At 43.1% G+C, this 288,358-nt stretch overlaps 1 protein-coding gene across 1 annotated transcript; it reads right to left on the bottom strand.

Moving 5' to 3' along the window:
• Positions 1–77,315: 77,315 nt before the first annotated feature.
• PARP8 (poly(ADP-ribose) polymerase family member 8) lies at positions 77,316–261,315 on the bottom strand. Its single transcript, XM_054986734.1, has 26 exons — positions 261,011–261,315; positions 260,094–260,148; positions 165,677–165,714; positions 161,479–161,568; positions 157,872–157,942; positions 147,303–147,380; positions 139,061–139,155; positions 134,176–134,236; positions 131,201–131,291; positions 130,620–130,686; positions 128,383–128,508; positions 124,516–125,080; positions 121,826–121,879; positions 121,627–121,722; positions 108,455–108,547; positions 103,967–104,092; positions 102,797–102,862; positions 100,546–100,613; positions 99,505–99,553; positions 92,382–92,494; positions 92,084–92,156; positions 89,564–89,633; positions 85,322–85,398; positions 84,374–84,443; positions 83,711–83,795; positions 77,316–77,784 (listed from the first exon to the last, which is right to left on the bottom strand). The coding sequence occupies exons 1-26, from the start codon at positions 261,099–261,101 to the stop codon at positions 77,682–77,684; spliced, it is 2,571 nt and encodes an 856-aa protein (XP_054842709.1). The 5' UTR covers positions 261,102–261,315; the 3' UTR covers positions 77,316–77,681.
• Between the last annotated feature and the right edge of the window lie 27,043 nt (positions 261,316–288,358).

The following is a 288,358-nucleotide window of genomic DNA, read 5'->3' as shown; positions in this document are numbered from 1 at the left end:
AGTTAATTGCTTTTCATCAGTTCCTACCCCCAAGACTAGGGTTGTCTAATATATGTGTACTGTAATTATTCAGTATAATTTTTAATCAGCTAAAAGCTTTGCTGCCGCTAACATGTTAAACAGTTACATCCAGATGTGCTATTTTAGTTTTAGGAGGTTGCACCTTTTTTTTTGTTACTATGGAGATTATCTACCAACTGGTTTACTTACCATCTCTATGCTGTCAAAGCACAGTGTTTAATTTATAAAGCTGATCCAAACCTGGGAGGAAGAAATAGTCGCCAATATTTCTCACAACTTTCTTTGATTTATTTCCCAGTGTCAGCCAAGGCATAACATTTATTATAATTCACCTTACCCCTGTGACATTCCATTTTTCTTATTGAAGAAGATGTTCCTGAACAAGAACATCAACATCCCCTTAGAGTTCGGGATATCACATAATAAATGAGGCGGTCTGGTTTTCCTCAGGGTTCCAATAGGAAGGAGTGTTTATGTTGAAGGATCAAGCCCCCATGGAATATTTACAAAATTTGTTGCGAGGTGTCGGACTATAAATCTCAGATTTGAGGCCCACATCAAATAGAAATGAAGACCTATAAAACATAATGTAAAACAAGATGTCAGCAGACAAAAATGTAAATATTTTAAAGAATTATTTAAATCCTTAAGTGTCTGCCACATAAATAATGTAAAAATTTATGTTATCAAATGGACTTTGAGGCTGACATTCTAAATATTATAAATGAATTAAATATTTTCATTACAGCAAGTTAGCAGGAGAAAGCCGAGGTTTGGGATCAGGGTAGGATGGTAGGACTGTTTCTCTGATCCCGTTTTTTTCTCCCAATAATTTAATACAACACTTTTAAGAGTTCAGTGCAGTTTTCCAATTTTACTCTCATCCATCCTCAAAGCTGTCATGCAAGCCAGGTCCTTAACGGTTCCATTTACAAATGGGGAACTGAGGCCAAGACACAGAGATTCTCCCAAGGCCACACAAAGAGTTTTCATGGCTGAGGTGAGAAGCTGGTGGTAGGTGGGGGGAAGTTGAGGTACCCAAGTGGAATCAAGGAGGAGGAGGTAAACAATTATTAAATTTCCCTTAATCTAAGTCCCCCCCCTCCATAATATTATCAGCTCTTAGTAGTTTGAGCAGGCCAATTGTCCCTCCTTTTTTGGTTTTCCTCTCACCCATTTTAACTGATGTTCAATGCCCTCACCATTTTGTGCTTCCTGAAACCAATAAGCAGGATTGGTCCTCATAAGTTTGTTTGATGGAAGATCTTGTTTTAATTTTTTTTACAAGGTCTTTTTTTTTTTTTGCCTATCTTGGGAGTCTGCCAAATATACCTGATCCAATAATGAGCACTCAAGTATGAATTTTGCTGTTAAAGGAAACAAGCTGTGGGTCAGTGAGAAATTGTAAAGGTGGGGAGATACCTCTAGCTATCTCTTCTAGATATAGCGCTAGACAGTTGAGCTCCAAAGGTCAAAGGAAGAGCGTCCAGCTCAGCTGGCCCTGAGCCTCAACAGCCAGCACAGGGAGGAGAGTATTTTGGCTCTTGTTCTATAGTATTACTTGTTAGGTGTTCCAGACACACCAATGTCTTCAATGTTCTGTATTTCCCAGATGGCTGTGAGGAGATGCCTTCCTTTTTGTTTTTTTTTATTTACAAATGAATGTTTTCTTACATACCTGTCCCCAGACGTGCGCGCACACACATACACAATGCATTCTTCTGTGTGGTACAGCTTGGTATTTTTACCAAGTAAACTTTCTCCACATTTTTTCCAAGTCACTTAGGCCAGTTGGAGAGAAGACTCCCTAGCTGCAGAGCAACATCAGCTGAACCAGAATAGCTGAACTGTCTGTGGGAAAGGGATGAGGTTTAGCCCCTCTCAGCACAGGCCTGTGTGCAGGCAAAGATAAACTAGGCCAGCACCTGTATTTGGAGCCTGGGTGGGGTTTCCCAAACTCTGGCAGCCTCAGTAGGAGGGGAGAAAGAGTTTAAATTGTTACATAGATCAGGCACCAAGGAATGTCATATACTTGTCTCTTGTACCTTCATTCTGGGATGGCAATGGTAAAAATATGGTAATGCAATCTGAACAAGAACACATAATAAATGAAACACCTTCCATTTTAGTATGTTAAACTATTATGTGTTGATGTTCACTCATTGTGTTGACTTAGAATGAACCTTCCCGGGATGCAGAATTCCTGGCTCTGAACCTGAGTCTGTATGTTCCGAACTGTCCTTTTCGAAATGATGAATATCCTCATTGGGTATTCAGATAATTTTCTTATGTACTTCCCTTCTGTTTGTGGTGCATAAACTGGAAGACTAATAAGATCAAGTGACTTTGTGCAGCAAGGGGGAAAGAGGCAGCTGGTATTTGGCAACAATGTTCCTTATGAGAAAGACAAGATCTACATGCTGTAAGCTGGAAAACATGAAACTGATGTACAATGGTTTGGGGAGACGTGCCTGCTAACGTGTGTTTTGCAGGGGCATGCATGTGTAAATGCGGATTCTCCCTCCCTTTTGCTGCACGAGGCACCCTTGAGGGAGACTGTCATTTCTCTCTTGAGCTTGTCCTTCTCTTCCCCTTCCTCTGTATTTAAAGGTAACGCTAAGATGCCGGCCTCCTTTTTATTTAAAAAAAAATGAAATGAATTACTTCTGTGAATTTTAATCAGGACATCCTTTTTTGTAATTCATGAGCTTGATGCTAATCAGTCTTTGAGTCATAGTTTGGATAAATGATTCATGGTGGTGCAGCTTACTGGAAGGAAGACCAAGCAATAAAACAGGGAATATTCTAGAGCAGTTACAAGATGTGCGTTTCTGCTGGGCATTGCCATGGCCCAGTAGAATGATGTTCTTCATGTGCAATCATTTGTGCTCAAGACATAGAGCTGTATTCCTACTGGGTTCCTGTCATATCTTGAAGGTGGATCCCGGAAAAAGTGCCTCCAGGTGCATTAAAAAAGACTAGTGTGACACACAGCCTGAACTTGTGGTTCTGAGCTGAAATCAACCATAGATATGTGGTGCTACATGGGCTCGAACAAGGGTATTGGTCTACGGCTGCATCACAGCGGCAGAAGCATTCGTTTCCTAGCATCGGCAATGTGAGTGGTAACCTCATTGAATTTCATAGCAGAAACATGATCAAGATTGCACTGGGACTTCTTGATCTGCATCACAAGGTGAGACTAGCAGTAGGCATATTACCCCCTTACCTCCACATCTGCATTGGAATGGGGCTTCGTAAGCAACTCCCCACCCCCAATACTCAAATCAGAAAATAGCTCATATTTGCCTGTTTCCAAAAGTTGGAAATAGTGTTCTACTCCTGCTAACATCACCTGGAGCATCACAAGATTCCTGGATATCCCCTGTGAGACCCCCAAAGCCCAGAATGTTTGGACATATCATCTCCAGGACACCTGGTGCGAGAGTTGCCAAGTCTGGGGTACAAAATTCTTGGAAATTTGGAGGCACATATTGGGGAGTTTGGAGTTTGGGGAGGTAAAGAGCTCAGCAGGGAGAGGATGCCACGGAGCCCACCCTAGGAAGCTGCCATTTTCTCCAAGGGAAATGATCTCTGCAGTCTGCAGATCAACTGTAATTTCAGGAGAACTCCAGATCCCACCTGAAGGCTGGCAACTCTACCTGGAACGCCTGTGAAGGATATCAGGAACCTGGGAAACTGTTTCCCAAATTTTTTGGTGCCTGGGAAACTTTCACATGACTGCATCCAGTTGGATGGGGGGAGAAAGGGAAGGAGGTGGACTGCTTCCTGCCTGCTGCCCCCGCAGTAGCCATCTGGTAAGCAGATAAATGGGTCTGAGAGAAACAGAAAATTGTCTCCTATTTAGATTGTATTCTGAGCTGGAGAAGGACTCCGGGGAGGGGCACTGCTCTCACCTTGAATTCAAGGTGAACATATCTGTGGCTAGAGCAATCTGTGGCTCCGCGCTGAGCGGCACGGAGGGCAATCTCAACTCCCCTCTGTCTGGAGATCAGGGGGCGGGGCCACCAGCCATGTGACCATTTTCAAGAGGTTCCGGAACTCTGTTCCACAGCGTTCCCGCTGAAAAAAAGCCCTGCTTGTAACTATGTATACTTTGCCGCATCACTAAATGAAATATATTTAATGGTCATCCTTTTGCCAGCTGCAGCTCTGAGAAGGCAGAGGGGAGTTGAAAATTCTCACTACGATATCTAGGATTCTGTGGTGGGAAGCCAGGGCAGTAAGATCAATAGACCTATCCAATTCTAAAGAAGAAAAAGGAGGAGGAAGAGAGAGAGAGAGAGAGACTATAGGTCTATCTACAAATATGTATCAGTTTCATATCAGTCTCCTTGCTAGGACTCCCCTCCCAAAGGATCATGGGAAGTGTAGTTTCCATGAGGTCTTATCATTGACAGAAATGGAAGGGGTATTCTCCAAAACTAGCTATCTCTGCACTGCCTCCGGTTATTTTATTCTTCATTTCTATTCTACTCTTCTCCCTAATTGAGAGCCAAAACACATCGTTCTCCCCTTCTCCTCTCTATCCTCACAGCAGCAGCCCTATGGGGCAAGCTATGCTGAGATATGGTGATGGGACTAAGGTCACCTGGCGAGCTTCCATGGCAGAGCAAGGATTCAAACACAGGTGTCCTAGATCCTTGCCTGACACTAACCACTATTTTATTTTATTTACAAAATTTATATCTTGCCTTCCAGCACTCATCAGAGATGCTAGGGTACCTACATCAAGTTGATGTGAGATTGAACTAGTCCCTCATTCACCAATAGGAGGAGAGGACAGAAAAACAAAATCAGCTCTGATCTAAGGGTATTTCCAGTGCCAACATGTGCCTGAAACATGTGTCTGGAAAGAGTGATAGCATAAAGAGGCTGGCAATAGGATACAAATTGCAATGGATCGTTGTTAGATTTGGCATTAAATCAATATGGAAATTGTTGTGAGAATTTTTCAGTTGGAGAAAAATATAAAGCGTTTCAAGGTGTACAATTCCATCAATGTCCCTGTCATGTTATGATGCATAAAATTTAGTTTAATAGGATTCATTTATCTGAATTATGGTTTCATTTTTATACACCAGAAATATAGGTTAACTATCTGAAAAAAACCCTCTCAGACAGCAACATTTGTTACATCATTTTTCTTCTATCAAGATATTCCCAGAATAGTCTGAAGCCAAAAGAGATATTACAAGAAACACGCACTTGCCATCAAAAGCAGCAGTCGTATGTTTCCATGTGCTGCTCCATAATATCTAGTACTCTGTATTCATCTCTTGACAGCATTGTTCCTGATCCGGGGGCAGGAGTATACAATGACTATGCAACATTTTTGGGTGCTGTGGAAACATCCTCTTCTGGAGTTTAATTCACACTCCTCGATCCACTGTTTCCCCTGTGGGGCTGTCATTGCTGTCTAACTTGGTAGCCTTTATGGGCCAGGTTTGGCCCAAGGCCACAAGTTGCTGGCCTATCATCTGTAAAGAGACCTTGATGTGCAGAGAATTACAAAGGGCTGTTTGTAACGGCCTGCAAGAACTATGGTTTTTCTGTGTTAACATATACCCTCCAACTGCAGTTTGCTCTCTCTCTCTCTCTCTCTCTCTCTCTCTCTCCCTCTCTCTGCTCCATGCAGTAAGCACACAAGTATGACTGGAAGACCCGTGTCACATCACTAACTTCACAGAGTTCAGATAGTCAAGATCCATAGCCAGTATCCCTGTACACATTCCTGAGCATTTAGAAAAGTGTGCCTGCACTTCACATGTGTTCTATACCTTAACTAATTTCTATCCTTCTACCTGCAAAAAGGAACCCATTCTGGGGTGAGTTTAAAATGGCTGTGTGTTTTTCAGGGTGCTACTGCTGAAATCCCAAGTTTCATTGCTTAGATAGACTGCTCCTGTGCAGAAGGGGCTATCCCAAGAACATAACATAAAAAGACAGAAAATCTGCTATCTGGTTGCTTTCAGTGTCACAAATCTCCCCCACCAGTACACCATAATGATGTCAGAGTTAGCAACTTGGAAAGCTCAACTTCAGTAAGAGGGGCAAGGTTTGAGTCCAGCAGTCCCCTAAAGACCTGCATGAGTTTCCAGTATGTTGATGTCTTAGAGGTGGACCTTGCTCATCAACTGCAGACCAGCATGGCTACCCATACAAAACTATCCTCAGCTTCAGTGGATACTTCTTCTTCAATAAGAGGAGAGTTTTATGGCCCTGAACATTCTTCTCCTGCTCATATTTTAACTGGAGTCATCCAGTTAAAATATCCATCCATCCACCAGCTTCCAACATCCAACCAACATCCATCCACCAACTTCCCTGGGCATAATAGGTATTTATAAGAGATAGTGATAAGAACAGATTGCAATAAGTTTCTCTCCCTTCTTCCAAAATGCTAGACCTCGAGGGCATGCAATAAAGTTGATGGGCAGTAGATTCAGGAAAGACAAAAGAAAGTACTTCTTAAAATATGGAATTCGCTGCCGGAGGGTGTAGGGATAGCCACAATTGTGAATGGCTTTCAAAGGGAATTAGACAAATCTATGGAGGAGAGGTCCATAAGGGGCTACTAGCCATTGTGATGAAAGGGAACCTCCACATTCAGAGGCACTGCAACTCCGAATACCAGGCTTTGGCTTTTATGCCCTGTTGTTGGCCCTCCATATCAACTGGTTGGCCACTGTGTTGTGAGACAGAATGCTGGACTAGATAGACTGCTCGTCTGATCCAGCAGGGCTCTTTTTATGTTCTTATGACTACTGTGATGGCAGCAAGGAATGAATGAATGAACTCCACTTGCTCTTATGCTCCCCTTTCCTTCTGCACCCTGAAATGCTTTCAAAGTCATATTCAAACTGCTAAGAGTGAGTTTGGTGATGTGATTAAGAGCAGTGGGACTCTAATTTGGAGAACCAGGTTTGATTCGCCACCCCTCCACCTGAAGCCAGCTGGGTGACCTTGGGTCAGTCACAGCTCTCTCAGCGCTCTTTCAGCCCCACCCACCTCACAGGGAGATTGTTGTTGTGGGGATAATAATAATATACTTTGTAAACCATTCTGAGTGGATGTTAAGTTGTCCTGAAGGGTAGTAAATAAATCAAATATTATTATTATTATTATTGTAGCGAAACGGGGCCTCTCCCTTCTTTTCTGTCTTCACTGGTAGACCCCGCTCTGCCTACCCCTCCCTTGCCTAGCCCAGCACCTGGAAGAGCCATCTCACTTTCCTGTCTCCGGGTAGTTGCTGCCACCACTGTCCCTGTATGGGGTCCTGGTTAGGCGGGACAGCCTCCTAACCTCCCTCCTCTGCTAGTGGGCCCAAGTGGTTGGGGAACTACATGGAACAGAAGAGCTTCCTTCCTTCATAAATTCCAAAAATCATTTATTTAACTTCTAACTATACACAGGCAAATGTACAGTGAATGGAAGGAATAATACAACATAAACAGAAACCCCTACTCTATCTCCCTCTGCTTCTCTATACTCATGCCCTAATTAGATGTTGTGTAGGGCAGGCATGATACTGTGTTAACTGGGGTTACATTAGATCTCCCTCTCCCCTCAGAGCCATCTCTCCCTCAGCGCCAGCCACCAACTGTCCACTTCCAACTCCCCTCCACCAACTGACTCGCTCTCCCTCCAATCACATTCCATTCCAGAACTGGCCCCTCCCCTCTGCAGCCCATAGAAAGTTAACTCCACCAACAGAATGGTGCTTCTCCACAGTTATTAAGAGCACTGGGACATACTTTTTCTTGGGGTATCTGATGGCTATATTAAGGACTCTAGACACAGAGAGACAACTGCATTTCAGAGGCTCCTGTCACTTAGGATAGTCTCATAACAGCCTTTCTTTCTGGTCTGGATAGGGACCTTCCTCCTTCATGCCACCACAAGTAACTGTAGCTGTTACAGCAGCCATGGCAGCCCCAAGGTAAGAGAGTTTGCAGGTTTATGGAAAGGAGATTAAGGGCTCTGGAAGTGTTGGCAGCTCACAGGGATCAGTAATTGCAAGAGAATTTATAACCCTGGAGGAGAGTACTTTCATAATTTCTGGCACAATTCTAAACTGAGCCTGGGAAGGGGGATAAGCACATTACTAGTATTTAGTTGTTACGTGTATTTTACTGCATGTTCAGAGCCAAGGGGAAAAAAAATACTTGTCTGCTGCTCTCACTAAGCCTCCAGGCCTTACATTTTAAGCATTTTCAATACGTGACATGATGTTTGAAGCCTGCTTTGCCATAGTGCAAATACTCTGAAACCCATGTTGCTTTCCCCTGAATGTTGCTTCTTTCTAAAAATCATCCTTTGTGATCATTACCTGACTGGAACCAGGGTGTGGATGAACTTGAAAGATTTTTGGGAAGATGGAGATTCTATACACTGGCATGCAGAGGCCATGTAATGTCTAGCAGCAAGCAATTGTTATTGTTACAGTGAGAAAGAGCCATCTATCAGCGGCAGAATACAAGTTTTGCATTCATGAAATCCTGGATTCAACTCCATAGCAATCTCAGTTACAGGGCCAGAGAAAAAGAATTGTGAAAGATATCTTCTTGGTGTTTTGGGGAGCTGCTTGCAAACAAGATAAATGCATCACATTTGGCAGAACAGCAAAATAGATTTATTAATAGCCATTAGGATAGCAACACTGAGCCAGTCGTTTTTTATTAGTTACAAAATCGTTGTATGAAGCCACCTTAGAACAAGTCAGAAGATCAGCCTGTCTTTCTCATCATTGTCTTTTAAAATTGACAGATTGGCTCTTCCTGCTATCCAAGTTCCTTTAACTGGAGATGTCAGTAATCGACCTGGGAAATGTCTGCAGACACCCGGCGTTCTCTAGCACTGAGCCACGGCTGCTCATGAGGTAGCCAAAGAGAATCTCCATGTACAAAAGGAGTATATCTCTGAACACCAGACACTTGGGACAGCAACAAAGGAGAGCTCCTGAGCTTCCGGGGTTTGATTAGCAACAACCTTTTGTGTCAGATGAGCCTTGGTCAAGTGAAGGTAGCAGGCATTAGAGTAGGAGGTTACGAAGCAGCCTATACCAGCCAAGGTCAGGATAGACAATGTGCATCATTAACTGGTGGAACTTCTTGCTGGCCATTAAAACAGGGGACTTTAGAAGAGAACGAGATCCATCCATGGGAGACAGGGTCCTCAATTGCTATCATAAGCCATTCCAAGGCTTTGATGCAACTAGCTATGCCACGGGTAAGAAAGAGAGGACGGGGTCCCCTCGGAAGACAAAAAAGGTCATGGTAGACATCTGAGTGGACAAAAGTCATGAGAGGCAGGAGCTGTAGTGAGGAGGAGAGTTGGACTAGATTGACTGAAAAAGCAAGGTGAATCCAACCCTGTATGTCTTAATGAACGAGTTTGGTGCAGTGGTTAAGAGCGGCAGGACTCTAATCTGGAGAACCAGGTTTGATTCGCCACACCTCCACTTGAAGCCAGCTGGGTGACCTTGGGTCAGTCACAGCTTCTCAGCCTCACCCACCTCACAGGGTGATTGTCGTGAAGATAATAACAACACACTTTGTAAACCACTCTGAGTGGGCGTTAAGTTGTCCTGAAGGGCAGTATATAAATCGAATGTTGTTGTTGTTGTTGTTGTTAATGGGAGGGGGGTTACCAGTGCTGCAGAGAGCCATTGCAGGGTCCCAAAGGTTTCCTCTTGACCCACCTAGACCTGACCAAAACATTACCTACAAACAATTATAGATCAGGCCCTGCCAAGGTGTATTTTGCGGGACCTAAAAGAAAAATCACCTCAAAATTTGTACAAAGTGCTATCTCATACCACATAGACCAGCTTATACATAGAAGAATCAAGTCAATTAATGTTCAGCTGATCTATTATTTTTGCAGATCTGTCACTGAGGGGGCTTACTTTAAAATCAAACCTTTTTGAAATCAAGCATTCATTCCTGTGGATAATATTGATTTGGATCCAAAAGTTGATTTGCTACGGCATTTGAAGGATACTGTGGACGTGAAAGATCTTGAATTGGTTTTCAACCTGTGATCTGTTGCAAAGATTGCTGTTTCTGCTAACTGGGAAAAGGCCGATCTACACACACACAAGCCCTGTATACCAGCTACAGTGGGAATGCATATACACTCCATGGACAGTGTACACTTGATTTTTCTTCTTGAGTAATTTTCTTGTTACAGTCCACTTACATACAGAGAGCCAGTTTGGTGTAGTTGTTAAGAACGTGGGATTCTAATCCGGAGAACCGGGTCAGTCACAGCTTCTAGGAGCTCTCTCAGCCCCACCCACCTCACAGGGTGTTTGTTGTTGTGGATATAATAATGACATACTTTGTAAACCACTCTGAATGAGCATTAAGTTGTCCTAAAGGGTGGTATATAAATCAAATATTGTTATTTTATTATAGATGAAGGTCTGATATAAACTCCATATTGATCTAGGTATCTAGTCCCAATTTCTTGAATGTGTCAAGCGGTTGTTGGCTCTTTCTTACAGGTGTACTCATGTACACCTACAGGGGTTGGCTATAACATGTGACTAGGGCCTCCCTATTGAGTCTCTATAAAGAGAATGGCATGATAGATGAAACTGACTTTTTTTGGTAAGAACCAAAAAAACAGTGTTAAAATTGCACAGACCCTTCTATAGTGGTTAAGTGGTTGGACTGTGAATCAGCACTCTGTCGGTTCGATTCCCAGGACTGCCATGAGCTCAGCAGGTGGCCTTGGGTGTTCTACTCCTCTCAGCCCCAGCTCCCCAGTTGTATTGTGGGGATAATGATAACACCGACTTTGTTCGCTGCTCTGAGTGGGGCACTGACCTGTCTAGAAGAGCAGTATATAAGCGCAGTTGTCCTTGTTCTACAGAAACGGGGTTCCTGATTCCAGCCTTCTGGAATGGGAAAACAAATGAGTCATGGACTTGCGGGTGTGTGGATCATACGCCCGTGCAAAGAGTGAAATCAAGAAGCCAAGCTCTCCCCGACTTGCCCTTTCCCTCTTGGCCCGGCGTTGCCTTCCTCCTCCCCTGGCTGCCCTCTGCGCCCCTGCCCGCCGCCCTTCCCAGGCATCGGCATAACGGCTGCCGGATCGGGCACGGCCCGCCTGATCCCGCTTTGTTTCCCGGCTCTCTGCTCTCCCCCTCCAGCCGCCGGGCGCTAACAGCCCCTGATTATCCGAGCGAGGCTGGCAGCGGCGGCCGAGGCAGGGACTAATCGGCTCGGGAGACTCGCGGGTAATCCCGGCTCGATCTGCTGCCGGCCCCCCCTTCCCCCCTCCAATATCACTAATGTCATCTCGATTGGCTGCATTAGGCAGATGTTCCAGCGCTGCCTCTCGCTTCATCTGATCCCGCTGCAAGACTTTCACTGCTATGAAAGCCACTCGCCTCCCCCCCCCCCAAAGCTGCTTAAAAAGAACTTTCCCGCGTGGGCTCCAGCGGAGTCCTTCGACGGCCTTTTCCAGGGCACCGCTGGGGGTGGGGGGGAATCAGACAATGGGGTTGCTTCCTCTGGCCCTCTTCTCCCCATCTGTCGCAGGGAACAGAAGCCCCGTCGAAGGGGGTGGGGGCGGCAAGGGAAACGGGGCCATTCGGGTCCAGGGGTCCCAATTACTTGCATGGGGGGAAATATCCTGGCCCTTGAACAGAAGGTGTGCTTATGATTTACTTCCGCCCCACGAAAAGCTTCCACTGTCCATCTCCACGTCACTCTTTAAGGGACTATTTTAGGTGGGTGGCCGAATTGGTCTGCAGTAGAACAGCAGGATTCGAGCCCAGTGGCACCTTAGAGGATGGCCAGATTTCCAAAGTGTAAGCTTTCGAGAGTCACAGCTCCCGTCTTCAGACACGTTTCTGCAGGAGGGAGACACTCGGAAGTTTACACTCTGAGAATCTTGTTGGTGCCACTGGGCTCGAATCCTGCTGTTAAGGGACTGGACATTTTTCTCCAGGCTTGTTGGCAACCCTCTTCACCACCCTCTGGCATCGGGCGTGGCAACATTCCTAGTCATGTGGATTTCTCCCTTATGGGATAGTTCGCCAATAAGCTTTTCTTTATACAATCTTATGGAATAAGACCGTTTTCGTTGACCGGAGGGGAAAGGGAGATTCTCTAAGAGGAACAAAAGTCTGCAATCCCATGGAACAGATCTGAGCAGGATTCAGAGTAGATCTGCTTAGGATCGCTGTGATCTACTCAGAAGTCCCTACCCAGGCCTATTCATACTCCCAGGAAAGTGTTTAGGGTTGCGGTGTAAGGCTGCGCTGGCCTCCCGAGAACGCTTTCCTGGGAGGAGGCCCCTCTGAATAAAATGGACTCGCTTCTGGTTAGGCCTGCTTTGGGGGGGGGGCGTTTCCCACCCTGCAACCCGCGGAGTCTATCCCAGGCGCTTAGGTTGCCCATTGGACCCTGGCTTCGCCCGCCCCAATCCGGTTCCACTCCGGCTTTGGACACAGTCGCCTCTTTCCCGAAGTCAGGCAGGGGCCATTGGTGGGAATTGCCCTTCTGCAGACTGGCAGAGCCCCCCGCCCATTTCCTTCCGCTGGATCGACCCCCGAGTCTCAGAAGGGAGGTGGGGGCAGGCCACGTTTCTCCACCGCCCCCTCGTCGTCGTTCCCCGGACTGGCCGAAATGGAAGCCAGCTGGCGCTCTGTCTCCTGATATTTTCAGATGTTTCTGACACTATTGTCCTCTACAGTTCACGGAATGTGCCAACTAAAAACAGATGTAGCGAAAGGGGGAGAGAAAGAGAGGGACTAATTGAGGTGAATTCCCCCCCCCTCGAAAAAGCGGGAGGGGGGTTTAAATAAAAAGGAAAGCTATAATTGTCTTGCATTCAGGTTTCCTAATAATTGACCAAAAAGAATTCCTTCCCCCCTCCCCCAGTCATGCCCTTTGGATCACTCTGTGTTTCTTTGCGGCCGGATAAGATGCACAGGCGCGGAGGGAAACCAGCTCTAAATCAACGCAGTTGTCCGAGCAATTTTTTTTTTTAAGCTTCCATTTATTTCAGCCTTTAAACCCAAAAGATCCGATTCGTCTGGGGTTTTTTTTGTAGTTGGAGTGGAGAGGTTGGGTTGCGGATCTGCTGCCTGGGAGTCGGGAATGACCGAGCAGATTTGTCGGAGGACGAATGCCGCGCTGCCCTCTCGAATGCCTTTGTTGGAAAAAAACGTTTGTAGAGCGCATTCGGAACGCTTCGCTCGGGCACTTTGCTTCCAGAGGGAGAGAATCGATTCGCTAGTCCTCACTATGTATCCGTGAATCTGATTCGGAAAGTGGGATTGGTTTGAAAGTCTCCTCCCCGGTAACGCGTGGAGTTATATTGGACGCGAGCACTTGAGGGGCTTTCCCCCAGAGTGGCCCACCACCCCACTTCTTTGTATTCCGGCAGCAGGTGCATTGGAAGGTCACTAACTGCAGCATAGATTCCCTACACACACAAACACACAGGCGCACACACACACCCCTCCCCCTCCAAGCGTTGCTCCCGAACTCTCAACATAGGAGCTTTGACTGGGGACAGCGCAGACTCTGGGAACCGAGTTCTTAAGGTGCTACTGGACCCGAATCTTGCTCTTCTACTACAGACCCACAGGGCTACCCACCTGAAACGTCTTCTACTCCCCCTCCCCATTCTTTTTTTTTTAAGGCTGCTAGTGCTGCGGGGAGAAATGGGGTTGGCCGGTGGGGAGCGGACCCACGGAAGGAGGCCAAACCCGACGGGAGGAGACCAGATCGGATTTGCATTCTGCATTGCGCCCTCGTAATTTGCGCCGGGGAAGAAAGAAAATAAAAGGTATTAAAAACGCTCCTCCTCTCCAGGAAACGCGCCCGAAGAGGCGCCAGATGCCCCCCGCGTCCCTCTCCGGCGCTGCCTGCCTTTTCTCGCCCCCAAATCTCCCAATCAATTTCTGTTTTGAAATTTTTTCATTTGGAAAGGGAAGGGGGTTGACTCCATCTGGTTGATAGAAACGAATAATCCCGCTGGATAGCCTTCCTAATCCACTTCGCTCTCCCCTCCCCAGCAGAACTGAAAGGGGGGGGAGAGGGAGGGAATAATAATCTGTGAAGATGGAAAGGACTCCCTCGCGCGCACACACCCCTTTACACACCCCTTAATTCGGATCGCTCCGAATTAAACAGATGCTCGGCTTCCCCTCCCCCGCCACTCTCACTTCTCAGGATTTCATTCAGGTCAACAACAACGGGCTGGTAAATATCCCGCCCCCCAGGCGATTTATTTATTTATTTGTTTGTTTGGCGGGGCGTTTGTGGATGGAGCGAAGGCGCCTCGGAACCAGTTGGACTCAGAAGCGCGCCGCCGGCCTTCCCGGACCGAGGGGGCCTGGCGTGTGCGCTGACATGCGACAGAGCCTCTCCCCTTTCCTTCCAGCGTCGCAATCCGCTCACACACACACTCGCCATTTAGCATCAAGCAAAACAGCTGCCTCTTTATTTTATTTTTAAGGGAGGAGGGGTCTTACTCCCAAGTAAAGTCTCACTCGGGGAGGTAAACATGAGGAGGAGCGCGGGGTGGGGCTCGATCCATTCCCATCCCTCCAGATTTCCACTTTGGATCTCTATTTTTAACAGTTCGAAGGGGGCATCGCCGTCTTTCCCTTCCTGCAGTCCCTTTAGGCAAAGCTTGCTGGAAACCCCTTGGCTTTCAGCTGAGCAAAATCCGCGTCCGCTTCGGGCTTCTTTTGATACCCTCTCCGCTTAAGATCAAAGAGAATCTTGCCAGCTTTCGACCAGGGTTTTTTTTAGAGTAGCTGGGATTTGAAAGGTTTCCATGTGGACAAATCTGGGGGGGGGGGGTGTAAAATACTGGGCTACTCGATGGCAATAATATTTTTTTTTAAAGTCAAGGACATACCAAACAGTGGTGAAGTGGCTCATTGGGGGCAGCGAGGAGGAACGAAAGAAATTTGGCGAGGAAGACTTTGGCCGGGTTCTTGATTACTCGTGTCCTTTGCGGAGTTTCGCATCCAAGGGTGCGAAGTCACTGCGCATCAATCTCCGCATTGACCTGACACCGGACAGAACCAGCGCGGCTCTCTTCCCTTCGCCGCTGCTCAGCCCGCCATTGTGTGTATCTTTAAAAAAAATGTGACGATTTTATATAGAAAAAGCCCACAGAAGAAACAATTTTGGAGTAAAAAAAATCAATTCTTGGCGAGCTAAAATTCCAAGTATCAATTGGGTCAATTTAAGCGGGCTCTGCTGTCCTCGAGTCCTGCAAAGAAAAGTGTTTTTGGACTAGGAAAGATGTATACAAAGTGAAATGCATCATAAAAAATAAACTGGATGGGTGATGTAGAACATTGCAGCGTCCGTCTGCTGTCTGATCCGCCCCAGAAGATGGGCTCGCAAACAAACACACTCTCCCATATACACGCACAGGGATACACGTGTAGACATGGACGTGGGAATTACCAGTTTTAAGACAACGGCAAAACCACAGCAAATTCCCAACGCTTTCGCCAGTGCCGACGCTGCCCCATCCTCCGGGTGCTTTAATCAGGAGTCCTACTCATTTTCAGCGGCTCTTATTCCCGTGTTGCGCGGATTTTGAAGTGGCAAAGGAAATCGATTTTGCTTCACCCCCATCTGCGCCAGTACATTACTTATGGAGAGACATGGCTGTGCCCCCCCCCGCCCCCTCGCCCAAAACAAGGGCACAGAAAGCCCATCGAACATCCAGTCCGGCCCGGGGGTGCCCGGCGAGGGATGCTCTTGCCGAGACGGTCCCGAACCCGGAGCTCTTCTCTCCCCTCCCCCAGTTCCTCCCTCCTAGTCCATAATTTCCAACCGACTTAACTGCTGGTTCATCAGCTTCCCCCCTTTTTCCGCACGCGTTGTAAATAATGGTTTCGAGATTAGCTAATTAAGGCGCATTAATCACTGATAGAAAAGGGATCAATCAAAGCCGCGCTGAAATCGCAAGCGCCCCCCGCTCGGGAGAGAAGCGCGGCCGGCCTGGCTCGGCGGACAGGTGCGCTCTCAAGCGCCGCGGCGCCGGCGACCCCCCAGCAATTTTATTTTTTTAACTAACGTTTTGTTTGTAAGTACCCCGGTGCTTCTCTTAGTCCTGAGTTCTGTTCAGCAGACCCAAGGAGAACGGTTTGTAGGGAGATGGGTGGGAAGAAAGGAGGAATCAAAGACTTTAAAAAGACATTTGGAAAGAAAGAAAGAAAGAAAGAAAGAAAGAAAGAAAGAAAGAAAGAAAGAAAGAAAGAAAGAAAGAAAGAAAGAAAGAAAGAAAGAAAGAAAGAAAGAAAGAAAGAAAGAAAGAAAGAAAGAAAGAAAGAAAGAAAGGCATTCAAATGTATTATTTTATATATTGCATTCACCCATCCCCCCCGCCTTCAATCACGCGTTTCTTCAATCTGTTGTCATGAAGTTACATTTTTTTGGCTATCCCCTGCAAGCCCCCTCTGCCCCCACTCGCCCCCTTTGAATCTTACAGTTCAGGTCCCAACGATGCAAATGACGGGCGCTCAGGGGGGCTTGAGGACGCGGCCAGGAGAGCCCCGGACGTGCCCCCAAGGACCCAGCCAGCCCACCCGGCTCGGATGGAGCTCCTGCTCAGTTCTGCAGTGGGTCCCCAGGAAACTCTGCGACGGGAAGGGGGTCGAGCCGTTCCCCCCTTCCCCACCGGCACATTTGCCAAGCAGTCCCTGTCGCCCGCAGGACCCGCAATTGCCCAAGCGACCTTTTCCCTCGGTGCCCCGGAACGTCGCTTCATTCGGCAGCCTCTGGGGCAAACCTGCGCCGGGCCTCTAGCCCCGCAAGCCGGGCTGCTTCAGCCGCCCCCAAGTACCCTCATCCCGGCCGGATCCAACTCCACTGAGCACAATACAGACGTTCTTCTCCCTTTGGCTGGGCAGCGCTGCCAGGCGCAGGTGGCTCCGTCTCTGGACGACAAAACCCTCTGAATAACACAGCCTCCCCCCACCCCACCATTTGCTTTCCCCTTCGCTCCCCCCCTTTTTGGTCAAGAACCTTATAATTAATTTTAAGTTACTCAATGTACCGTATCATTAAAAACAGTCTGGAAAACAGCGTCAGAGAGCCGGGAGGGGGTTGGATACAGTGAGGGGGGGGGGCGAGATCCGCACACAGAAGAATGACGGCGGGGGACACGTCGATTTGCATAAAGCTTTGTCTTTCGCGCCTGTAGAGCTGCCAAGGGTTATAACGCTAATTGCGCAAGATTAATGTACCATTGTTGCCCGCTGGTTACTAAGGGTGTATCCCCCCCCCACCCCCCAAATGGCTGCGAGGGAGAAAACGGCGTGCAGGCAAATCTCCAACCGGCGGGAGCAAGTTGCAAAATCCAAGGAAGGGGGAGGGAATCCTCTCCCCACCCCACCCCCATTATAGCCTCATCGCTCTTATTGAAAGGGCGGCTTTATGGGACAGGTGTTAAAAAGCGCTTCCACCAGTAAAAGAAACGACGCTTAAAATATAGGCGCGCGGGGGTGGGAATCTTTTGCCGCACGAAGCGCAGCCGGCTGGAGGCGTGCGAGGACCTGTGCAACAGCGCCGCTTAGTGGTCGTAGTCGGGATTCAGAAAGGCAAGCCGTAGTTCGTGGAAAGAGCGGTGCAATGCTGCCGCTTAGCGGCCGAGAGGCAAACGGCCTGCTCTTAGACAAAGGCAGAAATGCATTATGGTCGGGGGTTTGGCATGGGTGGGGGGGTGCAGATAAAGTTATGGCACCATCCGTCTCTAGATCAGTAACTCCAGCTTATCTCTTTCCTCCCTTCCTGCCATCTTTCTACCCCTACAAGCATTTAGGCTTTAAGTCCTTTGAGGTCTTTCCCTTACTTGACTCTGGACAGCAGAAAGAGAAAATCAGAGCAACAAGGAACCATGCTCTACAATAGCAAGAATGTTTTCTCTGATGTGTCAGGGTTTTAAATTATTGTTATTGTTATTGTTATTCAAATTATCCAAAACACAATAAGCAGAGGTCACCTGTTATTATTGATTGGCCTTGCTAAGCTGATAAAAGTTTCCACCGGAGACCTAAGTATCAACTAGATATTGGCGTAATATGTACATCTTTTGCAGTTCTGTAGGTGTTATGTCAGAAAGCTGTAGTTCTTCCATATGAATTGCAAAGTTTTTCAAGATGTATTGTCGAAGGCTTTCACGGCCGGAGAACGATGGTTGTTGTGGGTTTTCCGGGCTGTATTGCCGTGGTCTTGGCATTGTAGTTCCTGACGTTTCGCCAGCAGCTGTGGCTGGCATCTTCAGAGGTGTAGCACCAAAAGACAGAGATCTCTCAGTGTCACAGTGTGGAAAAGATGTAGGTCATTTGTATCTACTCAGGAGGGGTGGGGTTGAGCTGAGTCATCCTGTAAGAGTTTCCCAGGGTGTGGAATGCTAATGGCGGGGGGGGGGGCTTCACTGTATCCTGAGGAGGTTCTTTTGCTGACAATAGCCCTGCAGAGAAGATTAGCACATCAAGTACCAATCCATATGCAAAAGAACCTCCTCAGGATACAGTGAAGCCTCCCGCCATTAGCATTCCACACCCTGGGAAACTCTTACAGGATGACTCAGCTCAACCCCACCCCTCCTGAGTAGATACAAATGACCTACATCTTTTCCACACTGTGACACTGAGAGATCTCTGTCTTTTGGTGCTACACCTCTGAAGATGCCAGCCACAGCTGCTGGCGAAACGTCAGGAACTACAATGCCAAGACCACGGCAATACAGCCCGGAAAACCCACAACAACCATTTTTCAAGATGGTTCCAAGTGCCCCCATGACAATGAGGACTACTGTTGCATTCTTCTTTCACAAGCCCCACCACCACTACAAGGTAGCACCCTTGGTGGGGATGATGATGATGATGATGATTTTGAAGGAACATTTGGATATGGCATACCCCTCAAGCAGTCTGTCATGGTGTCGTTCACTCCCCATCTAACTCCCTCTAAAACTCAGCTTTTATTGCCCTGGTCTGGAAGGGAGTTAGATGGGGAGAATATGCCAAGAAACCTTAGACAGATGCAACTATATTTGAATAAATGTCTCCCCAGTACCCTGACCCCGCTTTCTTCTCGTTTCCCCTCCCTGTGATATTTTGTCTCATTGACACATTTAGTTTGTAAGCACTTTAGAGCAAATATTTGCCATTTTTAACTCTGTAAAACAAAACATAACATTGATTTGTTCTTTATTGTTCCTGACCAGGGAGGAAAACCAGTTCTGGAGAAAATATGTCCAATGCAATTCTCTTAGCGCCATTTGTTCAGCATTGCATTTTTTTTCAATATCTCTTGACCCTTTTAAAATAGTATTCCCCAATGTGATTGGTCTTAGAACAGAGGGACTAGACAAATCAGGCAGAATTTTTTTCTTTAAAATGTTTGTCTGTGGCTGCAGAAAATCCCAGATTTAATTCAGCGAAAGGATGACAAATCTTACAGGTGTTAAGGAAAGATTTTCCTCCGCTTATGACTCTGCAGAGCCACTGCCAATCACAGTAGTCAGTACTGAGCTCTATAGACCAATCAGGTCTCTGCTTGGAGAGTCAGTGCTTATCAGAACACTCGTACTGAGTTAGATGGACCAATGTGCTGCACGGATGTGCTGTAGCCCCACTTCATCAATTCAGTCACATGGGCTGCAGATCTGCCTACCTGTACTCACTGAAGCGGACTGTCAGCTTTGACTCTGCCAGTCCTCTGTTCTTGGTGGAGAGTCTGGATTTAATCTCTCTTTTAGGAAAGTCATGCTGAGAACAATTTAAAAGGCCATCTGCATAAAAAACTGTTTTAAAGCTTCAAGCAGCCAAGATCCAGCTATGAAAAGTTCTTGTTAGAGTGATGGTCTAGGATATGGGAGACCCAGGTCGGAATCCCAACCTTGCTATGGAAGCTTGCCGGGTGACCTTGGGCCAGTCACACATTCTCAGCCTAACCTACCTCACAGGATTGTTGTGAGAATAAAATGGAGGAGAGGAGAATGATGTAAGCCACTTTGGATGCTCACTGGGGAAAAAGGCAGGGTATAAACGAAACAAATACATAAATGTTCAGTTTTGAACAGCAGGGGTGAGAAATCTGAAACGATCTCTACAACGAACACTGTACCCCTATATATACCACTGAAGCACTCTAGGAATTCCAGCTGGAGTGTGCGCATGAAAAGGACCTCATGGATTGTGCAAAAAGTCACATTGAAGCATATGAGAGACAGGCACTTATTTTTTTTAAAAAAAAAATATTTATCTGGGGTTGCAATATAAATACAATTTGAAGTGAACTTGTAACAAAGCCTGACAGCAAATAGTAAATAACCGTAGACAAATATAGGTAATTAAGCATCATAACCAGACAGTCAGAACATAATTAAGTGTAAATGGATTGTAGGCAGAGATAAATAAATAAGAAAGAGAGCACAATATATTACATATAACTCAGAGCTTCATAATATACTTGATTTGAGATGACTTTACATATGAGATCATTTTTTTCTAAATATTCCGACACTGAGATCCAGAGCTCCATGAAATATAACGGATTTATAACTGGGATGTTCTACCAGCATAATTTGGTCAGAGATCTTCTCCGTAGTAAAATAATCCCAGATTTTTAGGAATCAAGTTGAGACCTGCAGGACCGACATGTACTTATTTGATACATTTTCATCCCACCCTTCATTTAAGGAGCTCACAGCAGCGTCCATCATTCTACCCCCCCCCCCCATTTTATCCTTGCAACAACCCTGGGAGGTAGGCTAGGCTAAGAGACAATGACTGACTCCATGGCAATGTGGGCATTTGAACCCAGGTCTCTGATATCCTAATCTGATGCCACTATACTACGTTGGCCCTCTACACTACTGGCTTTTTGTGCTTACCGGAAAATGTGTTTGCAAAAAGAAGAAGAAGAAGACATCTCTTTATTTCTAGAGGGACTGTTACTGAAGACTCACTTAGCCTTTGGAAATTGGTTTTATATTTTACTGACTATTATAAGGAGGGGGGAATAGTAACTTTAACATGCACTCCCTCACTCATCTTTTACTGCAATGGTTTTTAGTTTATTGGAGACGTTTCCTACCCTGCATATCATCACTGGCGTAACGATAACCCTGAGTAGCTATTTAGCTAAAGTGTTTTACAAAATATTAACTTGTGCAGGATTTCACAGGCCTACATTTTAAGCAGCCTAAGTAATAGCCAAGCCAGAGCGAAAAGACTTGGGGAGGCCGGGAGACTGAAAACCCAGTTCATCAATTCTCAGCACTTCTCATCCTGAAATATAAAGCGTGCGGTGATGGCTCGTTTCCCCCCCCCCCCTTTACTTCTGGCATGTACTTCAAAGGAGCAAATCTCTTTGGGAAAGGCCAGGCCAGGGGCCTTTGGGTCATATGCACAGGGCTTTGCGTCCCGTTGTTACGTACTTTCAGCCAGGAAGTCATCAGCTGGGCCAGTAAAGATCAGGAATTGTCTGATATCAAAATGCCACTTAGGTCCCCCAGTACGAAAACCTTCTTACAATGAAGCCTGCTGGTTTTTTACTGGATTTTTAAAAATCCCACCCTACTTCCAAGGAATGTAGAGGGGAGTATATATGACCCCCCCCCCTCTCTTCACCCCTTCAAGATAGTTCAGGCAGAGGAAAAAACCCCCACAACTTCTCAGGGAAGCAATGCTTCCTCCCAAATTTTAAGCAGGTGCCAGAAACCATCCCTATTCTATAGGTAATTAACAGCACCATCCAAAGCAGACACACACCTTTCTGTCTATTCAAATGACTCCTCTGCTTAGGATTGCCCTGTACGTTTCTCACTGTGCACAATGGCACCACGAGACGTGGATTGGTGCCTGTGATGAGGTTTCCCCACCTGTCCCAAGACCCTATCCCAGAGCCTATCCCAGACCCTATCCCAGACCCTAACAGAGACAAAGTTTAAGGGTCAGGGGAGGGAAACCCACCTTGAGACTGAGGAGATAAAGTAGGTTAGAAAGCTGCTGTAGCTCAGTGGTTAAGTGGTTTGGCTGTGAGTCAGCACTCTGCTGGTTCAAATCCCACTACTGCCATGAGCTCAATAGGTGGGTAAGCCACTCTTCTCAGCCCCAGCTCCCCAGCTGTATTGTGGGGATAATAATAACACTATCTTGTTCACTGCTCTGGGTGAGGCACTAATCTATCTAGAAGAGCAGTATATAAGTACAGTTATCGCTATCACTATCGCTATCGCTATCATTAATATATCAACCAGGTTCTCCCAGCGTTACATCTCCAGGGATAATTCTAGTATTCTTTCCTCTGGCCCAACTGATTTTTGGTGTAGAGGCTGGCTGGGAGACAAAATTTCAAACAGTGGCGCAGGCGCAAGGTGAAGTGTGTATGTGGTGGGGGTGGGGGAGGCGGGGTTCAAGGGTAGTTCACCTGCATTGTTAAACAGACCTCCCAGGCTTTAGGTGTAAGGCAGATTCACACATATTGGGTCCCCGTCCCCAAGGCTGCAATGCTTTTTAGTATAATAAGAACATCCAAGGCGTCTCTGATCCTGTTCTGCCTTGCATAAAGATTATCTGATCTTCCATCTAAATTGATCTCTCTCATGCTGTGAGAGAGACCGCTCCTAAGTGTGTGTGTGTTTTCTCTTTACTATTGCGGTGGGGAGAAGTCTTAAGAGTCGATATTCTGTCTGCTCTGCAGCTACCTGTCAACAGGGGCTGGAAAGCCTGCGCCTCTGTCTCCTCCCAGTCTTTGAAGCATTTCCTGCTTGTCAGCAATGCAAGCAAAACCTATGGCTCTGTGCCCTACAGGACACATAGTCAGTTGGTAGTTAGTTGCCAGCTCCCCAGGCTACAAAGGCACACTGCCTGTCCTGAAGAAACAGTAGCCTTTGTCTCTGACCCCTCAGTCTCTGAAGCTCTGTCCCCTGCAAACGCGTGCAAGAAAAGCCTTTGCCTCTTATCTGCATTTTTTTTCTTCTTGCAAGGAAATAGGTATATTGAGAATCATTTGAAAATGTAATTTACAACCCCTCATTTAAAATTGTACAATCCAGGAAGGACTTCTCTTTTGGGCCTTAATTGTTACTCGACAGACAGAAAAAATTGCACACACAGTTTTCCATTGCACCTCCATGCTTGGAAAAGCTTTACCTGTTGAATTTCACATGTTGCACCAACTGAGAAAAAGAGACAATTGGTCTTTCTTAGACTGTATCATTTCAGTTTGCAGAGGATGTCCTACTAGAACGAAATGCACAAGTGCCATCTTTGAATGATGTCACCTTACTTTGTTATCTGCAGCGCAACATTTTAAAATTCAGGTGACTTTTTTAAAAGTTGTTTTTTCAAGTTTTTGTGGCGAAGAGTACTTTTGAAAAGGCAGGCTTTGATTCCTGGGATTTGATCGTGCTCAAAGGGAAAGATGCCTTCCTCTGATTGCCCCTTGTGAAGTTAGGTTGTTATCCTTTAGAAATCACTGGCGGGCAGTCTGATTAATGGCCTGGCCCGTCACAGTTGCCAGCACTGAGTCAGTGTTGTGGGGCCAGGCAGGAAAAGGGCAATGCATTATTCACTGTTTCTGGGAAAGCCACAAACCAACTCTATGCAGAGTTATTCCAGCCGAAGCCCATTGAAATCAGTGAGCTTAGACTGGAGTAACGCTGTATAGGACTGTATTGATAGTCTGTAGGGGATGAATCAAGGCACATCTGGGGATTACTGCCTGTGTTCCTGGTTTAGTGCGTAGTGCATAGATTGAAGAACAGAAGCAGACACCAACTGGGTGGGTCAGGTGGCTGCTGCAAGCAGCAGGCTTTTGGCCCTGTGAAAGACCTGGACTTTGTGGTGGCAAAATAAGACGTGACAAAGATCACACTGCTCCGTCAAATGCAAATCGCAGGCTTCTGAAGCCTCAGCTTGCCTTGAGGCTGCCCACGAATGAGTGGACGATCCTAACCTCCAATCATTTTTATTTCTTTATTGATATTATTTATAGTCTGCCTTTCTCACTGAAACTCACAGCGGATTACATCAGGTAAGCCAATTTTGTCAACAACTGGGACATCCAATAAACAATGTAATGGGGATGGGATTGGAGAAATTTGAAAACAAGCTGAAATCTGACAAAGAGCTGAATCTATGCTGAAACAAAGCAGAAGCAATTCATCGTGACAGGTAAAATGACGCAGAAACTACTCAGTAGGAGCATACTTTCAGACAGTATGCAGTATTATAGTCTACAGTCTCTATCTCTTTCCCCAAAGAATCTCTCTGAACCATTCCCTTACAGTGCAGCTCCACTCAGGGCTTTTTTGTGATCATACTCACTGGTAATGAGTACTGGCATGTTTTGCGAAGGGGGGACCTTCCCAAGTCCGGAGGGAAATTGATGGAAGTTGGTGCCAGCTTCTATATGAGCAAGGGCACCTATTTTTTTTAAAAAAACAAAGTATTGGTGCCACTAATCAAAACTGAGCTTTCTGCTTTACTGTTAGCATTTCAAAGGGGCAAAGACATATTTTGAAATGATGTGTGATTTTGACATCTCGGATAGAGACTTTAATGCACAAGGAGTGTAGTTATGGGGAGGGGGGGGTTCCTTCCCTTTAGTAGTGCAATAGTGTCAAATCAACTAGGTCTGGGTGCCTTTACTAGCTTGCTCTCGATCTTAACAGCCAAAATATGAAAAGAATCCTGCTAGATATGGCCATTGGGCCATCAAGTGCAAATCCTTCTTGCCCACCGTGGCCAGCCAGAGACATCCAGAATGCTTGGGAATAGGGCACAGTGGCCCTTATTCTTGCCCTTCACAACTGACATTCAGCAACAGATAGGGAGGCAAACCCCTGCTAGCATTCTTGGGACCTCATTCTAAATCAGCTGAAATTTCTGGACCATCTGCAAAGGTAGATCCACAGACAGCATGTTACAGTAGTCCAGTCTGGATTTTATTAGGGTATATGTAACAGTAGAAAAATATACTTTCTGCAGGACCAGCTGCAATGGGGATACCATCCTAAAATGCTGAAAGACATTTCAGGCAAACTTGGGGACCTGATTGTCCAGAGACACAAATCCAGAAGCTCTTTCAAGCTGCAAAATGGTTATTTGAGGGAAAGTGACTTTATCTAGAACAGACTGCACACCTATCCTTATATCAGCCTTAGGGATGCTGTCAATTTTGCCATGATCATGTTCGCCAGTGACTTACCAAGCTTGAAAGTGTCAGTCTGATGTGAGCCAATCATGCAGCCAGTTCGGTTCATGCTGAACAGCCCCAAATCCCACTAAGCCAGTTTGCATCGGGTCTTTGCAGACGTGTGCACGTGCAAAGATGCTGATGATTCAAACTGATTGGCAGCCATTAGAGTCGCTAGGGGCTAAGCAGACAGACACCAAAGGGTAGGATTTTATTAAAACAAAGCATTTATTTATGGCTGATTTATAGCATCCAGGATGGGTTTAATTGTCTGTTTAAATAATAGCTTGCTGAGTAGAGCAGTTATGCAGTAAGGACTAGAGGAGAAGGACAACAGAACTCCTTCAGGATGTGCACTGATCAAGATTACACCCCAGACTTCCTGTTTGGGATCCATGGAGGTCTAACGCAGCTCCACTTGCGGAGCTGACCGGACTGCCGTTTTAACCGGCCGGCGGGGTGAAAATAGCCCGCGGCCGACTGCTCTCAGGCGGGGAGCAGGCAAAGAACGCTCAAGACCCTAGGGTGAGCTAGATCTCGGACGAGGGGGGGCTCTACACAGCGAGTCTCCCCCCGATCCTTGAGGTCCCACCTTGCGACGGGTCGGCTATAATCTCTGCGGCAGTTTTGGGGCCAATTCGGCTGGCATAAGACCTACATACCCAAGCATCGATTGGGGGAAGAAGCTGAGAGGAGAACTTAAAATCGAAACAGCGATTACAACCCGAGAAAAGTGAAGAGAAGGTAAAGATCATTATCTTCTGAGACGGGACAGATTGATAAAAACAGAGAGGAAAAAAAGTAGATTTTTAAACTGCAACAGACTAGTGAAAAGGAGGGGAAGACTCGGCAGGAATCGAATTTAAAAAGAGACTAAGTTTAAAGAAGTTATTAAAGAAATGGGACTATTGTTTTGAATACCTGTGGCTTTGGAGCTGTGAGAAAAAGACACCATCGCGAGATCTGCTGTGGGAAGACGGGAGACAGGAAGTGCGTAATAACAATAGAGTGGCTGGAGAGAAGCGGCCCTTGCTGGAGGGCAGGAAGTAGGGAATCGCCATTTTTGAAAGGGGAAGGGTCGCGGCTTCAGCGGAAGAGGAAGTAGGCCATCTTGGATTACAAAATCATAGAGAAACCATAGAGAAAAGACGCCCGACATTTTGGACTCTTTAAAACTTAATTTCTATAAGAAGACCGGGACATTTAAAATAGAAAAACGTTAAATTTTACGCCACGGAGTTAAGGAAGAGAGCGGATTCGTGGGAGCGAGCTAAAGCAAGCCCCACGATGTCAAAAAAAGAGTGGCAATCGGCAATAGAAAACCTGGATAAAAACCTGGACAAAAAACTTTTAGATATGATTAAAGAACTTAAGGACACGAAATTGGAGCTGATAAAAGAGGTTAAAGAGGTTACACAGACAGTAAAATCGGAGCTGTCAGAAGTGAAAAAAGGTATGGAAACAATACGAAGTGAATTACAAGGAACGCAGCAGAGAGTTAAAACAGTAGAAGACGCGATGGAGAATTTAGCAGACACGCAACAAACAGAGATGAGATTGGTGAAGGGGAGAATGTCAGTTGCAGAAACTAAACATATGGAGAAGCAGCTACGTTTTCGTGGCTTGCCAGAAGTGGAAGGAAAGTCAGCGCAAGAACAGATGACTGAGGTGTTGGCTGAGTACCTGGGGAAGGAGGAGGAGGAAGTTGTGGCTATCCTAGATGTGGCATACCGTGTGAATTCGAGAATAGCAACCCAGAGGAAACTACCAAGAGATGTGATTGTGCAGTTTACAACACGAAATATGAAAGAGAGGATTGTGACAAAACAGTTTCAAGATCCATTGGAGATTGATGGCAAGACGATTATTATAATGAAGGAACTGCCCAGATCAGTGTTACTGGACCGGAAAAAATATAAAGTGCTAATTCAGATTTTGAAGGACATGAAAATCAGGTACAGATGGGAGTTACCGGAAGGAGTGTCCTTTGAGTTTGGAGGGGCCAAAAAACGCATCAGATCTGAGCGAGAGATGGAGCGATTTATTAAGGACAATGAAAAAGACTTACCAACAAGATCATGAGTATGGAGTGTAAAGTATTATCTTGGAATGTAAATGGACTAAACTCACCGAATAAGAGGAAAAATACTTTTCACTGGCTACTAAAACAAAAATGTGACATTGTTTGTTTGCAAGAGACCCATATCAGAAAGCAGGATGTAAAATATTTAAAATCTGGAAAATTGGGCAAAGAATATGTAGCGGCCTCCAACAAGAAAAAAAGAGGAGTGGTGTTGTACATAAAAGAGGAGCTACAGCCAAAATTTGTTATGAGAGATGTGGAAGCTAGATTTGTAGCAGTGGAATGTATTTGGAATTTAAAGAGAGTGTTGGTAGTCGGACTTTATGCACCTAACGGTGCAAAAGAAAGCTTCTTTGAGGATTTAAGGAAGCATTTAGACGATCTTGCATACGACCAGATAATTCTTGCTGGAGACTTCAATGGAGTGACAGACTTGGAACTAGACAAAAAGACTACAACGGCACAAAAGAAAAGAGGACTATTACCAAAGCTTTTTTTTGAGTTGATTCAACAAGAGACTCTTGAAGATGTATGGAGGAGAGAATATCCTAAAAGCAGACAGTTTACTTTTTATTCTGCAAGGCATTCTACATTATCAAGAATTGATATGATCTGGGCCTCAAAAGACTTAGCATTATGGACTAAGGAGGTAGAAATAATGCCTATGGTAGGCTCAGATCACAACCCAATTATGTGGAAATTTGGAAAAAAGAGAAAAAGGAAAGCATGGAGAATAAATGAGGACTTGTTACAGGAAAGAGAGAATATGGAAATACTGAGAAGAGAGACAAAGTTTTTTATACAATACAACGTGAATAAAGAAGTACCAACCAATAAAGTTTGGGATGCTTACAAGGCGGTTGTAAGGGGCATACTAATGGACTTAAATGGTAGAGCAAGAAAGAAGAAAGAGGAGAAAAGACAAGAGATTGAGGAGAAAATAAAAGCCAAAGAAACACAGCTAAAAAAGAGACCAGGGAAAAAGAAGGTATACCAGGAAATTAAAATACTTCAAGAACAGCTAACAGCAATGAGCAATAAAGAATTGGAGTGGAATCTCAAAAGACTGAATCAAAAAGCGTTTGAGGGTGCTAATAAACCTGGGAAGTACCTGGCATGGCAATTGAAGAAGAAAAGGGAAAAGAAGATAATAAATAAAATTTGCGAAGATAACAAAACGTATTTGGAGCAGGCTACCATTAGTAGAGCCTTTTATAAATTTTACGCTAAGCTGTATAATAAAAAAGAAGTAAACAAAGAATCAATAGCGTCATATTTGGAGAAAACCAAACTTCCAGAAATCTCGGAAGCTTGGAGAAATAAGTTGAATAGTGAAGTAACTGACGAGGAAATAAGTAAGGCAATACAATCTGCAAATCTAGGAAAGGCGCCAGGGCCAGATGGACTTACGGCTAAATTCTATAAGACAATGGCTAATGAACTGGCACCATTCCTAAAAGAGGTGATGAATGGGGTTTTAAGGGATCAAAGGATTCCAGAAACTTGGAGTGAAGCGAATATATCATTGATCCCAAAAGAGGGCCAAGACCTGACTAATGTGAAAAATTATAGACCTATATCGCTACTCAACAATGACTACAAAATTTTTGCGAAGATATTGGCGGAGAGATTGAAGGGGTGGCTCTCGGAAGTCATAGAGGAGGAACAAGCAGGCTTTTTGCCAGACAGACAAATAAGAGACAACTTAAGGGCAGTGATCAATGCTATTGAATATTATGACAAGCGTTGTGACAAAGAGGTTGGTTTCTTCTTTGTTGACGCTGAAAAAGCGTTTGACAATTTAAACTGGGACTTTATGTTTGCCACTATGGAAAAGCTACAATTGGGAGAAAGATTCATCAGAGCAATTAAGGAAATTTATAGAGACCAGACTGCAGCAATTGTGGTGAATGATGAATTGACCAAGAAATTGACGATAAGTAAAGGAACAAGACAAGGTTGCCCGTTATCTCCATTGTTGTTCATTTTAGTATTGGAGATTCTGATGATACAAATACGACAAGACGAGGAAATTCGAGGAATAAAAATAAAGGACTATTCATACAAGGTCAGAGCATTTGCGGATGACATAATGTTAATTGTAGAGGACCCATTGGAGAACATGCCAAGAGTGATAGATAAGATCAAGGAGTTTGGAGACTTGGCAGGTTTCTTCATTAACAAAAAGAAGTCAAAGATATTATGCAAAAATATGACTAAGCAGAAACAACAATTGTTAATGGAAACAACGGATTGTGAAGTAACAAGTAAAGTGAAATATTTGGGAGTCGAATTAACTGCAAAGAACATAGATCTATTCAAAAACAATTATGAAAAACTATGGACTCAGATAGAGAGAGACTTGATTAAATGGAATAGATTGAATTTGTCATGGTTGGGTAGGATTGCAGCAGTTAAGATGAATGTGTTACCAAGAGTAATGTTTTTGCTACAGACAATACCAATCATCAGAGACTCCAAACAATTTGAAAAATGGCAGAGGAAAATATCAGATTTTGTTTGGGCAGGCAAGAAGCCTCGAGTGAAAGTGAAAGTTTTACAAGATGCAAAGGAAAGAGGCGGAATGCAACTGCCCAATCTGAGACTTTATCATGATGCAATCTGCCTAGTTTGGTTGAAAGAATGGATGACATTAAAGAACAAGAAACTATTAGCCCTAGAGGGATATAAAAAAATATTTGGATGGCACGCATATTTATGGCATGACAAAGTAAAGGTCAACTCGATGTTCCTGCATCACTTTGTTCGGAGAAGTCTATACATAATCTGGAAGAAGTACAGAAGAAGGAACCCCTTTGTGGGTGGTTCCATATGAGGTGATAGACCCGAGAGCTGTTGATAATGAACAACAATGTTTAACGTATAAAGAAATAACTAAAACTGAAGCATCCAAACTTAGAATAAAGACACAAGAGGAACTATCACCTAACTACGATTGGTTCCAGTATAGACAGATCAGAGACTTATATAATTCGGACTCTGTAAAGGGAGGTATACGAATAGAGAATTCGGAACTAGAGCAGACCCTTCTTAAAGAAGATAAGAAAAGAATATCCAAGGTATACCAAGTACTGTTGAAGTGGTATACCGAGGATGAGATAGTTAAAACACAAATGGTGAAATGGGCTATAAACTTTAATAAAGAAATAACAATGGAGGCATGGGAATACTTGTGGAAAACTACAATGAAGACAACGACATGTATTAATATCAAAGAGAACATTCATAAAATGATCTATCGTTGGTACATGACACCAAAGAAGATTGCGCTAGGGAATTTGAATACTTCTAATAAATGCTGGAAATGTAAGAAGCATGAGGGCTCCCTCTATCATATGTGGTGGTCGTGTGAGGTAGCCAGGCAGTACTGGGGGGAAATAATAAGAGAAATGAGTGAAATTTTACAATTTCAAATTAATAAGAACCCAGAACTCCTGCTACTGAACTTGGGAATGGAGGGAATTCCAGCCCAACACAGGACGTTGATATTTTATATGACAGCAGCAGCTAGACTTTTGTATGCGCAAAAATGGAAAGTACAAGAAGTGCCAACTATTGAAGATTGGACTTACAAATTGCTGTATATGGCTGAAATGGACAAGATGACAAGAAAATTGAGAGATCTGGACTCAGGGCAGTTCAACACAGACTGGGAGAAGCTGAAACAATACCTGGAGAAGAAATGGGAGGTGGGAGGAAAACTGTGGCAGTTTGAGAACTACTGAAGTATTGAAGTAGAGGGGGGAGACTTTACCGGGGGGAGAAGAGATAAATGTGAATTAATAAGCAGTCAGATTAATAGATTGACATATATATAGATATATATAGGTTAACAAACAGAACATAGAGAAAATAATTAATTATAAGGACTAAATATAAGGAGCGATTAACTAACAATATTTTCTTTTTTTTTCTGACAAGTTTTGTACCAAACTGAATGTCTGAAGATATAGATGGGTCAAATTGATTGACTACGTGAGGAGAGATATATAGAATTATTATAAAAAGATAGAATGAGTAATATATATAGAGAATAAGTCAAATTGTTTGATATAAACGAATGTATGATCTATATGGTTTATGATATATAGAAATACCTGAAATTGAAAAATTGGGATAAATTGTTTATCTAAGATGGAAACAAAGGCTTACAGTTTGGGCATATAATGTTAAAAATAGTTAAGGATGTACTGCTTAGAATAATGGAGAATATATATTTGTTTTAGATAGAGGAAGCTAATAAAAGTAAGGGAAAGGGGACAAAGGGTTGGAAAGCTGTTGGAAGTCAACAAAAAGGGGGGGAAAGGGAGGGGGTTAGAGATGAAAAAATTGGGGAAAATTGAATGTAAATGTGGAAATAATGGATTCTAACCCAATAAAAAATTTTCAAAAAAAAAAAAAAAAAAAAAGATTACACCCCACCCACTACCCTTCTGTTTACTCTGGATTAAGTTTCATTCTGTTCACCCTCCTCCAGCGCTTCAGCTTCTCCAAACACCAGTTTAGCACATTTGCTGCTTCTCTGGAATTAGATGGACTGGACAGTGAAGGCTGTGGGTCATCTGCATTTTGAGGGTGTTGCTGCAAATTTCTCCCAGTGGTGTTGTGTAGGTGTTAAACATCACAGGGAAACAGAACCCTGCATAACCCCTCAGGCAAATGACCAAGTGACAGAAGTCCTTCAGCCCCAGCTTCTGAGACCTACTCTCCAGGAATGATCTGAGCCGTCAAAAACCAGGACCTCCAAAAGATAGTTAGGGGGAAATAGAAATAAGTCTGCAATTGTTCTGTTTCTTTCTCATTTTGTTCTTCTATTTATTTCTTCCTTCTGTATTTAAATCAATAGAAATGTAATCTAAAAGTCTCACTAAACATCATTCTTTGTGTAAGGTTCAACCCCAAAATTAAATAAAATTTAAATTAAAAAAAAAAAAACATGACCTCCAAAATGCAAACCCATCAGCTACCCCCCCCCCAAAATCTCATACACTTCTTGTATTCTGTGTAAGTCACTAACAGTTTGTTTGTTTGTTTGTTTGTTTGTTTGTTTGTTTGTTTGTTTGTTTGTTTGTTTGATTGATTGATTGATTGATTGATTGATTGATTGATTGATTGATTGATTGATTGATTAGTCTGCCTTCCTCATTGAAACTCAAGGTGGATTACACAGTATGAGATTAGTACAATCAGCGTCAAGGACATTTCCAGAAACAATGCCATAGGGTAAACAGACACAAGTTTAAAAGACATAGTATTAGCAAGAATCCAATACAGAGTAGAAAAAATACTGAAACAGAACATAATCAATTCTAGGACTGACATTAGACAACAAGGAGCACAGGTGGTACACAGGAGTACATATTTAAAGCAACAGATAATATGTAAGGCAATATAGTGATGAAGTCTACGGTGCAATCCTAAGCAGAGTTGCTCCACTCTAAGACCATTGATTTCTTTTTAAAAAAAAATTATTGGTGATCATAATTTCAAACAATATTTCAATTAAACCCTATCTGATTAATTCTAACCTAATCCCCCCTTTCCCCCCCTCCTTCTTGACTTCCAACAGCTTTCCAACCCTCTACCCCCTTTATTACTTAACATATCCTATATTAGACAATCAAGCATCCCTACATAGCAATCCTTACTCTAAGCCCTAATTACTCTATAATCTATACATACTATATTAGTTTTACTGATATTTCTTCCGAAAATTAATAACATACTTATCAAATTAATTTTACTAATACTTCTTCCCATAATTAACAGCATATTTCTCATATCTTATACTTAACCATAATTCAAACTTAATGATAGTTAAGTTAATATTCTAACTTAATAACATTTATTACTCTAAGTAATTTCCTCTTCCCTTACTATATGTATGCTATATTACTTTTTTTAGTATATCAATCCCACTTCTAAGTATCAGTTATAAATTCTACCCCTCCTATAGTTAACTATAATCCTAGCTTAGATTAATATAAACACACATTTCTTCTATTGGTAAAGTCACTTCTCTCTTCTGTTTGTAGTATCATAGTTTAAAAGTTCTCAAACTGCCACAGTTCTCCTTTCACATCCCATTTTTTCTCCTCTAAGACCATTGATTTCAATGAGCTTAGGTTGGCGTAAATCTTCTTAGGATTGCACTGTAAGACTGGCAAGATGTCTTGGGCCTGCTTATCTCTCTTTATACTTTTATCCTGCCATTCCCTTAAGAAGTTACGGGTGTTTTACTCTGTGTGGTAGTTCAGGCTGATAGAGAGAGAGAGAGACTAAGGCGGCAATCTTAAGAACACTTTCCTGGGAGTAAGACCCTTTGAATAAAATAGAACTTACTTCTGAGTAGACCTCCTTATGATTGCTTTCTTGCTAGCTCGAGGTCACCCAGGGAGCTTTGTGGCTGGGTCACACAGGCCTCTAACCCCTGTATTGTAGGATTATTGTGGAGACAGAAGCACCAAAACAGCAGATCCCCTCCTTAAGAATATAGCTATACAACAGAGTTAAAGCAGCTTTGAAACTGGTTTAACTGGTTTAACACAAACCTTGGGAAGTATTCTTCCACGGGTGCTGGACAGTCTTCGCCTGAGATTCCTAGCCCTTCAGAGAACCACAGTTCCCAAGTTTTCTTGGCTGGAGAGTTGGTGGTACCTCCAACACATATGAAGCTAGTTAAAATTTGTAGTCTAGACTTCACTTTTGTTCAAATTGTACAGAGGTGTTAATAGAAACCAGCAGTCCTAGTTACAGAATACCGTGCTTCTGTAAGCTTCTAGAGAGTGAGTGACCTTCCCAAAGACATTAGACTTTTCGCCAAGCCCTTGGAAACCTTTTGTACATCATTATTTGGCCCAGTGGCTGCATTTTCATCTTTTTTCTATACCGTGCTGTCTGTATTCCATGGCAAAGAAGTGATGGCAGATTAGGTGGCCTGGAGCAACTAAGGATTGCCTGCCAGACATGCATTTCATCTGCCCGTGGTTTTAGTTGATCAGGAATGGATGTGTTTCAGTCCCTGCTAAACCTCGTCAAGGCTGCTGGTTTGGGATTCAAGGTGTCAAGTTGGGCTATGGTGGGATTGTTTTAATATGTAGTCTGCTCAACCAGGCCCCAGCACAGGCATTGCTCATTAACTTTTTTCACACAATTGTCTGCTAACCAGTTAGTTCCCAAGCAGTTAAACCATTAGAAGAATGGACAGTAGGAAGTTGCTACAACGTAGAGAGATGGTAACTAGAGATGGGCATGAACCGAAATATGAACCCAAATTAAGCACAAACCAGGCCGGTCCATGGTTCGCGAACCGTGGTTCGTCAGATCCCATTTCTGATGAACCACCACAAACTTTAGGCTGGTTTGTTGGGTTCATTTTTTGGTTCGTGACTGCAGACAGCCTGGTGCCAATCAATCAGTTTCCTAGGCAAAAGGGGATGGACTTCCTGCAGACCTTCTGCTGACCTGGAAGTGACCTTCTGCTGGCCTGGAAGTGACCTTCTGCTGACCCCAGAAGTGATGATTTTCTGACTCGGATGTGACGTTTTCACAAACCAAACGAACCGGTTCATGAACCAGGGGCAGGTTCGTGAAAGTTCATGGTTCGTGGTTCGTGAAATTTGACGAACCATGAACTGCATGGTTCGTTTTTTTCTGGTTTGTGCCCATCTCTAATGGTAACTACTGGCAGCCCTCTGGTCAAAGCCAGTGCCACAGAAACTATTTGTAGGGTTTCTCTTCCATTTATACGGTGCTGGAATCTGAACTGGCTGAGACTGAGAGGGAAACAAATCTCGGGACTGTAGTGGATAGCCCGATGAAAATTTTCACAATGTGTGACAACAATGAAAAAGGCAAATTAACAGTAAAATGGCCAATATTGTAATTTATGATAAGGCCTCCTTTGGAGTTCTTTGTGCAGTTCTGGTTGCCATATCTCAAAAAAGAGATTTCAGAGCTGGGAAAAGTACAGAAGAGGATGAACAAGTTGATTAAGGGCTTGCAGCACCTTTCCTGTGAAAAAGGGCTAGAGAGAATTTGGGACTGTTAGTTTAGAAAATAGACCACTTGGGGGGGGGCATGGGAGAAGTCTGTAAATTTAGACATGGGGTCCGAAGAGTGAATAGAGAGAACTTTTTCTCCCTCTCCCATAACAGTAGCACTTGAGGGCACTCAATGGAATTGAATAGCAATAGATTCGGGGGACAGACAAAGGGAAAGATTACTTTATTTAATTAGTAAGTAATTTGTGGTGTTTACTGCCAGTAGATGGCTGTGAGCATGGAGGAGAGATCTCTATGCCCTCTTTGTTGGCTCTCCAGGGTAATTGGTTGGCAGCTGTGTGAAACAGATTGCTGTACTAGATGGGCCACTGGTCTGACCCAGCAGGGCTCTTCTTACATCCCTGTGCTTTGAATCTGTGTCCATCAAGCAGTTACCAGCCTAATGCGCCACGGACCCACTTCTCAATTTCTTACATCAGCACAGGCACAACAGATGAATTGACTAAGGAGCTGAAAACCAGGAGGCACCATAGTCCACCTGTAGGGTCCTTTCCTGTTCCTTGCTCTCCCCTCTGTAAGAAAGCCCTGCACACCAAACAAGACAGTGCCAAGCCGCCAATCAGAGTAGGGCTGTTTCAAGTAGAATGGTTTTTCTCATGAAAGTTAATTCTGTGTCTGAAAAAAGCAACATCATGTGTGTCTATATTAAAGAACGCATGCTTACTTTTATGTGCGAAGCCATGCACACCCATGACTTCCCACTACACATAAACACACACATTGCATTCAAGATTACCTAAGTCTTAGATAACAGTAGTGATGCCTTAGACCCTGGAAGGCTGCAAGTAGAGAATGTTGATCTTGATAGACCAGTGGTCTGGCTCAGGATAAGGCAGCTTCATATATCTGCCACTTAACCTGATTGGCTGCAGTAATCCATATGATAGTGTTTATGGGTACCTGAAATCAGGAGAGCCGCCAAGGCTCCTTCCATAGGAACTTGCCCATCAGCTATTATCCTTATCAGAAGCACTGTTTCTCTGTGCCCCTGTCTTTGCAGATGTGATGGAAGGTCTCTAAGGACAGGGCCTAATCTGCTGTGGCCCCTCTGCTATGGATCCCTGCACCTGATGCCTAGGTTGTTGATTTGCAGTGCTAAACTGAGATATATCTGTGATACCACACTCAAACCCCCTCACCATGTTAAGATGTGTATCCAAGAGGGAGGTCTTTTTTTGGAAGTTTTAGAGGTCTTTCATTCATAGGGTCACCATAAGTCATAGGTGACTCGACGGCACATAACACACACACACACACATGTAATACAAAGGTATGCACATATGGCTCTCTCCATGAGGTTGGGAGCCTTGTTTTTCAGGATTCCTGATCATGAAGATAGCAACAACAACAACAACATTTGATTTATATACTGCCCTTCAGGACAATTTAATGCCCACTCAGGGTGGTTTACAAAGTATGTTTTTATTATCCCCACAACAATAATCACCCTGTGAGGTGGGTGGGGCTGGGAGAGCTCCTAGAAGCTGTGACTGACCCAAGGTCACCCAGCTGGCTTCAAGTGGAGGAGTGGGGAATCAAACCTGGCTCCCCAGATTAGAGTCCTGCGCTCTTAACCACTACACTAATCTGGCTCACAAGGAAGTCTGGTGTGTGTATACTTGTACATGCTACACGTACGTGCATTCCTATGAATGATGGGTGAAGTTTTCCAACATAACACCACCTTTTCCATGTACATTCATGTGCCCAGAAACTTCACCACTTTCAGGAGATGATTTTTGACTGTCAGAAGAATGAATACAAAACAAGGTACATAGTACTCTGTAGACCATAAACATTATAGAGAACAATCCACGTATGAAGCAAGGAGTAGGATTGTATCACTATGCCCATTAGAGACTTCCACAGATTTATCAGGCTTTCTGCATGTAATTGACATGTGAATGCAGGCCTGGCGCATCCATGGAGGTGGAGCCGGCAGCTGTCTCGAGTGCTGAACTCTAAAGGAGGTGCTGTGCCAGCCTCCGATGACCCTTCCCTCGACCTGGAAGCGGGCTGCATCCCTGCTCACCTCTCTGCCCCTTCGCCATTGCCACCTGCCTTGGCTCAGCTCTCAGCAAGCAGGGTGCCCAGGCAGCGCAGCAGCGAGCGGGGAAGTGGGCCGCCTCCCTGCCCCTTTGCTGCTGCTGCCTGCCTCAGGTGAGGGGGACGTTCCTGCGCGATGACATCACAAGTGATGTCATAGCACAGGGCCAGACCATGCACACACATTGTGCACGCGTACGGGCGGGGGACGCAAGTAGGTATCTCACCTCAGGCACCAGAAACCCTGGCACCAGCCCTGTGTGAATGAGTTCTGCATTGATAGGCTGTGTACTAAAGATCAGAGGAGGTCAGAGAGAAGGGCCAGTAAGAACAATCTTGACATGCACACCTTGCGTGCATTCATTCAACAGGACTGGTTATCTAAATAGGACAATTGTATTCCCCCTTCCCCAGTATCCATGTAGAAAAGTGAAGATTCACACAGATCCTATGATCCAAGGAATAAGCCTGCAATGGCATGCAAGGCAAACAGTTCCATAGTTTTCAATGGCCATATTGGGTTGCATTCTTACATTTTCTAAGAAACTTTGTTGCTTGCTGCTCAAGACAGAAGAGAACCAAGCAAAACAAAGGCATACTGGTCAGAGGTAAGCAAATGGAAACCATGTGTGATTTCCAATCTGATGTCCAGATTTAGAATCTTTCTGTATACTTGAATAAAAAGTTGGACTTTTTGATGATTATCCAAAACTTACTTTTAAACATTTGGAGAGCTGCCTAGGAAGAATCAACACCTGTGAAATATGGTTCCCTTTAGGGAGCGTGTTGAATGTATTAATAATTGCATGAAACCTGTTTGCCTGACTGCATAGTTGTTGGACACGTGCGTGTGTGTTATAAGTAAAGCAGTAAAGGAATCATTTCTGCTATATCATATGCAGAGTTTCGCTATTGACTCCTTTCTGCAACCAAACAATTAGAAAAAAGAATCTAGGTTGGTATATCTGATGACGTCGACTCTTGCCTGTGAAAATTCATGTGAAACTAAATTCCATAGTCTTTAGCGTACCACACTTATCTTGGGTTGAAGTATATTAGACTCATGATGTTCTCAGGTTCCATTACTAAGAGGGCATTTATCTAGCCCTGAAGAAGTGGGAGAAGAATTTTAAAAGGTGAGAACAGCCTCTGTACAAACTAGAAAGCGGTATTGGGTGGCCTTTCCAGCAATCAAGGAGTGGACTTCCTTACTGGCAGCTGTGAAGTGTCTATAGTATCCCAACCTTGGGTAAGCCTCCTGATTCCTGTAATTGTTATGGCAGGAAAAGTACCTCCAAGATGGTGCTTGATATGTAAAAAACAGCCTTTCTAGAACTCCTCTTTCAATAAGCCGCCACAGATGGACCGCTTTAAACCCTAATACTTACACCTAGCGCTGCTGTCTCCCGATTTCCCCTTTGGCATTTCTGTTGTCAGAACAGATCTAAAGTGTGTGATGAAAATCCTTTCAGTGGTGATTGTACAGCATGGGATTAGGCCAAGGATTTGCATCACACAAACACTCTATCCCAGCCTAAACATCTAAGGTGATGCCATATTGGCTGCATGCTCCTAGTCCCAATGGAGGAAGCTAACGTGGAGTGATGTCATGACAAGGCCTTTCCGTTAGAGGTGGCACATGACTCTGACAGCTCCTTTGAGAACCTCTTATGCTGCTTGTAAGAGAGGGACTCAGTGGGAAGATGGGCTACGTAAGTTTCACATTTCATAAATTTCACTAAATGGGAATTATAAAAAGACAATCTGGAAACCTAGTTGGAAATATGGGCAGAACCTCATCCCTTCCCAGCTGATCATCTTCCCCAACCTAATGCACTTTCCCTCCTTCCCTCCCCATCGCATCACCCAATTTCACTCCATTTCCAGTCCCACCCCTGCAGTTTACCTGCCACTTTCTCTCAGTTCCACCTTCCTTCCCCCTTGCAATGTTTCTGTTTTTCCTGCTTTCTTGACTCCCTCTAGCCCCAATTTCACCCTTTTTGCTCCATTTTCTTTCCTTCCTTTCTTCTTGTCTGCTTTCCTACTCCTCCTTTCCTCAATTGACCTTCATTGCGGAAGTGAAGCTGCAGGGGCCAGCTGGGATTACTAGAATTTCCTGAACCATCCAAAATGGCTGCTGAGATCCCATGTAAGATCTCAGCATTTTAAAACTGTTTTATCATCCTTATTGTTTTACAATTTAAGATTTTTCTGCAAACCTAGGGGGTCCCCCAAGTTTGTAGAAATACCTCCTTGTGCTTTACTCAGTCTTAATCTGTGGATTTACCAATCCACATTTTGGGCCATGTTCAGAAAGAGATATAAGAAGAGAGGGGACGCAACCAAATATTATGGATTGTGTTCGGGTGGGATGAGGTGGGGCAGGGCAGCTGCAGAGAGGGGTAATCCTATTCCTCCTGACTTTGATTTTCCTTTCCAAAGATCCTTCCTTGTCCCCCCCCCCCCCAGCAATAGATCCTTCTCTGTTTCTCCCAGCCTTCTCAAGGAACCTTCCTTGTTTCCTCTCGCTTTTCAAGGATTTTTGTCTCCCCCTCAACCTTCCCCTTGCCTCCCTGGCAAATCCTCTTACCACCTCCCTCCCCCCCCCTCGCTCCCTTCCAGGCAAATGCCCTAACTCCCACCCTCCTTGGCTCCCTGCAAAATACCCTTATTCTGTCCCTCCCACCTAGGATTGTGGACTGTCTGGGGGAAACACAGTTAAAATACCAGATGTTTGGTATTTTTGTGTGCTGGGGAGGAGCGGCTGGCCGCTGGTGTGTATGAACTGGTGGCAGCACCTGCAGATCTGCACTGCCTCTGCCTCTTCTCTCTCCCCCCTGCCCTGCCTGGCTGCCCTGTCTCCTGCAAAAGCTGCCCAGGTGTGGGGAGGGGCTGGGGGCATTGCAATGACATCACTTCTAGTAGTGAAGTCATCAAGCCAGGAGCACACACATGAGGTGGTTTGCCAGTGCCTGCCTCTGCAACCCTGGTCTTCATTGGAGGTCTCCCATCCAATTACTAACCAAGGCCAACCCTGCTTAGCTTCTGAGATCTGCCGAGATCAGGCTCATCTGGGCTATCCAAGTCAAGGCCAGCAGATCCTTACCCTCCCTTTACTGGCAAATACCCTTACTCTCCCCCCTCCTCCCCAGGCCAAGACCCACACCCCATCCATCCCTGTCCCAACACTCTTACTCCTCTGCCGTCATGCACCCTTCACCTTCCCCCCTTTCCCTTTCCCTTCTTACTCAGGGCAGCTGGGCACAGAGCTGGATCTTCCTGGGCCTGAGGGGTCTCACCACACTGCAGTGTTGGCTAGGCATGGTGAGGCTTCACACCTCCCAAGGCTGGCTGGGTGCTGTGCTTCCTGGGGTGGCTCACTGCAGCCTTGCCTGGGCCTGGAGTGGCTCACTGCACCCAGGCCTGAGGAGGCTCACTGGTGCTGTGTCTTGGTCTGAGGTGGCTAGCTGCCTCTTTGCCAGGGCCAGGGAGAGGCGAGAGCCAGTGGGCAGGATGGTTCTCCCTTCTCCAGCTACAGCACACCATTGCACATACAGGTAAGTGGTTTAGGGTGGGGGGGGGGGGAGATTTAAACCCCTCTTCTTCTTCTTCTTGTTCCAGAATTTTCTGCAACCCTGGGGGGTTTCCCAAAGTTGCAGAATCTGGTTTCTAGCCTAGTGGCCCCAACCCACAGATTTAAGTATCTTGAGGGGGGCCACTTGGCTATCAGTATAATAACAGCAACAACAATAATAGCATTCAAGTTATATACCAGGACAGTTTAACTCCCATTCGGAGTGGTTTACAAAGCGTGTTGTTATTATCCTCATGACAATCATCCTGTGAGATGGGTGGAGCTGAGAGAGCTCTGAGAAGCTGTGACTGACCCAAGCTCACCCAGCTGGCTTCAAGCGGAGGAGTGGGGAATCAAACCCAGTTCTCCTGTTTACAGTCCTGACACTCATAAGCACAACATCAAACTGGTGTAGTTGATGATGTGAATTTCTCCCCCCTCCCCATGTCCCATGGTAACCTTTAGCCTCGACTCTGACCTGTCCATCAGCTAAGGGAGGCACAAACTGTGGTTCTCTCCATCACCACAAACAACCCAAAAAGTGAAGAATAAGAGGCCAGCAACGTGCCAACAACTGTCAAGGAATCCTCCTTTCCTTGCCCTCAGTTTTACCCAGTATCTGTCCCCATTCTGGATAAAGACCGATGATGGTTATTTTGGAGAATTTGTGGCACTATGTTAAGGTGTTTCCACTGTCACATGAGATTTTAAAAAGTTCCCCATTTTATACAATTTCAGTGAAGATGATCTTGAGGTTGTTTGAGAAAATCATGGCCATATTTTATAGCATTCAGACTAATTTGGGGAGATCCTGAAGCTGTAGTCATCCTTTAGGAGATCCCATTTTCCTCTCCAAATGCCAGGAAGATAGAAGAAAACATTGCAATTTTACAAGTAACGATGGCAAAGATCCAGTTCCAGCAGTAACATCTTTGTTGCCCATCGTATTGTGATGATACTTCCAAGGACTGTGATCCTCACCAGAGGGGCTGCCATTGCCAAATTCTCGAGGCACAGAAGAAAATGTCTCTAAGCCCAGAGAATAGCATATGCTTGTCTGGTGACCTTTAATTTGAACAGGCATTTGCATGGGAAACATTGGTTCAATGTATAGGATTGTAGCCTTAAATTCTTCTGGAACTTAAAATTGGAACTTAAACATGTTTAATGTTGAAAGAAAGAAAGAAAGAAAGAAAGAAAGAAAGAAAGAAAGAAAGAAAGAAAGAAAGAAAGAAAGAAAGAAAGAAAGAAAGAAAGAAAGAAAGAAAGAAAGAAAGAAAGAAAGTATTGAGAGAGAGAATCACAGCGAGAGAAATACACAGGCAGGCATAGGATAATATTGGACCGATGGCCAGTGATGTCTGTATAGAAAGGGAAGCGAAAGCCTAACCTTTTGTGTTCCTTTCACTGGGTGCTATCATTCTCATGATCCCCCTAATCACGGGTGCTTATCATCAAGACTTTTTGTTTCTAATTTTCCTTTTTCCTCCAAAGAGCACCTTCCCCTTCAAGTCAAGATCATTCAACAATCTCCGTCGGCTGAAGAAAGTGTCATGTTGTGTTGGATTCGAAGAATAGGAGGGTGCGCATCAATCAGCGGTTTGTGCAGGGTACTAATCCCCGCCACAGTCCGCTGATTTGGCACTCTGGATTTTGACCACTGCCATGGTCAATCACGGAGCTGTTCTATTCAACTTCATCATCTACCTATTCTTGTAGAGTTTTTTAAAAAAAAACACCAGGTATCTTGGCCACCTAGATAAATAAAAGAGAAAATCAAACGAGAACAAAAAAAAATCAAAACTTGTAAGTCCAGAGAGATATAGGCCAGGGATTCGTTCATTAGTTCATTTATTAGCCAATATAACATCATTTTTTCCTCTATCCCTCTCTATTTGTCCATAAGCTTATTAGAAATTGCAACTTATTTTTAAGTAGGTTAAAGCAATTTAAGTTTTTCTTGGTTAATCTGTGTGGGAGAGTTTTAATTAGTTGCCTTACAATGGAAGGGATCTATCTACAGTCTACAAAGCAACTGTAGAATGGAAAAAATAAATATTGAATCCAGAATGGATAAGTAAATATTAAACATTGAAAATGTAGGATGGATCCAGCAAACTGAGCAGAAGGTGTTTGTGAATATGGATCTTTCATACCTTTCTCTTCCCTAACAAGTCTCTTTGATGCCCTGTAAAGTTGATGCAAGAGAGCAGAAAAGCATTATGGATAAAACGTCAGAGGACATGGTTGGCTGGCTGCTGGGAGGAAGAGATCTTGAGTTAACCTATTCCCCACTCCCTCTTCTGCCAGCAGCACTTCTGCTGGTCTAAGAGGCTCTGGGGTGGAAGAGCAAGCAGAGATTGATTTTTATCTTCCCATCGCAGCACTCTTACCCCATAGTATTTTGTCCATGAGGCTCACCTAACTTTCAGCATTAGCTTTTTGGAGTCAAAATGGACTGTTGGGGAAGGTAAACAATGTTTATTTCATTTATAGTCTGGCACGGCCAAGAGTCATGTCGCTGTCACTTTGTAGACGACTCATGATGGACGAGCCATCGGGGATTAGTCACCCCCATTAACTCGAAAGAGAGAGCCTCGGCTCTAGCTGGATATAGTCTGCCTTTCTTGCAAAAGCTCAAGGCATATTACAAAAATTAAAACCCAACAACACAATAAAAACCATAAATAAAATAAAACATACAATAAAAGCTATCTAGAAAATCCCTCACAGTATTATGACTTATTTTTAAAATCTTATAAAATATATTCCTTATAAAAATGCAGGTCTGAACCATTCCGCTTTGCACATTCTATGGAACAACCGTAGTTTGGGCCCAATCCTAACCTCATAACTCAGCATCTCTCTACACAAGACATCTTACAGGGGGATGCTCAAGTGTAGGGAGGCACAATGTTAGCTGGGAAGCATAGTTTAAAAAGACAGAGCCAGTGGAGATCGCTCCTCAGAGGGTTTTTTAATTTCATCTTTGCTTCCCTGAAGTGCTGTCAATTTCATCTTACCTTTGGGAAGGCAAAGATAAAATTAACAAATCCTCTGAGGAACGATCTCCAGCGGCTCTTTCTTTTTAAACTATGCTTCCCAGCTAACATTGTGTCTCCCTACACTTGAGCACCCCCCTGTAAGATGTCTTGTGTAGAGAGACTTTGGTCAAGCATGGAAAACTGTTGCTCTTATCCGTTGGCATGGTGGCATCTTCAGAAGGCATTGCTCAGATGAGCAAAGCTGTTGAAGCAGAGCACAAAGGGAGAGGTGTTCCTGCAGAAGGAGAAATAAGTTCATGTCTGCTCACAGTTCATAGAATCTAACCCGTGAAATCTATGAAGGTGTTCATGCCAACTCATGATGAGTTATATGAATGCACAAGTGAACATATATGAACGCGCAAGTGAACACAAAACTACGGTAGTACCAACAGAGCAGCAGACAGGAATCTGAACCAATTAACAGTAACAAAAACTGTATTTCTGGAAATAAGAAACTGGATAGAAAGAGAAGAGATAAACTAGCTGCCTTGCTATATGAGAGAAAGTTCTTGTGCAAAGTTCTAGAAGAAAAACTGCAGGCAGACAAGGAAAAGCCCCTTTAGAAAGAAGGTATTTTCCCTATCGTCCTGTCTAGCTAGAGCTTGTTACCCCCTGCAGGATCTTTTTCTCTTCTTCTTTGTACACAAGGCACTGCTATACTTCAGCACTTTTGAGACACCACCATTGTCTGCACTAGATGAATGTGGTGCACTCTCACCATTTTCCATTTTATTCGTCTTTGCCGTTTCCTTCTTTTTATACAGCATTACACATTCGTTTATACTCCACCTTCCTCCCCAGTGGGTACCCAAAGCAGCTTATGTTGCTCCCTTTTCCTCTACTGTATCCTCCCAATGACCCTGTGTGGTAGGTTAGGCTGAGAGTGTGTGGCCTGCCCAAGGTCACCCAGTGAGTTTCCATGGCAGAGGGGGGATTGGAACCTGGATCTCCCAGATCCTAGTCGGACACTGTAAACACAGCACCACCTATAAAATCCCACCCCACTGGGACAAAAACAGCTAAGAGACGACAATTTTCAGGAGGGAAAGGACATGAGAGGGAGGATTACAAAGCTCTTATTCCGCACGCCTTCACTGGCCTCTCCCTTGAAATTACAGCCCCCGTGATTGCAATCTGCATCACAAAACAAATAAACAAACGAGACTGTATCCTATAGGTCCATTCCATTAGTGTAAGCCCTTTCTTCCAGCGCCAGGAGCCTTCCCCTGAAGCAAGAAACTCTTCTGTTAACAGAAGAGCCTCTTGTGTCCGAGAAGATTCCCTGCACCAGGGGAAGTGCTGCCATTAGCAGAACGGCTCCAACCCAAACTAATCACCAAAGCCTGTGGCTTCACCTTTCGTTTCACCTCGTGATAAAGGTTGCAGTTGTTATTTTTGTGCCTTTTTAGAAGTGTTTCTAGTTCATAAAACAATAGCATCAATCTAAAGGGAAATGATCTTCCAAAAGGTAAATGATTGTGCATATGGAAAGAAAGAGGAGGAGGGAAATCTATCCGAGTTGCATCGGATGCTCTTACATACACACACAAACAGAAAGAGAAAGGGAGCAAGGGAGGGAGGGAGATTTTGTTTGATATTTTTGATAGGCCTACATACAAGGTAACCTTTTCCAGCATGGGAAAGAAAATTACGCCAATAGCCAACTGTTGGCTTAAATACGGATCGTTTGCACATAAGGGGCTTTCATCATTGGTGGACTATATAATCCTGGCGTTTGTGTAACTTGAGCAGCCACCAAGATCAGGCAGTAAAGATTTCTGCGATACGTCGACAAGCACCAGTACAAAAATTATATGGGCTGCACTGACCTCTTGTGGACAGTGCGTGGAATACCATCCATATGGATTGCACCTCAGAGATTTAAGCAGTCCTGTTATTCCTGCCAAGTGAGCCCAGAACAAAAGTGATGATGCCTTTTCTGTCTGTCTATCATATATCCAAAAGATAATAAGGGAGAGAAGTCTTAACAGCTGACTCTGCACTGATCCATTCAGGTTCTCAGTACATAGATTGCACCTAGGGTGTTAGCATACCCTGAGGTGGGGCAGGTACTGGGGTCCAGCTCCCCTATCCAAGCACACCTCCCCTGTCCTCCTCCTGTGCACCCTTCCCTTGCCTGCTTGCTTGTGAGCACTCTGTCCCCCATGCTCTTGGCTGACCATGCTGCCCTGTGCTGCCATGCAAGAGTGTGCAGGTGGTCACAGCAGCAGTGCACCTTTTGTAACTTCTCTTTTCATGGGTTCTATGGGGCTTAGGAAGCAACTTACACAAAATTTTAAGAAATAACTTTTTTTTTCTTTAAACTTTTTAACAATTAATAAAATACAACTTTTTTTAAAAAAAAACAATCAACTCTTAAGTGCAACCATTAAAAAAAACCTCCAAATCAGCAATGTCCTTGAAAAGGCAAACAGTTCAGCATTCAAGAAGTGATGAGTCCTCTCTCATCCATCTGCAGCAACTGTACTCCAGGCTTCTGTCTTCTTGTTGGGAATTATAGCCCTGCAAAAGAAAACACAATACACAAACACCACTTTAAATCGTATCTTACATACAACATTTGATTACCTTGTTCAAGGTGATAAGAGATTATAATTTATTAAGCTCCCCAGCAAACAGCCTCCTCCTCAGCAGACCTGCCTCTAGCTTCTGACTCCACCCCACTAGGCTAAACCAATCAACCTCACAGGGGTTACACTAGCAGCCATGGAGGTACCATTCCCAGCTGCATGCACTGCCCAGCATCATCAAGGAAAGGCTGTGAGCAGTGGAGGTGGCTGTGAGCATGAGCGGAGAGAGGGCTTATGAGCAGATAGGAAAAGGAGGACTAGGCTGATTGGGGCATGTTTGGAAAGGGAGGCACAAGCAGGGGACTTGGTGGTGGGCAGAGGAGAGGAGGGGGCCACTGGGAACTCTCTGCCTGAGGCCACCTGAAACCTGGAACCAATCCTGTGTGGTGCTGCGATAAAGGCAGTCCTGTACCCAGGCACACATCTCATGATACATAGGAATTCTCCAATGGTGGAGTATGTAAGTGGAGTTATTATTATAAGTATGTGCATACCTATGTGTGTATAGTCCTCCCATACATCTCATTGCCGTAAGCAAGGGGTTGACAGGACATGCAGTTGAAATGTGTGAATAATATATACCCTAGATCACACATGTTTTATATGTGAGAGAACATGTGAAAGACCACAAGACTCATTCCCTGGTCGCACCTCTTGTAGCACCTTAGTGTTGAGAGTCAATGGGTTACTACAAGCTTTTCTACTGGTGCAAAGGGGAGGGGGGTGACGGTTCCCCTTTGACCCCTGAAAGGCTATGCTGGGGATTGTGGGACATGCATGGTCAAACAACTATGTGGAATAGGGGATGTCCCAAGGAGAAAAGACTGCAACAACTCCCTTTTTTGCCAGGGGAAAAATTGGTAGGATCTTGTGAAAAAATTGGAAGGATTCAACCCCATGTGAACCAACACTCTGCTAGGAAATAAATTCACACACACTACATGCAATAAAATGGGAAAAACTTATTTGTTTTTGAGATTGGCAGATAAACAAACACAATTATCTTAATGGATTGAGAGATGTTTGCTTCCAAGACTATAAATTTACTACTCTGAATAATAATGTTTCAAACTCACAGGAGAAATTCCTTTATGAGTTCCAGTCACAATGGCCTGAGAAACTGATTGGATTGAAAAGAATTTTCAGAGAAGATGCTAGATTTATTGGAACTGGAGTATTCAACCTGAATTACAATTTTTGAGAGAATTTCATCAGCAGCCCTAATTCTGAAGAATTAGATTCAAAAGCTGTGTTTTCATAATCATATATACTGGGGGGCTGGACAAGGTCACAACTTGCCTATTGCTCAATTCAAGTCACAACAACAGGACAGGTATATTGGCAACCAACTATAGGACCACTGATAAATTAATTCCTGATGTATTCTATAGAGGGAAGGGGACAATGGAGAAGCAAATGTAGACCGTTTCCACGTGTCCCGGCATAGCGCTAAACTTATGGAATGAGAACGTCTTCCCGGTGCGATTCTGACATCATCACGCCATGAGAACGGAGTTGTTGTGCCAGGGAGATGCTCTCATTCCATGAGTCTAGTGCTATGCCGGGACGTGTGGAAATGGCCATGACGAAGGATACCTGGGTGCAATGTGCTTACAAATAATTACTTTGTGGTACTTTGTGGGGTCTGAAGGGAGATTTTAACAAATGAGAGAGATGGCATTATGTACATGCTCAGGGAGAGAGGTTCCAGCCATAGGAGAGCAAAAAAGGAAAGTGGGCAGAGTCTTTAAGAGAACACATGGGAGAAGAGGAGGACCAAAGGATAGAATATTAGAAAAAAAATTGAGTGGATATGGCTAAGAAGCATTTTAAAGATGCAGAGAAGGAGTTTGTGTTAGTTAACATATTTGACTATGTTCACAAGGACATATTTAAAAGGAAAGTGCATTTGGAAATTAATCAAAATCCTAACTGAATAATATATTTTTTAAAATATATGTATTATAGATAACCTGAGGTTAAAAAAAACCCCAGATAGTGACAGTAATCTCCAGAAATCTTTACAAAAGGCTATTATTCTAGCAACTTGTTGCCTGCCTTTTGCAGGTGGTAAAGGCAGTGGGTGGGGCTGCAAGTGTAGATGAGATTCAGGAGATAATCTGACGAGGCATCTTCCAACCAAATGAGTTAGCAGATATCCCCGCTGAAGAGGATTAAAAGGGGGAAAGTGTCCTGTTTGTTATTCTGTTCTCTGTTTTACTCTGGCGATACCCATTTCTACCTGCTAGCCGTGGAGAAACATTTTGTATGTACTCTCTGACACCAGGAACTACACACTAAAAAGTTGTAGAGGCAACACCTCCCCCCCCTCCCCACACACTAGGCTGCAAACCTGTAAGGGAGGTAGAAAATTTTTGCTTCTTTCCCTAGAAATGCAGGTATATGGACAGGAAACTAGAATCTAGATGACCCTCCCAGCAATAGGTATTGCATCAACAGATAAGACCAAAATGTTTTTCTTGCAATTTATGGAATACAGACCAGCAGGCTAGGGGGTAAAGAAGCAAATTCTTCTCTCATTATGAAAAGACCCCGTAGGATACAACATAAGAGATATGTGATTATGAAAGATCTTAGATCTCTCCCTGTGGAAAATATTTTTTCAAAATCTCTTAGTGACTTTAATATCATGTAAAAGCTGCAACTCTTTTCCCCACAAAGACAATCACCCATGTAAAAAAGGAGGGGATCTATTTTTAAACATAGTGAGGGGGTGAGTGAAAGGGACCTAAATGAATTTATCCTCCTAGATTATACTTTTCTTCCAGGCTAGCTCTGATAGTTAAGGTGAGCTGGGAGAAAAACACTGGACGCAATGAAGCCCCTTCTTCCAGGTATTCTGGGGGAGGGGTTGTCCACTCACTCCATTTCGATAGCCCAGAAAAGGAGAATAAACTCATTCTCAGGACACAGAGAAGAAACTCTCTCTTTTATTTCCTCTTCCATGCAGAGCAGCTTCTTGGATAGGCACAAGCCATAAAGGTCTAAACTTTTTTCTTAGGACTCCATCTTGTCCACATAGCAAGGGACAAAGGTAATTCTGAACTTTCAACTATCGTAAGTTCAAGTATACTAGCCTGTCTTATTTAAACATCATTTAGAATAAGCACAAAGTACAGGAATACACCTTTTCACCTTTTCTTTGTTCTCTTGCTCAGCCTGAATGCTTGAACAGACCAGGCATATTCTTTTTATTCATTTATAAAACTTTTAAAATATTTTGAATGCCCTAGGCCTATTCAGTCTTGCTATCTGAGGTGTGGTAAGAGGGGGAGGGCATTATAACTCAAAATTGCAAAGTTGTCATAAATTGCCCCTGCACTAGCATGTAGGAGTGTAGCTGGCAAACACAGCAACTAGAATTCCCAGGACCCGATACCATCCCATTGGGAGATGGAGGACCCGTGACTTATCTCGTGTTGGGTTTTTTTGCACGTGTGTGTTCCTGGACAGGTGTGATTATGTCACTTCGGGGACGTGATGTCATTACACAGGCCACGGATATGCTCCCACACTTTGCATGGGGCTAATTGGCCCCAACAAAGTGCAGGAGCATGTCTGCGACCAGCGCAATGACATAACTTCAGAAAGTTACATTCTTGCACCCCACTGGGAGCACATCTGATGGACACTTTTCTGGGTTGCTTGCTGGTGACTGGCAATCGCTGGGGGGGGGGGGTTGCCACCTCTTGCCAAGCAATGGGGCAAACCCCTGGGAGATTGCGCGCCACCAGCAGGCAACTGATAAGCCTAACAACTACTAGATGGAATGTCTAAACGGCAGTGTAGGTTCAGAGTGCCAGATGTGTGACTCCATTAAGCAGGAGATACTCTCAGAGTGGTCAGTGGCAGTAGGAGATACCCAGCTTGTTTTTGGCATCCCTGTGGGGCAGAGGAAAGCGGCAGCATCACTGGGCAGAGACTGGGGAAGGACAGGGGAGGTTCCAAATGAAGGAAGGGGGGAGTTGTGAATCTATTCCTTCACTGTTAGAAATGTGTTTCTTATTTAAATCAAAGGACACAAAAACCTTTGATGGAGTGTAACAATAAAAATAAAAATAACAAAAAACCCTAACCCAAACTGAAAACAATCAATAAAACACTGAGGTTTATTCCTTATATTGGAATCTGAAGCCTAAAGTGATGGAGGAGAGGGAGAAAGAGAGCAAGAGAACGAGAGAGAGAGAGAGAGAGAGAGAGAGAGAGAGAGAGAGATTTGCTAGGGAGTTCAGGGAGTAATCTGTGAGTATTCAAACAAGGATAAAAACATGTGCATGCCATTTGAACCCCCCCCCCCCATCAACCTAAATGTGAGCCGCTGTGGATTCTGTAAAGCTGCTGTTTTGGCTGTTTGCCTGGGATTGCAGAGACAGAGGAATTATTATGAAAGATCTGGAAGAGCACCATTCATTGGGATGCTTCTCTTCTGGTGGATCACTAGTTGGCAGGCCCAGATTAAGGGCAACACTTCAGTCATGGTCAGATGATATCCTGACACTTGCCAATCGGGCATCCTGTCTTTAGATTTTTGAGCCTACAAAAGCTGCTTTAAGTCAGTCCAAACCAATGCTGATGCATCAGTTAATAAAGAATATGAACATTTATTGTTATTGTTGTTTTTCTTTAAAATCCTAACCATAGCAAGGGAAGGGGCTGTTGTATAGTCTTACATTTGTCATAGTATAAAACATGAAAAATTCAAGAAAATCTTGATAGGATTTGGCACTTCATAAACAAAATATGACTGTGCCATATATTTTAGTGTGCCGCTGTCTTGCCTTCTAAGAGACATTCTAGAAACTCACCACAGAAAATCCATCCATATTTCAAACTGCATTTGGCTGCTTAGAATGTATAGGTCATCTGTCCACAGCTTATATATTTAACTTGAATGAGAATTTTCCAATTTCCAGAGCTTAGTTTCACTCTCTATCTTATCTTTTCTTATTTGTAGCACTCTTATTTATTTATTATTAGACTTATAGTCCGCTCTCCCCTCAATGCAGGCTTTGTCATACTAGATTTTTTTTTAAAAGCAAACTACTTCTTGTATGTATGGGGGATTCACAGAGAGTCTGAACCATATGAGAATTTGAGTAAAAGCCACTGGGCCATTCTTAATTTACCTTTATTCAGGCTTAAAAAAAATAAAGGTTGATGTGGTATAAAATCCCCACTCTGTCATGAAACTCACTGGGGGATTTAGCCTAGTCACTGTCTCTGGGCTTAACTTCCCTCATAGGTTTTTTAAATGAAAAGGGGCCGTAGGTGCCCCTGTGAAGAAATGTGGGTTAATAATCTAATACAAAAAGTGACTATATAAAACGAGTGGCCTTAAATGAGTTTTCAAATGATGCATCTGAGCCCAGATAATGTCCAAATAAGCAACACAAGATAGATTGCCTATAGATGCACATCATTTGTAGAAAACTGCTTCAGTGTGCAAATGTCAACAATCACCATAATGTTTTGCAAGTAATTAAGTTCAGGTATTTTATTTCTGCTTGCTAATGTGTGGGTTTTTTAAAAAATGTGAGTTATGCAGGCCTCTGAGGAAAAAAGAAAGGGGGCAGATGAGTGGGGTTTAATCTGATTGGTCGGCATCTGTACCCTAGGGAGTGGGGTGAACTGCAGTTTTTAGTCAGTGCTGAGAGAAAGTTTTTCAGGCACTCTTTGTATATCTTAGAGAGACAGGGGTGCCAGACCCGCGGTGGGGGCGGGGGATCCCCTGCCCTCGGTCCCCACCCCCCACCCCCACTTACCTGGCCAGCAGGGGGGGCACACCCTCCGTGTGCGCTCCCCTGCGGAGCGGCGTGCTCCCGTGGATTGGGCCTGTTTTGGTGCAGATCAGGCCCATTTTGAGCCACTGCAGAGCGCAGGAGCGCTTCTGCACGCCGCAGCATCCCAAAACGGGCCTGATCCCTACCAAAACGGCCATGGATTGGGCCAGTTTTGGCACGGATCGGGCCCATTTTGGGATGCTGCAGTGCGCAGGAGCGCTCCTGCACTCCAGAGCAGCTCAAAATGGGCCAAATCTGGGCTAAAACAGGGCCGTTTTGAGGTGCTGCAGCTCCTGCACTCTGCAGCGCCTCAAAACGGGCCTGATTCTCAAGCAACCTTTTGGGGAGGCAGCAATATATAAATCACACAAACAAAACAGGGAAGGTGTTCTCAAAGTATAAGCCTGGGTAAAGTAGAGAACACCTGACTCTCTGTGAGTGTGAAAATATAAGGAATGTTGATTGAGACCAGCACCCTCCTGAGGTTTAAGAAGCTGGATAAAACATCCAAAGCTTTAATAAATGTTTAAAAACAAACAGCAAATCATTGTGAGGTGGTATCAACCTAAGCAAAACATTACAATCACCAAGTGTGCAGAATTGTTCAATAGTTACAGGGGAGAGCAGAAGAAAGTACAGAAAGGGCTGGGTAGGTGGAATAGGGAGAAGAGGAGGTGAAGAGGGTGAGGGAAGAACAGTGATGAGTTGGGCTAGGGAGTATGAGTCCAGTTTCCTTCACAAGGTTCATGAATTGGCCTGTGGGATTATACATGTATCACTTGCTTGCATGATATATGGCTAGAGAGATGCACATGGAAACCTGCATGGACACAAATAGAGTCTCTGTCTGGATTGGATCCAGAGGAGTTAGCCATATTAGTCTGTAGTTTCAAAATAGTAAAGAGACCAATAGTACCTTTAAGACTAACCAACTCATTTGTAGCATAAGCTTTCGATAACCACAGCTCTCTTCATCAGATGCACCCTCTTCCCCCTCCCCTCACCACCTATATATCTCTGGCCAGTTTCTTCATACCCTCCATGCATCTGACAAAGAGAGCTGTGGTTCTCGAAAGCTTATGCTACAAATGAGTTGGTTGGTCTTAAAGGTGCTACGGACTCTTTACTGTCTGGATTGGAGCATTAGATTCAGAAAATTAGCCATCTGATAAGATTAATTTCCCAGGGAATTTCCATTCACATAAATGAAGCAACAGTAGGCTCAAAATGGCTAACAATCAGCAGTACGTGACTCTACGGTCATGTTCAAAGAAATGCATTTTCTTTATCTGTAAACTAGTAATTCAATAGGACATGAGGCAAAAGGACGCACACAAGAAAAGATTAACTTGGAAGATATCATAAAATCTCTCACTTTACTGCTTCTTCAGAAGAAGACTCTGTTTATGTATAAGTAAGAAGAACAAACTTGACATAGCTTCTAGTAAGCTTACTGGGATTTAATTTTTTTCCAGTTTTGTTACATGTTCTAAATTAAGGGAGGAAATCGAAAGAAATAAAACAGGCGTCATGTAAACCCTTTATTTAGGACCCAATCCCTTGTGAAGTTCTACATGACACCCACTGGAATGAACAGGAGCCATGCAAATTCTGCAGTTCTCAGGGGATCTGACAAAGGAAGCTTTGACTCCCAAAAGCTTGTACCTTGGAAATCTAGTTGGTCTTTAAAGTACATTTGGACCCGAATCTTGCTCTTCCCGCACGATTGTATCCTTGTCTGTCTTATCCTTTCACCCTCTAGATGGTGGTCTTTCCCAGTAACATTCACATTCCCCAGCTTCTTCTCCTTACACCCCGACTCCCCAACTTTCTGAAATTTTCCTTCATCCTTTATTGAAGTTCTCTGGCAACTGCAAGACTCATGCTGGAAGAACTATTATAAAAAAGAAGACATCTTCATAAAATTATTAATGCCCTCTGAAAAATGCCCAGAAATATTACATTAGCTGTGATTACAGAACCTTAAACAGAGGACAAACAGAGACAAATGCTTGTAACGAAGTCTTTATAACCCACTTAGTAGTTTCATGAACCTTGAGTGTTCCTAATAACAAAGTCCTTATAAAACATTCAAGTCTTCTGGTGACTGTTCACCCAAGATCAAAAGCTATTGACAGCGACACGGTTTAATAACACATTTTCTTCCTTTCATGGGTATTTGCTTGTCTTGGAAAATGTCAACACCTTTTTCTCAGCAACTGAAGGACATTCCATTGTGCCAAACATTGTGATGCAGTCTGTCAAAAAGCCACAAGGATGATAAAGAAGCAAGTCTTATTAGGACAGGTATAAGGTATCCTTGGCAGAAAAGATGATGGCGCATAATGCATATTATAAATTCTCAACCATCTATAAATGAATTCTGAATAGAGATGGGCATGAACAGAAAAAAAATGAACATGATGTTCGTTGTTTGTTGCCATCCATGAACAGGGAATCACGAACATTTACGAACACGACCTGTTCACGAACATGTTCATGGTTGGATGTTTGTGGGGGCCAGCAGGCTCTCCTCCAGCCATCATCCAAGTAGATCCCTACTGCACTACTCCCAGAAACCTGACCTGAGCAGGCACCAGGAATTCTACCAATAATAAATAATAGATTGGCCCCAGAGCTTGGCAGCAGCCCTGGAACTTGAAGGGGTAGATCCCTACTGCATCACTCCTAGAAATCCTACCTGAGCAGGTAGCAGGAAAGGTACCAATAGAAAATAATAGCTTGGCCCCAGATCCTGGCAGCAGCCCTGAAACTTGAAGGGGTAGATCCCTATCCCACCACACACAAAGAAAATTCAAGCTCCAATGCACTCTCCCTGTCTATCAAAATGCCAACAGCAGCTGTCTCTCCCTCTCCACAGTCTGCAAAGACTGAAAGCCAGAGCTGGGAGCCCTCCTCCTCCCCTCTGGTTTTTGCTCTCTTGTAACAAATTTGGTGCTCCACACTTGGAAGGAAGAGCTGCCTATCAAGCTAAATTGGGCTTAGATTGGGGTTTCCAGGGCAACAGCAGGAATTCAAACAGAGTTCAGACAATCCCTTCCTACATTGCCAAGGGAATTGATTGCAGGTGCCAGACTGTCTGGCTTGACGAACAGCAACGAAGGAGGCTTGCAACGACCACCTGTTCGTTTAGAATGGGGCCTCACGAACAGCTTGTTCTTGAACAGCAGATTGGGCTGTTTGTGACTTTTTTTTGTTCGGATTGCTGTCCGTGCCCACCTCTAATTCTGAACAACCCTCAGAAGGTTCTATATCCCAGCAAGTCCAATGAGGTTAGGAAGGCTCCCACTCTCCTGGCTTTCCATAAATTATTTAACACTGGATTATTCAAGAGTCCTTTTTTACACAAGTAGGAGGGCTGCATTGTATCAAAATGGTTCACAGAGATACCTTGGAATGGGGTAGGGACTGTGGACTATAGAACGGTTTACTGACTGCTGTTGTAACCTAATGCACTGTTTATGGGATGTTTTAGCTGTAGTTCATACTGACATATCCTATGTAATCCACCTTGAGACTCACTGAGAAAGGCAGATGATAAATAATGTGAATAAATATTTTTAATTTTTAAAAATAAAATTAAAAACAGCCATATAGTAGCAGCATTCATACATGTGTTTCCTAGATGGAATGGAAACCCCGCACATAGGATGGATAACTGTATTAAAATGCACTATGGGATATGAGTAGGATTACCATTTTTTCATCAGTGCTCCCCTACCTGCCGCTGGCACTCACTGGGGCAGCATAGGGGAAATGGTGGGGAAAACCACATCACGTGATGCTGCTACATCATTTCTGGATGAAAAACTTGGAATGTTGTCACTGTGCTGCATGACATTCTAGATCTTTAGGGTAAAAACCAAGTGCCATTCCCTTTGTCTCCACCTCCTAATTCTCCTGTTGGTTGCTATACCACATGGGATACACACATTTCCATCTACATTGTACCAGGATAAAAATAATTATGCCTCGCTTGGGCTGTGCACATGCATTGTTGATGCAATGACATTGTGCATCTCTGCAATGCTTCAGCAATCTTCAAAAACTCTATTTTTGCACTCTGCCAAAACCCCTGTGTTGTAAGATGGCTGTTGGAATGGTACTCCAAAACTGTATAACAGAAAAACACTGAGTTGCAACATAAGAGGTTAGGATCAGTTTTGGGGAGACTTGAAGGATCTTTCTCAGTTCCCATTATGGTACACTGCCCCCTGGTTCTCCTCCTCTGGGCCCTGAGTTCTGTTCAACAGACCCTAGGAGAACAGTTTGTAGGTAGATGGGTGGGAAGAAAGGAGGAAAGAAGGAAGGCGGGAATCAAAGACTTTTTTGGGGAGAAAGCAAGCAAGCAAGAAGAAAAAGAAAGAAAGAAAGAAAGAAAGAAAGAAAGAAAGAAAGAAAGAAAATGTCAGGTGCTCAGGATCACCTGTCATATTCAATATCCCCCTGCAGCTGAAGCTGATGTTGTTGGGGTGATTCTGTTATTTGAACACGGGGTGGAAAACTGGGAACAGGAAGTGTTTGTTCTTGTTGAAATCTCTCCCAAGCCTCGGAGCCTGCTTGACCTTGAGCAGTCCATGAATCACACAGCCTGTTTTCCTGTCTGCAGAGTTAGAGGACTGTTAGGAGAAAAGGGGGGGGAATTAGGAGTAGCCTTGGGGAACCTATATCTGTTTGTCCATAGCTGCCAGTCCTGGTAAGGATGGCGTAAGTGTATGATATTGGCATCTTATCAATAAAGAACTTTTACTCATGAAGTCTCTTGACAGTTGCCTGGCATCCTTACGGAAAGAAAATGACTAGAGGAATAATATTACATTGTATGGTGACTATTCTTGCCACATACAAGAGCATCTCTTTCTGCTATTTTAGTTTATTTGTCATTATATTACATTCACAGGAAATGCTGAAATTGCAAAGCATTTGCAAAAGACGAAAGCAGAAGGCATCGGAATCGCTAGAGACTGCTAGAAATTAGCATGAGAGGCCTCACAGCAGGCATTGCTCTCCGACTTTATTTCCCAATCTTTGGAAATTAGCTTGTATAGGCAAACAGCTGAAAATGTAATATTGTTTTAAAAGCAACAGGCAAATAAATTAGGTAATAAACAAGGGCTTTGGAAGGGGAAGAGTAAATGCATTCTTCGTGAACTGGAAAAAAAGAGCAGCTTATTAAAGAGGAAGTATACAAAACCAGATCTAGTCTCATGTGGTTTGGCAAAAGACTGTGTTATTTCACTGTAAAGTTTTTGTGACGTCTTAGTGTATAAAAAGGAGGAGGCTGAAAGACAGCATGGTGGATCCCAAGGGATATATTCCAATATATCACTTCCAATATATTCTGCTACCTTTACCATTTGCATGGGTTTTTCATCTGCAAAGCAGTAGGTCACTATTTTTTTTCTTTTCTGAATAAGGAACAAAGTCAGACAGATTGATACTTGGCCAACAACATTCTATTACAGATATTACAATATTATTATTATCTCTATTTTCCACAGTCCACCAGATGTTTGGGCTGGAATATCTGGTCCCTCACCTACTTGGATTTTATCCAAGAATCTAGTCAGTGAGATATTGCCTTGGTATATGGCATGTTCCAAGTAGTGGGGCTGTTCGCAATGGGCCACTTGTTATCCTGTCTAGTTAGGTATTTAGTTAGTCCTTTTGGAATCACACCTAGTGCTCCTGTCACAATTGGAATAAGCATTGTGTGTTTCTCCGGAGATGCTGAACTTCACATCTTGATATTTTATCTTTTCAGTTTCTTCAATTTGTCTCTCCCTTGGATTGCCACATCAATCAGTTTGACCTTCTTATGTTCAAGCACAGTAATATTCAGAGTATTAAGTTCTAGCTTCTAATCTGCTTGGATTTTGAAATCCCACAAGAGTTTAACTTTCTCATTTTCAACAACTGTCTTGAGCTTATGTTCCCACCAATATTTCATGGATGGTAGCTTGAAATTTTTGCATCACTGCCAATGCAGCATTGCAGTTTACTTTATTATGGCAGTTTTTATAGTCAGTTTGTGCGATCTAAGTGCACCCACTGATAAGGTGGTCAGCTGTTTCACTTCTAGTCATCATCATCTTTACCATCAGTATTCTTTGCATATTAGCAGGGCCAGTACGTCCATTGAGGCAGATCTGGCAACCGTCTCGAGTGCTGAGGCGCCGGAGGGGGCGCCGGGGGGGGCGTCATGTGGAGCTGGCGGAGGCAACGCTGGTGACTGAACAGGAGGGCTGGAAAGCCGCCTGCACGCCTCCCCAGCTGCCTGCTGCACCTGGGCCGCAGCTGCTGCAGCGTCCCAGCCCTCCCACTCAGTTGCCCCATGCTGCTGCCGCCACCTGCACACAACCGCAGGCCAGGCGCAGCAGGTGGCTGGGGCAGCATGGGGCACGCTGCACAATGATGTCACACGCAGTGACATCATCACGCAGTCTGGGTATGCATGTGGGGGAGGCAGCAACAGCCCTGAAGCTGCCCCCGGCCTCAGGTCCCAGAAACTCTGGCACCGGCCCTGCATATTAGTTGGTTACTTTGCCAGGCCTCCATATGGTTTTTCAATGTTCCCTATATTCATCTTTTGTTCCCATAATTATTCTTTCTCTGTAAACATCAGTCAGTATCTTCTCTTTCTTGCTCTTGATGTAATCATTCAGCACCCTTTTTTCTTTTTATGTTGTTTTTCTGTTTGTTTTCTTTGTAACAATCCTCATCCACCATTATTTTGCACCAAATAAAATTGATCTATGTCACTTCAAGAATGTAGGTCATGATTAGATTTTAGGATTTTCCTTGTTTTGCAAACTAATGCAACCAATTCAGTTTGTGTCCAATCTACAATTGAGAGTCCACCACCCTCTGGCATCATTTGGATCTTCCTGCCTGAATTTAATTTTTAATTTAATTTATTACATTTATATTCTGCCCTCCCCGCTTCAGCTTGGTGTAGTGTTTAAGAGCAGCAGGATTCTAATCTGGAGAACCGGGTTTGATTTCCCCATTCATCTGCTTGAAGCCGGCTGGGTGACCTTGGGTCAGTCACAGCTCTCTCAGAGCTCTCTCAGCCCCACCCACCTCACAGGATGATTGTCATGAGGATAATAACATACTTTGTAAACCACTGTGTATGGATGTTAAGTTATCCTGAAGGGCAGTATATAAATTGAATGTTGCTGTTGTCGTTGTCGTCATCATCATCATCATCATCTAGCCATTTGGCTTTCCCAGTCTGTCCCTTTAGGTGTAACATTCCAACAAGGTATGAGATGGAAAACCTTTTGTTCTTACCTTGGTCAAAGTCATTTTCATGACTAGTCTCTCTACACAAGACATCTTACACAGGGACGCTCAAATGACTTACGGTTTGTGTGGTCTCATATTCAAGTATGCTCTGTCTCCTTAGCAGTACGTGTGTATCCACAATGGGAGAACAAGTGTAAGATCCTTCACTTGATCCTACTCATGTAAGATATCTTGTGTAGAAATATTCTGAGAGCTGGAGTGCTCTGTGGTTGGGGGAGAGATGACTCATCATCTCCTGTAGCTTCCCTTTTGCTGGCTGTGAGCTTGCAGTGGGGCTCTATCTTATAAACCGAGTGCAGATGTTTAAATCATTGCGGTGAATTCTCGGGTGGAGGGACTTTCTCCACACGGGGTATTCTGTATTAAACACTTTAACAACAATGGGATACTATTTATTTGTTTGTTTAGAAATTCCTATCTGGATTTTCATCCTAAAGGCTCACTACATAAATTGGTACAAAAACATAATTCAATAATGGAATAATTAAAAACTACCTTGCAGCATGAAATATAATACATATCTACGTCAGCTGTATACACAAATAAAAACCTTTGCAGAAGCATTGAAAAAAACAATAAAGAACAACCCAACAGCAGACTTACGGTCTCATCTCTGTTCTTGTCAGGGATGATCTCCCACTGACAGGTAAACCAATAGCCACGCCATCTGTAGATACTTTTTTTTTTTTTTTGCTGCACAAGATATAAGAGGCAGGAAAAGCCTGACACGATTTTCAGGTGTTTTACTGACTTTGCCATGCAGCATGTGTGACAGGAAAGCATTCTTTTTATTTATAAGGGCCTCTCTGATACTTGAAAATAAAAGGCCTGAGAAAAGTCCTGTCCTGTAGTTACGTTTGCCAGATACACTACTAAAATGTATGGCTACTTTTTAGTTCCTTTTATTTTTAGTCCAAAGTCTTCCTTTCTAGGCAGTAAGTCACGGGGTTTGAAGGCCACACTAATACATTATGTGATGTTCTATGTAGCTTCACTCATTTTTTAAAAAACCATTTTTTTTGGCTTGGAATATATATCTCAGTGGTTTGTAACGCTTCAGCATTACAGCCCTGCATGCCTCTGTGGTCTGGAAAAAAATACCTCCTGCTGCTTCCTTCCTTCCTTCCTTCCTCTCTCTCTCTCTTTCTCTCCTTGTTCATTCCCTTTACCTGCTTCCCTTTATCTGCAGAAATCGTGCTAGAAAGACGCTATACTTCTAGGTGTTTAGTGAACATTTAGCGCAACACCGGGACTCGCTGAGGGATTTGCCCCAGCTCTGTAGCTGCCACTACAGGCAAGCAGGAGAGAAGTGACTTTCTTTCTCTTTTTTTTTCCTGCATCCCCTTCATTTCCCAGGCACCTCGAATAGTATTTTGATTGTGTCCAAGGTACCCGGAATATCATCAAAATGTAGTCCTCTGGGGTACCTGGCCAATTTTTATTAACATAAGAATTAATGAGCAACTTTTATTAACATGCTCCACTTTTTTTGTAGTGGTAGCAGTTAAATGAAACAATGGAAAAGTAATCAGGGAATACCGAGTGACAAGTGGAACCATACTTTGTAAACAGCTGGCTTGTATATTATGGTTTTAGGGCTTCCTTGGGAACTGAGAGCACGTGGTGACAAGTGGGATTTTGTCTTAATGTGCCCCATGTGTGATCTTCATTGTGACCTCAAGGCCAGTCCTTCAGTGTGGAAAATGGGCCTTTCTCTTTCTTTTGTCTGCTTAAATTCTCTGGAAATTGAATACTTTCCCTGTCTTAAATATTGTTGGTATGCCAACAGGCATTAAAGTGACACATTTCATTCAATATGCTCACCACTGGTCTCACTCCCCATACATTTAGTGAATGTGTAGGGCTGTCATATGCACTGAGCTACAGTGTTAAGAAATTGGCAATTTGTGGACTGCACGGCTTGAAGACTGCCATACAAGGTAAGTTGTTCTTTGTATTAATGTTGCTTAGTCATTCTGTTAGTTTTTATCTGTTGACCCAGAAATAACACAGAGGGCAAGCCCTACTTTCTTAATTATGAGAATTATTTAAAAATAAAATAATCACATTTTGTGGTTATTGAAGTCCGTTGACGTCAAAGGACTTAGAAGGATGCAACTCTGCTTAGGACGGCATTGTAAGGATGAACTTTTTTCTGTTATGTGCTAATTTTGGATGTTGCACAGAGGTTCTGTAAATAAAGGGAACACTTCATCATGTGCTCCCATACCTTCAAGTGTAAACTGGTACCCTCCAGGAAGAGCCTTACTGCATGTATATGTTATATATGCCTGCTTGCATAATGATTATGCATGCTTCCTCTAGTGGAGGGCAGCCCCGGCTACTAGTCACTTTAAATTTACGTTCAGTTGCCAGCTGTGAGCGGTTAAAAAAAGAGTAGGTTTGAGGCTTTTATCACACGCAGTCTTCCTTAGGAGCAGCAACCGACACATGTTTAAGTGTAGTTTGAATGAGAGTAAGCACAATATTGTTATTACGTTTATTCTGTCACATTGTATTTATGCATGTTTTTCAAACTGTATGTTTTTGTATAAAGGTTTCTGGATGTTGAAAATAACATTGGTGAGATAACCATCTTTGAAAAAGACCCTGAAATGGGACCCCCCAAATGAACCGGTCTGCCCGTTAGATGGTATAAATTCCAACCTGCATGTACTTGGACCTATACTTGAAGTTTGATCCTATGAACTTTTTGAGTGATCTTAAGGAATACTAATGGACTTTAAAAGTATCAACGGTTCATAGGCAGTATCATCATTGCTTTGCACTAGCACTTTATGTATAGGTCTGTATATGAAGACTGTGTGTATTGATATATATTGAATGGCAAATTGAACTATGCAATAACAATAAGAATATTTTTGCAATTGTTGTGTTTATTTCGTTAGGTTGTCACGATTATTGTTCTCTGTTGCTATCTCGTCTCGTGATTCTCTGCAATTGGTTGCTTGCATTTTTTAGCATTGCCCTTTATAGCTTTACAGTAATTTTGCCGCACTGTGAGTTTACAAAGTATATATTGAGTAACCAGTTGCCACCTTTTCCATCAACAGGACACAGGAAAAATAGGTCCAAAAAGACAAGAAGAATAAAAAAGAAACATTTTGTTGATTCCACCAGACCCTGGGTCTTCCAGATAGCGTCTCTAAATAGTTAAGTGCAGAGGTGTTCCTAATTGTGTCTCATATTTCCACAGCGCAATAGCATATAGTTGCTCCATTTGGAAGGGTACATTTTTGATGCATGCCATAAATATTGTCACCTGGTGTTCAGGTGCACTCTGCAGAAACAACATTAGGCTGGACTACGGGGATTGGTGTTACTCTTTGACTTTCCTTCTGCTTTTCTTGCCTTGCTCCTCTATATGGGAGAAAAGAAACATTTGCCAGAGTAGGAGAAAAAGAGAAAGTTTGATGCACACCATTCTTGGTGGGTCTGGACAAATAAACGTGCTACAATACTTAAGTAAATGTAAGCTGCTTTGAAAAATCAGCAGCAGAAAAATGAGGTTCAGAGGCTGTAGATTAAATAAGGTAAGGAGTGCAGGGAGTTACTAATTCTCTGGTATAATAATTCAATTTTTTCATGGTAGGATTTGTTCTCCAGAGCACTTGGAATAATTAGCATTGACTGGCCTCCTCATATGTGATGTGTCTTTAGGTGCACATTGATAGGATTTCCCAGTACTGACCCTTCCCCAAATTTGCAGCACTGTGTGTATCAAAGGGTGTGCAAGCAAAACAGTTGCTTCTGTGCCTATAACACCAGAGAAGAGAACCTCAATCAAAACCCCTCTCCCAGCCACTGAGCCAGCAATATGACTGTTGTAAACACTTGACAAAGATAGACCAATCCTCTGGTGGAGAGATTGGTGCTTAGCTGTGCAGGTTGGAAAATGTCCCTGTCAGTTACATCCCCTCTTAGTTGCTCTCTCTGCACTATCCCCCAATCTTTTAAAAACAATTTCATGGTTACTGAATACGTTTCTCATTTTGGGTTTTGATTAGTCAATATTCAAATGCAAATCCCCTAGCCCCCAGTTTAAATTTAGAAAATAGTGTGCCTTGGCTATTAACAAGTCTGGGAAGCAGTGTTCTATTGGATATTGAACATGCTTCACAGGTAATAAATCTTGGCTTGTATGAGAATAAGCTAAAGTCAAGAGTTACTGCACTTTTCCAGATGTGATCCCTCGAGGTTCACGCTGCTGCTGCTTCTTTTGACCCTGCTGGTTGTGTTCTTCCCATTGCTCCAGCATTCACAGGCTGCTGTGTTTCTCTTCAAGGGTCAAATCTAAGTGTTGATATAATACATAACACTACTTTCCAAATGGCCACTAGGGTTTTCTGTGCTTTTTGATTAATCACATTGCTGAATACTAGTGAAGCCTGCAGTGATTAGAAGTGCGGAAAGGCGTACTGCCCCATCTTGAGAAAACTGAACAGCAGCCTTCCAAATTTCAATGCAATTCTATTCCTTCCCTGAAACCTCTCTATTTTATAACGAACTTTTCACAAGAGCAATGTCTTGACTAACCTCATCTGTTGTCACATGGCACAGAGTTCTTGAGAGTGATGCTCTTGCTGCTAATTCATCCCACTCAATTGCTGTGAAGATAAAAATGGGAGAGGGAGCATGTGTCCTGCCTATGGTTGCCAACTTCTGTGGGGGGGGGGGCTGGAGATGTCCCAGAATTACAACAGGCTACAGAAATCATTTTCCCTGGGTAAAATGGCTGCTTTGAAGGGTGAACATTATACCCTGCTGCATTATACCCCACTGAGCCCCCCCCTTTCTAAATCCTGCACTCACCAAATCTCCAGGAATTTCCCTGACCAGAGTTAGCAACCCTAATTTTCTTGATAGAAGAGTGGGATATGGTGTGATTAAAAGAAATTAATTAATTACATGAATTTTTATCAATGCATTAGCTTGGATTTCACCTAAACATTCCACATTTTCACTAACCTTCCCCTCCCCGCATTACAGATCCCCCCCTTCAAGCTAATTCTGGAAAGCAGAATTTCAAAGGGCATTTGAGGCTGCAGTGGGAAAGTGGGGAAGTTGTGTTGCATGGAGAGAAATCCTTGCATCTGTGGAAATTTTAAGCAGGATTCAAGCCATTATACCTTCTTAAATTTGCATCTGAATGCTTCTGGGGGAAAACCAGTGTTCCGCCTCTGTTTCTATGCACTGTGTACCAGGCACCTACTTGAAAAAAACATTTCTTCCCAGGCGAACGTTAAGGGCTTGTATTAAAAAAAAATCATTGAAAAAATATTCTTGCATAAACCTATAAAAACATCAGTCATCTTACAGATGTACTCGCAGTAGTGGTTAGTGAGCCAAGGTTGAAGAACATGATTTTACACATGATTTTCTCCCTTCCCCCATTTTATCCTCACAACTGCTTCAGCCACCTTGTGAAGTAGGTTAGGCTGAGAGGAAGCAAAAGGCCAAAGATTACCCTGTGTGCTTAGCAGCCAAGTGCAGAATTTGAATTCAAGTCTCCCAGGTTTTAGTCTGTGTGCCCATTACGCCATATCGACTCAGAAAAAAAGGGTAAGGCGCACAATGGCTTCAATACCCCATAGAATCACTGAAGACAACCACTTTCCTACTCAATCCTGCAAGTAACCTGTAAAAAACACTCTCAATGCATGGGGTGGGGGGAGTGTTAAACCTGTACTCTGCAGATGCTGAGAGGTTAACCTAAACCTGTCTCTCAAGATATGTCAGTGGCTGCAAAACTCATTTTCCCAGATTGTACGGCAGCTAGGAATCTGCCCCAAAATGCATTGAGATGTTAATGATGGCTAAGGCGAGGCAAAAGATCTTTCCAAGAATGAGAGCAGAATACAACCTTCACGAAGGACCCTCAGCATCAACTAGAATCTCTTGGCAAATACTGCCAGGTAGAGTAGAGGGAGGCCTTTTACACATGGGCTCAAGGGCTATTTGCCCCTCTTTTGGCCCTCTACTGTATTGGCTGTTTTGCAGATGTCTGCACAGTATTTGGACCCTTAGCAGTCAGTTCGAGTGTCTGCATTTTCTCAGTGCTCTGTTGCTGAGAGCCAAGCTACAAGTGACACCTGACACAGGTTGAACACTTGTCAGCTTCCCTCAAGTTTTGATGGGAAATGTAGGCATCCTGGTCTTGCAGCTGTAATGTAGAGCCAAGCTGTAAAACCAGGACGCCTACATTTCCCATCAAAACTTGAGGGAAGCTGACAAGTGTCCAACCTGTGTAAGGCGTCACTTGTAGCTTGGCTCTCAGAGTTTTTTCTAATGCGATTCTATGCTGGCTTTAACTTCAGTGCATACAGTTCCATTCGCCTTTCCTTGACCCACTCACCATGCAGTGATTAGTGCCCTGCACCCACCCTGCCTTCCCCTTTCTTCACTTCTGTTCCTTGCTTTCAACTAGTTTTTTTTTAATTTTAAAAAAGTTTTTTTTAAAAAAATTCTTATATTGGGACTGTGAGTTCATTTAACCTCTACATGATTTCCATTTTTTAAAAAAATGTTTCCCAGTTGACCTTGCAACTCAGCAATTCACACATGCACAAAGGAAAATAATGCAGATAGGAGGAGAGAGTGGAGGGAAGACTTGTGAAATGGTGATGACAGCAGTGATGAAAGCAATTAAGGAGGTTCAATAGCCAATCAAAACTGTCCTTTCCAAAAAGCAAAAAGACCATGTGGACAAGTAACGGCTGATACTAATCCAACCCTGATGCAAAAGTGCATATGAAACAAGCAAGAATGAGCCAAATAAAAGAGCTTTTGTTTCCAGAGAAATTAGGAGTAAGGACTGAGAGTAGAAATGGTTGGAGCTGGATAGGAATAAAGGAAAGGAGGATCCCTTTGTTTGTGGGAATGAAGGGGACATTTCTGAAAATTTTGAGGGACCAGCATGGGAGGACACTGGATGTAGAATTGAAACTCTCCAATGTATATTGCAAAGCCATGAAGTAAACAGGAATTAATTGTGTGGAACATCACTATTATGTTTGGTTCTGTCAATTAGAGAAATTAGAGGTAGGGAAAGAGGATGTGTTTTATTCCATATTTTTATTTCATTCTTTGCTCAATTGTTATAAATAGGCATTTACGTGTTTTTTTTTCATTATCAGGATGTGCTAAATAAAATCTAAATTCTTTCAACTGTGGATTTTTGTGGTCTTTCTGCACACCAAGTATCTCTTTATTTGGTCCATGTGAACAGGAGAATTTAAGAGATGGTTAAAAAAAGAAACTTCGATGGGTAATTATTTCTATACAGCTTAACTCCTAGGATAGACACACACATTCATACATACCCAAAGCTTTATGTGAGATGATACTCGCACAGCCCTCAAGTCTGACTTTCTTCACTATGGTGATAGTGGGAAAAGTTGTTAAATAGAAGAATAAAACTGGGAAAAGAAATCTCACTGAAGTTCACTAACTTAACCAATCCAACAACATTCCTGTATAAAACAGAGAAGCTCATAGAAGCTGTTTTGCTAAATGACACACCTGCTCCTGAGGTCTAATAAAATCCTTTTTCTGCTCTGCTGAATCATACAGTAAACCAAAGAATCGCAATTCCAGGGGTCAGAAAGTTCATCTAGTGTAGTGATTTGTATGGGAATTTCCTTAAAGTAACAGAGGGATATTTTTATGTGAGGAAGCACAACCCTAAGACGACTGCAGGTGAGTCAGACAAAAGGGTCATCTAATCCAGCATCCTGTTTCACATAGTGGTCAACCAGGTGCTCTGGAGCAGGCCAACAAACGGGACATATTGGCCAAGGCCTTCCCCGATGTTACCTCCTACCATTCAGAAGTTTACTGCCTCTGATTGTGGATGTTACCTTCAGTCATCATGATTGGACCTATTCTGCAGAAATCTGTCTTCTTCATTTTTAAAGCCTGTGGCCATCATTAGATCCCCTGGCAAGAAAAGCCACAATTCAATTCAATTCCTTGAGTGAAAAAGCACTTCCTTTTTCTGCCCTTCCATATCAGTTTAGGTGTTTGGCATCCAGCAAGACTGTGGAATGCCCAATAGACTTTGAGTGATTCCGCACATGATGGATAATGCACTTCCAATCCTCTTTATAGATCATTTGGAATGGATTTTTTTGTGTGCGGAACAAAGAATCCTCCTCAAACGATTGATAAAGTGCATTGAAAGTGCATTATCCAATGTGTGCAGAATCAGCCTTTGTGAACAGAGGTAGTTCTAGCAAGAAGACGCAATTCACCCAATCAAGTAGGAAATTTTGGTCTCCATTGTAGGACACGCCCAATGGCAGGCATTCAATTTATTCATACAGCTTATCACAGAAAGACACTCTTTTGAGTGTCCAGCCTCAGGCACCAAAACCTTTAGCAGCAGCCCCAGACGGAATCAGTTGCAGAGTTTTCCAGACAGTACCTAAGTACACAGCACATGTTGAACAAATTCAGGATTTATTGAAAGTAAACATTTGCATTGGCTACAACATTATAACTGTTACAAAGCTGAATAAAAGAGCTTAGATAGCAATAGAAAGCAAGTGCAGTAAAAAGTGAATAGAGAAAATATTTGGCCTTCGTGAACTTTTGGCAGTATTTACAGTATGTACAAATTGTTAAATATTTGTAATTTGAAGGCACCATAGGCAAAAATTCGTAGGCTGCTGTAATATCTTGTGCACAAAAATTTTAAGATGTCGATCGGAAAACTGGCTGTTTAAATAAAGGAATGGCTGAAGTTTTTTTAAAATCTCACCCCCTAATTGTTACGTATTGAGTAAGTTAAAAGAAAAATCATTTTAAAGAGCTCAGAATAATGCAGAATGACGATAAAGACTTTGTTTTATTTAAACTGTTGGAAGTAAACATTTTTGTCAGCTATTTGTCAACAGAGAATTCACATTATTTTTGTTCCCTAACAACTACTTGAAATGTCCTCAATCTACAAAATACTAATACTTAACCTACCCCACTGAATTACAAAACTCCATTGCAAAAAAGAAGAAGGAGAAGAAGAAGAAGTTAATGTACATCTCTGGTGCCTATGCACAGACTTTAGATTGAGTAGGAAGTAAATGGCAAATATTCCATCCAATAATACAGCCTTAGGCTTTTAAAAAAAATCTGTTTGATCTTACCCATAGACCAGCAGCAAACATAACACACTACAAATAATACAGAGGAGTGAAAGACTGCATCTACCCTGCACATTTCTATCAATTTTATACAACTTACCATCTGGCTTCCTTGCAAAAAAAAATTCTGTAGATTGCAATGGGATGAGAATACTAGGAAATCTCTGCTTAAGATCCTCCCTATCTCTTTCTCCAGCAACCTGTATGTATATAGTATAGAAATACACAAATTCTTTCATATAGCGAACACATATAACAAAATGCACACCGATAATACTCTCAAAAGGGTGCAACTTCATTTTTTCTCTCTGAAAACTAGGGCTGCCAATTTCGTCAAAAAGAAAATGTCCTGGCCCTTTAATAGAGGTTTGCGGCTATGTTATATACCAGGTGATGCGATTTACCTCCATGCCATGAAAAGCATCAGCTGCCCATTTCCATGCATTCAGCCCCTGTTAAAAGGACAGGAAATTTTTCTCTGCATCTGTCAGCAATCCTACTGAAAACTGGTTTTTTTGTAGTATCGTGGGTGGGGGAGCCAGCTGTACTTTTAAGCACAACCTTCTTGCTGTATGACAAGATGCACGTGTCAAAATGCCCTTTTCTGTAAAAGCATCCTTTACACATGACCTTTGTAGCTCCACACACTGCAAAGAGGTTGGGTTACCAAAAGTTTCATCTAGGGTGGCTAGGCTGCCAGGTGTAGACCCCGAAAGGGTTCCTGTACCTTTAAGAGAAGAAGAGAGACTGTTGTGACTCTTGCAGTTCCTTTAATGTGGAAAGCTGAACAGATAAGACCATGTGGGTGATCAAGTGCCTAGGTAATGCCTTTCACTGCCTGCTAGTGATCCCAGCACTGATGCCGATTTTACCGATTTTTTTAAAAATCACACAAAATGACCTTCAGTGCATCTTTGTATTTGATAAGGTGGTTTCAATGCATGCTACAGTACATCTGGGCAAAACTGGGTAGAACATGGAAAGGAAAGCTTACCTAGACATTTGGTTGTCGATCTACATATGAAATTCAAGACTGGCCCCAAAGAGCTGCAAAAGGGCATGGGCAGGCAAAAAAAAAGAGAAGAGGCAGCAGAACAGGGATAGTTACCCCCCCCCCCCCAGAACTTATACATTACAATCTGTGCTCCTCTCCCTCATGTTTTCAACATACAGAACCTTGGCTGGGCAAAAATAGCTGTTGGATGAAGTCGTAGTGAGGAAATGGACGGTCGAAAAGGGTTAAGTAACCCTCTCTCACCTGCTATTTCTTCTTCTGCTAATGGTGCCATCCCACCCCTACACCTGTTTTTCAGCAGTCCAAGTTCTCAGACCCAGGTCTGCTGCGAAGCAGTTTGGAATTGTAGTCAGAAGACTTTTTGGACTGGTTCTAACTCTTCAATGAAGTCAGCGTGTAATGGTTCATATGAATAGGGCTTGTTTTCAAGCACAATTGCACCGAGTTCTTAATGCTGCTGAATTTAGTACCAGAAACATTTCTAGATCAAGAGGATAGGACACTCATGCACCCAGTTTGGAAAGGATGCCGTTAACCTTCCTAAGGAGGATTGTAAAGTTCAGTGCCCATTACTGAGACCTATGAAAAATGCTTCAACCTAGAAAGCCAATGGGGGTTAAGTTAGATGGCTCGGTTAGAACATTTAGCAGAGGCAACTGAATTCATAGCTAGAGCATGCCTTTCCTCTTTCTTTTCTTTTGAATATACTTTGTTTCTCCTAGTTTTATTAAGAGTTTTAGGACAGTTTCTTAGTATTCAGTATGGGTGGAGCAGAAAGCAAAACTAGGGCTTACGATGTCAACAAGGAACTGAATCAAGCTACCAAGAGAGAAGTCAGCTATGGGAGTGGAGTTTGCAATCTTTCAATTAGAAAAGCAGAGATTAGTTGTGGGAAGCTTTTCAAAACATGGAGAGAAATGTTACCACCAGCTCTTCGCTGTTTATCAAGCTGCTGTTAAAGACACAGCAGTACAGAAGAATAGAGGCAGAAACTAACAGGAGTTAGCCCTAATCTATGATCAAATACTAGGGAGTCTCATCTCACCCTTCCTCCCCTAGTTCTCCTAGGTAAAATGCGAATCGCTATTTACTTTTTTCCTGGGAGAAGTTTCATTGACTAAATTCAGTGGTGGTGGAAAACACCATCAAGTGACAGCTGATTTACAGCAACCCTGCAGGAGTTTTCAAAGCAAGAGGCTAACAGAGGTGATTTTCCATTGCCTGCTTCTGTATAGCAACCCTCATCCCTCTTGGTGCCCCATCCAATTACTCTCCAAGGCCAACCCTGCTTAGCTTCTGAGACTGAGCTTGCCTGGGCTATCCAGGTCAGGGCATATCCAGAGTAGGATCCTCAAATCCAATTTGCCTAACTAAACAGAACACCCTCTTATCAGTACAGTCTTGCCATCTCTTTCACACTGGTAAGTTGTAGTAACAGAGAGCCAAGCTACAAGTGACGCCTGACACAGGTTGGACACTTGTCAGCTTCCCTCAAGTTTTGATGGGAAATGTAGGCATCCTGGTCTTGCAGCTGTAATGGAGAGCCAAGCTGTAAAACCAGGACGTCTACATTTCCCATCAAAACTTGAGGGAAGCTGACAAGTGTCCAACCTGTGTAAGGCGTCACTTGTAGCTTGGCTCTAAGGGGGAAATTGGCAAGACCCAGTTAGCTCTCCATTCACCTTGAGGTAGAGCTTGTAATGAAGATATTTAACATATCATTGAGGGATATTTGGGGCGAGTCAAACATGTATTTGGGTCATGGAACAGTCCTCTCATGATATTGTACCATCTCAGAATGGACAGGAGAGAAACCTAACATCATTTTTTGACAATACACATCTCCATATATATATATATATTCTCCATATACAGGGAAACTGCCCTTGCATGTTCTTGAATGCTATTATCATGTGAAAGGACTCTACCACATCAATGCATGCATGCTGGAATTACGTCTCAGTAAGTAGCCTAACAAGGAATTCTTCAAGGAATTAACTGCAATTCTATACTGGAAAAGTCTTTCTGCTTGTTAAACAGATCTTACAGGCATAGCAGTCCTGTCTAGAGAGAAAAGTTGGCCACCCAATTGGTGTGCATACACACACCACACACATGCAATGCTAGCATCACTGAATCTCCTATAACTATGCTGACTGCTTACTCAATCTATGCTTGTCTGAAAGAGACAGTTAAAAATAAGAGCTGTTCCCTAAAATTCAAGGCAAGCTGAACAAGTAGTTCCAACTTTTTTCCAGGCAAGCCTCTTGTGCTTTTTTAAATGCAAGGGAAAGTTGCACATGTTGGATTTCTGCCTGACATGCAGTTTTAAAGCAACAGAACGTTTCCCTGAAGGCAGCAACTCTGCTTCACTAAGGATGCCTCAACCATGATTAACCCATCCTGCTGTTACCTAGAAATTCATAGGGTTCTTAGGAAATGTTATTGCTGGGAGAAAATTTTTGCAGTGTACAATTTCTTGAAATTTGGTATGTTTTAGAGAACGGGAAGCCAAGACATCCAAGCTCAGATATTCAATCCAGAATGTACACACATTAGTGAAATCTCTGACTTCTTCCGAGGGCATGAATAGGCTTGGAAAAGGGAAGTCAGATTTAGACCCTTATGGACAACTCACTTGTAGAAGTTTCATTTTAATGATGAAATACAATAGCATCCCAGGAAAATGAATTCGAGAGAGATAAACCAAGAAGTATGAACACAATGCTTAGTTGGACACTGTTGCTTGATCAACCTTGCAAACACAGGCCGCATGATGGGAGCTCTTTCCTTGACATATAGTCCCATGGGCTACATGATTCTGATGGATGGAAACAATAGGCAGAATCAGGCACAGGGTTTTCTCCTAACTGACCCAGGTAGGAAAGAGGGCAACCATTCACTGAAAAAGAACCACAGTTAACCCCAACAAATTTACAAGCACAGCATAGCCATAAGATCTCGCACACTACTGTTGACATAAGCATGAAGAGGTCCTACATTTATTTTGTTAAAAAAAAACAAGGTTATGGAAGGGGCAGTAATGAATGCAGGTATTCTGGAATGCATGAAAAACGAGCAAGTTAGTGAGCAGCATAATATTCTTGGGAAGGAAACTGAAGAGAGGAGAGATAATAGAGGAGATGTTTCATAGCAGCAGATGTGGACGATGAGAGGCAAGGGTGGCTTAGGATGAATGGCAAGAATCTCAAGACTTTCCGTCATGTTTGGCTTTTCCACCCAAAGATAGCTGATCGCTTCGCAATGGTTGTACTAACGACAACTACCTACTTGAGATGGATTTGCAAGGGGCATCTCAGATAGCCACTCAAGGCCGGATGACAATTTGAAGCCATTCGTGCCCACCTTGCAGCCACTGGAGAACTGAAAATGAAATCTATTAGTGGGGAAATGTCTGAAGCACATCTTTCATCAGTTGTCCAGCAGAAAGGAAGCCTATAGGAACTTTCCCACCATCTCTGTTAGAGGTGTGTGTTGTGCATCCAGTGGTGGCCTTCTGTTGCAGCGCTGCTGCTGGATGAGACCAGTGGTCCAGCATCCTGTCTCACACAGTTACTCCAGAGAGCCAACAACAAGGCATAGAGGCCGAGACCTTCCCCTGATGTTGCCTCCTGGCACTGGTATTCAGGGCTTTACTGCCTCTGAATGTGGAGGTTCTCTTTAGGCACGATGGCTACTAGCCACTGATAGACCTATCCTCCATCAATTTGTCCAATCTCTTTTAAAGCCATCTATTGCTGTGGCCATCACTATATCCTCTGGCAGCAAATTCCACATTTTAATCACTCATTGAGTAAAGAAGCCTTTCCCATAAAACGCGTAGATGGGGAAAGATCAAGTCTGCTAGTCTGTCTGTGGCAGTAGAAAAAAGCAAGAGTCCAGTAGCACCTATAAGACTGACAACATTTGTGCTTTCTTGTAGGTGCTACTGGACTCTTGCTCTTTTCTAGATGGAAAAAGGCAGTTAGTGGGGATTGAGATAGTAAGATTATAGAACTGCATCAAATATTCTGAAGATTGTCCCTGTCTGACATTTTCGACAGAAGTCCAGACTTACGTGTGATTCTGCGTGAGTTATAGTAAATGTCACAAAATGGATGAAAGTTGATACTTGCAGGACAATTCTTAGCAGAAGGCAGACAGGAAATGTCAAAAATGGTTGTCTCATCATTTGCTTTGGGACATTTACAACTTCTACTACAGACCAACACGACTACCCACCTGCAAGCAACAATAGTAGGTCTTAATCTGATAAAGAAGGGATGTGAAAATAAAGGCCGTTTCCACACTGCTTTAAAATAGCAGCAGGCTCCTGGAATGCTGGCGGCTTCTTTGCACAATATGAGCTGAAAAAACGCCCTGCATCTGTTTTAAAGAAAACATTGCGTGAAGAATTCGCCAGCGTTTTGTGAGCCTGCCGCTTTTTTATGGTAGTATGGAAGCAGCCAAAGTATGACTTTTTCCAAAGATACTTGTTTAGCATTTGGATATTTCAGAAAATGTGAAAATGTCCTTGTCATTTCCTGCCAAGAATCAGTTTTTTCAGAATTGCCATTGCATTAGCCATTTACAGAAACATACCGGATTTTCAACAGTCTTTGAAGCAATGTACATGTGCCATTCCGCTCAACACATTGCAACAATAATCATGAACTGCTCTTATGGATCCTCTATCATAAACCAATTCAATCAGGATTCAAACTAGTTGATGAGCGGATTCAGACAACCACAAGATGCTTGCCATTAGGTCACAATAGTCTGGTTATTTGTAGCTGACATCAAAAAGATGATCTTCTTATCAGTGGGACGAACATTCTGATTACTGCCCTATGTGTATACACAGCAAGCAAACTGCCTGAATCCACTGTAAACTCCTTCCCTTAATATGGCCAGGAGTGGCTTTGCCCATGCGTGATCAATGAGAACACCATCAACTAATGACTGTTATGTGTGAATGGTTCAACACAATTATAACATTAGCAATGGAACTGTCATATGATCTCTCATCCCCTCCAACACATCCCTTGTCAATGGAGCCAGTGCACATACTCAGTTTCTAGTGATCAAATGCAATTGAGTATAAAGAAAGCAACAGATATGTATGCGCATGAACTAAGCTTTCACGATGGCTGACTCTGCCTCTTCTTATTCTCTTTTCCATTATATCCATCCTTTTGATCAGTCTCTGCAACAAGGCATTTTCTTGTGAGAGGGTACTTCTGGGAGCTCTTACCCAGGCAACATGAACACTAAACAAAAGAGATAGCAACTAATGTGGAAGCTTGATGCTACCCCGGATATTTTTGTGCTACACAGTTTGGCTATGTTCATTCCGTTATCCCAGCTGGACTAGCAGCCATTGCCATGGAGATCAACCAATTCAGTGTGTCTGTCAATTGCAAAAACACCGTATGAGGAACTAATATGAAGAATTGTCATCAATATTAAATGTGCTTCAGGTCACACATAAAACAGTACATTTAAGAAAAAGAGCCCATTTCCGCAGATGTCTCAGTTAACTGAATGTGCTTTTCCCTCCATTTATTAATTTGAATGAGGTTTTTATCTGGCATCCAGGAAATCACATGATGTTTCAACATCTTAAATTAAGCCATGTTGGAGGCATAATTTGAGAGGTCTCCTGTTATCATATGGCTAACTCCATCAGGCATACACTGTCTCATGAGACAATGTAATCCTGCAAAATGCTCAGCACCCTGTAGGATTGGTCCGCAGGTGTGCCTTGCCTTCGATGAGACAATAGCATTATGAATTAACATCACCATTGCTATTGGTAATTTTTGGTGAATTCCAGATTTTGGTTTTTTGTACTAGGAAACCTTTTGTTTCAATGCCTGTTTTCCATCAGGCTGACGTTATATGGAATTGAACTCATTGCTGGCTTTAGTACTATCAACAAAGAAGGTCATGACAATAATCCTGCCAAATGCTCAGCACCTTGTAGGATTGGTCTGCAGGTGTGCCTTGCCTTCAAGTCACTGAATTAAACTTTTTCAGCTTCTAATTTGGCAAAAATTACAGGCACACTGTGGCATGGTCCAGAGGTACAAGTAATTCTTGGGCAGGGTGTAAGAGCAAGCCTCAGACCCATATGTTCTTCCACAATGGATGCTGATCCTTTAATGTGAACTGGGATTTATGAAATTGGTCCCCACTCACATTACCTGTTAGTCACAAAAAAGAGAGTGGGTTCTATGAAGGTGGTGCCAGTTCATGCTAAAAATCTATCCAAATTGGGAGGGGGAATGTCTTTGAGAAAAAGATCCATCCTACAAGAGATATAACCAATGTGCTACATGGGAACTCAACCGATAAGATCCGAGTCCCTCTGTTTATGGATGCATGGATGAACCTAAAAGGATAGATTCATAAGGTCATTTCCATCAAACATACACACAAATAATCATTTCAGATTAAGCCTCGTAATCCAATGAAACACATGTTGGCTCCTGTAAAACATTTGTGCATGTGCCATTCCTGAACCACAAGAATACCGCCATATAATTCAGGAAGAAAGCAAATAAAACAACTGAACATCCCAGGCAATGAATTCTAGAATCAAAATTCAGGGCCACACCAATGATAATTTGAAAATCTGATAGAAATAGCACAACACAGTTCATGTTATCAATCTGCCCCTTATGCACTGACCGAAAGATTTGTACTGCTCCAAAAATAGGTGATCACTGATTAGTAGTTTGTGTTTAGGAGACTGACTGAGAGGATGCATCAGGATAAAACCTTCAAGGACATTATCTTTCAAAACTGCACTGGAAAGAATGAGAGCCAAGCATGATCAAATACATGCTCTTCTGTCTATCAGTAATGAAGTAAATGGGTTGGATCCAGTGATTCCATTCTGCCAAGTGGTATCTGATAATTCCCTTCTGCTCATACTTTCTGCAACAGAAGAAGATAGTCACTGGCTCCAACTGGATAGAAGGGAGGAACTAGATCTAACCTTTTCTTTCTTTCTTTCTTTCTTTCTTTCTTTCTTTCTTTCTTTCTTTCTTTCTTTCTTTCTTTCTTTCTTTCTTTCTTTCTTTCTTTCGGCAAGTATATGAATAGAGCAAAACGTTTTTCTTCCTGTAATAGTCTCGGGTGCTGTACATTTTTTTGTATATAGTAAAATGAATATATTACATAGTATTTCCATTTTATTTATTAAGACCCAGGCAACTACTTTCTATGGTGTATTAAAACATGAATATTCTACTTATTGCAAAATATCCCGTACCATATATGTTTCCACTTTTTTTTAAAAAAAATGTCTGTTACTGTTTCAGTCATTGCAAATTTAAAATACAGGTATACAGTACTAAAATGATCCAATTTAAGTCTTCAATATAAAAATATCAGCACAAAACTCCTTTTCAAATTCTGTTTATTGTGAACAACCCAAATGTCTATTTAACTATCAGCTGCATTATATCAATACCTCTGTATCCCTCCAGTTGCTTGCTTGCTTTCCTTTCAGGTACTTTGACGGAATAAGAAATGCTAGGTAAGAAAAATGTATTCAAAGGGCTAATTTGTTCAGATGTTCAGAATAACAATAAATTAGCTTTTCCCCTCTCGCCCCTTCTTCAGTTCAAAATCCAGCTTTGAGACTGAGGAAGGCTTCCAAATCACATCAAGGAATTAAAGTGGTCCTTTTAACCAGTAGCTGTTTGATTACCAATGACCCGGAGGATCTCTTTATGAATGCTTGGCTCTTGAGTGTTTATACTGGTATCTCCTACTTGGCCATCTTCATAGCTAAAAAAAACATACAGAAGAGAAAAAATTAATATTTTGAAACCTCCTGCTTTATGAGAAACAGGCTGATCCTCCCATCTTGTATATGGTTTGTATTGGGAAGAAAAGAAGGAGTTGGCAACACTTCTAGTTTAGGTCTGTTCACTTAAATGGTCAGTAATGGCAGAAAGGCAAGTTACTATAGCACAGAGCTGTAGTAATGCTAAGACTTCATTCCCCGCTATCACTTTTTGCAGTATAGAAAGAAATGCAGAGGTAGTGTCTAAGGCCAGTCCTATGCCAGAGCATCACAGCCGGGGTGAGGGCAAAATTGTAAGTTATGCTATGCAACAGCATCAAACATTCAAGCACACTGTATTTGCAACAGCATGGCCCAATTTTGAAAAACGGGCTGAAAGTTTGTTCAACACAAACCTGCAAAGGGGAGGGCTGTCCTCTTGATTGACCCATCCACTTGATGTATTTTTATGGATACCACTATACACTGTTGTGTATAGTGTTGACACTGTTCTACATAAGGCTTACTCCTAGCAAAGCCTAATGAGGTTGACAGTGCAATCCTAAACAGAGTCACACTTTTCTAAGTCCATTAAGTCAATGGGCTTAGAAGGGAGTAGCTCTGCTTTGGACAGTATTGTAAGCGTGCAGTTTTCTCTGTCATATATTTATTTTTATTTTATTCAACTTCCCGTGAGCAGGCTCAAGGCGGCTATTCTTAGAGCTTCCTGATCCTGAGTTGTATATAGATAGTGACAGTATAGCTTCAGTAGTGAATGTGGCCATTCACTTTAACAATAACATCAACTGCACTCTTCTAGACATATTCATGCCTCACTCAGAGCGGTGAACACAGTCAGTGTTATTATTATCCCCACAATATAGCTGGGGAGCTGGGCTGAGAGGAGCCACTTACCCAAGGCCTCCAGCTGAGCTCCTGGCCGTAGTGGGATTCAAACCAGCAGAGGGCTGATTTGGAACTTAACTACTATGCTACGGTGGCTCAGTCTTGACTACCCTGTCACAGAGCTCTAACATATTCTTTAACCTTTCCACACCTGGGACCTACAGAACATGGAACCCATGGAGCTGTAAGCATATGATATCACATTCATGTGACATCAGAGTCACATGACAAGAAGAGGACCGCTACAGTTATGACCTCACTAGGGGTGTGCAAGCCAAAAATTTTCGGCTATAGCCGAAAGTAGAAAGCCGAAAGAAGATTCTCTATCGTTAAAGCCGAAAGCCGAAACAAGAATCTCTTTCGGCTTTCGGGATTCTTTCGGCATTCTTTCGGCTTTTTTCTATGGGAAAATGCCTCCGTCTTCCAGGACGCCTGGAGGAGGCATTTTCCCACCGAATAAGCCCAAAATTGGTGGGGACCTTCCTCTAACCCTTCTCTAACAACCACCCAAGTTTCAGACAGATTGAACTTTGGGGGGCCATGTTATGGCCCCCCAAAGCAGGTCCCCCCATCCTCCCATAAGAAAGCGAAGGAGCAGCATATTGTTAGCATGCTGCTGCTCATCTTTCTTCATTATTTCCTATGGGGAAAAAATGAAGAGGCAGGCTTCCTTTGCCAGGGGTGGCATTTTGCATGCAAAATGCCCCCTTACCCTCAGGGGCCCTTCTCCCACCCCTCCTCCCACCCCCCACCAAGGCTCAGCCTGCTCCCACTTGGGGGGGCCATTTCATGGCCTCCCCAAGTAGGTGCTCTAATCTCTACCACTGACAGCTGGGGGAGGCTTGTGTTGCCAGGGGTGGAATTTTGCATGCAAAATGCCCCCCAACCCTCTGGGGCCCTTCTCCCACCCCTCCTCCCACCCCCCACCAAGGCTCAGCTTGCTCCCACTTAGGGGGGGCATTTCATGGCCTCCCCAAGTAGGTGCTCTGCTCTCATCTCTACCACTGACAGCTGGGGGAGGCTTGTGTTGCCAGGGGTGGCATTTTGCATGCAAAATGCCCCCTTACCCTCAGGGGCCCTTCTCCCACCCCTCCTCCCACCCCCTACCAAGGCTCAGCCTGCTCCCACTTGGGGGGGGGGGCATTTCATGGCCTCCCCAAGTAGGTGCTCTAATCTCTACCACTGACAGCTGGGGGAGGCTTGTGTTGCCAGGGGTGGCATTTTGCATGCAAAATGCCCCCCAGCCCTCTGGGGCCCTTCTCCCACCCTTCCTCCCACCCCCCACCAAGGCTCAGACTGCTCCCACTTGGGGGGGCCATTTCATGGCCTCCCCAAGTAGGTCCTCTCAGCCCCTAAAGTCCACCCCTTACAGCCCCACACAAACCCAATTCCCCCCCAGCTGCCACACACAGACCCAAATCCCCACATTAGCCCCTCACAGACCCAAATCCACCCCCACCTGCCCCACACCCATAACCCCAGGAACAGGCTGGCAAAGGCCAGCCCTCTCCCTTTGTTCCCTATGCTGGGAACTTCTAAACTCTCTTTCCCTGGGCAATTCTGCACAGCCCAGGGGTGCCACAATGGTGGGCACACTTCTGAGTGCCAGCTGGTCCCTGTGAAAGAGCACCTGAACCACAGACACCCTCCCTCAAATTCCCCCACCACCTACAGAGATGGCTGGCCAGCCAGCCCCATTGTTCCCTATGATGGGAACCAACTGCACAACAAAGAATAAAACAAGAACAACACAAAATAAAGTTTTAAAAAAAATATTTTCTCCCTTCCAAAGTACAAGTAGGCAAAGCATTATGACACATTACACCAGCAGTCCCCCACACAGAAAAATTAAAACAAAACTCACTTAACATCAGAGAATCACAAAACACGATTCCTGTCAAAAACACTTTATTTCTTGAACAGCTTTAGGTTACACAGCAGGGGGGAACACCAAAGGGCATGGCAGCACTATCTTACACAAAAATAACACAACTCACTTAACATCAGAGAATCACAAAAGCACAATTCCTGTCAAAAACACTTTATTTCTTGAACAGCTTTAGGCTACACAGCAGGGGGGGGAACACCAAAGGGCATGGAAGCAGTATCTTACACAAAAATAACACAACTCACTTCACATTAAAGAATCACCCCAAAAAATTGCTGTCAAAAGCACTTTATTTCTGTAACTGCTTTAGGTTACACAGTAGGAAGGCACTACAGAGCAGGAAAGCAGTGTACTACACAAAAATAACACAACTCACTTCACATCAGAGAATCACACAAACACAATTGCTGTCAAAAACGGTGATGTGGGTTGTATTATTTTTTGTAGTACATTGCTATCATGCCCTGTTGTGCCCTCCTACTGTGTAACCTAAAGCTGTTCAAGAAATAAAGTGTTTTTGCCAGGAATTGTGTTTTTGTGATTCTCTGATGTTAAGTGAGTTGTGTTATTTTTGTGTAAGATACTGCTGCCATGCCCTTTGGTGTTCCCCCCTGCTGTGTAACCTAAAGCTGTTCAAGAAATAAAGTGTTTTTGACAGGAATTGTGTTTTTGTGATTCTCTGATGTTAAGTGAGTTGTGTTATTTTTGTGTAAGATAGTGCTGCCATGCCCTTTGGTGTTCCCCCCTGCTGTGTAACCTATAGCTGTTCAAGAAATAAAGTGTTTTTGACAGGAATTGTGCTTTGTGATTCTCTGATGTTAAATGAGTTGTGTTATTTTTCTGTGTGGGGGACTGCTGGTGTAATGTGTCATAATGCTTTGCCTACTTGTACTTTGGAAGGGAGAAAAAAAATTAAAACTTTATTTTGTGTTGTTCTTGTTTTATTCTTTGTTGTGCAGTTGGTTCCCATCATAGGGAACAATGGGGCTGGCTGGCCAGCCATCTCTGTAGGTGGTGGGGGAATTTGAGGGAGGGTGTCTGTGGTTCAGGTGCTCTTTCACAGGGACCAGCTGGCACTCAGAAGTGTGCCCACCATTGTGGCACCCCTGGGAAAGAGAGTTTAGAAGTTCCCAGCATAGGGAACAAAGGGAGAGGGCTGGCCTTTGCCAGCCTGTTCCTGGGGTTATGGGTGTGGGGCAGGTGGGGGTGGATTTGGGTCTGTGAGGGGCTAATGTGGGGATTTGGGTCTGTGTGTGGCAGCTGGGGGGGAATTGGGTTTGTGTGGGGCTGTAAGGGGTGGACTTTAGGGGCTGAGAGGACCTACTTGGGGAGGCCATGAAATGGCCCCCCCAAGTGGGAGCAGTCTGAGCCTGGGTGGGGGGTGGGGGGAAGGGTGGGAGAAGGGCCCCTGAGGGCTTGGGGGCATTTTGCATGCAAAATGCCACCCCTGGCAACACAAGCCTCCCCCAGCTGTCAGTGGTAGAGATTAGAGCACCTACTTGGGGAGGCCATGAAATGGCCCCCCCAAGTGGGAGCAGGCTGAGCCTTGGTGGGGGGTGGGAGGAGGGGTGGGAGAAGGGCCCCTGAGGGTGAGGGGGCATTTTGCATGCAAAATGCCACCCCTGGCAAAGGAAGCCTGCTTCTTCATTTTTTCCCCATAGGAAATAATGAAGAAGATGAGTAGCAGCATGCTAACAATATGCTGCTCCTTAGCTTTCTTATGGGAGGATGGGGGGACCTGCTTTGGGGGGCCATAACATGGCCCCCCAAAGTCCAATCTGTCTGAAACCTGGGTGGTTGTTAGAGAAGGGTTACAGGAAGGTCCCCACCAATTTTGGGCTTATTCAGTGGGAAAATGCCTCCCCCAGACGTCCGGGAAGACGGAGGCATTTTCCCATTGAAAAGCCGAAAGAAAGCCGAAAGAATCCCGAAACGTTTCGGCTTTTTTCTTTCGGCTACCCGAAACGTTTCGGCATTCCCCGAAACGTTTCGGCATTCCCCGAAAGAAGCCGAAACACTTTTGTTTCGGCATTCTTTCGGCATTCTGAATGCCGAAACGCACATCCCTAGACTTCACCATTGCCAAGGTCTTAATTAGGGGCATAAAACTACGAGAACTGGGGATAGAAAACACAAGCCAAGCATCAGGCAGTGTACTATGGTGAGGAACAAGGCAGGGGTCAGTGCTATGAAGGAATTCTCACTGCTACTGAGTGACCTCACCCCATGGGCTTCTGCTCTTATCAGCATGCTTGAAAACTTTGTTCTCACCCTTATTCACTATAGATGCACACTAGCAGCAAGTCCTTCCAAACATCAGCAAAATATATGGCTCTTTAAGGAGTCTGTCACCCTGAAGGTTGGGCTCCATGACTCACCTAGGGGTAGATAATTTTAAGATATATGATGTGATGGACAGGACTAATTCCAGCTCTGCATCTCCCAGGGAGGCAGCCAGTGAGAGCTGGTGGAATGCTGGGCAAGTGACAGTTGAAAGTCCATCGGAAAATCAGTTAAGGCAGTTACTGGGGGAGAAAGTTTTTGGAAACTTCTAAGGGATACAGCAGGGATATTCCCTGTTGAACAACAATTTCTCTATGAAATTTAATATCATTCACTCCAGCATTCTATGTTGTAAATAGAATTTATTCTTGTTTCTGTTTTAACCCTGGCTGGCTTGAAGTTGTTAGCTGAGGGGAATTAAGATAAACACACACAAACCTCAAAACACTCTGGTCATGACTAATGGGCCTTAATTAAATAAACGGTGGCAGCATACATAGGAAGTAAACACTAAGATCCCTTTCCCCAACAGTTCTGGGCAGTAGTCATGAGAAATAAGCCATATTTCAGAGAAGTTTGTCCCCTATTACTCATCTTCTAGTTGAAGAACCCCTGAGGAACCTTGGAATACAGTTTCAAAACTGCTGTCCTAAATGAAGGGGTTAGGACTGCTGTGAGAATTGAAAGTAAAAAAAATGAGATTAAAAGCACATGATTGGAACAAAATACCACTTTGTTTTCTGGAGCTGAAAAGTAGACTGTGTTTTGAAACATTTCATTTATACAAGTTAAGAAGGCTCTAAAGCAGTAAAATGTCCGAAGTTGTACAAATGAAAATCTTTTGTACTTACACAAAAAAGAATCTTGTACACACATGATCAGTGTTTGGAACTACCCATATCTCCCCATGTTTGTGCAGATCAGGTGAAGTTATCACTGTAAGGAACAGAGACATGTATGAGCAACAAGCTTTGCATATTTGATGTTCTTGTGTAGAGACAGTATGCAATTTTAAAGATCACAGCAATGTAGTCTTATCATCGAAGTTCAGATATTCTTTGAACTTCCACTATTTTTGTTTGTTCCAGTAGGGGGCAATATTTCAGAATATGCCAGTTTGAGAAAACATGACCACATACAGACTGAGACGAGAGTCTTCTTTCACGGTGCTAGACTAGCAGCTTGTCTTAATGTTTGGATTATTTGTTTCTTATAAAAGTTTTTGTACTTTTTAAACAACAGAAAAATATTTGCATAATTCCTTTATTTCTAGGCGTAAACCTTTATCCTTTGTCTCTAATTTTTGTTCTAATAGCACATATGTGATCTACAGATCTTATTTATTTTGTCTTCTGCCAAATAATTCTGGATGTTCTACAGCTTAGTGGTAATATAGAGAATTCTGTTAGAGAATTCTCTCACAGGACTACATATCCCAGTTCCCAGTGGAGAAGGGATACCCATACAACTAGTTAGTTCCCTCAGTTAGTTATGTTGAATATTGGTCTGCTTACCTTCACATAAGGCTATACATTTTAAGTTTCGGCTTTGCAAAAACTGAGACTGCTGTCCTTTTTTCTGCGACTATGAATGAAAAGAGATGTTGGAGGAAAATGTGATTCCAAATACTTCAAACTGACTACATGCAACTTTGTAACTTGAACAGAAAGTAAGATATAAACATTCTTGCCAGAAGCACTGATATCCTCTCTGATCTTTCAAATATACAAATTTCATCACTCACGTCCAATAGTCCAATAACAGAGCAGATTTAATTCAATGTTTTGAGAGCGGCATCATGCCATTACAAGAGTTTACTTGCAGACAGATGGGTGAAATTCCAACTTTCCATCACATCTGTGGCTCTGTTCCTTTGATGTATCATGCATTATTCTCCAGTACTGAAACTCAGCTCTCTTGAATTATTTGTATTACACTGTTATTTTGTATGCATTTTACTGTTTTTAATACACTGCTCTCTAATTTTGTAATCCACTTTGATTGCATCATTATTCTATTGTTCTTATCACATTGTTTTTAATTGTGAGATCCATTTTGAGTCTTAGCAAGAAAGGCAGACTATAAATGAAGTGAGTAAGTACAGAAATAAAATCAAGAGGTATTTTTGCAGTTCTCTTTGAATGGACGAATTAGCTATTATTATTAGTCCATCCACTGGGTTTTTATGAATCTGTCATGGCTGTAAATGCCACATGCAATTCTGGATAGAAATGGACTGCAGAACCAGCATACAGTAACAGGCAACAGAGGAATAGCTATTTATGTAATTGTATCACACACATACACATTTTGGATTTGCATCACCTGCAGATTGCCCTTCTGGATCTTGTATTCCACACACACCCCAACCTTTTGCATATTCACAAGCAAGCATGAGATAACAAACACATAAACCCCAAAGTAAATGTCTTTCCAAAATGCTTTGTGTATTTTTTTTTTACCTGTAACACACTGCTGTTTTTACTGCCTGAAGCAGGCTCATCCTTAGCTGACACCTTCTGCTGTTTCTTGTTCATCCCTAAAGACATTAGATTTACATCAGAAAGGATGGTGCATAAAATGTCAGATGTTACACTTCGTCTGTGTGGAGACAGCGAACGGACAGAGATGCCACTGCTTCTTCACAGCAGCCCACAATTCTGGCGATTTACCACATTTGACACAGCCAATTAAGATCCCAGAAAAAGAGTGTGTTCAAAAGCCAATCTCTGCTTTGCAAAAATCACTGGGCCCTACTCTGAGGATGTGCATGGCTATGACTGGGGCAGTGTATGCAGAGACATCTTTTCCCCCAGGTAGATCTGTAGCACATTCCAGATCAGGAATCTACCCATGGGGGAGGGACAATGAGAAGTATTGGAAGAAAGCATACCACTAAATTCCACCACAGCCATTACTGAGCCAGCGTGGTGTAGGTAGTTAAGAGTTTTGGAATGGCATCTGGGAGACCCATGCACAACTCCCCACTCCGCTTTGGAAGATCACTGGGTGACTTTGGGCCAGTCACACACACACTAACCTACCACACAGGGTTGTTGTGGGGATAAAACGTGAAGGAGAGGAGAACTTTGTAAGCCAGCTTGGGTCTCCATTGCAGAGAAAGGTGGAGTATAAATGAAGTCAAACAAAACATAAATGAACGAATGGACAAATTAATGCTGCAGCCTTGGATGCAGCTGCCTTCTAAGCATTTTCAGAACATATCCAGAATGGCCCATTTTGAAACTAGCTAGAAGCTTCTGTTCTGACAAAGGGCCACCATCTAACCACACCACCGGCACTTATAACAACGGCAACAGCAACAACAGTGTGCTTATATACTGCTCTTCTAGACCGATTAGTGCCCACTCAGAAAAGTGAACAAAATCAGTGTTATTGTTATCTCCACAAGGCAGCTAGAGAGCTTGGGCTGAGAGGAGCGGTTTGTCCAAGGCCACCTGCTGAGCTCATGGCACTCATGGGATTTGAACCAGCAGAGTGCTAACCCACAGCCCAACCATTTAACCACTATGCTATGGTAGCTCTCACTTGAATCACAGGAGGCTGTGGGAGGGGAGGGTATCCAGTCTCTTCTCTCTTCTGAGGTTATTGTTTAGGAAGTCTCAAGAGATTTAGCCCCCATTTCTATTCAAGGATCCCACATGGCTCTCCATTACCTGGATCTTGCTGTGATCTCCTACTGCATTAATATGGTTGGCCTACATCTTTGCATTGTGTTGCTTATTGTATGCAGATTTAAATCATCTTATGGCCCCAGGTAGGATCTCTCTTTAGCCAACTGCCTTGTGTCAGCACACGTTCTGTCCTCTCACACTTTAGCTTGGCCAGATACTCTCTCCTGTCAATCACTCTCTTGTTACCCCTCCAAGACTCAATTCAGCAAGTTGGAAGTGCTTTTTTATCTTCAAGCCAGGGCAATGTCAGGATCCAAAAAAGCTCTGGCCAGCCCAACAGCCAAAAGTACAGGACAGTGTCAGAAGCAGTTCAACTCAAGATGGCCTCCAGGAATCACACCAAACAGGACCCTGTAGACTTGGGTTGGAAGCCCTGTTGGGGGAGGGAGGGGGGAACTTCTTCCCCAGAAGAAATGCGTAGACATGGACGATCTCTTTGTTTTGTGATGATCCAGTACGAGGAATGAAATTCATGAGCAAATTCCTGAATATTCCCTTCTGGAATGAAAGGGATGGCAGGAGAGAATCCAGCAAAGAACAACAGGAGTCTCTGGGAATGTTCTTTTGTCACAATGTGGAGACAAAACAAACTGGTGCAGTGATGTCACTGGCCAAGGCAGTATGATTAGTGAAAGGAATAATCCGCTGTGCATCCCTGCTGTCTTGTGCAATACAGTTTAGGCCCCTTCACTGGAGGGGTGGTGGTGGTTTCTGTTGGGTGGGCTGAACATTAGTCTGTAATTTCCTTTCTGGACCACACCTCTCACATCTTAAGAACAAAGGGGGAAACTTCATTGTGGCAGATCAGTGCCTCTTTACATTTCCCCATATTGGAATGGATTCCATATAAATAAATTGTACTGAAAGAAACCTGTAGGAACAGAGCTGGGCTTATGAAGACCAGGGAGAGGAGCTAAACTTGGTGGAATTTATGGATTTCCATGAAGGCCCCCTATTTTTCCTCCCAAACACTGCTTATCACAGACACAGTCACATGGCATAGGGACATTCCTAGGCTGCTCTAGAAGGGGCGGCCACTCAGCAGTAGAGCATCTATTTTGCACACAAAAAAGCCTCTGGTTCAAGACCTAGCATCTCCCATTCAAAAGGATTCCTCTGCCCACAACCCTGAAGAGCTGCTGCTGGTCAGAGCAGACAATATTGACCTAGATAGACTAATGGTCTGACCCTGAATAAGGCAGCTTTGTGTGTATGAATGTGTTAATTTGCGTGCCCCATGACCACCAATATACCAGATCACACGAGATGAGGGTTTACTGCCACCACTAGTCTGACTATGCTGGTCTGTGCTAGGTCTGAAGCTTCTGCTGCAGCTTCTACAAACCACTTTGACATTTGGGTGCAGTGGAATGGAACCTTTTATAGAGCAGAACCAAGCCTCCATTCTTAATGGGAAGCAGCTCTTGGGGCGGGAGAGAGGGGGAATGCTGCCTGGCACAGGTTTGCTCACATCAGTCCTGTATTTTTTTTCTCCCCTGCACAGTCTGAAATTGTCTATGCTTCACTGGTTACAGACTCTGGCTTTGACACAGATCGCTGAAACGATTGATGTCTCCCCAACTCATTGTTACCTGGCTTGGAGTCGAAATCTGCATAGCTCACAATGCTTGAAGGTATTTACAGGTATTATGTGTCCAACAGTATTTTTCCACCAAGTTCTTCTGCAGCTCAGAATGCAAAATGAATTATGTAAAACGCATCCCTCCTAGAAACCTCCAGTGTTTATGTAAATGCATTTAACACTAAAGTGCTCTGGGAGGATTTATTTATAAATTTTTGCCTTCTCACCATTTGCAGAAAAGGTCAAGTAAATAAAGATAAAGATGGGTGATCCTAAGCACTGTTACACCCTTCTAAGTTCATTGAAGTGATTGGGCTTAGAAGGATGCAACTCATCTTAGAATTACAATTTCTAAAAAGCGTTTGACTTGCAGGGGATTGGCCAGCTTCCTGGAATTTGAGTACACAGGCTCCAGGATTGCATAGCTTCCTTTCCAAAGGGAGCTCTAGGGTATCCTTGGGCTGGTTGATCATTTCATGGTTCCTTCATATTTTTGGGTATTTGCTTAGTTGCCTTGAAGGTATGGTTTGTGTCTAGGACTTGGGCTAAAGTCGATAGAGAACTCTTGGAAGAACACATTTTCCTTCCTGAGCATTCTTAAATGATGCCTGTAACTGGGAAGCATTTTTCCAAATGAGATGTGAGAAGTTCATTAGACTTTTGGTGAGTAATGTTGGACAAAAGCAATTTGCTGGGTTCTGATTTCTGACTCTGTCAGTTTATACTCATATTCTACCCATTCCTGTTCATACTACAGATTCTGAGCTTACAGCAAGATTCTGAGATGGAATGCACACCTGGCCTGGATCAGATATCCCCTCCCTTCCAAAATCATTTGCAAGGAAGTACTCCAACAGCACAAATATCCCTTTTTTCCAACTCTTGTCCATAGGAAGAATGTGGAAGGAAAAACCCTTGCTAACAGATGACTCAGCATTGAAGCAGGTATATTAAAGCTAGAGATGGGCACGAACCAAAATACGAACCAAAGTTCGTGATGAACCAGGCCGGGGTGCGTGGTTTGTGAACCAGCGGTTCGTCAGAGCCCATTTCTGACGAACCACCATGAACTTTAGGCTTGTTCATTTGGTTTGCTTTTTGGTTTGTCACTGCAGACAGCCTGGCACCAATCAATCAGTTTCCTAGCAACAGGGGATAGACTTCCTGCAGATCTTCTGCTGACCTGGAAGTGACCTTCTGCTGGCCCGGAAGTGACGATTTTCTGACCTGGATGTGACATTTTCACGAACCAAACGAACTGGTTTGCAAACTGGGGCAGGTTTGTGAAAGTTTGTGGTTCGTGGTTCATGAAATGTGATGAACCATGAACCTCACAGTTCGTTTTTTTCTGGTTTGTGCCCATCTCTAATTAAAATACATTCTCTGTACTGTATCCCCCCAAATGTAGAATGACTTATCAATATCACCTGAGTAACCAAAAGATATGCTTGACAATGGACTAAGGTAGATCCCACTTCCAAACATTGCACCATGGAGCTGAAACGCAGAAATAAGAAAAAAACAAAAACTCTCAAAAGCTCTTCTTAATTTCCATTTGCTATATTTTCCAAAATATATGTTGTAGTATATACATTATCCTAGCCTAATGCACAACTTTGAATTTATCAAAACTTCAGCAAGGCAAGAAATGTCACAGGGAAAGTTTTCTGTTGCATGTTTTCCTGAACGCTGTGGGAACTGAATGAAATGGATCCATATGACACAGGATATTCTGCCAGACATTATCTGTGATCTAGTGCCCCTTTTCTTAAGCTAGTAGCTCTCTGAAGATGCAACTATGTGCATTGACATCAACCCATGTAGAGCAGGAGTGGACACAAGTGCGCTGGCCCTGCTTGTGTGCAATTGCTGATTCAGGCGAATAAGGTCTGCATATGTATGAGAATCTGCATAGGTGCCCTATCTATGACTGGAAACATGAGCATTCCTGATCACAGAAATGCAGTCCACACACGCCCTTGGATCCAACCGCATTTCTACACATGGAAGGATTTCCATCCACGGAGGATGACTTTTTCACTTCACCATCCCACTGCAGCAAAACATGCCCCTGAAATGATGGTCCTGGGCGGACAGAGGACCTGGGAGCTTAACAAGAGGGAAGGGAGAAATTCACACTTCATGGGAAGAAATTCTTCCATCGACAGAAATGCTCTGTTGGATCCAAGGCCAGTGACCATGTATAAGCAGGGGTGAGGGCAGCATGTTTGAACCCCCCCCCATATATGTCATTTTTTTCAACACATGTTATTCATAGGGGGCTACTGACAGAAGTGAAGAAAAATTCTCTTCTTGTTATTCTGTTGTTTCAGACTTCTGTTACTTTTGACACATTCTGACATCTTAGGAGCAGTGACAGGTGACACTCAGATACATTAATATTATCCTCAAGTGTTTTTTTTTTTTTGCTTGTTTTCTTTTACCCAAAGTAGCAACAAAGAGCTGCCATCTGGATGAGAAAATGTGTGGAACGCTTATCTCTTTCCCTTCAGGCTATATTTCTTATCTAAATTTGCCCCGTAGGGGAAGAGATACAAGTGCCTCTATAGGGACAAAGAAAAGATATAAATACCTCAAAAAATCCACTCTGTTAATATTTAGAATCTGTCTCTACTGGTTATTTGTTGCCTTTCAATGGTTAATGATCAAACTATTTTGCTATTGTATTTTTTAAATTTTCTTTTTAGACTCACTCTGAGTCACCTTGTGTCCTTAACTGGATAAAGGTGAGCAAGAAATGTCCCAAATAAACGAATACATTTCCATATAGGTAAAAAGCAGCTTGGAGAAAGCAGTTTTGAGAAGAAAAAAGTGCCTCCTTGAAAGATATCAGTGCCCTCTTGCCCAAAGCCCACGAATGGCAGAAAGAATTGAGCTGACCTCTGCCATTTTGAAAATGGAACTTAGCTTTGTCCTGTCTCCATATGGGTGACAGAGTAAGGGCCAAGCTACACATGACGAATGACACTTGAACGGCAAGTGGATTGAGTGGAGGGCAAGTGAACAGGGAGAAATACACTTGCCGTTCAAGTGTCATTCGTCATGTGTAGCTTGGCCCTAAGTGTCCACAAAGACATACCTCCAACACCCACTCCAGATTAAAATATATTTATTTCTTCTCCGGCTTAAAGGGGAAAGCCCCAGGAATGCTATGTGTCATGCTAGGAATGAGCATGCTGTTATGTGGACATTCCCTTTAATGTAGGGGCTTCCTGCTTTCCAAGCAGGGGGAAAAAATTCTATGCATGACAGAACCTGCAGTCACATGTAGAGCCATCATGGTGTAGTAGAGTATTGGACTAAGATCTCGGACACCCAGGTTCGAATCTCTTCTCTGCCACAGAAGCTTGCTGGGTGAACCAGGGCCAGCCACACACTCTTAGCCTAAACTGCCTCACAGTATTGTTGTGAGGACAAAATGGAAGAGGGAAAACAAAAATGTATGCTGATTTTGGTTCCTATTGGGGGAATGACACAGTTACAGTTACCTTCTTTTTGGTTGTTGGTTTTGTCGATCTATTTGTATTGTATATGCACATTGTTTGTACATGTAAGGGAGAAGCAAATTTGAAATGTGGATTTTTCATGCTTAAACAGCAACTATAAGAAATTCAAATTCATCTCTTTCTGCTTCTAGCTCAGAAAGGGAGGCAACCACACAGCAAAGCACAGGGGACTTCCTATGTACTGTACTGCATAACTGAGTGAGCTTATCTCATACTTTGGACTTGGTGAAAAGGATGGCTAACCTTGATTTGTGCTATTTCGAAGAGCAGGGGGCAAATATGAAGAAACGGGGTTAGAAACTGCAATGTCATTGCTCTGATTATACAACAATTGCTTGAAATTGTGGCGCCCCGCTGCTTACCTTATGTGACTCATGCCCACAACCTTCTAATGAGCCCCATCAGGTTTTATTGCATTACCTGCAGCCTTGTATTGGAAGCCACCACTAAGCCATTCCTCAGGATGGAGTGCCAGTTTTCAATGTGTGACCCACTTCAAAACAAAACAAAACAGAAGGCATATTGGTACGGTTATAAATCCAATCAGAATTAATTCAGCAATGATGTGCAGCTTACAGGAAATATCTTTCTTTTAGAATATGGATGTGGAACTTTTTTTGGGGTTTTTTTTTTTTGTATGTGGCTCATTTTGTGCTTGGCTGTGGAAACTGCCGTGCCAGCTTTTGCTGATCTTCATCTCCTATCTTTCAATACTCACTGAAATGCAAAGGTACTTCCATAGAGATTCTTAGCAGCTCTGAAATTAGATTCTTTGGCTGGTGGACTGCTGAGCAGAAGGAACTGATGGGGAGTGTGCATAAACTTCAATTGCTGAAAAAGAAGAGAAACAATGAGCTAAAACAAGAGGAATGAGAGTGAAATTCTTATTGGTCGAGCATTCAGGAGCTGGCACTTAGCAGCAATTTTAAGATTCATGTCCTAGAAACTTTCAATGTGTTATGTGCACGGCACATTTTCATATTTTTGCAAAGTAGCACATTTAGTGTCAGTGAATCAATGAAGTGGGGGGAATCTTGCTGGACGCTTATGCTGTGATAGTAGATAACACTGGTAAGTATCCTGCTGATCCATAAAGCCAAGACTGAAGTCTTCCTCTAGCCTAAGGTGCCTGTCTTCAACTTCAATAGCTTTTCCTACAATGGAAGGACCACTAAAATGGGAGGGAATTGCCTTAGGTAGGATAACTAAGGTAGGATACCTTCTCTCCATCTTTTTGTTCTCCTGGATGCTGTTGCTTCTTCTTGATGCCATGTCCCCTTCTCCTGAGACCTTAGTGAGCTTTGTCTCATTTGTGTATAGTGGAGTTTCATCTTTCTGGCTGTGGCCATCCACATGTTTATGAGAGTCTATTATTACATCACCACTCAGACTCAATCTTGTAAGATTTCAGAAGCTAAGCAGGGTTGATCTTGGTTACTACTTGGATGGGAGATCACCAAGGGAGTCTAGGGTTGCTATGCAGAGGCAGGAAATGGCGAACCACCTCTGAATATCTTTTGCTTTGAAAACTCTGCAGGGTCAACGCAAGTCAGTTGATACTCAATGGCAAAAAAGTCATCACATCACTGTATCAATCAAGGTATACTGCTGTGACCTCAATGAGAAAATTCCATGGATAACCACAGCCAATGGGATTAAATGACAGCAAGGGCAAATGTCACTGAGTACAGTAAATAAGATTCAAAGAATGGGAATCCATTGGCAACAAGAGCTGATATTGACAAATATTAGATGTTATATTCTGTAGAATTGCTCTTCCCTAGTACACACATGCGTGGTACTTAAAGGCCATTCTTTTTTATTCATTTTATTTTATTTTAACTTCATTTATAGCCCTCCTTTCTTTCCATTGGGGGCCCAAGGTGGCTTACATAATTCCCCTCTCCTCCATTTTATTTTCACAACAACTCTGTGAGAGAGTGACTGGCCCAAGGTCAAGGTCAACCAGCAAGCTTCCATGGCAGCGTGGGGATTTGAACCTGGGTCTTCCAGATCTTAGTCCAACACTCTAACCACTACACAATCCTGGTTCTGTATATATGTATAGGCCATTACCTGAAACAAAATTGCTTTCTACCTTGTCTGGGGATCATCCCAGACTCAGAACAATTGCCTCCTCCCACCCCACAGAGCAATGGCAGCGGACACAGCAGCCCAAGACACTCATGGTGGGGCTTGCTTATCCCTCAACAACCCCACCAGCAATGGAGAGCAAGCAAGGAGGTCACGAGGCACTTGGAGTGAGGGCTTGCTGATGCAGACAAGCCAGCAGCATTCCCAGGCAGCAGGGAACAGCACGCTGGCCAACAACATAATCAGCTGGTGTCTCACCCAGCCTTGCTCTGAAAAACTCCTGTCCTGCTTAGTAGCAGAGACTGAGCCTTGGCACTGCCCAGAGACAGCTAGGGCATGCTGGAGAACCCCTTGGCAAGGTGGGGAAGTGTAAGCAGGTGATGCCTGCAGAAACGGCTGGGAATGTAGCCCTTATCCCTGGATGGCCCAATATGGAGGCAGCATGAGCTTGGGGGGGCCCTGCAGGAGTGGAGTCAGACATTGGGCCAGACAAGACCCCTACCCCCTATTTAGGTGCAACCCCAGGGCATGGCTAAGGAGGTGGGGCTAGTACTAGCTGAGATAATGGGGAGGGGTATAAAGGAGGTCTTCAGTAACCAGACCAGAAAGGAGAAGGGAGTGCTAGTCCAGGATGCTGAGGGGCCTGAGCTCCTGGGAAGGAAGTACCATAGGGACCAGGATGACAGCTCCCCTCTCAGTATCCTTCCAGTCTGAGACCTGGAGAGCAACATGGGCAAGGGGTTTTGCCAATCCCCCGTAACAGTCTGAATAAGCATGTTCACGTGTTTGCAAGGATGTAGTAACAGAGATGAGATCCAACCCCCCAGAAGGAGGCTTTTCATATGCCTATTATTATTTATTATGATGCAGCAGAAGGGGTTTGAGTTAAATTGGGAAATTGCCCGGTAAATGAATTGACTGAAAGTCCAGTTAATTGAAACCAAATGGGGCTTATATAACAAAATGGGAAGCATATTCCAGGAACTGGAAATAATGTAGAGCCTCCTAGATGACTGAGACGAGAGGTTTGATAGTCCATCCCAATTAGAAGGGATTGGGTAAAACCTCTGTCAGTAATTGAGATGGGAAGTAAACCCCCGGAAAGTGCATTTCAGTGCCTTGCCATGGGATGGTTTTGTTTTTTGCTTTACTTTTCTACCTCTTACTGATCGGCTCTGTCTTAAATCTGTCATTTTGCTTTTAATCTTTGAAGAAGAGTAAAGAGTAATAGCTCCATGCAGGGCAAAAACAGGCTAACTCATTTGATTGTTATGTTGGGTGGTTATTAATTGTAAACCCTGGCCCAGATAGCTCAGGCTAGCCCAATCTTTTCAGATCACAGAAGCTAAGTAGGGTCGGCACTGGTTAGTACTTGGAGGGGAGCCCACGGCGGTTGTTATGCAGAGGTAGGCAATGGCAAATCATCTCTGTTAGTCTCTTGCCTTGAAAACTCCAATGAGATTGCCATAAATTGGCTGCCACTCAATGGCATTTTATGCACATATTAACTGTAAGCTCATATTGAACAAGATTAGCATGCAGTGAAGGATTACTGAGTTAAGAGTCAACAGAATTTGTTTTAAGAGCTTGAAAAGTTTTTTGTTTTTTTTTTAGATTGAGGGGATCAGCAACACAGAAATTACTGGGTTAACCTTGAGGTCAGAAGTCTTCCTTTATGCATGGCACAGAATCTATTATTTTAACAAACAAAATAAATAGTTAAGAAGTCTGATAGTTGTGTCAGGTTCTTTTCCAAGTGAGTTTCCTCTCTCAGTTCAAGGCTTAAAAGATCCCCTGAAATTTTCCAAGTGTTTGAGTCTTGGAAGACACAGATTGTTAACACATACTTGACATTTCTGAACTTGAATGAGAAGCTGAAGCTTCTAATCTAACTGTTTATGAGTATTTTCTCATTTACAAACATAGAATTTCACCACTGACTCCAACTTATATGGAACTTGTCTTTCATGGGCCACAAACATTGAGTTTGGGGTGAAACAACTAGCCAAGAAACCAAGATTCCCAGTTCAAACTTTGAATTTGGCATTTCCAAACGCTGCAAATTGATATCCATGAAAGACAAAGTTGCAAAATTTGTGCTTGTGAGGTAATATTTTCTGCTTCATCTCTCATTTTAAATCAGTCCACTAATTAAACACCACTTTAAAAACTATCTTGTGAATAGAAGTGAAGTACCTCCGAGACTCATACAACAAAGACCCTTGAAAAGAAAAAGACTAGCTGGAGTATTATAATTAGTTTATGGGGATGAATTGAGCAATTGATGTCAGCTGCAAGAGGATTACGATCAGCAGTGACATGACACTGTCAACAGGAAATGACATGATCTGCCCCTGTAGAAGATGCCCTCAGCTCTGTTATAAAGAAGAAGCATGCAGAGACATTCACAGCCACTATTCAGAGGCCAGAAGGTAAGCGAGCGGCTTTCTTGCATTCTTGTTCATCAGTCGAACAGTCAATGGGCTTAGAAGGGTATAACTGGGCATATCACTGCACTGAACGAGCAACAGAATTTCCCCAGGACCTGGCAAAACAGCTACGATCCTTGTGGCCGACCACAACAAGCCAACACAGACCTTGAAATCATTCCAGGGTTGGGCTATCTATAACTGATAAAAATCCCAGAAGGATTCACCTATCAGCATCTATTACTGCCATTCAATAGGCTGGACAGGTCTGAGCTTCTGGTAGTGGTACTTGTGAAAGTTAGGGCCAAACTACACAAGATATGTAGATTAGCTATGAAAAGTATCTGTGGGGCACCGGTATGGAATAGGGTTAAGTCATCCCTCCATGCCATTTCTCCCAATTCAAATACCTCTCTCTGCTTCCTTAAGGCCCAGCAGGAGAACGGTAGGCACCATATGGGTATCTCTCTTATTTTATATAATTTCAAGCATCTGTTGGGAAGGCATTTTCTACTGAGGGAGAGCCCACTTTTCATAATGCCATGGCTTTGATCCTTATGCCTCTCTGTAAATGTTTTTCCATGCTAAATCACATTTCTGGAACTCCATTTGCAGAAATTCAATTATGTATAATTTGGACCTTACTCTTAAAAGTGAACACACTCTGTTTACAACATGAGCCTTTAACATAATGAATTTTGATGCTCACATGATGAGGACAAAATAAATTTGATGCAGATTTCAACATACATGCTAGTTTATATTTATTGATTTGATTGATTTACAGCCCACCTTTCTCACTGTTCTGGGTTAACCTAATTATTTGGAATGTGATATGATTGATTAACACATATACAGTTTATGACTTTGTATATGTCTGCCTGAAGACCCCCAGGTGTCAACCAAAACATCTTGGTGCAATTTACTTGTTTCCACATTACTTTGCTGTTTCTGGGACTACAAAATGTTCCTTAGTCACACCATCAATCAAGAGAAATAAATGTTATGGTGCCCAGTAGAGGTAGGCACAGACCAAAAAATGGTCCAGAATTTGACACAGACAGTCCCAGTTTGACATTCGCTAACAGGCGGGTCATGGGATGCGTGTTTTTCACGGACACGACGACTGGTCCATTGGTCTGTGAATCCAGACATCCTAGCGCCAAGCAATCAATTCCCTAGGCAACATAGTGGAGTTGCCTGCAGAACTTCTGCTGCCTTTAGATAACCTCAATCTTAGCCTGAAAACCTTGATAGGCAGCTCTGACTGCCAACTAGAGAGCTCCCATTATTCTCTATGAGAGCAAGCAGTATATATAACACCCAGTGCTGAGCCGTGGTTTCACTTTCCAGCTGGCAATTACCGAGGGAGAAACTGCTTGTTGTGGGAGTTTTTTTGAATTGTGTGAGAGGGAGGCTTGGGGCTTGTGCTGCAGCAAGGCTCTGGGAGCAAGCTTATTGGGTTTAATTGGCTGAGGAATCACTCTCCTGTTTAATTCTTTTATTTCAATTCTTATTTACTTGTGGGGTGGTGGGTTAGTCTAGGGCTCTCCCCCAACCCAGTCTCAGAGCTGCAGTAAGGCACTGGGTACAAGCTTATTGGGCTCCTTGAGGGCTCATTCTTCTGTTTCATTTTTTTTCTTTCAATTCTTATTTGCTTGTGGGGTTTTGGGTTAGGACAATGCACAGCTTGCTCCCCCACTTGAAAGTCTTCTAAGGGCCTCTTGCTCCAAGAGACAGCTGCCACCCCCCACCACTGCAGCCTCCGTATCTCCTCACAGAGGTCCGGCTTTCTCCATTGGTGGAGCTTCTCATTATGGAATGCAATGTTGATGTGCAATGGAGACCTGCCAATGCCTGGCTGTCCACATCTGCCTCCTCCCAATTTTTGTCTGTCCCTCACAAAATCCTCACTTTCATCCTCCCTTCCATATCTGTCCCCTCAAGATGTCTGCCCCCCCCCAAGAGTCCTGTCTTTTAGTCTCCCCATGCTCAGGTCTGCCTCTTCATGATGATTTTTCTCCCTCCCAGAGTTGGTGCTTCCAGCCCATTGGGGAGATTTCTATTCCCCCAAGAAGGCTCTCCTTCCCCCCAGGATTAACCTCCCCTCATGGATCATTTCTGTCCTTTCCTGTACTGGGATATTCCTGTATCCCCGAAGAACATCCACTCTTTCCTCCCAAATTTAACCTCCTCTCATAGATTGTCTCTGTCCTCATGTCCTTTAAAAGAATATTCCTCCTGTCTCCCCAAAAACATCTCCTTGACTGTCTCCTCAAAGAGTACTTCTCTCCCTCTGCATTCTAGCCCCAGAGCAGGTTTTTTGCTCCCAGGAACCATCATTCCATTCTAGGGGCCATCATTCTGTTCTCAGAGGAAGATTCTCCAACTCAAGCCAACATTTTCATTGCAACTTTTTGGTGCTGCAAGCCAATGCAAGTCAATTGGCATTTGCAACTCCTATTTATATCAACTGGAAGTTTCCTGAGGGAGGCCACTATGGGGGGGGGGGGTCTGTAACCCGGACATGCAAACTGCAATCTAGTGCAAACTTCAAGGGTGGCTGGAGGAGAGCCTGCTGAAGACTCGCTGCAAGTATGGCATCTCTGAGTGTGAAAGGGGCAGTCCTAGGCCTCCCAAAAGTGATGGACCACAGACTGATGAACCAGTCCACAAACAGGGGCGGGTCCATGAAAAGTTTGTGGTCCGTGAAACACGATGGACCATGGACCTATGGTCTGTGGTTTTTTCCCAATCCGTTCCCATATCTAGTGCCCAGGCATTCATCCAATCATGTCCCCTTCATCTGGAGATATTGAAGGATGACTGGAACACATTATACTGAGAGGCAGAGCCATAAATGTAGTTCAGAAAGAGAAGAGAGATATCTGATAATCAGATAAAAATACTTTGCACAAATTAGCTGCAAGATTTAGTTATTAATACCTATCTAAACAAACTGGACTCTACATGCCTAAGTGAACACCTCTGCTATAATACACTGAACTGTGTCATTAATTGATTTCCCATTTGAAAAATTCTGAAGAATATTAAAGAAATGCAAACTAAAACCAACTACAGATGCAATTTTATAATATATTCAGTACAGGATGGATCCAAACCATCAGGTTTCCTCATGACTTCAGTAACCACATCAAAGCTGGGTCATCTGAAGGTCCCAAAATGGATTTTCTGCTGTATCCCACTTAAAAGCAGTAATTAGAGCAAGGCTTCTTTAGCATCACATGAGAGTGGCACTATAGTAAAATTCAAATCAAATCGAGGAATCCATTGTTTTTAGGATACTATTGAACTTACCCTGTTCACAGGTAACTTCACAATATGTGATCTATTACTTGAAATAACCCTGGAAAACAAAGAAACATAAGAAAACCAAACAAGGAAGTCACTCATGGTCACCATCACTCCATTCCTTTCAGCCCATACAACCAAACTACTCCACAAATAAACTGTCTCTCTCATCCTAAAGTTGCTTGGCCATTGGTCATTGCTGTAAACTGCCTTAAGCACCAAATATGGTGGAGAGGTGGTATATAAGTTAAATAAATAAATAAAATTGGTATCAACTGGCCAAGAAGTAATGTGAACTTTATCACACATCACTTACAGATGTGTCTTATCGTATGAGGCACAGTGATTTTATATATGGGAGTTGGATCCAGCCAGCTTTTCAGTCCATCTTGCCCAGTTCTCCTCCTCATTACAGTTCCTGCCCTGCATGGCTTTCGTCCATGCAGGTCTTATGAGTTTCAGCATCAGCTTTCCAGAGCTCAAAGGAGACCTCCTCCTCTCCTTTTCCCCAGTGGTAAAGCTGCTTGGATCTAACCCATGGGGCCATGCACAACTTAGAATTTATTCAAGGGTTTGATCCAGTGCTCAAGAAGCCTCTGTCATTCTCAAACTAATGTAAGGCATGATGCGTCCATAGGACTCACTTGTGCCCTTAAACTCCCCAATACGGTGTCAACTACAACAGTCGGTCAATTTTGTGTAACAGGAAGTCCATGCGTGCTTTACATATGTCCATTCAGTGGCCCTGCTGGTTCACGTGTAAGCAATTCGTACATGTGTAGTCTCTGAGAAGTGGAGCTTCTGAATTAATAGATAGAAGGATATATTGGTTTCCCAGTACAACAAATGGTTTCCCAATGCACTCCCACATTGCACACCCAACGAGAAAGGGGATGGAAGAGTTAAAAGGCTCCGCTGAGCACCATGAACATCTCATCATTCTTCATGTTAACTGACAGTGTGAATCAGCTAACAACAAATCATAACTCTGCAGGATTAACTAGATACATATTTAAACATTTGGCACATTATCGAAGCAGGCCTTACCACTGCAGAAGAGGATGAGCCAGGGGATCTTGTTTGTCCATCTGCTTTTTTATTTCTAAATAAGGGGCCTGGGAAATATTAACAGCAGTTAATAAGAGTGTTGCTATTAGTCGAGAGATGTTCCGCAATCTAACAGAAGCGAGTTTGGATCCTCCCACTCCTACAATGTTGCGACAGGTTCCACTGAAAGTTTCACCTCAGGCAGAATTCAGCGGCAGCTCAAAAAACAACTTTTGGGGGGATGTCAGTGCAGAGGCTAGTCTTGTCAACGCACTACGAAGCATTGATTGCAACTTACCAAGGCCTTTGTCAAGTATGCCGCATTCAGAATACCCATTTCCTTACAAAAATTGTAAACCACAACAAAACTCAAGGTGGCTTTATTTCCAAACTCTGACATTTAATAGCCAAGCAAATCCACACAATGCAGCCATCTGTAAATACAACTTTGGGTTCTGCAAAGTCAGGGATCCCTTTATCAGGGTCAGGAGTGCTTGAAGGGCAGAAAACCTCGGCCTCCCAATTTCCCTCCATTGCTAGCTGCTTTGCCACCCGGCCCAAGACCCACATCTCTATTTGCAAAGGAACCTAAAGCTCCTTCACCGCAAGCAACACTTTGCCCACCCTGATCTGCACTGAGAAACAGCAGCTGGGGTTTAAATTTAGTGACAAAGTATGTAGTTTCACTCTGGTCTTTCACAAGGCCCGGAAGACTCTTTAACATTTGTACATTTCAGTTCTGTTTCAGGCATACATTAACTAACAAAACAATGAACCAAAACTTTCGAAACGGTGATAAAGAAATTATTGTTTGGGGGTCAGGGAATAGATATCTATCAACATCAAACATATAATGGTTCAAAAAGAAGTAGAGCCACATTCTAGATTCATAACAGAAACTCGTTATCAGTTTTTCAACTGAATTTTGTGTTCCTCGCATGGAAATCTTATGTAATGAGCCCTCTTTTGTTACAGGCTCCTAAAATAAAAAAAAACTTTCAGACAACCGGCAGAAGAAAGGCTCGGTGAAGTGCTCTGTTTACCCCAAGTTAACATCTTACTTGATAAGCTATTCTGCTACTGTGCACCTCAAAGAAGCATGTAAGAATTCAGCTTCCACGGATTATTCAGAAGACTGACTATATAAACCTTCCCCAAACTTCCTTTCCCATTTTGTTTCAGTGAACCGGGTGGTAGTCATTATGAAGCCATCAGCGGAAAGAAATCTTGGAAAACATTAAGCAAGCATCACTGAATCTCAGCCTATAGTTAACACAATGGAAGTGAGCCCTCTGAGTATATTGGATCCCTGCCAGTTTGCTGAGGTCAGGCTTAATATCAAAGGCCTGTACGAAAGAAAGAGGGGCCCTGACGCATATGATATAGTCTTGCGCTGTGATAGACCTACTGTGGCATGAAGTGAAAAAGAAGATGAACTTTGTTTTAGGTATGTCTTTAGGTCTGTCAGCAGCACATTTATTGCTGGGTCTCTTTTTATCTGGAGATTTACTCAGAAAGGAGAATAAATTACGGATTTTATGGGTGACAGCAATAGCCAAAACACTAGCACTGCAGTGTTGGAAATCCAATTCTATACCACATATAGAGCATTGGAAAGAAGGGATGTTGGACTTATCTATAAAAGAACATACAGAGTTTTCCAGAAGAGATTTGTACATGAAACATTTGGTTGGAAGTTTCACAGCTATATGGCTTGGGATGATTACTGTATTTTTGTGCTCCCTTTCCCTTACAAAAAAATTGTGGAGGGAAATGCTTATAAATTTGTGTTTACAACAAATACTTGTTGCAAATTTCTTTAAAAATGAAGCCATCACCATGCAGATGGACACAAAATCGATGCTTCTTTTTAGGGAAGAAATAGATTTGGCTGTGAAAGTGTATTTTTTTAAGGAAATAAAATGCATGAGCTAGTGACTGATCAGTGTTCCGTGCCACTGAGACTGAGAAAAAGCTACCCCCATACTACTGCTGCCACCCCACCCCCATGAAATGAAGAACTCTGTTTATTTCAACGGGGCCATTTGGGCTTTCTGTGCCTGTCTTCTAGGTCATTGATTTTATGTTGCTGCTTGCTGGACTCTGTAAGTCGATGAGCTTTCATTGCGGATCTCTATTTAAAACACACATACCCACACACCAAAAACACAATTGTACAAACAAATGCTACAAAAATCATCAACCCATGCACCTTGCTTACTATTAAGAGCAAAATGAGTTTTATGCCTACCTGTGTCATTTCTCTTATAGAAGTAATACTATCCAGTGCTTTCATGACTCGGTCATAATTCTTCTTCTACAGTGGAACAAATTAATAGATTTTTGCTCTCCAAAATTGTATTTTATAACAGTGTACCCATTAAGTAAAGAAGTCTTTACACAATGTGCATATATGACTCATAATAATGTTCCACTATAACATCTTACACCTACAAATTCATCTATCTGCTCAGCCACTGGGCCAGCATGGACAGGCAAGGCATAGCTTGTGGCTTTATTTAGGTATGTCCTTAGGTCTGCTGAAGTTAGAGCCCAGCGAGATTTGCTATTCTTCCATTGGGCCTATAAGACAGAGATGTTCCACCAGGCGTATGGCCGAGGTCAGGGTGGCAGCACGCTTTCTTGTTGGTCTCCTGCTGAGGGTGCGCTGAAACCCCTCACCCTGGTTTTCCACTGATATGTTTAATGCTGTCTTACCAGTTCCCAGCTCATGCAAACAGCATACTTCACAATAAAGAAAAGCAAAGACTCTCAGGCTTGCAGTGCAATCCTAAAAAAGTTAGATTATTCTAAATTCGCTGAAGCAAATGGGCTTAGAAGGGCATAACTCTGCTTAAGATGGCACTGCTGGAAACAAAGACAGAATGAACAAAAGAAAGAAATAACTCAGCTGCTCCATATACATTCCCATCTTGTGGTGGACATTTCGCTAGCTATATATTATCAATAACTTCATGGACTAGATCTGTAATAGAAATGTTTGGGGAGGGGGGATAGCTCAGTGGCAGGACTTTGCATGTATAAGGACTCCAGTTTTGTTTATTGCATGATTGGTTAAAAAGGTTTACCAGTACTGACCAAGACTTTAGTTGAGGACCTTGAATAGCTCCTGCTGCCACTCAGCACACTTGATAGACTAATGATCTGACTTTGCCTAATAATGGTATTTAACAAATAAAACTTAACAAATATTAAGGGCATAGAGTTTTAGGTTATTTTAAGCTGGGTTTTAGTTCATGCATTCTGGTTGTGAAAGCTCTAATCCACAGTACTTGCAAAATGAATGGAGACTGATAGCAGTTAGGGGACATTATTATGTTTGCTACACACAATACAAAACCTATGACATTTTTTAAAATGTCAGATGAAAACAAAAGCAAACCACAGTGAACATATTTACCCTGGGATTAAAGGCCAGCATCTGAGGGTCATTCGGGTCAACGACAGAAGGATATGGCTCAAAAATGACAACTTTCCTAGGTGATTCTAATGCAGAACGACACATGGAGACCAACAAGTCTACAACCTAGAAAATAAAATACAGAAGCATAAGTAAATGCTTTTGCAGGAAACAATATTGGATGTTCACCATTGATACTTTTGCCACTGAGTACCAGACCCATGTTTTAACATACTAAGGTTACAGGCAGCTCTAGCAGCAGGGAAGAGACCCCTGTGCTGCCGTGGAAGCTTGGCTAAGGAAGGAGCTGCTGGCCTTCAGAGAGCCAAGCTACAAGAGGAGGAGCACATGAAAAGAGTCACAATGTTTGCAGGAAAACAGTTTTAAAAGCGATCAGAAGGCTTTGTCAATTTCCCCTCTCTACAGAGCCAGGGAGATTGCTTCTCAGATACTTTGTTAATTTCCTCTTTGCCTCCCAAAGGCTCTGTCAGTTTCACCTCCCCTTCTAAGAGGCGAAGAGGAAATAAACCCTCTGGGCAGGGATCTCCCTGGCTCTATAGAGAGGGGAAATTGACAAAGCCTTCCGATCTCTTTTAAGACTCAGCTCCCCGACTAACATTGCAACTCTCTTCACATGTCATTTGTCTCTGGTAGCTTTGCTCTGAATTGCAGCATCACAATAACAGGTGGCTAGTTGGTTATACTGCACCACAGGTCAGGTGAAATAAGGTCAGGTGAAATAAGGAACCAAAGGGTTTCCACCTGGTTCTGGGAAGCTGCTTCTGAAGTTGACCGCTGCTCAGCCTCCGAGACTGGCCCCTCTGATGACATCTAGGCTGCTTTTGGACTGCCTATCACTTCTTGCCTTTGAACCTGCAGCTAAGGCACTACTGCTGCCATCCTAAGGAGAGGTACCCCCTTCTGAGTCCATGAATGTCACTGGGCTTAGAGGGAAGCAAGTCCACTCAGTAATTGACACTGTATGGAGACAGAGCAGGAAGTAGAATGTTTGTAGATGAGCTCATGGAATCTCTGTCCCAACTTCTCTGCTGGACATATGATCATTAATGTAAACTCTGGGTAGCCCTGGCAAATTGTTAAGTATTCGAGGGTAAAGGGGCAGGAGAACTTGAGCTAAGCATGGCATTCTTTGGTCCTCTCCTAACTGGAGGCCCAGGCTGAAATCAATCATATGATCAGCAGTGTTTTACCAGCTGGGAGTTGATTTCAATGGGCTTAAGACTGGAATAACTGTACATAGGATTTCATTGCAAAACACTTTTAAAAAGTCATGTCAAAATGGCACTCACTGGATTATGGGGAGTGGCAATAGGACACCAGCCACACACTCCTCAAGAGTGTTTACTAACTTGAGTAGACCTGGAAGGGTATAACTCTTCCCAGGATGATATTGTATATGTATCTTTCGTACCATTTTAAAGTCACAGGGCTGCCAATGGTTCATTTCCACTTGCTTCTAAAGTACACTACCTTAAACTACATTAATTAAAAGTGTAAGACACAAAACAGAAGTTCTGTTAATGTCTTTGCTGCTTTTAGCCTAGATAGCTGGGAGACGAAATGTCTAGAGTTTCAAAAGGGAAGTGAGATGATAGCTGTGAGATACTGGTGGGTCAGACATGCCATTGCTGGGCTGGCAGGACTAAACACCTATCAGTTTATTAAACGATCTATTTAATGGGTTGGATCCAGACTAAACTTTCCATCGGCAGTATGAAACTTTCCTGGTTCTACCTCCCACTGCAGTGTACTTATTTGCCTCTGGATGGAAGAGAATCCCAAGGAATGATAAGAAGGGGGTCTGCAGTAGGAAGAGGGAATTGGTGGAAATTACAAAATTAATTGGGATCCAACCCAGTATGTCGATGTTCAACAACAGTCACATTTCTCCATTTCTTTCATATATTAAGTCATATGTTCAGTTACTTAAAAATAACCAAAAAACCCCAATCTTTTTTAGGGCTGAGTTGAACTCGGGGGGGGGGGTAATTTTGAACCCTTCTGCTCATTAATAACCTCCCCCCGCCCACAACGTATTCAGGCAGCCATGCTCCTACACACTTCCAACACCAGCTGCCTAGACAGCCCTTCCCAGTATTGTTTCATAGACGCTGTTGGGGCATCCCTGACTCTTAGCTAGCAGCCCCACGGAGCAGCTGCATTAGCACTATTTTATTTTATTTTCAAATTAGTCCCCTTTTTCTGGAACAATTTATCACATTGAGATCTGGCTCCATAACAGGGTTGTTGAAGAATGTAGAAGCAGATTAAAAGCAACATTCCGCATTAGCTTAATTTGCTCTTAGTGACATTATTATGTAGCTGAATCTTATTGGCTACCTGATAGCATCATTGCCCCGCCCCCAAGACAGTGATGCTAGTGCAGCAACTAGTCAGAGCAGTGAATACTACAAAATTTGCATAAAAGAGTAGACATTGGGGAAGATTTAGGGGACATTCTGTCCTCCCTTTTTGCATCAAAATTACCTGATGTTCTTGCATTTGCGGGTTGTTGTTTTTTTAGTTACTAAGCTTGTGATGAAATTGTGACAACTGTATCTTTAAAAGTTGGTTCAGCCAAGAGTGTTTGGAAACTTAATTAGGAAAATTACTGACACTCTTAAGAATTCTCAGTTGCAAAATTCCAGAAAAGGGAGACTAATTTGTTCTACTTATTCACATGCTACAAGGTGATTTTAATGAACTGCATAATAGAAAGCACTATTGCCAAGGGGTATTGACAAATACAAATATTCTGAATTCCAAAATTGCAAGTATGTTATTATTTAAAGACGGTTTGAAATTCAAGTATTATATTCATAGTTCTTCCAACTTTCCAATAACAGTGCTTCAATTTAAAATGGTTCACTCCAGGAAATGAAAAATATATATATTAGATGGATTTTGATTAAAACGTCCCTCCGGTTCTGCCTACAATGCCAGCTGGACTATGATCTATGTCACAAAAAATCCTAAAATCTTTATGCTCAGATTGCTAAAGGATTTTTTTTTTTAAGAATAGAATTTTCAAGAAGTTAAAATGAGAGGCATCACTGAGTGGAAACAGATGTAGGCCGCTTCTCTTTTCCTTCTCTGTTCACTTGGCATGAATAGATAATCTAGTAACCAGTGATTCACAAAATAGAATATGGAATTTATTGCTACAAAACATGAATTTAAATCCCCGTTTAGCTTTAAAAAAACACTGGGCAGTTCTAGGCAAATGTAGGAAGCCAGCTATTTAAGGTGACCCAGATGCTTGAACCAACTCACCCAATGGAATCTTAGACTGGAATAACTTTGTTTAGGATTGCACTGTACATCTGAATTAGCATAGCACCAGTGGTGCTTGAACTGAAGCTTAGCACAATATTGATTGCTGAAAGAAACTGAAGGCACAAACTAACTGTGACAGAGGCAGATCTGTGCCCTCGTATGTGGGTCTTCCCAATCACATCTAAAATGGTGGTGGGCATAGGTCCACCAATGGCTACTACATATGATGGCTGAATGGGACCTCCTTATTGACAGGCAATGTACCTCTGAATACTGGTTGCTGCAGGGCAACAGCTGGGGATCCTCTAGTCCATACAAAATCTACAGAATATGCCAGTATACAGTATTATGGAAAAAAGAGAAAATTCTCAGATTAATAAAAGAATTGAACCATCACACACTCTTGTCTAACCTATTTTACAGGGTTGTGATGAGGATAAACGGAAGAGAGGAGAATGATGCAAGCTGCTTTGGATTCCCATTGGGGAGAAAGGTGGGGTATAAACAAAGTAAGTAAGTAAATAACCTTCAAGAGCCCCATGTTTAGACTTGTACGTGTCTGCAATTATGTGGAAATAGCCTTGTGTCAACCAAAAATTCAAATCTGCATGAGACTGCATCCTCTCCAAATTACTTTTTACAGGTGCTGGGCACATGGGAATTGCAGGAATACCATATAGTCAGGCATAGTTAAACTGTTTTCTTGGCTTTGATTGCTTTTGGCAGCCAGGGGCCCTCTAGGGCAAAAGCCCACTAGGAACTTTCCCATGTAAATTAAATGACCAGTCTGCCTCCAACTCAGTATAAGTCAGTTTCAAGGGTTAATGTGTGTTCAGGATGAGCTGCTGTATGGAACTCACTTTGCCACCAGAGGAGTGAACAATTCTTGTGTTTGGTGATCAAGCAAGTCCTGACAGTTTGCTGGTCAGAGGGAAGAGTTCAAAAGTTATCCACAACTTCATGAGAATTACATGTTACCGAACTAAAGTTAATGTGTGCTTTCTTAAAGTTTTTCAAAAAAAAAGTTTTAATTGGTTGAAACCTGAGCACTTCTGTAAATGCTCAAACTAATAACGCCCTAGTTATCTCTCTGTGTTTTGGATTCATCAGGGGAAAAGAAAATATACATTGGCTTGATAACATGTTGATAATAACAAAACATCTCCCATGTCTGTCTATATTTCACTTTACCTGCGCCCCCGTTGCAATTTCATCTGCAGCTTCATTCATCACTCCTAGCGTTTGGAAAGCAAACACACAGAGCTCCCGCTCACACACAGTAGGCTAGAATACAGAAGGGGGGGGGGGAAACAAGACAATCTGTTTGTGATATGCATTGACAACACATTTCACCAGCAAAACACCGGCGATTGAGATAGCAAGGCTCTGTTACTACATAGACCTTCCTCTGTTTGGGCAAAAACATCACTCCGATCCTGGTCTAAAAAGAAGCACTGAGTACCTCCATCCTTCAACTTGATTTGGAAGTCACAGATAAAATGATTTATTGTTCAGACAATTGGGACAAACCAATTACATCCTCAAGCCCATTCCAAAGTTTGGCCCCATCACATTCCCAATTACATTGCGGGAAGAAAAAGGGGGGGGGGCACACCTCCCACAATATGCAACTTTCCTCCTCTAGAGGTGCCTCCTCTTTCCCTTTCCCCTAAAACTTATCTGGCAGCTGTGGAATAGAGGCCTAACTTCCTGGAAAATGGAAGTGCTTGTCAAGGCTCCTGAACTTACAGGTTACAAAAGACATAGATACTACATTGTCCTGGGACTTGGTTATGGCAGCATTCTGGGACATACAGCTCAAGCCTTTCCTCTTGCCGTTAATGCCCAGTAAGATTATGTGAGAGCAGCCAGGAGGGCTGTTAAGAGGGCAAGTTTATTTCAAGCAGTGAAATGCAGAGGGGGCCAGTATGGCTTCGGGCAAGCTTGGGCCGCATCAAAAATGTAAATACATTCTTATACCTAGCTCCACAATCCAAATTTTGGCATCCTCATTAATAAGGAGATATACTACAGATGCATCCCCCGAGGAGCCACTGTCATTGAGTGCCAGGTAGCTCAGCATCAGAGCTGGAGGTCATTTTCTTCCCCTTCTCACTGCAAGAGTTCATTCCATAGGGCAATGCTGGACTTTTCTCCCAGTTACATGGCAGAAGCTTACCTTCTAGCCCAATCCGACTTGTACATTTTCCAGCAGGCTGGATTTTACTAAAGCTAGCTGGACTCTGCTGGTTATCAGAAAAGACTAGAAGAATAGTTTCTCTCACATAATTCCTGTATATTCAGGATTCATAGTATTCTTAATTCACCACATTTTTATTTATGCATGGGACATGGATATCCCCTGGAGTTTCCAGGGCACAGCCAACTGTAAAACACTGCTTTGTACTTAGCAGAACATTATGAGAAACCACTGAATGTGCCACCACTGCTCTAGTTTTTATGCCTTTCGCTGTCGCAAGAATAGCCAAGGAATTCATCTTACTCTGTTCTATGGGTCACACACTCAGCAGAAATGAAAACAAAACCAAACAAAAATTGCATTGAGCGGCATATGAAATAAATATAAAAAATATAGAAGGAATCTGCTGAGGAAATTGCTTCGCCAGGGCTGCATCAACCACTTTCCTTTCTTCTTTAAAAGCTTCCAGCAGCTTCTTTTTACAGGATTTATTTTTTACCTCCACGGCTGCTCGATGGCTACAACTCTGAAATATTTTCACTCAGATTGCTTTAGAAGAGCCATCATCTTTCAATTCCAATACAGCATTACACCTCTGATTTATCTCATCTGCTGCGTTACGTTGAATTAGGCAGCAGATGAAGCTTAATGCTATCCAATTCACTGTACCATGGAGCACTAGACAAAAAGTGTTTATTACCTTTGTGGTCTCTGTGTTCGCACACTTCAGGTGACGACAACCTATACTAAAGGCCTCAAAGGAGCTCCTGCAGTTTTGACTCTTGCATTTCTATGGGCCCAGCGTTGAGGCTGTCACCTTGCAAGTAAAGGAACCTCTGTGCGGCTAACAACACTTGGAGACAGAAAATGTATGAGGCCAGCACGGAAAAGGAGGATTTAGCAGGGCTAGTTTTGCATCTAGCCTGAAGTCCACTCCACCTGTGACCTGATAAGGTCAACCAAGGAGCAGATATTCAGTTGGTACTAGAAGGGTTTGGCATGCTCACTAAAAATACAGGGCTACATCTTGAGGATAGTCTCTATCATAGAATCATAGAGTTGGAAGGTACCTCCAGGGTCATCTAGCCCAACCCTCTCCACAATGCAGGAAATTCACAACTACCCTCCCCCCACTCCCTACTAATGCAAGCTGGCAGATGGATACACAAATCTTATATGTAACATATAGTGTCTTTAACTAACTTTGGTTGATGCTCCAGCTAAAACTCTTCGCTATTACACTACTCTTCGCTATTAAACTACAAGCACAAAGGTACCGACTGGATATTAGGAAAAACTTTTTCACCGTCAGAGTAGTTCAAAAGTGGATTCAGCTGCCTAGGGAGGTGGTGAGCTCCCCTTCACTGGCAGTTTTCAAGAAGAGGCTGGATGAATATTTGTCAGAGATGCTTTAGGCTGATCCTGCACTGGGCAGGGGGTTGGACTAGATGGTCTGTATGGCCCCTTCCAACTCTATGATTCTATGATTCTACCATTTGATGTTGTGATATTCACTCGCATAGATGGCTTTAAAAGGGTATTAGACAGATTCACAGAGCATAGATCTGCCAATGACTACTAACCATGGTGACTAAAGGAGACCTTTTGTGTCTAGCAGCAATAAACATCTGCTTCAATTTATTCCTGGGCATCATTTAAAGAGAGGGTAATTTATTTTATTGAATTTTATTGTTTGCTTTTGTATTTTTTAAACTGTCTTAAGAACTTCAACTGAGAATGAGATTTACAAAATGCATAAAATAAACTAACAGACATCTCTATCGACATTCTAAAGAGGGCAAATTATTTAATTTAATCTGGATGAACAAAAGAAAATACTTCTTCACGTGAGTGATTAAAATGTGGAATTCACTGCCAGAGGTTGTAGTGATGGCCACAGGCATAGATGGCTTTAATAGGGGATTATACAAATCCATGGAGGCTTAAATCCATCAGTGCCCTGACCTTGATAGCCCAGGTGAGCCTGATCTTGTCAGATCTCAGAAACTAAGCAGGGTTGGCCTTGGTTAGTAATTGGATGGGAGACCTCCAAAGAAGACCAGGGTCGCAGAGGCAGGAAACTGCAAACCACTTCTGATAGTTTCTTGCCATGAAAACCCCACCAGGGGGTGCCATAAGTCAACTCTGACTTGAAGGCACCACAAACACACACACACACACACACAAGTCCATCAGTAGGAGGGAAGGTGGCGTAGCATAGCCTGATCTCACCAGATATCAGAAGCTAAGCAGGGCTGGTACTTGGATGGGGGACCACCAAGGAAGACTCTGTAGAGGAAGGCAACAGCAAACCGACTCTGATTCACACTTGCCTTGAAAGCTCCCTGCTGGGTTCATCACAAGGCAGCTGCAATTTGATGGGTCGTACATATGTAGGTCTATCAGTGGCTACTAGCTATGGTGACTAAATCGACATTCAGAGGTAAAGCTCTCAATACAAGTGCCAGGAGACAACTTCAGGGGAAGGCCTCGGCCTCTATGCCCTCTTGTTGACCCTTCAGAGTCAGATCAATGGTCTGATCCAGCAGGGCTCTTCTTATGTTTTTAATTACCTTGGGTCAACTCTGAATTGAAAAGATGTCAACACTATAATTCTGAGGACTCACAAAGTAATTGACGAGAAGCCAATGGAGTGACTGCAGAATGGGAGTGAAATGCATGCCCCATCTAGCTCCTGAGGGTAAATGAACTGCAGCATTCTACACCAGCTGGACTCTGGTCAACTTTGAGGGGAGGACTATATAGAGTGCATTACAGTAGTCTAGTCTCAATGTTACTGTGCCATGTATCCATCTGGCCAGATCAGCCATGTCAAGATATGAGGCCATCTTCCAGGCGAGTCTGAGTTGGGAGAAGGCTTTTTTTGTCACTGCACTTACTTGTTTCTCTAGCAGCAGCACTGGATCTAGAGCAACCCCATGGCTCTTAACTGAATCAGCCAGGGTCAACTAAAACCCATCAAAGGTTGGAAGCACAACGTCCTTCAAGATCTCTGTTTTTCCAACCAGCATCACTTCTGTTTTGTCTGGGTTCAATTTCAATTTGTTTGCTTTCAGCCAGTTGACAACTGCTGTCAAGCAGTGACTCAGTCCTTCTAATGTATCAAGAGGAGATTTGGAAAATGAGATATAGAGCCGAGAATTGTCTGTATATTGATGGTATCCAATTCTATACAAAAGAGTTCTACTAAAGGCTTTACATAGAGGTTGAATAACATGAGGGATAAGATTATGCCTTGTGGAACCCCACAAGATAATTTCCACACTGAGGATAGCTGGTCTATAATAGCAATCCTTTAAGTCTCTCCCATGAGGAATGATTTAAACCAGTCCAAGGTAATCTCGTGATACCCACTTCTGCCTCCCAATGGTTCAACAGGATGGTGTGTTGAAGGCTGCAGATAGATCCAGGAGGAGCAGCAATAAATCTTGGCCTTTTTCTACATTCAGGCAACGGTTTACTCTCTTTGAATATGAAAGTTCCACTGTGTTATTCTTTTGGCCATTTTTCCAACCAAAATTGGAGTCTGCAGTTGCTTTCCCATTTGTCGGGGGTAGGATCTCCACTCAGTAGTAGATTTGGACAGTAAATTGTAAAGCAAAAGGCATGCTATCAGCACATACTGTTTTCCTAGTTCATAGCTTCCCAGATTCCCTTTCCATTTAAACCGAGCTACACAACGTATTCTCTCCATCAGAGCAGGTGATCTGATTTATCCTGTCAATTTCTCAAAGCTTTTATGACGCTCAGATGAGGAATGCTACAGAGACACCAATAAGGTTAGAACACGACTGGCACTCTAAACTGTTATTGATCTAAAAATAAAGAGTGTACAGAAAGGAATGCTAATCTTTTCACAGGTATCATTAAGGGGTGGGGAAGGAAACATTAACAGCTTCCAGATTTTAAAAGCTTCTTTCCCCAACGATGACCAGTCTTGCATTCAGCTTCGTATCAATGAGGAATCCAGCCTTTTTCCCCTTGAGACCAAGGTCCTTGGAGTTTTTGAAAAGGAGTTAAGATGGGATTTTTTAAAAAAAATGAAACAATTTCTTTTCGTTTAGGAGAATGGATGCTTTTGACTTAGCAGAACTTTTCTCTAGGCAGAAGGAAAAGGACTAATCCTGTTGTAACAGCAACTGTATGCAAAGCTGATGAAAAACCTCACTGGTGTGGGAGAGCTGTATGAGTGGCATCACACTGAAAAGCTTCTCGGCCCAAACACCAGCCTACATACTGCTATTTTTGTTTCTTTTTGTGTTCTTAAGAAGTCATTCTCAGAAACTGCAGTTTGTTTCATTTCCGTTGTTGGTGGCGATTCTTTCACTCCATTTTGCACTATTTACACGCACTCAATGCAAAAGTAACAGAGAAAAAACCCCAATAATGTAGGAATGCTTTGGCATGAGCAAACCGATGTGAAAATAAACATTCATGAGCGTGTTTCTCACAAGGGAGGAATGAAATCAAAATGCCACATAGGGCTTTCAATACCAACATCGTGAACTTGGTCTGTAAGCAAATTGGGTGCCAGTGTAGGTGAAACAAGATTGGACTAATATGGTTCTTACAAGCCAGTCCAGCATTCTGTACCAATTGTAGCTTCTGGACACTCTTCAAGGGCGGCCCCATGAAATTTTTTTCTAGATGTTATCAGGGAATGCACTACAGAGGCAAGACCTTTTTGACCCAGGAAAGGTGGCAGCTGGCCCACCAGCTGAAGCTGGTGAAAGGTGCTCCTGACAAGTGCTGCCACCTACTTATCAAACAGGAGGCCCATGTCCAGTACCACTGCCAAGCTAAGAACCTGTTCCTTTAGGGTGAGTGCAATGCCATCCAGAACAGAAGATGCCTGGATCAATCCTTCTACCTACAGGAACACCTCCGTTTCGTCAGGCTTTTTAATTTAGAAGCCATCATCCATCCTATACCTTGCAGGAATTAAGCTGAAATATGAAAGGAGAACTACACTTGCCTCTTTGAGTACTTTCTGTGGTTTTGTCAGTCAAATTGAACCCTCATGCACTCTTACAGCCCTTTAAAGAAAAAAGACTGGTAATAGATAGGTACCTGCTTTTTTCCCCCTTTAAAGAACAAATAAGTGCAAGGGACTTGGAATTCAGTTAGTGAAACCTTGCAGGAGCAGAAAAGGTTAAACCTTCTTCCACTTCCTCATAAGCCTCTCATCCAAACCAGGCTAGCAAAGGGGGGTGCAACTAAGGCCTTTTAACACAATTGCTTATTTGTACACTTAAGGTTTCTTAGCATATACCTAGCCATTTTCATGAAGATAGTTTCAGGTGGGTAGCTGTGTTGGTTTGTAGTAGAAGAGCAAGATTTGGGTCCAGTAGCACCTTAGAGACCAAACAGATTTTCAGGGTGTTAGCCTGACTCTTGAAAGCTCACGCCCTGGAAATCTAGTTGGTCTCTAAGGTGCTACTGGACCCAAATCTTGACCTAGCCATTTTATATTTCTGTTTAATTTTTAGTACTACATTCAACTCTTGTCTGGGAGATGACAAACCTACAGTGATGTCCTTTATTTCCCTTGGCAAAACGGTTGCCACATCCCTAAATTCTGCTGTGGCCACTGTTCCACACTTCCCTCTTCCTCACTTATTAGGACTTCTCATTTATGTGTGTCATCTTACTGCACATGCATGCACCTGCTCATTAACTTTCAAACTAGGAAAGATTCATTAATAACTTTGTGGTTTACTAGAGATGCCATGAATGTTGACAGTTGAACTTCGTATCTATCAGACAGGAGCCAATCACCAGGTTTGATCATTTTGATGCCAAACAGGTTTGCATTGAGTATTTGCATGCCCTGAAATGTTGCCAATCCAAACAGATGGGCAACCATTAAAGAACACCGAATGGTAAGATTTTCATTTTAAGCACAGCGTTTATTTATGACTGCTTGATATGATTTGTGATTGATTGAGCTGTCAATTTAAACAACAGCCTGCCAAATAGAACACTAGAGCAGCAAGGAAAAGGAGCAAATCTCCATTGAGCTGTGTAAGAACATGCATGAATGAAAACGTGATTGTGCTATACTGTTAGAAAGGAAATTGTGGAAGCAGCCTCCTGAGTAGCCAGAAACAAGTTAACCAACTGAAAAATCAGCTCCCTGGTCATAATCGGAGAACAGGAGCCCAACTGCTTTGCTCAACCCTGGTGTCTAGAGAGGTCCAAAACATTTGTTCTGTCCCTTACCTTCTCCCCTCCCCCAAAACTAAACTTACCTCCAAAATCCGAATGTATATGGCCAAGTTAACAATTGAATTACAGTGGAGATGTGCTGGTCTGAGGCCAAACCCCATTTGTCTTTACTGAGCGACAATCCAGATTGTCAACTTTTGACTTGGATGGGCTCCCCATGACAATACTGAAGAACAAACATGCAACTTGTGCCAGGAATAGGACACAGTGACTGCCAACTGTTAAGCAGTTTATCCGTTGCAATCAGTGACCGTGAAATATCAAAGTGGAAAGGTCAGAATTTCTCAGTGAGAGTCATTTGTAGCCCTGCCAGAGGCAGCCACTTCTCCTTTTAGAGGACTTCAATAATGCTAAACACGTTAGGACCAAATTGGAGATATTTGGGAGTTCTGTGTATGGCTCGCCCTGTTTTTTGGTTTTTTTAAAAATCAGGTATGTGGATTTGGATCAGGACCATGGCACAGCGGAAAGGGGTTTAAGCGTCCTTCATACCATTTTTCCTAGCTGAAATGACCTTACTGGGAGCTCTACTTGCGCTCCCAACAAGGTGAAAACATATAGAACATAAAAGTCCTATATTTTATCACAGCCAATTGAAGTAAACAGCTGCCCCGAAGGGTACTTTTGGAGAAACATTTGTTGCCTGCCTGTCAAATGGCTGGCGGTGGCAACTTTCTTAGAAGCAGCTGGCACCACTGCCACATTCAGTATGGGTGGGGGGAGACAAGTAGGGAGAGAAGAGGAAGAGGCAGGAATGTCTTTATGAGATACTCAAAAGTTCAGAACTGAGCTCAGAATAAATTGTGTTTATTGCTGATTTTTTGGGCAAATAGCTCAGCCAAGCTCAGAGGAATTTACTACATCTCTTGAAATCAATGAGCTTGAGTTATAATCTGTAACAGAGCTAGTAAAAAAGCAATAGATACATTAAATGATACCCTGACCTGGATAGCCCAGGTGAGCCTGATCTCACCAGATCTCAGAAGCTAAGCAGGGTCAGCCTTGGTTAGTAATTGGATGGGAGACCTCCAACAAAGACAGGGATTGCAGAGGCAGGCAATGACAAACCACCTCTGTTAGTCTCTTGCCATGAAAACTCCACCAGGAGTCACCATAAGTCAGTTATGACTTGAGGGCACTCTCCACCACCACTCTTAATGATAAAATCAAGTTAGTTGTGATGCTTCTGCTTTTCAGGATAAAATCAAGGCTACATAAATTCTGCCATCACAGAAGTTGATACAGAATTGAGTATTGTGAGAATTAGAGTTTTCATTTTTCAAGCTTCCAATCCTTCAGAATTTTTTTTTAAAAAGACATGGCAATAATTTTGAAAAACTCAGAAGGCAGAGGGTAAAGGTAAAGGAAGAACATAGCAGGGCTTTCAATGGGTGAGTTGAAAGAAATCATTCCTTAGTGCAAGGGATATCTTGCTACATAGGTTAAAAGATACTAATTTTATGTACTAATAATGAAATTCTTCTTCCTGAAGTCATACAAAACACGTGAAGCTGCCTTATACCGATACAAATCTTTGGTTTATCAATCTCAAGGTTATGGTTGTCTACTCTGTCAATAGATCTCCAGGGTCTCATGAAAAAGACTTCCACATCACCTGCTACTTTATCCTTTTTCCAAATGGAGACGCAAAGGATTGAATCTAGGAACTTCTGTATGCAAAGCAGATTTTCTGCTACTGAGACATCATCCCATCGAATGAGCAGATGCAGACCAGGACTAAACACGAATGCGCACAGAAGTAAATTCTTCCCCTCTCATCCAGTCCCATTTATTTGTGCAAAACACATGATGTGACATTAGTGTGTTGCAAGGTTTCCTGCTCCCAGCAAGAAGCATTGAAAAAGTGGCCACATCAAACTAGACATTCCAGGGTAGGTGAGTACAAAAGTCTCCCAAGAGGTATCTTTTAAATGAAAAACAGCTTCAGATACTGTCAGTTTGAGTAGAGGAAAAGGAGACTCGGAATGGAAGAGGAGAGAGAAGTGGTTACTTGCTACTTTCCCCCCAAGTTGTATTTCCACTCAAAGTTATTCCCCTACCAGATTATTTTCTAACAACTGGCGTAAATTAATTTCTGTGTGTGGAGGGAGGTCCAGTTTTGAGCAGAAATTCAAGTGGAAATAGGATTAAGCAGCCCACCCCTCCTGTGGGTTTTTAGCTGAATCATGACAGCACCTAACAGGCAGAAATTTTGTTGCCTGAAGCGGAGAACGAGGATGGTGGACAGCCAGCCAGTGTGGTATAGCAGTTAGAGTGTTGGACTAAGATCTGGGACACCCAGAACTGGTATCCTAGGATTTATGGAGGACATCTGTGGGAATGACAGCCCAGGAATAAGGCTTGTCCAGAGAAACCTTCTCTTTAATAGTTTCAGGTGGTTAACCATGTTGGTTTGCAGTAGAACGGCTTGACTCTCAAAAGCTTATACCTTGGAGAGCATCTTGGTCTTTAAGGTTTTACTGGACTTGAATGTTGCTCTTCTCCTTAATTTAATTCATGCCACAATTTCAGCTAAGCTATCTTTTAAATGGCAAATTGCATGCCTTTCATTCTCCCTCCCCCACCTCTTTTTTTCAAGCTCGTATCTGTTATATATTTATTGGGGGCGGGAAATGCAGAAAATCAATTCCTCACTAGCAGTTTGTTTAGGTCAAGCTGTAGATGGTCTTGAGTTGACTTCAATTTTTAATCTTCTTCATTGTTGTTCTGGGATTCCTTTGAATCCTTTGAAGCTGTTTATCTGAAGGGAGAATGAAGAGGCAGCTCAGCTGTTCTGGCTCTTTTTTCCTACCACAGAATCTTGGACCTCAGGAACATGATTGTTCAGAATGTAGCAGGTGACCCAGGCGACCTGAGAGCAAGAGGCAGAAGTGGCAGGACATGCTGATATTCCTAGCTGCCATGGCTGATGGGCAGTTGATAAGGGGGAAGGCCTGCATGCCTAGTGGTTACCATCACAGGCCAATTTCAGATAGAGTTGGAGTAGCCTGTGTGCAATGGTTTTGTTCCTGTACAACAAGTTTTGTCAGTTGCTCCAAGAGCACAACCCATTGAGGCAGCTGCTAGGTTTCTTGATGTAACTCCATCTCTGAATGGAGCAGCAGTAGCAGCCTGGTAGAGGGTTTCCATCCTACAGTAATACTTCTCAGGCACTAGAAGTGCTGTAGGCCCGGCCCTGATTACCACCAAGAAGAGATCACTTAAAGCAGCAATGAGCAAGAATGTACAAGTGGATTTGGATAGCTGGGAAGATCCATTGGCTAATAGGAAGATCTGCAGTCTTGTACCGATGAACCATTTAAATTAATATTGTGAAAAGGTTAACAGTCCCCTGATCCAAACTGAAGCTTACACAGCTACCATTTTAATTTTAAAAGCTTTGGAAAGATCTGATCATGGAGTTTCTGTGTCTCATCAAATTTGGTGCCACACTTAAGAAAAGCCCTGTATTAACACTAATTAACAACAACAACATTCGATTTGTATTGTCGAAGGCTTTCACGGCCGGAGAACGATGGTTGTTGTGGGTTTTCCGGGCTGTATTGCCGGCAATACAGCCCGGAAAACCCACAACAACCAACATTCGATTTATTTATCGCCCTTCAGGAAAACTTAATGTTCTCTCAGAGCGGTTTACAAAGTATGCTATTATTATCCCCGCAACAATCACACTGCGAAGTGGGTGGGGCTGAGAGAGCATAAACACCTATTCTGTATTTATTTATGATGTCAAAACAAGGGGGCCGTGGTTTCGATGGCTTGCCGAGCAGAAGCCATTATCTGCTGCTCCCAGGTCTCTTGCTCTTAAAATAGCTTTAACTTACTATTTTGAAACAAATTAGTCTTGGAAAATGCCACCCAAGGCTTCTAAGGCTAAGCAGAAACCAAAGAATATTGGGAGAGTTTCTTCATTAGAGGATTTTTTCGCTTCGGCAGAAGCCGCCAGTACCTCCACAGCCCCGTCAAGCCATGGAGACATAAATACTGCAGGCCCTCTCCTAATGACAACATTTCTACTAGAAGCCTTGGAGAAACAGCGTCAAGAATGAAAACAAGATATGATGGATATGACAACCCCTTTAGTTCATCGTATGGATGAAATGGAGAGACTCAGCATAAGCAAACTGCTCAAAAAGCGGTAGAAGCTATAAAGAAAGTTGCCGGCGTGGAAAAAAAGATTGGAATAATTTCTCAAGATGGTTGGTCTAGAGAAAAAAAATCATGATATTGGATTCTCATTTAAGAGATAAAAAATTGAAATTTCATGGTTTTTTACCAAACGCTGAAGCAGCAACAGGACTTTCCATTTCATGGCATCCTGGCTAGCTACTTTGCTAAAATTGGAGGAGGGGGTGATGCCTTTAATTGTGAGAGCCTACCGAGCTGGCAAAATGATAAATATTTCTGAGGCAGCCTCTCCCAGTAGAGATATAGGGGTGGAGTTTGCTGATTACCGGGCCAAGAGGAAAATTTTGATTGTATTATAGCATTAAGTAATGATTGTGCTGTAAAGTAAAGTAAAGGGGGAAAAGAATGTAGTTTAAATACAGGATCAGCAATAGCACTGCGTTATCAATATCTAATGTTAATTAAAAGTTAGGTTGAATGTGCAATGTAGACTCTCTACAAGGAGTTGAGATAATATACTTCAAATAGTATTTTTGTTTGGTTATGTATTGTAATTAATTAGTTGTATACAATTCTTTAATAAAAATGTTATTTAAAAAAATTAATGATGTCAAAAGTTCTGTTTGCAGTCTTATGGCTGGATAACTCCTAAAAACTCCTAAACAAGATATTTGGCATTTCTTTATACAAAGATCTCTTGAGGAAGGGTGCATATAGGGGCCCTGAATTTTTTTTTAAAAAAAGATTTCACTTTGTCACAGATATCCCAGAAAAATATTATATTATCTATCCTGCCTTTCCTGCCTGGCTCACAATAAATCAGTAAACATCCACATGTACTAGAAATTATAAAATCCACATCTACTAGCAATTATAATGAATAAAAGCAACCATAAAACAGCATATTTATTAAGAAATTAACAGTGCAATTTCATGTAGTTACCCTAGTGTAACCCTGTTGAAATCAGAGCGTTTAGACTGAAGTAATCCCACATTAGATTGCAGGATAATTAAGAAAAATTAAGACCAACAGAAAAATGAGAACAGGCCCCATATCCACTGCCACAGAAATGGCCCCAATCCTATTCAACATCAGTTTTGCCTAACAAACAGGACTGTGACCAAAGTTCCTTCCTCAAAATCAGTATAAAGATTATACTGAGAGAGGATTGTATTGTGTGACTGTGAGAAGAGCTCTCCACAGTATACAGCTACCAGATCATGTAGGGCTTTACTAAAGGTGATGGACTGGATCCAGACAGCCAGGAGAAGAGCTTCCAGAACAAATCTCTCCCATCTCCCCCTGCCTCCTAAATGATTCCTCTCCCACCAAAAGCTGTTTCTGTGGCATCCTGTTTCTGTGGCACACTCCAAGGGATGGAGTGTGGAGTCTGTCAAGGGAGAACTTCACATAAACTGTGGACTGTTACCTGTGTAAGGGGACATGCCTTGCTCCTGATAAGGAGCTACTTTGGATTCAACTCATACTCTTCAATAACTATTTGCTGCTAAAATAAGAAAACTCTTGTGGCACCTCAAAGAGTAACATATTTATTAGTGGCATAAGTTTTCATGAACTGGATGACTTTTCACATATCTGATGAAATGGGGCTCCCGAAAGCTTAACAACGCCACAATAAATGCCACAAGATTTTTTGCGGTTTCTGCACTAACTCCTTTTCTCAGAGTTCTATTACAAATGCTGACTTAAAGGGTATACAACAAAACATTTCATACCCAACAAAAAAACAAAAAACTAACTTACCCTCAGCATTGGCCCATTCTGAAACACATGTGGTTCATCACAAACCACACAGTATTCGTTCAATACAGGGATCCGTTGCTCAGCAAACTCAATTGTCTGAGAACAACAAAGAACAGGATAATACAATCTGCTTTAAAATAATTAACAAACAGTTCCACCTTCTCCAGATTTATGAAACAGATGAAGCAGTCTATCCTACCTGCACAAGAAAGCCATGGTCCCTTACTGGAATGGATTTTGCACCATAATTTGGCTGTTTAAAAAAAAAAACAAAGAGTAGAAATAACATCAGGGTGAGTAGTATAATCAGAAGTGTTTGAGGAGTCTTCAGTGAAAATAAGTTTGGCTTTTTATATGAAAGCAAGAAATTGCCATGTTTTTCTCATCTGGAACACAATTCCGTTTGAATCGAGAGCATTCAAGATAAAGCCATATTGTTTTACTGGCTCCTATAAATGTGTATGAGTAACAGAAAGTTGTACAGCTCTTCCTTTACAGCAGAACAATCTGTATTCTAAAAAAGGAAAGCCGCCCCAGATTCAATCACTGGCATCTCCAGTAAATAGATGTCAGGGTGACAGGCTGGGAAAGATATCTCCCTGGCAGCAGCTGCCAATCAGAAAAGACAATACTGCAGAAACTGAATCAATATCTTAACTAATTATATGATAGCACTGGATATATTAATCTCTGTAACCCATGCAACCCCACCCCTCAAGTTGCACTGATTTAAAAGTTACTGGCATAAAAATGTAACGTATTTTTTTATGCCCACAGCAAAGATGCAATCAGTGTTCATGGAGCTGAATTGTATGCACAGCTTGCTGTTTGAAGTGAACTTACAAAGGGACTAGAAGCTTTAGCTCAGTGGAGTTGGAAAGCTTTCCCAAGCTTGGTCAGAGAAACTCAGGGATCGCACAGTTCTTTTACACTCAGTCTTGGGGTTTGTGTTTTTTTTGGAGGAGACGTTCCCCAAGATTCCCCCCACTCTGGATTCTATACTAAAGTTCTACCAGTCTTTGAGGATTTCTGCAAAGCCTTTTCTTTGCTTTTATTAGCGCTCAGAGACACTTTCAGTTACTGTGTCATTTTCTTAGTTCTTCATCAAAAGTTTTCCTGCTTACTGAAGAGCCACATTTTGATATGAAACTCAAAACTCACATAAATACAGCTCAAAGAATTTGAAGCCATTTTTATCAGATATTACCATAAGAGAACATATTATATTTCAGAGATCCAATTTGATTAATCACTTTAAAACAACTGTGCACGTACCACCATGAATGGCACTCTATAGTTTTCCTTCCACTGAAATTTAATACACAGATGAAATAATCCCTAAATTCATATGAAAGACTGCAATGGGAGAAACTCTAGAAGATGTTTTTCTAGGACATAGAATTGTACCTAGAAAAGTATTGAATCTATAACATGGATCCTGAAACCACACTCTTTTTGTTGAGATTACTGGATGTTGTACCAAATCCAGTCTCCAAACCATCATTCAAAGCAGGCTTATGTAAATATCATTTCCCTATTACATCCTTGACATTTTAGTACATAAGAACCATCATCATGTAGTGGATAAAGTGTTGGACTAGAAGCAGGAAGAACTGGCTTTATATCGTTGCTCTGTCACCGATAACAGTCTAAATTGCCTGGTGGCAAATCTACTATCACCATAACCACTAAGGACTTGGTGCATGAAGATTTTAAATTACCAGTTCTTGATGGTCTCAACATGAAGCCAATGGTCGAGTTTCTTCCATGATAATTTCCTTACCCTTGTTTGAAAAAGAGCTGTGCCATACTTTTAACCAAAGATTTACCATTATTCTCCGTGGCATTCTTTAAATACTAATCTTATTGTTCCTTAGAAGATATACCCAGAATGCACCATGAGAGAAAAAAAGTAATGACTGCTGGTGCAGTAGGCCTACCAAATAACACTGTGCTATGGACTATTCTCTCCACATCAGTCTTCAATTTTCAGTATTTCTGTTGATGAACACACGACCTATGCACGGTTTTAGCATGCCTTCCTCAGAGTCACGTTTAACAAGGTGAATTGGTGTAGCTTTTCAATTTAATAGTATGCCCCTTTTGCAGAAGTGCATATTCTTTCTGTTCCTCAACAAACTTGGCATTGAAATGCATGCTAAAACTGGATGTGTAGGTTGTGTGTGTGAATATTTTCTGTATATTGTGAATTATTTTGGTTTGTGGTTGTATATCTGCCTGCATATTTTGTATTAGACAATTAAGCACCGTTACAAGTAAACTCTGTATTGTGTATCACATAGCACGGTGTTATTTTGTATTTCTAATGTTCACACAGTTGTATTTTATTGGTGCAGTAGGCCTGGCTGTATTTTCAATTAAATTTCAAATTAAATATTTATATACTAGATGAGATAAAACTATTATCTTATAGACATTGACTTCATATACAGTATTGAAGAATTTCCTAAGGAAATCTCTAACCATTCACTGACTGGCATAGAGAACAGTAATAAATGACTATCTTCTACTGCCAAATCACAAAAATACACTGCTAAATTCACAACCTTCAGATTATGCCTCAGAATATCATGCAATATATTTTCAAGAATGAATTCCATGACAGCAATTCAATGTGGTGAATAGGGTTAACACCAAAGTACGAAACAGCTGGCATGCTTTTGCTATTCAATCAACAGCTCAAAGTCAATTCTACTACAGTAGTAGGCTTACTCTGGGGGCTCAATGTACAAGTACTGTCTATGAATGAAGGTAGATTTTCATGACTTTACCAAAGTCTGTCAGCATTTCTGCAAACGTTTTAGCATTTCAGGGGGGAAAAATGGGGGAAGAAAAAAGAAAGCTCACAGGATAAAACTCATTACGCACAGTGGATTGGGATGGTGAAGATGAAGATGGTGTTAAGATACCAATAAGCCCTGAGGTAAGAGAGAGCCTCCTGCCCTCTGCTATGGTGGGTTCTTTGAAAAGCTCCGTTTTAGATGACTTGGGGGCACTGGAGTAAGACTTGCTGAGTAACTTGTGGTTCTTCAGCCCATCCAATTCATCCATCCTAAGGTTACTAGAATAAGACCTGCTTAAAAGTTTGTGGGGCTTCAAAGTACTGTTGTGCTCACACCGAGTATCCCCAGAACCTGGTCTACTCAGCAATTTGTGGGGCTTTAACGTGATGCACTCGTCTTGCTTGATGGTTGCTGAGCAAGCATGGTTCAACAGTTTGTGCGATTTGATGGTCATCGTGTGTTCAGCTCTGGGGTCGCTACTCAATGAGCGACCAAAGGTTCTGTGAGATTTTGTGACACACGTGTCCTCAGCTTTAACCGTACTAGAGCAAGTCCTTCTCAGCAGTTTGTGGGTTTTTGAAATGCCGTCTTGTTCTGGTTTCAGTTTCGATTTGTTTTTCCCATAGCCTGGTGGAGGATAACTCGGCGACCTGAATAATAAACAGGAAAAAAGTTCATTAGAATATAAAGTTGTCAACAATGTCCCGTGAGATCTGCCAACGGAACATAGGTTCTGTACAAGTCCTCCAAAATTCTGCATACAGCGATTATGATGATGGCCCAGGGAGAGTAAAAACAGAGACTGCATCTTGTGATTGGACCATGAACCATGAAGAAGTGAAGAAGTAATTCACAAATCCGCAAATGGCAAGAGTATACTGTAAACTAATAATGACAATGGTTGCTATGGCATTTCCATCATACCGACAATTTCCACCATACAAACGGTTCACGATCCAATCATGAGTCTCTAGCCTGTTTCTCCTCTCTGCCTCCCTGAAGGCTCTGTCAATTATTAACAAACCCTCTGAGGAATGATCTGTAGAGAGAGGTGAAATTAACAAACCCTCTGAGGAGTGATCTTTGCCGGCTCTGTAGAGAGAGATGAAATTCCAACTACGCTTCCCAGCGTAGTTCGCTTGAGTGTTCTCGTGTATTTTGTCTCATGTAGTTTTGCTCTGAGTATGTTGTGCTTTTAATGTCAAGCCAAACCCCAGATAGTTTGAGACTATAGTTCAGTAGCAGATATATTGTTTACTTAAACAGGGTTGGCTTCTAAGATTCCCTTCTACTATGTGAGGAACCTTGCTCTGGTAGAAGGAGCCTTGCTCTTTCAGAGTAAGGGTTCCTCTGTTAGTGGAAGGAACTGAATGGCAATCATGAACTTGTCCATTCTTGCTTTTAAAACCATCTAATCTCATGGTCATCATTACATTCTGTGGCAGTGAATCCTACAAGTTAATTATGTTCAGTATGAAGAAATATTATATATATAGAAATAAAAATTGCTAGAGAAACATTATTTATTTATTTTTTAAAATGAGTCCACAAAACAATAAATAAGCAGTTTTGCACATCATGCACTATAATCTCTGTACATTGTAAAAGAAACTGAGATATGTGCAAATGTTACCTTGGAGATTTAATTTAGGATTTCTAAATTATTAGTTCTTGGTTATGTGAAATCTTCTGACAGGCCGGGCAGACAGATGGTACCATATCTAATGACGGGCTCTTATTAGCTGCAACTGAAAAATTAAAGGTGCGTTTCACAATACCCACCACATCTACAGTGATGTTAATCTCCATAGGGCACCAGGAAATCTCTGCAGGATGTAGAATGAATGATCTGTTGTGATGGGAACCCAAGGAATTTACTATGTGTGAAACCTCTGAAAAATCAATAGAATAATTCTTTTATGCTATATTTGTGTAGTGTGATAGAGAGTGTCAGATTAAAATTTGAGAAAAATGGGGGTGAATCCCCACTCTGTCATGGAAGCTACTTGGGTGACCTTGGGCCAGTAACACCCTTGCAGTCTAAGCTATCTCATAGGGTTTTTGTGAAGATAAAATGTAAGCTGCTTTGCATCCCACTGAGAAAGACAGAGTATAAATGAAATACATACATACGTATGTGCGTGTATACATAAGTACGTGCCCTTTGCGGGCGGGGGGAGGGTGTCACAAAAGCAAGATAAACATTGAAGCATTATATACATTAAAACTCAGTGACAACTTTCAGTACCATAAGCTAGACCAACTACTAAACTGTCCTTCAGAAAGGACATAAATTAAACATCAGTTTACACACAGATACCTTTAGGCACTAACTTCCACAATACATGGAAATGTGCACAACCATGCTCAAAAGTTGTCTTTTAAAAAGAAAATCAGCTGTAGAAGAATAAACCAGGAAGTGGCATTGGTAAGTATACTTAACCCACTTCCTGCTCTTTGCTTGCAAATTACTCTGTCTTCACTGCCCTGCCCCCTTACGTTTGTTATTGTCGGGGACCCTGAGGCCAGAATGGGAAAACGCAGGATCTACAAGCTTGTGGAGCTTGAGGGTGCCATGGCGCCTTCAGACATCTTTCCTGGTGCATGCCAAGTGTTTTTAGGAAGTGGGTGGGGCTTTTGCCCAACAGGGATTCTGATTACAGTTAGAGATGTGATTGGCTGTTCAGATTTTTTAAAAGTTGCTTTGGTAGCAGCTGCCATCACAGCCCAAGAATCTTCAGTGCATGGCTGAAGGTATATGCAAGAAAATATTTTTGAACAATATTTTAAAAGGCATCCTGTTAAACAGAACTTCTGCCTGAAATTTTAAAGAGTTACTATTAGAGTTCAGCATGACCTCATTAACTCACATTTTGTGATTGGCTTAGGGTTGCCAGGTATACCAGGGCCCAAACTGGGGAATGGGGGGTGGGGTTGTGGGGGGCACATGCTGGAAGAATGAAGTCGTTCCTGGCACAATGCAGAAGTGGAGGGTCACATGCAGTGTCGATTTGAAAAAATAAGTCCCCAAAATAGTATTGGGGGCCAATTTCTATTAAATTGCCCCCATGCAGGGACCTTCACTTCCTTGTCACTCTGGGAATGATGTCATTCATGGTGTGGAAAAAGAAGTGCTCTGGAGCACGCAGGAGTGCGCTGCGGGGCTTGCAGGCTCATTCTCCACACCTTTGTCCCTTGCAAGCTAGTTAAGTGGTGGGGGGCGGGGGCAGAAGTTGGGATCAGGGGATCCCCTGCCCTCACCAGGGGAATGGGATTCCTAGATTGGCTCCACCTCTTCTGGCTGCCACTTTGTGGTTGGCTCCACCTCTTCTGGCAGTCATTTTGTACTAGAGCCCACAACCTTGTGTCAGAATTCCAAAGGTGCCCACAGTTTCAAAAACATTGGGGACTCCTGATCAAGAACATATTCTTTGAGTTAAAAGTAGTGAGGTATTCAGGCTTCAGGGCCTTTTTTGCATGCAAAAAGGAACAGGAATGTGCAGCATCAGCTCCTGCAACTGGCAGGTAGTATAAAGCCTCTGGATTGTCCAGGCCTGTTATAAATACTGATTTTCTGACTGTGCGCCTCTTACAGAGTAGTATATTCTCCTTTATGCACTTCAGGCTTCAATTCTTCCTTCTTCCATTCATAGGGTCCGTTCGCTTGAGGCTCAGACTGGGATCAACTGCCAACAACCTAGCTAGACCTGCCAAGCCCCCGTTTGGGGTAGGGGATACCTCACCCTAAGCGTCTGTTGCCTGCTACTGCTCCAACCGCTCACAGAGGGGGAAAAAATTAAAAATGTACCAGTGTCACATGCATGATGAAGTCACTTTTGCGAAAACCCAGAAGCAACATGGTACCTCTAGCAATGGCTGGAAACTCTATGGTAAAACAACAGAGTTTCCAGTGTTTCTTAGAGCTACCACTGTTGCTTGATATGACTCTTACCTGCGCAGTGTAGAAAAGATGTGCAGAGGAGATTTCACCTTTTTTTCAGAGATTTTTTTGTTGTGCGTACTGTTTGATTTTTCTTTGCCATTTTTCCATTGCCGCGTAACAAATGTTTGCATGATCCTGCAAATAAAAATATAGACACCTTTTATTATCTGCACACACCTCTCTTATGTATGTATGTATACATAAACACAGTGCCTCCTCCACATGAACACATGCCACACCATTGGTTTATCAAGGTCTGCATTTTCTATTCTGAGTGGCAGAGGGTCTCCAGGGCATCAAGTAGATCTTTCCCATCATATCCTGCCTGATCCTTTCAACTGGAGATGCCAAGGATTGAACCTGGGACCTTCTGCGTACAAAGCAGGTACTCTGCCACTGAATCATGGTCATTCCCATTGACCTAAATCTGAAAAAGCAATGGGACAATCCTTCTCATGTGCATCTTGGTTTTCTTTGTGATGGAATGCTACCTGAATTATGTATTCCATGCTATAAGTTTTAATTTTGAGCTACAAAAATGTTCCTTTTTAAAGCTTTTCTTGAATTCAATATGCCTTTTAGAATTTGCATATGAAATTTCAACTTCCAGGGCAGTTTAGGGATATCTTTTGAGTTTCAGGAATATATCTTTTGCCCCCTATTATAGCTACAGCCTTGTGAATTTTTCCTTTTCAGTCATTTCTAGTAATTAGTGTGATATGAGCTATGTACCAAATTTCAGCATTCTGAATGGCCCGAATTTTCTTAACAATTTGTTGGGTATGCCTTGAACCCACCAATTACTGGAAGAGGTATATAAATGTCCCATTTTTAGCTTTTCCTGGTAATTCAGATATCCTGGATTACATGTGAATCAAATTTCAAGGTACTAGCTCATTGGGAAGTAAGCAAAAATTCTGACATCCCTATGAAAGAGTCAGTGAGGCCTGAGAATTCATATATTGTATCATTCATGCGCGCGCGCGCACACACGCACACACACACACACACACACACACACACACACACCTTTTTCACAGCTAAGTAAAGTGTAATGATGACATCTATTCACTTAGAATGGAAGAAGGCACACAGTGCAGTAACTCATGAGAAACACAACCAACAGCTTCTTCTGTGGGCAGGTATTCTGAACTCCCTGGAAACTTTACTTCTAATGTATTCCTTGTCTGACCCTAGATGTTATCTTGCATCAGACAAGAGTAGTCAAAGTGGCTTAGGGTCTAACCAGATCAAGTGCTGGGAGTTCTGTGTCCGGAGTTTCCAGCACCTTTTAAAAGTTTAGTTAGACCCTAAGTTTTAGAAGATGCACAGGACCCAATCTGGATCTGGATCTGATCCCAGTATACATGAGTTTTTCTTCTGAGATGCACAGCAGCTTCCCTGGGGTTGGGGGGAAAGATAGGAAGGAAGGCTTAAATCTGCTTACGTCATGCTACCAAACTGGGCACCCACATAGTCTATAGCTGCTATTTCGGTGTTAGTACATCAAATGAGGACAGACCCCAAACAATCTATGCATTAACTTGAAAGCAATAAAAAGAAAACCAAATGATATCTGAGTGTGGTCCAGAGACAGTTTCTTAAGTACAAGACTTTTTAAAAGCCAAAGAGATGCCTATGTCCTATTTTACAGAAGTGGAAAATATTTTAAAAGTTTATTGCATAGATTTTAGTTGCCAAATAATCTATTGAATTCTTGAACTTTTTTTTTTTAGAAAGCAGGTGACGATGGCAGCCTTTTTCAATAATAGAGACTGTGTCAGGGCTAAAACTGTAACTAGAAAGTATACCTTAAACAATAAATATACATGTTGTCTAGTAAGTAGTTTTTTAGGAATTGTTATCCTTGCAATTTGGACACCCCAACCCCCCCCCCCTTTGATTTCACTTATCCATTGTGCAATTCAAATCTGTGATTCTTTTATCTTTTGTGTCACTTTGTTTCCTCACACCAGTTCCCCCCTTCCAAAATGGATGCATTTTCCAGCATAATATTTGTGCCAATAAATTAGCATTCAGCATTATACAGACTTTAAGTGTATAAATTATTTTCACTATATACATAAAGACCACAGAGACTTAATATAAAAACCATACAATACATAATACAAGTCAATCTACAAAACTCACAGTAAAAAGCAGAGATAGAAAACCAATGAAAAAATAATTAACAAAATGAATTAGGGAACAATAATTTCTCTCTGTGTCTCTTTTGCTGAACTCACTTCTTCAGCTGATGCCCCAGTCCGAATCTTTCCTTAGTAGAGATCTGAAATACATCAACCGTGGGCACTGCAGAATAGAAGATATTGTTGACAAAAACAGATGTGTTTGTATATTTCAAAGATGACTGCAACAGTTTGCTAAAGCAGGGAGGTAGAGGTCTTCTGTGGTTGTTTTCAAATTAGGGACTAGCAAAATGCCCAGTGTTGTGATGGCCAAGGAATATAGGGCAAAGCAAAGTAATTCAGAATTAGGTCACTAATTGAAAACCAAAGAGACAAGGAATCTTGACCTGAAAGCTAGGCAAGATGGGGAGTCCATTAGCAAGCCATTCCAACTGTTAATTACCCACACAGATTTGATAATTGAATTTCTACAGCATTAACAACCATCCATTGATTTTTGTTATATCTCTCTCTACTAAATTAAATGTCCCTTTGGAATCCTATACTTTCTTTCCAATAATGTAATTAGGCACCAGAACTGAGTCCCATAATTGTTTGGTGGAACAAGTTTATCACTGATATGGCACCGAGCACTCTTAATAGGGGCATCATATAGGAAAAAAGGAAATGTGACCTACCTGGGCCATTTAAATACTGTGTGAGTGAACAATGCAACCTCACAATTATAGGCTCTGTGCGGATTACGTCCCATGCTACTGCAATCTCTTCCTGATTCAAGAGAACAACAGAATCCATAAGTTATCACCACTACATTTATATCCTACTATTTTCATAAGAAAGGCTGGTAAGGCAATGAATGCCCTCGTTTAAGTTGCTGTCTAGACTTATTTACAGAGACATGAGTTATATGAGTATCTATTTAATATTAGAACTTGAGAGAGGTCAGTGATAAAGCATAAAGTGGACTCAACAAGAAATTGGATGTTCAGACAAAGAGAATGTAACTATTCTCTTGCTACAATGTTCTAAAAATCTTTATAAACTTTTTACAACCAAAGCCAAACGACAGCAGCCTACTGTGTGCGTACATAATTTGTTCCAATATTTAAGATAAGATGGTGCTCTTTTGTTGCTTTCTAGAAACATCTGTAATGAGTTCTGTGCAGAACCCCTTAGAACCCCTTAGACAGACATGCTTGCCAGGACCCTACGCACTCAACTTTGAAAAAAAGAAACCAAAGACCTATCTATTTTGGGTAGCTACTAGGGGTGTGCAATTCAGGTTTCCAATTCGGGACAAATACCTGAATCGGACCCAATTTGTCAAGATTTGGAAATGCTGAATCAAAGCTTCCCGAAGCTTCTGGGCACTTTCAGACCCCGCCCCTAGCTCCAGGTGACTGGTGGAGGAGCATTCCCCCACCGGCCAGCTGAAGCGGCATGGAAAAGACCCTTTAAACTTCAGCTGGCCCTCAGCTGGCCCACAGGGGGTTCCCCCCACAGGCCAACTGAAGCTCGGGAAATCCCACCGCCACTTATATCACCCAATGGAAGGAGGAGGAAACCTCCTTCTCTCCCTCCCATCGGGTGAAATAAGCAATGGGACAGGGAGTTTCGGTGTGCTCCGAATCTTCACAGAGTATACTGAAGCAGGGCAATAAGCCCTGCTTTCCAATTCTTTTCCCCACTTTGGAAATTCCAAAGCAGGAAAATCAATTCTTTCTGACCCTGCATACTCCTAGTAGCTACTTCTGAGATAATAGAGCATTGTTACATTTTTAGCTTGGTTGTACAGCTGGTTGCTATCTTGTTAGTCCTGCCGCCGCTTATTTCACCCATTGGGAGCGGGGAAGGCCAGCTGAAGCATGGGAAGTCCCGCTGCTGCTTATTTCACCTGATGGGAGGGGGGAGGGAACCTCCTTCTCCCCCTCCCATTGGGTGAAATAAGCAGTGGGGCGGGAAGTTTCGGTGTGCTCCAAATCTTCATGGAGCATACCAAAGCAAGTCAATAAGGCCTGCTTTCCAATTCTTTTTCCTGCTTCAGAAATTACGAAGCAGGAAAACTGATTCTTTCTGTCCCTGCATACCCCTAGTAGCTACTCCTGAGATAATAGACCATTGTTACATTTCTAGCTTGGTTGTACAGCCGGTTGCTATCTTGTTAGTACTGCTTGCATTTTAATGCAATGTTAACTCTATTATAATACTTTTGTTTTCTATGTTTTATTAAATTTTAATTGTAAGTGGCTTTGAGAGATTTGCCTGGAAAGTGGTCAAAAGTGTAAGAATACATATATACAGAAATAAAAATAAGTTCATGGTTATCATTATAGCTTTATTAACATGATAATATCTGAGAAAAGAACATTTAGATTACTGTGAGATAAACTAGTACATTCAGAGGCACCTGGGTTCGCTGAATAAAATATTAACAAAAAGAAAAAAATATGAATTAAATCTGCTTTTAAGGAATGTGGCCATACACTTTCCCAGCTGAAATCAACAAATGCTTTGGGCAAAAACAATTGAGCAGGAGAATTAGGGACTCTTGAGCAAAATTGTTAAGGGGACACTATCCGCCACAAATGGGGTTAGAGCCAAAGCATAGTGGGAGGAAGGGAAAATGCAGCTCGTGCTGTTCCATAAATAGTGCTATAGTAAGCATGCTGTCTGGCCATTCCGCCTGCACTAGAAACAGCAAGGTTTTGCACAAGCAGAACTTCTTTGTACCTAATTTCACTTGATTCATGCAATGCTTTATGTTTGAGATGTTAAAAAAAATGCTATTGTGAGTAGAAGACCCATTCTGCACGGAGTCTACCTTTGCATCCAACTCACACTATGAACGAATTCCACTCATTTCAAGAATGTCCATAGAGTAAATGCTTAGAGGACAGGACAATACAGTTTATTTAATTCCTATTTTTTTTTCAGACTTCAAACTCTTCAAACAAGGCTTTGCAAATTTAAAAATACAAAATGAGTGTGGATGATTACTACCCTAGCAATAATAGAAAAGAGTCCAGTAGCACCTTTAAGACTAACCAACTGTACTGTAGCATAAGCTTTCGAGAATCCCAGTTCTCTTCTTCAGATGCATGGAGGGTAAAAAGAAACTGGTCAGCTATACCCTTCTTACCCTCCATGCATCTGAAGAAGAGAACTGGGATTCTCGAAAGCTTATGCTACAGTACAGTTGGTTAGTCTTAAAGGTGCTACTGGACTCTTTTCTATTTTTACCCTAGCAATGCAATTTTAAACTGAGTTACACCCTTCTAAAGCTGCTGAAGTCAATGGGTGTAGAAGGGAATGACTCTGGTTAGGAGTACATTGTTTGCTTCCGTTCCTCTACTGCTGGCTTTGATTCAAATTGATACTGCTTTGCCTCCTGTTATTTCAAGCCATCATGAGGAAAAATGGGAATGTACTGAATTACACAAATAGTGCCAAATAGCTGCACAGAATCTTTGAATCCATCTTGTGGACGTCTCTACTGAAAAATGAATCAGACCAGTCATGCAACAGAAACTTCTGAAGAACAAGGAAAGACAGAAAGGATGTGCCTGTAGGTGGCTGACTCCGCATCTTGATGAAGGACAGAGTGAACCATGTATTAATCTTTATTATATGACTTTATGATGAAATTACTTACATCAAGAAAGCTAACATCAATATGCAGATCAATATCTACATCATCAATGGCTCCATATTCCCTGAAAAGAATGAATATCGTGTTACAGCTATTTTTGATACTCTTGAACATCCAAAAGAAAAAGACTCTTATTAACAGCCTGCTGAATATTAAGCAGAAGCAATTCAAACATGTACCAGCTTTTGTCCAAGCTGGTTCTCCGATGCCTAACATAGTCTTTTTGGTTCCCCTCTTTATCTTTTTCATCAGCAGGAAAGCTGGCTGGATCCAATCATCTTCTACTGTCATCCAGGCTAAAAATGGCTTCCTAAGCCTTCAGCATAAAGAACCATCAAACAGAAGGAATAATATTGTGGAGGAGACTTGCAGTAGAGCTTTTTTTTTTTTGCAACAGACAATGTTTGGAATAGGAGTGACATTCTAGGGCTATCAGTTACCATGTAATGATGGAGCTCCAAATCAAGAACTCCATATCAAAAGACCGTGGCTCAATGGGAGTCTCTGCTTTGTGTGCAGAAGGTCCCAGCTTCAATACCTATCATCTCCAGTTAAAAGTTGTAAAGCATACAAAACCAATAGAATTTGTATTGTATGCATTATAGTTTTTTATTGCATTGCTCTCTAATGATATAATACAGGGGGGGGGGGTTGTTTGCATTGTTTGTAATTCAAACTATCCTTTCCATTGCATTGTATTCTAATTCTGTTATCTGCATTGACTCTTGATGAAAAGGGTGGATTATATATGAAGTAAATAAATAAATTCATAAATAAAGCTAGTGTCAGGCAGCGGCTTAAGAGACCAGGGGCAATCCTAAGCATGCCTACTGAAAAGTAAGCACCATTGAATTAAATGTGGTTACTCCTGGGACAGTGTTCCCCGAGTATCAGTGTAACTCTAAAAAGAGGGTAGATTGATGCCAATAGACTTAGAACGGTATAACATTTCTTACAGTGAAATCCTATGCAGGCTTACTCCAGTCTAAACACATTGATTCCAAAGGGCTTAAACAGCAGTAACTCTGCTTAGGATTTCACTGTTAGGACTGTACTGTTCACTGTGCATCAGAAGTTCTCAGTTGAAAGCTCATAAGGTGGACTTTGACAAGCTGTTCCATCAGTCTCGCCTCACAATAACAGCACTGACCAAGTGCTATGTAAACGCTAATGATTAGTGGAAAATGCTCGCTGTGGATTCATTCCATCTTTACTAAAGACTGCACAGAAACTGAGAGGGCATTAATTCTCACTCTTGAATAATTGAGTTTGGTCTCGATAAAATAAGTTAATTTACATTGCCCTCAAAGAGACGTGCATGTTGGTATTTGGTTTATAGTCACTGAGGGTTTTTGACAAACATTACTTGCAGGCAGCTAATTCTTCAGGGCTTCAAATAATTAGTTTGACCCAGGCGCCATGGAGCACCATCAGAGCTGTCTGGTGGAAGGGCTGACTACGCAAAGTCTTTTAACGCAAGCCGTAAGATGAGTCCCTTCCGCATCTCGTCCTATGCTATGATGATGACCCTCACAAGAGAGACCTTGCAAAATCAGCATTACATGGGTATGATCTTGGCTTTCATTTTTTTTAAAAAAAAGTAGTAAGGTCAGTTAGCAATCAAGAATAAAAACATTTTCTCAATGTGTGATGCAAATCCATCATTGTTCAAAGATGAATCGCAACATTTACAGCAGCCTGGAGAAGAATGAATAAAATACTCAAAAGGCTGTTTTTATTTATGTCAAAATGATATCACAGCTTCTAAAAATTAATCAGAGGTAACTACGATGGCCTAAACATGGGTATAATTTTGGGATGGCTTGGAGAGCTGTGAGTCAGTAATAAATGCAACCAGCAGTGAAAATAACAAGATTCCCACAGACTATAATAGTCCATGACCTGGAAAGATGAGAAAATACAGAATTTACTTTCACTGTATCTACAGTCCATTAGGATACTAGAGATCTCTTTTTGTTTTGTGTACACCTGAAGTGTTGCTTGCTAGTGAAAATGGAGCCATTGCCCGCAACAATATGGGAAAGTTTGGTCAGACATATTGTAACAAGGGCAGATAACAGATCTTCTTATTAGATTATTGTTAGTGAGATAACGACTGAATTCAGCTGTGACAAACTATTGCATATTCATGAAGAGAATGAACCAAGCTTATTTTTGGGTTCTTGTACTTCCCCCATGCCAGTTTTAAATAAAATGTGGTTAGTTTTTTTCCTAAAACCTGAGATTTCACACCAGGAGTACAATGTGGTTTACTGTAGGCTAGAAGCAAATTGCAATGTATTACAGCACTCAAATTCAAACTTCACAAAAACCTGCAGTTTCTTTCAAACCAGGACGTCTTCAATCAGTCTAAGCTCTGAGTGTGAGGGGAAGATGGAAGGAAAACACAAGACTGGAATAAATCAAGCCCGTTCTCGTAATAACCAAACCTCAGTTTGTTCGTGACTTCTGAATACAGTAAATATACAGGAAGCACTTTAAACTTTCAGAAAGTACAGTATAAATGTTAAGGATATCATCCAACCAAAGTTAAGCCCCTTAATTTTAAGTCCTATGGATAGTTTGGTGTAGTGGTTAAGAGCGGCAGGATGCTTATCTGGAGAACAGGGTTTGATTCCCCACTCCTCTGCCTGAAGCCAGCTGGGTGACCTTGGGTCAGTCACAGCTCCTCTAGAGCTCTCTCGGCCCCACCCACCTCACAAAGTGATTGTTGTGAGGATAATAATTACACACTTTGTAAACCGCTCTGAGTGAGTATTAAGTTATCCTAAAGAGCGGTGTATCATTCAAATGTTGTTATTATATGGGTAAAACCTCGATATATGCTAAATAGTGCAATCCCTGGAGTTGTACCTTTCTAAGTCCATGTCCTTAACTCTACCATTGAAATTAATGGTACTTGAACTGTAAAACCCTATGCAGAATTACTCCAGTCTGTGATTACAACTTTGTGAACATAGGAAGCACAGCAAAGGGTTTTTTTAAAATAAGAAATTACTTTTTACTTTCAAAGTCTAAAAACCCTGGGAGAGATTGTTACCAAGGTATACACAGTTTCACCAGCTATAACTGCCACCATGCTTGCAATGATTATCTCATTCACATCCTGTCTGGGCTTTAATTTAAAATGTTTTCTGTCCTAAAAGAATTTCCTCTGAATTTAAATGGCATGTAATGAACCTAAGTTTTTCCTGTAGTCATGATACTGTCCAGAGAACTGGAACAAACTCTCGCAAATTCAGTATGTCACTCAACAGAATGAAACAAATGGATTTTAAGGAGCATTAATTTAGAAGCACTAATGTGCTGAACAGTTAGGGAGATCAGCATATGCACTGGCATTTGTGCATGGCCTACAAACCAACCCAAAGGATCTTTTTTAAAAAATTAAAAAGCAGCAGGAGGATTGTAACTAAATTTTGTGTTTCTCCCTATATGGGATGAAACTGCCATTGTGTTTTCCCCCAACCATACCAACCAAATTGTGTAGAAATATTATTGTGAAAATTGATGGCTGTTTTTGCAACACTGATAAATGAAGAAAATAACGTATCAATTGGTCTCTAACTAGATTTTTGAAAACATGAATTAGAAAAGGGCTGGATGAAAATGAATTAACTCACGGTTGCCAACTTCAGGTCAGGTAATTCCTGAAGATTTGGGAGTGAAGTCTGGGGAGGGTGGGATTCAGGGATGGGTGGGACCTTAGTGGGGTATTAATGCCATAGAATCCACCTTCCGAAACAGCCACTTTCTCCAGGGGTGATCTATGTCACCTGGAGACTTTCTCCAGGGGTGATCTATGTCACCTGGAGATCAGTTGTAATTTCAGGAGTTCTCCAAGCCCCACCTGGAGCTTGGTAAGTATAAGTACGGAAATTAAAAGAAATGGCATTTCTATATCTCCATACAAAAAAGTAGAGGCAGAGGCCATAATCTAGAATGAGTCAATGTAGTATATGGGTTAGTTTGTCAGACCATAATCTGGTAGCCCTAAATTCAAATCCGAGCTCTGCCATAGAACTTGGCTAGGTGTTCTTGGGCCACACATTCTCTTGGCTGAACCTACCTCTCAGGACAGTTGTGAAGATAAAATGGTGAAGGAAAAGCAATGTATGCTGCCCTGAACTCCTTTGACAAAGGGTGGGATAAAGTGTACTATACAGATTGGGATAAGGCTGTTTCTCTGATGAGGACAGGTCACTTTTAAAGTGTCCTAGAGAAGGTCCGTAAAGACGGAATATTACAGAATGCACAACATCTAAGCCAAAAATATTTTTAAATGTTCTTTGGTGTATTTGTACAACCACATTTGGTAGTCGTTCTCCGGCATGAGATGATTGATTTCATTAAGTTCATATTGGATATACACAAGCGCATTCAAGTCTGTGAATGAATGGACATGCTGCTCAGAAAACACAATTGTAGTTAAGTGAATTTACCCTTGGGGTTCAAAAAGAAAAACAACATAATTTATTTTGGTTTCCCGCCCCCCAATCCTTCTGCAATTTTCTTAGAATGCTGAACAAAAGCTAGAGTTGAAGGTTAATCAACCCCAACCATTAAAAACTGCTGATTAAAAACACTGTAATTTCCCCAGTGTATTCAAAAGTTCTGAAATGGCTGAAGGCATTCAGCAATACAAGTTTAAGAACAATATTTAAAAAGTCTAAAAGGGATGCCCATTCAGTTTGGAGTACCCCCTCCGGAAAACTAAAAGGCGCGATCCTTCCTTTTCCTGCAACAGATTCAGTGCAGATGGCTTTATGTACTGAATCTGGGATACCAGATCACAGCTAGCCCTCAGTGTTTTGCTATATTATTTTTCTTTCTCCTTCTCTGCCAGAAAACCCCCTAATATATATACCTGAGAGATACCGCATTTGGCCCGTAGATCTCTCTTACAGCTGCCAAGTCAGCTTCCAGCTGTGGGTGCTTGTGAAGTTCTCCATCATAACTAACCTGCAGATATAAAAAATGGGTATGTTTAGAGTATTACAAAAAATGGTAGGTAAAATAAGGTTCTCCCCCTGCCCTGTAACATGTTTCCCCTCGGGGTGGCTGGCACACAGGGCAGAAACACAAAGAATACCTTGGCAGGTCAAGCCAAAGGTGCATCTAGTCCTGCTTCCAACAGTGCTGGTCAGATACTTCTGGAATGCCCACAATTGGAGCACGAAGTTAACAGACTTGCTCTTTGGTCCTTCCCTACCACCTGGTATTCAGAGGTACATTGCCTCTGAATTCAAACTTTACATTTGGACAAGCTGTCAGGGATAACAATTGCTGATAAATATCCTTCATGCATCTATGTAGTCCTTTCTAAGAACCACTCAAGACAGAATCATTGCCACATTCCCCCCACAATGAATGCTTACATTAATTATACATTGTGCAAAATAATACAGTAGTTTTTCTATCCAGAATCAAGCCACTCGCTAGACAAAAGAGACACTTGCCCAGGATTCAAGCTCACAGAGAGAATCATGTGACCAGGTAACATCATTGTATCTTCCCTATCATCTCCCACAGTTTTATTTTGGCCTCAGTTGGGTGTTTTTCTGCCTCTATGGGAAATAGAGCAGATAGCAATTGCAGTTACAGTGGAGTTGAGTTCTCCTCAAAAACTTTTCAAATCATGTCTGAATGGGGTTGCCAGGTCCCCTTGCACTCCTGGTGGGAGTGGGGAGGACCTGGCACTTACCTTGAGTGTCTTTTCATGCAAGCGCAACTGGCAGGGCGTGATGATGTCATGACCATAAGTGATGTCACTGGGGCCTGTAAAGTGTGGGAGCATGCCTGCTGCCAAGCACGATGACATGACTTAAGGAAGTGACATCATTGTGGCAGGCAGGAGCATGCCTGCTGTGTTCTGGCCCAAGAAGTTTCTTGCCTCCTGGGCCCATTCCCTGGGCCTTTCCCTCTTGCCGGCCAGGCGACTGGTGGAGGGGGGCAGAGACTTGGAGCGGAGGATCCCCGGCCTCCACCTGGCAGTCCTATTCCTGAATGGGTAGGCATTGGATCCTGTTGTGGTTGGAAGCTACAAAAGGCTTCCTGTCTTCCCTTTTTGGAACTAGTGATGTCCACCTAAAGGTGTACGATGGAAAGTTATTTCCAAAATAATTGGAATCTCAAGGCTAGGGAGGCATCCAGATGACAGCTTTACTCAGGTGATATTGTCGGCAACTAGCAGTGCAGCTCTAGGCAGTTACATCCTTCTAAATCCATTGAAGTCAATGGGCCTACTAAGGTGTAACTCTGCATAGGATTACTTCAGACCACGGATGCCCTGCAACTCATGAATTTATGTGGAGGAAAGAGGACAAAGGGGCAAAGCTGGAAGGAGGAAAGGAGAAGGACCATTACCTTACAGGAGTACTGTCCTTAGCTCAAGACCTCAACAAGAGACTCTGGGCCAAGCTACACATGACAACTGACACTTGAACGGCAAGTGGATTGAGTGGAGGGCAAGTGAACAGGGAGAAATACACTTGCTGTTCAAGTGTCATTCGTCATGTGTAGCTTGGCCCTGAGGCCTCTTTAATTAGGTAGTGACAACAACAACAACATTTGATTTACATACTGGCCTTCAGGATGACTAGTTAATACCCACTCAGAGCAGTTTACAAAGTATGTCATGGAAGTCACTTGTAATTCTGGGAGATCTCCAGGTCCCACCTTAGATGGGAGCTTTATGCCTCTCAGATACACAATGGCTCTTTTCTGTTCGCGACCAAAGCACAGAGGCAGAATCAGCTTTAGTCCCACCCTCAAACCTTTTCACGGTGCTGCTATATTTGCTCTGTTGTAAAAATCACATTGATAGATTCCCTGTGGAAGCTTCCCACACTAATTTGCTAACGATGCTTGGGAGATCAGTCAGTGTACCCCCCCCCCCACACACACACACGCACACATTTTTATTCGCTTATTTAATTTTAAGTCTCTGTGAAAAAGGTGAGCAATAAATGAAATACATAAAATCAAGGAGGTGAGTAACATTGATTGCCCCAAGGGCACAATTCTCCATCCCTTCCCCCTCAATAAAGAGGCAATTGAATTTATAACAGCACACAAGTGGCAATTTGTTGTGTGCCTCTAGACTGACTGTAGAGTTGCCAACCTTCAGGTGGCAACTGGAGATCTCCCTGAATTACAACTATCCTTCAGGTCATAGAGATCAGTTCCCCTGGCAAAAATGACTTCTTTAGAGGGTAGATGGTACAACATTATACCCCACTGAAGTCCTTTCCCTCCCCAAACCCCACCATCTCCCGGCTCCACCCCCTAAATCTCCAGGAATTCCCCAACCTGGAGCTTGGCAAGTCTAGTGACAAAGGTCTCCCGAATGTGGTCTCTCTAGGCCCTCTCCTTTCGGCTGCTGTCTAACATGTATCTATTGTGTGAGAGGCCTAGTAATACAAGAGCTAAGTGGATGCGACCTTACTATGCAGACCAGGAAGGAAAACAAACATGAGTTCTTTGTAATGTGGTTCCCCAGCAAACATGAGGACTTTGTAATGTATAGATGGAGCTTAAGAATCATCTTTGTGGTCCTAATGGTCAGTAATGGGGACTTTAAGAATTGTCCCAAAATACAGCATTTTTACTATGTTTGGGGCTGATTCCCCATCATTTCTGGTTTGAAATGGAAGTGATATCATTAGAAACCAGGAAGAGAGCTTGGAACTCTGAAAATTCTTATCCATAGCCACTCACTTTAGATACCATGAAGGACCCAAATGGAGAAAAATATATGGGCATACATGGGATATAAGAAACATCTGCGTAACTTAACCTTTTCAAAAGGCGTTCTGAAACACTATTCCCCAGAATAGAACCAGCTTCAAGGTTATTGTAATGATAGAGACTAGACACACCATCTCCTGATCCCAGCAGAAATTTGGACAAGACTTACTGGAAAAGACAATAATGCTAGGAAGGATGGAAGGCAGCAGGAAAAGAGGAAGACACAAAATGAGGTGGCTGGACTCAGTAAAGGAAGCCATGGCATCCAGTTTGCAAGACCTGAGCATGTTTGTTAATGATAGGACATTTTTGAGGTCTTTCATTCATAGGGTCACCAATAAGACAGAAGTGGCACTTTACACCCAAGTAGCAGGTATACAGAAAGTCCTTTCTCTACCCAAGGCTCTATAGGAATGACATGGCTGAAAACTAAAGGTAAATGTCTGGACAACTGCAGATCCCTTGTTATTTCCAGATAAACAGAGAGCATGAACAAAGATTGTCACGGTGAAAAGGGAATTACATGCAAAGATAAAAGGTTTTGTTTTCTCATGTCTAAAAGAATTGTATTTAGAAGAGATCACTTCTAAACAGAGACATGCTATAGATTTTTTCTTTCTGGTAATGTTGTTCTAGAAAAAGAAAACATATTTCTGAAGCATTCTGTACACATGACTAGCCAGAGTAAATAAGCCCTTTTATTAAAGATCAATCATTTTTGTCTTCCCTGCAATTGCCTCATAATTCCTCACAGCTCTTCTTCACACATCTGTTCCGTTTTGAGCTCATGGATTACCAGGGCCGTATTATTCATAAGGCTGACTAGACTGAAGCCTAGGGGCCCCGCAGGAACTAGAGGCCCGTCAACTTTATTTTGCTGAGGCACACTCCCACATAAATTACAATTAATTGATTCTCTTATATAACCTCTATTAATAAGAAAATTAACTGCTTCCTTATTGAAGTGAAACAAATTGTCTCTTATATTAAAACAATTATCCATAAATTATATATTTTTAATAAATAATAAAATTTTAATCACTTCAAAATATTACAGTATTGAACAATTATACCCCAAAAGGTGCTTTCCTGAAGAGTTCTACTTGAGCAATAAAAATATTTTTTAAATTGTGAATAGAATTTTTCAGGAGACCTTCAAAATGGATACAGGATACTGTGGATACTATGTACTGTGGTCTAGTACTTACCATACCCTACCCCCAAGCCAGAAACTTGCATTGTCCTTCCAACTCTGCATTTTAAAATCCCATCTTAAAACTCATCTGACTGCCTTGCTCTCGAAAGTTTCTTCCTATTGATCTCTTGTCTGGTCTCACCCCCCGCCTTCAACTGCCTTCAAATATACCGTGAGGTGCCTGAGCACATTCGGACAGTCTTAATATTTGATCATCCAGTGCCAGCCAAATATTCATCTTGTATTAATTGTGTTTTCCTTGAGGAAAAATGTAAATGCCAGTTTGCTCACTCCAGTGTGTACTTTATTGCTGTTTCACTTGGTTCAAGTCCTCTAGAACTGAAAAAAACTATATAAACTAGAGGGATAACCAAACTCATTTATCCAAGTAAAATCCATGTAATGGTTGACCAAAATTAATTACCCACTATGGTGTAAGGCATGAAGCTGCCTTATACTGAATCAGACTTTTGGTCCATTAAAGTCAGTTCTATCTACTCACACTGGAAGTTGTTCTCCAGCATCTTAGGCAGAGTTCTTTCACATCACCTGCTGCCAGATCCTTTAACAGAAATACCGGGGATTGAACCTGGAACCTTCTGTATGCAAAGTAGATGCTCTACCATTGAACCACCTTCTGCATGAGGAAATGTATGGCATGCTTTTATACTCCAATGGTCATTTTTGGCAACAATGGATATACAAACTAAGGCTTCACAATAGGGTTGCTAAAAGTGCCTGGTAACTGGCAAAGGGTTGTGTGGTGGGGGTGGGGAGTCAGTGTTGTGGGGAAAAAATCTTAAAAATGGAGTCTTCTGTCTTTACCAGAAGTTCTTAACAGAAGTGACAGTGGGTACCTCTAGGAATTCCTAGAGCTACTCTTTGCCACTTCTAGAAAAAACTTCTAGAAACTCCATAGGGCTTCTTTTTTTAACAACAAATTTCTTCTGCCGCTGTTCCAAGCCATAGCAGGCAACAGAACCTGAGGGCGGACAGACCTATGTCACAATAAATGGTTCATGGACTGAAAGAGACATGAGTACTGCTGCCATCATCTTCATGCCTTCCACACGAACCTCTAGAAGCAAATGGCTGACTACAGTTGAAACCATAATATTGCACCAGATGGGACTTCTGGTCTGACCCATACAAGCAAGTTTTATCATCTGTATGTCACATTTTTATCCCTCCAAAGAGCTCAGTACAACACACATGATTCTTCCCACCATTCTTCTATAAATGGAACAAAAAAACCAATACTAGATTTAGTTGCATTTGTCTGTTATCATTACCCAATGTTTTTAGTCACTTACAACATGATTTTATTAATTTTATTGGACAGGATCCAAACCACAGGGTTATATCCGAAGATGTCTTTCTGTGCGCAGAAGTACTCTTTCATTTTCCTTCAACAGAAGGGTACCTTTGAATCCATCTCAATGGTATTATTGATTAATTAACACTTTTAGTAGTTTTATAATGCATACTTTGTTTTATTTTCCCACAAGCCTAACAGGAAGAGTTTTTATGGAGAATGCGGCTAATAAATAATGAACAGATAATAAAAGCAGAACATTAAAATGTGACTGTAAATGCAACACAAAATAAATATGAAACAAAATCATCATCTTGGTGATCCAACTACACAAGACTCCATAAATCCCACCCTAAGTTTCTAGACCTGGGCAATGAATCTCTGGCCCCTCAAAACATATTAAAGAGATTACATCCAGAAAGTAAAACTTAATGTCTCCAATATTGTTAACTGTCTGGCCTGAGTTAACCTTCCAGTGAGTATCTTTCTTGGCAATTCAGAGAAGTAATAAAGCATTGCCTTAGTGGTACCTTCTTATATTGCCTTTCTAAAAATTATATGGGCATTGTTTGGAACTATAGGATCCAAACTAGAGGTGGGCATGAACTAGGAAAATACTGAACCATGCAGTTCACGGTTTGTTACGTTTCATGAACCACGAACATTCAAAAATTTGCCCTGGTTCATGAACCGGTTCGTTTGGTTCATGAAAACATCACTTCTGGGGCAGCAGAAAGCCCATCTCCTCATTGCCTAGGAAATTGATTGATTGGCGCCAGGCTGTCTGCAGTGATGAACTGAAAACGAACCAAACAAACTGGTCTAAGGCTCTGACAAACCACCAGTTCACGAACCACAAACCGACCCAGTTTGTGATGAAATTTGGTTCATATTTCGGTTTCTGCCCGCCTCAAACTCTATGCTATATGAAAGGCATGGATGTAAAGGAATATATGAATAAAGAACAGAGGGGAGGGAATCATACAGAAGTCAACTAAAAGGCACCAACTCAGTGGATGGAGCAGCTTTTCAAAAAGGCCACCTCCGCAACACGCTTCTGTAATGTTTACAGAAATTCACTGACATTTTTTTACATATACATTTCACAAAAGGCACAAAGTATGAAAAGTGACTTTTGAGCACCAGAAAGGAAAGTTGAAGCAAGCGCCCTAATTAAACCTTTCATTGTTCTCACAAAAGACACTAGAGAAGGGACAGTGCTTTCATTATTCTTCAGAAGAGGGTGTGCTAGTATTTTGAATTCCACAGGGAGAAAGAAAAAGAGAGAAAAGACAGGTACTCTTTTAAAATATATATATATAATCAGCAAATCTCAAGGTGACTCAGACTTGAAAAATGCCTAAAATGGACTTTTGCTATTTTGTATTGAAAAAAGTTATGTAACTGACTTTTTCTAACATTGAAATTCAGTAGTATGCATTTTTGAGCCTAACAGACTATACCAAGAGTTGGATCCCATGAATTCCACTAGCAGAAGCTCTTTCCTCCAACTGAAGGGTTCTTACCCTGACACGAAGGGTAGCCTCTTGAACTGCAGGAAGGCTTCTTCCATTGGAGAAAAGGGTTTTTACTAGTGGAAGGGATCTATGGGATTCAGCTCTAAGGTTTGTTTGGGAAATTATTTAGCAAAGGTAAGTGCTCTTACTTATAAATTGAGTTATTCAAACATTTATATCCCACATATACAAGGCTTATGAGTCAGCTTTCCCCCCGCCCAAAAACCCCCAACCAATTCAGGTCATTAAAAGCAGAATAAATAATAATTAAAGTAAAGGTAAAGGTAGTCCCCTGTGCAAGCATGAAGTCCTTACTGACCCATGGGGGGACGTCGCACCACGACGTTTTCTTGGTAGACTTTTTACAGGGTGGTTTGCCATTGCCTTCCCCAGTCAGCTACACTTTACCCCCTGGAAACTGGGTACTCATTTTACCAACCTCAGAAGGACGGAAGGCTGAGTCAACCGTGAGCCGGCTACCTGAACCCAGCTTTCGCCGGGATCGAACTCAGGTCGTGAGCAGAGCTTGGGCTGCAGTACTGCAGCTTACCACTCTGTGCCACGGGACTCTCAATAATAATTAAAAACCCAATAAAACAATTAACTGACATCACATATAGCGGTAAGCAGCATGTAACCAACAGCAGCCAATAAAACCAAGCAACCACCAAAACCAATCAAAGCACACAAATCAACAGAACTCCTATTAAATGCCTGGATGGGAAAAAGGTGGTTTCCACCAGTCACCTAAAATTACCGAGGCTAAGTGCTGGGTTTGCTGCTGTTGGGAGGCAGTTCCATAAATAGAGTGTCATTACGGAGAAAAGCCTCTCCCTTGTGATCATCTATCTCACCTCTGAAGACGGGAGTACACAGGAAAATGCCTTTACAGATTATCTGAACTGGTAGATAAGTTCAAATGGGATTAAGTAATGCTTTAAGTACCCTGGTCCGTAACTGTTAAAAGCTTAACAGGATTTACTGCCAAGTAAATATGTGAAGGATCAATACATGAAACTCATATCCACACTCACAGTTTAAGATTCACACCAGCAAAGTCCCAAAAAGATGTGCATACTTCCCATCACTGTGCTGAATAAATGAGTCCTGTTGAAAATGGACTTTGCTAAACCATTCCTGAATTCCACAGGCATGCTCAATCTACTACATGAGTAAGTGTGCCTGTAAACTATATGTTAAAAACTGACATCAGAAGTGGTCTTAAAGCAAACTGTCGGACCCAGAAAGGACTGGAGGACATCACCAGGGTGCTTGCTCTCCCAGCAACCTTTCAAACCATAGCTAGCAAGAAAATTTATTAATTCACTCTTACCTGCCCTCCATAGTAAAACTCTTCTGAGTCATTATCCCCTTCTGAATCTTCTTCAACCGCACTGCTGTGCCTTGACTCCTGATTTAAGAAGGGGGGTGGGGGAAAGGACAGAATAAAATTGATCAATGATTCCTTTTAACTTGCTGCTTGCAACTGTAAATTAGAAAAAGACAGACCACTGTGGTGAGTTAGCACTTAGGGTTGCCTGGTAAAAAAATGTGCTGACCCTTTAACGGAGGCTGAATGTGTGGAAATAGGCAGCTGAAGCTTTTCGGGCATGGAGGTAAATGACGTCCCTTTAAGACTTATTAATGGGACAGGACATTTTGTCTCTAGGCAGTTGGCAACCCCAGGTAGTATCCCATCCTCCAAGTTCCAAGAAGGATTGTTGCCTAGATTTCAGATTTCTCATGTTGTTTCAACCTCCAAATCCCCATTTTGATTTTGCTTCTCCTGATGCACATCTGTGATTCTTAATTTGTTCACAATTTGCACCATCTTTTTCTATAAATATATCTACAGGTTTCTTCCAATTATCTGTGCCTCAATTCACTATAGTCTGGACCCTGTGAATGAGTTCCATATGTGCTAGATAGAGCGGAACTACAAGTGACAAAAGGCACAGATTGGACACTTGTCAGCTTCCCTCAAGTTTTGATGGGAAATGTAGGCAGCTTGGCGGAATGTTGGACAAGTGACAGTTGAAAAGTCCATTGGACAGCAGTCAGAGAGCAAAGCTGCGAGACTAGGATGCCTACATTTCCCATCAAAACTTGAGGGAAGCTGACAAGTGTCCAATCTGTGCCTTTTGTCACTTGTAGTTCTGCTCATAGTCTCTGCCATGGAATGCGCTTCCAATAAAACTTATATTTGTGCAAGGGCCCATTAAAAAAACAGTGATCTTGTGCAAAAGGAAGCTTCAGAGGCAGACAAAGTGAGCTCCACAGCAGAGACAATCGAGCACACAAAGAACTTGTTCATAGAACCCAACCCTATACATTTATTACCCATTTAAAGGCCTGCAAGTATGCCAGTTTGGTGCAGTGGTTTAGAGCGGCAGGACTCTAATCTGGAGAACCAGGTTTGATTCCTCACTAGAGGCGGGCACGAACTGAAATGCAACGAACCATGAACCACACGGTTTGATATTTTCCCAGTTCGTGCCCACCTCTATTCCCACTCTTCCACTAGAAGCCAGCTGAGTGACCTTGGGTCAGCCACAGCTTTTCCAGAGCTCTCTCAGCCCCACCCACTACACAGGGTTATTGTTTTGGGAATAATAATACATACTTTGTAAACCACTCTGAGCGTGTGTTAAGTTGTCCTGAAGGGCAGTATATAAATCAAATGTTGTTGTAGTAGTTATATAAATTGAACTGTATAACGTGTGTACATCATACAAGCACATCTACCAAATAAAGTTTGAAAAACAGAGAACTGAGACCAAGGACACAAATATAAGCATCTATAAAAAGAAACAAAATAGAAAAATTTAGCTTTTCCTGTTGCCACTCTAAGGGGGCAGTTGAAGAAAATACCATGCCATCATAGAAAGGCCCAACAGGAAAGACCTGAGAAGGGGTTCTGCAACTGACCATGCTGCTGTGACTCCCACAAGTGTCTGTCCAATTCTTCTCTCTGAGGGCCAAACTACAAGTGACGCCTGACACTAGTTGGACACTTGTCAGCTTCCCTCAAGTTTTGATGGGAAATGTAGGCAGCTTGGCGGAATGTTGGACAAGTGACAGTTGAAAAGTCCATTGGACAGCAGTCGGAGAGACAAGCTGCAAGACCAGGACACCTACATTTCCCATCAAAACTTGAGGGAAGCTGACAAGTATCCAACTAGTGTCAGGTGTCACTTGTAGTTTGACCCAGAGAGCACAATTAGACATTATGGCATCTATGGGTCTAACCAGTTGATGTAAGCGCCATTAAAAATCCTGTGAGGCCCAATCCTGATCAGGCACGTAGCACAGCAGATTCAGGTGCTCTTTTCTCCCTCCATCTCCCACCTTTTCAGATGCCAAAATGGCCTCCTGCTGAAGGGGATGGATACATGGATGCTTTATAAAACCCTACACACATTACAAAAAAGACAGACTATTTTGGTCAAAGGGGGTGGGGGGCTATCAAATCAACCTTAAGTATTTTGCATGCTGATGGATTTCTAGTCTCAGGTGTCTTTATACCTTGGAAAGGCCAACATTACCCCAAATATAAGTTTTTTAAAAAACCCTATGCCTTCCTCACAGTGCCATTATCTGAGCAATCCTTCAACCCTACAATGTGAAGAATGCAAACTGAAGAGGTTGCTTAAGCTAAACCCCAAATCTTGCTGTTCTGAGGATACTTAAGAGTTGCCCCTAGCAACAACATGCACTTACAAGAGGCCTGTGTATTATAACCATGACCCAGAGTGACTCAATATTGTTCAAAATTCAGAATTATGGCAGTTTGGGTGGGGCTGGATGAGGGGGTCATAGAAGGGGACAATGGAAACTGGGGAAATCTGGTTGACTTAAAGACCCCCAAAGCTAAGAATTACAATTTGATTACACAAGCTAGAGTCACACTGCTCATTAGAACACTTAACCTCACTTATTTTCAGAAAGCCTCTTCCGCTCCTCTCTGCCATCTCTAAGGATGTATAACAGGCCTTCAAGAAGCCTCAGAGGAGGCAAGGCTTTTCAAACCAACTCTGCGTTTTCCAGAAATGAAGAAAAATATGCTGAGAGAGAGAACAAGCTATTTTAACTCATCATCTGATTTAACGGCTTTGGGTCCCGCAAAAACGTTCTCCTCGGTTAACAGGAAATATGTACAGAAACAGGATTTCATTTGTTCCAGCTAGTTTTGAACCGTTAGCAAGATTACGTGAAAAATGTGTTCTCTTCCTTGTTGAGTTTAGCATTTTTTTAAAAAAAGAAGGGGGGTGTATATCTCTTCTAGTCTCCTTGGACAGAAAGGATCTTACGTAAGTAGTTAATTAAGAAAGCATTTCCCAAAGCTATGGATCACATGTTCAAGAAAGCGTCTTTCTGCAAGTTACTGAAAACAAAACCATAGTACAGAGTACAGGGGCTCAGATTGTACCTAAAAAGGCAACTTCCCTGCCTTCTACCCCAATTGCGGCCGAAAATAACCCCCAATGTTACTTCTAGGGAATGGGGGTCTCCCAAGAATAGTTTGAGGGAAAGGTCTGCCATGGGAAAGGCAAAACGATAAAATTCTTCCCTTACATGCATTTATTTTAGGCTGGAGCCAAACCAGCTGAATATATCAGTCATTAGAGAAACCACTAGGCAGTGCAAAATGTTAATTAACTTCAGTCATATACTAAGGATCAGAGAATCTACACAGGCAATGTAACTCTTTGGGCTGATTTACAATGCTTAGTATTTTAATTACAGTTACCAACTCCAGTTTAGGAAATTCTTGAAAATCTAGAGGCAGTGTTTGGGGAGTGTGAAGTTTGGGGAGACAACTCAACAGGTATGTGATGTCATGTTTTGTGATGATATACCCAGGGCAAAGGTCAGCTCCTCCAACTCCCCCCTTCCTGTGAAGTCACTTCCTTTCACTAATATCCAAATCTTAAATTTAAATTTCCCACCTTAGTGGTTAAGTGGTTGGGATGAGAATCAGCACTTTGCTGGTTCAAATCCCACTACTTCCATGAGCTCAACAGGTGGCCTTGAGTAAGCCATTCCTGTCAGACTTCCAGCTGTATTGTGGAAATAATAACACTGACTTTGTTTATAACTGTGAGTTGGGCACTAATCTATCTAGAAGATAGATGAAGATGGGTAGCTGTGTTAGTCTATCTGTCACAGCTCACTTCTTCAGCTATGACTCACAAAAGCGCATACCCTACCACAAATGTTGTTAGTCTTATAGGTGCTGCTGGAAACTTGCGCTTTCCTACTGTCTAGAAGAATGGTATATATGTGCAGTTGTTATTATTATTGTTACTTTTTCTTCTACTTGTAGGCCTCTGTATGCATTATTTCTAGGCATCTGTGTGCATGTGTTATGGCCATCATACTAGACTTTTGATCATAAATATTTATGCTGGTATAATTGACTGCTATACAGTTGTGTGCCACTGAACCTTGAAATATTTTTTTTAAATTCTCTTTGGGTTCTGATTAGTATTAAGTAGCAAAATCCACTTTGAAAACCCATAGTAGGATACCAGTTAAGAACAGTCCCATCCCTCTCTGCCCCCAACTGGCCTCTGGTCTTCAGTGTCATTACAGATGACAATCAGTTTTATAGACTCTATGGTCTCTGTGGTACAAAAAAAATTGAAGTGGAAGTCCTAGAGCATCCACCCTCTGTAACCACTCTAGGGCTTCTGTTTCTTCTAGACTCTATGGTATACCAAAGAATCTTCCCTCTGGATTTGTAGTTTCCTCCATGGGAACTGATCTCTGTAGTCTGGAGATCAGTTGGGATTCCAGGAGAATTCCAAGCTGAACCCTGAGGTTGGTAACCCTGTTATTAATCAACACAGACTGAATGTTGATAGGAGGAAACAACTTGAGGACAAGACAGTAAGGGAGTAAGGGCCAAATTTAATGTTACAAACAATCCCCTGATTGTACTTATGTACTAAATCACAGGTAGTTGTAAACTGCCTTGAGCACTAACCATGGTGGAGAGGAGTATGGAAGTTAAATAAATACATTCAAACAGTTCAACAAAGTGGTACTATATAAAGGCTATTTTCTGAAAGGAAAATATATTCATTTTACAGTTCTACATCAATCACACCAGCCACATCTCTCTTGACCCAGAATTCAAATTTTAAAAGAACGATGTTAACAAGAACTAACCAAAAGACTTAACCCCCTCCCCATTGTCGGCTGACATCTGTGTCTGAGGCAGGCAAGGGCAGTAACTACTTCCTGTCTACTGGCAGAACTGCAGTCACTGAAGAATCAGTACCAACAACAGGATCATGAGAAGGGGCTTCAGCTCTCTCTTCCCCTTCCCCTTCCCAGCTGTACCACCAAAGAACAGCATTGGAGGCTCACTGCAGCCTCTCTCCTTTTGTCTCTCCCCTTCCCCTTTTTTAAAAAAAGTAATAGCTACATCCTCCAGTTTGCAGGATCTGAGAATGTTAAAGATAGGATATTTTGGAGGTCTTTCATTCATAAGGTTGCCATAGGTCACAGGAGACTTGATGGCTCATAAAACCCAACAATTTCATTTAAACTGTTGTTACAACTTGGGTGCAAATTTTGAGTGCCTGGAATCATCTATAGACTTGTAGCACCTGCAAAAGCATACAAAAACAGCCACTTGCTCTTTAACATATATCTTAGCCAGTCTTACTTAATGTAGTCATTTACAGGGATTTAGAGTTTTCTGATATCATGAACAATCCCCATGTTAAAAGAAGAGGGGATGTGGGGAACTCTTGAAAATTCCCAGGAACTGGTGATGACTAGAGATGGGCACAAACAAAAATACGAACAAGTTTGTTATGAACCTGGCTAGTTCGTGGTTTGTGAACTGGCGGTTCGTCGGAGTCCATTTCTGATGATCCATGACGAACTTTAGGCCAATTCATTGGTTCATTTTTTGGTTCATCACTGCAGACAGCCTGGTACTGATCAATCCATTCCCTAGGCAACAGGGGGGGGGGATGAACTTCTGCAGCCCTGGGAACACCGAAGGCAGCCCTCCAAATCTTAATAGGCAGCTCTGGCTGCCACTACACCAGTTTCCCGACATGTGCATGGACTAGGGCTACAGTACACACGTTCACCCGGTGTAAAATGGACATGGGCAGGAAGGAACAGACATGAGTCTAGATATTCACATAGCCTCATGTAATTCATCTCATCTAGTTCAGTCTTCAGAGAGCTCCCATTCTGCTCTATGAGAGCAGAAGGAGTATAACTTTTCAGAGGGCACCTGCTTTGGTGGTCTCTAACTCGGACATCTGAAATGCAATCTTCACCCAACTTGGAGAGTGGCTGGAGGAGAACCTCCTGAAGAGTCCCTGTAAGTTTGGCATCTCTGACTGTGAAGGAGGTCATTCTATGGCCTTGGAAAGTGACAAACCATGAACCAACGAACCCATTCACAAACTGGGGCAAGTTCATGTAAGTTCGGGGTTCAGGGTTTGTGAAATGTGACGAACCATGAACCACACAGTTCACATTTTTTCTAGTTCCTGGCCATCTCTAGTGATGACACCTAAGAGCTACAGAGCCTAAGAGCTGTTATATACGAAGGGCTGTGTGTTATGGTGATCCTATGAATTAACAACCTTATTATAGCCCCAAGGAAGATGTGTGCATACACTTGCATACAAGAGGGCAAGACTCCAGACTTTCACTCCCTTGGCTATATGTTCTTTGGACTTGCCACCACCAAACTGATTTTCAGGCTTTCATCAGCAGCTGGGCACTGGTGAGCCTTTGAGCACATGCAGATTGTTAAGCATGAATGAACAATTAGGTATGTGGGGAAGAAATTTGACATAGCCCTCTTCTTAAAACACAGAAAGATTTTTATTGTACTATCCTAAATATGGTTTCAGATGGGTAACTGCTGTTTTGTAGAAGAAGAGCAAGGTTTGGGACCAGTAGCATCTTAAAGGCCAATGAGATTTCCAGGGTGTGAGCTTTTGAGAGTCAAAACTCCCTTCGTCAGATACAGCTTTGACTCTTGAAAGCTCATACCCTGGAAATCTCGTTGGCCTTTAAAGTGCTGCTGGAACTGAATCTTGCTATCCTAAACATGTTTCAAGCACAGACATGCTAGGAAGGCATAAAGACTAAACAGAACTAAAGAAGAAAAATAAAACATTCTAAGTAGTCTAACTTAAGGTTATAGATCCAGAGCCATGTTAGTCTGTAGTTGCAAAACACTAAAGAGTCCAGTAGCACCTGTAAGACTAACCAACTTTATTGTAGCATAAGCTTTCAAGAATTACAGTTCTCTTTGTCAGATGCATCCCAAAATCCAAGCCAAAAGAATGGATGTACCATTCCCCCAAACACAGGACATAGATTAAATCCTACCCCCCTGCTCTTGGTCCTGAATGAACACACTGACAAAAGAGCTACAGGCAGGGTGGTACCTGGGTTTCTGGTGCCCGAGGCTGCCCCTATGCGTGCACACAGAGTGTGTGTGATGATGTCACTGTGTGAGACGTCATCACACAGCAAGCCGGCCCCATTGGTGAGGCAGGTGACTGGGACGGCACACGGAGGCTGCCCGCGCTCCCAGTTGGGCATCGCATGTGGCTGGGGAGGTGCACGTGGGTCCTCCCAGCCCTCCTGCTCCGTTGTTCCACTTGCCGCCCTGGATGCCTGCTGCGCCTGGCCTGCGGCGGCTGCACCCAGCGGGGGGCATATGTTGGCAGCGGCAGCGGTGGCACAGGGCGGGAGGGCTGGAAGGCTGCAGCAGCTGCGGGCCAGGCACAGCAGGCGGCCAGGGCAGCACGCGAGCAGCTTCCCATCCCTCCTGTTCAGCCACCAGTGCTGCCGCTGCCAGCTCTGCGGTGCACGCCCCCACCCCCGGTGCCTCAGCACTCAAGGCGGGGGCCGATCCTGCCTCAATGGGCATGCCAGCCCTGGCTACAGGTCTTTTAAAACTCCTTCTGCAATGGGCAGATTTCCTCCCTCACTCCAATCCTATGATTTAGGAGAAAAATTCCTGGTGGGTCCCACTGCATCTCTCTCCAATAATTTGGGATTCCACATATGCCACTCACCAGAGACTTTCTGGGCCATCAAAGATCACCCAAATGATAATCTTTCTAGCCCAGTTTGACAGTTCAGTCAAATGGTGGCAGCTCAGCTCAGCTCCAGGGCAAAGTTAAATTTTTACTGCCCTCTCTTCCTGAGAAGGAGCCTTCCTAGGGTCTGGTGTCAAGGGGGTTCACATAAAGGTCAGCTTTCTAGCTGTCCTACACAACAGATCTGCAAACTTCAGTTTAATCATTTTAGTTTAGGAAGAATTCAAGCTTGATTTGAACTAGAACCCAATTATTTGTCATTTTGGAGGTCCATGGTATCTATAAGACCCCTCCAACATTATACTGATTCTGCATAAGAATTATGCAGCTGTGGAACAAAAAGCTGAAAATGGTTTCCAGTCCTGCTTGCAATATAGCTTGGACTGGAAGAGCCATCTGCTAAATAGTGTTCTTCTGTGTCTTTGTTTCAGAAATACTGAAAAACGGGGCTGCAACTTAAATGTGGTTCCATAGAAACCTGGAGCTATTCATTTAAATGCCTTGCAAACAGTTGTATTTCTAAGGTTTATATAATGACTGTACTACTGAATAGTTTAGAATCCTGTCACCCATATTCTCCTCTTAGATCAAAGCAATTTTTGATCTAGTTTATTACACATTTTTCATTCATGTCTTGTACACAAGTCTGTAACTGAGTGACTAGATGATGTGGGAGGGCTTCTGCTCAAAATCACATTCCATTTGCTAGCAATTTCCACAGCTTGTGATCCTAATCCAACTTTTTACAGTTGCCTTCAAGTTCACACATTCTGTGGTCAGAGGGAAATTGTATTGTCACCAATGTTAAAGCAAATCCTAAAACATGAGGGTTTTTTTCACACCCACCCTTTTTTCTGAAGCAAAATACGGATTTATTTTATTTTCTCCTTGTAAGTGACCTCAACTAAAGGAGAAGCATGCTGCAATATTTATAGTTCACATAAACCAGGGAGTCTTTCCAAATGCAGCATCACTACTGAAGATAGAATCATAAAATAAAATATCAGGCTGCAAACAGAACTGGGAACAACTTGTGCCCACCAAAAAGGAAGGGAGAGTTACAGAGTAGCACCATTATTTTCTTGCAAGAGAAATGCCTGGAGGATTATGATGTCTCGACTGAACCAGGACAACATTTTTTTCTGAGTTTTCTGTAAGCCAGCAATAGCTTAAGCCTGGGTGCAAGCAATGGTTCTTCCTTGGAAGCAACAATTATATAACTTGTAAGGAGTGATAGTGACTCAGATCTCACTTTTAATTTTCTAAGGATAAAAATAAGAGAGTTTTATGAGAAGAGGCACTCTAGTTATGCTGAAGGAAGGCTTCTTAGGTTAGAGGAAGTTTCTCCAGCCCAAGGTAGATATGTGCCATTGCTCCTGACTAGAGATGAGCATGAACCGAAATACAAACCAACGTTCATCACGAACCAAGCCGGTTTGTGGTTCACAAACCAGCAATTAGTTAGAGCCCATTTCTGACGAACCACAATGAACTTTAGGCTGGTTCGTTTTTCGGTTTGTCACTAGAGGTGTGCACCCCCTTGGGTTTCCCACTTCGAGTTTACCAAAGCTCAAAGCAGCACTTTTCTTGCCATTTGCAAATGGCAAGAAAAGTGTTGCTTTCAAACACCAGCCTCTTTTCAGCTAATGGGAGGGGATCCCCATCAGCTGAAAAAAACTGCCTGCGTTTGAAAGCAACACTTTTCTTGTGCAAAGTGACGAACCACAAACCAAATGAACTGGTTCATGAACTGGGCAAATTCATGGTGGTTCATGGTTTGCTGCTTTTCACGAATCACAAACCACCATTTTCCTGGTTTGTACCCATCTCTACTCCTGACAGATACCATGAAAACCAGACATCTCCTGGCAATTTCTGTCCTATACCAGATACAACAATTGATCCATCCAACCCAGTATTTTTTAATGTCAACAGTTTTCATGGAACAAAATCTGGGAGCTTCTGCATGCAATACAGATACTCAGTGATTAATCCATGGCTCTTTCATGAGAGACCAATGAGATTCTACTGGTTACCGACAGTAGCTTCCAGGAATGTCACTATGGATGTATAGACTCTTGATATGACTATGGTGATGTGTTCTGAACATAATAACCAGAGCATAACCTTGTCACCAGCATTCTCATGAAAAGTGCAATATATATATATGGAAGATCTCCTGAAGCCAATATTTCAGACTTCCTGCACTATCAACTTCAGCCTAATCCAAATTTCTCTGTAGTAGCCCCCACATTATGGAATGGCTTGCCTGAGGAAAGCTCCTGCTCTCCTGGCTTTCCACAAACTATGCAAAACTGAATTATTCAGGGGGGCTTTCTAGCCAGATTATAGGGCTGCCTCATAGGTGGTGCAAAGAAAAGAGAAACTTATGTACACTGATGTTCTACACAACTGGGTCAATAGGAACTCTCAATAATATATAGCACCAAGACGCAATCTCTCAACATTAATCAAATCTAATAGGTCCTGTACTGGCTGAAAATCAAGCCATCTTTCTTTTGATCGAGTATCTTTTATTTCCAGCTGTAGACTATCAGATAAAAACAGATATTTCACGGAGAAGCTCTAAACAGTACACAGCTTCTGTATACTCAAAATCACCTTGTTGTACCATCAGGGCTAGTTCTATGTGCCCATTCCGAAAGCAAACAGACCTTTAGATCAAAACACAGAACTTTGACCTAAACCAACATGAGGGATATATATATTCCCTCTGATTTAGCACCTTGTTCATTTGCACTCTGTTCAGATATTCACAAGGGTTGCATTAAGGAAGAATACTGTACCTCTCCATTTTCTCTCTGTAACTTTGATTTTATGGATAAACAACAGTTGACATCACTGGTTTTTCGCAATTCTAAAAAGACAGAAAGGGGAAAAAAGGACAACATTTGAAGGCAATATCTAGGAGGGGGGAGGTGCAAGCTGAACTGCCTTGCTAATTAAAGCACATTTTCTATCCACTGTAATGGGCCTGAACTGTGGTCTAATAACAAAAGCACTAAAGCAATGGCATGGAGAGACAATGTGATGCAGTGGCTTGAATGAAGTAGGGTCTCGGTAGCCTGATTAGAATTCCTCCTCTGCCATGGAAGCTCATGGGATGAACTTGGGCCACTTTCTCTCTTTAGCCTTGCAGGGTGGTTGTTGTGAGGATAAGGTGGAGGACCAGAGAGTGATACTGGAAGCTGCTTTGTGTCCTCACTGGGGGGAAAATTGAGGTATAAGTGGTTAGAATGTCACACTAGTATTGGGGGGAGCCAGGCTTGAACCCCACTGTCATGGAAGATTGCTAGGCAACCTTGGGCCATCACTCTCAACCTAGCCTACCTCACAGGGTGGTTGTGGGGTTAAACTGGAGGAGAGGAGCTGTAAGCTGCTTTGGGTCCCCACTGTGAAGAGAGAATGGGGTATAAATGAATTAAAATAAACAAATCCAGCAGGGGCATGGAGACCCTTTCCTTCAACCGTAACAATAATTATTATAAGCAATTCAAATGTTGCAATTAGGGAGTGAATAGCTTGCTACTGGGAGGATATTTTCTGTAGCATCCCCACTGTAAATCTCAGGTTTCGTTTTCCCACCAGCTAGTGTTATGGTGCTATTTCAAAATTAATGCATTAAAGGAATGTTATAACATCACTTTTGAGATGCTGACTGTAATTACAATGTATGTAAAACAAAAAAGTGGGGTTTCTAAACATAATTGCATTTTATTTATGGGGAAAAACTGATCATGTCTTCTTGGTTGAAAATCCAAATTAATGAATAATTATGGACAGAATGTGTGCAAGGAAAAGAGTGACTCTATTTTGCAGCCAAGTGGAGCTGGCCTACGAACTTCTGGCTTTGTAAATACATTATTAAAGTTGTGCTGTATCTTCTCCTAAACTCAGATCAAATGCTTTGAGTAACCAGTCTGGCCCTCCCTCAAAACCGCCACATCACGTTTTGTCTCAAAAGCTCCTTTGTTCCTTCCTGCTTACCGAAGAATCGCTGTCCTGCCACTTACAGAAGCCAAGTTGCATTGCCAGTGCTCCATCTGTCTCAGAAGCCCATGGCCAAGGCTCCTAATAGACTTCTGAGAGCTTCTAGATTCACATACAACTTTTGCAAATGCATACTATAGCCACAAACAGATCACCCAAAGGGCCATCAAGACCAGCGTTTTGTCTCCCACAGTGCCAAAGAGATACCTACAGAGGGCCCACAAGCAGGACACAAAAGCTTCTGGTTGCCCTCCAACCACTGGCATGCAAAGATATACTGCCTCTGAAATTAAGGCTGTTTCCACACGGCTTACCTTGTTCCAGAAAACAGCGAAATCTTGCGCAAAATCTCGCGAGAAGACGCTGTTATCGCATCTTCTCACACGATAACAGCATCTTCTCACACGATTTTGCACGATAACAGCATCTTTTCATGAGATTTTGTGCGAGATTTCACTGTTTTCCGGAACAAGGTAAGCCGTGTTGAAACAGCCTAGATGTGCCATTTAGCCTTTGTGATTAATAGATCTATTCTCTGTGAAATTCTCTCATCTCCTTTGAAAGCCATCAAAGCTAATGGCTGTCACTACATGTTTTGGCAGTGAAGTCTATTATTTAATTATGAGTTTTTTTGAAGAAGGACAGTCTCTAATCTACTGTCCATCAACTTTGTTAGGTGCTCCTGAATTCTAGCATTATGTATGCTAAAGAAAGCATATAGACCCACTGAATTTCTTACATTCCTCATATTGTTGGTCACTAAAGTCCTTGGCTTTTTGCATTCGCCTACATCCCCAGAGTTTTTAGATTCACTTGCAACTTTTGCAAATGCATAATATAACTCTGGGAAATGCTACCTTATCTCCACAAAAGCAGAGTGCCAAGTCCACATTCTCTGAGACGACAGGAACATGGGGAGGAAAGGAGAGTACTTACGAAGGTGAACTGGTGAGAGGGAGGGACCCTTAAGTCTGTCCTTTCCCCCGATCATACCCTCCCATCTCTTTCCCCTGGGTTGGGCCTACTTATAGTTTTGGAACTCCAATGGAAAAACTAAAAGGAAAAGGAAAAAAAAACTACACTAGCATGAATGTGTAGAAAACTATCAGCAGGGACCGTACGGATCAAGTATCCTCCTCTTCCTGACGATTCTCCTTTTCAAGTGCTCACCCACATTAGAGGGAAAACCTGGATGAGGAACCTCATGTTTTCCTGCTAACATCTCCAACAGCACCATAAAGGTAATGCTTGAAAAGTATATTTCTCCTACTTGTTGTGGATGTCCTTCCATAGAAAAGATAATCATTCTGTGATAAGGTTTGATGTACTTATTTTATTAATTTACTTGATTTATACACCACCTTTCGACCAAAGTGGCTTACGTCATTCTCCTCTCCTCCATTTTATCCTCACAACAACACTATGAGACAGGTTAGGCTGAGAACCTGTGACTGGTCCAAGGAGACTCAGCAAGCTTCCATGGCAGAGTGCGGATTCCATCCCAGGTCTCCCAACCAGGACACCATACTGGCTAGTGACTTGCAAGGTGAAGATCCAAACAACTCCCTTGATTTTCCCTGGTATTTTGCTCTACTGGAACTCCATTCCAGAATGAAACAATAGGCATGCTTGTGGTCCAAAGTTTCGATCCATTGTCTTTTCTTTAATCCTTAGTAAGAGTAAGCATTACCACCCAAGACCCACTTCCTTAATAGGATCATGCCATTCTTTTTAGAGTTATTTGTTGGTCTGCTGATGCATTGATCCATGTACCAGATTATATTTGCCTGTATAATTGGGGAGCGCCCCAAGTATATAGAGTTAGTCTGTATATGAGCTGGTTTTCAGGTTTCATAGTATGACATCAGGGCTAGAGTGCTGGAATAGAGGTGGAAATACTGAGGTTCAAATCCTCATTTTTCCATGAAGCTCAGGGGATAATCTTGGACAAGTTAGCGCTCTCAGGCTAAAATTCATCCTTGTGAGAATAAACTGGAAGTGTCAGACCAGGTACGTTATCCTGGGCACTTTGGTCAGTGGAAAAAATATACTTCTTATCCAAGTGCCTCCATGCACATGTTAGTTGTCTTTAAAAAATACCTAAAGACTAAACTAGTGCATTAGTGTTCACCCTGAGCTGTTGGTGTAAGGAACAGGTGATACCATGCATGTCGCAGATGGGATTAGCATAGTCCAACACCTGAATTCTGTCTGAAGCTGTTTGTGCCTTCCGCTTTGAGGTGTCCTAAGTCAGATCTTTCTTGACAGCGACAGATCTTTCTTGACAGTGAACTTTTCATAACCAACATTTGAATATGTCTATTCTAAGCATAAAATCACATCCTGTCTGCCACATTTAAAAAAAAAAATCTGTGGAACAGAGTTTATCTGTCTTAGCATTACCTGTAGAAATTCGGTGGAAAATTATGGGGATTGGCTCTGTTGTCACTAATACATCTTCATCATTATCTGAACTGGACACATAGGTATTGTCTGCAAAGCAAAAGAAAAACAAAACTATTTAGTAGGAGCAAGATGGAGGCCCACAAGGAATCACAGGGAAGGGACAATTTGGAAATCCCACACACTCAAAACCCGCTCTTCCAGATTTTCTAACCTCTGAGGAGGTTTCCCCTCCACCTCAACATACTGTTCCTCCCAGAGTACATTTAATCTTCTTGGGTTTTGTCCCCGTTTTCTTCTAGTTATTGTACCAAGTCACATTTGTTTGCATACCCGAGGCATCCCTAAAGTATATCAAGACCCCTGTTTAATTTGTGAGCAGCCTGTTTTTGCAATTTTCATTATCCACAAAAGGACGAGCCAGTTAACCATTTCTTGTCAGACTCAATGAATCACTTGAAATGTTAGTGTTTCCAGTGGATTCTTTTAAACTGAGCAGCAACATGTTCAATCTAAAAACTTCAACAGCAATAAAATCCCTCTTCCCCACCAACTTCCAGTGCTGCTAGTTGATGACTGTTCTTTTGTTATGCTGAGAATCACTGGAAAATGGTTAGTCAATAGGTCTAAATTAGAAGATAAGTAACAGCTCCAAGCTACATTCCGTTGCTCAGAAACATTGGGTTTAAAGGGAAGTACTCTGCAGTCAATTGTAGATTTTCTCATCTTTCTCTTCAAAGGATATAATGATCAATTGTGTAACTTGATCCAATTAACAGAACAGGAGACTTTTAAGTTTGGGCAAAATGCTAAAAAAGACAGGCATAAACCAGGGGCAAAAGATAATTAAAAAGCATTCATAAAAGAACTCCAAAAGAACAGCAAATAAGTTTCATGATACTCTCCATTTCATGATAAATAAGTTTAAGTTTCATGATGCCCTGATCTGAATAGCCCAGGTGAGTTTGATCTTGTCAGATCTAAGAAGTTAAACAACGTCGGTTTTGGTTAGCGATTGGATGAGAGACCTCCAACAAAGACCAGGGTTGCAGAGGCAGGCAATGGCAAATCACCTCTGATAGTCTCTTGCCATGAAAACCCTGCCAGGCCTCATCATAAGTCAGCTATGACTTGAGGGCACCACACACACACACACACACACACACACACACACACACACACTCCATGAAGGTGCTTTCCAGTTAGGGATGGGTTTGTGTGGTCTGTGACTGCCAGTACAGCAACAATGGATCTTCTGCACGGCAGGTTTCCCCACAATTTCCCTGCCCTAGTCCCCCAGAACTGGCCATCTTTCCAATCCCAGGCCACTGGAGCATTTCATTAAAAAAAATCAGCAATTGAATATTGATAAAATATATCAATAATAATAACACATCCTCTGAATTCCTAATTTTTATTCCTTTTAAAAAATTAAGTCTCTATTCCCTAGGGTTGCCAGCCAGCGGCTGATAACCTGTGGGAATCTGGGAGGGGCAGGGAGATGGGGGGGGCGGAGTCAATCACCTAAATGATGATCTCCTAAAATAGTACAGGCAGACCTTTGAATAAAGCATAATGCAGGTGGAATAGAGTCAGTGGGGGATTCTCAAGTAATGATCTTCAGGACGAGAATCGGGGTGTTATACATGAGTCCCTAGTTTATGACTTGGATCTAATGTAACATTTCCATGGATATGTGGAAGTCCTGGCACCTGCATAAAAATTAGTCTAGATCCAACTCTTCATCTGGGTAAGATTAGAGGATATGCACGCATGCTTCAAAAGATACTGAGACTTCTAAAACCTGGCAGAATAGGGCATCATGTTGGAACCATGGTGGAATAGGGAACCAACTGTCCCAGACAAAGTTTACACTGTATAGCGCAGTAGCTAAAAGATACGCAAGTCAGACAACTAAGACAAGCTTCTATCAATCTTTGTAAGCACCGTCAATGATAACCAGAGGGGTAGCTTTAACAAGCCAGACTCAAACGACCTAAGCAGTGAAAATGGCCCTCTCTCACCTCAATCAATATGTGGTAAAAGCATTCTCAATAATCGGTTTTATGGATTTAGGCTGCAATCCATAACCCATTTAGTCAAAGCCCGAAACTATATTTTTTTTAACCACATTGATTCTGTCCTATTTGGAAAGTTGAAAATGCTTTCTCCCTTGTCTATTTTTTTCTTCCCTTTGGCAACCATTTATTTATTTAACATCTCTGCCAGATACAATGAAGTTTGAAACAAAGAGTCCCATTTTTTTTTCATTTGCTGCCTCTTGTTCTTCGTCGGAGGGCATACCCTGGTGCTGGCCAAGAGCCCAAACAAAGTCAGAGAGGCTTCTATTCATGGAAGGAGTTCCATCTTACCGAGGTCATAGAATGATTGGTCCTCTCAATCAGAAGGCCATTACCCAAACTAAGAAAGAGGAAGGCAGCCAGTTTCGGTCTCAGAATATCACTTGCTGGTTCGGAAGACTCAGACTAAGGCTAAGAAACACTGGTGCTTCAGCTTGGTCTGTCAGTGGGCATTAGTTCTCGTTCATTCATTTGAACATACTCTGTAAACTATAACGACTCCTTCAGGAGTCGTTGTGGTACATTGTATTGATTCCCCGTAATGGAACATTTTGCCTCCACACTGTGTATTGTAAGCTTTTTCCTGGAGCACAATCCTCGTTTCATTTTATCAGCCTTATAATGAATTTTTTAAAATGCCTGTTATAGCTTTCACTACATCCGCAGCCTGTTTACTACAGAATTTAGTAGGACCAAATGGATTGTAGTCTTTTTACCTTTATCATGCTCACTGTATTATCTGCATGTCTATGATACAATGCATAAGCATTTCTGACTATATTCTGTGTTTTCCCCATCAAAGAGCTGCATCACTGCATCATTCAGTGAATATAGGAGCATTTGGGGGCAGGGACAGTTTTGGTGTATGTCACGCCAATCCATGATGTCACTTCTGGTGGAGAACCAGCAGTGACATCACTGCATTGGGACGATGCTCTAGGGTTCTCTCCAAAATTTATAGTTAAAACAAAGAGTTTGGGGCGAATTCTAAAGCAGTGTGCTGACATAATGACATCACTTCCAGTTTTGTGCTGGAAGTAACATTGCTCATCAGCACAACATTGAAGAGCTCCCTAATGCTGAAGAGCAGCATTGGGAATCGGGGGGGGGGGGGGCAAGCCGGGAGATCTCCCACTACAGCAGGAGAATATAGATGTACCATAAAGTGCACAGAAGTCTTGTTGAACTATCAAGTTTACATGTGCTTCTTCAATCATGGCTGACTTCACCCATTATAATATACTGGGTTTTGTTGTTATTGTCGCTGCTGACAGTAGGGTCACTGCTCAGCAGGCAAATCAACCAGAGATGAATAGATTTGCCAAATCAAACTGTTTCCAAGAAACATTTGCCTAGAATTTCTGTCTCTGTATTTGTTCTCACAGTCTGCGTTCAAATCCTACCCTGAACCTCAGAGATGTGTTTCAGTAGTGAAAGCCAAGTCAGTAGACATAGACAGCAGCACCTTCTCCAAAGAGGATGCTCTACCATGGAAACACAGCTCCTCTTAATCCTATTGCTCTCCTTAAGGTCTGGGACCACAATACTAGAATGGACAGAATTCAAAGGGATGGAACTTCGGGAAAAGAAGTACATACCATCCCTTACTTCATCTATGATGATTCACAATGATGAAAATCAAAATGACATGCAAATGTCAAGGATCACTGTAAGATACTCCTATGCTTGAACTACTGGCCAGCCCACTTCTGACTTTTAACCTTTTACCTTACATGGCCCCATGTGTTTTCAAGTGAGTCATGAAGACCAAACATTCTTCCGAAAGTTCCTGAATGTGATAAGATATCAGGTCCTTCACTGGTACTTTCTGATGATTCTCCCACCGGGGATGGCAGCTGGCAGAGAAAAATCTCTTCCCACTCACCCTGCCACCCCCCACTCATCCGCAGTGAGAGAATCTCTCTGCCAGAAATTACATTTTTTTATTCTCACCCCATTTACAAAGAAAGGTTGAAAAGCAGAAATAACAGTGCAAAAGAAGGTGCTAATGAAATGCGATGCACACAAAGGTGATCTTGGGCACCATCACAGAGGAGTTTCAAATGCCTTCAGCGGAATCTAAAAAATGGCAGCAGTAAGAGAAAGGAACACATTACCTGGATAATCCTCAGAGACGTGCACCGAATAGGATATGCTGTTTAAAAAAAAAAAAAAAAAGAACCATAAAAATTTTATCCTAAATTGTCCATGTTTATTTATAGAGTTCTGACAGCTCAACAACACAGCTTTCTCGGCAGCTTACAAAATGCTTAGTGCAAATAATTAAATAAATATAGTACAATACTCCCTCCAATGGAAATAACCTAGCTGTGATCCGAAACCACTCTGTGTGTGTGCGCGTGTACAAAAGCATGCATGTGTGGGTGTGATTGATTGCTCACCTGTTCAATTCAAAACGAGTATTTCTTGCACCTTCCTTCTCTCAACCTTTTTATTTCTGAAGGAAAATATATTACAGCAGCAACCAACAAATCACTGACAAAATTCTTGCAAAGATGTATGGAATTCCTTCAGGCCTATTCTCCTACAGAGTTTGAGGTATGGGGATTGCAGCTTTATTCTCCCTTCCCTACAATTGATTTCACATAAGAAAAGAAAAAAGGAGCAGCTGCTACAGGCACTTTGCCTTCAGAGGATTTTTGACAATGAGAACAGAATGGATCCCAGTTGGGGGAAGGCAGTCTCCTGCTATGCCAGGAGATCTCCTGGCATCAGTCCCCATTACCCACCCCCACTTCACAGGCCAATGATGTCAATTATGCTCTGGAATTTGCTCAAAGCTCCATGGCTTTGGCCGAATTCTATACACGATGCAATGTCATCATTTCCAGTTCTGAACCAGAAGTGATGTCACGTTTGTGTGATGCTGGCACAATTGTACCTGCCTCCAGCATCTCCTGGCAAGTTGCCAGCTGGCAATCTAAAACTCAGGACTCTACTCTACTAAGAGAGCAAGTCTTCCTTTGTTGCCTGTTAAGCAATTTAGCCAGAGGTAGGGTCCAACCCAACATTGTCTCGGGTATTCATTTCACTCTCCAGAAAACTAGCAATGGTTTGGATCCAGCCAGAATTCTCATCCAGTCTTGTCCAACTCCCTTCCTTCTTGCAGACCCTACCCCACATGGTTCGTGTCAATGCAGGCCCTATGATTTGCAGCACAGCTTTTTTGAAGAGGGCCAGCTCCTCCCTTTTCCACCAGTGGAAAAGCCGGAGGGATCCAACCCACTGCATCCTTTTCAGACAGGCGTTGAGTGGAGATTAGCTACTTGGCCAAAAGAAATGATAGACCTATTGTAAAAGGAGCCGCTTCAAGAGTTCGGGGTTCTATGACTTGGGTCGCAAATATATCGTGGGAGAATCAGTACTGTCTCTGTGCTTCTGCACATCTAGATCACCTGCTCAAATGCATAGCCTCTTTTGGCAGGAGTCCTCAAAGCAGCTCATAACAGATACCAAATACAACAAACTATCATAAACATTAACATTTTGAAACAAAGAATGACAGAATCTCTGTAGAAGAAAAAAGTGGATTTTCCCAGCTCTGTGCCTTTATTGTTCTGCAGTTCTATTCTGTGCTGCATGACGTCCTTTAGTCATTCTTGCTTTACAAGGACAACTTCTAAAACTAATTTCAGAATAAAAGCATGTACAGTGAGCAGTTCCTTCCAGGGCCAGTTCTCTGGTCAAGCTACCCAAGTCTTTATTTGATTTACTTAGATATTTATACTCTGCTTTTCTCTTCATGATGTACCCAAAGCATCTTTCTCCCCTCTTCCACTTTATCCTCATAACAATCCTGTGAGGTAGGATGGGTGGAGAGAGAGCGATTGGCACAAGGTCATCTAGTGAGCTTCCTTCGCAGAGTGGGGATTTGAATTTGGATCTTCCAGATCCTAGTTCTGCACTCTAAGCACTATACCACACTGCAGCTATTAAAGATCCTTCTAAAGGTAGAGGGCTACTCCTTGCCAAAGAAATAAAAGTCTGCCTTTTTCTGCCATGCAGCAATTCAGAACCACTTAGCAGCAATGCTTCCTCAGCAGCATTACATATATTTCAGATGCAGCCAAAAGGTACTTCGCACCTGTGGTCGTAAAAGAAATGGATTCATGATCGGCCAAAAAAAATGCTCCAAAGCATGATAGACTTAATTTTTAAAGATTAATTTTTAAAGATAAATTAAAAGATTAATTTATTTGAAAAGTGTCATGTTTTCCAGGCTACTGACATTGAGGCATATTCTGATATTCTCAAGAGGTTTTCATGTTGGCTGCGTAAGCTAATCAACTGTCCTTCATACAATTATAACAGAGACACACAATTGAATCCAACTGGACCCTATTTAGTAAGCAGGGATGGGGGAATCCAACCAACAAGCAATAGTTTTAAAATCAATCTGCTCAAAATCCGTGGGGTTTTTTTTCTAACGACATGGATTCTAATGATATGGATTTAATTGTATGTTTGTATCTGATTTGTCATTAATGTTAAGGACCATTGATTACACTGAAATTGTTCATTTAATTTGACCAGCTTTTTCCTGATTACTGTATTCAGCTGTGGGAGACAATAAAAGGTTTCATTACAGCCACCTGCAACCTGTTGAAGTAGAATGATGCTCACCAGGGATACACATTCCTTTTCAAACAATTTTAAAAATGAAACAAAAAAACCTATTAGTTTGGAAATCAAAAAGTAATAGTAAAGGATAATGAATGACAATTTTTTCCCTTTAAAGTTCATTATCGAGATCATTTTAATCCCATCCCTTCAAGGGAAAAAAGCTTCTCCACTCATTTTATCTTCACAACAATCCTGTGAGGTAGGGAAGGTGGAGGACAGAGACAGAAGCCTCAGGTCACTCAGTGAGGCTCAAGGCCAAGTGGCGGCTTGAACCTTATTCAATTAGTTAGTTGTGTGTGTGTTATGCGCCATCAAGTCGCCTCCAACCTATGGCAACCCTATGAATGAAAGACCTCCAAAACGTCCTATCATTAACGGACTTGCTCAGATCCTGCAAACTGGAGGAAGTCACTTATTTTAATGAGTCAAGCCGTCTCATTTTAGATCTGCCTCTTTTCCTACTACCTTCCACTTTTCCTAGCATTATTGACTTTTCCAGAGAATCTTGTCTTCTCATGACATGATCAAAGTAAGAAAGCCTTAGCCCTGCCGTTTTAGCTTCTAGGGAGAATTCAGTCTTGATTTGATCTAATACTCACTTACTTGTCTTTTTGGCTGTCCGTGGTATCTGTAAAACTCTCCTCCAGCACCACATTTCAAATGAAGTTAGTCATATCCCACTTTTTGCCAGCATTCTCCCCTCTTGCCTTTTTCCTTACAATAAGAACTCTGTGAAGTAGGTTCAGTTGAGACAGAGTGACCACCTTGGGTTCACCTAGTGAGCTTCCTTGGCAGGATAAGGATTTGACCCTGGGCCTTGTAAATCCTAGCCCAACACTCAAACCTCTACGAGCAGAACCACAAGTGACAAAAAGCACAGATTGGACACTTGTCTGCTTCCCTCAAGTTTTGATGGGAAATGTAGGCAGCTTGGCAGAATGTTGGACAAGTGACAGTTGAAAAGTCCATTGGACAGCAGTCAGAGAGCGAAGCTGCGAGACCAGGATGCCTACATTTCCCATCAAAACTTGAGGGAAGCAGATAAGTGTCCAATCTGTGCCTTTTGTCACTTGTGGTTCTGCTCACAGTTATTGCCAACATTCTAACCACTGCCTTTCACTGGCAACCTTGTTTTAAGAGGCTGGGAGTGGGGAGACGATCCTCCTCCCCCTCCCCCTCTCTCCTGCCATCCCTTACTGTGCTAGCCCTGGCTGCTGTGCTTACACCAGGAGCCAGGCTTGGAGTGTGAACAGCAGGTAGGCGGGCCAGCATGTGTGGCTGTGTGGGAGAGAGCAGGAAGACATTCCCCTGCAGGAGTACAAGAGCTGAATGGTGAAGTGAATGGAGCAAAACCGAAGGAACATTTTGATTCTAAAATCAGCATGGAGAACAACAGTACATGCCCAAGACACGTACAGCTCAGCTCAGTATAAAGAATGTTTGCCTAAGTGGGGTAAATAAAACAAGAGGTTATCCTACAGCTGTTGATTCCTATTTGAACAGGAGCAGCCATTAAACGGCCATGTGCTTTGCATTTGGATGCCATGTGGCAGGATTAACTGGACCAAAAGAGGATGATTGAGCAACGTTTCAACAAGTTTGTCCAAAGTTCTTCTCTTTGCTCAACTGTTCCAGTCCCAGAACTTTTGGAGCCGCTGAGATGTCAGAAGCAAGTTGGAAAGGAGAGCAGACCGTTTGCAAAAGGCAACACAGGTTTCCTAAGTGCTGCAGAACAGGTCCCTAAATTCTGTTGATCTGCCAACAACAATATGCTAGGGTTGCCAGCTCCTGGTTGGGAAATTCCTGAAGATTTGGGGGAGTGGAGCCAGGAGAGGGTGGGGTTTGGGGAGGGGAGGGACCTCAGCTGGGTATAATGCCATAGAATCCACCTACCAAGGCAGCCATTTTCTCCAGAGGAACTGATCTCTGTGGCCTGGAGATCAGTTAAAGTTCCTGGAGATCTTCATCCACCACCTGGAGGTTGGGAACCACACAATATACCACTCTGGTTCATGCATGCATGTCCCTTCCATGATCTTTCATCATGGAGAAGGGTCACTGAGGAAGGGACAGGACTGCATGGAAGCAAGCAGTCCCATGAGTACTTGTAAAGCTCTGGCAGTACCATCCTATTGCATGTTTCTAAACTGATTGATATAGATGTAGAAGGGTCTATATCTGCTTAATATGGGATTGTAAGTGGCCTGCTACCAGGGTACCACCAGCACTTTTTACTGTGACCAGAAACAGATGGGTAGCAGGTGCAGATCTGTCAGCACTTGGCAAGATATGATCTGATTTACAAGCCCCGGTTAGCAATCTGGTAGCTACATTACACATCACTTGGAGTTCTGGAACAGCCCCACAAATTATGCAACACAGTGATCTAATCTGGATGATGCCAAGACAAAAATCCCTCAATAAGGATTTTGTTTCAGCCAGTATCAGTTGGTATCAAAAGTGCTGTTTGTGGTGATGAATCTGTGCTACCTCATTCACACAAGTATACTGACACTTCATCCTATGATGGATGAATGATAAACATGCAGAGAGTCATAGAATCGTAGAGCTGGAAGGGGCCTTATAGACCATCTAGTCCAACCCCCTGCCCAATGCAGGAACAGCCTAAAGCATTCCCAACAATTATTCGACCAGCCACTCCTTGATGAGGGGGAACCCCTAGGCAGCCGATTCCACTGCTCACAGAACAATAGCACAGCAGCTTAAGTGTATCTAAACCTAGGGGGAAATGCCTCAGTCTTTCATTAATGATACAAGGGAAATGCAAGGTTGCAGACACACTCCAGGACTTGAAGAGCTACCTTCAAGTCCGTTAAGATAGCTGCAGTGCAACCCTAAGCTTAACTACATCGTTCTAAGTCCATTGATTGCCAAGGACAAAAATTTTGGCTTACAATGCAGGGTTGCTGTAAGAATTAGGAGACATAAAAGAATTCTATAAATGCTAAATATTATTACATTCTTATTCTTTAGATTTTCAGAACTACATAAAACACAAAACAAATCACACTCATGCTACATTACAAAGAGAAAACCATACATATGATATATGATAAGATTTAAGAAATAACATGATTCAATTTGCAAATACATCTTTCGATGAGAAGTTTGTTCACTGCGGGCACTTTTTAAGTATTTGGTAACGACAGTCTTAATAACAATTTCCTAATGTTAGAAAAATTGCCAGTCCTTTAAAAAATACACCCCCTCATTTAAAGGAGCGTTTAAAAAGGATTTCAGGAGTTACATTCAATCAGTAAGTAACCTCTCTGCTATGATTTGCATCTACTCTTCCAGGTAATGCAAAGATGGCTTAAGAAACTGATAACATTCACCATTCCGTCTTCAAACTGCTGACTCTTTCTGCGCGGGTACTTGTACAGTTGTTGGGTGTCTCCGTTTCCTAGTTTCACACACATTTGGCCTTCTTAGCACTTCATGGGAACACTGTGCTGTGCCTATGGAAACCTTATAGAATTCTTTACATTAAATATCATGATGAGTTTTTGCTCCCAAGTCAACTCCACTGTTTTAGCATCTTATAAAAAAGAAAACATGTTGTTTTAATCTTTTTTTCTTGAGACAAAGTCCTTATTTTATTTTGACTCAACAAAGGTTCCACTACTGGTGAGCATCACTAACTATATCCTTATAAGAGCTATTCCTTTCTCAAAAATGTGCAGTTCAATCCTAAACAGTAACACTCTTCTAAGTCAGCTTCAATACTGTTCAGCACTGCACAGTGTGTTGGACTTATGAAAAGGTTTTTTTTTTAAAGTCACTTGCATACAACTATCAATCCATAAACTTCACGGAGCAAGACACTGCCTCTCTTGCTACAATCTACTGAATTCCCCACTCCCAATTTTGTTCTTGAGGGTACACTGACCCTGAGGAACCTCTAATGGGCAAAGGGGAAAGGGGAGAATTGGCAAATACAGCTGCCGCCTCCTTCAAATGGAAATGTTATTCTTCTGAAGCTAGATGGATAAACTGTTGATAGAGGACCCCACCTATCAGGGCTCTTCCTAGTTTCTTCCAGGGGTCTCTGGAGGGGAGGGTACTCACTGCCTGAGCTGGTTTCTTCTGAGTAGGGTTGCCAACTCTACAGGGAAAAAATGTCCTTTTTCTTGAATCCAAGTTTAATTAGTAGAAATGGGCACGTGAAGCTTTTCATGCCATGAAGCTAAACAATGTCACCTGATCAAACTGAAATGAAAGGGAGAGCAGGACGGACCAGTTTAAAAGTTGGCAGACCTAGAGATGGCAGATTCCAATGACAAGGGCAAGGTAGCTAGGTTAGTACTGATGTCCTAACCCAGGGCACACCCTTCTAAGGTCACTAGTCGCACTGTAAGCAAGGCTGAATCCACACTTACCGGCAGGGCTTTTTTCAGCTGGAACATGGTGGAACGGAGTTCCAGAACCTCTTGAAAATGGTCACATGGCTGGTGGCCCCGCCCCCTGATCTCCAGACAGAGAGGAGTTTAGATTGCCCTCCGTGCCGCTCAGCACGGAGGGCAATCTAAACTCCCCTCAGTCTGGAGATCAGGGGGAGGGGCCACCAGCCATGTGACCATTTTCTTCAAGGGCAACCCACTGAGTTTCACCCCCCCTTTTTCCAGAAAAAAAGCCCTGCTTACCGGCATAGTGCTAAACAGTCGGAATGATAGCGTCTTCCTAGCGCGTTTTATGATGTCATCGCGCCACGATGCCACTCTCATGGCGCGATGACCTCAGAAAAAGTGCCAGGAAGACGCTATCATTCCGACTGTTTAGCGTTATGCCGGTAAGTGTGGATTCAGTCCATTACAGTCTTTTTATTACATTATTCTACTGTTTTTTTGAAAGGGAGGTAAAGTGCACTGGTGAAATAGAAAGGTGGACTTTGTAGTCCAGAAAGTATTGCAATTATTGTTATCAGTAACGATGATGACACTAATTTACCAGTAAACTTCAGAGGTCTTCCAGATCTTCCCAAAGCAGAATGTCCCATAAAGCACAATATGATTTATTTAAAGCCTGCCATACCCCAATGCATTTTAGTGATGGCTCGTCTATATGGTAATCCTTCTTTCAACAATCTATGTCTTCAAAAGCTGTATTTTAGCAAACAGAGCACAAGGAACTGAGAAAGTCGTCCTTCTGAGAAGACTCAAACTGGGGGAAAGATTTACACCAAACCATCCAAAGCAGAACTCTCCTTTTTTAGCTGATTAATTAAACCACAGCGGTCTATGCTATATTAGTCGCACACTGAAACTGTTAGCCCCATCCTCCAGTACTCCAGGAGGAACCTGGGTGCTGAGTCAAAGTATTGCAAATTTGCATTTTTCCGCTAAGAATAATTCTTGCAAGCAGCCAATCAGTGCAATTCAACCGCATGAGAACAAAACAGTAACTATCACTTGTAAATAGATGCTTGAATTAACTTGCTATGCAAACAAAGTGGTGGCAAGTTGCTGGAACATAGTCCGCTCTGCTATGCAAAGCTTCCGTACCAAAACTAACACTGACTGCAAAGACTCTGATGTTGTTAATTATCCTGCACTCGCTTGTTCAGGGCATTTGGTCAACAGCACCTTGACAAATCAAATTAATTAGCTCAACAGCTGGTACAAAAGAGCTTTACTAATGATCAAAACTTTTCCGATCTCCAGCATTTGTTAAGGGTGGAAGGAGACTGTTTTTTCTACATTATCCAAATCAGACTGGACTATTGGTGCTGGACAAGAGGCATCACATTGAGTTTTTACTATTCCTATTTGATGTAGCAGTCGCATGTCAACCTCAAGCCTCTCTATCCAAGAAAAATAGAAATGTAGAGCTGGAAGGTACCCCAAGGGCCATTTAGTCCAACCCCCTGCACAATGCAGGAAATTCACAACTACCCCTCCTCCTTCACCATTGACCCCTACTCTATGGCCAGAGGAACGGGGGGGGGGACCTTCCCAGATCCCCTGCCAGTCTGGCCTGGAGAAATGTTCCTTCCTGATCCCCAAGTGGTGATCGGCATTACCCTGGGCATATAAGAAAGACTTATGAGTGCTTATCATCAGCTCATCCCTTCCTGCCCTCTCTCTATCTGCCTAAATTCATACTGAGTCATTGAACCAGCACTACTGTCAGATGGCCATCTACTTTCTTCTTAAAAACCTCCAAAGAAGGAGAGCCCACCACCTCCCGGGGAAGCCTGCTCCACTGTAATGTTTAGCTGAAAACTCTTTTGATTTAATTTTAACCTGTTCGTTCTGGTCCAACCCCCTGGGGCAACAGAAAACAAGAAGGAAACAAAAAGAAAGTTTGATTTGTATCTTGTGCTTGGGCTAGGGTTTAATTCCTGGAGATTTGGGGACAGTGCCTGGGGAGGGTACAGTTAAGTGAAGGGACAGAACTCTGCGGGGATGTGATGCCACAGACTTTGTCCTCTGAAGCAATTTCCTCCTGGGCAATTGATCTATGTCGTCTGGAAATCAATTGTAATTCTGGAAGAACTGAAATCTCCACCTTTAGGTAGCCCTAACTGAGGCATAGATACCCAAGCAGCCTGGAATTCAGGGTACAGGGAACAAAATCTCAGAGGAAGCTGGACTGGAGCTCAGAAAGAACAGCCGTGGCAGAGCTTGATTGTGGCCTAGCAGGCAAGGTGTATTGAAGAGGAAATAATAACATTGTATTGTCGAAGGCTTTCACGGCTGGAGAACGATGGTTGTTGTGGGTTTTCCAGGCTGTATTGCCGTGGTCTTGGCATTGTAGTTCCTGACGTTTCGCCAGCAGCTGTGGCTGGCATCTTCAGAGGTGTAGCACCAAAAGACAGAGATCTCTCAGTGTCACAGTAATAACATTAAATTTATATACCGCCCTTCAGGACAACTTAATGCCCACTCAGAGCGGTTTACAAAGTGTTATTATCCTTATGACAATCACCCTGTGAGGTGGGTGGGGCTGAAAGAGCTCTGAGAAAGCTGTGACTAGGGATGCCAGGTCCCCCAACCCCCCGGGTGGGAGGTCGGAAGCTCGGCACAGACCTTTTAGGTTTCACCTCAGTTTTTAAGTTTCCCCTTGGCCCGGATTCCCCCTGAATCCAGGCTGATTCGGGCACGTTGGCCCAAATCCAGCTACTGTGGAGCATGGTAGTGCACTGTGCCGCTGGGGAGCGCACCCTGGAAGGCATGCCCCCCCTCCGTTGATCAGGTATGTTGTGTATTGGGCTGAGTTAGGCCAAACAAGGCCTCTAAGGTAATTACTGTATTGAATGTTATGCACCGTTAGCTTCAGGTTATGTCAAGGTTCCTAACACACTTCATTCTCATTGGTTACATTGCCTGCACTTAATCCTCATTGGATACCTTCACATGCACATTCATTGGGTACCTTCTGAAGGCAGCAGCCAATCGGTCCTCTCAAATAAAGACCAATCAGTGGCCTGCCTATCTTATACATTGTATATAGTGAATGCAAATGATGGTCTTGTAAAGCAAACATTCTTATTGGTTGCTAGCTATTCTTGGGGCGGGGTTTCTCTGTATATATTGAGGGTTTCTGTTCAGTCTGTGTAGTGTCATCTAGTGAGTACTGTCTGCTGTTGTCTGTCTGTTCTGGCTTGCAATAAACAACCTTGTTTTGGCTGAAATCACTCTGGGCTGCAATCATTCTGAGCTCCAGGCTCAATACACAATTAGGTAAGTGGGGGGGTGGGGGGGTGGGAGCAGGTGATCCCTTGCCCCCAGCAGGGGACTGGCAACCATAGCTATGACTGACCCAAGGTCACCCAGCTGGCTTCAAGTGGAGGAGTGGAGAATCAAGCCCAGTTCTCCAGATTAGAGTCTTGCCACTCTTAATCACTACATCAAACTGGCCACTCTTAACCACTACACCAAACTGAGGATTTAAGATATTTGCTGTGCATTCCTAAAACAGAGTTAGGCCTTTCTAAACTCATTGACTTCAATAGATTTTAAAGGATCTAACTCTGTTTAGTATTTCACTGCTAATTTACCAAATAAGAGCATTAACACCTAAACCAGGTCAGAAGGAGGCAGCTTGAATTCTGGGAGGATGGAGCTATGCTAGAAACTAGTAGGAATTAAAAATTAAAAACATCCAGACTTTTAAGAGCCAGCCTGATTAAGAGTTCTGATGAGCCTGAACGCTTACACTATGTTTTGTCATTTTTGTTTGCCCTAATAAAAGATATTACATCAATTCCTGTTCTGGATTTTGTGTGGGCCATGGGCCAATGTGGCCATTTATAATTTTTTTTACACCCAGATGAGCCTTTTTTCCTGTAAAAAGTTGCAAGATCAGAACTGAGGGTTAGAAAGTTCTAGTGCCAGCTGCCCCAGTCCTGAATGCTACTAGTAAAAATTGCTTTTAAAAAAAGAAAGAGCAGTTTGCTTTTTCCAAAATCTTTCTGATGTTCAAATCTCTTTATTTTCTTTTCATTATACTTGGGGAGTTACAGCCCTGTTCATGACACAATCCGATGCTCTAAAAACAAATTAACTTCTGAAGGCTATAGAACAACCGGTACAATAGCAGTATGAAACAAGAGCTCTCTGAGGGCTGTGCTGCCCTCCTGCTAGGCAAGAGATCACAAACTCCAAAGGATAGCAGCAAGACCAGCAGCGACAGAAGAAGATTACCAAGCACCCAATAAATGCAGAATTTATCACCATACATGGCTTTTAAAATGGAAGAGCAGAGAACAATGAAAACCACTTCAGCTCTCCACTGAGGAGAATGGCTGGGTATAAATTAAGTAAATAAATAAACTTTGCCGCATGGATGACTGTGAAGTTCAGCTTTCATGTGTGTTAGAGTTCTAACTAGAGATGGGCACAAACAGCAATAAGAACTAAAAAAAAAGCCACTAACAGTCCAATCAGCTGTTCGCAAACAAGCTGTTCGTGAGGCCCCATTCTAAACAAACGGGTGGTTGTTGCAAGCCTCATTCATTGCTGTTCATTGCTGTTCGTCAAGCCAGATAATCTGGCACCTGCAATCAATTCCCTTGGCAACCGGAGGCAGGGACTGCCTGAACTCTGTCTGAACTCCTGCTGTTGCCCTGGAAACCCCAATCTAAGCCCAATTTAGCTTGATAGGCAGGTCTTCCTTTCAAGTGTGGAGCTCCAAATTTATTACAAGGAAGCAAAGAGCAGGGGGGAGGGGGGCTCCCAGCTTGGGTTTTGCAGAGAGTGAGGGAGAGACAGTTGCTGTTGGCATTTTGAGAGAGAGACAGGGAGAGTGCATTGGAGCTTGAATTTTCTTTGTATGTGGTGGGATAGGGATCTACCTCTTCAAGTTCCAGGGCTGCTGCCAGGCTCTGGGCCAAGCTATTATTTATTACTAGTACCTTTCCTGCTGCCTGCTCAGGTAGGGTTTCTGGGAGCAGTGTGGTAAGGATCTTGATGGCTGTAGGAGAGCCTGCTGGCCCCCACGAACAACGAACAATGAACATGTTCGTGAACAGGTCATGTTCGTCAATGTTCGCTGTTCATTGATGGCAACGAACAACGAACACCATGTTCATTTTTTTTCTGTTCATGCCCATGTCTAGTTCTAACTGGATGGAACATGTAGGGCTGGAAGCTTCTACCCAAAGCCTCCTAAGGTTTAACTTTCACATACAAGTTAAACTTTCATGTTCAAGTCCCTTTATGGATTAAAAACTTGTTAAATGACAAGAAGCAGAGTAGGAATAAGCGGACACTTCTCCCAATGGACAGGGAAGTAAGCAGTGGGGTCCCACAAGGATCAGTACGGGAGCCAGTGTGATTTAATTTGTTTATAAATGACCTGGAACTGGGGATGAGCAGCAAAGTGGCTAAGTTTGCAGATGACACAAAATTATTTAGGATGGTGAAAACCAAGGCCAACTGTTTGTTTGTATTGTCGAAGACTTTCACGGCCGGAGAACGATGGTTGTTGTGGGTTTTCCGGGCTGTATTGCCGTGGTCTTGGCATTGTAGTTCCTGACGTTTCGCCAGCAGCGGTGGCTGGCATCTTCAGAGGTGTAGCACCAAAAGACAGAGATCTCTCAGTGTCACTAAGAGATCTCTGTCTTTTGGTGCTACACCTCTGAAGATGCCAGCCACAGCTGCTGGCGAAACGTCAGGAACTACAATGCCAAGACCACGGCAATACAGCCCGGAAAACCCACAACAACCAACTGTTTGTTTGTTTGCTTATGTCATTTATAGTCCACCTTTCTCACTGACTCAAGGCAGATTACATATTGTGAGATTAGTACAATCAGTATCAAGAACAATGCCATAGGCTAAATAAATACAAGTTTACAAAGATATAATATTAGCAAAAATCCAATACAGAGTTGAAGAAATGCTGAAACAGAGCATAAGCAATTCTAAGACTGACATTAGTCAACATACCCAATAGGATCATACTTGAAGCACAGGTAGCACATAGGAGCACATACTTAAAGCAGCAGATAGGGCATAAGGCAATATAGTGGTGAAGTCTTTGATCCCCAATTCATCAGAGAAGAGCTCCAGGAGATTTCCACAAATTCAATGAGAGGACAACCATGTGGGAAATGAAGACGTTCAATATGGGCAAGTGTAAGGTGATGCATATTGGAACAAAAAATCCCAACTTCAAGTACATGCTAATGGGGTCTGAACTTGTTGAGAGTGAGAGAGAAAGAAAACCTGGGGTCATAGTCAGTAGCTCAATGAAAGTGCCGACACAGTGTGCCGCTTCAATGAAAGTGGCAAACTCTGTGCTGGAGATTTATAGAAAAGGGACTGAAAATAAAATTGCCAATATGTGGCCTCTGTGTGCAGTTCTGGTCACCATATCTCAAACAGGGCATTGTAAACTGGAAGAAGTACAGAAAAGGGCAAACCAAGATGATTAGGGGTTTGGGGCAACTTTCCTATGAGGAACTCAAGAGAATCCAAAGAAGCTGATGATGCTTCAGTAGATTCAGGACAAAAGGAAATACTTCTTTACACAACGAGTGATTAAGATACGGAATTCACTGCCAGAGGATGTAGCGATGGCCACAGGCACAGATAGCTTTAAACAAGGATTGGACAGATTCATGAAGGATAAGCAGGTCAGGGAACTTCCACATTCACAAGCAGTAAACCTGTGAATACCAGTGCCAGGAGCAGGCATGTTCAGGGGAAAGCCAACATACCCAACAGGATCATACTTGAAGCACAGGTAACACATAGGAGCACATACTTAAAGCAACAGATAAGACATAAGGCAACATAGTGGTGAAGTCTTTGATCCCCAATTCATTAGAGAAGAGCTCCAGGAGATTTCCACAAATTCAATAAGAGGACAACCATGTGGGAAATGAAGACGTTCAATACAGGCAACCGTAAGGTGAGACCGGATGTTGTGAGACCGGATGTTGGACAAGATGGACCACTAGTCTGATCCAGGAGGGTTCTTCTTATGTAGATATACAAATACAGATGCATGTAGGACTATAAGAGTGTATTAGAGAGTTGAGACCTTTAGAAAGGTATGTAGGGGACAAGAAAATATAACGATACTTGATCAACTAAGCATACAGTTAAACATATGAAGTTGTCTTATACTAACAGGGTGCACACAATAGCCCCATGTGTTCACTGAATGTACAGGGAGGAAACGTGAGAGAAAGCGCACTCTCCCCATCTTCTGCCCCCATGCAATCGCTTGGCTATCTGCTGGGGCAATCGGACAAGGAAAGTGGTCATGTGAACTCCCCTTCCTGGTGCCCAGCGACGTTCCAAAAACATATTTTCTCCCCTTTAAAAATGCTTATAACAAGTTAGAAAAACTGAGGAGGGATTGATGGCCTAAACCACTCTCCCCGGCACACACAGTCCTAGTCTGACACTCTAACCACTATACACATTGCCTCTTGCAAAAATCAACATCCTGCATGGCGGTCATCTGATCATGGCGGTCATCTGATTTTGACCCATTGTTTCTCCAAGGAGCTTAGTTTCCTGTTTACACGTGATGATACTGTTGGTTGAGAAACAGAACTACGAAAGCACGCCAATTAAAAGTTGCTACTGGTAGGACAAGTGGTAATTCTTAGGAAGGCTGCTGCTCTCAACAGGGGGGTCTGTGGTTGAATTTCCTTTGGGCAATGCAATACGTGTACATTTGTTGCTACAGAGTAAGCAAATCAACTAGTATTTTGTCATCATACTCCGGGCTGGTTGACATTTCCTACAAAATTGCATATGTAATTTTTAAAATACAACCTAAAATTCCATTCTTGTAACTCAAACCTAAGATAGAAACTCATGCCAGAAGCATGAAAACATATGCTTTCCCGTTCATATCAGCATTCTCTGAATAAAGCCATCTACAGTATTTACTCAAACACAAGGACTAGGCTTTGTCATGCCATTAAAAAAGAAGGGGTCATCTTACATTCGCATACAAATTACAGTTATGTCCAATAATATTTTTGTTGTGCCTATAACATTTTTAAGGCAGTCATCTTACATTCACAGTCAACTTCCTATCCAATAAATACGGTACACCTTATTTGTACATGCTTTCATGAGGCGGGGATTTTGTGCCAATCAGACAGCTCTTAAGGATCCTAGCCCGTTGGGATCCAATATACTTGCAGAAACATCTTCAACATGTTCTCCCCCTCCCCCACCCTACTCTGAAATTTGCTGGTGGTTTCAACTAAGATCTGGTGGGGACCTACTTCCAAAGGTCAGTCATCAGCCTTAGGCTTTACTTATAGAGATCCACAGTCCAGCCTTTCAGTAGCAATCATATAAACAGTCTGGAAAGACATTCCTCCACTTTAATCTGAAACCATGCAAAGATCAGACTATGATTTCTACATCAGCTTCCAGCAGTCACAGGCAATTAGCATCATAACGGTGACAGTAACTAGACCAAAATCATCAATACATACCTAAAGCAAATAACAGCCTGAAATGGTTTAAAGATTTTTTTTAAAAAAATTAAGTGAAACTCAAATATGTTAACACCAGGATTCCTTTTTATTAAACCTCAGCACCTCCCAAGTTTTGGGTTGCAGCACAAACTCCTGTTTTCTGCTATCTCTTGCTGGCTAGAGGATATCCCTCTTCCTTTTTATGTTATAATAAAGCACCTAACCGCAGTAGTTGAGAGCCTGCATTATATATGACCCCAGGTATAAACTGCAAAGACACTCCATGTCTGTACGGCAGGAGCAAAATAATGCTTAAAATTTCTGCGCTGGTTTGCAGGGGTCCCAGGATCATAAATATGTCAAACAAATTGGAGATGGTGCAGGAAGCAGTAACTTGAATGCTCCTTGGGGCAAGAAAAGGGAGAAAAAGAAACAAACGGAGAAACCCATCCAGAAGGCAACTTTTTTGTAACACAGATATGAATGCTGGTGGGACAGATCAGTGGTGAATATCCATGCACCACAGGGGTGAGCATCACACTACCTATAGGTCATATATAGCCATAAAGATTTCCCCCCCCCCAGAAAAGTTGTTGCCATTAAAAAAAATAACAGGGTATTTGCTTACCCAGTTGCAGAAATATATGTGAGATCAAAGAATACCCAATGATCAGTGAAAGGGGGAGTTCTACATATCACTCAGATGGAGAAGGGGATGGACCTTCTCAGGTTGTATGAGAGGGATTTAAAAACAGCCAACGTGCTCAGCACGTAGAAATTACAGAAAGTGTAGCCTTTTCCTGGAAGTGCTGAGACATTATATTCAGGGAGTTAAAAGATGGAGCACTAAAAAATATGATCCAGCTTCCTGGAATTTGAAATGATACCATTCAGAATTCCATCACTAACAGCGCACTCCTAAATAGTGGTGTGCGCTTCTAAATCAATTAAAATCAATGAGTATTACTCTGCTTAGGGTTGCACTGTAAAAGCATAATCCTGAACAGAGTTGGAATCAGGAGTTTCAGGCTGGAGTAATTCTACCTAGAACTGCACTATAAATCTGCCAGTTCATTATTTATAACGTGTAGAAGCAGCCTTACTTTCCCCTTTCTTCCCATTTACAAGCGTTTCTGCCCTTCAAACTGCCAGTCATATTTTAGAAGAGCTCCTCCCACCCTGCATATAATAAATTAGCACATCCAGGAGAAGACTTTCTCCCTGATGGGCTAGCATTCTATATGCAAAGCAGGATTGTCATTATTTTTTTTAAAGAACAAATTATGGGGAAGGGAAGCCTGCAAGAATGTACTGCTCTGCACTTGCTCTTTGAAGCGGTGCAGCCTCTGTCAATCTGCTCCACCACCTCATTCCACGTAAGCTCTAAAAAATGGTTTGCAGGGGAAAAAAACAAAGCAATGGTTTGCCCGCTCTTGCTCAGGGTAATAACCATTTCAGAATGTTACTGAGCGGCTGCCAAGCACATCACATTTGTTTGGTACCTTCCAATGTAAAATGTGCTAATGAAGGATGCTATTTAGCTCTCGCCCTCCAGCTTGGGATCTGTTTCTGACACTGGCCTCCCAGCTGCACAAACGGCTCACCTTGCTATGGAAACCAGGAAAGGATGCTCGCATTTTTAGAAGATGGCACAAAGGAGAAATTAAAGAGGAGGGTAATGGGCTTGATGAGCTTCATCTCGAAACATAAAAGAGCCTTCCCAAGGGAAGTAACAGAAGCCCAATCATTTATTATTGCCCTTAACATACGAAACCATGTGGGAAAGCTCTTAAGTGTGTAGAAAAGGGCTGTTTCCACACGTCTTACCTGCTTGCGGAACATCATGCGAAAGACCCGGAAAACACCATCTTCTCGTGCAAAATCGCGCCAGGAAGATGCTGTTGTCCAGGAGTTTTGCACAAAATCATGCAAAACTCCCAGATAACAGCATCTTCCTGGCGCGATTTCGCATGAGAAGACGGTGTCTTCTGAGTCTTTCGTGCAATGTTCCGCAAGCAGGTAAGACGTGTGGAAACGGCCACGGTCTTAGGGAACCACACTGCACTGGCAGGGACACAAATCAATATGATTCCCATCACAAATTCTGTGATGGAATTCTAGCACAAATTCTGTGCTAGAAGCCGAGAGAAGGAAGTAGCAGACCTCGATTATTCTTTTTGCGGCCTGTTTTTTAATTAATCAGTCACTAATGGTTACTGGCCCTCTTCCCTGGTTGTTGCTGTTGTGTGTGTTTAAATGTTATGTTTAATTATTTAAATGGTTGATATAAACTTATATTTTAAATGCTGTTTTAATATCTTGCCTCAGGGAGAGTTACTAGGCATAGACTGGAGTAACTCTGCTTAGGATTTCACTTAAATAAATAAATAAATCAGGATCATTTAAATACCACCACCCCCAAAAAATATTTCAGCAATGCACAAAAAGAAATGTTGTTATGGGGAGGGGAATTCATTTTTTCTATAACTGCTGGATTTATGTATCCAAAGACTTGGTCATTTTCAAAATTAGATTTGTTAATATATGGGATGGAGGAAGTGGCCACAGCTTTTCATCCTCTCCCGTAATACTAGAACTGGAGGACACCCAATGACGTTTAGGGAGAACATCGAGACCAATAAGAGGATGCACTTCTCTACTCAATGAGTAATTAAGATGTAGAATTCACTGCCAGTAGATGTAGTAAAATTGAGTTCTGTATTAGATGGGATCACTAGTCTGATCTAACACTGCTTTTATGTTCACTTTAGTCATCATCATTAGTTAACATGGCTCCAACTACAGATATTAAAATCCATGAATAGGGACCATGTACAGACTGCAGACATTTTCCTCAAGACCTGTGAGACTCTCCCTCCCCCAGAAAAATCAGAAACCGGAGGGAAATAGAGGGTCGGTGGTGAAATCACTCAAAATTGAGAAAAGTTTGCCTGCACTTATGCACACAACACACCTCTGTTGGAGCTGTCACCACTGCCTCCTCCTTTTTCTCTCTGTTGGTGGAAAGGGAGGCAGAGCGGCAAGGGGGGGATGGGGCAGAATGGCAAGGGGGTAGGCAGCGCTCTGAGGAGGGAGGGGGGAAGGTGAACAGACAGAGCATCAAGGTGTGAGGTTCTGCCAAGTAATTCTCAAAGACTTCACTGCATGAGTCCAGGAACTGCATGAGTTAAAGCATTTTATTTGATAAGCCACTAGTTCATTCCCTATTACACTCCTTGCCAGGAATGGCGATTCTCTACAAGCATGTAACCTATATAGGATTCTAACCCCCTTCAGGAAACACTTAGCTAAGTTTAATAAATGAGCAGCAGGGCATAGCAGACAGGATGAGTGAGAAAATCCAAGGCCATGAGGCCCGGCTTCTCAGGCTTATCCATAAAGAGAAACCACAGGCTGAGAAAGAAATAACAGCAGGCTGTCACATCCGAAGTAGAGAACAGCTTCTAATATCAGAGTCACACAGAATCAAACAGGCTTTGCAGAGTATGACAGGAGGCATCCTGACACAAGGAGAGGGTGGCAGGGAGATCAGATTGAAGCAAGAGGGGGCAGCAGGTGTGCAAGTGGGAGGTGGGGAGCATTGTTGGGGGATGGGGGGGAGACGAAGGGCACGGAAGGAAAAAGATGGGTGGAGGTGTCAGCAGTGGGAGGAAAAAATCGAGAAAGGTGGCTGAGGGGGGTATCAGAAGCCAGAAGAGAAAGCAAGGAGCAGTGAGGGAATTTCCCCATGAGTTTCTCATAGGTCCCTGTTTGTACCAATTGCCATGCAACTTCTTTTTAAGTTGAGTTCTGTCTTTGCAAGTGATTCTTCACAAGTTTCCATCTTTCTACACCTGCTACATTTAACTATGCTAACCATTTGCTGAGAAACAATAGAGCTGAGCAGGAAAAGGAAATCAACAAGCAAAAGATGAAACCACAATGAGTTTTTCCATTTCCTCAGGTACTGTTTTGCATAAGTTCTTTTTTAGACTAGCAAGCAAGAAAGAGCTAAGTTTCTTGTTTTCCAGCTGCTTGCTCAGCACTTACACTTTCTCCGAAAATTATATCTGTTTACCAGTTGCCCAGAACCACTAAGGAGATGGGCTAGGGTTGCCAGGTCCAGGTTGGGAAATTCCTGGAGATTTGGGGGGGTGTAGCCTGGAGAGGGTGGGAGAGGGACCTCAGATGCCCCTCTGCCATAGAGATGCCCCTCTGCCATATAATGCCATAGAGACCACCCTCCGAAGCAGCTATTTTCTCCAGGGGAACTGACCTCTGTCGTCTGGAGATTAGATGCAATTCTGGGAGATCTCCAGCCACCACCTGGAGGCCAGCAACCCTAAGATCGGCTGTGGGTCGGAGAGAGAACACAATCTTTGCCTACAAAGAGTTCCATGTTCAATCCTTGGCATTTCCAGTTGCAGGATCGCAGGAAGCAAGCGGCTAGGAAAGGCCTGTCTTTGCTGCAGATCGTGGGGAAAAACACAAGTGATTGGAAAAGACCAGGAACAAAAATCTGGCTCAATACAGGGCAGTGTCTTGCATTCCATGCACGCTGGGATTCCAAGAGTGCTATGCTTTGCTAAGGGCTCCCATTTTTCATGTAAATGGGGCTGTTGATACACTGGCACCTATAAGCCATTTATAGGTGCCCATATGTGAATTCAGCCCATTTACTCACACACAGAAGCCTCAGAATAACAACAACAATATTCGATTTGCAACTGATGGTTGGAGCACATTTTTTTCTGTCAGACAGGGGGAAGCAACTCCCTGCAGTTACTTATTTTCTGGTCAATGCCAGAGATCAGGCTAGTCTAGCAGCATTCTTCCTTTTTGTCAGCCAGTTGCAAAATTCAGACTTCTGCTAGCCTGACAAACAGGGTCTCTCTGAGCCTCAGCAGAACTAGGTCGACTGTGTCCGGCAACCAGCCACCAATGCTCATTTATGCAACAATCTTCTAACCACCATTGTCCATTGGAAAAAAATTGCTAAACTGTTTCAAAAGCTTGGAAATAGTCACCCAACCCATCACAATATTTTGTAGGCCCCTCTCCTAAATACAGCCACCACTGTGAGAGCTATCTCTGTGATCCCACCTAGCAGAGGAGCATGAGTGAATAATGTGATCGTGCGGATATGGCCAATTCAACTCTGAGGTATCTGCACATTCCTGGCATATAATTCTTTTACATTTACAGATTAGGGTGCTTACTTTATTTACCATTTAAAGCATGTTAGATGTGCCCATGGCTAGCAAACTCCCATTCTCACCCTCCATCACCCACACACAATCAATGGAGCAGTGGAATTATAAAGGGGGGCATTGTAAGTGCTGTGACACCAGCACAGTATCCATGATACGCTAAGAATTCCCCCAATCTCTATAGTCTTTACCATAGAGATCGGGGAAACTCCTAGAGTGGTGCTGGGCTATGATGTCACTTCCAAGTGATTACCTTGAAAGCCTAGTTTTATCCCCTCCCCTTTCCTCCAAGGTACTCATGATGGTCTACAACTGGTTGGCTGCTGTGTGAAACAGTATTCTGGAACAGATTACCACTCATCTGATCCAGGAGGCTCTACTTATATTCTTATCATTCTCCCTTCGTTTATGTTGTTTCCTCAACAACCCTGTGAGGCAGGCTAGGCTGAAAAAAGAGTAACTTGCTTAAGATTATCCAGTAAACATCACTGCCGATTGGGAATCTGAATCTAGATCTCCCACATCCTAATCAGACATCCTAACCACTACACGAAGCTGCCTCTTCACAGACTTTTTGATGGCTGGTGGCTAATCCAAGCTGCACAAGTTTGTACCAAACTTACTGGGCTGAACAGGATCAGGAAGAAAAGTTCAGGGGCGGGAGTGTTTAGGACTGGTAAAAGAAATACAACCTAAATTCTACACATGGTTAGGGTTACAGTGAGCCTGTTGGAAAGCTCAGCCACTTATCTGAAAGTAGCCTTTTAAGCTATTGTATATATATCTTTATAAAATAAAACCTTCTATAATGCCACTGGCTCTTCGGAAGGCAAGCTCCCCACTTGCTTTTCCATTTATCCGCACTCAAATACTTCAGTAGCAGAAGCTTGGATCGATAGATAAATATATTTTCCTGTGCATTCAACAACTGGGGTACCACACAGCTATTACTCATTCTGCACGCTACCGATTGAACTAGGATCACATTGGCACTGCAATTATAGCAACTTCCATTTCAAAAGGTCGCACACTTCCCATCATCCAACAGTGTCATTATGCTGGGGAGAAATGGGAATAAAGTGTTCAGAATTACTGCCCAGGGTGAAATGGAACTCTAAAACTGTGTCCCTTATTTGCACTGGGGAAATTAAGGGGGGGAAATACATGTCTTTTTCCTACAATGCTCTGGACAGCAAAAAGTCAATGGAATTATTTCCACTGATACTCTATAAAAACTACTCAGAATGATATATTTACCCATGCTTTATTATAGAAATTTGCTTAATCAGGCATTAATAAAGATATATTTAGGTAGCATTCATAATCTTTATACCTAAAGGCTCTTTCTTGTTGTTGTTGCTGGAATAATAATCCTACCCAGTCATATGTAGCAGTCAGCACTTCCCAAGAGGTGCCATGTGCTCTCAGTACCTATTAAGGTGAACAGAATAAGAGGTAGTTCTGACTGTGATCCAAAAGACTGAGATAACAGTACAGACTGTATGAAGCAAATGGTTTTAAAAGTATTTATCAAAAGCATTAAGAGCATCAGATACAATTCACAAAGTTTCTGCCTAATACTCTGACTGCCTGCATTCCAGAACTCTTTTAGGTACACAATTGTGTGGGTTAGGGTTGCCAGCCTCCAGGTGGTAGCTGGAAATCTCCCCGAATTACAACTGATGTCCAGGCAACAGAGACCAGTTCCCCTGGAGAAAATGGCAGCTCTGAAGGGTGAACTCTATGGCAATATACCCCACTGAGGCTCCTACCCTGCCCAAACCCCGCCCTCTCCAGGCTTCACATCCAAAATCTTCCAGAATTTCCCAACCTGGACCTGGTAACCTTAGTGTGGGTGTGTGTTTGCACCTCAGCTCACAACAGTTTTAAATGCAAAGAATGGTCAAAAGGTATTTGAATTGGAGAAGGGGTAGGAGCATTGGACTGGGAGCTAGGAGAATTCTGTTCTGCCACAGTAGTCATTTTCTCTCAACCTAGCCTATCTTACAGAGTTGTTGTGAGTATAAAAGGGGTAGGAGGAACCAGGAAGCATGGGATGAAAATGTACCAGATAGATAGAACAGCAGAATTTGAGTTTAGCAGGACCTTCGAGACCAACAAGATTTTCATGGTATAAGCTTTCGAGAGCCAAAGCTCCCTTCTTCAGATACAAGGGAGCTCTGGCTCTCAAAAGCTTATACCCTGAAACTCTTGTTGGTCTCTAAGGTGCTGCTGGACTCAAATCCTGCTGTTCTACTGCAGATCAACATGACTACCTACCTGAAACAGATGGGTAGACACGAACAAATATTCAAATTTAGCTGAATGTTCCAATATTCCAATACTCAGATTTTTGATTCACTTCAGTTCTAGAATGTCCATGAAGTGAAAGGGAGCTAGGGCTAATATGGGGATACAAGGATCATAGGTCTTTCACATGCTCCTTCTCAGCAGGCCCTTCTGTCCCAAGGAAAGTTTTTATTCACATTGTTATGGAATTAATAGCTCTGCGGGTTAAGAGGCTGCAGTGGGCAGGGGAAAGGAGCAATATTACCTTCTTCTCCTGCTGCTGACAAAGCAGAAGAAGCAAGAAGGGCAATTTTTTCATGTTCCCCTCCATACCACAGCTTCCAACCCCCCTGGATTCTTACTCCTTTCTACTGCTACAGACAGATTATCACAGCTACCCATCTTCATCTATCAGTGGCTACAAGGTTGGGCTATGATTTGGGCAACCCAGATGTGATTCCTTGCTCTGCCATGGATGCTCACTGGGTGACCTTGGGCACAGTCTCAGCCTAACTTACCTCACAGAATTGTTGTGAGGATAAAATAGAGTGAGGAGAACAATGTAAGCTATTCTGGGTCCCCACTGAGGAGAAAGGTAAGGTATAAATGATGTAAATAAAATAAAACCTGAATGGTAAATAAAATAAAATGCCTGAATGGTAGACTACCCAGGCACTATACATAAACTGCTCTGACCATAAATATAGTAAATGTGGGTAAAAAAATAAAAGGAATAAATGATTCGGACATTCAGTTTAAAGAATTAGAGGATCCAAGTTCAAATCCTTGTTCAAGAATGATGCCTCAGCCACTTGTGATCTCAGCCTAACTTATCTCACAGTATTGTCACAAGATTACAGTGAGGATGAGGCCAAAGAGTACCATGTATCCTACCCTGAAGGAAGGGTGGGATAAAAATCTAAAAATACTTTGTCAACAAGCACATGTGGTTGCTGGTTTCTCCCTCAAAAAGGGTTCATAGTGGAATCTCAGAGTTGTCTTCCTCTCTGCCCAACACAGGAAGCAGTCATAACTAGGCCTAATTTTATTCAGCAGGGCTTACTCCAAGAAAAGTGTCCTTGGGACTGCAGCCAGGATCTTTTGTAGGGGTTTACAGGGCATAAGGAGGGCTTGCAATGAAGCTGAAATTGTGCAAAGGTTATTGCTCTACACAATGACTGAGTGCAGCAGCCTCCACACACCACAGTCCGGACTGCTTTTCTTCCAGCCAAGCCTTGAGAGACAGAGAGAACAGCCTGAGGAAAAAGGGATGTCGTGAGCAGTATACGGGTTTGACACTTCTCTCCTACTTCTTCAAAGTTGAGGCAGATCTATGAATAGCAGTCCAGCAGAAGTTCAGAGTCCTCTTTGGAGACCAGCTTTTCAGAAGAAAATCTCACCCTTCCCAGCAACCCACATTAGAAGACACCAGTCCACACCTGTGGTTCCTCCTTTCTAAAGGTGTTCAAAAATAAAGATAAGGGTTAAAGTCAAGGCCATCCATTCCTTGACTAAGTTGCCAAGGAACTTATAAATACAAGATGCCTACTGACTGGATTGCTCACAAAGCATGGGGACCTCTTTCTCATTCATATAGCCATTCAAGGGCATAAGAATGCTTGCAAACAACTGTCATCAACAACACACAGACACAATCTATATTTAGCAAATGTACTGCTTCAAAACATTTGCATCAGCAGAAATTCAATGTAAACCTAAGAAGAAATGAAGGTATGATTCATCCAGGATGTTAAAATTCAGCTTGGGCAGAAGGGGGTTTAATCCAATGAACCCTGAATGGCACAAGAGTACAGAAAGGATCACTTCTCCTTCTCCCTGCATTTCTCTGCAACTTACAGTAGTGCATTCTCCTAGTACAATACTGAAAGGATGCAATCATAGTGAAATGATGTTTTACTATAAATCTAATAAAGAACAAATAAATTAAGGAGGCAGGTATTTAAAGAGTAACCAATGTTGATCATAAACACAGAACAGAGTTTTAAAAAATGAAGTTGACGCAATGGGAAGAGGAGTAGAAATATTAAATTACAAGGAAGGAAGGAAGGAAGGAAGGAAGGAAGGAAGGAAGGAAGGAAGGAAGGAAGGAAGGAAGGAAGGAAGGAAGGAAGGAAGGAAGGAAGGAAGGAAGGAAGGAATACAGACTTATTTTAAAAAAATAATCTAAAATCTACACTATGGTTCTCCTGTCTCGTAAGCCCTCAAAACAGTGAACAGGGTCTATGTTTGCTGCAATTAGTCTTGGGAGACTTATATATGAAAGCTGCTTCTGAGCAGCAGGGAACACTTGGGAGATGCTGGTAGCAGACATCACCTAGGGTTGCCAACTCTGACATAACTGGTGATTTGGGACACAGACTGGGGAGGATGGAATTTTGGAGTAGGGGAGGAAGCTGATATCATAGAGTCTGCCCCCGGCAACTGCCATTTGCTCCAGGCGAACTGATCTCTTTCATATGTGGTCATTCTGGGACAAATTCAGGCCCTTCTTGCATGCTGGCAGCCCAAACATCAGCCTAAATCACACTTCCTACACATACATGAGCTTTTGCTTTGTCCACGAAGAAGTAGTGGGAAAGGGGGAGATTGCTCCCAATTTTGGGCACCTGAAAGTACTATGCAAATGCTACATATAGTTATTAGCAAACAAATACCTTGTTAACATGGATGAATAAAACCTGCAATCTGCAAGAAAAAGAATAGATTCTTTGTAAAAGACAACCTAAATTCTACATTAAGAAAAAGCTCCACTCTGTGATCTGCATAAAAGTATTCAGATGAAGGAAGTGTAAATACTTGCTCTTATTTTTCAAAAATGTATTCTGCCATTTTTCATAATTTAATATGGTCTTGGTAGTTAAAGGAAATCCTATTGAACCACTCATCTAATTTCTGAGACTTGGCAAGTATCACTCCTGTTTTTTAACTACGTGATAGAAATTGAGCCTGTGTGTGCATGTGCGCTGTCAAATCACAAGTGAACTGATGGCAACTCTGCAGAGTTTTCAAAGCAAGAGACATTCAGAGGTGGCTTGCCATCACCTGCCTCTGCACAGCAACCCTGGACTTCCTTGGTGGTCTCCCATCCAAGTACTAAACAGGGTTGACAACAGATGGGTGGACGGACAGATAAAATTCTCAGGTTCTTGGGAAGCTGAGTTCTCTGTCAGATGCCACATTCTGGTTTTTTGCTCCCATAAAACTGTGACACACAAACAATGGTGATACAATGCTTATGAGAAATGCACTGAGATAGTGAATGTGCAAAAGGTAACATTAACAAAAGAGCCAGTGTGGTGCAGTGGTTGGAGTGTCACACAAAGATCTGTGCAAACTCGGTTTTCCAATCCCCATTTGGCCCGAAAACACATGGGATGAACATAGGCCAGTCACTCTCTCTCAGGCTAACCTGCCTGATGTTGATATGGGAAAGGAAAAAACCATGCATGTTACCCTGAAGGAGACAGGGAAGCACAAAAATCCGGTGACCACCAGCCTTTGTGACCAGCTGCTAAGAAAGAATGACATCAATCCTCTTTTGAGATTTATGAGGCATCCTTTCACAGAGATGACAGGGAGGGGGAAAGCAGGAAGAGAAAAGCAACAGTCTATAGCTCCTTGCCCTCAAATCCTGTCATATATGAAAGAAATACACAAAAAGACTCAGAGTGTTCAGTTACACCTGAAAGTGATCACAAACATATAAATCGCTGTCCAAAGATCTTATGGTGCAAAAGAAGGGAAAAATCAATTTTCTGTAAGAAGTGACCAAGTATTGTATTACAAATCTGGCATAATCATAGGGAATACAGAATGAACCATGCTTATTTTTTAAGAAAATAACCAGGATGTGTGCAGGAATCAATTTCCACTGCAAACATGTGCAACAACTAACACTTCTCAATTGTGCTCAGGTAACCACAGGAGACAATCTGAATAAATAGCTGTCACAGGTACCACAGTAGTAATTCTCGTTTGGTGGTGGAAAGTGCCCTCAAGTGATCCTCCAGAAGAGGGAAGTTCCTCCCTCATGGAGAACAACTTCTATTGTTCCTCTTCCAAAGGAAGGTAAAGACACCTTGGATCCAGCATCACACCGCCCAATAGCATTCTTAAATACGGATTATAAAATCTTTACCTCAGTACTGGCCAACTGTTTAAAGAAAATTGTCGAGAAGTTAATTAAACCAGATCAAATGGGTTTTATACCCAATAGAAATCTAACGGATAATGTCAGGAGGACGATGAATGTTATAATTTTTTGTAAAACTCAACAAACAGAGGCAGTGGTACTGAGCCTTGATATGGCCAAAGCTTTTGATTCTACAGATAATCCTATTTTCTTTCCCTTTTTTGTCATATGGGATTTCGCCCTAGGTTTCTCTGTACTCTGCAGGCTCTTTATTCATCCACTCAAGCCCAAGTCAAGGTTAACAATCTGAAATCTGGTTAAGTTAATACAACTAGAAGTACCCGTCAGGGTTGTCTGCTTTCTCCTCCCTTTTTTGCACTTGTCGTGAAGCCACTGGTGGAAGCCCTTAGGCAGAATCCTCAGACCCACAGTATTCAAGTGGGGGACTATGAACACAAGGTTCCGCTTTACGCCGACAATATTTTGATTTTTACCTCTTTACCAAGTGACTCTCTAAATTCTATCTCACATACGGTATACTTAGTTTGATTTCAGGTTTAAGAATTAATCAATCAAAATTGGAGCTGTCTCCCATTAATTTAACCCCTAGTTCAGTAGCTAAGTTATTAACACGAATTGCATTCAAGAGGGTTACTAAGAGGATAAGATATCTATGAATTTATATCCCTGTACTTATGAATGATGTCATCCGGGTAAATTTTGATGAACTTTTAAAATCTGTGTTGATCCTTTTTTCTAAATTTAAAAAGCAAGGTTATTCATGGTTTGATAGGATCTCATTGGTTAAATCTTTCATTCTCCCTAAGTTAATGTTTCTGTTCCGATCCCTCCCAGTTAAAATACTCATAAAGAAAACACTGCTCTGGCAAAGGGCTCTCAATGAGTTTATTTGGTCTCATCGTAAACCGAGAGTTGGGTTTTAGACATTACATCAGCCCTAGAGTCTAGGTCTAGGTCTGAACACCCCAGACTTGTCTTTACATTATGCTGCCTCTTCTTTGGCTCCATTGATTAAGGCTTTAAAATTGAATCCAATGGAAGCCCGGATCTCTGTAGAAAGTTTCGTCACCATTTTCTTTACCAATAGCCATCTGGTCCTCTGCTAAAAACAGGCCGGTTATGATTTTCTCCAATTCCCTATTAGATAACATGCTGCAAACCTGGGACAAATATAGGAAAATCTTAGCTCTGGGTATTTCCCCCCTAATGTCCTTCATTAATCAAGACTAGTTTCCCCCAGGAAAGGATTTAAATGAATTTAGGGAATGGAGAAATTTCGGGTTGTCAATTATTATTAATTGGATTAAAAATGAGGCAATCTTGGATAAATCCATAGCGGAAGAAAGATTCGGAATTAGGATATCTTGGTTTAGATATCTTCAGTTGAAGCATCTGATCACTAATCTGATCAGGTCCACGGATTTGCTTTGGCCACTAACTCCTTTTGAGGAAATAATTTGGAGTGTTCTACTATTGTGGGAGGTGGAGAAAAAAAATCTCTCACTAGTAACTGCTGATGTGTACATCCCCACCCACCTCACAGGGTGTTTGTTGTGAGGATAATAATAACTGTAAACCACTCTGAGTGGGCAATAAGTTGTTCTGAAGGGCAGTATATAAATCAAATGTTGTTGTTGTTAATAATAATCATTTTAGTTCACTCTCCTCTTACCACATGAGAAGTTAACCCCATGGCTGCACTTTTGTGATTGCATGATGCAGTGGTCGGAATTTCAGACTAAGATCTGGGAGAGACAGGTTCAAATCCCCATTCTGCTATGAAGGCTTGCTAGGTATCCTTGAGCCCCCTCAATCTGTTGTTATGAGAATAGGATGGAAGAGGGGAGAATGGTGTGATGTAACAATTTAAAGATTGCTGCCCAAAGCACCTGGAGCTTTTCTGAAGATACAGAAATTCATTTCCAAATTATAATAATTAAAAAGTTCATACATATATCAAAATTTAGTACTGATAAACCACAGTTCACGAGTCCAGTGGCACCTTGGAGACCAACAAGATTTTCAGAGTATAATCTTTTGAGAGTCAAAGCTTCATACATCTCCTCTAGTTGGTCTCTTAAGGTGCCACTGGACTCAAATCCTGCTGTTCTACTGCAGATCAACATGGCCACCTACCTGAAATCACTGGTCATGTTTGCACAAAGCCTACTGCGTGGTGTGACTACTGCACAGGAAAACTTCTCTCTGATGTCAGACTTTGGTTTTTGCATGGCTGCAGGACTGAATCAGTTCTTTGAGAAAGGATGGATTTTGGAAACGCAAATTCAGTTCACGGGAGGTCACACCAAACTTCCTGTCTGTCTGCTGCTGTCAAAAAGTACATTTTACAGATGACTCACAACTTACAAGCCATACAGCGGCCCATCTAAAGACGAAGAAGAGAAGCTGAAATGCTGTTGTTTACTGAAGCAAACTAGCAGCCAGACTTAGGTCTTACACAATGCAGAGTTTGGAGGCTCATGCTGTAAAGTGTTGGGCACAGTTGAATGGCTGTGACTTGGAAAAGCTTCTGATCCTCTGCATAGTGATGGCATTAAGATTTCACTTGCCCACCAATTTATTGCTACTTCTCACTACCCAAACACTCACATTTTTGAAAAAAGGAAACGCTCTTGTTACTGTGACATCTCTGTCAGTGACAGGCTTCCTCTGTGGTGGCCCCCACCCTGTGGAATGGCCTGCTTGAGGAGGTCTGGAAAGCAGTCACTCTCCTGGCTTTCCACAAACAATGAAAAACCAAATTATTCAAAAAGGCTTTTTACTCAGATAGGAGAGCTGTATTGTAGGGAGGGGATCTCAGATGATCTGCTAATGAGTTAGGAACCAGAGACCTCATTGCTATGTTGCATTGGATTCCTACTAATGCTATGTCTTTGTGAACTTGTATCTGTTTACCCTATGGCATTGTTTATGGAAATGTTCCTGATAATGACTGTACTAATCTCACACTGTGTAATCCTCCTTGAGTCACAGTGAGAAAGGAGGACTACAAATGATGATGATGATAAAATTATAAGCTAAATTCATTTGCCCAGGAAGTTTCTCAGCACTTCAGTTTGCTAGACCAAGTATGTGCCATTGGCTATCCTCAAGACATTGCTGAAGAAGACACCCAAACTAAGAGAAGGCAGGTTAGATCTTATAGAGTCTGAATGGAGCCATCCAGCACCAAGAGCAGTTTGCTGTTTTAGTATACCAAAATTCAATAGTGTCATAGTACAAAGTTATAGGCCCGAATATCAGCCACTTAAGTTCCTTGAAATTCCACCTAAGGAACTCTAGCTTTAGAATCAAGAAAAGTGGTAGAGTCTAATATCAACAAAAGGAAGAGAAACTGCTTTGTTTGTGAGCCAGGACTTGCAAATTCTGCTGAGCTGAGAAAGGGAAACAACTGGAAGAGAGGAGGAGAGGATCTGGCTATAGATGGTGAAAACAAAAATTCTGTAATATTGATATTATTTTGGCCTCTCTTTTTTACTGATATAGAAGTGTCAAAGAGTATGATCTCTCTCGCAGAGAGAGCATTCCATTTAAAACAGAAACATGAACTAAGAGTCTCTCTGTCTATTTCAGAGCAACACTCCAACCACTAAACAACAGAGCTGTATTAAAAGATGGTCCCTTCTAGGGGTGTGCGATTCGGGTTTCAGATTCGGGTAAAGTACTCGAGTCGGACCCAATTCGCAATGATTCAGAAACCCTGAATCAAAGCTTCCCAAAGCAATTCGTATCACTTCAGGAAGCTTCAGATCAAGGGATTTAAATGCCCCTTTATGTGCCACTGCGAAGCAGCAGAGAAAGGGGCATTTAAACCCACACATCAGCTGGTTTGCAGGGAGATCCCAGGGGTGGGGTGGGGTGGGGTGGGGTGGGTGTTTTCTTTATGCATAACAAATCCCAGGGGGTGGGGGTGGGGTGGGGGGTTGCTCCCCCTCATTTCAGTATGCTCCGAATCTTTACAGAGTATACCAAAGCGAGCTAAAGAATCTCACCAAAGAGCTTTCAAAATGATTAGAGTCTCATGTAGAGATATGCATTAAAAAGTCATAAACTGTCAAATAATAATAACAATGACATTTGATTTATATACCGTCCTTCAGGACAACTTAACACCCACTCAGAGCAGTTTACAAAGTGTGTTGTTATTTTCCTCACAACAATCACCCTGTGAGGTGGATGGGGGCTGAGAGAGCTCCGAGAAACTGTGACTGACCCAAGGTCACCCATCTGGCTTCAAGAGGAGGAGTGGAGAATCAAACCGGCTCTCCAGATTAGAGTCCTGCTGCTCTTAACCACTATACCAAATGGCAGGAGAAGCTTCCACCTACACATTTTTCCCACCTGCTGGTAAAGTGTGCATAGCAGAGGGTGAAGAACACGTGTGTGGCCAGTCAGAAAGGGTGTGGTAGGAGGAAGCAACAATAGGCCTCACTAGAAGCCTTGGGTAGCTGCAATGCTTTGGGGTATGCTGCTGTTGGCCCTGCTCTGTGGTACAGAGTAATTACACTGAATCAGGTATGGGGTTTGATGAGGGAAAAACAGTGAGGAACTGTGTAGGCATTGGGTGTGATCATGAAACTGGGCTTTCCAGTGTCCTTCCTCCCATGTATCCTGAAAACGGGAATTTTCTGAATGGTGTGGTATATGATGTGGGGGACTGCAGCTGAAGCAACTGGGGTCTCTTCCCTTGCAGAAGTAGAAAGGTCTTCTCTGTATGGTCTTCTGATTTCAACCCCAGCTGCAACATTTTGTGTTCATCTAAAGAACTGACTGAACAAAAGACACAAAATTGTTTTCTTTATGCATAACAAATACCGTTTTTTATGACACACGAAGGCCTATTAAACATTTACCACTTTCTACTGTGGCGATTTCCAAACATATGCCAATGGCTGATAACTCGACTGTCAAATTCACTACCTATTATGTACATCAAAAGACTGGAAGGTGGGGAGTTATAGGGTAAAGAATGCAGTAAGGGTAGTTGATGTAATTTTAACTCCACAAGTAGTATTTTCCCACAGCTACCTTCCCCATCGTTTATCATTAAGAAGATAAAGAAAGGGAAGCCTAATTAAAAAAAAAAATCCCACATCTTTATTAAGTTAATATTTCTCCCCTGCCATCTCTATGTATATCCACTCATTAAAAAATGTTACTAGCTCACTAATCATTGTTTTAATAATAGCGGCATGATCTGGGGAAAGTAGACATCTCTTGCTAAGACATATCTGAGCCAGAAGAAAAGCTCAATTGACCTGCTCCATAGCAGATAAATTAAAAACAAAACCAAAAAAATGTATAATGGCAAGTAAAAGACTGGTTTGATTATTGTGACACACATTTCTATGGGTTACAGTTTTCTTTAATTTGATGTAGAGTTCATGGATGATAAGTCCAATAATGGCTACTACCCATGTTGACTAGATGGAACCTCTATGTGCAGAGGCAGTAAACCTGAATTCCAGCAGACAACATCAGAGGACACCTTGGCCTCCAGGGCAATGGGTTGGCCACTGTGTAAATTACAGTGTTGGGCTTGATGGACAACTGGTTTAGTCCAACAGGACACCTCACATTTATGTTTATGAGAGCCAGTATGACATCGTGGGTAGAGTGCCAGACCATGATCTGAGAGACCTGTTCGAATCCCTGCTCTATCTTGGAAGCTCCCTGAGCAACCCTGAGCCATCACATATTCTCAGCCTAACCTACCTCTTAGGGAGGTTGGGAGGATAAAATAGAGGAGAAGAGAATAATGAAAGTGCTTTTGGCAAAAGGCAGGATATAAATGAAGTAAATAAAATAAAATAAATGTTCTTACGCAGTAGACAAGTGATAGCCAACTGACTGACATATGAGTCAGTCTACTAGTTTATATAACTCATCATTGTCTATTCTGATAAGTAGAGGCTTACTAGGTTCTGAGGCCCGTTAACTAGAGATATGAGTCACTGAACCTGGGGCTTTCTGCATGAGTGAAACAGGTTCTTCCACCGAACCACAGGCACTCCCTTAACATCAGGTTGTTTAACATGATCCAGTACAGAACTATCCAATTCCCTTATGGTGGTTGGCTCCATTGGCATTGCATAGCATTAAGGGCTTCATAGACACAAAGCATATGTAATTGAAGTCATCATGCTGGAAAATAAAGAGTCAATGTGGTATCTTAGAGATCCCCTCTGGAGACAACAGTCCTTTTCCAGAAAGCATACTCTTACCTCATTCCACTTTGTGTATATGCAAACCACATGGGGTTTGATCGCTCCTTTTCCTTGCAAATAAAACAGTGAGAATTTTCTGAAAATGACATCTCAGTAGACATTTGGAAGAATCCCTGAGTGCTGCTTGAAGCTGCTGCAGGGTTTGGAGCTGGTCTACTTGCCACTGATAGGAGCTGGTCTACTTCCCAAGATAGGCTGTTGTCTACAAAAGCTTATGGCAAAATAAATCTAACTGTGGGAGCATTAAACAACTCTCGTGGGACCTCTGTCAAAATGTCAGTGCATGAGCCACTTGAAAACTACAATGACGTCCAGGCTAAATGGTCACCTTCATAGCCTTCTGCAAGGAGTCAAAGCAACAAAAGAAAATCTAATCGCATTTGTGGCAATTTGGCCTTTGTAATAATTTCAAGTTGTTTTTAAGAACACAACAAGACATAGCAGTGGTAGGCCATGCCAATTTAACATCTTAGGATTGCAGCCTACCACTTCCTGGTACCCTAAGCAGAGATATATCCTTCCCACCTCAGTTAATTCAATGGGCTTAGAAAGGTTTACCTCTGTTTAGGGTTGCCCTGTGAATTTCTGAAATCCAGCTTATCCATGGGTTCCAGTGACAGATATATGCATGTTTACATTTCTTCTTGATGAAATGAATAGGACTTTAAAAACTGCTTAACTGCAAATAGATCAAGCGGTATCCTCTACAGCCACAAGCTTCAAAGAAACAAATGGCCCTGGACTGAGTGAGCAGGATGGTGGGCTACACATTTTGTGATCAAGAGAACAGGGATTTTCTCCAAGTCACATCATGAGGTCATCTTCTTGCTGACAATGGCATATATCCTGCCTTAGGCTAGAGGAAGTTTGTTTCAGTAGCCGAAGTGTTTTCCTTTATCCTCAATGAGTCTTCTATTGGAGGAAGAGCTACTTACACTGGAGGACTCTTTAGGCTGAAGGAAGGCTTCAAACTGCTCAGTGGGATACAAGCCAACATTTTTTATCTTAATGAGATCCAATTAAAATATCAATGGGATTTTATTGGAGTCAGTTGATCTGCACAGTTTTTGGTAATTTTTTCTCCTCAGCTTTCTCATTCCAGATAAAAATCTACATCATTGTTGTCCCAGTTCAAAGAAAGACAGAGAGAAGTATTCTTTACCAAAAAGTTAATTTTGGTATTAGCAGGTTACCAATGGCTCTCTTTCTAACACAAACACACACACTCTCTATCACACACACAAATACATACACAAATGCACAGACAGAAAGCATTAGCTAGATGATCACCACTTCAAAACATTTTGGTACATTTTACCGAACAGGTTAAGACAGCAATCCTACATAGATCTGCTCAGACTCCTAAACAGGTCTATTCAATAGGGCTTACTGCCAGGGAAGTGTTCCTAGGACTGCAGTGCAAAATACTGAAAAGAGAGAGGAAGGTTTACTATGCAATGGAGTTTGCATTTGGAAGTAGAATTTCACTCAGTGTCTTGCTAGATGAGGGAGATAAACTCACAAAGATTCCACCAGTGGAGGGAAATAACTGGATTTACCTAGCAACCACCAACATTCCTGAGTGCTGGGGAAAGGTAGGCAGCATAGAGGATCTCTTCTCAGATTCACTAAGCTTCCTCAACTGTTGTTACCAAGTGAGAGGTTTCAATGGCTCCCTGGACTCAAAATCTGAATTGTGACTATTTAAGTTTGGGGGCAGGTTCAGATGTTGCCACAGCAGAATGAATGATATCTAAAGTACAATTAATTTAGCAATCTATTGGGATCAGTTTCTGTGCAGCCTTAGAAAAAAAATCTTATTCAATGGGGTGATCTTTATTCAGGTATAGCTAAGATATTAAGGCTGTTTCCTCTTTTGCCCAAATTCTGCAATCTAGTCTTGATGTTGGTTTACACCATTATCTTATGAGAAAGGAATTCCAGGGCTGTCAAGAGCTATCATTTCTCCCCTCACAATGAAGATTCCCTCAGCTCCCCCCTTATATCACACAGGCCCATCCCAAACTATTTTCCAAAAGAAACTGTATGATTGCTCAGTTCAGTAGGCCTTCCATGACTAGAGCCCCTGGAATTCTGTATCCCTAGTTCTCCCCGTTCCATACACACACAATAATAACACAGAAACCTTCCAACTACTGTCATTTCCCATCAGATGAGGTAGTGAGAAAATAGAAACAGGGGTTTTTTTTACTCTAGAAAGACAGAACAGGGTAGGTGGTGACAGAACTAGCTGTCCTTTGAGGCAAATTAATGTTCATAATTCCATAGGATAATTTTATATGTAGACCTCTTGGCTTTACTTTCTGGGTCAGAATAAACCAAGCAAGGTTGTTGTAAAAGAGGTTGACAGGAGGATCACAAGCTAAAATAAATGCATATCTATATTTACCTTGAATTATCAGCCTATTATGAACTTCTCTGGACATTTCTTACTGCACTGTCACTCAAAATTTCTATTCTAACATTTTCATGACAGTCAGACCATTTTAATGAGAAGCTACAGTAAGTAAGACAAGTGAAGCTACTATATCTAATAATGAAACTTTCCCCCATAAAACTGAGACCGCTGCCCTTGGCATTTCTCTCCAGTGAGTCCGAGCTGTGTCTCTCCAGTGCTGCATTTTTATTAAGTCTTACTCAAAGCCTTGAGTGCCTTTGGGTTGTAAAGGTGGCTTAGAAACTTTAAAATAAAAGTGTGGGGGGAAACAATCAATGCAAGGAAAGGATAGAAATTTTCTTTGTCTGAACCAGGGTCTAATAACAATAACTGGAGGAACTAATAAAAAACACCATAGGCCCCTTTTGCCTGATTCTGAAGAGTTACTTTAACCATTCATTCTTCCCTGCCTTACGAAGGGAAGGATCGAGGACACACTGGGTTCCTGCGTTCTTTGCTTTGCTTGAAAGGAGACCTTTATTCCCTAACAGTCCTTTACTTCTAAGCTATACTTAATTATACACACCAGTAGTGCACAAGGAGGCTTCCCTTCTCATGGGAAACATCTGAGATTAGGAGCCAGCTATGTACCAGCTTCATAGTAGGCCTGCCATTTTCCTTTATCTTTGCCACACTTTGCTCCCTGAAGGGGACCTAAAGTAGTTTACATCATCATTTTCCCCTTCTCCATGTTAAACTTATAACCATCACCCTCTGAGCAAGCTTCCATGGAATCACAGAGTTGGAAGGGACCTCCAGGTCATCTAGTCCAACCCCATACAGAACTATCTCCCCCCATATACCCCTGCTCCATGCTCAGAAGATGGCAAAAAGAATCCAGGATCCCTGGCCAAACTGATAGGGAGAAAATTGTTTCCTGACCCCAAAGTGGTGATCGATATTGTGTGTAAGAAAGGGCCACAAAAACTAAGTACTGACGTAACCGTTCTATCCCTTCACTGACAGTTTTCAAGAAGAGGCTGGATGTCAGGGATGCTTTAGGCTGATCCTGCACTGGGCAGGGGGTTGGACTAGATGGTCTGCATGGCCCCTTCCAACTCTATGATTTTATGATTCTATGATTCTAACCCTTCCTGCCCACCCCCCATGATCTGCCTAGGTTCACAGAATCAGCATTACTGTCAGATGGCCATCTAGCCTCTTATTTAAAAACCTCCAAAGGAGAACCCATCATGTACCAAGGAAGCCTGTTCCACTGAGGGATGGCTCTGTCAGGAAGTTCTTCATAATGTTTAACCAAAAACTCTTTTGATTTCATTTCAACCCACTGGTTCTGGCCCAACCTTCTGGGGCAATGTCTGCAGCATCCTCTATATGACAGCCCTTCAAGTACTTGAAGATGGTTATCATATCACCTCTTAGTCTTCTCCTCTCTAGGCTAAGCCCCGCTCCTCTCTAGGCTCAGCCCCACTGAGCCCCTTAAAACTTTCCTCATAGGACTGGGCCTACAGATCCCTCAACATTTTCATTGCCATCTTCTGGAAACATTCCAGCTTGTCTATATCCTTCTTAAATTGTGGTGCCCCAAACTGAACACAATACTCTAGATGAGAGGAGAGAGGTTTTGAACCTGGCTCAGGTAGCGTACTCTGAGGAAGGCAGAAAGGTAGGGTGTGAAGGCAGCAGCTGTGGGGAAAGGAAATAGCCTAGCAAGATCTCTCACAGCAAGACACATTGCTCAGGTTAAAGGCCCCAGACTTCATAGAACTGAACAGAGGTGGATTCATCCTCAGGTTACACTAATTGAGTATTCAGTCAGGTGGCAGGCTTGCTTTGTAGCGCTCTTAGGATGCTATAAGCCACTTTAAATTCCCATAGGGGACTAAATCAGGGTATAAATAAATGTTATTTCTGTTTTATGACCTGCCCTAGCCAATGCTACATGCTTCTGGACCTATCTGACGGAAAGTGGATTAATTCAGATTCTGTCTCTCACACACACAGCAAATTGACCATTTGAGTCTTCACATTTCCTGAAACCAGGTCAGCAACTATCAGTTGGTTAGCACGGCATCTTTTTTCCCTATGACACGAAAGTTTCTTTTCATGGAGAGTTTCTATCTGCCCTGCATAACCCCTACCAACACACATCAGGTAGCAGAGTCTGCTTACACAGCTTCCCTTTCCCTTCTACCTGACAGCACTGATACAGATGGAAGCTGGAGAAGGCCAATGATGCCTTGTCATGTGGTGTCTGTAAATGTTTTACTGCAGAGGTGGAAACTAATCACAAAGACCTGTTTGCCCGTCAATTCGGTTCACCTGCTGAGATCTTTCTCTGTGTGCCCCCACCTTCTGACAAAGGATGAGCGGCTATCACAGATTTCTGTACCAGCTCCTTGTTTTTTCCAATGCCTTCACTTCAGTTGCTCACCGGGCAGGTGAACTTCATTCAGGCTCCATGTTGAGTAACCTTTATTTGTTCAAGCATATGGCTGGCTGCATTGGCCTGGTTTTTCCCCCTTCCTTTTCTCTCCCTTGGGAAATGGATTTCTCTCTTAGTTCTGTTACGATATTATGACTAGTTTTGTTCTCATGTTTGGAAACTGTTTTTTTATTGGCCACTTTACATTTATACTGTTGCTTACCACCCTGGGAACCTTATGACAGAAAGGATGATACATAAATTATGCCCTGACCTGGATAGCCCAGGCAAGCCAGATCTTGTTAGATCTTGGAAACTAAGCAGGGCTGGCCTTGGTTAGTAATTGTATGGGAGACCTCCAAAGAAGACCAGGATGGCAAAGGCAGGCAATGGCAAACCACCTCTGATAGTCTCTTGCCTTGAAAAAACCCAGCATGGGTTACCATAAGTCAGTTATGACTTGACAGCACTCTCCACCATTACTTAAATTATAAAAATCTATGGCAGATGTGGCAACAGGGCAGTTCATTCTGGCTCTCACTGGCTGACTCTGAGAAAATCCTGAGTTTCCATTTCACGGGGGATAAAAGAGTACTGGTTTTTGCTAATCTCCAGAGGCAGCTCACTGCTATATTTAGGGTTACCATATCCGAGTCATGAATATTTTGGAGATTTGGGAAGGCTTTGTGGAGGAGAGGGACCACAGCAGGGTATAGCGCCATACAGTCCAAACTCCCAAACAGCCATTTTCTCCAGGTGAGCTGCTCTCTGTTGTCTGGAGATAAGCGGTAATTCCAAAATAGTAAAGAGTCCAGTAGCACCTTTAAGACTAACCAACTTTCTTGTAGCATACATCTGATGAAATGCATCTGACGAAAAGAGCTGTGGCTCTCGAAAGCTTATGCTACAAAAAAGTTGGTTAGTCTTAAAGGTGCTACTGGACTCTTTACTATTTTGCTACTACATTCTATCACGGCTAACTCCTCTGGAGCTGTAATTCCAGATCTCCAGGCCCTGCATGGAGGTTGGCAACCCTGGCTACAATAGATCAGCTCTTAGTCTTCAGAGATCTCTGACTAGTGGAACCAGTTGTAACATTCCAAATGGTGACCCATACTTTAAGGCACTTTAAAACTGTTTTGAAGTTCTGCACATCCATGCTGGGGTTTTTGTCACCCCAGCAAACAGTATTTAATATAAAATCCCCACGGATATACTGGCCTTTCCTTTGATGTCACAATGAACTTTAAGGGCTTATGTTAATATTCATGGCAGATTGTTAAGATTAGAGCCTCAGATAAGCTAACTCTGCTGCCAACTAAAATGCCAGGCACTCTGAGCTGAGCTAATTTCCCCCAGTGTTGCAGAAGCATCTCTTGTGCTCTTATTACCATTCCTTTGCCATTAAGCATCAGAATTATGACTACATGGAATCACAGAACTGGGGGTTGTTAAAAGCAGGTAAGCCAAATAAAGTGTTTCATTCTGAACATCACTGCAAGACTATCCAAGACAAAACATCTAGACTAATTGTACTTAAATCCATGAAAATAAACGTGTAGCATGGTATCACAAGGGGTAAAATCACATCAAAGACTAATCTCCAAGGTTCTTATTCAAACACATTAATACATCCAAATGGGTCATTTTGTAGAAAAAGAGCTGGAGGAACTCATTAGCATAACTCATTAGCATGGCTCATTAGCATATGCCACGCCCCTTGACATCACTGGAAGTGTGTCATTGGCATAACTGACTTGCATATGCCACACCCCCTGACATCACCTATCCTGGCTGTTTTGGACCCAATCCTGGCCATTCTGGGCCAAAATTGGGCCCAAAATGGCAAAAAGGGGCTGAAAATGGCCAAAAAGGGGCCCAAAATGGTCAGGATTGGGCCACTGCTGAGTGGGAGAGTGATCCACCACCAATCAGAGGCCCGATCCGGGCCGTTTCGGCCCCATTCCAGACTGAAATGGGCCCAAAATGGCCAAGTCAGGTGGGCGGGGCCACCTGACATGTAACCTCTTTGGGGAACTGCCGGAACTGCATTCCTGCGCATTCCCCCTCAAAATGAACCCTGCATCCAAGAATAATAGAATGGTGTCAGCCCAAACCATCAGTGTAGCTAACATGAGCCTATTAATTTTACATGGAGCCCATATTTATTTTGAATGGAGGGCACTAGACTGGATCCATATTTTTACAAAAAGGGGTACAGCGAGTATTTTGTAGAGGGGCAGGTATACATCTCATTCATATAGTATATTCTCCCCCTTGTACTACTACACACTACCCCATTTGCCGTAATTTCTCCCTACCTATGAGGCTTGCTTGGTATCCCATTATAGAAAGAGATCTTCTGGCAAACTTGCATTTCACCGCCCAGAGCCCCTGGGGATGGGCGGTATATAAATTGAATAAATAAATAAATAAAATAAATTTTGACCTCTGGCATCCGAAATGCTGGTAAGAGAAACTGGGGGGGTGGGGTTCAGGGAAGGCGCAAGCATCATTCCAGCACACATATGTCACTTCTGATAAAGCCTGGAAGTGACATCATGGATGCACGAGAATTTTCAAAAATATTTTTAAAAAAACATTTTTGAATATATTAGTCCAGTGGTGTCACTTCCAGTGTGCCAGTGTCACAGCAATGCACCAGGCCCTGCCCTCTTTTTGCTCACAGGGATTGCGAGCTGCGGACTGGCAACCCTACTTCCAAGTGCATGTATATACTCTGGTGTTCTAACACTGTGATTTTTGAAAGTTTGTTCTCTACCTGTCTTGACACCTGGGCAGTACAATGATCTACACAGGACTGATGAAACCCTAGTTCAAATCCCTGCTCACCCTGAAGTTAACTTGGTGACCTTAGGCCAGCCACTTAGGCCAGCCACCATCTCAGCCCAGGATTGCTGTGAAGATAAAATGAAGGAGAGGAGAACCAGGTACACCACCCTAACTTCCTTGAAAGAAGGTTGAGATAAAAATGTAAATAATAATAATCATACATAATGTCAGGGGTCATTTCGTAGAAAAAGAGCTGGAGGGACTCATTAGCATAGCTCATTACCATGGCTCATTAGCATATGCCACGTCCCTTGACATCACCGGAAGTGTGTCATTAGCATAACTGATTTGCATGTGCCACACCCCCTGACATCACCTATCCTGGCTGTTTTGGACCCAATCCTGGCCATTCAGGGCCGAAATTGGGCCCAAAATGGCAAAAAAGGGGCTGAAAATGGCCAAAAAGGGGCCCAAAATAGTCAGGATCGGGCCACTGCTGAGTGGGAGAGTGATCCACCACGCATCAGAGGCCCGATCCGGGCTGTTTCGGCCCCAATCCAGACTGAAACGGGCCCAAAATGGCTGAGAGTCAGGTGGGCGGGACCACCTGACATGTGACCTCTTTTGGGAACTGCTGGAACTGCGTTCCTGAGCGTTCCCCCTCGAAATGAGCCCTGCATAATGTTAAATTTTATGAATGCCATTGTGGTGTAGCAGATAGGGAGTTGGACTAGAGTCTGGAAAATGGAAGTTCAAATCCTCACTGAAGCTTGCTGTGTGACTCTTGGGCCTAATGGACCTCACAGCGTTGTCATGAAGATGGAGGAGGGGAGAATTATATACACTTAGGGTTGCCAGCCTCCAGGTAGTAGCTGGAGATCTCCCAGAATTACCACTGATCTCCAGGCCACAGAGATCACTTCACCTGGAGAAAACGGCTGCTTTAGTGGGTGGACTCTATGGAATTATACCATGCCAAGGTCCTTTCCCTCCCCAAACCCTGCTTTCTCCAGGCTTCACCCCCCCACACCAGATTTCCAGGAATTTCCAAACTTGGAGTTAGCAACTCTTGGAGCTAGCAAGTCTCAACACTGTCCTGAGGTTCCTGGAGGAAGGGCAGGATTAAAAGGCACTAAATAAATAAGCTGTTGATTTGTTACAATCATTGATCAGCTAAAGCCGATTCAAACAAGTCATCAACACATAAAAAGAGCATAGGCGTACTACGAGAATTTATTAAATAAATAATAAAACATAACAGAAGAAGTAGTCTGGAGAAGATGGTACACATTTTTTGACATTTACATCCAATAATACTGTAACTGTAGCCACGTCGCATTCCCTTCAGTATAAAGCTTACAGATTTTAGCAACTCACACAGGGCTGGTGCGCTGGCGCGCCCATTGAGGCCAGGTAGGCGGTGGCCTCAGGGCACGGGGTGCCGGAGGAGGTGCAGGGGGTGGGAGTGCGCACCACAGAGCTGTAGCCTCCTATCCCTCCTGCCCCGCGCAGCCGCTGCCGGCACACACACCCCAGCTGGGCACAGCAGCCATGGGCAGGCGTCTGCGGCAGCAGAGGGCAACCGAGTGGGAGAGCTCGGAGGCCACCCGCACACCATCCCAGCCTCCCACTGCAGCGATTGGGCCGGCGGCATGCACGCTCCCATGATGACGTAGCACTTGACGTCATCAAGCAGGCTGGTGCATGTGTGCGTGCATGCACGCGGGGGTGCCTGGCCTGCCGGCCAGCTGCAAGCACCAAAAACCCTGGCGCTGCTGCTGAACTCACACATTTCTTTAGTTCCACATCAACTCTAATTATTAGTTTCTCTTCCTACTTACATTTTGCTCCAGTAGAGCCCAGGAACTTTGGTGAACCTCAAGCAAGACTTAATGGCAACAACCAAAAAATTGCAACAGGAATGAAGGTAATGATTGTGCCATGTCTGTTCTACCTTTGCTCTTCACAATCTTCCACTAGCTCCTGTTGGCAGAAGATTGCTTCTCCGTTAAAATCACATTTGCTAACCCTTCCTTTTCCTTTATGCATTCATATATTCATTGTTTCGTAATTGCCAAGAACAGAAACAACAACAGATTAAACATCTAATCGACAACAGGAGGAATGAGCTAGATTTAGTAAGTCGAGCACTTAATTAATTCAGATGTAATTTGTTTACCTGCAATGAAAATGCTCTGAAATTCTGCCAAGTGGTAATGTAGACTGTTCTGCTAAAATTTGTAACTGACTGCAAGAGGGGCACAGGAGGAAGCCAGTGTTCAGTTAATCAGATGAGGTTGTCTAGGAAAGTTTGTGTACACTTTTGACATTCAGGGGGGGACTAATATGTTAGCTCCGGCAGGCTCTTTCCCCCAAATGTGATGTCCACTTTTTAAGTTCTTTTTTTTCTGATCAAGTTTCAGTTCATACAAATACTCTGTGGTTTGGATCCAGATTACATTCTCCATGAACATAAATGGTGGGATAATTTCCACTGATTCCCTCTTTCTGCTACATACCCCTGATTTGTCTCTCAAGCTGCTCCTGAAGGTCTCCTGTCCCCCAGGAAGGAATGTGAGGGAATCATTGGTCAGCAGAAGAAGGGAAGGCAGGGATGTTCTGTTCCACTGATAAAATTGCCTTGTGTGAGCAGGAAATGTAGTCTGGATCTGACCTGTTGTATATCGGCTGCTCTCCCCTCCGCATTCTAGACAAACTGCAGCAGCCAGGTTATTTTGAAACGGCGACTCCAGACTTACCTGGGGTCGTGGTTGCCGCCGGGGAGGGGGAACGGCCGGAAGGATGCAGCAGCCAGGGCCGCGGGATCGCCCGGCATGCCCCGGGCGGGCCCGCGGCCAATCAGTTCAAACCCCGGGCAGCCAATTGCGGCTGCTCGGGGTCAGAGCGGTTGGGGGGCGGGGCCCGGGGCCGCGGTCTCCTCCAAGGTCCGGCAGTCGAGTATTTAGCTCGCTGCCGGATCCGCCCCCCCCTCACTGTGCTCCGAGGAGCTGACGGAGCAGGACGGGAGCATCGGAGCAGGACGCGAGCGGCAGAGGAAGACCGGGTGGAGGCGAAGTGCACGAGTGCCGGAGAGGGGTTAGAGCTGAGCCCCTCAGGTTAGCGGGTGGCACTCGTGCAGCGCAGCCAGCCAGCCCGGCAGAAGACGAACTCGCGCAGAGCACCCGAAGATCCTGAGGACACGTGGTCGGGCAGAGCCTCGTGCTACACGAGCGGGCGGTGCCGGAGGCAGCGGGGAGGCAGCAGGGAGCGACGCTTCAGCTGGGATTTTGCTGCTCGGCAAGAGGAGTCGGGGCCGGCTCGTCTTCGTGGTCATGGCTCCGGTCCGGAGGAAGACTGCAGCCAAGAAAGGCCAGCGGGGGGCTCCCCCCTCGGCAGACAGGGTCGGGGCAACAGCGGGGGGAAGGACTGGGGGGCCTCTCCTTGGGAATGGAGGGGCGGCTGGAAGGGGGCGTGCTGGGACACGGGTTAAGGGCGGCAGCATCTCGCAATCCCGGCCTGCTGGCAAGGGCAGGGCATATGGCCCTGCGGCCCAGCAAAAGGGCAAGCCCAAGGCAGGTGAAAAGCCGGTGACGCAACACGGGGATGGAGGAAAAAAGGGCAGAGCACGTGGCCCGGTTGCATCCAGGGCAGGGCAGTCGGGGAATCGCGGGCAAAACAGGGCTAGGGGCGCTGTGGCCCAGGGGTCCCCAGACTATGATGAAGGGCAGGCCGCCACCAACACTAACCCAGGTTCCCTGCAGGATATTTCTAGGGCCCTGGAGCTCCTGACTGCGCGAGTGGAGCACCTGGGGAACTCTGGGGCCGGGGCAGGGCACACCGCCCCTGGCTCTGTTGAGGTCCCCAGTCGGAGGCCACGGGAGAAAAGGAAGAAGAGCACAGCATCGGCCAAGCGCCGGAGGGCTCATTCCCCACCCAGCTCGGACGAGTCGAGCAGTCGAGAACGCCGGCGGGGGAGCAAGAGAAGAAGGACAACACATGGAAGGGGCAGTCGGCATCGCCGCCCTGAGGACACAGACAGCGACCGGACATCAGGTGAGTCCTCCTTTTCGGAGGAGGAGGGGTCCTCAGGGGGGGAAGAGTATTGGGAGGTGGCAGCTAAGATCCCAGGGCTTCCCAGGTGGGCCCAGCGCAGGAGAAACAGGGCCCGTGGGGCAGAGGGAGACCCCAGGGAGGTGTGGGGCGCCGAAGAGGACCCCCCTGTGGCCGCTCCCTTCAGGGATGAGGAGGATCCTCCCGGGATGCACTTGGCTCGAAAGGTCAGGGAGCGTATCCTGGATGGATATTACGTAGATGTTCTATCACTGATCAAGCCAGAGTCAGAGGATGGGAGGTCCGCCCCCCCCCCGCTAGGAAGGACAGGGGTGGGGGCAAGAAGGAGGTTGCTGAGCGCACCTTTTCCAATTGGCTAGAGGGCTTCACAGTATATATGGGGGTCATTCAGGCCGCGTATCCTGAACGGGGCTGGCATCTCACCAATCATATGGGGAATGTGCTCAGGGCTCGAGCGCTGGCAGGTGACGGTGCAGCGTTGGACTATGACGAGGCGTTCCGCAAGAGGGCATCCCATAACCCCAGGGCTCGGTGGGACCTCATTAGTCAGAAGCTCTGGCTTTGGCTGGTGGGACCACACATGAAGGGAAAAGGGGACACCTTGCGGGGGGGTCGCTGGCAGTTCCGGCGGGACCGCTCTCGGGGCGTGTGCTGGGAGTACAATCAGGGCAGGTGCCAGCGGTCAAAGTGTCGCTTTGAGCATAACTGTGACGCCTGCGGGGGGCCCCACTCCCGCCCTGCCTGTCCTCGTGGTGCGGGGACGCCACACCCCTTTCGAGGCGGCCGGTCCTCCAGTAGCGTGGCCCGGAAGGAGGGAGGACCGGCCCTCTCCACTGCCCAGCCAGCCAACACTGGCAATTAGTTCGGCTCGTGGGGCACTGGGTCTCGCGCACTCCCCGGTTAGGCTGCGGGCCCTCCTACCGCTTCTGTCGCGCTATCCAAACAGGGAGGCAGCCAAGTACCTTCGGGAGGGTTTTGCTTCAGGGTTCCGTATCCCCTACAAGGGTCCAAGGGTGGCCACGAATTCAGGAAACCTCAAATCTGTCAGGGATCTGCCTGGGGTGGTCGAGGCCAAAATTGCAAAGGAGGTGGCTGCCGGGCGGGTCGCGGGCCCCTTTTCCAGCCCGCCCTTGCCCAATCTGAGGGTGTCCCCTCTGGGGGTTGTTCCAAAGAAGTCCCCAGGGGAGTATCGGCTGGTACACCACCTGTCATACCCCAAGGGCTCTTCAGTCAACGAGTCCATCCCGCCAGACCTGTGTTCGGTCAGATACGCTTCATTTGATCACGCCGTGCGCCTGGTCAGGTCCTGCGGGCAGGGGGCCCTTATGGCCAAGTGTGATGTGCAATCGGCTTTCCGGTTGCTGCCTGTTCACCCTGAGGACCATTGCCTATTGGGTTTTAAGTTTCGTGAACAGTGGTATGTGGATAAGGCCATGCCTATGGGCTGTGCGATCGCGTGTGCGGCCTTTGAGACCTTTAGCACATTTCTGGAATGGGCCGCCAAGGTTCGGCTCGGGACTCCCCTTATCACGCATTATTTAGATGATTTTTTAATAACAGCCCCACCCGACAGTTTGTGCTGCGCTGCCCGGTTGGAAGCCTTCCAGGCGTTGGCCGCCGAGCTTGGGGTCCCTTTGGCTCAGGAAAAAACCGAGGGTCCCTCGTCTCGCATCACTTACTTGGGCATCGAGTTGGACTCGGTGGCTGGGTTATCCCGGCTTCCAGCAGACAAGCTGGGTCGTCTCAGGGAGCTCATTTCGGGACTCCTCCCTCGTAGTAAATGCACCCTGAGGGAGATGCAATCGATCATTGGCCATCTTAATTTTGCTTGCAGGGTGGTGTCCCCTGGACGGGCCTTTTGCGCCAGGTTAGCGCAGGCCTGTCGGGGGGCCTCTGCCCCTCACCATCACATCCGCCTCACCTCAGGCATTAAGAGTGATTTGCGGGTCTGGCTTAGCTTCCTGGACAACTTCAATGGGGTTTCCCTGTGGCAGGATCCGATGGACTTGGGGTCTGACTTCCAAGTTCATTCCGATGCTGCGGGCAGCCTGGGGTTCGGGGTCTATTTTCGGGGTCGCTGGTGTGCTCAGCGCTGGCCCCCCTCCTGGAGTGGGTCGGATATCCTCAGGGATCTCACTTTCCTGGAATTGTTCCCCATTGTGGTAGCGGTATCCATCTGGGGGGAGCAGCTCCGCAATAAGCGGGTTATCTTTTGGTGTGACAACCTGGCCACGGTCAAGGTGGTTAATCGCCAATCTTCGCGCTCTGAGCGGGTAATGCGCCTGGTGCGCCCCTTCGTGTTACGTTGTCTCGTTTCTAATATCACCTTCTCAGCCAGGCATGTTGCAGGGGTGGATAACGGCCTGGCAGACGCCTTATCTCGCTTCCAGATGGAGAGGTTTTTCATGCTGGCGCCGGAGGCACGTCGCACGCCCGACCCATTTCCAGAGGAGCTGTGGAGGACTGGCGGGATTCCATAACACAGGGAGTACTATGCTCGGTGGCGCCCTCCACGCTGCGGGCCTACTCGGCGGTGGCGGCAAGATTCTTAGCCTTTGCCAGGGAGCATGGGGGCGGGGCAGCATGGCCAGCTTCTCAAGACATGGTGCTGCGCTATTTGGTGCATTTGCACGGGCGTGGCCTGTCGGCCAGGACCATAAAGCGGGACCTCGCAGCAATAGCCTTTTTCAGCAAAGCTGCGGGGTTTCCGGACCCGGGCGATTGCTTCATGGCGCGCAGAGCGGTGGAGGGGTGGGCGCGACTGGCCCCCCCTCCCCCAGACTCCAGGCGGCCAATCACCATGGCCATCCTGGCCCGGTTGGTGCACATCATCCCCGCCCTCTGCTGGTCCACGTTTGAGGCCTGTCTGTTCCGCTCTGCCTTCCTGCTGGCCTTTTTTGGGGCCCTCCGGGTCAGTGAACTGGTGGCCGGGTCCCGGGGGGACTCGGGGGGTCGGGCTTTGCAACTCGGCGACATTTCTTGGTCTCCCCGCCGTATCTCCGTGAGAATTCGCCGCTCAAAAACTGATCAGCAAGGGCGGGGGCACACCTTCGTTTTGCGGGCATCCAGCGACCAGGAGGTGTGCCCGGTCCGGGCGGTGGGGGCTTACCTGAACCTGCGATCTTATGCCCAGGGCCCATTTCTGGTCCATCAGGACCACTCGCCTCTTACCAGGTACCAGTTTGCGGCCATCCTCCGGTCATGCTTGCGGGCTGTGGGGCTCCCACAGTGGGAGTTCGGCACACACTCTTTCCGCATCGGCGCGGCTACAGAGGCTCATGGTCGGGGCCTGCCCAACTCGGTCATCAGAGAGATCGGCCGCTGGCGGTCCCAGGTCTTCCGGACCTACATTCGGCCGGCTGGTGGGGCTACTCGCTAATGGTCTGGTTTGTTATCACTTCATTGCAGGGCGCAGGAGGACGGCATGGATCTGTGGGCACAGCATCGTGCACTGGGCTGGAAAATATGCAGAGTCATCCGGATGGGGCAAGCACCTGGGTCTGGAGGAGCACTTGGAAATTCGCTGGCTGGGAGTGCGCGGCATGCTTTGGGAGGCCCTGGTCCCCATGCTGAGGCACCAGGCTCAACGCTGGGGGCCACCGGACGTCCTCGTCATCCAACTGGGGGAGAACGACCTGGGCAAGCGGGAGGGCCCTGAATTGAGACGCGCCATGTGTGCAGATTTGGGCATCCTGCGGGGATTGTTTCCGCGAACTGTTTTTCTTTGGTCGGACTTGCTGCAACGATGCATCTGGCGAGGGGCCCGTTGCCCCGAGAAGATCGAAGACGTCAGGCGAAAGCTGGCCTGTGCGATGGCTAAGTACATAGCAGAGGTTGGGGGTTACCTGATCCCGCACTGGGACATTTCACGGCGCCTTCCCCCTTTGTTTCGCCCGGACGGGGTTCACCTCTCCAGCTGGGGGCATGACATCTGGTTGCAGGATCTACGGGATGGCCTGTTGGATTGGCTTCAGCGCTAGGAGTGTTGGCGGGAGCCACTGGTGGCTCTTGTGGCGTGGGGCATTGGATCGGATCACATTTTGGGGGAGTCCACCCCTTGGGGGGGCTCCTCATTGAGGGGATTCCAATAAGGAATCTTGGGAGGGAGGTATGAAGGCAGGCCCAGCTCGGGGGACTGCCGGGGCATCCTCCCTCTCAGGTGGCAGGGGGGGTCACATGAGGGTGAACACCGGGTGACCTCCCCCCTGAATGCCACTCCTTGGTCCCCCCCCCTCAGCCTGGGGCTGGGGGGGGCGGTGGGGGGCATCGGCTGGCAGGCGGGTCAGCCGATGGTGAGGGATCCGATCCATATGCTGCGCCAATACTCCTTGTCGCTGTTTGTATTACAATAAAGTTGTGGCCATGTTTTTTCCCAGCCTTGGTTTGTGTCCTGTTTATTACGCTGCGTCTCCTCCCTGGCCTGTCTCCCACACTCAGCCATAGGCGGCAAACGGCGACTCCAGACTTACCTGGGGTCGTGGTTGCCGCCGGGTAGGGGGAACGGCCGGAAGGATGCAGCAGCCAGGGCCGCGGGATCGCCCGGCATGCCCCGGGCGGGCCCGCGGCCAATCAGTTCAAACCCCGGGCAGCCAATCGCGGCTGCTCGGGGTCAGAGCGGTTGGGGGGCGGGGCCCGGGGCCGCGGTCTCCTCCAAGGTCCGGCAGTCGAGTATTTAGCTCGCTGCCGGATCCGCCCCCCCTCACTGTGCTCCGAGGAGCTGACACCCACCCTCCGCGCCCTATCTTTTCTTGCTCTGTTCGATATGTTGTCACAACTTGCTGGCGTGGGGCATTGGATCGGATCACATTTTGGGGGAGTCCACCCCTTGGGGGGGCTCCTCATTGAGGGGATTCCAATAAGGAATCTTGGGAGGGAGGTATGAAGGCAGGCCCAGCTCGGGGGACTGCCGGGGCATCCTCCCTCTCAGGTGGCAGGGGGGGTCACATGAGGGTGAACACCGGGTGACCTCCCCCCTGAATGCCACTCCTTGGTCCCCCCCCCTCAGCCTGGGGCTGGGGGGGGCGGTGGGGGGCATCGGCTGGCAGGCGGGTCAGCCGATGGTGAGGGATCCGATCCATATGCTGCGCCAATACTCCTTGTCGCTGTTTGTATTACAATAAAGTTGTGGCCATGTTTTTTCCCAGCCTTGGTTTGTGTCCTGTTTATTACGCTGCGTCTCCTCCCTGGCCTGTCTCCCACACTCAGCCATAGGCGGCAACCATCTGTTACAAGCCTCATATTTATGCTACCACACATGGCTTGAACAGTGGTTTGCAAATGATGACTTGAGCAAATGATTCAGACAACCCTTTGGTGCAATTCAAATGCTTTTGTCTTTTAAGGGCGTTGTTGCTACAGAGACTGTTGCTGTCTGAATGACAACTGATCCAACAAGTCCTCAAGTTCTCTTTTCCCTCAACTTCTCTTTCCCCCACCCATCTTTCACATCAGCAAAGACTACCCTTCTTCTTAAAGCTTTCTTCATCTTATTTAGGCTTGCTTTAGGTTTTTCTGTAATTCCGTGCTCTTGTATTCAAGATTTGGAGCAGAAATATCTGGGCTGCTTCTGCACAGGGTTGATTTTGTTCTCATTCCTGCTGCAAATGTTGACATAAATGCAGCAGCCACAGGATTTCTGCATGGAGAAATTCCACACTTTCCCTTCACTCCCACCATTTTCTCCCCCCTGGCTTCCCATGATTATACCAAAGTTAAGTGTGGGGAAGCCCACAGTGGAACCAGGGAAAACCTGGATGGTGGACAAATACATGAAGATTTGTACAGAGACCCAAATAAAAACCACCACCAATGGAGCAGGGAAGGAGTGCAAAGCAAGAACTCTGTGTGGAAGCAACTGAGATCATTGCTTTAGCCAAACAGACATCACGGAGTTGTTGCAAAGACAATATGGGCAATCTCACATTGGATGAAGGAAGTAATACAAATTAAAGAAAGAAAAATCTGAGTTCATCCTAATGGGGGGAGAGAGAGAGAGAGAGAGAGAAATTAACTTCTGGCCAGTCCCCAGCTATACACCCACCTGTGACAACAATCAGTTCTACAGCAGCTGGGAGCTGCATGCTATAAGATTCCTATTTATTTATTTCAAGAGTTTTTTTTCCTGCCCTTTTTCTAGGGAGCTCAGGATGGTGTTCATGCCTCCCCTACTCTGTGAAATAGTTTAAACAGAGAGAGAATGACTAGCCCAAGGTCCCTAAAAGACTTTCATGGCAAACAGGGATTTGAACCTTTATCTCAATATTCTAAACACTACAACATGCTAAATAGTAACACCTTCACTCCGTTATCTATTTACTCTCCTTTCTGTCCATGGCCCTTCTTGCTGCCTTGAAGGGAGGGGCCGTGGCTCAGTGTTAGAGCACCAGCTTTGCGTGCAAAAGCTCCCAGGCTCAATCCTCAGCAACTACAGTGAATAGATTCGGATGAAGTGAAACATGTTTATCTGATTGCTTCAAGTGGGTAGGCTGTTGTGTTGGTCTTGCAGTAGGACAGCAAGATTTGAGTCCAGTAGCACCTTAAAGACCAACTAGATTTTCAGGGTGTAAATCTTGAAAGTTTACACCCTGGAAATCTAGTTGGTCTTTAAGGTGCTACTGGACAAAGTCTTGAGTTTAAGCTAGTATCCAACGAAGGGAACTTTGACTTTTAAAAGCTTCTACCCTGAGAATTGTATTGGTCTTCGAAATGCTGCTGTATTCACAATCTTGCCATCTTTGCCTGAGAGCCACTGCCAGTCAGGCTAGATAATCCTGAGCTTGATAAACCAACGCATTGGCTCAATATAAGGGTTCAGTAAGGATACAGTCAGTAAATGAAAGGTGTAAGAAGATACAGTAAGGATATAGTAAAGGTGTAAGATACAGTAAGGATATAGTAAAGATATAGTAAGGATACAGTCCTTACTATATCCTTATAGTAAGATATAGTAAGGAATCGGACACAGTCAGTAAATGAAAGTTGTAAGAAGAAGAGTTCCAAGAAGACTGAAAGCATGGAACTGCCACATACTGATAAATCAATGGTCTATCATCTACTCTGACAGGCAGAGATTCTCCACATGTCACTTCCTAGTATCCATCTAGCTTCTTCCATTGATATATTTAGAAACTTTGTTTTGCTAAAACCCCTTCGTTCAGCTTGCCCCTTTGTTCTTGCATTTTTGAACTATTATTCCATCACTACCTTTTCCTTCTCCTCTCTTTCCAGCCTGTGTTTTTAGGCCTCAAGTCTAAGGCTGTTCCTTCCATTTTATACCATGTACACCACAGTTAATTATGTTAGGCTCTCTAGCAATAAATAATCATAATTCTAAAGCTTATGTCATTCATGCTGAGCTATGCCTTGTCCTTTCTCAAGAGAAGGGCATCCATCCTATTCTTTCAGCCCCAAACCCATGATATTCAGAAGTGGAATTCATTTTGCAGAGACACCTGGAATCATTATTTAGTCTTGGTTGTACAAACATCCTCAGCTAGAACAGCAGGTTGCTATGTGTAACAAAAACCATTGGTGGCCCCAATCTAATTTCCAATCTATATTTAGCCACTGGCCATGAAAAACAATACACAGAGAAATGTTTTTTTATCACAAATTCACAAGGATGGCAGCAGTGCCAATGATATCTAACATTCCCTATGATTTGTCTACAAAGTGTTGTGTGTTTATGCCACATAATGCAATGTGACAACAGAGTCCACTAAGTTGAGCTGTACACCAGAAAGCAAGGGAAAATTATGGCAACATTTGCATAATCAAATTGACTTTAAGGATCTGTAGAAGAGTTGACCTAATGGTGTTATCCAGCATTGAGAGCCCCAGGTGTCCGCACTGATATAATACGATGTCATTTTATCATACGCCACAAATAAACTTCTTCACAATGATTCCGAGATCCTAAACATAAATGACTGCATTTGTATCGTATGGTTTGAGGGATTCATAAACTCCTGATTGAATTACACCACTCGGTTAATGCTGTCGTCCATCTGTGAAAGATAATCTTCATCTCATACGCTTCCTTCCCTGTAACAATTTATGAACTGCGTCTGAGAGAGCACATCAGAATGGGAATTGCTTCTAAAGAATGTTGTGCTGTGGCTGCGTCAGGTGGATTGGACGGTGGTATTATATTTATGTTAGTTTCCAAACACACAAGGCTAGGACAGAAGAACAATAATTCTTTTAAATGGATGGAACTTGGCACAGGCACATTTTAGTGCCAAAGAATTACATATTCATGATTCCTTCCCCATCAGACCACCCTCTTGGAATCTCATTAAATCCCATTACATCAGGTTTCTCCTAAAACAACATGTGCACAACTGAGAACTGGGCAGGATTTAGACTGAGAAAACAAAACCTGTATGTGGAAAAAGTGCCTACAGAGAAGTCAGGACGCTGAATTGATAAAGAATAACTGAAGTTTTATTAACAGAACTAACAAACTGGATAGGAAGGAGGAGGAAAGAAAACTAGCTGCTTTCATAGTTTAGAGAGTTCTTGCAAAGTTCTAAGAAGATCTACAAATAACATTCTGCAGACAGACATGGAAAAGCCTCTTTAAAAAGAAAGTACTCCCCCTACAGTCCTGTTCAGCTAGAGCTTGCTGCGCCTTGCAGGATCTTCCCCTCTTCTTCATCCAGTCAACTCAGCAACTGATAACACTGAAATAAGTAAGGGCAGCTATAACGCAAACCCCACTCACTCTCCTACTGTGAGGCAGATTTTCCCTCCAAAACTCCAAACTTCAACTCCTCCAACAATTTTATCAGCACCAATTGTTACATTCTCACTGGCCAGTCACAGAGAGGGGGGAGCAGCCTGTCACCCATTCTCCCTTTAGGCAGTATTTTAACCCTTCCCCTTATACTCTCTGGGTGTTATATTTAGTAAACCTTTCATTAAAAGCCCATTCCATTACCTCAGCACAAAGGAAACTGGATGAAACACTCTTTTTATTATTTCTCACCTAGCTTGTCACCTTAGATTTTCTCTGTCCTTTAATCTGTGACAAAGTTCTCAAAATTACTTTCAGTAGCCAAAATTCTTTCAGGCCTTTCATCCTTTAAGTCATAATTATTTCTGCTGCTCAAGAGTATTGTCTCATGCAGCTTCAATGGGAGAAAGGAAATTCTAACACTGATTTTGCTCTCAAGCTTTTGCATGTACCTCATCCAGAAGGATTTCTTTCAGGCTTTAACCAACATTTGTGGACATTTTGGAGAAACAAACTGTTGTAGAACACAGAGACAACGTATCAAAAATGGAAATAAGTCATGTGATCTAGCAGTAGTGGCCTTGCCTCTTTCAGATCAGAAATGGAGGAAATACCAGGGCTTTTTTTCAGCAGGAATGCAGTGGAACGGGGTTCCGGCACTTCTTGAAAATGGTCACATGGCCGGTGGCCCCGCCCCCTGATCCCCAGACAGAGGGAAGTTTAGATTGTCCTCCGTGCAGTGGCGCGGAGGGCAATCTAAACTCCCCTCTGTCTGGAGATCAGGGGACGGGGCCACCGGCCATGTGACCATTTTCACCGAGGGCGATTTAAACTTTTAAAAACTCCCCCCTTGTTCCAGCTGACCCAAAGTGACATCATTGTGCGGTCCTGAGTTCTATCACAGTTCCACCACCTCTTTTCCCAGAAAAAAAGCCCTGGGAAATACATATCCTAGAGGTTGTCCTTGAACCATCCTTGGTCTTTGAATAAGGACTTGTTCATATTTTATCCATATTGGAAATAAAACTTTGTGCCAGAGTTGTGGAAACCCAACTCTGAAATGCTGCACATAAAGAGGCCCACCTGGGCCCAACAGAGCAGATCTTAAGGACATGAATGAAGGTGTGTTACTTAAAATAAAAATTGCTAGATTTTGAATAGTTCAGAAAAAAAGTTATACTTAATCTTGGACTATTACACTTTGTGTTCTGATAGCCTCTCTTCAATTTCAAATCCTCTGAGACTGCTAATTCATTACTTTTGTATTTGCTTGTTCATTTCGTTAATGGTCAGAATTTGACCGTCTAGATTGGTGCCGATTTCTCAGTGTTGAGCTAACATAAGCTGCTACCAGAAGGTCTTACAAAGAAATTTGAGAGTTCCTGAAGGGCTCTTCACTCGAGTAATTCAAGAGCAAAATTAACAAGTCATACTGTAATTGTATACCAGTAATCTAATAAATAACCTCAGTTACTTGAAACCAACAGGATTAAATATGATGACAGACCCCACTATAAATGAGTCAAATCTGTATTATCGGCATGGCATTCAAAGCATTTTAATGCTTTAATAAATGGAAATAATCAGTGCCATGTTCTGCTTCTCTTAAAGGCAAATATAAATGAAATGTGTCTAATAAAGCAAAACAAAATTAAAATATTACCTGGAACACTTGGCCCAAAGTATGTTTCTTTGTCAGGTTGTAAATCTACAGATTTTGTACTGTTTAAACCACATTTCTTTCAACTCCGCCATTTTCTTTCCATGATGCTTCATTTCCCTACAAATCCATAATTTCTGTTGCACTAAATACCAGATTTGAAAGCATTGGAATATTGCTGGAATCCCACTTTGCCTTGTTTAACCCAGTTGTTTCAAGTGCAATGCATTTGTCATTTATGAACATCTTAACATATAAGTCTTTTTTAGACATAATGTTGCAGGTATCCAACCACCTCTGTTGGGGGCACGCACTACCCACAATGTTCCCAATACATATGGTCACCATTTTGTCTGAAATGGGATCACATGTACATTCAACTTCAGCACACACTACATGAAATGATGTAATATGTACTAAAGGTCAAAATATGTGTCATTTCCATTTCAAATAAAATGGCAACCATGTGTACCGGGAGGATTATGGGCGGAGCATTCCCAATATATATGGTTGTGTGTGTGTGTGTGTGTGTGTGTGCGTGCGTGCGTGCGTGCGTGCGTGTGAGAGAGAGAGAGAGAGAGAGAGAGAGAGAGAGAGAGAGAGAGAGAGAGAGAGAGAGAGAGAGAGAGAGAGAGAGAGCACATGCACTGGCTCAGGAAAGCTTTCCTACAATAAATTTGCTAAGATGTCACAATGCAAGGTAAATTTTTGTTGTCAATTCAAGTCATTTTTTTAAAAAAATTACCTATTAATGAAAGCTAATGGAGAGCTCTCTGGAGTTAATTTATTCCTATACCTTCCAAAAATGTCATTGACTGACATGCGATTAACTTTTGACTAATTAGATCTTCAGGCTTGTCTTTGTCCAGCACAAAGTATCTAGGGAGATCAATACTCATTCTTCTTCAAGCCCACACTGTACCTTGATTTTTATCCCGAGGGAGTCGTTCCTAAACAGTACACTTGAGCTATCTTATACGCCTTAAGAGATTAAGAAGTGTTAGGCTACCTTTTCAAATTGACTTTTGCACTGTACAAAACCTAACCCTGAGCATTCTCCTGTCTAAATGAAGCTATTCATCATGTTCTGCCAGCTCGTAAACTCTCACTAATCCACGTAGTGCCATGAAAAAAAAAATCCAATTTTGAGCAGCATGGTCATCATAGCAGTGGAGATTCATGGCCGACAGACCTGTTGAAGTAATTTCATGTATGATCAGCCCATAATCCACCATAAATTTGGGGCTGGCCCTCAAGGATATTTTAACGTCCTATTCTTTTACATATAGGAATAGGAGTTGGCTGCTGGTTATCATATTGGAAGATTTCTATTAAAAGGAAAGTATTGTTACATTCTTTTAATATCTGTGACATGTTTTCAGTTGGATCCAGCCAGCATTTTCATTCAATCTTCCTCAATTCTCCTCCTTACTCTAGCCCTGGTAGGATTGCTAACCTCCAGGGAAAAAACCTTCCTAGCCCATGCCAATTTCATCTAGGAATGCTACAAATCCGAAAACTTCACAGATGAGTCTGTTACTTGTAATGAGATTTGAAGACACATCAATACAATGCATATTTCAGGGTGTGGCATATACATCATGAGCTTCATGGCACTGCTGGCCCACACAGAACTGTTCCTTGCTATTAAAATGGCCATTCATCCTTGCAAAACTTTTTCCTTCCACTGGCAACATGCACAATTTGAATAAATTTGAATGAGCACCCACAAAGAAAAGATGGGAGACATAGCCCAATGAGAAACATATAAAACAAGTTATTGGCCACTTTAGCCCAAATCTTCAAGGGCTCCAGTTCTTGCTTGAAGAATAATTCATTTTTAAGAAATTCTGTTTCATTTTAGGCCATCAATAGAGAGAAATTAATGAAGCAGCCAGGCCAACTTCAGACTTGATGCCCACAACCAAGGTATGTAATAGATTCTGTGAGATGCATATTTAAGGCATGGCTTGAATTGGGTTTTAATCACCGATCTAGATTCCTCTTGTATTGTTAATTTCAGAATGGGAACCACATTAGTCTGTAGCTGCAAAATAAAATGGAAGTCCAGTGGCACCTTAAAGACTAAAATGTATTCCAATGTAAGCTTTTGAGATGTACTGGATGGATTGAGCTGTGACTCAAAGAAGTTTAAATAGGAATGTATTTTATATGCCTTTAATGTCACAGAAGTCCTGTTTTATTCTCTGATGGACAAATTAAAGCTGCCTGTTACAGGTCAGTTCAAAAACGCAGAGTGCTATATAATGCACTATATCTACCCATCCAGGTTCCAGCAGCCATTGGTGTGTCTCTTTAGCATATACTGGCAAAGGGGAATAAGACTGCAGAGAATAAGATCAGTTACAATTAACAGAGCTTGCCCATCCCAGTTTTTTTTCCTGAATTCATGCTTGAAAGCAGAAATTCTATATGATATTACTACTTTATTAACGTCAAAGGGCAAACCAAAGCAGCTTTCCCAAGAGATACCAGAGAGCTATCTATCCATCATATGCTGTCTGTCAAGTCATAATCTGTGCTATCATTAGCCACTCCAGCAGCAAATAGCTTCATGCTGGCTAGAATTTAACTACCTTGAGAAATCCAAGACTCTGTGCCCCAAGGCTGATCCTAAATCGCATGACTCAAAGGAGAATCCCAACGCAGTGAACAAGAGGTCACATTCAAAAACCTGTTTGACTCTTTTTTTAATTAATGCAGGCTCAGTTGAGCACACATTGTTCTTCCAATATTATTTAACAATCTGCAAGCCGATCCACACGAATGAAAACATAATTATAGTCCAAAGAAGCAGGGAGGTTGTACAGGGTAAACCACACCTAAAGCCAGAATTTTGTAAATGTAGATGCTGCAGCTGTTCCTACTTCTAAAGCCATGCCCCTCGCATCCAGGTTTGCCTGTCCCCTGGCAAGGGTAATGGATCCCCTACTGCACATTTCCTGCTACTACTTGGAGCAGCAGTGGGAGAATAAATTGGGCTGATGGACATGACATCACTTCTGAAGGAAATCCAGAAGTGAAGTCACACCGTCACCAACACACACACACACACCATTTCCTCATTCTCCTCGTCTCCCATTGGTTGCCAGGCCAGGCCTGACAACCACACTAACATCTAAGGACTGAAAAGGAGATTACCCAAAGCCTGGTTCACACATGCAAAGGAATGAGGTGGCAAACTATGTGGGCTACCCCTCAAGACAAACCAGAACCTGCGTTTAGTGTGACTTCACATCTATGGACTGGGGCATAAATTGAATATATCACTCTCACCTTTTAACAACTTTACTGACCAGCTTTTTGATTCCAGGCTCAAGGATCCAGTTCTTACCTTTACAACCTGAGACCCACATATCTGAACAGTCATCAGTTCCTAGACCCTGGCAGAGAGAGGTCGGTACTGCCTTCTGTTTGGGTACAGGCCTTTCAGTCTTAGCACTGGCTCTTTGGAATGGTCTGCTAGAGAGAACTAGAAGGAATCTGACTTTATTTGGTTTGTTTTTAAAGAAGCTTTGTAAGCAGTTCTTTTCCAAAAGGGAAAGGGGGCGGGGGGTCTGGCTGCTCGACGGCGGCACCCCCCCCCATGTGCCCGCCCGCCAGGCCAAAAAGGACCATGCTGGCGAGAAATGAACGGTGGGTGATGATGGCGGTCGCCGGGCCCAGCGGGCACGGGGAGATGGCGACAAGCCGCCTCCCCTCAGGTGGCGGGGGGTCTGGCCGCTCGTCTGTGTTTGGCCATCAGACTGCCTCTCAGGGTTTGCAGGGATGAGATTGGAGTGTCCATGGCTACAGAACACCCCCTTCCCACTCCCTCCCCTGGCTGTCTTCTACCAACTGGTGAGTGCTTTGCTGCTCCGTGGTTGGAAGGAAGCCCTGCTGATCAAGGAAAGCTGGGCTTCCATTCGGGTTTCCAGGGCAACAGAAGGAGGGCAAGCACAGCTCAGGCATTCCCCTGGCTCCATTGCCAGGGGAATAGATTGCTGGCACCTGTGTGTCTGGATTCCCGATCCGAGCCCAATCACCCCGATCAAGACCCGATCAAGCCCCCCCCCCCAAACGCTGGATCGGTCGCCATGGATGGCATTGATCCGCCGGGTCCCGATCGCGCGATCACTATTATCGTGGGTATTTTTCGATTGTAATGCCGATCATGCCCATCTCTACTCATATGATGATGTCACTTCCAGGAGTTATGTCATCGTGTGGGGTCAAAGGGCGCCCCGGGTCAAAGGGGCCCCTTGTCCCAGCCAGTGAAGGCTGCTCTTGCCTGCGTGACCATGGCCCGCTCTTGTTCGGCACACAGGGGCCACGGTGGTGAGAGCAGGTGACAGTATGCAAGAGAGGGCGGTGATGGTGGCGAGAGTGACCTGCTCTTGACGCCATTGCCTGCTTTCCTCTGTGCACTGAACAAGAGCGGGTGCTCCCCCGTGTGCCGAACGAGAGTGGGCAGCGCTGGTGGCAGCAGTGGTGGTGAGAGCAGCCTGCTCTTGCCAGCACCATCTGCTCTCGCCACCGGCGCCACTCACTCTCGCAGCACGGGTGGGGGAATGGCAACCCTAAATGGGCAGCCCTAGGCTATATTGACATGCCTACCGGCAAATAGATTACACTCTGCCTTGAGTCATTTACGAAGGGAAAAAATATTTGTTATTAAATAAATAAAGGCACCATAGCTGTACCACTGCAGACTGTAGGTGATGAATGCCCACTTTGAGCGAGGTGGTGAAAACTTAATATTAAAAAAAAAAACCTCAATCAAAACAGAAAGCCTATGAGGGAAAAAGGCATTAACTGCTCTATGATGGCTTTCTACCAAGAAGGAATTTTTAACATAGGAAAGTATTCCAAAATGGGATCCTCCTTGATCCTCCACCTGCTATCTGAAGCAATGCAATCCATTCAACCATCTCAAGTTTCTGTCACTTCATCCTCTTGAATGTGTAAATGAGGCCTAAGGCATGCACATTTCTGAACAGCACTGCCTACTTTTCCAAAATCTCTGGACTGGATCCCTCAGACAATTTCTGAGCAAGCAGGAAAACAGACTTTACAGAAGCACAAGTGCTAAAATTATTGTTTGCTGCCTGTCTGCCTGGAGTGAAAGTGATTGTATTCCTAGTATATTTTCCATATGCACAAGACACAGCACGAAGTATTGCTTCAAATACAATTTCAAAACCAAATTCAATAAAAACCAGTAAACCATATGCTGTCCTTCCCGTTGCTCCTTGTGCATATTACAGCTTTTGTTAACAATTGTATTGTTGCTGCAGCCCTTGCACTTTTGCTTATACAAGCACTGTCTTTTCTTCTTGCACATGACTGGATCCAACCCCTATGCCCAGCAAGCCACCAACTCTGTCACATACAACTCTGTCACTTCACCCTTTCCCTCTCCTTTCTGCTGCTCCTGTCTTTCTCATGGAGTTAATGGCTGTGGAAGTAAGCAGTCCAATTGACCGAACCATTTTCATAGAGGCTGAAGATACATGAAATATGAACTTGCAAACATAAACACAAGACATTGCGGTATACTAAGTTTATCCTTTAATATATATTGTAGTGGTGGTTAGCAGACTTTTACCATTATGGATTTTTTCTCACACTAAGAAGAAGAATGTGCTATCAAGTTGCAACTGACCCATGGCAACCCCAAGGCAAGAGAACAGAGGTTTGCTATTGCCTTCCTCTGTGTAGCAGCCCCAGTCTTCCGCGGAGGTCTCCGATCCAAATACTGGTCATGGCCAACCCTGCTCATCTCTCAAGCCCACAAAAGCACAGGCCAAACTGAGCTATTCAGGTTGCTTCTCACACTAAACTTCCTGTCAATAATGCCCTGCAGAGGAGCCATAAATGTGGCAGAGTATCCTAAGGACTTTTCTAAGGCGTTCAGAATGTAGCCAGGCAGGGAGGCCAGGTCTCCTAGCAGGAAATTTCTTGGCAATTCTTCCTGTTCCCCACCAGTGCTTCAGAAGCTGGCTGGGGGGGGCGGAATGTGGGGGTATGCACCTGCACTGCACCAGTGCATGATGTCACTTCCAGCAAAAAGCCTGAATGCCTGTCCCACACCTCCCCCCAACCCTACAACCCCACTTTTTGAAATTCACCACAGTCCCACATGAACTAATAATACATCCTAGAATACACCCAACCACTCTGATTACAGGTAATGATTTTTGGAGGTAGATTCCTAAAAAGTTTGCCTGCCATTACAATTGAGAGGCAGTATGTATAATGGTTAGAGTGCTGGGCTAGGACTGGGGAGACTCAGTTTCAAAACCCCATTTAGTCGCTGAGCTCACTAGATGGACCTTCAGTGCAATCCTCTATAGAGTTACTCCAGTCTAATCTAATTGATTTCAAGAGGCTTAGACTACAGTAACTCTTCATAGGACAGCACTGGTCAGCTACTATATCTCAGCCTAACCTACTTCAGAGAATTGTGAGAAATATATGCAGGCACCACGTTTGTCATTTTTTGTTCCTTAGAGGAAAAGTGAAAGAAAAATGTGATAAATGGATTCTCTTACTGAGGAATTTCTAATATGCTTCTACCAGGGAGCCTACCAGATTGTGGTGCTATCTAAACTGGAATTGTTTGTATTGACTAGCGGCAACTCTCCAGTAGAGGGATACTAAAACTGACCCATCATGCTGGGTAATTGTAGGTGAATACTTGCACAAGATAATTGCACATTGAGTACTGTGAACATTTTAAAGCACTATATCTAGATGATGAATTGCTAAAGTCAAATAGATGGAGGGGGGAAAAACTAAAGTATCAAAAAGCAAAACATGTCTGTGCTGCAGCCTGGATCTCTTTTGTGTATAAAAGGATTGGCTGCAACTCCATACCATTTATAAACCAATACCCTTTTTCTTCGTTGCTTAATATCTTTTTGTTAAAATGCCAGAAGTAAGCAATATTAGTATTCCAAAGAGATATATCAAGTCTTGCATTGATCTTATAATGGCTGATAAATCCTTAACTTTTACTCACTGTAGCCCTGACAGAAAAGAAGGGGGGGGGGAATCATACATTCCAAAACAGACTGAAAGTGGTTTGAATGGCCAATTGCTGTGTCCTGTAACATTTGTTTGCAGGCCAGTTAATTTGTGTTCACACCCAACACACATCCATACATCAGAAAATCCCCACATTATCGTGGCCTGTGACAAATGTCATATACATGCTAGAACTCTGTGGCAAGAACATACCAAATTTAAGCAGGTTTTCATTCCCAGTGTCATCCTAAGCAGTAAGGTTGCCAATTCTGCATCAGGAAATTCCTGGAGATTTGGTGGGAGGAGACTGAAGGGGGTGAGGTTTGGGAAGAGGAGGGGCCTCAGTGGGATATAATGCCCTCCACAGCAGCCATTTTTCTCCAGGTGAACTAACTTCTGTAGACTGGAGATCAGTTGAAATTCCAGGAGATCTCCAGCCACCACATGGAAGTTGACAAACCCACTAAGCATGTTTCTTCAGCATCTACTCAGAGTTTATTCAAAACATCTTACTCCCATGAAAGAGTTCTCAGGATTACACTGTAACATTCCAGTGATGTCAAAGAGAGATTGATTTAAAATGTACTCTCCCGTGCAAAGTAAAAAAGACTTCAGCTGCTTACCTATGGCTAGATTGTGCCTGGTGTAATTAATCACAGGCACATTGTAATTGCTACTTGCTGTAATAAGCTTGAGGTTTGCTATTTGTGATGGGCTATTGGCATGGCAACGCCTGATCACTGTCAACTGTAACTGTAACTCTAGAACTCTGTGAAATCAATTAATCTAATAAGGACATTAGAAATACTGCAAACAGATCAGTTAGTTTTTTTGTTCCCGCTAGAATTTTCTAATATGAATGATTTTCTAAAATGAAGTATTTACATATGCCTCCCAAACAGAATTTTCTCCTCTAAGCAGAAATTCTTTACAACCTTGGAACGGATGCAAACTTTTTTAAAAAAGTTGACTGCAACAGGATTAAGACAAAGGTGATATGTTACATAAAAGCAGCAATGATTGCAGGGCCTTTCTGAATGTTGTTACATCTCAGAAGCTAAGCAGGCTCAGCTCTGGTTAGTACTTGGATGGGAAACCACCAAGAAAGTTTAGGGTTGCTAAGCAGAGGCAGGCAATGGCAAACCACCTCTGAATGTCTCTTCCCTTGAAAATCCTACAGGGATGCCATAAGTCGGCTGCAACTTGATGGCAAAACACAAACCCCCATTCCTGCAGACATCCTTCTTCCATGAAGTTCTTGAATTGAGCAGCTACAGAATCTTCCCAGATCTTCAAAGACAATTTTCCATTGTTTGGAGAAATCAAGTTAGTGTAGCTTAGTAGCCAGACAGAGCATGCACATCACTCCCATTCTGCAGTCACTCCATTGATTGCCCATCAGTTACTGGGCTCAATTCAAGATCATGACTATTACATTCAAAGTCCTTCATGGACTCAGCCCCACATATCTATGCAACCACCTCTCCCTCTATGTTGCACCATGGAAACTTCGCTCATCTGAACTGGGCCTTCTGCAGATACCACCCTGCAGTTGGGCAAAATCAACAGCTGCCCACACACATGACAGCCTCCACCTTATGATATGGCTTACCTGAGAATGTCAGGAAAACTCCCACTATCCTAGCTTTCCCCAACTATGCAAAACTTACTCATGAAGGCTTTCTACCCAGATTATAGGGCTGGGTCATAAGAAATAGCTCAGAGATGTGCCTTGGTACGGACAGAGGCTATAGACTATGCTATTGGGTACCATCTACTGATGTAGATATGCTTCCACCAGGGAGTTGCCACATTGCTAAACATGCCATGCTAATTAGTTACACTTTGTTTCAGAAAGATTTCATCTCTGTGTGCAGCTTTACGCTTGTTTCCAAATGTTCTGCTACCGTATCTGCCATCTGAACTTCCTAACTGTCATTCATTACTTGTATTTTGCTCAGTCAATGTCTCAACTGGTAATTGTATTGTATTTCACTTGCATGATGTAATTCACCTTAGTTCTCAGCGAGAAAGGCAAACTATAAATAAATATATCAATCAATAAATTAATAATTAATTAATAATAATGACAATTACAAAATCCTTAAGGTATAAAACATAAAAATAGGAAAAACAGGAGAATAAAAACAGCTATTAAAAACTGCAACAAAAAAGCAGCAGATAAAAACAGAAATGTGAAATGTCATGATACAGTTCAATTAATAAACCAGCTGGAGTAGGCAGGGGGATTCTGCAACTGAGGGCCAAGCTACAAGTGATGAATGACACAGGTTGGACACTTGTCAGCTTCCCTCAAGTTCTGATGGGAAATGTAGGCATCCTGGTCTTGCAGCTTGGCTCTCTGACTGCTGTCCAATGGACTTTACAACTGTCACTTGTCCAACATTCCGCCAAGCTGCCTACATTTCCCATCAAAACTTGAGGGAAGCTGACAAGTGTCCAAACTGTGTCATTCATCACTTGTAGTTTGGCCCTGAAAATCACCACAGAACCCTGGCCAATTGCCTCTCATCTTGCCTCAAGAGGTGAGGTACACAAAATGTGGCCTCTGATTCCAATCTTAACAACCAGACAGAGTCCTATGGGAACAGGTAGTTCTTCAAATAATAATAGTGGTCGACCTTACAAGGCTGGGGCTAGGATTACGAGCAGGAGAAAGCCGTCTGGCTGACTGCCGAAAATCCAGCAAATAGGGCAGCCAACCTCCTAGCAGTGGTTGGAGTTCTTTTGAAATTCCAACTGATCTCCAGATGACAGAGACCAGTTCTCCTGGAGCAAACAGCTCCTTTGGAGAGTAGCATTATACCCTGCTGAGGTCTCTCCTCTCTTAAACCCCACCCTCTACAGGCTCAACCCTCAAATCTCCAGGATTTTCACACTCCAGAGTGGCAACCCTAGCCTGAAAAGCAATTATCCCATAAGGCAAGGGATTGTCTGCCAACAGTTCATTGGGCTTGTACGGCTCCCCCAAATTCAATTTACAGACATGAAAATGTCAACCTCAAAAGAAAGACTTGGGAGCCACATACTCAGAGTTTGTAATTTGGACACTGGGATTTCAGATCCCAACCCAATAATTTCAGTTGAATATAAATTGGTACCAGAAATGTCCAAAAGTCTAGACTGTATCGATGTCTATTGCTGTTTGGTGGATTTTTTTCCCTGCTAGCTACTCTGAAGCAGCCATAATAAAATAACAGCCAGAAGAGGAAGAAAAAGAGGAACTTTCCTCCCCCAAGTTTAAGGTCTTATTCCAAGCACACCAATTTACAAATCAACAATTCCCACTGCAGTGGGAATATAACCTTTGTAACACCGATAATCACAGTGGTAATTTACCGGCAGCCTGAAGCCCATGACTAATTCACATAGGAATTAAAATGGAAGATAAAGGTGGAAACTAAAATGTCGCTAGCTATTTGGACTCTTTCACAAGGGAACATAGATCCTGGGGAGAGAAAAAAGATGAAAAATAATGGCAAGGGTATTAGCAGGAAGAGGTAATACTTAAGTGGAGTAATTTTTTTTCCAAAATGTATCTTCTCAGAAAAATGGAAACACAAATCAAACAGTGCCAAACAAACAGTGACAGGGTACCAAATTCCAGCTCCTTATACTTGAGGCTCACTCACTTCTATGATAGCAAAATGTTTAAGGTACTTCTAGGGTTGTCCAGATCCCTTACCTTCTCAGTGGGAGAGGGGACCTGACACTTACCATTAGCATCTTCAGGTGCATGTGCAAAGGAAGTGACATCATTGCGGCCAGCGGGAGCATGCCCAATGCGTGCTGCTCAGGAAGTGTTTTGCCTCCCGGGTCTGTTCCCTGAGCTCCCCCCCACCACCACCAGTCAGGTAAATGGGAAGGGCAGAGGGTGGGAGTGGGGGATCCTACAGTTTGTATGGCAACACCTGAATTTAATAAATAAATACCTTGTGCCTTTGTAAAATCTCTTGAGATTTCAGCTCCTCTGTCACTGACTTCAAGTAGCTGCAATGATGCACCATCTCACCCTTCATTTTCAGGCCAGAATGGTGCTACCTGACCCACTGAGCATATTCTCCCGCACTGTTGTATCTGCTATTTCCAACCAGCACACTTTCCCACAGAGGAACTGGGAGGATAAGGAACTCAGCCTAGTTCTTCATCTGCAATGAAGACCTCTGGAAGTTAGTTTTATTTGCTAGATAAAATCGCACAAAACTCTCACAAGAAGACGCTATCTTCCACGTTTTTTGTGCGACGTTTCGAAACATCACAGAAGCAGGTTAGTAGTGTGAAAACGGCCCCTGTCTGGAGAATGCAAACAGTTCAGATTCCTTATATGTAAAAAATTCTAAGACTAGAAGGAACATGAAGGTGGATTCTAGTTGCATTTGGACATCATCTTTTATTGCCTACACATGCATATGCAATTGCATCTATCATGCACCCCTGTTTTAAGGCACAGATTTATGACTGAAGAATCTCCAGCAACACTCATCATTAGGGATCTTAGGTCCCCCGCTCCCCTCTCCATCCCCGTGGCTGGTGAGGGGGAAAGGTGGGAGAACAGGTCCCTTGGGTGCGCTCCCAGGGTGGCACAACAATGACACTCCTAGGAGTGATGTTATTGCGCCTCCCTAAGAGTGCTCTCGTGCTTCACAGTGGGTCAATTTGGACCCGCTGCAAAGCACGCATACGCTCAGGCTCACGCGATTACATCACTTCCCAGAAGTGACATCATTACCAGGGAGCAAGCATGTGAGGAACAAAAAGAAAGGCGAGTGCCAGGTCCCCCCTCCCACCAGGAGGGTAAGGGGACTTGGCAACCCTACTCATCACCACCATGCCACAGTGACAGAAAGTATATTCTACCTGCATTCACGATGACAAAACCTCATGTGAACACATAAAGCTGCCTTATACTCAGCCCTTTGGACTACCAAGGTCAATACTATTTATTTTTACTGGCAGTGGATATCCAAGGTCTCAGGCAGAAGTCTTTCACATCATCTACTACCAGATTCTTTTTAAATGGAGATGCCTGGGATTGAATCGGGGATGAGACGTTCTGCATGCAAAGTCATAGCCATAGCCCCATCCCCTTCTCGAAGAAGACTGAACCATGTATTCCCCCCCCCCAATTGTCCCTTAAAGAGACACTAACTTAGCACATTGTCCATTCTCCAATAATATTCCACGTTACATCATTTTTAAAAATATTTAATATATTTAATGCAATATTTCCAGTAGGGCAAATATTTATTTATTTGTTTTAAACACGTTTATTTATTTGTTTTAATCACTACATTTCTTCCAGACACCTGATGATAGTTTCCAGTGGGTAGCCATGGCAGTATACAGTAGAACAGCAAGTAGCAACTTAAAGACAAACAAGATTTTCAGGGTATAAGCATTCGAGAGTCCAAGCTCCCTTCCATTAATTTAAGAAATGTTATCCTCTGCACTGCACAAAAAGAGATTTCTAGCTTACCCGTTCCCATGGTCTTGGTATAGTATTAACTGACACAAAGTAGTCAATATTCCCTTATTTTAATGGATAGGCTTTGCTCTAGAAAAATCTCATAAAACCTGTGACTCATCAAGGTAAATATAACCCACTAGACATTTATAGTAGCCCAACTTGGTCTTGATAGATCTTCTTTTGCTGCCTACCAGGGACTGCCGGACATCTGGTAGGCTGCAGTTATCAGGTAGTGGCCTGTTGTTCAACTTGCTGGTTAATCAAGTCATATAGGTTTACTCTAGAACCTCAGAATGATACACATTGCAAACAGATATTCCTTAGTTCAGAAAACCACAGATCCCTAAAACTCTATAAAACAGCTGACTAATTCAGTGCCTATCTTTCTTTTAGAATTTGTAATTGCATGGTTTAAAAAAATGTTTTATGCAGCAGAAATAAAGATTTTAGGGATTTTTTAAAAATAAAAGGCCATCCAATAAAATCAAATATTATGAAAGCCAAATATCTTGTTATTTTATATTATTCTTTAAAATCCAACTGACATATTTTTAGGGTATCTTTTTTTTAAAAAAATGATCAGCTTAAGTCTCAACTGCAGTTTCACTTTGAAATTATTTGGAAGCTATTTTAGGTCTTTCGTTTAATATTAAATACCAAGTCAATGCAAATGACAGATCTGGCTTTTCTTAAAGATTTAACAAATTACCTTCCATAGAAAATAATTCTATGACATCCTGTTTCTCTAGCACTAAGGATGAATAAGTACTGAAAAAAGAGTGGCTTTGTAGCTATCTCTGCCCTCTGAAATTGCAGAAACTTGATAAGAATACATGAAAGGAAGCTTTCTTTCCTAGATAAATTGCTGGTCTCCCACCATCTAAGAAAGTACTCAAAAATGAGAACATGTCTCAAAAGACAGCAGTTACAAAAGAGAACAGGGCACATCACAGCTACCCCAGTGTGAAAAATTACCTGCATTTTGAAATATGAGAACATTCAGGGTCAAGTACACCATTCAATTGTATTGGAATACATTCTCTTTAGCTCTGCACTTATCCATGATGGCTTTCTAGATTTACATCTATCCAACAACTATCATAATTTTGACCAGATAAGGGTGTTTTTTTTAAAAAATATTACTTCCATTAGGCCTAATATAAGGTTGCCAACTCATTCTCCCCACGTGATTCCAAAAAAATGTCAATTAATATCATACCTTCATTGAATGTAGACGGTTGAGAAAAGCCCTTGACATTAAACAGGCAAAGCAGAAAGGACAAGTGAGAAACGGAGCAGGAAATCAAATATTCAACCATCAGCAGAAAAGTCAATGACCCAAAATCCCTCTCTATCCTTTAGGCTATCTGTGTCTACTTCAGACCAAATGTTCCTGGCCAAAACGCCACATTAGGTAAAAAAGTATTGATGTGATGACACAAATCTGCCCTATTTTGCTTGAAGCACCTCATAGTGAATTAGAATGATCTCTGAACCAGGCAACTGAGATTTTAATGGAATGAAATTAGAGGATAAAGAGACGGCTGCCAGAGTCATTCTTGACTCAAAGTTATTGAATGCACAGGAGATTATGGAAGCGATTGGCTGGGATCTTTCCCTAACCAAGTTAAACAAAAGGGAATCAAGGGATGGGCATGGACAGGTAAGTCCCAAGTAAATGAGGGAGATAGATTCTCACGTGACCATCTATGTTATTTATCACTTACTTCAATTATACTCTGCCTTTCTCCCTAATGGGCAGCCCTCACGGTTCTCCTCTCCTCCATTTTATCCTCAGAATCACCCTGAGGGGTAGGTTAGGCTGAGTGTGCGGGAGTGCCCCAAGGTCGCCCAGCAAGCTTCCATGACAGAGTGGGGATTCGAACCTTGTTTCCCCAGATCCTAGTCCAACACCCAAACCACTATATAACAGTGACTGCTAAACTTGGAGAATGGTAAAAACCTCCTCACCATTTCGATTGTTATAGATAGCCAGACTGCAGTCTTGGCTTTATCCTTGTATGTGTTAATTTGATCATGTAGCTATTCAGCATATGTCATCAGCATGCAGTACACGTATTCCCTTAAATGAGGCTCTATACGTTCCTTTCTGTCTTTAGTGCAATCCAAGGAAAACTGCAGAAAAAAATCACCGTCTCTCAGAGGCAAATAATTAGGTCAGTCTTGCTAAAGTAACACATTAGTTACACATGTCACAAGAATCTGCTTAGTCGGTGGTAAGCCAGAATCATTTGTTGTGGTTGTTTTCCTAGATTAATTCATGGTTGAAAATCTACAGCCAGTGACACAAAGTAATCTGATAAAGTATTTCCTCTGAGAGAGGGCTGAGATGGAATGAAAATTGTAAGATCCACCCATGAAGATCCATCTAGTCCCACATTCTTGGTTGAATCCCATGGAAGACTTCATCAAAGGAGTCAATGGAATGGATCTTTCCCTGCCTCCTTCTTCCCCAAGCAACCTGTCCTTTGTCCCAAATTGCTTGTTGAGGTACAGTAGTTTTGCAAGAAAAATGCAACATAGACAGCAGTTTTAGGACAGACAGCAGACTGTTTAGGGAACAGAAAAGTGGTGAAAGATCTAATCCATCAGCCCCTTCCAGGAATTCTTCCAATGGATCCAATTCCTCTAGTTCCTAGAGTAGCCAACCAGATTTCCCTGGAAGACCAAAGTTAGGGCACAGAGTTCAAAACCTTTCTTGATACTGCCCCTCAGAGGCATACTGCCCACACTAAACATGGAGAATCCATTTAGCTATCTTGGTTAACAGCACTATCCCACCCACCACCCACCCCCAGAATATGTCCAATCCCTTTTTAAAGCCACTTAACCCTGTGCAACCATCACAACATCATGTGTAGTGCAATCTCCATTATCCATCACCTTTCCAGGCCACTTCAAAATTCACTTTCTTAAAGCCATTCTTGATTCATCCCAGATATTCAGTGCTACAATTTCCCAATGTTGCATACTGGGTAAAGATACTTTCCTCCTGTGCCTTTTCTTTGTAACTGTTCTAAATATATGTATACTTGGTGCACTTCTAACACAAAATAACACATGCAGTGATCTTTCTGCACTTATGTTTTTTAGGGTGCAAATTATCAGACGGGACAATCACGATTTCAAAAGTATAGGTCTCAAGCAGATACGAACAGAAGGTTAAAAAAGAAATGGAATCTAGCTATCCCGATAGTTTGGATGGTATCTAGATTTTGACCTTCTTCTGAAATGATCAGTACATGAAAACAGCCATGGAATTTGAAGATGTTTTTTATGATCTAGCATTTCTCTCCTTCCAGACGGCCTTCTGTCCATTGATATTTTAAGCAATGCTTTCTCGATATCTGGGTAGCAATTTACTGAGGGCCAAGCTACACATGACGAATGACACTTGAATGGCAAATGGATTGAGTGGAGGGCAAGTGAACAGGGAGAAATACACTTGCTGTTCAAGTGTCATTCGTCACTTGTAGCTTGCCCCTCAGAGGGTTCCAGTAAATTAGCATGCAAGTATCTGCAGGGCTGAGTTGGTGGGTACTGGATAGGCTGTAATATTTATGTATAACCACTGTTGCAGCACTCACAGGGCAGTCCTGCAGAATGCACCAGACTAAATTCACTGGTTTTAGAGTGGCAGCATTCTGCTCAGGATTGCACTGAGTGACAAAATAGAAAGAAACTAGAGGGTCCATTCCTTAAGGCAGGAATATGAAATCTTATCATCAATGCAAGGCTATGCCCATCTTACATAGAGGAGGGAGAGATCCTGAAAAAAGAATGTTCAGTGGAGAAGTGCTGCTAGGAAGTAAAGCATTTTCTCCTGAAATGGGATTCATATAAACAGCAGGGACTTGCGTAAGAAGCAGACTTATACAGGCCTTTGGGTAAGTTCACTCTTCCTGCCTCTGATTTCATGAAAGATATTTCTGTTACCTAGGACTGCCAACTGAGAGCCAAGCTACAAGTGATGCCTTACACAGGTTGGACACTTGTCAGCTTACCTCAAGTTTTGATGGAAAATGTAGGCGTCCTGGTTTCACAGCTTGGCTCTCCATTACAGCTGCAAGACCAGGATGCCTACATTTCCCATCAAAACTTGAGGGAAGCTGACAAGTGTCCAACCTGTGTCAGGCGTCACTTGTAGCTTGGCTCTGAGAATGTAAGCCTGCAGGATGAAAGTGATGAAACAGGCTGGGGAGAGGGGGAGTCTTTTGGCACTCTAAATGGGGGAATAAGATCACCTGTTGCCACAGGATTGTGGACCAGAAAAGGATCAGGCTCTCATAGCAACTTTTAAATAACCAAATTATCCTCTTAAATGGCATTGGCAGATTTGGTTTAGACCCATGGCCATCATCATAACCTCCAGTTTGGTCCTCGGGTAGAGTTCATTTTAGGGTAGCCAACCTCCAGGCAAGGTCTGGAGATCTCTTGGTATTACAACGAACTTCTAAACCAGTTCACCAGAGGAAAATGGCTGCTTTGGAGGGCGGACTGTATAGCACTATACTCCACTAAGGTCCCTCCCATCCCCAAACTCCATCCTCCCCAGGCTCTACACCCAAATCTCCAGGAATTTCCCAATCTGGTGTTGACAAACTGAGTTCATTCACATCACTTGCTACACAAACCTATTTTTTAAACGGAGATGGTGGGGATTTTGCCTGGGATCCTAGAGCAGAAACTCTACCACCGATCCGCAGTCCCTCCCCTGAGAAAGACCAACTTACGTGATGCTACCTAGTGAGTTTGTGGCAGAGACGAGATTTAAACCATGGAATCAAAGATCCCAGTAAGCTTAGCACTGCGTCATACCAATTCCCAGGAACTGTTCTCTGTTCATATTATGCTGTTTCTATCAACCTTTAGAGCATTTCGGCAACCTATTGAAAAAGCAAAAAAGGAGGGATCTCTAAATGAACCGTTGATGAAGTAAGTCTATGATCATACTGGGGATTTTTGTCCTGGGCTGATGCCAGTTATAACAAAATTTGGGCTCTGCTAGTTGGAAAAGGTTGAGCAAAAAGGGTTTTAATTACTTAGCATGCTTTCTAAAGAGAATGGGATCTTAAAGTTAGTATAAACTGCATTATAATAGTGGGGTTTGGGGGAGGGGCTTTTGAAAAGGAAACAACTACAATGTGTGATCAGTCAACAGTGAGCAAACCAGTGCCAGGGGGAATATCTGCTTCTGTTTGTGTTGCAATCCTGTCAGTGTCAGCTTTATGATCTTTGAAAAATAAAGGCTACTATATATAGCCTATGTCTCGTCCGAGTGAATTTCTCCTGCCACAGTAAAAGCCCACCCCCCACTGCCACACACACACACAAGATCATCAGTCTTGATTCCTGTAGCATCTTTCAGCTGAATATACAAACCAAGCTTCATCTTACTTAAATCAATGTGATGCTGATGGTGATTGTTGTTAGTGAGGGTTATCCTTTATGTAGCTCAAGGCATCTTGCCACTTAAGCAAATCCCTGATGCCTCACTACTACCATTCCCCAGCCTCACTCCCCCTGCTACTACCCCAGCCCTTGCCCCACTCTCACTGATGTCAGTAGGGCTGTAAGTCTCCTGACAGGGGTGGAGGGCCCTTGCTTCTTGCTTCCTGCTCAGATCTCGGTAGTGGCAGAATTTTTTTTTTAATGGCCATCAAGCTGATGGCCAGATATCACATCTGGGGAAAACGAGGAGGTAATGTCATGCCTCTCTGGGAATTGCCCCAAAACTATGGTTTTACCACAGAGTTTCCAGCAATTCCTAGAAAGGTGTGACATCATTTCTATGTTTTTCATTGAAGTGACATCACGCCATTGCCAGTAGCCACCTCCCATGTCCCTGCGCCTCCTCTTCAGTCTCCCTCTGGTTGCTAGGCTGGGCCTAGTTTTGAGTCCCACACAGGCAATCAGGGAAACCAGTGGTTCTTGCCTCCTCTCCCCCAAGCCTCTCTAAAACCAGCCCTGAGAACTGTACACTCCTCTACTCTTGTAAGAGTAAGAAACCTCATGTGAAATTGGGAAGCCCTGCAGGTAGGGTTGCCAGCAGCCTGGAGGAAAACAAAAATCTCCTGTCCCTTTAACAGCGGCTTAATTGGATGTTTTTTACCAGGTGATGTTATTTACCTCCATGCTGTGAAAGGCTTCACCTGCGCATTTCCACACAAGTAGTCTCTACAAAAAGGGCAGAATATTTGTTTTTCTCCAGGCTGTTGCCAACCCAACCTCTACGGCATGCATGGCTTGCAGCACAGATTTCAAAGAGGCTTGGAAGAAAGAAGAACAACAGCTCCTCTGGATCCTGGGTGGGGCAGAGGTGGTGGCAAGTTAGATGCAAGGTCAGGGAGAGTGTTTGCCACCTTCCAGAATACACTGCTTGAGGTGATTACCTCCTCTTAAAGAGCTTGCTACTTGACTTCAGTCAGTAAGTGAACATTCGACAACCTGACTATACGCAGGCAGCTTTCAGTTTCAACAATAAAACCAACCCTCACGGAATGAGGAAATATAGCAATAAATACAGCAGCCTTAAATTTTTCTCTTTAAAAAATGATCACAATAAACCTGTTTTTAAACAATCCACTTTTAATAGCTGGAGCAAGTGGAACACACACACGCATAAACTTGAACCAAAGTTCTGGTAAATAAGGGATTAGCGTGGCATCTAAAATAAAGTGCGACTGGCACCAGGAAAGCAACCACGGGGTAAGGAAACACTCGGCCTGTTTCACCTCAGAAAATGATTGCTGACCGATACAGCAGGGCCAATTAAGCAACATCTGAAGACTATAAAGAATGCTAGACTGATGGTGTTCATTTGTGAGAGAGAACTCCTTTGAAAATTTAAGACTCCCTTTCACAGACTTTATGAAATTAAGGTAAAATTTGGAATATGCAGGCTGAATGAATATGAATGAATGAATATGAGTTTGGTTGTATTTAACTCCCATGTGAGCAAACATAGTGTTGTGGCCTAAAACTTACAAAAGGTTTTCTTTGTTGTAAGTGGTTTCACTGTAAACTAATAAAAGCATGTAAATAAATAATCAAACAAAACATATTTCTTGCTCCTCACAGCTCAGTCTATAAATCCAAATGTCAAAATATTCAGGATCTATCTCTCACAAAGTGAATTTAAAAGAAAACCTCTTGCACATATTTTATGCTGTGTATGTATTCAACATTATCTCACCCATTTCTATGGCAATGAATTTACTTAAAATATATTATTAGACGAAAACATAAAACAAACAGCATGCCAAAAACACATGACCTTTTCAGAAATATAGGTTTAATATCAGTAAATCAGAATTTTTGTTTGCCACAATAGATCAAATTTTCCCCCAATTTCTAATAATTGCTTTAATACCAAAAGCACTTAGTAACTGTGGGATCTCCCTGTAATACAGTTACATCTCAGAAGTAATGTTGCCAATCATTTTAATAAGGCCTGCTGCTTATCCAGTATTTATGGGAAGAAGACTTCTTAATCCAAAGGGTTATTTGAAACTCAGTGGGGGGAAAGTCGAACAGCATCCCAGGGTAAATTATATTTAACTGATATCCTGTCCATATTCTCTATATCAAATTTCCACCAGAAGAAAAAAATAAACAACTGTGATTCTTTATATTAACGGACTCTTCCAAATCACATGTGCAAACTCCTTTTCCTTTTATCAGTTTACTGAGCCAATGAAGAGCAAGATTCAGGTCCAGTAGCACCTTAAAGACCAACTGGATTTCCAGGGTATGAGTTTTTGAGAGTCAGAGCTCCCTTCACCGATGAAGAAAAAGTTATATTGCAGTTCTACTGAAGGCAAGTTGGATCTGGCAACAGCCTAGAGGGAAGAAACCCAGGAAGCATATGCAAGGCATCCTCACCTCTTCTGAGGAACAGCAGAACTCACATATAACAAACAAAATGAAAAAAAGACCTAATCAACATTTTAGGCCAGTGTGAAGGAATGGTCAGAGTGTCAGACCACAACATGGGAGAACTAGATTCCAGCCCTACTCTGCCAAGGAAGCATGCTGGGTGATCTAGTCACATACTCTCAACCTAACCTGCTTCATAGGTTTAGTGGAACTATGAAATGGAAGAAAGGAGAGCAATGTAAGCTCCCCATTTTGGGGCAAAGTGGTGTGTAAATGAAGTAAATAAATCAATAAAGCTTACTCATCTAAGAGCACAGTCTATGTTCTGCTTATGCTGCCTGGAGAGCTCCAAGACCTTCACAAAGTCCCAATACTAGTAAACCTTGAAAATATTCTGATTTGGAGTCTATACGCCAGCAGAATGCCACTGGTGCTGGTATAACAGCATCATTGAGCATGGATCAGCTTCTTCAATGAGCGGTTTGTATGGGGATGCCGTGAGCCCTCTGCATTGGATTGGTGTCTGTTGATGATGTTGTTGCCATAGTATGCTCTGTGCAATTGGTATATGATCTGTGGTTGTTGTGGGTTTTCCGGGCTGTATTGCCGTGGTCTTGGCATTGTAGTTCCTGACGTTTTGCCAGCAGCTGTGGCTGGCATCTTCAGAGGTGTAGCACCAAAAGACAGAGATCTCTCCGTGTCACAGTCTATGATCTGGTATATGATCTGTTTTAAAGATGTATCTTTTTTTCCTTTCCATTTCTTTTCTGGGAGTGTTAGGATACTAGCACTGTGCAGTTGTTAAAAGTTTTGAACTATGATCTGGGAAACCCAGGTTCAAATCCTCACTCTGTCAGGGAAGCTCTCTGGGTGACTTTGGGCCAGTCTCTCTCAACCTTTCCTACCTCACAGAGTTGTTATGGAGGTAAAAAGGACAGAAGAACCTTATAAGCTGCTTTGAATCCCCAGTGGTTAGTATAGTAGGGTAGAATTAGCAAAATAAACGAACTATTCAATGCTGTTTTCATACTGGCATTGGTGGGCTAACAGCAGAGAAAGGAAATAGGTTGGCTCTGTCCTTATTAATGCACTCCTAGCTTTTTTCAGGTTGAAAATAGGCAGCCAAGAATGATAACATATTACATTTGTGTAGGAGTATGCTCAGACGCATTTAACCCTAAAATAAATCATTACCCATTGCCTTTTCATTCACTATTTGGTGACATCATGATCTGCAAAGCCTGGCATAAACTTTGTGGTACTCTGAGTTTCTTCCAGGATGTTTTGTTGTAATGATAAGGAGCAACAGTGAATTTCTAAAGCAGACAATTCATGTTCTGGAGCAAAGAAAATTGGGTTTCTTTTCTGCAATTTCTTGCGCTAAGTATAAAACGTAACAGGTAGCCATGTCGCTCAGGTGTTTAACTAGCACAAACAATATTCTTTTCTATGTGTGATTCTAGAAACCTACTGGAATGGATTTCAAGAATGTGATGGCCTCTGGCTAATAAACTTTGTTGTTGTTGTTGTTGTTGTTGTTGTTGGAAACCTACAGACTCTTCATGTTTCTATACTCCCTGTTCTATGTCTAGATTTTTATGTTGATGCCCTTATATTAATGTCTCATCCAGGAAGTTTCTATTATTGTTGTTTTTTCTGATACTGGGTAACTCTTGAGGGGAAAGTGTCCTTTCAACAGTTTGAATCAAGGATTTCAACACCCCAACCCCATTTCCCTGTTTCACAAAATACGGTTGAATTCAGATTGCTCAAGCTTTGTTCTCAGTGTTTATTCAGTAACCATCAAGCAACTAAGCAACTCAGGAAGTAATACTTCTAAGCACTCTCTCCTCCAAGCCTCTCACTCTCTCAAAATCTTTGAAAGTAAATAGACGCTGGTTCCAATGGGCTAGACCCAGCAGTTCTCTTCTGCTAAACAAGGACTAAACAGTAAGACTGCTTCTGATGGAATCTGGGATATTTCTCCAATACAGGAGAGAACCAGTGGAGCAAACACCAATTATTTCCCCTCAACAGCACTAAAATATGTTTTTCCAAAGACCACTTTACAGATTACATATTAACATACGTAGTTGCCTTGCTCTATTGTCTCATGTAGTCTGCTACTTTCATCAGCAGTGATGTTTCAACGGTTGCAAAAATACGTTACTGGATATTGCATTATCCTTCTGCTAGAACAATCATTTGCAACTGGACTGTCTTATCCACACAGGAAAAACCCATCTGCAAATGATTGCTATGCCGCAATGACAGTGTAACATCCAAAAATGTTTAGACGCAGCCAAGGCAGGGATGTTTCTGATGCTGGATATACTTTAACTGGAAGTGACTAGAATATGCAAGGCACATACTCTATCACCAAACTATGACCCAGGTCACCACCAAGTCAGGAGCTGTGGCCCATCTCAGGTCCCTTTTGTTTGAATGCTGCTCAGTCAATGAGTGTCAAATATCATCAATTAGTCCATCTAACAAAGAATGCCCCATCTTTTAAATTACATCTCAGTATTAGCGCTGGAGTGAATGCCTTATGCTTCCTGGGCCCACCTGTGCACACGCATGTTGTAAAAGGAAGTATCTCCTAGCCAACATGATAACCTTAATCACATTTAAAAACTTGACTCCCTCCCTTTGCTTTATTTGTTCAGTTTTCTTAAATCACTTTTATAATATGATGCAAAAAATTAACATTTTGTAGTTGCCAGGTGTGTTTTATTTGTTCAATTTCATTTTAAAACTAGTTTTTTCACTGTTTCGGCTTTTTGCTGGTGTTCCAGGCGAAAAGCCAAGCAGAGATGTTCAGTCTCTTGAAATCATTCACGTACAATTATGTTTGCATTATACCGTAAGCATTAAATAACAGTTGATTACAACCGTTTATCAAGATGACAGTTAACTAACTTGGGTTTTGTCATTGGCATTAGTCTCTCTCTTTATTACACTTCTAGTACATCATTTCTCTAAATACATGACCATTATTAGACCAAAACTTGAACTAAGAAAGGTAACAGCAATGGCAGGAGGGGTCAAAAGTAGGCAACCAATCAGACGACTAATGACACACTCTACAGGTCTGATGCTAGAGGCAAATATTTCTTTTCATTTTTTCCCTATGGACTTTTCAATAAAGGATTGCTCCCTATTCAAATGAAGAAAGAGGGCCATTACTAATTCACGTTAAAATATGATAAAATAGCCATGTTCAACCAGTTTCAGGCTGGCTGTGAAGTGGTTAGTGCAAGGTTAATGGATTACTACCATCATCCCCAACGTGGTGCCCATGAGCACCATGGTGTTTGCCAATGCATTTCCTAGTGCCCACCTCCTTCTTCTCCAAAGCATCACTTCCTCAAAGGAAAGAGCCAATCCTGGATTCCTTTCACTTCATTGGGAGTAGGAGGAGCTTCGGAAGAGGCCAGGAGATATCATCAGAGAGCACACATTTGGAAACAGCTACCCACCTCCATCATAAAATGACATGTCTTGGAACGTCCCAACATTTGTGACCGGTCCCAGCTCACACAGCAGCCATTTTATGGTTGACTACATTCCACCGGTAGCCATTTGTGGTGGCACCCACTAGCTGTTCTCAAAATTCCAGAAGCGCCCACAGCCTCAATGAGGTCGGGGACTCTGTAGTGAGATTGAACAGGGTGTGGATATGGGAAAGTCCTACTTACACAGCCACTGAGCCATGATGCTAATATATTCTATTTTGTTGTTTTAAATATCTTCATCTCACTTTTCTTCAGAATCTGTGCTCAGAACAACTGACATATTGTATCTTAAAACATAACCAATGAAATGCAGTAAGAGCATTAAAAGTGAAAGGGACCAAAGCACAAACAAAAAAACATACGCTCCGAACTAAGCCAACCAACCAAAGGCAAAATGAAACTATTTTGAATGTTTGTTTATACAATTCTATTTTGGGTAACTTTCTAAATATTTGAAAATTAGAAAACTCCCTTGCTTGCTCTGCTAAGTTATTTCAAAATAAAGGAAAATCCTGAGCCTGAAAAGAAGCATACCTTATCATCCTATTAGAAGGCACCATTAATAATGTTTGGAGGATGGTCGAAATTGCCACATGGAGACAGGAAGTCTGTGAAGGACTTTACAGGTTAAAACAAGTGCCATGAATTGAGTATGGAAGAAAATGAGCAGTCGATGCAAAGATTAAAGAATCATATACCACCATGCAACTGGGCAAAACCAACAGCTGCCCGTATACACATTTCCACTATGGTAGCTAGCCCCCACCCAATGGAGTGGCCTGCCTGAGGAGGTCTGGAAAGCTCCCTCACTCCTGTCTTTCTGCAAAATATGTAAAACAAAATTATTCAGGAGGTCGTCCTTAGTCAGGTAATAGAGCTATGCTGTAAGAAATGTCTCAGAGGGATGCCTTGGTAAGGGACAGGAATTGTTGACTATTCTACTAGGTACTGTCTGCTGATGTAGATATGCTCCTACTGGGTAGATTCCATGTTGTTAAAGTTGTCACGTTTATTAGCTATGTTTTGTCTCAGAAATTTACACCTCTGCATTTGGGTTCATGCTTGTTTTCAAATTTCTGCAACCCATACCGTGTTGCATTTGTTCACTGACAGTGCATGCACTGTCTATATTGTAGATGTTCATCATATTGTATTTTGTTCACTGAATGTCCCAGTTGTTGATATTTTTGACTTGCACTGTGTAAAGCACCTTGGGTCTCAGTGAGAAAGTTGGACTATGAAACAAACAAAACAATGGCCTTGGACAAGTCGTTAGGTTGAGCTGATGCTCAACCGAAGCTGGCTGAGCATCAGCTTTGCATGTAGAAGATCCAAGGTTCAGTCCCTGGCATCTCCACATAGTAGTGTGAAAGACTTGTGTCTGAGACCATGGAGAGCCACCGCCAGTCAGAGTAGACAATACTGACCTTAACAGACTAATGGTCAACCATAGCAGAAGACAGCTTCATGTATGCATCCTCTCTATCAGACCTATACCGGTAGGTTTTCATGTCCATTCTGTTTATCTGATTCCTTTCTATCAACATATCAAGATCGCTATTCAGTGGCAGCATTCTGTGGCAACATCAATCCTAAGTTGAGTGAAGATTCAAAGGAGTTCTCTCAACGCTACTGCTTGGAGCTCCTTGGCAAAAGACTGGGATGGAAAGTTGGGAAATACTTTTTAAAAACGCTAAAATTCTAGGTCCAGTTTCACCATCACTGTTGAGGAAGGAAGGGCACTCTGAGAGATCATTAGCACCAGGAGTGGAAATAACGACAGAAAGTGTATGAGCACATCAGGAAAGCCCCTAGTCCTTTTTCCCATATCTTGTGAAGAGAAGATTAAATGTTCCACCTAAAAAAAAACCCCACACATATCATTCAGGAGAGATGGATGTTCCCTCTTTGCACAAGCTTCTGAAAGTCAGGAAGGAAAATACACTATCCACTCATACAACCTTGTTCTCTGATCCTTCACCATGCTTAAAACATACCTCAGATGCTTCCTTCTGTTATTCACAATTTTCTAGTCATCACCATGGTTCTCTGATCTTAGAAGGAGAAGCCCTAGGGAAATTTGCCAAGAGATGAGAGCTTGAAGCAACCACAGTCTAGGGAGGTGAGAACAGAGTCTGAAAAGGAGGCTTTCATTCTCCCCACTCAAGTACAAGCCTGAGGGATAAAACAATGTATACATTTGCTATGCAGCTCTGTGAAACCGAATGCAAGGCCTTTGGGTGTTTTGCAATACATATACTGTGGCTCTCCTGACTAATGAGGCTCCTCTAAAGAATTGATTTACCATGGTAACCATGGCACAGATGACAGGGTTCTCTGTTCCAGTGCACTTATCTGCTGCATGTACAATCACATGGTGAATTCAATTAAGCTGTTGTAATGGATGGTCCTAAAAAAATCTCTCAGTGTCCCATTAAAGGGGAGGAAATGAGCAAATCAGAATCCACTTATCCTCAGGTTGTTTGGATAGAAGGTCTTCCAATTATGAGAAAGGAAGGACAGAGCTTAAGGATCTGTCCAGGGTACTGATATAGGCTGTGTAGATGTGACATTGCCTGATTCTCTAAAGATGATTCCTTCCTCGCCTGGGCATTCCCTTTCAGTTTCAATTATGGCTAGCATCACACCTGCATTGCTAATGTAAAGCTGCCTTACACAGAGTCAGACCATTGGCCTATCAAGGTCAGTCTTGTCTACTCTAACAGGCAGCAGCTTTCCAGAGTCTTGGGGAGAAGTATTTCATATGCCTGATACTTTTAACTGGAGATGGTGGACCTTGGACCTTCTGCATGCTGAACCACTGAGCCATGGACACTAACCCACTGTTCACAACCATGATTAGAAGCCAATTGCTTAACCATGGTTTGCTGCCAAGGTTAGCAAACAAATGCCGGCTCAGTTGTTAACAGGACCCACAGTTAGCTGCAAAAACTGAAAAGGAGGGATGATTTATTTGTTTGGGGCTTTTACAGATCCTTGCAAGGTGTGCTGCGAGTTGCACAAAAATGAAAAATGAGTTTTCAAATGAAAAACTAATAAAAAAGCCAGACTCTATATTTATCAGTAGATTTGTACCATTTGCCATCTCTTGAGGGTAAGACCCCTAGCCCATAATCTTTTCGTGCAGCTGCAGGAACAGCTCGGTTCAATTCCATCCTGACAGTCAGCTTTCCCTGCATGCTTGGATCTCCCGTTGTTATTGTCATTCCAGTCATGTAGGGAGAAAACCACATCGTGGTCAAAAGCTGCTGTGAAGAGCTGAGAGAGAATTTTTGTCGACAAAAAAAAATTAATTCTAGGCATTTAAGAGACTCAAAAGTTTTGGCTCATGGCCTGATTCTGTGAGTCAAAGGTATGAGATAGCTGCTTGGACCAACCCACAATGAAATCAATGGGGTGGATATCGCCCTTGGTATTAGGGAGCAGTCACCCTCCTTCTTTCCCTTTTCAGCTCAGATATATTGTAAAAGGGACATTCCAGGCAAGACAAGGCTCATTAACTGGTCATGAACCAGGAAAGAGTGGCACAACCCTACAGTACTCAAGAGTAAGAAGTATACTATTAAGAGAAGAGCAAATTCCATTGGGGTAACTATGTGAGTCGGTTGCAGCTAAAACGAAAAAAGGAATCTTTTTTCACCTTAATGGCTAACCAGTTTGTTGACACAAAAGACTTTGAGAGCTAGAGCCCTTTTCTTCCGATGCATGAAGTGAAACCTTGGTCCTCCGATATATAGAAATGGGAGGGGGGGGGTTAAGAATGGCCAGGAAATACAGGAAGTTTAATCTGTGCTATTTCTACAAAAAAGCTAAAAATATATGAGAGAAGCAGAAGGATTGCACAAGATAAATCTGCTTCATCCGCTGTATACCTCATGGGAGCTATCCTAAGTAGATCTTCACAGAAGTAAATCTTATTTTATTCAATGAAACTGACTCCCAGAAAAGTATGCTTAGGACTGCAATTGATGTTACCTAAACTGCCATGACACAAAGTCTTTCTACTACACAAAGGCTGCGATCCTAAGAACACTGTTGTGGGAATAAACACCACTGAATAATACTGGACTTCCTTCTGAGCAAACCTGCTTAGGATTGCTCCCTAAAGCTACCATGATGTTCTCTTTTGGTGTTCTTGGCTTGTTTTCTGTATGTCTGAAAATACTGCGGTTATTTTTTTCTCTTCACCATCATACTAATCAAGGCTCCTTTTAGAATTTCTGCTATCATATTCTCTAGTCTAGCCTTCTTTTGGTGGCTATCCACTGAAACTGACCAATCCTAGAAAGTTCACCAACCCTGTTCATCAGAATCTGAAGAATTATTTCTCTTCTAAGTAGTAAGACTGCAATGACCATCACAGAAATAATGTTCATTTACTACTTAATAGTTAGAACAGCAATACAGGAGAAATGGGAACTTATAAAGGTAAACCTGACTGAGGAAAATAAGGAAAGCCAGCAATAGAAGAAACAAAAAATACTTTGCTAGCCAAGATCACTCCTCATTACGTTATAGAACAAGAATGGAAATTTTAGAAAGGGTTGATTCAGAACAGATACTCAGAGGAGCACTCAAATGTTGAGACTCCTGAAGTGGTACTGTCCAATGACTGGATAAATTAGACTTATTTGACAAGACAAAGGAGAGCTGGATGAGTCAAGATAGCTATAAAATCTGGGACATGAATATGAAACTGAATTTCACATTTCTCACACCAAATATATTACCCTCGAGTATCCTGCCTCGTGTCCAGGCTGTATTTAGATGATGGTTTCTGTTAAAGCAACAACAGCAACTTTCCTCGCTGCTGTGACCCCCCCTTAATTTGCAGCAATCTTGATCCAACATCGACTTCTGGAGAACTATACAAACACAAGTAAGTGCAAGGGGACGCTTCTCAGGCCTCCATTTCCCCAGTTCTTAAATTACAACCACTTCCAGTGCAATCCTATAGTGAGCTACTCCAGCCTAAGCCCATTGAAGTCAATGAACTTAGACTGGAGTAACTCTCCATAGGATTGCACTGTTCATCCAGTTCTACACACAAATCTGGAGTAGCGAAATCTACTGGATTACATCTCAGCAGTCTCTGGTATCGTCAGTTTCTGCTGCAAGGGAAATTTAGGTTTGTTTGCATGCATATTCTTTTCTGTTCTAAATAACTGATTAAAAACATTTGCACTGAAATATTTATAACTGAATGGATGAATGGATGGATCCAACCATCCTCTAAAAGTCCTTCCTCCAACTTAAATGGCTCTTCTCCCAAATTAAATAGCTCATCCTTCAACAGAAGCGCCCTTAAATTGGAGAAAAGCTTTTTAGATTGGAGGAAGGTTCCAAACTTGAACCAAAAGGAGGGAAGGGTGTAAATATTTTAATAAATGAATGAATAAATGAGTAAACTTTGCTCAGTGTAGTGGTAGGATAGGGGTAGGATCCACCCCAATATTAAATAGGGGAGGAGGAGTAATGTGTCACTCAGCATGTGCTGTATCTAATAAGTAACCATCTCAGTCACAGCAGAACAACCATCTACAGTGGAAGTTCTGGTTGGTTCTGGGGGTTGAGATCATGCCTTTCAAGCTACAGCACAAAGCAAAAGACAAACTTTTTTTTAAAAGCTTGCCTAGATGCCAAGGTGAGTGTTAAATAGTGGGTTCAGACACCACGTAGTTCAACAGCTTTTTATTCAGCAGGAACAACAACTGATTTTAGGCTGCAGCACACACATATATATCCACAACTTCAACCTCAAACCACTCCCCAATAACCCAACACCCAATAGAAACGCACAGAACAGGAACCCTTCATTTGCATCAACTATGTACATTATATTTACAGCTCAGTGATTGGTCTTTATCTTGCCATCCTGATTGGCTGCTATCCGCCATTAGCAGCCAATGATAGTGTAGGCTTCAGTTCCCTTGCTTAAGCTAGAGGCCGACCAACACATTACAGTGAGAACAAAATCTAAAGAATTACGTCCTTGCACAAGCTATGTGGCAAACAACTCTCAGAAAAGCCTTTCTCAGAATACAGCCTTTGAGAATATTGGTTCTCAAAAAAAGAAGAAAAAAGCTGGAAAGCCCGCATCTACTTCATCTCCAGAAGCTACTCTTACTCTCAGAAATCGTTCAGAACACAACACACCTGCTCAGCAGCAACAAGCAACGAGCACACTTCATAGAATGCACCACATAATCGGCGGAGTATTGCTGAACAGCTGGGTTGGGCATACATGCTGCATGGTGACACGTCTCCTTTCCCTCTGTAGCCCTCGCTATCACAGCGGCTTCACAACTATACCAAAAAACAGATTTCTTCCCCCCTCCAAAGAACTGCTACAATCCAGTTTGCTAACAAACAGCAGAAATGCGCGTTGTTTTTGCATAAGATCTAAACCTTTTGTTTTATGTAAACCCTAGTTAAGTATCTGCAGGCTCCAGGGCATAATATGGCATCCTTACAAAGGCGGCGGATCAGCATTCTTAGCAGAGTCTGCCAGAGTTTGGAATAGTCACGGTGCCACAAGAGGAAGTCAGGAGAATACAAATACAATTGTATTAATTTTTTTTTTAAATCCTCATTTTCTAATGTTATTTTCATTTTTCTGCAGCAATTTTTTTTTAGAAACTAAGCCAGTCTTGATATTCTGACAGAAGCGATTAGGGTAAAAGTTGATCCATCTCAGCACCTTACTGAGGATTTCAGTTTATGAGGAAACATCACTAAACTTGTCTGCTAGCTTTCTCAAAATGAAATTAAAACTTATTAAATTGCTATACAGTCTGTTCCATATTTACTACTCATATTCCACCACAAAGATGTTCCTTACTAATAAATTCCTAATTACGTCCCTCCTAAACCAGCAAACACTTCAGCCCTATCAAATAGCTCTAATAATTCAGAAATGGGAACATAGATCGTTTTAGAAAAATGAAGCAGTGCCCGACTAGCCAGCCAAAAAATGATTACTCGGGCCTCTGAGGGAAAGGATTATTTATGATAATCCATGCAATTCACATATTTGAGCTCCTTGTGAGGTTTTCACTCCCCACCCCCCTTAACTATATTTGAAATTGGGAGGAAATGAAGTCCTTCAAACACCAGCTCTGCTTTGTCCTTAAATATGTCCATCACACATCTGATTGTCACATAATTTTCACAATATTACAGCTCAATACCATTTATGAGGAAAGATGTTCGTATTGATCTGATCGCCAAAACCTCATGCTGGGAGGGTGCAATATGGAGTGACAGTGCTTCTACACCCATTGATTGTACTTGCACTTATGTGATTCTAGAAGAAATGAACCCCCTCCCCCTTTCATTTCCTCATTACTGTGTTTCAAATCTGAGGGCAGGCTCAGGAACTAATATCAAGAGACTCCAAAATCCGGCATAGTTACAGTCATGCTATCAACCCATCAATATTCCTTCCCTTTTCACACAATGCCAAATTATCTTATAAATAGCCTTGTGGCATCTAAAAGGCCTACACATTTATTGAGGCATTCCTAGGAAAGAGCCTAATTCATTATGGAACTCATTACCACAAGAGTTGTCAATGAATACTGGCCCGGATAGCTTTAATGAGGGATTAAGATAAATTCATAGAGAAATCCATCAATGGCTATTAGATATGATAGCCAAATGGAACCTCCACACTGAAAGGTAGGCATACTTTGCAATACCAGTTGCTAGGGAGAAACAACACTGGAAGGCTGTCCTTTTATGCTCTGTTTTGTGAAAATTCCAGAGGCATCTGCCCAGCCCAGCACTGGAAACAAAATGCTGATCGAGAGGGCCTTGTGCTCTTAATGAGACTTGCAAAGCTGAATACGAAACTCCTCTGGAACCATGGTTATTTGTCAGGCTGGACTGTAGTCACTGCATATTAGTTTTCATTTTGTCAGTCCAACAGTCTTAAACACACTATCGATATTTTGCCCAGAAATTCTGATATTGTGGGGAAACGGTGAAGGGCCAACAGCAAGACATGAAATTCAGGTAAACTGGGAAATTCTTGCCATAAAAACCCAGGATGGGCAAAAAAAAAAATCACATATATATGAATCTTGATGTCTTTGTGCTGCTTCACTCTTGATCAGAAAATTAAATTCCTAACTGTCCACTGCTTGGCTCCACAGCCAACACCATAATCTGTGGAGAGAGAGGTATTTGTTTGAACACACACAGAAAGGTGAGCCCAGCACCTATAGCCAATTTGCCTTCTGGCAAACATGCATCTCCCCTACCAAGACAGTGAGTTTTCCCCCACACATTCGTATCAGCTGAATAACTCTCCATGCGCCTATCTAAACAGCACCATCAAAGAAGCAGGTTTATTTAGTTCACATATGCAAAAAAGCCCCAAACCAAATCTGTTTTGACATCAAGATCTTTGCAGATAGCATCATCCACCTTAATAAAAATGTTGTAAATCCGCTAATTTGAAATTCCTTTTACTTTCAACATCAGGCATTGAGAACACATTCAGTTTAAAGTATTTCGCTCAGGCAGGTGTTCGAGCAGAAGAGAAAACCAGACAGGTCTCTTCCAACTGTTAATCTGGCCCTAAAGACCCCCAAGTTTGTCTGAGTTCAGATCTTTGAACAAAATGGGTTTCCAGTGAATGGATACTTCCTAAGTCTGAGTCGCTCAAGCTTTTTGTCAAAGTGTGCCTCATCAGACTTAGGAACAATCTAGTCACTGAAAATCCATTTTATTTTTCAAAGATGGAGACCTTAAGTCAGGCTAAAGTGAGGTTCTTCAGAGTTTCTCTTTGGAAGGCCATACCCTGTATCTAAAGAGCAGAAAAACAAAAGTTTCTCATTTGTACATCCCATTCACCTTGCCCTCCTGCCTAACCTCCTGGCCACTTGGTCTCTGGGATGTGGCAATGTCGTACCAAGTGTATGCATATTGTGCACACACATTCTTAGAGAAGCTGTACACAATGGAATCATTATCCTGCCATTGCTAAGGGAGAAGAATTTCAATGCCTACTATGGGCAGGTGTTTCTTATTGTGGTTTAACAGCTGGCAGATTTTTTTTAAAGCTTAAATAGCTTTTCAAACTTTAAATGGCACCCCAACTCAGTATTTGAAAGCACTCACATCCTCACCTCATGGACAATCTAGCCTTAATTATAACACAGTGGAACAGGGTCTTTCCTCAAGTCTCTTATACCAACACAGCATATTTGGAGAGCTTTAGAGAACATCTGCATGGCAACATAAAAGACAAGCAATTCATAAGGTGCACATGTACAGACAACTCTTCTACTAAAAAAGGTAAAGATAGTCCCCTGTGCAAGCACCGAGTCATTACTGATCCATGGGAGATGTCGTATCACGCCCTTTTCTTGGCAGATTTTGTTATGAGGTGGTTTGCCATTGCCTTCCCCAGTCATCTACACTTCACCCCCAGGAAACTGGGTACTCGTTTTACCGACCTCGGAAGGATGGAAGGCTGAGTCAACCTTGAGTCAGCTACCTGAACCCAGCTTCCACCAGGATCGAACTCCGGTCATGAGCAAAGCTTGGGCTACAGTACTGCTGCTTACCACTCTGCGTATGCACTACCACTTCTATATACCAGACAGGACACCTGGAAGAACAGTAACTCAAGATTCAAGAGGTAAAAAATGGACGTTTTAGCCTAGAGGTCCAGTAGTGCCTTAATACAGTTGTTCAAAAGGCAACTCACCCACACATTCCCTCTTACACACTAGGATTACAATACCAGGACTAGAAGGCAGGGGTGTTGGTTAGTATTCAGAATCAAAAACACCCTTTGAAACAGAGTAGCTTGACCCTAAATCTGGATGTTTATATTTACACACACACAAAAACTACTTGTAGTGTGTTTATCATCATTCAAAGTGACCACCAAAGCTATGAAACGTGCTGTCCATCTTCTAGAGAACATACACCCATACCTGCAACAGCAATATATTAAATCATCTCCCAGTATAGCAGGAAAATGGACTCATTTGGCCATTTCTTAATTTAATCCATTGTTGCATCTTTTAAACATCTCTCTTCTGTGTACTCCCCATACAGAAGGGGCTTACCTTTCACATACTCTCTGCCCTCCTCTCTATGAAGACAATCCCATGAGGAAGGATACAGTCAGCAACACCTGCCTTCTTACAGGCCACTACAATTTCACAACAAAAACAGCTACAGATTTCATTACTGGGGGCACAGGTTCTCATAAGTTTCTTTCCACTGTGCAAAACACTCCCAATCTTTTGTAGAGAGGAGAAAACCAAAGAGTGGAAACTAAATGTTCCCTGTTCATTGCATTGTTGAACTCATGATACGGTCCTAGAAAAGCCATAGCCTCAACCGCCCCCCCCCCCCCACAACATCTGTAAAATGGATGCAATCCATCTGACATACCTAACGAAAATCATTACCAAAAATGAATGCCAATAGTTCTGAACTGAACAGTCAAAAAGTTCTATATCAGTCTTGAATATCACTCCCATTGTACTACGTGAGCCATTGTCCTGCATAAGGCCTTAACTGGATACACAACAAGACTCCCATTATGTACAAGGACCAAGATTTCAGTTTGTCACAGTCATCTTTAATGATTAACATACTTTTTTTAAAAAAACAAATAAACAGAGTCACTAGGCGCCATCTGGCCATTAGGAATTTTGCAAGAGTTTTCACGATAAATCACATATCACAGAAAAGGTCATCAAGTTGCAGCTTTAAGGTATCGATTGCTAATATAGAGCATCTTAAAATTGCTGATGAGAAAGCAAATGCATTAAGTTCTCTACTTATGAAATAGAATTCTAAATGCAATTTTAATTCATTTCTTGCTTGAAGCTTAAGGCCTTAAGCCCGGAGGTTAAAGTTCCCAAACGCCAAGCAAAATCCAAAAGCTTTTTTTGAAATCTAGTTTCTTTTCCACTTGCTAAACATTTGTAAACATAACAACTGCATCCTTTATTGTGGATACATGCACAAGTCTGCATACCTATGGACAAACTAAGCCATAATCCGCAAGCATGCTAAAACCCATTGATTTCAATGGGCTTGTGTGTTCAACTCTGGATTGTGTCCAAAGAAGAAAAAAAAAACCAAACATTTTTGCTTTCCTGTGTTCAGATTGTAAGGGTGGCATAGGAAACAGTACTGAAAAACAAAATATGTTGTGGATACCAGGAATATTTATTTTGAACACCCAATGCCCTATGCGTTTGAAGTTCTCACTTTTCTTCAGGCACAATTTCTGTATAATCGAACACATTCATCCACAGATTACACCTGCTTGCAGACACTGAGAAACCTTACCCATCCAAAAGCCACAACTATGAACTAAAACATAATGTTACAAGACCTCTTCTATTTGGGAATATAACACCATGATCAAAAACAGATGTATTGTAAAACATATATTCATCTTGTTCACTCACAGCTAAATTGATATACTGGGAACATATTCCCATCTATGTATTCATATTACCTCTGTTCACACTACAGTGCATGTGTATACATCCTATATGTACATGTGTACAGCCATTTGTAAAAAAAAAAAAAGGAAACACATATATACTTTTAAAATAAAACCAGGGACTGGTACCTGGATAAATAAATGTGGGGTTTAAATCACACATTCAGATGAATACATATATTACATAAGAAAGATTCAATGCACACAAGGAAAAATAAAATGCTCGATGTAAACTGATTGTAGGTGCATTTACAATAATGTGGGAACAGGGCTAGTGTTTTTTAAAATAATAATAAATCAACAATGACAGTGTGCTTATATACGGGCAATACTGCTCTTCTGGAAAGATTAGTGCCACATGCAGAGCAAGGGACAATGAATATAATACATTAGTTTGGAAGAAATTTGTATCTCACATCCCAATTTAAGTTTCTTGGAAGCTCCAGTCCCACTTGAATGAGTGGGCCAGATCAAGATCTAACGATGTCGGAGTGGCGTGATGGCTGAAGAAAGAGGACTTGAAATGGGGTCAAATCCCCACATAGCTACAAACTGTAACAGTCAAAGACTGTAGATGCCAGCCCATTAGGGAACTATATAAGCAGAATGATAGCTTTATTATTTAGGATCAAAAAGTAACCAAAGTAGCAAGCTAGCTTTCGATTTACCCAGAATTCTTCATCAACATACGGTATTGGTTCAGGTGGGCAGCCATGTTGGTCTGTAGTAGAAGAGCAAGATTCGGGTCCAGTAACACCTTAGAGACCAACTAGATTTCCAGGGTGTGAACTTCGAGAGAGTAAAAGCTCCCTTCCTCAGAGTGGAAAAAGGCAGGAGTCTTTAAAATTCAGGCAAAGGGTGGGAGGGATATTGTAAATTAGACTGTCAGGAAGCTAGCTATAAGACATGTTGCAACTAGGCTGATAGAACATAGGTGAAAAGTGGTAAAATTAGCATCTGAAATGAGAAACAAACTAGGAGCCGAACCACACGATACAAATTACACATGAATGACACGAAAACGCACTTACACGTGTTCCAACACTGTTCTCAACTACACACGCCAGGAATGCAGGACCTCCATTGAACCCGTGTTCACGGTGGCACGGGTTTTCACCGCGTTCCTCCAAGACGCAGGAAGAATATCCCATCATGCATCTGCACTCTGCGTATAGACGTGAGCGCCATCTACCCGCAGCTCTGAGAGCACAGTGGAGTGAGCTGCAGATAGGAAGCAGAAGATCCAGGGGAAAAGGACACTCTGCATTGTCGACTTACTGGTTGCGACTGCGAACATGTGCCGTCGCAGCCACACTGGAGCATAATATTAAGAATCCAAGCCTGGACCAGGACACGTGCTCATCGAGAGAATGCTGGACACAGGCATTTTGGGTAAGACAGGACTCCTGACACTCGCTCAGTCTCGTGTAATTCGTATCATGTGGTTCGGCTCTAGATCTCCAGGGTGTGAGCTTTCGAGAGTCAAAACTCCCTTTGTCAGACACACAGAGTAGGTAAGTGCAGCCCTAAGCAGCGCTGTCCTTCTAAATTCACCAACTTCAGTGGGGAATTAGAGCCCCTTCCATCCTTGTACCACAATCCTGATCAGGACCCGTCCCCTTGGCTTTGTAAATTTCATTCCTAAATGGTGGAGACATCCACATGGAGGACTTGGGGACACTGTCACATCTCGTTTGGCTCTAGGTGTCATTGCTACACCTTCAGGAATGGGTGGGAAGTAAGGCTCAAACATTCACACAACTAAGATCAGGCTGTCTTTCACCAGTACAGCTTAGCCATTACTTAGCCCTGTCTGGTCCAGTTGAAAGCATCCTTAATGGTTAGTAACATGAAAAACTGATGGATCACAGGCTGATAACATTGCTTTTGATCAAACGACAAACCTATATACTAAGCTCAACAAAGCAGGAACAGGAAATTCCTACTACCAGGAGACTTTTCCAATGCATCAATGGTGTAACACAGCACAAGGGTATAAGTATGTACAGGGGTCTACCAGCAGATAAACACAGGTCAACCTGCAGCATGGGGACACAGGACCAATGAAACAAGACATCATTCAAGAGCACATGATCAGTCTCCCAAGAGCTTGTTGTTTTGTTACTGAAATGCAGCTACATAACACTGGGAATCTCATCAGCATAGAGATTGGTGCTTAACTCTTTCCCTTCAAGCCTTTCATCCCTCAAACAAAAACTTATTTCCCCAGCTGCATTTATACCCATATATTTAGGTATAGTGTCCTTGTGTATTTACCCTGCAGCTACAGCAGGAAATTATTTTTCTAGGGTCTGCCGGCATCTCACTTTCGTAAGATTTATGGGTTGAATCCACACAGTTTTTCCTTTGGTGAAAAAGGTAGGTTCCCCTGTGAACACCCAAAAAGGCTTTGCTGAGGACCATAGGACCTGCATGAACAAAAACCATATAAAAGGTGGGCTGTGGTAAGGAGGAAAATTGCATGAAACTGAGTGGAAAAGCTATCTGGATCCAACCCTGTAATATTCCCCTTTTCCATGTAGATCTAAAATGTAGAGATGAGTGTGAGAGAGAGATAGAAAAAATTATACATCCTTCTCCCTCTCTCTCTCTCCCCCACCACACACACACACATTATTTTACACATACAAAGCCACTACAAATTGTTGACACTATCAAAAGAGATGCTTTCATTCCAAAATGAAGCACTTATTCCTGACATTCAGTTTAATTCTAGCTACATTATTTGCTTTTAAAACAACAAAGCAAAAAATGCAATGTAATATATGCAACATAAAACTGATTTTAACTTTGAAATCCCTTTCACCTTATGGCCAAGAAGTTTTGATAATTAATCATGTAGGTAATGCAGTGAAATCAAATTAAATAGCTATCGTAAGAAATAAATTAAAAAATGGCAGTGATATATTCCAACTCATGCAGCCCACCCAACTTCAAGAAAGAGTGAATGATTTAAAATTATGTGCCAGATGTCACCGATTCAATGTTTGGTTGTTACTAAAAAAGGTCGTTATGTGCATCATAAACTTTATGGATATTTTTTTCTTTCAGTTGTCTGTTAAGGCAGCAAGAGGCAAACAGGGTTGTGTTTATGTAACGCAATTTTGTTTCTACATTGTGTTGAACTGAAGACTGAATTTTCATGGCTGTAGCGCTACAAACATCAGTCACTGTTACCTCGAGGCTTATGGAAACACTTTTCTTCCAGTCAGAGTCCTGAGGCTATTGTTTCTCCCTACTCTAAGGACTCTGCATATCAAAAGTTAAAACAAGAACAAGTAAAGGCAACTCAGAGCAGGACTCTTGCTCAGTAAGCCCGGGATGACTAATCCCCACCCGACAGAACACCTGTCCAAGGCCCATCTTTCTTCTGAAAGGATCACTGGCTGATACTCTCTCCAGTGGGAGGGCATAACATTCCCAACTTTGTGGTATGGCATCACCAGAGGGTCAAAAGAAACCAAGCAAGGTTCATTTATAGTCATACCTTTTGGCTCCTCCAATATAGGTGAAGGTGAAAGTGGAATCCGCGTATCTGAAATCTAAAACAACACACAAAGAAAGAACTGTATTGCTATTCAGGGAGATTGTTTGTTTGACACAGCTGATGTATTACCCTGCCACCCCCACCCCCACCCCGCATCTGCCATTAATATGGGAAGAGAAATTAATCTGAACCAGGGAAAAATTAATATTCTAGCAGGACCCCTCTACACACACACACACACACACACACACACACAGCCCACCTCTTCTTGCAACAAGTGCCTGGGTGCTATGGCAACGGAAGGAATTTCCATTGTCAGTGAAGGCAACAGGCAGCAACAAGCCAGGCTGCTAAAGGGACGTCAAACATTGTAAGTAATGATCAGAGAAAAGCAACTAACAGAGGCTTTGAACTGAGGAAGGAAGGAAAAATTAATTGCAGGAGTCTAGTCCTGGGCATGTGAGGATAATATCCGTGCAAAGGAGCCCAGCAAGCGCCCCTCCCCACACTCAGACACACACAACACAGAAATGGACAGATCTAAGCATTTCCAGGCTGAGAGCTTTGCTTCGCTCTGCTGATCGCAAGAAAAACAAAGGGGGGGGGGAAGAATCTTGTCGATCCGAGAAGGGCTGCGCTGGGGGACGCTGACACAAATGCGATGTAATTTCGGACAGCCTCCAGTATCACTTGGGTGCCCGGTGGCGTGTCTAGGATGTGTCGTGTGTGTGTGCGTGCGCTCAAAATGGGGGAAGCATCCATTAGACAGGCTTTCATAAAACACATAGCCTAACCACCATTGTCTGAAGGGGATCCAGAGGAGAGCAGCCCCCCTCCAGCCCAAACTGGGCAAACAGCACACGTCGGAAAGCCGATCCGGGGAGGGGGTGTCGGAAGAGCACGGCTGAGCAACTCACCTGCAAACAGGCAGCCCTTCTCCGCCTTGCACTTTTGAACCACAATGTCAATATCCTTCTGAATCCGCTCTTGCCTTGAACACATCCCCATGAACTAGATCCCGGGGGGAGGCCAAAAAATCGAGCAGCCGCCGGCTTGCCACCCCCGCCGCCCCCCTCCCTGGCCGACTTCCTTCTCTTCCAGTGTTAAGAGGCAGCGGGAAGATGGAAGCCTCGCCGGGCGGGCAAGGGAAAGCGCTCCCGGGCTCCTTCGTCCCCGAGCAATCCCAGGCGGCGGCGGCGGAGGGAAGGGCAAGGTCGCCGCTGCATGCCCAGATGTGCTCGCCCCGATGTGGCCGGCCGCGGGCTTGACAATCGCGCGCCCAGGCGGGGGCTCGAGGGGACGGCGCAGCCCGCCGGCTCAGAAGCGGAGCATTCCCGTCCCGGCTTCCCTCCGCCCCCGCCGGGCTGGAGAGAGGAGGAGGAGGAAGAAGAGGGACGGCGGCCCCCGAGCAGAGCAGAGCGGCGGCGGCGGCGGCTCCAGGCAGCCAGCGAGCGAACGAGGCTCGGCCACGCAGCCCCAACCACACACGCGCACACGGCGGCAGCGGCGGCTCCCCGAGAGGCCGGCACTTCTGCAGCGACGCCGAGCCGCAAACCCCTCCCCTCGCCTCGCCTCCCCTCCCCGCCGCCGCCGCGCCCGGCCCAGACACGCCGCCCGCCGCACGGACTGTTGCTCCCCCGCTGCCCACCAGAGGAGCCGCCCGCCTGGGGACACCTTGCGGAGGCGGCCGCGACACGGAGCTCCGCCTCTTCGCTCTCCGCCTCTCCCTCTCCCCTTCGCCAGTCCGGTCCTAGCTCAAGAGCCCCCCCTCCCAGGCAAGCAGGGGGTCCAATAGGCGCAGGGTTGCCAACTCCGGCTTAGGAAAGTCCTGGAGATTTGGCGGCGCTGCCTGCGGAGCGTGGGAAGGAGAGGGAGCTTGGTAGGGATATGATGCCATATGGCTCACTCTCCAAAGCAGCCGGGATATGATGCCATATGGCCCACTCTCCAAAGCAGCCCTTTTCTCCAGGGAAACTGAGCTTTGGGGTTTGGAGATCAGTTAGAATTCCAGGAGAACTCCAGGCCCCTCCAGGAGGTTGACAACCCTCTTCGCTAGTTAGGCAGCCCATGTGCTCCCAGCACAGGGAAAGGCACTTTGCTGTGGGAACTGACCCTTCACATATAAAGTTGCGCACCCATATGCTCCCAGCACAGAGCAAGGTGCTTTGCTGTGGGAATGGGCCCTTCACATGTAATGTTGCACACCCATGCACCCTTGGCACAGAGAAAGGTGTGTGAATCAGCTAATCTATGGCCCTCTAACTGTTAACAGGGAAGACTCATATGATAAAACAACCTTGGAGCAAGCTGAGTCAAGTGGCCCCTGCAACACAGACAGTGAAGAACAGAGTTTTGGCAATGATGACAAAAGACTCCAGGCCAAGCCAAACTGACCTAGTACCCTTTTCAGCAGGGTGTGGGAGGGGTATTGAGTTTGATTAGCTTGTGGCTGCCAACCAGAACCACAGCCCACCAGGATCTTTCCCAGGAAGCTGAAAGGCCTGTCCACTCTGACTGTTATTGTGGAAAGTGTTCCAAGCATTGCCACCATCCCATCTGTTTCCCTTCAGTTTCACCACCAGCCAAGGAAGCCCCGCATCAAGTAGGAGGCATTAAGAGGTGCGTGTGTGGGCTTTACTTCAGGGGCAATCTTAGTGATTCAGGAACCCTGGGCAAAAGCCCAGGAAGAAGCCCCAAAATCACAGCCACCCACTGCCAACCCCCCCCCCCCCTTGATGGGGCCAAGCAAGGAGTGGTCCTCCCCCTGGATGAGGTGGTTGGGAGCCACAGCTGCCAATGGAAGTTAGGTGTTCAAGCCCCAGATGGAGCAGTGGGAAGGAGCCAGCTGGTTTTTTATCTTTCCCTCCCTTTGGAGGGACAGGGCCACGGGCAGTTGGACACACCCAAGTGCAGGGCCTGGGGCAGCTGTCCCTGTTGCCCATTGGCTAAGACCGCCCCTGCCTTTCTTGAAGGTGGTTACACATGTATGTAGGACATTTGATTACTATTCAGTTGATGAACAGCTGCTGAATGTGTGGGCCAGTTCTACTGGGAAGGGTTGCAGTGGAGGTAAAATATGAAAGTTTGGTCTGTGTGAGAAAGTAACTGCATTGATTTGCAGGCGACTATTGATGAACTTGCAGCAATTTGTGTGTACATGTAACTTATTTGGAGAGGCTAGAAAGAGCAAAAAAACCCAATTAAATTATACATTCTAGTTAGGGTTGCCAGCTCCAAGTTGGGAAATTCCTGGAGATCTGGGGGGTAAAACCTGGAGAAACCTGGAGAAAGTGGAGTTTGGGGGAGGGAAAGAACCTTGACATGGCATAATTCCATAGAGTCCACCCCCCAAAGGAGCCATTTTCTCCTGTGAACTGATCTCTGAGGCCTGGAGACCAGTTGTAATTCCGGGGGATCTCCAGCCACTACCTGGAGGCTGGCAACCCTAATTCTAGTCCATGTGTGTTTTACCCTGTAAAATGAAAAAGAACACTTAGATTTGTATGAAAATTCCCCCCCAAAATCACTAGAGTCAGTTCACCAGTTACACAAATATTATCCCATCAGGGTGTCATCATCATGGTATTGTTACCAATTATGACTTTCTGACAAGTCCACCTGTACAGCGGAATGTGTCAAATAAATGTCTGAATACTTCAAGCAGTATTCAGACCCACCAGAAAAATACAACAGATGCTACAATCAGCAAAATACAGTAGTGACCCCCTCACCAATGCAGGAGTATACCGCATACCCTGCAGCTGTGGACAAGTTTACATCGGGACCACACAGCATAGCATCCAGACAAGAATAAAAGAACATGAAAGACACTGCAGACTTGACCATCTGTAAAAATCAGCAGTGGCTGAACATAGCCTAACTCAAACAGGGCACAGTATCCTATTCCAGGACACTAAAATACTGGACAACACTTCCAACTACTTCGTCAGATTGCACAGGGAAGCCATTGAAATTCATAAGCATAAGCACAATTTCAACAGGAAAGAAGAGACCTTAAGAATGAATAGAACATGGTTTCCAGTCCTGAAAAACACCAGGCTAACAAAAGACTCTATACCCAAAAATAGCCCTGCAGAGAAGATTAGCATATCAAGCATATGCAAAAGAACCTCCTCAGGATACAGTGAAGCCTCCCTCCATTAGCATTCCACACCCTGGGAAACTCTTACAGGATGACTCAGCCCAACCCTACCTTCCTGAGTAGATATAAATTACCTGCCAACTTCTTTTCCACGCTGTGACACTGAGATATCTTTGTCTTTTGGTGCTACACCTCTGAAGATGCCAGTCACAGCTGCTGGTGAAACGTCAGGAACTACAATGCCAAGACCACAGCAATATACAGCCTGGAAAATCCACAACAACCATCGTTCTCTGGCCATGAAAGCCTTCGACAATACAAATGTCTGAAACATTCATCATTTACATTTTTAGATACAAATACCAGTGCTGTGTGAAGAGGGCCTCTGTGTCCAGCCATTAGTGTGCCTATATGAAGGTTACTGGACAGAAAGTGGGACAGAGGTTATGTACAATCGATTTACAAACACAGTAAGTGTAGGTAACAGCATCCTGTGACAAAGTCTTGAGCCTTCAAAGAGAAAAGGCAAGGCCGGAAATCTAATACAGCTCAATATTGGCTGAGGGAGGCAACGGAAGAGTGTGGGGTGGAGGTTTGAAGCCCCATTCTGCAATGTGAACTCATTGGGCAAGTCTCTCTCTTAGCTTAATTTACCTCACAGGGTAGGGAGAACGTTGTAAGTCACTTTGGGTCCCCATTAGGGAGAAAGGTGGGGTTGAAATGAAATAGATAAATATAATAATATAATAATAATAATATTCGATTTATATACTGCCCTTCAGGACAACTTAATGCCCACTCAGAGTGGTTTACAAAGTATGTCATTATTATCCCCACAACAAAACACCCTGTGAGGTGGGTGGGGCTGAGAGAGCTCCAGAGAGCTGTGCCTGACCCAAGGTCACCCAGCTGGCTTCAAGTGGAGGAGTGGGGAATCAAACCTGGTACTCCAGATTAGAGACCTACTGCTCTTAACCGCTACACCAAACTGGCCACCACAGAGCTAGCCAGGTTAGTGAAGCAGCTAGAACATGTCAGTGACAATATCTCTAAAGAAAAAATGGAATTAAACTTTAATATTTCAAGAAGTCGTAAGTAGTTGTTTTCCTCTAGGTAGCTGGAGGTGTTTACAAGACCCGTTGCAAAACTGGGTGCAGATACTGCGTAATCTGCCTCACATCTCAGTGAGAAAGATGGATTATAATGTAAATAAATTTAATCTACATTTTCAATTTTTCTACAGGACTAAACAGACTTTTGCAGACCAACCATCCCCTCTTATCAAACTGTAACAATTTTTATCCCACCTTTCATTCAGAGATCTCAGAGCAACGTACACCTTTCTCCCCTCCTCCATATTATCTTCACAACAAGCTTGTGAAGTAGATTAGGCTGAAACAGAGTGGCTGGTTAAATATTATCCATTAACAATCTGTGGCTTTGTGGGAATATGAACCCAGATTTCCCATCATCATCTGGCACACCTACTACTAAACTACATGTTCAATGACAGTTGCGCGCAGCAGTTTGCACTCACACGGCACAGTGCAAGGGCTGCCCCTTTCTGATGATGATGAAGATGATGATACACTGCCCTTCAGGACAACAATGCCTACTCAGTGATTTACAAAGTATGCCATTATTATCCTCACGACAATCACCCTGTGAGGTGGATGGGGCTGAGAGAGCTCCAAGAAGCTATGACTGACCCAAGGTCACCCAGCTAGCTTCAAGTGGAGGAGTGGGGAATCAAACCCGGTACTCCAGATTAGAGACCTACTGCTACACCAAACCTACCACTACACCAAACTGGCTGGGGTGACCCTGGTAGGGATGTGGTCTCCCCAGACCATGGACCCACTGGGACTTTCCCCAGTGATCTTTATGGCCAATCATACTTTGGGTAAGGGATGGCCACTGCTGAGGGACCATGGCAGGAAAACTATGAGGAAACCTGACATTAAAATCCTGTTGCTATTGTGCTATATCAGCAGCTGCAGCAGCAACAGCAAAATTACACAAACTTGTCCCTGTGTGAATATATGTTATGTATCACACAGCTGGAGTTTGTGGCAAACCTATTGATATGGATAGTGTGCTTATTCCCACTTCGTAACCTGCTCAACTCTCGCTCAGCTGGTAAAATATCTTAGTGGTGGTGGAAAATTCTGTCAAGTCATAGCTGACTTATGGCAATCCCTAATGGGTTTTTCAAGACACAAGACTAACAGAAGTGGTTTGGCATTCCCTGTCTCTGCTTAGTAACTCTGGTCTTTTTTGGAGGTCTCCCATCCAATTACTAACCAAGGCCAACCTTGCTTAGCATCTGAGATCTGACAAGATCGGGCTTGCTATCTTTGGCACTTTTATTTGCAATGTTGCACTGATTCAGTGACAAAATCCTTGCAGCTAGCCTTATCCAGTCTCCCAGCAGCAGAACACAAGACTAGGCTTCATGAGTGATGTGCAGGTATGAAAAAATCCCAGATGTCAAGAATGGCTCAAGAGTGAGCCTGAGAATTTAAGTTTATGGCCCTTTGGAATTCTCGAACAATGGATTACGTAAATATATTACTTTAATAAAGACTAAAGCATTCTTTTGTCTCCTTGGTAGTGAACTTTCCATTGTCCCAGAGCTCTTTGATATATTGGTGTTTTGCTACTATGACCTTGTTTACACAGAGTGAAAAGCACTACCATTGTTCATGATTGCTTCTTTTTACCTCATTCAAAGTTGAGTACCAGTCTCTTTATTTCTATCAAATAAGAGCTCTGTGATACCTGAAAACTGATGCACTTAATAACAGAAGACAGAAAAAAAGACCATCTCCTAGATATTTCAGCAGAAGAGCAGTCAAGTTAGGCTATAGAAGCAAGGGAAACTGGCCTCTTGAGCCAGAAGATGAATATTACATGTGTAGCCCCTGTGAAAGGGCAAAAAGCATTACCCATTAGCAGGGGTCATTTCGTAGAAAAAGAGCTGGAGGAACTCATTAGCACAACTCATTAGCATATTCCACCCCCCCTTGCCATCATCGGAAATGTGTCATTAGCATAACTGATTTGCATATGCCACACCCCTGACATCTCCTATCATGGCTGTTTTGGACCCAATCCTGGCCATTTAGAGCCGAAATTGGGCCCAAAATGGCAAAAAGGGGCCCAAAATGGTCAGGATCGGGCTGCTGCTGAGCGGGAGAGTGATTCACCACCTATCAGAGGCCCAATCCAGGCCATTTCAGCCCCAATCCAGGCCAAAACGGGCCCAAAATAGCCGAGAGGCAAATGGGCGGAACCACCTGACGTGACCTCTTTGGGGAACTACTGGAACTGCGTTCCTGCATGTTCCCCCTCAAAATGAGCCCTGCCCATTAGGAACATTTCAGCTCAGGAAAATGGCGGACAGAGGGCTAGAGCCCTCCTCTCCCAATGCCACATTTCAAACACAAATAAGGTACTGCAATGTTTGGGGCAATAAGTTTTCTACATCTGCCAAGTGAGTTGGCTTGCATCCTTCTAACATTTTGTCATTGGCCCCACATCCCATGGCCATCATTTTGTGATTGCCTCTGGCCTCTGAACCCCACCCCCATAGCTGCCATTTTGTGGTGGTACCCTATTCCCGTTTTTAAAATTCCAAAAGTGCCTACAGGCTAAACAAGACTGATAATGAAATCCTAAGCAGAGTTACTCCTGTCTAAGCCCATTCATTTCAATGGGTATAGACGGGAGTAACTCCACTTAGTATTTCATTGTGAGGACCCTTGCTTGGAAAAACAAGGAAAAAATCACGGTGGTCTGAACTCAGGCGACATCCTCTAAATGAATGTGTCTAAGAACTTGGTGCGTGGCAGTAGTGGTGAATTTGCTTTTGCCGCTCTCATTCAACATGCTAAACAAAAATCCTGGCAAGTACAAATTAATACATTCATCATCTTTCATGGACTAATGTGACTTCACATTATATCTCTCCTTTAATACTGGGATAATTTTGGACATAATGTAGCCAAAGTTAATCACTTTTAAATTCTATTGATTTTGATGCTAGAGGGCTGAGCATGTGTTTAATCCTCTTATTGGAATCAATGCAAGTTAAAAATGCCTAACTTTCAGTGGATCACACCAGTAGCTTTTTCTCATCATTGATCTATACCTGCCATCTTCACAAAAAACAGGAAAAGTTTTAAGAGTAAGAAACAAACAAAAAAATTAGTGATGCTTTCTGAAGTTCCAGTGATATGGATGAAGAAATAATACAGTCCACGGTCTAATGCTTTGGAGAGGCAGATTGCTGATTCCACACACGTTGGATAATGCACTTTCAATGCACTTTATCCATCGTTTGAGGTGGATTTTTTGTTCCGCGCACAAAAAAATCTGTTCCAAATGATCTATAAAGAGGAATGGAAGTGCATTATCCAACGCGTGCGGAATCCTGGTTATGACGCAAAGAAACACTGATACAGACATGCATAACTGATCAGTTTAATCTAGTCTCACTTCTCAGATGTCTGCCCAAGAAGGAATCTCCAGATTTGACTTTACTTTTACCTGAGGCAGAATTAATTGGTAACTTGGTTTTTGAGAGCCAGTGTAGTGCTGTAAAATCAAAAAGAATCCAGTAGCACCTTTAAGACTAACCAATTTTATTGTAGCATAAGCTTTTGAGAATCACAGTTCTCTTCGTCAGATGCATGGAGGGCAAAAAGAGAAACTGGTCAGATATAGAGGAGGGGGGGCGGGGTAGATGCAAACATCTCCTTCTGATATGCAGATGCAAACAGCTCCTTCTGATGTGGAGATCAGTTTGCTTCTGTAAAGGTTCAGAGGACTTAGCCATGTTAGTCTGTAGTAGTTAGGGAAGATCTCCAAATATGTGGTCCAGCAAACAAAGTGCAGCCAACCAGAAGACATGTATGGTGTCCTGCTGGGTACTCAATAAATCTGTTTTTGCTTGACACTTGAGAATGCAAAAGACAGGCAATGGCTGAATCCAGACTTACCAGCATAGCGCTAAACAGTCGGAATGATAGCGTCTTCCTGGTGTGTTTTATGATGGCATCGCACCACAATGCAGCTCTCATGGCACGATGACATCATAAAATGCGCCAGGAAGATGCTATCATTCCAACTGCTTAGCACTATGCCGGTAATTGTGGATTCAGCCAATGTCAGTCTGGCAAGTTACAGTAGCCTGATGTGTTTGGTGGCGCCTGGATTTTTTAATGTCATTTGGATTAATGAGGATTTTATGCTATTTGCAATAATGTTTTATTGTATTTTAACAGTATATTTTGTTGGAAGTCACCCCGAGCCCGCTTGTGGGAAGGGCGGGGTATAAGTCAAATATAATAAACAAACAAACAAACAAAGTTACGACACATGGTGAGAGGGTTGCTTTCAGCTCGGTAGGTCCCAAGTCGTGCAGGCCAGAGTGAGAGAGCCAAGAGCCAAAGAGATGCAATGCTGGAAGTTCCGTGAATGGAGCGAACTGTGTTTTGCCAAAGACCCTCCCAAAAACATTTCCAGGGTATAAACTTTCATGAGTCAAAGCTCACTTTGTCAGATACCCTGGAAGAAAGATGGGGCTAAAATATATATAGTTTTATCAAAACTTTTTTTTAGATTATCTTGATGTTTCTGAAGATGTTTATCTTGAAGAACACAGACGATATGCATTGTGCTTTTCTGTACCAATTCCACATTTACTTTGGTAGCCACTTCCATTCCAACATAACAGACAGTTGGGCTTGTTGGAGCTGACAGCACGGCCATCGGAAAGGAATGTGCGCTTGCTGGGCAGATATACCCAATGCAGACTCTGAGCGCTGAACACAGGTTTTTCCAGCCACACCATCACTTTGCATTAGCAATTTATACGGAAGAGGAAGACTAAGAGAAATTCATGCGAACAGAGAAAATTGCCGTAAGATTCTCAAAGCACTACAGAATATGCTACATTTTGGCCACAAATTCCTTTGAAATCAAGGGGGAATGGCATGCAAACCACACTGTGGATTGTGCTTAAGATCCACTCTAGTGCCTCTGAGCAGTCTAGTGTATAAATAATCAAATATTACATAGTAAAATTCAAATAGGCTCCATAAATCTGGACTCACACCTGCAAAACCAATTACTACCCATCTGCCCAAGAGGTCGGTGAATAATTCATGGCAAATAAATGAGTCTGAATATAGTGGAAGGAGATTTGTTTAAGAATTCAAAAGAATATTTGTTGAATTTTCTCTTGATTTTTTTTAACACCCTATTCTAATCAGCTGAAACGGTTTATTCATCATTGAGCGCAATTCCTTTAGTGCCTTTTCCATTAGGCCAGTCTGTATTAATCATGTATTGTTAATGTCAAACAAAGGGGAAGAAATGCATTGTTTTAACACTTATTACTTAAAACCACTGATTTAAAAGGGCGGCGGGGGGGGGGGGACCCTGTTACTACATTTGACATTTGTTTAGCTGGCTGTTGTAGAATTCAATCATAAAACTATTAACCTGTAGGCTATGCCAAGCAAACTGTTAGCAGAATATTAGAACTGAATGTTGCTGGATTCTATATTTATTCTCTGCTCTCGTTGATCACTTTCTACTCAGTAACAGACAGCATGCAGCTGCAAATGACTTGCAGAAGTATTTTTAGTTTTAGTGGTGGCCAAAGTGTTGCTGAGGAGCCAAGGCAGAGCAAGAGCAACCTCACCATGGCTCCCAGCCTTGCAGTATGCATCATCTTCTCTGATCCAAAGATAGAGGAGGCTTCAGCATACACATAAATGTGCTGCGTGAGCAGTTTTTTCAAGCATTGGGCAATATCATGTGCCATATTCATAGATAACATATTTCCCAATGCTGAATTCTGCTTTATGGTTGCCAACCTACAGGTGGATCCAGGAGATCTTGTAAAATTACAACTGATCTCCAGACTGCAGAAATTGGTTCCCTGGGAGAATATGGCAGCTTTGGAGAGTGGACTCTATGGCATTATACCCCACTGAGGTCCCTCCCTTCTCCAAGCCCTGCCCTCACCAGGCGCCACCCTCAAACCTCCAGGAATTTCTCAACTCAGAGTTGGCAACCCTAGGCTGTCCTGATGACGTGAATGCAGACAGAGACCCTGTTTGGTGGCTTTTCCAACCACCTTCTCCTCATGATGTCCTTCAGCTCTAACTTTGGACTAAAGGACAACTTTTTATACTGGCCTAACTACATGCTATAAAGTCCTTGAGTTCACTACAAGGACTTTCCATCAGACGTGCTCTAGAAGTTCCTCCCTGGGAACTTAGCACCCAGTCATGAGAGCCCAGTTATGACTGTGGCTTGTAGGAAAAGTGTGCTGAAGCTTTCCTCCCCATGCTGTTTTCCCAACATGACATGGCCATGGGAAGCTGCTATTTTCCACATTGGGGAAACTTTCATGTGCCCCATCAGTACACATTATGTGTCCAGAAGGGTAAATAGCACCCCCTGGGCTGTTTCAGGTCAGAAAAATGGTGCAGCGGGAAGGCTTAAGCATGATGTTCCAGTGCACTGTGGACATGATCCTAACCAGCCTGCCTGGAAACTGAATTCCACATGAGGAACTCATAGCCCACCTCTATTGAAAATCCCTGTGGTGGACCTGAGGACTTTGTAAAGTATAATCACTTCCTTCTATAAACTAAATCTTCTATAAATATAGGAGGATTTGAGTGCAATAGCACCTTAGAGCCCGGGCCATATTAACCCATGGCCAGGCCCCTAGGCTTTCCGGTATTTTGGGCCCTCTCCGGCATTTCAGTCTTTCACCCCAGCTGACAGCCTGATTCTGGAACGGTAGGTATTAGACCACAGTACATAGCCCTATATCCATTTTGAGGGTCTCCTGAAGAATTCTATTCACAATTTTAAAAATATTTTTATTGTGCAAGTAGAACTCTTCAGGAAAGCACATTTGTTCAATATGGAATCTTTTGAAGTGAATAAAAATTTTATTGTTTATTAAAAATATATAATTTATGGATAATTGTTTTAATATAAGAGACAATTTGTTTCACTTCAATAAGGAAGCAGTTAATTATCTTATTAATAGAGGTTATATAAGAGAATCAATTAATTGTAATTTATGTGAGGGTGTGCCTCAGCAAAAAAAATTGATGGGCCTTATGAATAATATGGCCCTGCTTAGAGCCCAACAAGATTTTTGGGGTGTAAGCTTTCAAGACTCAGAGCTCCCTTCTTCAGATATGAGCAGGAGCGGAGATCCCTGAGCCTTTATATCCCAGGCAAACGGTGGGTGGGGTGTTGCAAAGAAAAGATGTAAAAGTACAATACATCTTGATTAGAGCTGAAATTCACATCTGTAGTGGGATAAGACTCCTATGTCTCTGTTCAGCCCGGTGGTGGGGGTCCATTGTTCTGAATTTGTGAATTAACTCAGTTTCAGCAAGCTCATGTTGTAATCTCCCCTTGAAGTTTCTCTGTTTGAAGACAGCCACTTTGGGGTCAGCAATGAAATGTCCTGAAAGATTAAAATGTTCTCCTGCTAGTTTTTGTGTGTTATGATTTCTAATGTCAGATTTATTTTTTTCCCCATGCATTCTTTTGTCTAGGGACTGACCTGCTTGTCCCGCGTAGAGAAGGGAAGGACATTGCTGACACTTGATAGCATATATAACATTGGAAGATAAACAAGTAAATGAACCTGAGATGGTATAACTGGTGTTGTTCGGTCCAGTGATCGTGTTGTCAGAGTAAACATGGGGACAGAGTTGGCACCTTGGTTTACTGCAGGTCCTGGTCCCAGAGTCCCACTGAATGAATGGGTTGTTTGAATACAGCCACTTTCCTTCATACTTACAAATGCTCCCATTCCATCCTGTTTATCTTTCATTGCTTCTTTTTCTTTGTGATCAAGTACCCTCCAAAGGATTTTTCTTCTTTCATCCATCTTTGCCACTTCCCATTGACCACACCATGCCTAAAGGATTCTTTGCCATCATAGACTCTTTCATTCTTCTCTTTAAAAAAGCATAGCAAAATTATCTTTTTTCGTATACTTTCTCATGTTACCCTGCCATGGAAACTGGCTGGATCACCTTGGACCTGTCATTCTCTTTCATCCTAACCTACCTCAAAGGGTTGTGTGATGATTCAGTGGAGAAGAGGAGAATTATGTAAGCTGCTTTGAGTCCCCATTGACAAGAAAGGCAGCGTATAAATGAAGTAAAATAAAAAATAAAAATTATGATTGTGCATTGAGTGGTAGACTGAAAATGTTGGAATTATCAGATCTTCGTATGAGGCCATATTAAGGTGAATGTCTTCCTCAACCAAGTTCCCCCATTTCATCCTCATCAGGCGCCTTCCGTCCTAAAAGGTGGAAAGTTACCTAGTCCCTCCCTAGAAGGTCCCTCTTTGTTCATTGTCCGTTATTCTTGAGGTCACAGGAAGGACTTCTTCTGTTGGTTACCCATGTGAAAGGCCATCCACACCCAGGCTGACAGAAGGCTAGCTAGAAAACCTTGATCTGAAAACTTTTGCCTACTGTGTTAACTTCAGAGCATTAACACAGTGCAGTTTAAACAATCGCCATGCAAAACTGTGTTATTTACACTCGTATATGTAGAAGGATTATCTGTTCATCACAAGGGCACCATTAGTATGTGGACAAGAAATCTCTTGGGAATCAACGTAAACTAACTTAAGCATCATGATGGCAGAAAGGTGGGATATAAATGAAGTTAAAAAATATTCTTTTTTTGTAAAATAGCAGAATTTGAGTCCAGTGACACCTTAGAGACCAAGACTTTCAGAGTGTAAGCTTTCGAGAGTCAGAGCTCCCTTAAAAACATTGTTCAATGGAACCTCTTGTGCTGATTAACTGTTTTTTTAGATACATTCAGAGAAGATACATTTTGGGGGGGAGAGAAGAAGGGAACCACCTGACAGAGCCAATGGCAGAGAAATAATGCTGGGTAGTTTCCAGCTCCAAGTTGAGAAATCCCTGGACATTTTGGGAGTGGAGACTGGAGAGGGCAGGGTTTGGGGTAGGGAGGAACTTCAACAGGGTATAATCCCATACAGCCCCTCCTCCAAAGCAGCTGTTTTCCCCAGGGGAACTGATCTCTATGGCCTGGAGATCAGTTGTAATTCTGCGAGATCTCCAGCCACTACCTGGAGGCTGGCAACCTCCTGTGGTGGCCATTTGAACCACCTGTTGTCATCCCCTCTGTTGACCACAGTTCTCTTGTATGCCAAGGGGTTCTACTGAATTCTGTAAACGTTACTGCACTGCAGTGAATGTTTACTTTTTAATGGTGCCGGTGGTGAGTACTAAGGTTATAGCTCATTAATTTTTTTGGCAAGTTATTAGGCCCACATTAGCAGACACAATATATAGTTATCATAATTACAGTAATGTACCATCACTCACTATAAGCCAACTACTAATGACTATAAAGCTTACAATACCGTAACAGTACATTGTTTTGCAGTACAGTTTTTACCTACTATTTTCCATTATTTATAAACCACTGTCTCCCACAAGGAAACTTGCCCATCTTCAAAAACTTGGATTCGTAGGTCTTTTTTTAAAAAAAGTACATTCAGTACATTTTTATATAGTTCATTAAGCCTATGAAGAATTGCAGAGGGGGGAAAACCTCATCTAGTGAGCCAGGCCAAAGAGCACAAGTCTTTCTATATGCCAAAATGTGTTCTCCTCAAAGCAAGGTTTAATACAAACCAGGGATTTCTAGCACTGAACCTTAGAACTTCACTTTCAGGAAAAAAAGCTCAGAAATATGTAAATACAAGTGGGTGACCCACAAGAAGTTGTATGTGTGGGATCTCATTTCCCTCTCCCCATGATTTCCTCTTTCCCTTCCCTGAGAGCCCCCATAACCTCTCCCCATTTCCTGCTTCCTTCTTCCCACCCATCAGCCCCCCTGTATACAGTTTTCTCTCCTTCTCTACCCCTGGCAGACTCTCCCTGCGAAAAGTTGGACCAAATTGTGATGTGCCAGCCATCAGGCCAGCCCCAGTTGTGCAATGGGAACCAGCAAGGACTTGCAAGGAGTATCTCTGTACCCCCCTTCCCACACTATTTCCTCTTTCCCTCCTTCTGGTCACCCCCATATCTCCACCATAACCTCCTTCCTGCTCTCCTTCCCACCCACCAATCAATCTACATATTTCTGTCCCTCGTCTTCAGCTATATTTAATATTTATTGGCTACATTTATACCCTGTCTTTCTTCACAATAGGGACATAAAGCAAATTACATCATTCTTCTCTATTTTATCTTTACAAGAACCTTGTGAGGTAGGTTAGGTTGAGTGTGTGTAACTGGGCTAAGGTCACTAGTGACCTTCAACAACAGAGTGAGGATTTGAACCAGGATCTCCCAGAATGTAGCCTGAAACTCTAATTATACCATGCTGGCTTTCATGTGGTGGTGGTTGCTGAACAGCAGCTGGGGTTGGGGTAAGTCATGAAAGTCACATGGTAGCAAGTCACCTTTTGGTTGTTGATGGGCCTGGCTCCATGAGTCCTTCGTCAAAGGCTAGAACAACCCTGGAAGGGTGCTGCCCCTCCTCCTGCCTTTTATTGGACCAAGTCTTGAATGCCGGCAATATTTTTGTTGTTGCCTAGCAACAGCCACAGAGGGCAGGGCATTGTTTCTGAAAGCTACAGAGTTAACCCCCTTTGTATTTACCTAGCAATTTTGGATTTTTCTGCAAACCTGGAGCTATACTCAGGTTAGTAGAAAGATCTGTCTTATCTGTTCTTAACCTCAGTCTCCAGATTTAAGTATTAACTGATGGGGCTATGTTGAAAATTGGATATACTGATAGAGGCACCTGCAACTCCCTGCCCTTGCTAGCACATCTTCCACATACTGGCTTTCCTATAAATCAGGGCTGTGGAGAGCCACCCTGGACTCCTAGACAAAGATTCCTACTGGTTCCACCTCCTACCACCCAAAATCCATCTCAAAAAGAATATAAAAACAAATCACTTTACTTGCCCACCTCTATGGCCCCCAGGGCACAAAGTATATAGGTTTGAGGTTGTCAGCAATGCTCTAGCATTTGCCAGTGTTGCTCTAGTAGCCCCAAACTCTATGCTTGAACCATAGACTTTGGGGCCAATGCTACTGCATCACCCAACACAATGACATCATTTCTGGGGCACCCCAGAAGTGATGTCATGACATTGCCAGTGACACCAATTGCCCTCCCATTTCTTCTTACAGTTTCCCTTCCCCTCACTTCTCAGCTGAGTGGTAGCAGTAGGGTTGCTCACTCCAGGCTGAAGTTCCTGGAGACTTGGAGATGGAGCCTGGGGAGGGCAGGATTTGTGGAGGGGAGGGATCTCTGTGGGGTATAATGCTGTAGAATCTACCCTTCAAGACAGCTGTTTTCTCCATGGGAACTGACCTCCATAGTGTGGAGATCAGTTGTAATTTTAGGAGATCTCCAGGTGCCACCTGAATGTTGGCAACCCTGGGTAGAGTCAGAGGAGAGCTGGAGGTGTGCTGCTGAAGCCTGAATTCCTGACATAGTCCTACGATCCCCCATTAGCAGCCCTGTTGTTATTTTGACAAAGGAACTCCGCAGGCGTCTCTCCTCACACCACACTCAGTTGAAAGCACAATGAAGCCGGCTTCATTGTGCTTTCAACTGAGTGTGGTGTGAGGAGAGACGCCTGCGGAGTTCCATTAAAACTAGCCCTAGAAGAAGAAACACCGAAACGGGAACGGAAAATTGCGCAGAAGCCTGTCGGCTAGCAGTGCCTTAGGGCCCATCCTATCCTATCTGTGGACTTATGGACTAATGGACTGATTTCCAGCTCAAGCAGGACGCTTTTCTCCCACCTCTGCGTACTCTCTGTCCACCAGTTGAGACTATAGATTGAATTGTTGTGACTAATTATTTATTGACAGACTACCCCTGAATGCTTGTAACTCATGCACTTTGTATTGATTCTGTATACACTTGCACTTTAGCACTTTGCACATGTAAAAATATATATATTAATTGTTCTTGATAGTTTACTGTTATAGTTCCCCGGATTCTTGTCCTTTGAATCGTCCCCTTTTTTCCTGGGGGTGCCCTTTTTGTTTTCTAGTTATTTTGACAAAGGCAAATAGCAATGGTCTTAGGAGTAGGGTTAGTGGTAACACACCAGTATAATTCTTTCCCACCTGTTAACCTTTCCCCCTCACATTTGCTGTTCTGGTACAAAAAGGAAGTGTAGGTAGAAAACAGTTGTGCTGTAGACAGGTGGGGTTAGCTGTACAGTTGTCAAAGAAAGATCCTTCAAGGGCTGAGGAGAGGGGAGTGACTAGCTTGGTGAACAGGGCTATATAAGGACCTTATTAGCAGGATTAAGGTTTTGCCATATGCATGAAATAATAATTTATGGAACTGATTTAATTTTGTTAATGGGTTTATTGATCTTCTTAACAGGTGCAGGTTATGCCTATTGTCATGCCAGCCTGCAAGTCTGCCTACTGTTAGAAGTGGAGGGCTGTGCAATATTCCTTTGTGCATAACACTCTGGTGCCAAAGAAGGGGCAGTGGAGCTATCGAGAAGATAGATCACTTCCTGTATCCGTCCCTTCATCTGCTCTGCTGCTCTCTCTTTCTTTACCCAGAATGCTACACCTAGGGCTTCCTTCCTTCTGTCTTAACTTCTTCTCTTCCTCTTCTCTCTTTAAATGCCATGAGGGCAAGATATGCTCTCCACAATTTCTCTCCATTCTAGCTTAGATAGAGAGCTGCCTCTAACCTTTCACTCTCCCTTTCCTATCCCCCTTGGAGTTCCTTCACAACAAACTTCTATTTCTTTTCTAAAGCAACAAGCCTTAGGTGGACTTTATTGCATAAGCAGCGAACCCCCTCTGCAGTGCAAACCAAATTCTAAGCTAAAATCTACAGATTGAGGGATTTTCATAAATTTTTCTCTATGTTTAAAGGACTCTGCTATGTTCTTTGATTATGCCTCACCTTCCAATGTGGACCTCCTCCTACTCTTGGCCAGGAGGCTAGGGAGGTCAGTGCCAGCTTGAACTTCAGGAGGGGAGATCATGGGGGAACAACATCTCTGCATCGCATCACCTCAACGTGGATGGGCTTGGCCAACCCTACCCCAGGACTAGGGTTGCCAGCATCCAGGTGGTGGCTGGAGATCTGGAATTACCACTGATCTCCAGGCCGCAGAGATCAGTTCACCTGAATAAAATGGCTGCTTTGGAGGGTGGACTTTATAGAATTATACCATGCTGAGGTCCTTTCCCTTCCCAAACCCTGCTTTCTCCAGGCTTCACCCCCCCAAAAAAAAATCTCCAGGAATTTCTTAACTTGGAGCTGGCAGCCCTACAGGCCAAAGCAGCTAAGTAGTTAGCCTGGCCTGCTGGATCAGCAATGACCAACTCCAAAGTGGGGTCTGGAGTTCTGCTGGAATTCCAACTGATCTGCAGAGATCAATTTCCCTGGAAGAAAAGTAACCTTTGAAGGGTGGACTCCATAGGAGAGGTGGGCATGGACTGAAAAACAGACCAAAATTTAACACAGACTGGCCCACCTGTCAGCTGAAGCAAGCCACGCTGCCCAGGGAGGCTGCCAAGCCCAGGGGAGCTCGAGCCACTCAGCCACACCATGGGCCCGGCTCCCCACTCTTGCTCGGGGGGGGGGAAGTAGCACAGCTCAGCTGATCTGTGGCCCAGCTCCCGCGGTGCTACCCATGGAGGCTGCCAGGCATGGGTAAGTTTGAGCCACGCAGCCACACCATGGTCCTGGCTCCCCACCCTCACTCTGGGGGGGAGGGGAAGTGACCCACTTAGCCCAGCAGATCCACAGCCCAGCATCTGCTGCACTCTCATGGAGGCTGCCAGGTGAGCTCATGCTGCCCAGCCAAGCCATGACTCTGGCTCCCCTCCCTGCTCTGCAAGGCAGGCGCCGGTGCTGCCCAGCCAGCAGCAGCTTGAGGCCTGGGTGATGGGTCAGCTCTGCGGGGAGAGGGGAGATGAGCACACAGCCCAGCCACACCATGGCCCCAGCACCCCACCCTCACTTTGCAGGGGGGAGGTGAGTGCTTAGCTCAGCTGCTCTGTAGCCTGGCTCCTGCTGCACCGCCATGGAGGCTACCGGGTGAGCTTGCCCTGCCCAGCTGAGCCATGGCCGTGGCTCCCCACCCTGCTCTGTGAGTAAGGCGCCCGTGCTGCCCAGCCAGCCGTGGCTTGAGGCCTGGATGATGGGTCAGCTCTGTGGGGCAGGTGGGGGAGGCAAGTGCACAGCCCAGCCATGCCATGGCCCCGGCTCCCTGCCTTCGCTCTGCGGGGTGGGGGGGAGGCAAACATGCAGTCCAGCCCATGCCTGGCTCCTGCTGTGCTGCTCTGGAGGCTGCCAGGCAAGCTCACACCTCCCAGCCGAGCCACAGCCCCGGCTCCCTACCCTGCTCTGCGACGGCGGGGAGCAAGGGCCTCAAGCTGGCCATGGCTTGAGGCCTGGGTGATGGGTCAGCTCTGCAGGGCAGGGGAAGGTGAGTGTGCAGCCCAGGTAATCCACGGTCTGGCTCCCTGCAGCACCATCTGAGGCGGCCACCAGGCAAGTGTAGGCAGCTGCAGCCAGGCCATGGCCCCAGCTCCTGACCCCTGCTCAGCCCAGGAGGGTGAGGCAGCTGCTGGACTACGGGACGACGAACCAGTCTGCGAACCAGGCCAGGTCCTTGAAAAGTTCATGGCCCATGGTCTGTGAAATGCAACGGACCCTGGACCAATGGCCTGTGGTATTTTTCCAGTCTGTGCCCACCTCTACTCCATAACATCACAGCCCCATTAAGCTACTGCCCTGCCCAGGCACAGCCCCCAAATTCTCTGGGAATTTTCAGAGCCGGAGTTAGCAACTCTACCTTTGTGCCCCACCACTAATCATCCACAAATACAAAGGCAAAAAAAGTCCTACAGTGGAAAAAGAAAACAGCATTTTCAGGGCGGGGAATATAGTGTTCTTTTATCATCGCTGAGGTTTTTATATTAAAAAACAGAAGTTTCAGGGCCGAGTAATCTTTTACAGCCATAATACACTAAAATTATGAAGGATTTATTTGTGCTCTCAATCTTCTAGGCAATCGGAACATAATCAAACACAGTCATTGTGTAAGTCAAAGCCTTTAAGAACTTTCATCATTCAGCTTTCTTCCATGCTTTCTTCCAATTTGGCTATTACTCGTGTGGTGCCAAAAAGCTTTCTATCCATGGAAGCCAGAGAGAGAGAGCAAAGAACTTCAAGAGCCTGTTTTAGCCTTGTTCCAGGCCAGAGGTTTTCATAGCATGATTCCCCAAAACCGATTCTTTTCAAATGCTCATTCCTTCTATCTGATGCTTCTTTACTATCAGGGCCTTTCCCATCCTTCCCTTCCCTCTGTTAAATCCCTTGCAGTCAAAATTTATATCATAAGATCCTTGCTATTTTTTTTGTTGCTTATGTGTCTTTCCAAAGTATTATGTATTGTTAGTGCATAAAAATATTATTTATTATAACAGCTGGAGGACTCCCAGGGTTGCTAAGTCCCCTTGCCCTCCCAGCAGAAAGGGGGGAACCCAGCACTCACCTTTTTTAATTTGTGCAAGCACAAAGCACACATGTGCTCCCGGGGCAGTACGATGATGTCACTTCCGGGAAGTGACACCAGCTTGCAGGGCCTGGGCATACTCCTGTACTTTGCAGAGGGCCGATCTGGTCCCCAAACAGGCCCAATTCCTCCCCTTTGGGTTCCAAATCAGCGCAGAGTGAAGCACAGGAGCACTCCCTGGCCCTGCGCGATGATGACACTCCCAGGAGTGATGTCATTGCACCACCCAGGAACTGACTGGGAGGCCTATCCCCCTGCCTCCCCCCCCACTACCAGCCAGGTGAATGGTGGCAGGGGGCAGAGGGTGGGAGCAGGGGATCCCCTGCCCCTACTGAGGGACCTGGGATCCTTAGGAACTCCACAAGGCTTGTGGGGACATCTCATTCTCCCCCCCCCCTCAATATTTCTTCTTTTTCTTCCCTGAAAGCTTCTCTTCCCATAGCTTCTCCCCTTTTTCCTGCTTCCTTCTTTCCTTCCCACCACCCTCCCAACCTATTTTGATCCCCCCCCCCACTTTGCCTCTTTCCCTCACTCTGGCAGCCTCTCACAAGAACAAACTTATCCATGGAAGCCAGAGAAAGGGAAGAAACAATCATGAAAAAAATGCTGAAACATTATTTTATTAATATACAAGAGAGGACAAATTATAGGGTAACAAACTAATCAAAATTTACAAGATATCATACTTTAAACATACAGTTCAATACCAGTTATCCAAAAAGACCAATTTGTTTCATAGTGAATTAAATTCTTTCCTCTTTGTAAAAAGGTTAATTTAATCAATAAAACTTTCTTTAATTTTGTTAAACCATTCTTTTAGAACTGGAACAATATCCTAATAAATAAATTGTTATGTGGGCCCCAGAAACCTAATTAAACGATTCCATGTTTGGGCCATTAGCAGAGTCTATCATTTGGCATAGGAAGCAGGATTATAGGTGACTGTGAGCTCGTTCTGCTGGCTGGTGTGTGTGCAGGAATGAAAGTAATAAAAGCATACACTTGCTTATATTTAGAAAAGAAATGAGAGTTCTTTATTGTATGAACTCCATACTCAGACAGGAAAGGTGGAGAGACAGATTCTAACTACCTGTCTAATCTAAGGATGGACATGGATGGCAAGACAATCCATATTGCCAAGATGGAAGAAGAAAGATGTTGCCTGGAACAATGCTAGGAAGAGAAGAAGTGAGGGGGAGGGGAAATCAAAGGACAGTCAGAGCAGTAAACAGCAGAGTGCCCTGACCTCTCTATCTTTCTAACTCTTTGATTTGCCCCCCTCTGAAACCTGAGGAAAGGGACAGTGCTGAATCTTCCTCTTCCAACTTCTTCGAGTTCCAGATGTTAAGTATATGATTATGCTTAACCAGTTGATTACTGATATATCTTTGGATCTGGACAGATGGGCAACTCTAAACTTGCCATTATGGGGTAAAGTAAATACACTCAAAATGAATATTATACCTAGAATTCTATGTTTTGCATGCAATTCCTTTTCATATACCTTGTAGACATATTAATAAAATTAATACTTAGTTTTGTAAATTTCTATGGGGTTCATCACTGCCTCAGATTTCTTTAAAGAAGATATAACTTGTAATTAATGAAGGAGGATTTGGTTTTCCTGATCTTAGTTTATATCATCAGGCATATTTGTTAATTTCTATGAACCACTGGGATAGCTCCTTTCAGTTGGATTATCCATCTTGGGTTCTCTTGGAGGCTTTGTGTTTACAGCCAATTTTTAAATTAGGATCTATTTATGTTACAATGAATTCTATTTCTTTTGCAATTTCTGTAGTTAGAGAAGTATGGTGCATAATATTATGACAATATCAGTTTAACCCATTCTCACACACTATGGGCCAATCCAGATTTAAAAATTGGGAAGAAATCTTTTTTATGGAAGGGTTGGACAGATAGGAGGTTTCCCCCCCGCCCCACTCCAGATCAATTGGTTATAATGATTAATTTTTGTCATTTTCTCAGCTGAAGATATGGTTTACCAACTTCGGCTGAATGGCAATATTTACAATTGCAACATTTGTTGGTATTTAAATATGGCCCTGCATATTTAAGGCTTTGGACCAACTTATCTTAAAGACCACATATTCCCTTACAAACCTACCCAACCATTGTGATCATCTTCGGAGGCCCTGCTTTGGGAGCCTGTGCTTTCTGAGATTAGACGGGTGGCAAACCAGGAGAGCATCTTCTGGGTCACATAGCACCAAAACTCAGGAACGAACTTTCTCCCCAGGATGATTCAACTGTTCTCTTCTGCTGCCATCTTCCACCAGTGGATGAAGATATTTTTGTTTCGTTTGACACACCCTCGATGATCTGTCTTTCATGGCCAATATTTCAATTGTTTTAAATGCTTTATTTATTGTTTTTATGTCTTCGTATGTTTTAAACTCTGGTTTTAACTGTCTTGATGATGTGTTTCATCTGATTTTAATGGTTTTGTACTAGGTAAGAGGTAAAGGTGCAAGCCCTGTGCAAGCACTGAGTCATTAGGGGAGACGTCACATCACGACGTTTTCTTGGCAGACTTTTTGTTACGAGGTGGTTTGCCATTGCCTTCCCCAGTCATCTACACTTTACCCCCAGGAAACTGGGTACTCATTTTACTGACCCCAGAAGGATGGAAGGCTGAGTCAACCTTGAGCCGGTTACCTGAACCCGGCTTCCACCAGGATCGAACTCAGGTAATCGTGAGCAGAGCTTAGGCTGCAATACTGCAGCTTACCACTCTGCGCCACAGGGCTGTAGTATTATATTTTCATTTGTTAGCTGCCTTGGTGGTTCTTATGGGGGCAGAAAGGCAAGATATAAATTTTGTTAAATAAATTAAATAAATACTGATCAGTTCTATCTTTACTAGTATGATCCTAACTTTGGGAATGCAGATAGCTGATTCCTCAGCACACACATCCCTCCAGCACCCTGCCTCCTTCTTGTCTTTTTTTTTGGCCTTCTGATCTGCAGTTGCACCAACAAAATTGCATAGCATAAATGTCTTACACTGCAGATCTGGGCATGTATGTGAAATATCCTATCTTTGCAATCCTGTACATATGACTCTGTCCTGTTCAAGCAACTCTTTGGGAAGAGAAATGAGCTATTAGTAATTTTATTGTCTCAGGCTTCTCTTTATAAATCTACAGCTCCTTTTAAATCAATTATTAATATGTCAATTGTCATCATTAAACTATTTTGGTATTTCAAAGGCACTCTTTGTTGGAGAATAGGCTGTGGTGTGCACAGCAATGATAAAACATTACATAAGAAGATTTATCTCAGTCATTAGACTTTGGTGAAATTTGCTATGCATCAACAAATACGGTTCAGTTCTATAAACTCTGTTTTTATATGAAATTAATTTTCATACCATCCAAAGTAATTATCTGAATTTTCCAACTTCCACAGATCAGGCTCCGCAAAGCTGGCATAATGTCGTCTACTGACATGAATCTTTAAAAGGAAAAGAAGAAAACATGATGTATGAATTTAGTAAATTGAGATACAATCCCATAATTCTGTAAATAGGAGGGGAACATATCTGCAAGAACTTTGTTAATTTTATGTTATTACACTTCCTGATTGTATAGAATATGCTGAGGAATGGTAAATTTCTGGGGTCGCAGGAACACAATATGCAAACAGTAAGATCTCTTCGCTGCTCATTGTACACAAGTTCAGCACAGGAGACCAGTGGCACCTTAAAGACTAACAAGATTTTATATGTTCCAAACTTTTATGGGCTACAGCCCACTTCATCAGATGCATGTAGGGGACCCTCTCTCTAAGCACAAGGTGATTTAAAAATCAAGAAAGAGCCATGAAATGCAAGAAGCATTTCAGGATGAAATGTAATTATGCAAAGTTCAGCTGCAATTAAGAAAAGCACAGACACTGTTCACAATCACAACAGCATACATTGGCTCTTGTTTTACTTAGCTAGTTAACACCTAGTTCGTTCTCTTCCTAATCTAGCGTTGCCGAACTAGATCGTTGTTTTATTTTGCTGTGAAAGTATGCTGGAATAAAGTTTGTTAGTCTTTAAGGAGCCACTGAACTTCTAGTTAACACCAGAAAAAGTTTCACTACAACAGTTAGCTCATAAATTAAGGAAGTTCTGAACAGTATCTATAGGTCTTGCAATATGTAAATGTCCAGAATTTAGATACAAAGATCAGCTCCCCAAAGAGTTCCCAAATAAGCAAGACCAAATGAAACGAAAACAACAGTTTGCAGAAATGAATTTCCTACTGTGTGCAAATATGTTTTAAATGATTGATATTCATTGATCAGACCCATCAGTATGACACCCCATAGTTTGCCAGGCTATTAATCAAGGCAGATGGAGCAACAAAGCAAGGGACATAATAACAAAAGAACTCCCTGCTGGATCCAACCAAAGATCCGTCTGTTTCCAACATCAGTCAACTTTTGGGAGCTCACAAGCAGCAATCTCCTTTTTGCATACCCCTTCTGAATATGGTAAACACAGATATACTGTCTTTGTACTTGGAGGTTCCTTTTTGCTACCACGGCAAGCAGCTGTTGATTGCAAACATTCTCCTTCATTTTGCTTTTAAAAAATATCTTCGCTGTTGACCAACACTATCTCTTGTGTTGGCAAATTATATATGGGAGCAGTTCTAATCAGGTGTACTCAGAAGTAAGACCAGTTTATTCCATGTGCTAAGGATTGCAGCCCTAGTTATGTAATAATTCTGGAAAGTACCTTTTTATTAACTCCTGGCTTGTTTTATTGGGTGACCCTTTGAGGCAGTCTCTACAGATGGGGGTTTGGACTCACAATATATTTTAGGGCTCTTTTCTCATAAGTAAATGTTCTAATCCTGTAAACATTTTAGTTGCTCTTTTCTATACTCCTTTCAAAACTTATCTCCTTTCGAAGATATGATGGTAGTGCAAGCTGGTGGCCACATGGAATCATGGGAGGTCGGGGACAATTTGCAAATCCCCAGTGGCCAAATTCTCCCCCTCCAGGATTATCTAAATTATTAGATGCTTGAGCAGGCAAATTTCCCCTCCTTTCTTTCCCCCTTTAATTTACTTTCCACTGCCTCCTGGGCATGCTCAGTATGTAGCATGCCCTTGGGTGAGGGAATGGTTTCTTCTCACTTAGATAAGATTCATTTGTGAAGTATTTTTGTTGTTGCTTTTGGCATAACTGTGAATTCCCCTAGTTTTCTACTTTCTCGACTGGGATAAGCCTCTTATTTTACTGTCAGAGGTGGTCACATAGTGGTGACAAGTGCTATTTTATTTAAAACCTACGTCCGAAGAATTGCCAACATTTTACATTTCTTCTACCCTTTTCACTTCCGCGGTACACAGAATTAATGATTTCAGTGAGCTTCCCACCAAAATCCTAATCTATTTTTCTTCTTGGGTAGGTCAGACCCTCATTCCCAAGTATGGGCATTTAGTGATTGTATCTATAGGGTAGGCTTCAGCGGAGGAGTTAATGGAAGGAGTTGATGAAGCAGATTTTTGCTCACCTGTCCTTTACACAAGCAGCCTACTGAACTATTGTGGTATTTTTATCTGTTATTGATCCATGGACAATTTACCCATTATCATGTTGTTATTAATAGTAAAAATCTATATGGTTTTGGAGAACAAAGATCTGAATCAGTACGAGATAGCTTCACATGTTTTTTTTTTTTTTAATTGTGTAAAGATTTTCAACATATGGGAACTTTTTTCAACTATGAAGTGCCCTTTAGGAGCTTCAAGCGCAGAATGAGGAATATAATGGGTGAATGCATCGTATGATCTTCTGAACTAGCTGGGTTTCTCAAAAATCGCATGTCCTCCTGATCATATACCTTTTCCACTTGTTTCCTGTGCTGTACAAATCTTCTTCTGGACTGCCTGTAACATTCTTACTGCAAATTAAACCTAGCCTAAAGACAATCAGGACACCCATAAATATCCATTAGAAGGTATTGTTTCTTGAATTTCGAAGAGTTTGTTGGCATTTATGACTACTTGCTTGTTTTATTTTCTTTTTAAAAGTTAATTATGAGTACTCCAGATTGAAATCAAACTGTACGAGTCCTTTTGGAACAGTATTTTTTAGTTATGTACATCATGGACCAGTTTTCATTCACTTTTTCTCTCTCGGAAATCAATTTGCTTGCAAAACACAAAGCGAAAGAGCAATCCATTTGATTCTTATAAGATGAAAATGGTTGTTGGTAGCTTAAAAGGAGAGAAAGTATTGGTTTGTGACTTGACTATAATAAGGACTATCCTCAGATTACCTGATTTCTAATCAAGAAAAAGTTGACCAGTTGCTGCAATGTAGCCTATCAAAAAAGGCAAAACACTGAGCATTCCACTGTCAGATATTCTCAGTGTTTTTAAAATATGGGTTTCAGGTGTGTACGGATTCCAATTCAGATCAGGACCATGTTGAAAGGGGTGGTTGGGTTAATCCTTCCTGCATGGTTTGCCTGTCAAAAGACTGCTGCCTGCCCTTTTCTTCCTTCCAAGGTTGTTAGGAGGAAGGTTCAACAGGAATAGAAGAATTATACCCTTATCTGGATCTGCATATGCCTGAATTTTATCTTTTAAAGATGCGGGAAGATCTGTGGTTTTCCTCTAATCTAATTAACTAATACCCTAGGAGAGAGATTTGAGCGGGGCTTCTAGCACTTGCAAGAAAGATTCCTTTGAAACCCCATGATGGTAGTGGAGAGTGCTGTCAATTCACAGCTGACTTAATGGCAGCTCTGCGGTTTTCAAGGCAAGAGAGAAATAGAAGTGGTTTGCCATTCCTTGCTTCTGCATAGCATACCTGGGCTTCCTTGGTGGTCTCCCATCCAAGAACTAACCAAGGTTGACCCTGCTTAGTTTCCAAGATCTGATGAGATCGGGCTAGCCTGGGCCATCCAGGTCAGGACCAGCTAGTTAGTACAGTTTTACTAAGCTAAACCAGTGTGGTCCTGACAACACACTGGGAGATCCATCATCAGATATTCCAAGAGTTTTTGAGATGAGAGCGAAGAAAGAAAGAAAGAAAGAAAGAAAGAAAGAAAGAAAGAAAGAAAGAAAGAAAGAAAGAAAGAAAGAAAGAAAGAGAGAAAGAGAGAAAGAAAGAAAGAAAGAACACTGATGAATCTATACATACGCTTCTATAAAAGGTCTCCAATAAATAAAAAAAAATTAAAAAAATGTGAGATGAGAGAATGTTTATGAGCCAAAAAATTCAGCCAGTCATTTACTAGTCTAAAACCAAAGATCAGCACCAGAAAAGTTCCAGTTCTAAGACAAAATATCACCAGGAGTATCAGATCATACAGATGCATAAGGTGACTATCCCAAACATACAGTAATAGACAGTTTATAATTCTTTCAGATTGTTCAAAGAATACTGCAATGATTATTCATTTATAATGTAGAGACATCCCCTTATGTTAGGGAACAGGTAGTTTGATGACTTTAGAACAAAGCTTAGGATGAAACAAGATTCTCCAACCCAATTTATAGA

This window comes from Eublepharis macularius, chromosome 8, assembly GCF_028583425.1.
Source record: "Eublepharis macularius isolate TG4126 chromosome 8, MPM_Emac_v1.0, whole genome shotgun sequence".
Taxonomy (NCBI): Eukaryota; Metazoa; Chordata; class Lepidosauria; order Squamata; family Eublepharidae; genus Eublepharis; species Eublepharis macularius.
This window is presented reverse-complemented; position numbering and strand designations above follow the sequence as displayed.

What these genes read in the sequence shown, in the direction of transcription:
- PARP8 (XM_054986734.1), bottom strand. Translation starts at nt 261,101, where the DNA reads ATGGGGATGTGTTCAAGGCAAGAGCGGATTCAGAAGGATATTGACATT. An exon ending in CGTCTCTGAGGATTATCCAG is followed by an intron (nt 161,569 to 165,676) that starts GTAATGTGTTCC and finishes TTTGCTTTGCAG; the next exon opens with ACAATACCTATGTGTCCAGT. An exon ending in ATGTATAGCCTTATGTGAAG is followed by an intron (nt 83,796 to 84,373) that starts GTAAGCAGACCA and finishes TGTTCCTTACAG; the next exon opens with TGATAACTTCACCTGATCTG.